Source organism: Gobius niger (genome assembly GCF_951799975.1).
Source record: "Gobius niger genome assembly, chromosome: 6".
NCBI lineage: Eukaryota > Metazoa > Chordata > Actinopteri > Gobiiformes > Gobiidae > Gobius > Gobius niger.
The window spans coordinates 7,814,465-8,092,867 of record NC_136857.1 but is presented as its reverse complement, the minus strand read 5'-3'; the positions used below and the strand labels follow the sequence as shown (position 1 = coordinate 8,092,867).

Below are 278,403 nucleotides of genomic sequence, written 5' to 3'. Positions count from 1 at the left end.
ATATTTTTTGCAATATTCGATTGTCTATCGATTGTTAAGTGGTGATGTCACAGCTCTACTTCCGGGTTCGCATAGGCCGACAGATGTGCAAGAAACTACAAAAAAACTCTTCAATACCACAATCAATATTTCTGAAACTCAACAGAGAGCTACTGAATATACTTATTTATCAGGCCCGTTAGCCAAAAATGCCGCACCTACTGCTATAAAAGCAGTAGTAACGCTACGCTAGCCCCGGAAGTAGTGACTTAAGTAAATATTACTTTTTTAGTAGTAGGTGTGCCATTTTTGGCTAATGAGTCTGAGAAATAAGTAGGTTCAGTAACTCTCCGTTGAGTTTCAGAAATATTGATGGATGTTTTTAAAAGTTTTTTTATGTTTTTTTCTCACATATTTGCCGGTCTGCTGGGACCCGGAAGTGGAAGTCGTGATGTCACCAGTGATGTACCTGAACGCGTTCATTGAACGAAAGTTCCGGATTACTGCCTGATGAACGAAACCATGAACGCGTTCATTCTGGTGTCTGTGAACGGCATTTCCCGTTCTTTTTACGTTCGTTCATTATGGTGCCAGATTTCTTATATCGGTGGTTTAAGACCGCGGATCAGTGAATATAATTATAAAACCTCGCCGCGCCGTCAGAGTTTACCAGCGGGTCTAAACTCTGGCAGGTCCACGGTGTAGCTCGCGCTAGCTCCGCTAGGAGGAATATACTGTACTTCTCACCTTTTTCATGCCTGAATAATAGCTCGCAGCAAAAAAAAAAAAAAAAAAAAAAGAACTATGAACTCGTTCATTTTTGGAACCATGAACGAACTATTAAGCATGAACAATTATGAACTATGAACAAACTAGTTCATTTTGAAATTTGTGAACTGAACTTTGAACTAGTTCATGTAGGAAATGAACTTTCCCAACACTGGATGTCACCGCCCACTTTTGCCTCTTTTTGCCTTGTTTCGGCACTTCCGTTGTATTGACACTTCCGGTAGAGCACGAAGCCACAAAAATATGGTGTTTAATAGATTGATTTATGTAAAATGTCCAGTGTTCATTTGCACCAACATGTCAACACTGCAACGTTTCTCTGCGTGGCCTAAAAACGGCTTTGTTTTCGTTTCGTAACTGATTTTATCTGGACTTCTCCAGCCCCATGTTGACTGATAGGAGAAAAGGGGCGGGCACAATTCATGGCGGTGCCCATGGAAACTTCCAGAATAAGGTGAATAGACCCTTTTGCTGCTTACTTTATCAGCAGCATCAGCTGGAGGCAGGAAGTGATCAAGGGAAATAAGATTAAGCTAAAACTAGCCATTATAAGTGTAAAACTACAACTAAAAAATGTGGTCCTGTTGTGGCTTAAGGTGCCAGAACAAGAGGAATGACATTTGAGACGATAAAATAAGGTTTATCTCATATTTCCAACAGTTAGACATTTGTTTATCGCTACTATGACAACAGCTACAATGGAAATAGATAGGAATCTAGTTTTCCGTGTCCAGCTAAGCCCGGAATGTTAACAAACATTATTCCGATATTTTTCAAGAACAATGCATTCAATTGGATTTGAAGACAAGGGAAACATTTATAAATCAGACCCAAATCAGAAAATGTAACTGGGGAGATTATGACATGTTTGTCTTTAGCCAAAAAGAAAAGTAAAAGTAAAAAATGTGATATTGATATTGTGATATAAATGAGCTTCTTGTGATACGGATATAGCAATAAATGTGATATGGATATAGCAATAATTTGTATTATTGTGTAGCCATATCACTGAGCATCAGGTTTTATAATATTTGCTTTGGGAGTGCCTGTGTTTGAATGCTCACCTGCAGCAGCTCGGGTTTTCGCAGAGGATGACCTCCAGCCCCGCGCAGCACACGGTGCAGTAGGACTGGTATCCATCCTCATCATAGCGATACAGCGTCTCAGTGAAGTTTTCCTACAGGGTTTTTAGAGGCAAATGTGAGCTGTTTAGTGAGTCGTGTTTGGTGAACAAAGAACAGAGTGAAAGGGGAATTACAAAAGAGAAACAGATAGTGGTTATTACCTTGCATTTAGTACAAAGACTTCCTTCAAATAATGGGTGCTGCACATCAACCTCAGATGTTCCACAAGACAAACAAAAATCTGAAATAATAGTCCAACGTAGTATTTATCATCACCAAAGCAATTCTTGTTTTTTCTACAAAAGCTACCTTCAATAGATTTGCCTGTTTTCCTTCCATTTTTGAGGCAATCCACCATTGTCTCTATAAATAAAACATTTAGATGTGAATATAAGTTTAGTGAATCTAATGCACATATTTGCAAAAATTCAATACACACGTCGACTGAAGGAAACCAGGGCCAGATGTGCTTTGCCTTTTAACACGTATTTTCTTTTTGCTGGTGGCTGGTAGTCGGACAGAGTCGAATCTGAATCCATACTTGTCAGAGACTCTGTAAAAGGGAAATGAAAATGTCAATTATTTACCTTTAAAGTACAATAAATAATGTATTCTTCAGTTTATTGCAGAACACACCAGGCGGCATGAACCCTTCTGGTCCCGAGGGCAGAAACCCCTCAGTCGCCCACTGCAACATCTCCTTTAACTCTTTCTCTTTGTCTCCGCCTTTCAAGTGGAAGGTCTTCCCACATCGTTCAGCTGCCAACTGAGGATCAGAACTGAGTGTGACTGAACAGAATCCTTCATATCAGTGCTGCAGTTTGATTGTCCTCTCACCTCTAATATCTGAAATATGGCACCCTTGTACAATGGCAGACTGGCAAATGAATTTTTGCAGAAGCACATCTTGAAGGCACTGAAGTGCGTCAGTCGCTCTGTGTACATCTGCAACAAAAATTATGCAGCAATAAATGTATAGCAACAGAACTTAAAGTGACTTGAAAGTTGCAATTCATAAATCAAACAGCCTAGAATTTAGGTTGAAAATGTGTTGTTCCCAACCTGGGGGCGCCAGGAATTGCAAAGGGGAAATAGAAATAGATACAGGCCAAGAAAATAGGAGGAGAAAACAATACAATTCCCTTTTGTTGGCATTTATTTTGAAATTTTGATGCAACAATTCGAGCTACTGCTCTGGACTGCGAGAACCAGTCTGACATTGGTCGTAGCAACAAAAAAAAGTCTGGGAAACACTGGTAGAAACATCTTCTGAAATGTATGCGAGTCTTGTATTTGACGAGCAATTCAGATTTCAGTCTTCTTTCAAAAATCAAAGAATCTTTTGTTGCAAGCTAATTTATCTGCCAAGAAAATATGTAGCTCTACTGATGAAAGATAATTAATAAACACTGATTATAATTACTTTATTTTCAGAGATTAATGGAGATGGAGGTGAATGGTGTTTAAATGATACAAAATCCCACAACAAACCTCTGAGAACATGCCGTCACCAAACCATTCCACACATCGCATCCCGGGAGGAGAGGACTTGGTTTTCCAGGACTTGACCATCCCAGGCCACCAGGAGAAGCCCCGCAGTTTCCCCCATACCAGCTCTCCGGTCAGAAACCCCTTGCCATCCTGGTATTCAGACAAGAAAGAAAGGCATAGAAAGACACAGTTATCATATCAATCAATATCACTGTGTTTTAAGTACAAGCAGGACAACTGAATTATTACTGAAGTATAAGTACGGCAGGTGTACCTGGTAAGCCTGTTTGCGTCTTCCTTTTGGGGTCTTGTTAGAGGGTGACTCTGTTTGTTCAGGCTGGGGGGGAAATGCAATTAAAATCTTTTATTTCTTGATCATTTTAAATACTTTTCCTCCTCTATTTGCACTGTTGTGTTTTTGCTTAACTTGCTCTGAATCTTAAACCAGGGGTGTACAAACTTTATTTAATTGTGGGCCACATATTGAAGCGTATATGGACCAGTGTTGCCTGGCCAGCCAGACGCTCCTCCTTTCTGTTCAAAAGAAGAACCGTCTGGGCAGTTGCTCGCAGCCAATCATTTCCCGATTCGACCACTATCGGACTACTCACAGACCGAGAGGCGGGAGTTGATCGCACCAAGAGACGGAAGCCATCGCCGCACTCTTCCAAAACATTAAAGATGGCGGCGCGGCAGCTTTTACACTGTCTTCTTCTGCTCTTTCGTCTCGGCCTCGCTCGTTCCTGAGTCATATCCAGCGTTTCTCTGCATTGGTTGATTCCATTTATCAAGAAATCGCTGAGATCACGTTTGTTCCCAGACCCCATACTGTATCTTTGAAAAGCATGTACTCTGGCAGGCCAGGCAAGGACCGGTGATCAACGCAATGACACATTCATCTGGGTGCATTTAGCAGTGGCTTTAACCATTCAACCAGATCTTCATTTATGCTTGAAACCTTAATGCTACTCTGTCACATGTACAAATGTTAGTTATTGACGTTGTAATCTTATTGGTACTGGTAGCTAATGTACCCTCTCTGGCAATGTGTGGCAACTCAGCAAGAAGCCCGAGGGTCTGAGGGCCGCTGTGTGACTTGTGTCATATGAAAAGATTAACATTTAACATTGTAGAATAAGCTTCCATTCTGTTCCACACTTGGCCACCCAGCCGCACATTGGGCACCCCTGTCTTAAACCATATGCTTTAAATAGGTTTGGGCACGTGAGTAAGTTCCAGGCCATGTCAATTCAGGTAGTATACTTGTGGTATACCTACCACCACATCTTGAGAATCCACGCCATTAATGGAGTCCTTTTCACGTCCTATAGGCTTGGTCCAAGTGTTGGAGCCAGCCTGAAATACTGTACGAGCCTGTGGCTTCTGGCGTAAGCAGCTCTCCCAGCCAAAATTCCCCCTATTAGCCTCCTGAGAGACAACACACTCCCATTACACATTCAAATATTGTGGTTTGCAAATGCACTATTTAACTAACTTAGGCCTGTTGTTTAAATGTGAAATAACCAACATCTATTATCAAATACAATCTAAGGAGAGACTCTTTACCTCTTTCAACCAGTTTTCTCCATCTGTGGGTTCCAGAAAACAGACACATGTATGAGCTCCACAAGTTTTCACAGACGTCCAGTTTGTTCCAGTGTCAAAAACGGATCTTTACCTTTTAACTTATTTAGTCGAACTTCACATGGCCTCAGTGAAGAGATGTCCAAACCATTGAGGTCTGATAATTAAAAAGAAGAAAGTAACACACACTCATTATTGTTTGGGGTAATGTTAAGTCAGTGAAAGTCTGTCAGCATCACATTTACCTAAATAATCATATTTTCTCTTGATAGAGTGATCATTGTTGCAGCAATTGTCAGAAATCACATCTGAGTCACTTTCAGTCACAGTGTCGCTCTCGGGCAAAACGATCACATCACTGTTATTCTTCAAGACCTGGATAAGAAAATTGCACAAACAGATAAAATGAAAAAAAAAAGTGTATAATTTACACACCATCCATTACTAAATAGTTAAAATATCTAAAAATATCTTGTCAGATCTACATTTTATGGTAAAAGTTACACAGTGTGACTTTAAATGTGTCAAACCTTGTCAAAAATCTCAGTAGACTCTAGTGGGGGACGAGGTATGGCCAGCAGGGTCGAGATCAGTTTCCTGAACACAGATGACAGCTGTGAGTCCTTCAGGACTTTGGCCCAGTGCTTCTCCAGCGACACTGTCGCTTTGTCTTTTTCTTCTTCTTCAGTCTGGTCCTCTGCAGAGCGCTGATACTCCACAAACTCCTGCTGGAGCTGGCTTTTCTCCTCAGGTGAAGAGCACACTCCCAACTTCACTCCAATGTCCTCAACTTCTTTCCCAGTCACTGTCATCTTGCTCTGTGGGTTTAGCAGCTGAGCCATAGATCGTAGAATCACAGAACTTAAAGGGAGAGATTCTGCAATGCTGCTGGTCAAGGCAATGTAAAGTGAAACTGCCTCTTGTTGCAGTGTGGGAGTGTCCAGACAATCATTCTCTTTAATAAGCTCTTGTAAAGCTGGTCCTCCGAGACTAGTGTTGGTATTAGGCAAATGCAGCTCTATGTTTTTCAGAATCTGGCAGTCTCTCTCATTAAGAAAATCTAGCTCTGCTTGAGGTTGAAGGAAGCGGGAGGTGTATGACCGCAGTAAGTTGCTGGCTACTTCCAGAATGACGACTAAATCCACCTGCCACTCTTCCTTTTGAGGCTGCAGATTTGCTTGGAAACTGTGCAATGGCGTTATGGCTTCACTGAGGATCATGTACTTTGCCCTGACTCTGGGATCCTGCAGCTGTGAGAAGATTAATTTGGCTTTTTCATCCTCTGCGCTGCACACTTCAAAGTAAGTTGTCAGTTCTGCCCACATCTCCATGAGTTTGCTGACTAACTGGAATAGATTCACGCAGCTTTTGCTGATAAAATCGTCAAATGATGAACTTTCTAACATTTTAGGACCAAAAAGAGCTGAGAGCTTGTCGTTTTTGGCTGGACAGGAGGTGTGATGAGTGTGTATGTCCACAAGCATCTCCAGTGCCTTGTTTGAGAGCTCTTTGAGTGCAGTAGTGCAGGCTGCATCAGCCACACTGTACATGCAGCTGAAGGACAGCATTTTTGGACTGAGCTTTTTTAGCTCTGTGAGCATCTCTGATGCTGCACCTTTACCGTCCATGTAAAGGGCAACAAGGTTTGCCGAAGGCAGATTAAACTTATCTAAAATTCCAACTACTGAGTTGGTCTTTTGATCTTCACTGCCGTCAGCCTCAAGAACATCTAGAAACTGCAGGCAGTGCTTTGGTCCGTCAATGTCAAAATAGCCCACGAGCACCACAGTGACCTGAGTTTGTTGCCAAGGCATGGCCCCATAAATGTAAAGACAAAATGGAGTGTTCTGACACACAGATGTTATATTGCTGGGATATTTTGAGCCCAGTTTACAGCGGGCAAACTGTTTGGGTTCCAGTTTTCCTGAGTAATTAAAATAATGACAAACAAATTGGACCGCAGTCCAGGAGCAGGGCAGGGGCTGTGAGGCCTGGGTGAGCAGAGCCCGGTTCCTGATCGGTGTTACTCTTTTCTTGTGCATGTTTGTTTCTGAATGTCTCTTTAAGTCAACATGTCCTCTCAAAAATGTTTTGAGATTTCTGAGACAAACACGACAGTAGGTGAACTGTTCACCCAGAGGACTCGCATTTGCCCAACTGTAAGTCACTTTCCATTCATCAGAGTAAGGAAACGTTTTCGACGTGTCAGCACTGCTCTCTTCGCTGTCCAGGTGCACAGTGCCATTTGTCGTGTGGTTGTCCATTGAATATCGATAAGTCTTTCTGCATTTTGCATTGGCCATGTAGAAAAGTCTGAACCACTTCAGCAGTTCATAGTGGCTCCTGAAATCCCCAGTTATTAGGTCCTTCACTGGAAGAGTCTGGTATCAAATCAGATGTATTTAGTTAATAAACATGTTTAGTACATCACAGATAGACACAAACTTAGCAAATCTATTACATAATGTATTTTGCATACCTTTTTAAGACCACCGTTGTTAAAGGCCTCTTGAAGCAGATTGAGATTATGTTCAAAATCCTCTTTACTCTTTGAATCAACCTTTACTTTGTTCATATCAACAGAGCCAGGGACAACAATGTCCATAACCTGACAGTAGTTTAAGCCTGAAAGACAAGAATTTCAATTTAACATGAAAGAAAAGCAGAACACATTTATTTCTCCCATTTTTATTGCATGATAAAAAATGAGAAGTTCTACCTGAGCATAGCTGCGACACATCCGAGAACTCTGACTTCAACAAGTTGCCCAGCCATGACAGCACATAAGCGCGGCTGCTCTTGTCATGATTGGCGTTTGGATTCACAAGCCGTGGCGCTGTCATCTTTGTAGCTTTGAAAAAAATGTATTGGTCAAAACACACACAATGTAATAATTAAGTGTCATTTCTGCGGTCACAGTGGCCAATGAAGTTGAGTCACTAAAGAGAAATGATCACGGTGGCTGCTGTGGCCTAATCCCATTTCATCTGAAAGAGCGCTCTGTCAAAGGCTTTTATGGCACGATATGTGCTTGTTAAAGTATTGTTGTAGTAGCCTGACTCCGGCTCTAAGCGGTGGGATGGGCTTGAGGGGCTCATTGGGGCCGTGCTTGTGCACACTGGAGCCACGCTGCCGCAGTCTCTTCCTCAATGTATAGAAAACGTCATCCAAGTCTCGCGTGGTTGGTCCATTTTGCCGCGAATGATCCGGTCCTAAAACTTTCACTTCTTCACCCGAGGAGACTTTTTAAAATGTGACACTGTCCACTACACTTCACTCGTGCTGGGAACACCAGCCGACTCTGTGTGCAAGACTTGAGTGTTATGGCCAGGTTAATGCAACAATAGACTAGTTTAAAAGGCAGATCTAAAGATGCTCGTTATTATACTATTATAGTTGTATAATGCGATTTACCAAATGGGTGCAGTTTTTTTACGCAACAAAACAAGCTCGACGTGGAAAAAGCAAAAGGGGAAGTCAAGTCTTTCATTTACTTTTATGAGCTGAATGCTGACCTACCATTGTGTTTGCATGAGCCTCAGCCCGGCTTTGTGCAGCCCGCAGCGCACGGGATAACAAAACAAACCAAGGCAAAGGAGGAACCAGCGAGAAACGCACGCATACACGTCAGCTGTGCCCGTGTGTATTACGCGCAAACAACCAAGTCTTTTCTGTGCCGATCTTGTTACGCCCGCGTATCATGGAGTATTTGTTATATCGTAGTGGACTTACCTCCTCTCATTAGGTGTCGAAGATACTACGAGCTCGACCGTGAAGCACTATTTCCAATAGGCTTTGCTAAAGTGACGTCCCACTCGCCTGGTCGTCCCATTGGGCAGGGCAAGGAGGAAGAACCGTCCCGTAAAAGAATAAGCCACGCCGCCACGAATCTATGGTATCGCTCTAACGAAATCGCCATTTAATTGTTGAAAAAGACGAGCTGACTCGCAGTTTGTCTGTGGAGTGGCCGTGTCGGTTCGGAGCCCGACCCAAAAGTGTAGCGCGTAAAGTCGCAATAAAAACGCAAGCGACTAAAAATTACGCTCGAAGCCCAACCGAGCCAAACGCGTAAAAGTGTAAAGCCGTCATTACCGCGTTATGAACTTAGGCCCACAAACGCCCAAACTGGTGTTTTATTTTGGCCTGTTTGTGTGTGTGTGAACCTGTACGCTGGACATGCTGAGGACGAATCTGATCGTCCACCCACAGACAGTTGCGCATGATTCAAAGTAACAAAACGCGCTCTACCTTTCGCTAACATGGCGCACGACTCCACCAATTGTCGATGGCACCGTGCGGCCAACGCGCTGCGCTAAGCATAATATGTCTATGTAAGGAACCGCGGCCATTACCGTCTAAATCAAGGGGCCAAGGAGACAGTCCTGCCTGAAAAGACACTAAATTCCATCCGTCCATTTTTCTTCCACTTTTCCGTGGCCGGGACACGTTGCAGAAACTAAATGATTATAATCGCTCAGTCCATCTCACCGTAAATGTGGGGACAAAGCCGAGAAAACCATCGCTAAACCCGGACTTTATTCGCCTATTTTAGCTGGAACGATTATTTCACAGTTAGAAACAAGGATTAAACCTTAATCAGACCACCCTTCATTAAATCGCCTAAACAACCGAACGAGCAGGGCAGCAGTTCCGGGTGTGGCTCGAAAACTAGCTCTAGGTATAATCTCATCAGACAACCATCGTGGCACGCGCCGCCTTCAAAAACGCCAACAACTGGCAGTGAGACGCACGGTATGAGTGGTTGAAGATTTTGGGCTTGAGGCGAACGTGGAGACGGTTCTGACTCTTTGGGCATTTTAACACGTTCCTCTCTTCCTCTCATATATCATGGGCTACAATGCTTTAGTCACTGTTCATACTTTACCGAGTGAATTGTTCACAACGATTTGGTTGTTTTATTCTTTGATCTGGAGAGGACTAACCAATGCAAAGAAACAGTGGGGCTTTTTAAGTCTATAGAATTAATTGCTAATTGTTACAAGGAAACAAAGCATCCTTTAACGTTGCAGCAATAACAGCATGTGGCCTTTTTATTTTATGTGTTGTCAAAATGCCCCTTTTGTTGCCAGCAGCCACATTAGCGTAACTGAAGTGAGCAGTAAAATATTTCACAGAATGGGGATTGACCCTGAGTTAAATGATTTTATATCAGACAGATGGAAGGCAATATCTTTATTTATTTTGGGGGCATGGACTAAATCAGTTTATGTTCTTCTTATTTGACCATTAAAAAAATGTTCTCCTGTATTGTCAGGACACATTGGTACAAAAGGACCACCATCAGTGTGGAGCTGTGAGCATATTTCCCTGGATACACTCATAAACACCCCAGCATTAGCTAAGAAGGTCTTGTGGATCAGTCTCTGCTGTAAGGACACTTACTTAACACACTGAAACTCTGAACTGCAAGAGATCCCCACAGGAAAACATGGTAAGATTTTGGAGTCAGTTAGTAATGTTCAGTCTGTCTGACAATCCAGTTTCTCACCTGTACAAGGGCGTGTCCTGATCCTCATCCTCTTGCCCCTGACCATAACTGCAGGTCATCACAGACAAGGGGGGGCGAAGAACTAGCCTGACCAGTCAACTCTTTCTACTCCATACAGTGTCTGGAACCTTGTCAAGCTTCAATGAGTGACCGCCAATCGACCCAGAGGAATGCATCACAACAAACATGGCAGCTCATGTGAGTACAAAGAAGTGTTTGAGACAGAACAGAAAACAATCAAGAGAAACAGCACCGACTTTAACAGGAGAAGCATTAAAGGTTATTGTTGTGGACATTTGAGAGGAAATGTCTTCTGCGTTTGAAAGATGGAGCTGCAGGTTGTGCCTGGACCATCCTAGGACTGATTTGCTCTGGGCTGGAGTGACTGACTCGTATGTTTGTATTCCAATTATTGACCTGTTTACTCTCATTGTTACGCTCAAGACACTTAACAACATCAGAGCCTGTTGACTGTTATGACCTGATTTCATTGAGTCACTCTCTATGAACCATCCCACAACCTACTGACATGAGGAAACGATAGAGGCAAATGTATTTGAATTATGCAAAATCCACCAGAAATAACATTGGGCTTCAAGACAAATTCTTAGTTAGCCTGAACTCATCCCTTTCTTGAGAGGGGGTGCTCTATTTTCTTTTAAAGAGGGGGTATTATGCTTTTTTCAATCACATAGCACCAGTCTATATCACACTACAATGATGACGAAACCTTCTGTTGGTCTGTAAATGCAGTAAATTAGAATAACTGCCTTGTATAATATTGCTCTCTCAAAATGGCTGTGGCGAATGTCTTGAAATAGGCCTCTGTCTCTTTAAGAACCTCTGACCCTTTCCGACACGCCCCCTCCACACGCTGTTTGTGGCATCAGTGGGGAGGGGGTTCTGCTGAGGAGCAGTGGTTGGTTACTCGGCTGGTGACGAAAGCTCGGCTGGTGACGAAAGCTCGGAGGCGTCTCCAGGAGGTGGGGGCGTTCCTAGGAGGACTCAGGCAAACCTATATATAAAAATGGCCGCCATCAGAGTTTTTACAGATTACTCAAAAATATGTGAATGTGCCAAGGCAACACTTCAGGCGTGTTTTTAATGAGGGAATGACATAATAACATGATGTAAAGCTGGAAAAAGTCGATTTTGCATAATACCCCCCCCCCTTTAAATGAAACCCCTCCCACATTTGTGTCACTTTGAGGTTTTTTTCCTAGAGACTCTAAAACTGGCTTCAAGGCTCGGCTCGCTCAGTGAGATGATTGCGTTTCACCATTTCAGTGAATTATTAACACAAAGACTACGATGACACACTTCTCCTGTCTTCGCCTTGATAGACTCGGTTGAATATAAAATCTCGGCTTCTTTGCAAATGTAAACTCTGATGGAAAGTACTGTGCATTTCAGGCGGAGCTTGTTGCAGTTCGCGAAAAGAGGAACAACACCAGGAAGAACCAGGAAGAAAGTTTGAACCAGTGAACAAAGCCAAAGGTCAGTGGGGGGTCTTTAGGGGATAAGGCTCTTGGGACAGAGGCTGACAGGTGCAATCACGTGTGCTGCAAAGAGACGCAAAGAGGATGTCAGGGCGACCGCGGGAGGGCCACTATGAGCGCGTCACAGCCAATCAAGAGCGCCGAGCGAGAGCATGGGGTGTTTGGGGCTCTTCACCAGAGTCCATTACTGTTGAGCGCACAACACAGGTGGCGGCGACAGATCCTACATGTCAAGAAGAAACTATTTTGCGATTATACTATATACAGCATTATTCAAAAGCTACTATGATGTTAAGCTGTGTTGCCTAAATAATTTCAGCTTTTGCCTTTTCTAAATGCAAATCCATTTGATTAGAATGTATTTCTTAGCCATCGAATTAAAATTGCATGCCCTCTTTGCATTTTGTGGCCTTACATAAGCATTCGCGGTGCAGCGGTTGGGTGGTGGGGTAATTCGCACATTCTTTCATTGTGTAGAGTCCGCACACTTCCTTTGGGCCCCTTGTAGATGACAGAGAAAAGAGGAGGGGCCTGTGAGGGAGGGGTTAAGTCAGACCGCAGGACCGAAAACATATAAGTCAGATGTGCCTATGCTTTGTAACCTTTGTCATAAAGTAAGGGCAATTATAAACCGTCTGTATTGCATATTGGCCGAAATGTTCTTAATCCCAGTGATGTAATAACATAGTACTTGGGGTAATTCAATGACACCATTTTGTTCAGATTCAGACCTCTGTATTTATCCCACATGGGGCAATTCCTTCAGAGCAGAAAAAAACATACAATATAAAAACAGCCACACAAACAAGCACCAATCTGCAAAACCTGAATAACAGGAAAGAGATATGTGGTGTCCAATAGCACATGAGGGAACTGGAGCTGCTATCAAATAAAAAATGATTTAAAAAAATGAATGATGAGGCTAGAGATCACAAACTACCATAACTTATCAACAGGAATTTTTGGTAAAGTCGCTCAACCCAATAAAAAAGGGTCCAGAGAGCTTCTGTTGGCATGCTGTGACATCATCTGCATAACATCGGTACAAATTAGTTGTAAAAAAAAAAAATGAAAAAGGGGACACTTATTGCCTCCTTTTCAACGCTGTTCTTATATTGACAAGCATAATGTAATAGTTGATGATAATAATATGTAATACTTCATCTTATTTAAGTATGGCAGCTTATTTTTAGACAATTGGGGCAGTATAGTCAGTGACACCATTTTAGTGCCACCAGCATCACACCCCATTACACCCCTTCAAGGATTTAAACTGAGAGTGAAGGGTGTAGGCTGCGTGGGTCCCTTGACACTAATCCGGAGCCGATCCAGAGCACGTGGAGAGGAGAAAGGGGTCTGCGCCGTGCCCTTATCTGCTGTCACTTGCCCCGCTCCGGCTGCCCCTCCTCCCCTCCCGCCACGACGAGCCCACGGCACTCATCGGCCCCTCTGCTCCGTCCGCCGTTTCCTGTTACTTAGTTACCAGTTGCCACGGTTTGCCTGGGCCGCTTGTGTTTCCATGGCGACTGTGCCCATTCTGTCGCCTCTCCCTCCGCGGCGCCGTCCCGATGGCCTTCCCCACATAAGCCAACCCCAGGCCCTGACCCAACCGCTCCGTGCGTGGTCCCGCAAGGCTCCCAGTTAGTCAGTGAGGCTTTGGTCGCAGCCCTGTTCTCCTCCACCCCAGAGCGGGACATCATGCACTTCAACTTCTGCTCCGGGCTGAGCAGACAAAGAAAGAGAGGAAATAAAAGAGGATGGACCCAATGTTGAATGTATTGAAAAATGCCTATCCAACATCAGCATTTATATAAAACCAATGCATCATTTTACAGATTACTGAAGGTTTTGATACTTCAAACAAAGAAGAGGCCGGTTGAACAAAGAGTGGCCTATAATTATGTGTGTTTATGGCTGCACGATCAGTGTTGGGCAAGTTAAAAAATGGTAATATATTCTATATTGGTGATTACAGCTCTAAAAATATAATATATCTGTATTGCATATTCATTACTGTTTCAAACATGTAGCTGAGTTACACTAATTTAAGTTACTTTTGGCAAAATATAAACTGAATATAGTTATAAAGCCACCGAGCAAAAGCGCAGTCAGAGATTTCCTTTGCATTCATTATCCCCATTGTCTTATGTTTTGATTTGAGGACATTAACTACACGCAACTGCAGATCTTATACACCAGCGTCCAACTTGATCTGGCATGCTGCATTTTATTTGGGGGGAGTTGGCATTTTTTTGTTCATGCATTTAAACGCACTTGTAACTCGAGTTACTTGAAATGTAATGACTAATATATTCCCGTATTTTGTGTAAGTATATAATATGTTATATTTCTTAGTTACTCCTTAGTTATTGCAATATTTTCCCAAACCAATTCAACACACACCATTAAATTTAAACAAAAAATATACATCAAATTGTGTCAAAAAAAAATACTTAAGCAGGGCCAAAACAAGGAACAATTGAACTCGATTGGGAAAATGATGACTGAAACTGAACTTTTGCACATTTTGAAGTTACAATACAGTAACTTAAACAATCCATGGGGTCTTATAATGCAAAAAAAAACTGCTGATTTGAAACATAATTCACAAATCTAAGGAAGGACTTGTTGTTAGGATTTGTGTTTTTCACAGCCATATCCTCAAATATTTCTTTACATTCTCTCCACACAAAGTGGTTGAGTGAAAGGGTAGCCATGTAGCCACAGCTGCCCTTTGGGGCAAACTGACAGAAGAACAACTGCACGCATCTGCACCAACATTCATTCACTCACGGACATCATTCATCTTGGACTGTATTGGTCGGGGAGACCGGATTGCCCAAAGGAAACATACGCACACACTCCATACAGAAAGACATCGCCAAGATGTGAAAAAACAAAACAATTGGCAGACTCATTTTAAGACATTTCAATTGAAAAAAACAACACTCTTATTATTATGAAGTATAGACATTTTGAAAAATACATTATTTGTATTAATTTCGCAAAGTCCTGTTTGACACATTACAAATTAAGTCTTAAAGAAACTCAACTAAACCCTCATAATGATGAATCTCACTCACTTTGTCACAAATCTGTCAAAAATGCCAAGATGTACAATAGCTATGATGTAAAAGCTTATTGAACTGAGAGGTCTAGTTTGTAAATAAAACTACAGGGGACACTGGGAAACTCAGAAGAAATGCAGTTTCCAGTTTCGCCATAAGGTGGCAGTATTTAACAGTCATTTATTTAACAGAAGGTCAACAGTTCTTATCAACCGATCTGAGCACAAGGAGGAAGTGACCATCCCTCTGTATGTACTGGGCCAACAATGAAAGTGTGGTGCACGGTTTTATTTGGTAAAAACTACAAACTATACATTTCTACATTGATTTATATTATGTGCCACGTTCTGTTTGTCTCATGATGTCTTTTATAACTTTTGACATATTACTAAATTCAGCAACAAACAATCAGTTTATCACAGAAGTTGTTAAAGTGCACATAGTAGAATACTGCATGCATTTGCATTATTAGGTGAGAGAAATTCTATTTGTAAATGACAAAAAATAAATGTTTGGCTCTCGATTTACCGATTGATCTACATTCCTACCTTCACTTATGGTCGAGAGATCTGGGTAATGACCGAAAGGACAAGATCGTGGATACAGGTGGCAAAAATGATGAGTTCCCTTTGCTAGGTTGGGCGCACCCTTCAAGATCGGGTGAGGAACTTAGTCACCTCGGAGGAACTCAGAGTAGAGTTGCTGCTCCTTCATGTCAAAAGGAGCCAGCTGAGGGGGTTCGGGCATCTGTTTCGGATGCCTCAGGATGTGTTCTGGGCGTGTCTTATTGGGAGGAGGCCTCGTGGAAGACCCAGGACACACTGGAGGGACTATGGCTCTGAGCTGGCCTCGTCCCCACGGAACAGCTGGAGGAGAAGTGCATGGATCGGGAAGTCTGGGCATCTCTGCTCAGACTGCTGCCTCCACGACCCATCCATCCATCCATCCATTTTCTTCCGCTTTATCCGGGGCCGGGTCGCGGATAAAGTGGATGGGTACATTTTTGGTATCCCCTGTGGCTGCCCCAAAGGACTTAAAAGGAATGTCTGTTGGGAGTGAAGAGCTGTTCTCTTGCCAACAGGTGCCACAGCCAAACAGAGCATGTATCCTCTGCCCGCAGGACGGGCCCAGCTCTCACTTCATGCTCACCATAAGCATCTGTCTGCTGTGGCCAGATTTTTCTAATGAAGAGAGGAAGCTTTAAGATGTTTTGTCCACTGAGGGACAGGGAGCCCTCTAGCTTATCCGGATCCAGGCCAGTCCTGTGAGAAGGCACAGCCAAATGATGAAACGATCTGAAACATGAAGTGAAGAGCCTGGGACGTATGTACCACAAACACGTGTGCACTCATTAGGCTGTTGTTAATGGACCGTGTTCAGGGTGGGGCTTTTGTCCGTACAATCTGAGTCAGGATGGAGAGACTGAGGATGGGGCATCCCACTCACCCTCTGCACGGCCAGAAGCACTGCTGCGCTGCTGTCATGGCAACAGCAGCAGTCACCAGCACCAGCCTGGGCCTCATGCACAGGCCAGGAGGAGTCAGATTCTCACAATGAGAGCACATCCGACGGGCAGCAAAGTACTGTTTGGGCGGCACGAGCTCTTTAACATCTCTGCTCCGTCTGAAGGCTCTGAAAATGACACAGCTCAGCAAACACATTCAGCATTATGGCCAAATGAAAATATCCAGATGTTGACAAAACTATCAATAATGTTTTCATGAGCTCTTTGTGGATTATAGGCTACATATTTATGTAAAATCTGAAGATGCTTGAGATCTTTGCCAAGTATTTTTATTATGAAGATGAAAATATCACCACAATATTAGAAAGTAAATACTGTAATAAGCTTTACCCAGCATACCTGCTGTGAGCAGCTTTCAATGTCCCGACAAGCATCATTGTAGCAAAAGTAGGATGTTACTTCGGGGTTTGTTTGTTTTTCACCTGGTAGTAGTTATTTTTTGTAGCTGCAAACACAATTTCCCCCATCTTGCTTTGAGGGTGCTTTCCAGCTTGTTCCGATGGAATAGGCACCCTGCCCCCTCCGCTCCTCACCTACTTCAAATCGGACATATTCTTTCAGCACTTGATTCAGAACGCCACTTGTGTACCTCGGCCATGGAGCAAACCAAGCCACTCGCAGAGTCCCGTTGCTGTTGGTGCAGGGAGAGTGGCGTCTGAGCCGCACAGTCAAAGCCCATTCAAACAGGTGTGAGGAGCAGACAATTGCAGGTGGCGCTGGTCGGACAGAGCGCATTGCGAGCATCTTTATGCTTTTCCAAATCTTGAGCAACCAGTGTCAGATTGTAGACTTTAATGAAAGAGTGTAGGCCGATGGGAACAGTGAGCACCGCTTGTTGCCCCGTGTTTGTCAGTGCTCTTTGTTGTTAAGCGAGGTCTGTGGGTTTTACGCACAGGTGGGAGATACCCGCTCGGCGTAGGACAGCCCCCCTCTCTGCTCCTCAGCTGATGATGTGAGGAAGTGACATTTTTCACCGCTGCGGTTCGGGACAGTACTGCTCCGCTGCAAACAGGTGTGCTCGTGCGCGGGTCAGTCAGAGCTACAAGACCACGGAGCGTCCCGAAACCAGGCTCTCAACCACGCGGGACAGCGGGGCCAGAGGAGCAACAGCGATCCTTTATTAGCCTGAAGTGACTGAGCCGGTGCACACTCGCAGCGAGAGGAGGAGACGGAGCGCGATGACAACGAAAAAGGCGTGCGTGGAGGCGCCCAAAAGGAGCCGGAGTCCGGTCGTTTTGGAGGCGGAGATGTTCACGGAATTTCAAGACTGGTGTCTCCGGACCTACGGAGACTCTGGCAAAACAAAGACAGTCACCAGGAGAAAATATAACAAGATAATGCAGACATTGTTGCAGAACGAGGAGTCGGACGGCGTTTATGTCGACAACAGCCACATCAACGCAAAATTCAAATTCTGGGTGAAATCAAAAGGGTTTCAGGTCGGGAACAACATCCTGGGGGAGCATAACAAGAAAGGAGCCCCGGGGAAGCCCGTGTTATACGTCCCGGTCAAGTCTACGGTAAAGTGTGTGTGTTGTGCGTCTGTCTGAGAGTCCCGTTGCCGCCTATAAGTTGTCATGATCTCTCCCAGTTCCCTGGCGGCTGACAGGCAGAGGATGCAAACTTATCAGGTTTCATCTTGGTCCCGGTGTAAGCTCATGATCACATTTTTTTCCATAAAGCGCCACTTTGTCCATCCCAAGCAGAACAGCCCTACTCTCATCCCGCTGCCATGGCAACGCCGGTGCCTCCTGGCAGTGCAATTGTAAAACGTATCGAGCAAAGCCTCTGTGAGGCCAGTTTTGTCAGAGCCACATCATCACTATCGACAACATTAAGGTTTAATCTTGTGGTGCAAACGCGTGTCCACAGAGTGTCTGTGTGTCATTCGACGTGGCGATGATGGAGAGGATTTTATCCCATTTCCCCCCTTCATTTCACTCTGCTCGACACATCACCAACGCACGCGCCACTGTCCCGTCCCATTTGTGGACAGACACAGTCTGCTTTCAGCGTCAGACAGCACTACTGTATTGCGACATAAATGGGTGTATTATTTGGAAATATGAAATGTATTTGTACTGCGCGCATTGAGTGTCGGTGCGCACCCCACTCTTCATTGTCCTGGGAAGGATGCGGCTCGAGGCGCACGTTGCTCTGGCAACACCTGTGTCGTCCAGAACAGGACAGTGCCTCTGTCGCATATTATCGGGAAGCCTAACGCCATGATTCTATGTGGACCCTTGCACAATTTTTACATGTGTTGAGTATCTTGAGGTAATTTGTGCAACATTTTATGGAACAGTGGCTGTGCGTAATTGGGGCCACGTGAGCGACTGTGGCGGAAACAAAAGGATACGCTCGGAAGTGATAGAGACATACGCCCACTGTGAGGCTTCTGTCAAAGCGAGAGTAAATGGGAAGTTACCCTGCACCCATGCACGAGCGCCAGTAATGAATCGCGCAGATAAACACGTTCATGATGAACTGTCGGCGTGTGCCCCGGTATAGATCCGTGCGCGCGCCTGTGCCTGTGCGCGCTCACCCGTGTCTCTGCGTGGTGCACGGCCTGCTGTGGCGGTAAGGAGACAACCACCATTTTAAGTAAGCGCCTTGAGGGAATAATCTCCCCCGCCCGCACTGGGACACACTCTGGACCCAGAGCCAAACACAATTTGTGCCCGAGCGCAGACAGACAGATTGAAGCCTTTGATTTTGTTTGAATAGCACTGATCCCTCCACAGGTGTTTTACCTGTGTGAATGCGCACTTAGATTTAGGCCAACTGCCCACAGTGAGCAGCAGTAATCTGCTTCAATATTAAGTTTCAATCCAGGCACGAGGGCAGGTGTGCACGGTCTCTGCAGGTGCACCATACATAACCTCTGAGCTGTCAATAGCCTTTAGCATAAGCTTTTACATTAGTTTCATATTTTTGTTAAGATGACTCAAGGAAAATTACAAGTCAACAATATCTAGCCACAATAAACGTCAGATTCTGGATTTTATATGTATATTTAAACTACAGGTTGAATAATTAAATGGGACATTTTGTCCCAGAGTTCAAGTGATGTTGTAGAATCTTCAAATCAATATTAACAAAGTAATGCGACCAGAACAATGCCCTGAAGTACCTGGAGAAAAGCAACAACATGAAATGACTTCCTTCAGTCAGAAGCAACAAGTTACTGTATTTTGAAGCAGCTCATTAATGCACTTCCTTATTGCCCTGTCCCGGGCCATTAGAGGCCATGGGGCAGGTGTACATAATTGGTCATTGGCTTTTGGAGGACTGCAGGCGGGGGGCGTGTCCTGTGGCTGTGCATTGGAGCCCACTGCAGCTGCTCCCAGGGTGTGCCAAGTTTCTGTGCGGGGACCGGACTGGGCCTAAGTGACAGGAGGCTGTGGGGGAGGATGGGGGAGGCTGTGGGGGAGGGCGGGATGTGGCGGCGTGCAGACAGAGAAGGTCTCTTGTATGTGTCAGTGAGGCGTACAAGGCGCTTCAGTGTGACAGTGGGACAGAGGCAGAGGCAGGGCATAACTGCGAACAGCGCCGGACAGTCTCAGCATGGAGGGCCCTTTTCATGTGCCAAATACGACAGGGAATTATTTACTGTCAGCCTCTGTCTATCCCGGGCCTACAGTCTTCTTTTTAGTCTGTGCGGCTCAGAGCATCCAGAGTCTGAGTGAAGAGATGCAACCTCGTTTAGCTCTCATTATGTCCTGATTAGAGGACCGTACAGAGCAGGAGGGGGGTAGGACCAGAAACAGACACTGACATGCACCAAGCGACAAGCCTCTCCAACGCTCTGAACCCTGAGAAGAAACGCTCCAACGCACCATTCATTTCCGAAGCACTGTTTTGAAAAATGTCTAAATGAAGCATGCTGTTGCTTTAGGTTGCTATGCCGACACACACCAGTAAATATTTCACATGCTCTTTCACATCACTGTTGGACACTTTAGTATGAATGATGAAGGATTATATTCGAAAAATCTCAATTACAATGTTACAAGAAATATTTGGTGTAAAGTTTCAAAGCAGAATAATGGCCTTACAATTGCTATTATCAGTCAACAAATGAATGGCTGCTTCTGGGACGTCTTGCCCACAGGTATAATTTTGAAATCAATCAGCAGCTCACTCATATGTGTTGGAGAATGGACCTTACATGTTTGTGCCTCAGCCACAGACAGACAGAGGAACATCATCATTATTATCTGATTAATTAGTCCAGGTTTCCCCTGAGAGCTCCTCTTTTGTGCCGGGGCCACAGAGTCAAAAGAATACGGCCCCATTTATTCACCAGCATTTGCATTACATTGTGGACATTTTCTGTGTTTTTGTGCTTTGACTGGTATTGCTATACAAGAGGAAATGGCAAAGCTAAGGAAGCTTCATTACTTTTTGTCCGAGCCGCTGAACAACTTGTGTGGGAAAGATGCGGAGCCCCAAGCTGAGCATCTCATCACAAGTTCTTTGTTCGACAGCCTCCAAATCCCTCCGTATATTGACACCCTCCATCCAGTATTGGGAGGCGAGATGTGGCCCGTCTGATAGTTGAGCGTGTACTGTATGTGAGCTGGTACAAAGAGGGGGTCGCAGATCGCATGCTCTGTGTTTCCTCCCTACAGCACCCTCTCTGTTGCCATGGAGAGATCGTTCTTTGCTTTCCCATAGGAGGAGAAATTAACACCATTTTTAACTGGCCTGGGGGCCTCCCCCCGTGTGGGAGATGTCTGAGTTTTGCTCGACTCGCTCACACAGCTGGTCTTTAAGACGGCTATAATCGTCCTAACTCACTGCTCCTGTCATCTGTTACACCTTCAGAAAGGTGGCGTTTACCAAACTGGGACGGGCCTAATGGGTGCAGAGCGACAAAAATTATCATGTGATGATGAATGCTGTAGCCATTTCCACACACCTCGTCAGAGGCTTCCTCAGAGCCAATGGGAGCACCCGCCTCAGTGGGACAGAGGGGTGTCACACAGTCTATCAAATAGAGCTCTTGTGCAGCAGCTGAGAGGGAAACACCATCACTGGACACAGGGCCAACCTAATGTGGGTTTAATGATAGGGCTTAATAAAGTGAGAGGTCCCATGACACTTGGCAGAACAGAGGGAGGAGGAGGCGTCTTACCACAGGACGTCCTACAGTATTTTAAACGTAGTGCAGTCTTATATATTACTCAGGGGCAAGAGAAGATTTACATTTACATGTCCATTAGCCAGTTGACAGATTTACAGGGAGACTAAGGGCCTTTAAAAAACGACCTGTTGTCACATCAGCAGTGAGATAATCTGAGTCATTAATGTAGTGTCGACACACGTACACACACCTCACACATGCACATCATGAAAAAGCACAGATGTTGACTTGAATACATTCGCTTTGTGTTTGCAACTGTAAGAATCCCAAACGTCAGCAGTCCGGCGTGTGCCACTGCCACTGAAGCTAATTTCTGTCCCGTCCTGTCTTCGTGACCCAGCTGCGCGCCCCTCCGCCCCCTCCTCCTGACCTGGCTGTGTGCAGGACCGCTCGGCTGGCTCCCCTCGGCGACTCTCTGCCTCGCTCCATGTGCATGTGTGGATGTGGAGACTGCCGGCGGGGGTGGGGGCGGCCAACTCAAACCCCTCCTGTCTCCTAGCAACAGAGCGGTTTGGTGCGGGACAGGGAGAAAGCGTGCAGGGGATGGGGGCTGGTTACACACACAACAGTCAGTGGCTGGGGAGAGCAAAGTCCTACGGGATTAGAAAAGATGGAGCACAAGGAGCAAAGGGGAGAGTGAGAAGAGAGCAGGAGTTTAGTGTTGCTCTGTCGTCAGTGATTGAGGCTGCTGACATGTCTCCTTTGCTATTCACCAACGCTGCTGAGGAGACCAAATATCTATGAAGCCATTCAACAGCTGTTCTTCCCCTGATGCTTTTCTACTGTACCAAAACCTACATAGCCCGTGCAAATCCACACACCCAGAAGAGTTGTGCTGAGAGGTGCACTCCCCCTCCTCTTGTTTTGGGAGCTACAGTAAATAGCTTTTCTGGCAAACTACAGCCATGCCGAGCAAGGCCTTCAGGTGACATGATCGCTGATGAAAGCAATGCGCTCATAGCCACAGGCGGTTATTTCATGAGTGTTACAATGGTTTTGTAAATTTGAGTTTTTAGATTCAGACACATGCCAGTGCTACAGGGAGGCTTACTGCCAATCAAACTCTGCTGGATTGCACATAGGGTTTTTGGTTCATTGGATTTCTGGTCCTGAAGCGGACCCATCTCACAAGAGAGCATCCCTGGTGTAAAACGCTGATGTTTGTTGGGGTAGAATTCAGCAGAGGATGCAGCCACCGTGTGGGTGCATTGCACACCCCACAGTTCTGAGATTATCTAAATCCAGCGTGAATGGGCCTGACACCATTGTCCCAAGCAGCGGCGCGGTGATGTCACCGGGGATGTAGATACCTCCAGTGCAGCAGATTACAGCGGTGATGATGAGGTGACGGAGCGCTATTATTTCATTTATTATTACATTTAGTCCATGCTGACACAGAAAGAGGGGAAAAAGCATCGGATTAAAACAAACCCGCTCCGTGAGCTGGTTTTAGTTGCTATAGCAACGATCATTACCTCGCACTTGGGAGAGCAGGAGCAAGGAGCGAGAATGGGGAGAACGGGACAGAGGTAGGGATACAGTCAGAGGGGAGGCTGTTAGAGATTATATGATAGATCCCAGAAACAGGACAGAAATGTGGTTAGTGATAAAAGTATAATTTGTCAGTGACAGGGGACAACTTTTGAACTCGGGACACATCATTGAAATGAGACCAAACCAACTGACCCGCCTGGAGCCAATCTGTAGCAAATGTCAGGGCCGGTCTCATTTCAGATGGAAAAGGTGGTTCTAATTAAAAAACCCAAATCCATTAGTTCCGTGTGATGCTGCTGGGACAGCAGCTGAGAGGGCCGCTGATAAGATCAGTCCAAAGGGCTGTTGACTGTTCGAGATCAACACCATACAATAGGCCTAGGGAGAGGATGAGGAGCATGGAGGAGAGAAAGCCCCATGTGGCGCAGCGGATGGAGGCTGTTGTCCTGGCGATTGCACTTCTCTGGTGTGTCACATGACCCTTTGCCCAGCACACCTGCCCGAGAGAAATAAGTGGCAGTTTCTATGGTGACAGGGTCAGCTGTATAGAAGCAGGATGGCGGCCAGAGGTGCTGATAGGAGGGACAGTTCGGCTTGTACAGTGTTGGTTGTGTTATTTTTAAACATTGCACGGAGGAAAAGTGACGGTTTTTCGGGCCCAGCGAGGGCTTTTGCACCTGGGGAGGCAGAGGGAAAGAACTGCACCACAGCTCAGGACACGGCTGGCAGTGTGTCGGACTGTCCGTAACCACATTAGCCGTGACTCATGTGCCATAAAGATGTGTCCCGCTCACATCACCAGGCTGTAGAGTCTTATACAGCTGTACCTCACACTCCCTCCCCTCATAAACCTTATTATATATGTAACCCCGAGGCACAACATTCCACTTAACTCTGACTTTGTGTGTTTTAGTGCTCAGACGGCGGTTCAGTGCAAGAAAACTCCTCACTGAAGCGCGTGGCTGTAGTGGAGGACTTCTTCGACATTATCTATGCCATGCACGTGGAGATCGGCACTGACCCAGGCAGAGCCCCCAAACATGCAGGCCAAAAGAAGACCTACAAAGCGGTGAGTAGATGAGTAGATGATACTTTGTGAAGTCGTTTTTACCACCTCCTATATGTGTCATTTTTAGCATAAGGAGTTGCCAAGGGAACAAATACTGCCACTTAACCCAAGGCAATGCAATGCAGGAGTTACACAGTATTTTTTTGTGTTCATGTGGTACATGCTTATAGAGCCATTTGGGGGTCTGACCCGTCCTATCGTGACCTATTAAGATAATGTAACCCTTATTCAATAGTAGGGCTGGGCAATTAATCGAAATTTGATCGAAATCGCAATCTCTGGTCAATCTCAATAATTGTCATGGGACTTTATAACCATCAGGATTGCAGCCATTTCTTTGGCAAAAATGCACCTCGTTTTGAAGTTTGGATGAGACAATGGAGGATTTTTGTGTGTTAAATGAAATTGGAGGGAAGCATTTGTTTTTGTCTGAGCTGAAGTTTGTATAAAAGGTCTGTCTACATTCATGAATCAGCTACGTTGCATTTATACTATGAAATAAAAAATAAAAAATCAAGATCAATCAATATAAGAAGAAAAATTGTGATTCATTTGTTTGCCATGTCGTCCAGCCGTATTCAACATCGTCAAAGAAATTAAATGAAAACAGTTAGAGAATTACATAATGTCCATACCTCCTGCATAAAACAGGCCAATACATTTTTGAGTGAAATAATTTTAAACCTATCGCTTAAAGAGACTAGATGCAAGTTGGTAATGTTATACCCACTACTGCCACCTCAGGTCTTACGCGTAACTGCACCTTCTATATTAAGCTTGTGCATGACGGCAATTCGGACCCGAAGTAACAACTTTTTGAGTGAACAGGTCTGGGCTCATTCTACACATTAGGACATGGCTGGAACATGTAGGGGGATGAAAATACTTACTTTTAAAGCAGTACTAAGTAACGTGTTTACCTTAATAAATCTGTTTCGTAGTCCCTGTGGGGGTAATACAAGTGTTTATGGGATGATTGGAGGGTCTTTCATCTCCCCCTGGTGTCTCTGGCCAGAAAATGTAATCACGAAGAAGAAGCTAACATGCTAACGGGCAAAGCTAACTGCGGGCTAACGTCACTTTAAACAGTATTTACAGCCAAGTTTGAGTGAAAAAAGTAATTTCCATTGTATAATTGGATGCACAGCAACCCTTCGCCTTTCCTGTCAGCGTAGTATTTGCTCTCCAAGACAATTAATAAGTTAAAAAATCATAACTTGCTACTACACCTGCAGTTGTGCTTGTAGCCTCTAGGGGGAAGAGTTACTTAGTACTACTTTAACATTTTTAAACTCTGTATAGTCCCTTTAAAGTGTCTATGAATAATTATGAATAACTGAATGAAATTGTTGCATGCAGCTTTTCTTTTCTCAATTCTGTCCCACCATCCCCAACTAAAACTTGTCCCACTTTTACTACTTTTTGAGATGGTCAACATAGATGGCAGTTATGTACAGTAAAAAAGCATCAGTTGGTACTCAAAAAATGTAAAAATTATTTAGTACCAAAAACAGGGAACTGAAAAACAAAAACAAAAAAAAACAAAACACTTTTAATGCCTTGTCAGTCCAGCCAGGATTTAAAAAGTTAGGTGTCCCAGCTCACATTAATGACAAAAACTACCGGCTTGCTCACAGAAATAAAGTTTTATAAAAATGAATGAACAATATAATGATGTTGTATTGTATATAACCAAATAATTAATAATGTAATCACTAAAAAGTATCGCCCAGGACAAGTAACCACCAAGCAAGCAGGTGGAGCAACTGGGACATCAACACTGGCCCTTCTGCGTTACAAATAAACAAATAAGAAAGTGGAGAGCCCGTTCCCGTTAGTGCCCCTGCCCCGTAGAGGTCCTGTCATGTCCTATATAGTGTACAGCCTTTTGAGGAGGCAGCAGCACTGGTGCAGGGCATAATATGAAGCTGTCAGTATGGCCTTCTGGGAGGTGCACTCCTCTGGGTGGCCTTTCCCCCTCCACTGTTGCCTGTAGGGGCCATGATGGCAGCGCACAGAGGGGCAGAGGGGATCAGGAGCAGCCGTGGCGGGCCGGGGGGAGGCGGGCACCCCTGCTGCCTCTCTCCATGGTCACGTGAAGGTCGCGACTAACAGGGAAACGCCAGCGGGGGTGAGGGGGGTGAGTGGCACAGCAGCAGACGAGAGGCAGAGCATGTTGTAAATACAAACATGCTTCACCTGGGATACACAGTGTTATAGAGAATCAACAAGGAAATCTGTGCTGGGTTCAAGTATCTACAGTATCTCATTACATTTTTAGGGTTGGCAAAGTAGTAACCCATTTGCAGAGTTATTTGACCGGTCTTTATGCTCTTCCCAAGAGCATGTCCAGACTTTTTTTCACTGGATTGGCCTATGGGGGGTTGTTATGTTTGGGTGGCACTAGGATGACACATGTCTTTAAGGCTTTTAGCAAAATCTGAATAGAGCACTTGATTTTCATTACTCTGATTAACTTGACCATTTGCTCGTATGAGTTTGGTGATACAAAACAAGTACAATTAAAAAATAAGCTTGATCCTGACCCCCACTGCACTGCCTAAGGCTCTCTGTGTGGGGTCCCATCAGTTTCCAGTGGCCTGAGCTACACCTGGCCACCCTCTTGACACCCGCCTGGCCATCCCTTCTGTGCCTGGAGATTCTAATTATTTTTTGGCAACAGGCGTAATGTGAAATGAGGGAGCAAACTTATACTTCAAGAGTTTGTTTGCATAAGCATTTATCTCTTTTAAAAAGATAATAACATAGTGAATCTAAAGCTGAGTGGATCTGATCAATAAGGAGTTTCTTAATATTTTACTGCACTCAGAAAGAGCTCCCCAATAAAAGCCTTGCTATGAAAGAAGATTATTACAAGCATACTCTTCGAACTCTTCAAGCAAAAATACATCCTTTGATATCATGTTTTGTTTTCGTCATCAATTTAGGTTCAGCACTTAAGCTAAGCCGAGAAAAAACAGAGAGAATGAGAATTGATTTTTAAGTTGTACTTGGAATGACTAACTCGCAAAGTGGGACATGTTGCATACTTTTCGAACCTAAAATTTTAAACGTAGTATTCATTACAAGCTTACATTTAAGATATAGCCTTATTCAGTGGTTCTGAACATGGGGGTCAGGGGTCGCAGATTCCAATGTTTGCATGGCCCAGAGGCATTTACAAACACAAGCACTTGTTATGCTGGGAGAACTGAAAAGGCTCATGAAAAGGTAAATGAATGAAAGGTAAATGATTCGTTTTTATTCCCCAACAAACTCACCTCTCACTCACCTGATTTCTGATTGTATCCATGTTCTGCTTCTTTGTCCTGTCTCTGTCACAGATCGCGGAGACGTACGCCTTCCTACCGAGGGAAGCGGTGACTCGGTTCCTAATGAGCTGCGGAGAGTGTCAGAAGAGGATGCACATCAACCCGAGTGCGGCGGAGTTCAAAGGTAACGGCGCGCGCGTGACCCGCTGTGGCCTCGCCGTACGTTCTTCAGGCATCATTAGGCATCACGCGCTATTTTTGAGGCCAACCCTTGATGAACAGGACTTAGGCAGATTCTCTGACTTATTGATTGGGAAGGGGTTAATTACAGTGTTGCAGGAACACACAGGTAATTATAGGCTTTAGTCAAACACAAAAAAACACACTAAAACATACTGCTGGTAGGGTGACAGTCTCGTTTCTGTATATGGACCCTAGACACTTGAATCCTCACCTTTCTTAGACTCAGTAAAACAAAAGCTGGATCTATCATCTGATGCATTTAAAGGAATAGGCCACCGTTTTTACAGACTGAGACATGTTCTTACCTTAGCTTTGACGAGTTCTTTAGGACCTGTCTGATCTTCACCCGTGCCTTCAGTCATGTAAACACAGCGCAGACGGCGTTAGCATTTAGCCTCTCCCTCTCTCCTCTATAGCTCCAAAACAGGTCAAGATAGAAGCTACCAAGCTCTTCCACGTTTTCCCTATTTAAATATGGTTACGTGAAGCGTTCCACTACAAAGTATAATTACACAAAATTAAACAATGTGGATTTTCTAAGCGGATAAAAGGGGGAACTATAATGTAAGGCGTAATAATACCAGGAGTAATTTGGCATCCGCACAGTAAAGTGAAGATTACTGCGCGGATTTCGAACTACTCCTGGTATTACTACGCCTTACAATATAGTTCCCCCTTTTATCCGCTTAGAAAATCCACATTGTTTAATTTTGTATAATTATACTTTGTAGTGGAACACTTCACGTCACCATATTTAAATAGGGAAAACGTGGAAGAGCTTGGTAGCTTCTATCTTGACCTGTTTCGGAGCTATAGAGGAGAGAGGGAGAGGCTAAATGCTAACGCCGTCTGCGCTGTGTTTACGTGACTGAAGGCACGGGGGAAGATCAGACAGGTCCTAAAGAACTCGTCAAAGCTAAGGTAAGAACATATCTCAGTATGTAAAAACGGTGGCCTATTCCTTTAAGGCTTCAAATATGTTCAACTGCCTGCTTAGATAGTAGTTGAGTTGCACAATATGAGGAAAAAAATGCAATATTTGATAACAATCTTGAATATTACAATGGTAACATTGTTTTAACACAATCAAAACAAGACAAGAAACATGGATTTCTATGGGTGAAGGCAGCCAAATCTTCTGCAGTCTCTTAAGCTCGGGGCCAATGGCAATTGACCTAAAATAATGGAAGAAAGTGGGAGTGGTTGTGCTATTTGGTGGGACAAACTGTAGGTGTTGATTTATCCCCAAAAACACCTACAGTTTGAATTGCAATGTCTTATGTCACAACACATTCATTTAACTTCCCACAGTTGGGCATCAGGTAAAAAAGTTGGCCTAAATGGTGCCACCAACAGAGGAGCAGATCGTCATCCTAACTGTCAATGAAGCTCATATTTCTGTAATTGTTGATTTAAATAGGGATCACATCGTGCGTGTGTGTGTAATAGTAAACTTTACTAAGAGCAAATGTTTACCTTGGTCACGATGTGTCTGCTCTGGGATGGTTGAAAGATCTGTTGTCGCAGACTCCCTCTAGCGGCAAGAGAAGAGAACAAAGAAAGGAAGTCCAAATCGGGCAACAACAAAAAAAAGTGAAAGCGGCTGTTAGAAAATCAGCATTTATCAGAGACATCAGCTTTCATGACATCGTTTCACTCACGCCTGCCTGTTTTTGCTTCAACGCCGCAACTTCCAACCTGTTTTATCTCTTGTTCTTGTCCCTCAGAAAACGACAGGCCGACATCACTGGTCCCGGACCTCATCGACTATAACATGCCTCTTACTGCCACCTACCTGAAGCAGATGAAACTGCAGTGCATGACCAACACGGAGAGGGTGAGTCGAGCCTGCACCGGACGAATGAAACACATAGTCATTTACATTATTGACCTTTATTTACATTGTGAATAATCATGTCGTCACAAAAGGTGGATATAGAGGTCGGGAATGTGACGTCATATCGCTAAGCATTATGGGATTAACAGCAATTGTAAACTAATGGAGATATTAAAAGTTAAAATACTGGAGTTATTGTTCACATTAAAACACTTGGAGACCACAGTGTGTTAGATGTATTTACCAGCAGTAACTCAGAAGCTAACGGAGTCATTCCACTGTTTTTTTCTCCACTTTTTATACTGTTTTTAGCTAATGTTAGTCTATGGAAATGTATGCTAACAGCTGCAAAGATGGCGGATCTCCATGGTAACTGTGGACATTCCCGAACTCTATAGGCTTTGTCAATTAGCTATTTTGTTATTATTATAATTCGTTCTATCGTGCTCAGAGGACAAAGTATAGCTTCAAAGGCAAATCCTCCGTTGCCAAAATCAAAACAATCGCACCATGAGACGTGCACGCGCCGGTCGTGGTTGTTTTGGGGGCGTGTCGCAGCAGCGCTCGTGGCCACGCCCCTCGCCGTGACGCGGTGCTCCCTCTGACTCTGGAGCGGAGCGGTGCACGGGCTTCCGATGTTATTAGCGCAGACCCCACTCGCTCAATAAATAGGATTATTCGCAACAATGGGCCGTACGCGGGGTGAGTACAGATGAAAAAAAACAAAAACAAAAACAGAGATAGATGCGCACGTGCTAGCCTGCTACTTCTGGAAAACGAGCTTGTAAAACGAGACGCTTGTCCAAGTTCCACCGCGCTGTTTGAAGAATTGCATGTTGCCACTTTTGTTTGATATAAGTGCTTTTTTTAATCAACCGTACTTACTTATGCTTTTGTGTGATTCTTCATTTTGTTTTGAGTTTCACCCTGGGACATTTGATAAATAACTGCACGGAGCGCGACTTTGCCTGGAGGTGGCCTATTATTTGTTGAGCGATGGCAAATTACATCACACTGTCTTCTTTTTTCTTTTTCTTTTTTCACTTATTTCGCATCAGATCAGGTTTAAAGTAATACAAGCCTCATCTTTCATCAATTATGTATTTCCTCTAAGCATAGAAATGAATGACGCTACATACAACTACTTAGAAACTGTGTCCCTCTATCTCTCTCCCGCTCCCTTTAATGTTGCACGGCTCACTTGGTACCTAATAGAGCTGTCACTGAGCATTTTGGTCCTCCTCAAACTCCTTTACAGCGGGGCAGACGCATATTCCCAGGAGAAAAAGACCCATTTGTGGCTCGGTGTAGGGAAATAAGAGCGTGAGATGTGATGCCTCGATATGCGACATCGCTGAGCAGTTTGTCCAGTCATGCCCTCCCCAAAACAACTATGCGTTTTTAATTTCGCCATCTTCTGCTTTACTCATCTCTGTTACGCCACAATACACATCTTTGGATTCTGCGACGTAACACAGTTATAAATAGTAATGCTCCCAGAAGCATATTACTTAACAGGAAAACAGAGGCACTTAGGAGCTTTTAATGTTGTGACAGAGGGAGACTTGTTCAACATACATACCCTTTCAAGCTGTACTCTCTTTTATTCCCCTTCTCTTTGTGGTCGTCACGTTAAACTATCACACAGGCCATTCACAACGTTATCAGAAATATCTATATGGAAAATCCACAAATGTTGAATGATTAAATAAACTGTGCCACAAGTACGCACTTGTATATCATTACAAAGCATTCAAATCTCTTTCAACTAGCACTACATCTAGATTTATTTGACAATAATGACATTGCTGTCCTATTACAACACTTTCATTTTCAACTTTGGCTGAAATTGTACACAGTTTTTGCTTAAAAGTTGCCCAGTGTATCCGATTTGCTTTTAAATATAAAAGTTTCCCCTCATTTTTCTGTGTGTTTGCAAGTCTGAACAATGAAAAAAAATAAACAGATTGTTTGTGACGTAAAAAATAGTAGGTCTGGGAAAAAATAGCGGATCTGACTTGGATCACAATACTTTGTGCTGCAATACCAAGTATCGATACTTTTTCAAGTATCACAATACTTTCAATACTTGTGTTTGGAGGCATTTTTATCCTGCTCTCCTTTGTTTTGCAGTATCAGCACTTTGTAACACTTCGTGTTAACTATTATTATATTATTATTATTATTATTATTATTATTATTGGAATAAAATGTGTTTTGTCCTTTAGTATATGGTAAAAGCTGACACTTATCCAAACATACTGGGTTTAAAGCCTTTTAAACAGTCATAAAATGTCAGGCTAGTTGGCATATTTTACAGTGAAGTGACAGTTTTCCTCCTGAAAGTTGTGAAACCTGGTTTAAACTCAGTCCCTGTGACGAATTGTGATGTTGTAAATGCATTAGGAAAGTTTGAGATGAGTTTGGACCAGAAAATAGCAATTTGAAATTTGGGTGACCCTGTTTCTTTGTACAATCAGGTATAACTCCTTCAACACCTCAATAAATGTCAAATGGCATTGGGTTTATAAACTTTAGACACATGACTGTTTTCTTTGTATACATTTTAAAGTAAACATGTTACAAATCATAATTACTTATTGTATCGCAATAGGTATTGGATCGGCCCCTGAGTATCGTGATACAAAAGTGGATCGTCCCGGCCTTAAAAAATATAGTACGTGGGCATCAAAATGACATTAACAAAAAAGCATTCAATCTGACTTGCTGCTGTACAGTACTTGTATAAACTGTGTTTTTACTGCAATACTTTACCCTTTACTTGACCTAAATTAATATGTGACTATGTGATTGACTGTTAGAAGAATGAATGGTCATGCTGTGTAGTGTTATTTATTTTGATGTAACCAGGGACTACGGATGGAAACGAGTTATTAGCTATAATCTGGTGCAGTACATCTCTGTCTCTTTGAGCTTAATGTCTCTGTACATTGTCCCTTCAATAAAGATTAAAGTAAAGTAAAGTAATAAGAGAGCACATGTTGAGTTTCCACTGAGTAAAACATTTTGGCAGTTTGGTTTGGCTGTTTGGTGCTAATTAATCTTGTAATAACAAAAACATTGATGTATTTTTTTTTCCTATTTCTAAGTATTGTGATACATGTCTTCCGATACGATATATTGCGATATGGTAAATGGGCTAAATTTATAAAGCGCCGTTCCACCTATATTAGGCATTGCTTTACATCAAGGAACCGCTCACCCCTTCACACTCTCATGCATACATCGGACCCTGGACACTGGATACATGGGTGAAGTGTCTTGCCCAAGGACACAACGTGCACCCGTGAGAGCCTGGATTCAAATAGTGAAGCTAAAAGGAGATATTGTCCCAGCCTACTCTCCTCAAAGTCCACACGTGTTTGTCGACCCTCTTTAGACTGTGTGGTGTGTAGGACTGTGGTCTGTGGCCTCTGCGTCTAACCCGCTCCCTGTTCCTTCTCTCAGGATGACAGTTCGATGAGCAGCGAGGACATGGCCAGCGCAGAGCCCACGTGGATCACAGTCGAGCAGCCCCCGGTGCCTGAGCCCATTCCAGCCAACGGGGAACATGTCCTGCCAGACACGATGAAAGACGAGGAGGGTGAGAGCAGGAGACAGCGTTTTCCCACAGTGTTGGAGTGGAAATGTGACAGGGATGAAAACTTTATTCACAACGGCGATGCAGTCAAAAACTAGAATGGAATATGTATAAGGGATAATAGTTTTATAATAGCAACAATATGTAAGAACATCCAAATTTCACAGTGTGGTGTTACTTTATCACTGGATATTAAGCATTTTTGTGGGCAAACTCACATTACTTTAGAAATGCTACAACATCAATGTTTTGATCATCCAAGGACAAATAGTGTTTACAGTTCGTCCTTCATGATCCCTGCTCTGAAATCTTAATCAAATCAATTACAGGACTGAAATCTGACCGCAGTTTAATTTAAGTTGTTCAAAGTTACATGTTTGATCATCTTTTGGGGGTAAATTTGGGGAGTGAGAGGCGTCTCTGTGATAAGGGGATGGCTTTAGATGTTTTCCTCAAACTTTGATACTCAGGCCTCTCTAAAACTTTAAGCTTTTTCATAATCCGTCTCTGGATTTGTCATTGCTTAGAACCACTTTATTGATGGTTTAGTCCTGTTTTAGTCCTGGTTCTCAGACTTGGTGTAGTCCTTTAGTCCTGTGTAGATTCGGTACTCTGAGTGCATTTGACACATTAGACACAATGTTTTACATACAGTAGATGCGATTATATTTAAGATATTGCTAAAATTTGTACCGTATCCTTGTTTGACACTTTGTTTATGTTTATTAATTATCCTGGAGATCAGGACGTGATGTTGGTAGAATTTCCATAACAGCTGCTCTGCAAGCTGCAACCATTTAATACCAATGATGTTCCCTCTGCAAGATTGGGCTTTGGCGAACTCAAACATAGATAAATACATTTTAAACTTAAAAATCCAACATTATTATTCACCTACTAAACAATTTGTGTCTGAAAAGTGACCCATAGCTCCAACAGCATTCATATGTTTTATAGCTTAAGCACACATGCAGGTTTATTCCTCTATTTCACTAATGTTCAACATCCAAAAACATGCTGGTCAGGTTTGCCCACAGTGGTGGCGCTCCGGCGCAGTGGCTAACCCAACACCTCAACATAATTGTGTTGTACAACTGCACGATGATAAATTAAGCACTTAACTTAAAGAGACTAGATGCAAGTGGGCCATTTTATACTCACTACTGCCACCTCAGGTCATACGTGTAACTGCACCTTCTATATTAAGCTCGTGCATGAAGGCACTTCAGACCGAAGTAACAGCTTTTTGAGTGACAGTGTTGGACTTCATAGGTTTGTTAGTTAGTTTATAAGTTTAATAGGTCTGGGCTCATTCTACACATTAGGACATGGCTGGAAGATGTAAGGGGAGGAAAATACATAATTTTAACATTTTTAAACACTCTGTATAGTCCCTTTAACTTAACTTAAAGCTTCTTTTTTTTTTCATTTATAAAATAGGCGCTTCACTGGTGTACAACTATAATTAATACTTACCACAAGTATTATTCTTCCAAGTCATAGTTATGAAAGTTAAAGTCATGAATGAATAAGTATTTAAAGGTTTAACTGTTTTTCTGTCAATCATATTGTTATACTAAATCAATCATAACAGTAAGATACATTTTTTATTGCTACATAGGGCCTTTTGTTGACGGGTTTTCTGCACAACAGCACATGGACTAATCCGCATAAATCCACGGATAGGCCTTTAGGAGGTGGGACCTGGCGGTGCTGCCCCGGTCCTTTGTGCACCCCTCTGTTTGGGTAGATGGCTTAAGGAAGTAGGACAGAGCTGTATATTAACCTCACAGATTAGAAACTGTTCGGGACAAATTAGGGCGAACAATTCAAAGGGGAAAATGAGCGTGTAGGCCTAGGTGGGGAGAAAAGGGCCACATGGGAAGGACATTATGAAAAATTGGGTGAACGAGCTGTAATTTGGTACGACAAAGGGACACACCCCTCCCCCTTCGGCCCCTCTCAATGTCTCGTTATAATGTTTCAATTTCTGGCTGAAAATTGGTCCCAGTGTCCTAAATGTTTCACATGTATAGATCAAAGAGAAATACTGGACCTCAACAATACTGTTCAATCTAGTGATTTTTATGGCCTGTTTATATTATGTATTTGTTGAGAAAAAGAAAGTGAGTTCTCAAATGTGTCTTTTGTCTTTGTTCAGACGAGGACACCTCAGACAGTGGAAGTGCCAACGGGCTGCCGGCGCTGACCCCGCCTGAGGTGCTGTCTGCTGCAGGGGCGACTGTCCCAGACGGAGGGGCCTCTTTCGGGGAGGTGACGGAGAATGGGCTGTGCACTCCAATGGACTTTAGCACCAACTCCTCGTCCTCCTCAGAGGATCAGCAGCCTGTCAATCTGAGCGACCGAATACTGCCCTCCGCCACATCGCCACTCAATTCATACCCCACTGACCCCAGCAGACAGTTCCCCATCAGCAAGGCAAGAAACACACGTGGCCTCACAACGTCTGAAGCATAATGTGTTATTTTAGTCAGATTTGGATTTAACATAAGGTAGGGCTGCACAATATATCGCAAAATCTTTCAACAGACTGAGATCAAGACTTTTTTTTCTACCTCAGCTTAAAACACAAACTGCATGGAACCTTTAAATGTGCAAATGTTCAGTATTTGTTTTTGTTTTCCGATTTAGTGTTTTTCAGTCTTATTTTGATTCTATTGTCTGAAAAACAAATGACTTACAATTTGAATGGAACAGTTTTTTCAGTGCAGCCCTAGTTTGATGGTTTGACCCGTCCTTCCTGAGCTATTCTAAAATGGCTTTGCAGGCCTTGATGACTCGCCACTGTTTCCTGTGGAGCACTTTTGTTTATAAATCCATCTCCTGTTAAAGCAGTACTGTGTTTAGGTAGTAATGTCTTTCAAATATGGCTAGGTGATATTGACAAAAATGAATATAAATATTTTTGGTGGCTTTCCCATTAAGCTATATTTTTGCAAACCATCAAAAATATATTAAAAAAATATGCATCTGCTTTGTTGCTCAAATAGATAATTGTCTTGAATAGTCAATAAAAGGCCAAAAAAACACTTTTTTGCAAGATTACACATGAAAGGGACTAGATCATAGACTGTATATATAAATGGACAGCTTCTGCTCACTCCTCCCCGTTTATCATAATGACCACGGTCGAGGGGGAAATCATGGTGGATTTACAGACTCCCCGTACCCAGCTCTGATGAAGCATGTTCCTAAAAAGGACATTCAGGCGGGATCTTCACCGTAGACTCGGCCCTTGCGTGACGTGTAGCTCGTGCTGCTCCAATGCTAACAGTCCGACCCTCAATAAGTACGAGATTTCTAAAATTCTTCTTACAAAAACCAGCCTGGTTTCTTAAATTGTGACTAACCCAGCGTTATCACAGGAGGAATATCTAGCTTAGTCTAGTGTTGAAAAAATAGAAAGCAGACGTTAAAGTTGTTTTTAATGTGTCCAAACTCCAATGCTTTTCAATTGGGGACTAGCGGCGATATGGAGGTACTACAGCAATAGCGGAGCAATGGCGGCCTCTAGTGTCGCGGGCATGAAGCAGAGCAGCCAGCGGGCATTGGACTAGATTCAAGTTGGCCATTTTATACTCACTACTGCCACCTCAGGTCATACGTGTAACTGCACCTTCTATATTAAGCTCGTGCATGACGGCACTTCAGACCCGAATTAACACCTTTCTGAGCGACAGTGCAGGATTTTAGAGGCAGTTGTGGTGAACAGGTCTGGGCTCATTCTACCCCATAGGACATTGCTGGAACATGTAGGGGGAGGAATTTTTTTTATTTTTTAGCAGCAGTTTTTGCAACTTTCCTGCTGGTTTCTTGACATTGGACACTCGATATTGTAAATTATTGTAAATTTGTGTCTCATCTTGTTAACAATATATTGTCCACTTCTACTTTTACAAACCAGATTTCATGTCTCTATCTCGTCCTATAATGTCTAGAGCTCACTTACCCTGTAGTTTATTTTGACTCCTACAAACACGTCCTGAAATGCAGCTGATTCTTGTATTAACTGAGCACTTTGGTCTTTTCTCAAATGTTGATGCTTCTGGACATGTCTGAAATTAGTGTCTTACTCTTTAGTGTGCGCCTACACATCACTCACAGTTTTAATTTCTCTCCCTGTGCAGTCCCCTCCGTACAGCTCAGGAAGTTATGACTCTGTAAAGACGGAGGCGATGAGTGTGGATGAGCTGAGCGCTGCACGAGCTCAGATCATGGACGACGACGACGATGATCACGACGACCACGACGACAGCGACAAAATCAACGATGCAGAGGGGATGGACCCCGAGAGACTGAAGGCCTTCAACGTGAGTCTGCGCCGCCTCACTCCTCACACAGCCCACTTTACGCAGTACCTTTGCCCATCCTAAAAAAGTAACAAAAAGTGATTAATGAAGAATAAAACTATGATGAAATCTGAATTGTAAACGTGTTAACAGTGGATAAAAATCAATAGAAGGGATGAGTGGAGACAAGATCCAAGCCACAAACCGAAGAAGAATTTGCACTTACAGAAGAACTAAGTTAACTTAATAAATCCTTTCTGTAGTCCCTATGGGGGAAATACAAGCGTTAATGGGATGATTGAGGGGTCTTTCATCTCCCCCTGGTGTCTCTGGCCAGAAAACCAAAATTGCAACTTTCTCTGCCCTGACCCAGAGGCACAATACACACTGATAGAATCACGAAGAAGAAGCTAACAGGCTAACGGGCGAAGTTAACTCCGGGCTTGCGCCACTTAAACAGCATTTACAGCCAAGTTTGATTGAAAAAAATATCTCCCTTTGTCTTTTTTATCAGCGTAGCATTTTTTCTCACGGACAATTACTGCAACATGTTACGACACCTGCAGTGGCCTCTAGGGGAATGAGTTACTTAGTTACTTAAGTAGTTACTTAGTTTCTACTTTGACCTTCGATCAAAGATCCTCAAATGTCTAAGGAACAAGTGTGGTCCCTTTTATCTTTGGGAGAAGGCCCACAAAGCGACACACTGTTTGTTTGTTTGTTTGTTTGTTTGTTTGTTTGTTTGTTTGTTTGTTTGTTTGTTTGTTTGTTTGTTTGTTTGTTTGTTTGTTTGTTTGTTTGTTTGGCTGGGACAGTGCAGGTTAAGGAACACACATGGGACTCATGCATGTAAACACACTACACCAGATTGTAGCCATGGGCCCATTTCCAGGCGTTGTCCCACAGTCGCACTCACAAACACACTCTCTTTGTGAGTCTCTGTTCTGGGTGTGATTCCCTTCTGTTAGCGTATAGGTTTCCTCTGAGCGCTCTGGTTTCCCTAACCACTAAAGCATGAACAATAGGTGCCCCTTTGTGGCCCTGTAGCGAGGTGCACAGGGTCAGATGTGTGAAGAAGGCAAAGGCCATCATTGCTGACCTCTCTCACCTCATGTGGCTGGAGTTTTTACTGCTTTCATCCGGTCGCTGCTATAATGTTCCCCTGTGCAACACCAATAGGTTAAAAAAATCCAAGGGTAATTGGCTGCAAACTAAATTGCCTCACGGGGGATTTAACCATTGAAATGACTATAGACTATATTTAGATCGACTTAAACTTAAAGATTATGCAGCGAAATCTTGACTGAAATCTGTCAAAGTGAACACTGGCTCGTCACATCTATATTTCTCGTGCCTCACCCCCTTTTGTTTTCACACCCCTCTCAGTGTCCCCCCCTTAATTTCTCTGCTCCACATCCCTCTCTCCCCTCCCCCTCCTGCTTCAGATGTTTGTGCGTCTGTTCGTGGATGAGAATCTGGACCGCATGGTGCCCATCTCCAAACAGCCCAAGGAGAAGATCCAGGCCATTATCGAGTCCTGCGGGCGGCAGTTCCCGGAGTTCCAGGAGCGCTCCCGCAAACGAATTCGCACCTACCTCAAATCCTGTCGCCGCATGAAGAAAGGCGGCTTTGAGGTAACACTGTCTCCCTCCGAATATAACTGCTAACAACATACAACAGGATGGAATTGAATCTCATTTGTTGAAACAGACGGCTCTTCTTCCTTATGTTTTTGATGCTGAACAAACACAAGACACAGCACAGTTCACGTATTTTCCCATTTCTGCTGTAATCTGTCCCTCATTGTTTGGAAACAAATATGACTTCCCAAAGTATGCTTCAAAATTAACTTGAAATTCACTTAAAGAGACTATACGGAGTTTAAAAAGGGTATTTTGTATTTTCCTCCCCCTACATGTTACAACCATGTCCTAATGTGTAGAATGAGCCCAGACCTGTTCACCACAACTGCCTTTAAAATCCTGTTCTGTCACTCAAAAAGGTGTTAATTCGGGTCTGAAGTGCCGTCATACATGGGATTAATATAGAACCTGCAGTTACGCGTAAGACCTGAGGTGGGAGTAGTGAGTATAAAAAAAACTTTCCCAACTGTCCCTTTGACAGTGTCTAACTACAATAAATACAATACACAATTAATACTAGTTATGCAGATGATGCCATATCGTGGCACCAGAAACCAAACGTGTGTCACTTCCACATTTCTTGGTGTTTGTTTTGATTATGTTTAGAAAAATATACATTTAAGTGCATACCCTCTACAACAGGGGTCTCCAACAGGCTGGCCACTTCCGGCCCGCGAGATGATTCAGTTTGGCCCACAACTTGCCTTAATGTTTGGTGCAGCCCTGTGAGGCGACTTCTGTTGTGATATTGGGCTTTACAAAACCATTAAACTTGAAACTTGAAACTTGTAGAACACAAAGTACATCTCTGGCCCATTCCTCTGAGGAGTTATGATTTTTTTAAAGAAACAACCAGAGTGCTCATTCCAGCCTCGAGGGGGCAGCTTAAATGAAAAAGGAAAGAGTTCCACACGTGTCCAGCAGAGGGCACTGACATAAGAAGCAATCAGGATACAAACAACACATTATAGACATGTGGGCGGCTATGGCTACATTAGCATCTCACCACCACTGAGTTTGGAGTGAATGAATAAACTTATAACACAGGCTTGTAAAGCGCAATGCAAGTGTAAGCCATTTTTATTAGGCTACAGTCCTGTCAGGCTCGTCAATAGTATTTTCCCAATTAAAACATGGGGTAATTAGGGCTGAAACGACTAATCGATTAATCGACGACTAATCGATTATTGAAATAGTCGACAACTATTTTAGTAATCGATTTATCATTTTCTGGTTCACACAGACTCAAAAATTACATGAAAATGTAGTATTTTTGATGAAAACCTACTTTGTTTTTCATAGTAAGGGTCTGTAATGTTTTGTACATTGTAAATTTCATAAATATCCGTCTGTGTCTCATCTAATCAGAAGCAGAATTAGCACCAAGAGCCTCCAACAAACATTTACTTTAAGTTTCCTCCATCAACATGTCCTCAAGCGGCGCCACTTAAGCTTTAGGTGATAATTATTTTTCTTTTAAATCCAATTTTCCTACACCATTCACAGCCAAGCGATTAATCGTAAAAAATATTCGATAGATTAATCGATGACAAAATAATCGTTAGTTGCAGCCCTAATTGTAATGAAGCTTTTGTTTACGGACCCCAGAAATACACTTCCGATATATTTACTTGGAAACCCCTGCTCTGCAATAACTTAAAGAAGCAAAAACAACACTGTACAGAGACACAGACTCTGCATATTTACAGCTGTCGTAGGAGGTGATGATAAAAGTGGCAATTTTGGCAGGTATTGCACATATAGAGCGATAAAAAGTGCCTTAAATCGCATCGCCAGCACAATTCAAATACAGTGTTTCTCTCTGTTATAAATGGGTACAATCTCTCACTGACACTTGCCTGCAGATTCGACCGACACCTCCTCACCTCACCTCCGCCATGGCTGAGAACATCCTGGCTGCTGCCTGTGAGAGCGAATCCCGCAACGCAGCCAAGAAGATGCGCCTGGATGTGTACCCCGCCTCGGTAAATGTGCCCAGCTGCTGTAGTGTCACATGCACGAAAACTGTGATGTTTTCAGAGCAGAACGTGACGTACAATAGTCTCTGAAGTGGAGCCAGTGTTTCTGCAGTGATTATATGGTGTTTTCTTTAGAATATCCAATAGGAAAATCCATAAATGTGAAGTTCAATCCTTTACTTTTATTCGTCCTCTATATTTATCCACACCCACCACAATCTTGTCCTGTCTGCAATCCCACAATCCCCGCACTTTCACACTATGGGGAAAAACACATTCTGCTCACCGTGAAGGTCTTTAGCTTTATGATCGTGAGTGGTTAGTGCTCTGGCATCACAGCAACAGGGTCCGGGGTTCGATTCACATGTGGGCCTGTCTGTGTGAATTTTTACCGGTGTCTGGGGGGGTTCCCGTGTATGAGAAGGTGAGAATCTTCCAGCTTTAGGTGATACTTACCAGTTCGAGATCTGGAGATGAGTTCCAGTCTTGAACAGGCTGTCCCAGAGGTATTGAAGGATGGGTCATACTGTATGTGAAGGACACATTTCCTTAATTTACTGTGATATTAACCATAAACCAAATCAAAATCTTTGCATTAGGAGGGCTTGACGAGCGAGCGAGCGAGCCTCCACGTCAGGGTTCATATTGTAAGGAAATTGAGTCACATTAACTAAACTTATTACATAAACATCACAGGACTATTGACCGTACTAATTTCTCCCGAAAATATTAAACTTTCTGAACTGGAATGTTTTAATGCTTTTAAAATATGACTTATTTAGATGGATAACATCTCTTGTAATTTTTGTTTCAGTGAAGCAGCAATTTAACCCTAGAACACTATCGCTCAAATTCACAACACCATGACTAACGGTGGGTGATTTTTACCTGAGATAATACAACCGATAAAAAGCACTTGTCATCAAAATCTATCAAAACATGACAATACATGACACATTTGAGTCATGTTCTTTTATATTAAACTGTGTCATGTCTAATAAAATGAAAGAAAAGTATCATGAGAGGACCATATGAAAATGCTCCAAAATTACTGGAAAATTAGATAATAAAAAAAATAAAATAATGAAGATGGAAACTTGGTTTTTGGTCCACCCATTCCTGAGATATATGAGACTTCTCAGGGGAAGGCTCAGTGTCCTTGGCACAAACAGCCACAGGAGAAAGACACAAAATATGCTAAATATGCTATATATTTTGAATGGGTATAAATGACCAGCAGACTAAAATAACTATGTGTTCCTCACTTGCTGTGAGGCCAGAGACACCGAACTTTGCGACAGAAGCAAAGCTGTAGTTAAAGTAGGCAAAATAAATGTGGCAGCCCTGAATGTCAACCTTGAAAGGGGGCAAGTTTGCCTGATTAAATACATTAACCCTACCCTACCTTCTATCACTATTGCTGGGTGAAAATCACCCGAACATTTGCCTCTAGGAAAAAGAGGCACATGTTCGGGTGGGAACATCACAAAATAAAGAAAGCTGGGTACTTAAAGGAATAGGCCACCGTTTTTACATACTGAGATATGTTCTTACCTAACCTTAGACGAGTTAATATATACCCGTCTGGTCTTTGTCTGTGCAGTAACTCCTAAAGACTTTCCCCCGCTCACTTCCGTCAATAACCTTAGGAGTTACTGCGCGGACGTTTTGCTCCTGTATCATTACGCCTCACAATATAGTGCCCCTTTTTATCTGCTTATAAAATCGACATGTTACATTTCTGTGTAAATATACTTCGCATGAAAACACTTCACGTAACTTTATTTAAATAGGGAACACGTGGAAGAGCTTGGTAGCTTCTATCGTGAGCTTTTTTGGAGCTATGTGACATGTGGGAGAGGCTGCGTATGTGCTCCGTTTGCCTGACAGAGCGCACGGACAAAGACCAGACGGGGATATATTAACTTGGCTAAGGTTAGGTAAGAACATATCTCAGTATGTAAAAACGGTGGCCTATTCCTTTAATCTAGCAAAAATTGTGACCTTTATATGATAATTTGTCATATGCACTTTAAATGTATAGAAGTTATGCATATTCTATTTCTATTTAAATATACATACAAACAGAACCTCAAATGAATGAACAAATCAAATAATAAGTTAGAACAGCAAATAAAATATCAGAGAATAACAAAAGAATATAATTGTACAGATAGCCACTCACACGCATAAGCTCTATTGTTTGTAATGACAGAGTGGATGCTTTTTCTTTCTATCTGATGCTGAACCAAAAGCAAATTCCACCAAATTTCTGTGTTTAATAAAACTTCTGATTCTGAAACAGGAGGAGCCAGTGTCCGCTGACAAAACCAACTCCAGCCCTGCCTCTATGGCTGCCCCCGGCTTCACTATCTCCAGCACAGCTTTCACCCAAGACCAGCTCTACGCCAACGGAGGCCTCACCTACAACGTACGATATGGGACGGTTAGCAGCACCCAGCAGACCACGGGAACCACACAAACCAATGGTAAGAAAAACACTATCTCAACATGTAAACACAGTAATCCGAGTCTGTCACTGTCTGTCAAAGGTTAAGAAAGAGCCTTAACTGTCAGTCATCTGCAATGCCAAATGTGAGTGATTTTTTCTGACATTTGTTTTCATTGTTTGTTGCAGGTCCCACAGATCTTAGTATGAAGTCGGTCGGCCCAAACTCCACCTCGTCCAGCGCTAACAGCCACGGTCAGGGCGGAGGCGGTGGGGGGGCGTCTGCGCAGCTCAGTCCTCCGGAGGTGACCGCGGTGAGGCAGCTGATCGCGGGCTACAGGGAGTCTGCGGCCTTCCTGCTCAGATCTGCAGACGAGCTGGAGAACTTGATCCTGCAGCAGAACTGAACCAGGACTTTACCCGCTCGTCGCCTTCTCCCAGTGTCACTCTCAGTCACAAATCGGGGCCGGATTCTGAATCAGCACACAGACTGAGTGGCACTGCAGAGCACAGTGGTCCTGTAGGTACTGTACCTTAACTGCGGTCACAACATATCAGAACGGATAATTTATGCATTTGGTCGACTCTGGTCCTAGTGCCCTGGTATCTGTAGCCATTCACATCCCATCCAGCTCATTCTACCTTTCACTGCCATTCATCTCAGGAAGCTGATGCGTGGGATAAAAACTATTCACAGAAGGACAAACGACCAGAGGTGTTACTTTAGCTTTGAACCTGCTGTGACTGTGCAGACAAATTAACAGATGCATCACAGGAATCCAGTGCAAGTTCTGAAAATATGCTGTACGTGGCGTGACTGCAGCCACTCTCTAAATTTATATCTTTCTCAAACAACACTGCATTATTACAAATGAAATGCTGCTAAGACTCTTTGACCTCAAAGATAGTTAGGGTTGGACTGATATAAAACAGTGAAAATCAAACCTAAAGGGCTTGACAGTTGTCAGCAGATCGGCTCAAGTCACTGACTTTAAATTATTCTGCCTCTATTTATGGTAAATTAGACTGTGTGCTTACCCAGCGGGGCTTTATGTGTAGTAATTTATGACTAATGAAGAGTTTGCCACTATTTTAAATGAACAGAGGCTTAAAGCCGTATGCATATTGAAGTCCCACATACCTGCGGGATTGATATCATAGACTTGATCCCAGATCTATTGGAACGTGGCTGCAGGTGCAATATTGAAGATAATCAGTAGTGTGCATTAGATCAGTCTGGGGTTTAAGACAACAGTGACTCTGCTGTAACTGTCAGGTTGTAAAATGAAAGAACTAATCTTCACGCAGCATTGTAGCTAATTTCAATGTTGTTTGTTGTAACAGTGATGTTTTTCACTCACCTCAGAGCTGAGGCACTTTCCTTCATTGGGCTCAGTCGTCTGTGGGAGGAACAGGACCTGCAGAAGGAGACTAAATGTTGCACGTCTTTTTACATGCGTCATGTCGTTGGTTGTTGTGAGTGCTTCTTTTTTACGGGGCTAATGCAGTCTACATCATTCCACTGACCTCTCAGCGTCTCAAACTTAAACAAACTGTTCAAGTGCAAAAGACAATCTTTGTAAGATGTTTTCACATCGGTTTACTGTCCAGCTGTGTGCGTCTGTGGCACACAGGAGTGCACAGATCTAGAGCACATTAAGTGAGTCACTCGGCACAAAGCGTGGTGTGTGTTTGTGGTGCTGTTTCTATTGCTTTTGTGTAAGTGTTTTGTAAGTTGAGATATTTTGTGTAAAAGTGGAGTGGCCCAGTTTGTACAACATAGAAAAAACACAATAGGCTGAAACATTCCAGACAAAGACAATGACTTTGAGCGGCCCTCGAGGCTTGCACCTTAACAATTTGTCAGAAAACTCAAAGTTTAGAGACGTATATTTCTGTATTTATCACAAATCTATTAAATTATTCAGTTATTTAACATTTTTATGTAGACCATTGTACTTTGAAGCCTACAAATGCATTGTCATGTCATGAGTGGCTTCTGTCACAAGTCTAACTATTGCAAGTTTGGAAGCACTTTATAGCTCAGGATTTACATGACATTAACACAGTGACAAGGATCTTTACCTCTTTTGGATTTTCAGTTCATTTCAAAAAAAGATACATATTTTTCCACAATTTCTAAAAGAACAGCCCCTTTCTGTGAGCCGTCCTGGAGCGTGCATGGTCCGTGGTTCGGATAATTGTCTTTCTGTCTTCCTTGTTGTTTACTGTTGACTGTCGCCATCTCTCTAGTCCTACTCAGTGACGCCATTTGTATCATGAAACGCTCTCACAAATGCTTCTTTCCGATCCGTCCGGGTGTTCTTTTAGGTGTGCTGTGATCAACTTCTCGTCTCCTCCATGTTTTGATTTCTGACGACTCCCAATGGATCTTTTCTCTTTGTATTGACGGGACAATGTAAACTATTGGTGTTGACTAAAAATGCCCTGGTAGCTTGTGGATTTCTAAAGTGGTCAGATAAATGTACTGTATAGCTGTACAAAGAGTGACAAAAGATGTTTTACGCTGTTTCTTTCTTTTCTGTGGGTACAGCCATGTTTTTTAAAAAAGAAAAATCAAAGTGGTTTTAGCCTTGCCTGTTTGATCTATGATTTTAGTGGTAGTCTCTATGGGTTTCTTGTTATTAACCTGATTTGGTCGTTGCCTCTCCTGCGCTGTCCGATGCCGTAGCTCTGTGCGGGAGCCTGTGCCGTAACTGTGTGAGCTTTGTATTTCCCTTCTGGTTTTTTGACTCAGTGAAAGTGTGATGTTTACATGTACAGTTTTACAAAATCACGTTTTACTTTGTTATTTTCCACACGAATCAATGTACATGAGCCCAGATATTGTTTTTTTTCTTTGCCTTTTTTATTTCTCTCATTGACCTCTTGACAACTGATAGCGGTCGGCTCGGGCGCTGCGGCGACAGACTTAAGTCAGAAGGAGCTTCACAACTTCTCAAAGTGGACCAGCAAAGTGTTTTGTTTTTTTTTCCTCTCTATAAGCATCAAGATGTCTTTGAATCAACCGCGCTAACACAATAGTGGCCTATAGCAGAGAAATGAGGCGTTATGTTAAAATACAGTAAGTGCTTAGACACCTCTATTCTCCCTAAGGTACACTTTGACTTGTTGTACTCTCTCCTCTGCATCATAAAAAGCCATTCCCCTTACCTGGCCTCTCGAGGGGAACCCATAAACCTCAGGAAACGCAAAAAAAAAAAACTCCAATTTTAGTTTTTAAACCACTTCTGACAACAGATTACATCATTAGCATTTATACGAGATGTCTATTGTTTTGTACATTTATCATTGTGACTTAAAAGTGGAGCTTTTTCCGGTAACCGTGACTAAATATTTGTTATATTTGGACTGTTTATAAGTATGGATATTTATTATTCAATGTGAAACAACAGAAGAAAAAAAAACAAAAGTGAAGGGTGTTTGTAACGGCTCATGCCAAACTGTCTGGGTGAGATTCTCTCTGCCTCTTTACATATCACACCGAGGGACTTGTGTCTGTTTTGGGGATATTTTTTGGCTTTTCAGTGTTGCACCAACGCTATGTGGATTCAAACAAAAAACAGCATTGACTTAACAACAGCAGAGTGGCAAGGCTCTCTTCTCCTGAGATGTCAGTCATGAAATAAAACGTGCCATGAGGTATCAAACTGGTGTCACAGGTGTTCTATTTTATTCATGTTTTTACACACATAAGCTCGTTTGATGGATAATGACACTTTACCCTTGATACATTGCACCTAACTACGTTTAGTACAATGTAATGAGCTCTGTAACAATGTGTAATAACTTGTACCTATGTGTTAGATACACAATGGAATAATATGTATTTGTAGGTACATAATGTAATAAGACACAACTCTAACCCCAACCCTAACCTTAAGCCTAAACCTAAGAGTCTCGTATCCTATTACATTATGTACCTACAAAGTACTAATACAAGTTATTCCATTGTGTATCTAACCCATAGGTACAAGTTACTACGGATTGTTACAGAGCACATTACATTGTACTAAAAAGTAGTTTGTTTGTTTTTTTTGTTGAATAAAGTGATACCGATTTATTAAAGGAACACTACGTAACATTTGTATGAAGCTGTTTGCAGTAATACACCGCATGCTTCTAATGAACTGACATTTTTGCAGTGGGTAATCAAAGAATAGATTTGGATGAGGACCTTATGTATTTAAATCTCATATTTGGCTCCCGTCGACATCTTCATTGAGACGAGCTGGAGATGTCCCACCCCAGTAAAATTACCACCAGGTCTCAGGAGAGACCTGGTGGCCTTAATAATTAATAATTATTCTTAAGTAAGTATGTATGTGCTTTATTTGTCATTGTACAAGGGTACAACGAAATTGTGTTCAGATGTTAGTCCTGAGCTGCTGTGACAGAGCAACACAGCCACTGTGGGCTGACCTGACTGGCATGTTTTTGGAGGTAGAGGAAACCGTAGCACCCTGAGGAAACCCGCCTGGCTTCAGTGCTCCTTTGAAATGGTGCAGCGCCTCCTGGGTCTGTCCCTATTTCAGAGCATGGTGTCCTGCACTGGTCAACTCCACCTCCTATGTTTTCCACCTGCGCAGCTCCCTTCAGTTCCATAACAGTCTTTCACCATCTTCTGGGAAGGACTTAGCAGTTAATCTGTCTTGCCCGGATACCTCCTCATTTGTCCCTTTTTCAGGGCTGTCAACTTTTCACCCAACTTTGGAGTGAGACATCGGTTGGTCCTGAGCTGTGTGGCCATTTTCTTGGCTATAGTGCCTCGTAATCGACCGAAATTCAAAGAGCAAACACTTCCATATGTAATCGTGTCTTTACACTCACCATGGAGCAGTGTTAAATTTTCGTCTTAGTCTTTTGACGAAAATGTAATTCGATTTTAGTCTAATTTTAGTCAAAAAAATATCTTCAATTTTAGTCTTGTTTTAGTAGACTAAATTTGCAAGTAAATTTAGTCAACTAAATTTAAGACGAATTTAGTCAACTTTGCATTGATAATATTCATTATAATCATATTTAATCTTGTTCCTCTGCTTCATGGAGCTGATCTTTTGGCAGTGAATTTACATGATCTGAGGCTCTTTCAGACGGTCAATAGAAGTTTGGATGATTTTAGTCTCTCCTTTTCATTTTGATTTAGTCTTATTTTAGTCGACTAAAATATCTGGACATTTTAGTCATAGTTTCAGTCTCATGAAAAACGTTTAATTTATTTTTGGTCCAATCTTAGTCGTCAAAAATATCACTTTGACTAAAATTAAGACTAAATATTTTAGTCGACGAAATTAACACTGCCATGGAGCTGCCTTCACCACAATGGCATATGACAGGCTGTATTTGATCCAGCGGAATTCTCTACCTGCTGCTAACGCCAGACTAAAATCACAAATGATATTTAGTCTGGGGACTACCCACGTAGCCACAGCCAATCGTATCATCGTATCAGATGACGTATGACGTACCCGCTGTCAACTTTCGAGCAGACGCCGGAACAACTGCGGTCAAGTGAGCCGTCATCCGCAAAATGCCAGTCAAGCCAGCCGTAACGCTGTTTTGTTGTGCGTGACTATTACCGCTGATACGGTAGCCCAATGCGCTCACGGTTAGGGACCGTCAACAATGTATTGTACGTCCTCTTAAGCGTAGATTATTACCACGAATGCAGAGATAATTAGGGACCGTCAACAATATAATGTACGTCCTCTTAAGCGTAGATCAATAAGACTAACACGCTAGGCCAATGCACGACTAATTAGGGACCGTCAACAATGTATTATATCCTCTAAAGTGGATTTTTTTCTACATTTCGGATGGTACTGAAGAATCCTTTTTAAAGGTTTCACTCATTTCTCAGTGGGTAATTGTTACTCACCTCTCACACTCACTATGTGCCTAATTTGACCCAATTTCACTGTATAATTTATGATTAAATAAACTACCAATATGCCTATTTGGTCATTTTGAACATGTAACAAACGGTCCTTTTTCTTACATATAGGGAAGGTTTTAAAGAGTCCTTTGAAAGGTTTCACTCATTTCTCAGTGGGTAATTGTTACTCACCTCTCACACTCACTATGTGCCTAATTTGACCCAATTTCACTGTATAATTTATGAATAAATACACAACCAACATGACGTCATATTGAACATGTAGCAAAAGCTCCTTTTTCTTACATATAGGGAAGGTTTTAACGAGTCCTTTGAAAGGTTTCACTCATTTCTCAGTGGGTAATTGTTACTCACCTCTCACACTCACTATGTGCCTAATTTGACCCAATTTCACTGCACAATTTATGAATAAATACACTACCAATATGCCTATTTGGTCATTTTGAACATGTAACAAAAGCTCCTTTTTCTTAGATATAGGGAAGGTTTTAACGAGTCCTTTGAAAGGTTTCACTCATTTCTCAGTGGGTAATTGTTACTCACCTCTCACACTCACTATGTGCCTAATTTGACCCAATTTCACTGTATAATTTATGAATAAATACACAACCAACATGACGTCATATTGAACATGTAGCAAAAGCTCCTTTTTCTTACATATAGGGAAGGTTTTAACGAGTCCTTTGAAAGGTTTCACTCATTTCTCAGTGGGTAATTGTTACTCACCTCTCACACTCACTATGTACCTAATTTGACCCAATTTCACTGCACAATTTATGAATAAATACACTACCAATATGCCTATTTGGTCATTTTGAACATGTAACAAAAGCTCCTTTTTCTTAGATATAGGGAAGGTTTTAACGAGTCCTTTGAAAGGTTTCACTCATTTCTCAGTGGGTAATTGTTACTCACCTCTCACACTCACTATGTGCCTAATTTGACCCAATTTCACTGTATAATTTATGAATAAATACACAACCAACATGACGTCATATTGAACATGTAGCAAAAGCTCCTTTTTCTTACATATAGGGAAGGTTTTAACGAGTCCTTTGAAAGGTTTCACTCATTTCTCAGTGGGTAATTGTTACTCACCTCTCACACTCACTATGTGCCTAATTTGACCCAATTTCACTGTATAATTTATGAATAAATACACTACCAACATGACGTCATATTGAACATGTAGCAAAAGCTCCTTTTTCTTACATATAGGGAAGGTTTTAAAGAGTCCTTTGAAAGGTTTCACTCATTTCTCAGTGGGTAATTGTTACTCACCTCTCACACTCACTATGTGCCTAATTTGACCCAATTTCACTGTAGAATTTATGAATAAATACACTACCAACATGACGTCATATTGAACATGTAGCAAAAGCTCCTTTTTCTTACATATAGGGAAGGTTTTAACGAGTCCTTTGAAAGGTTTCACCAATTTCTCAGTGGGTAATTGTTACTCACCTCTCACACTCACTATGTGCCTAATTTGACCCAATTTCACTGTATAATTTATGAATAAATAAACTACCAATATGCCTATTTGGTCATTTTGAACATGTAACAAACGGTCCTTTTTCTTACATATAGGGAAGGTTTTAACGAGTCCTTTGAAAGGTTTCACTCATTTCTCAGTGGGTAATTGTTTCCTTCCCTATATGTAAGAAAAAGGACCCCGAGGCGACACCAGGCCAGCTTGGAGACATAGTCCCACCACCGTGTCCTGGGTCTTCCACGAGGCCTTGTCCCACTAGGACATGCCTGGAACACCTCCCGCGGGAGGCGACCAGGAGGCATCCGGAACAGATGCCCGAGCCACCTCAGCTGGATCCTTTCGACGTGAAGGAGCAGCGACTCTACTCCGAGCTCCTCCCGGGTAACTGAGCTCCTCACCCGATCTCGAAGGGTGCGCCCAGCCACCCTGCGGAGGAAACTCATTTCGGCCGCTTGTATTCGCGATCTTGTCCTTTCGGTCATGACCCAAATCTCATGACCATAGGTGAGGGTGGGAACGTAGATTGATCGGTAAATCGAGAGCTTTGCCCCCCGACTCAGCTCCCTCTTCACCACGACAGACCGATACAGCAACCGCATCACTGCTGACGCTGTCGATCTCACGCTCCATCCGTCCCTCACTCGTGAACAAGACCCCGAGATACTTGAACTCCTCCACTTGAGGTAAGGACTCCCCACCGACCTGTAGAGGGGAATCCACCTTTTTCCGGTGGAGAACCATGGCCTCAGATTTGGAGGTGCTGATCCTCATCCCGGTCGCTACACACTCGGCTGCAAACCGCCCCAGAGCGTGCTGAAGGTCCTGGTTTGTTGAAGCCAACAGCACAACATCATCCGCAAACAGCAGAGATGAGATCCTGAGGCTCCCAAACCAGACACCCTCCGGCCCCTGACTGCGCCTAGAAATTCTGTCCATAAAAGTAATGAACAGAACCGGTGACAATGGGCAGCCCTGGCGGAGACCAACACGCACCGGGAACAGGTCTGACTTACTGCCGGCAATGCGAACCAAGCTCCTGCTGCAGTCATACAGGGAACGGACAGCCCTTAACAGAGGGCCCCAGACCCCATACTCCCGGAGCACCCCCCACAGGGCACCACGAGGGACGTGGTCGAACGCTTTCTCCAGATCCACAAAACACATGTGGACTGGTTGGTCGAACTCCCACGAACCCTCGAGCACCCGATGAAGGGTCATAGAGCTGGTCCAGTGTGCCACGACCAGGACGAAAACCGCATTTTTCCTCCTGGATCCAAGGTTCAACTATCGGCCGGATCCTCCTCTCCAGCACCCTGGAGTAGACCTTACTGGGGAGGCTAAGGAGGGTGATTCCTCTGTAATTGGAACACACCCTCCGATCCCCCTTTTTAAAGAGAGGGACCACCACCCCGGTCTGCCAATCCAGGGGCGCTGTCCCCGACCGCTACGCGATGTTGCAGAGATGTGTCAGCCAAGACAGTCCTACAACATCCAGAGACTTAAGGTACTCAGGACGAATCTCATCCACCCCCGGAGCCTTGCCACCGAGGAGCTTTCTCACCACCTCGGTGACTTCAGCCCCGGTGATGAGCGAGCCCACCTCCGAGTCCCCAGCCTCTGCTTCCTCATTGGAAGACGTGACGACGGGATTGAGGAGGTCCTCGAAGTACTCCTTCCACCGACCGACGACATCCCCAGTCGAGGTCAGCAGCTCCCCACCCGCACTGTAAACAGTGTTGGTGAAGCACTGCTTCCCCCTCCTGAGGCACCGGATGGTTTGCCAGAATCTCTTGGAGGCCGACCGATAGTCTTCCTCCATGGCCTCCCCGAACTCCCCCCAGACCCGAGTTTTAGCCTCCGCGACCGCACGAGCTGCAGCACGCTTGGCCTGCCGGTACCTCTCAGCTGCCTCAGGAGTCCCACAAGCCAACAAGGCCAGGTAGGACTCCTTCTTCAGCTTGACGGCATCCCTTACTTCCGGGCGCCACCACCGGGTTCGGGGATTGCCGCCGCGACAGGCACCAGAGACCTTACGGCCACAACTACAAGGAGTAACAATTACCCACTGAGAAATGAGTGAAACCTTTCAAAGGACTCTTTAAAACCTTCCCTATATGTAAGAAAAAGGAGCTTTTGTTACATGTTCAATATGACGTCATGTTGGTTGTGTATTTATTCATAAATTATACAGTGAAATTGGGTCAAATTAGGCACATAGTGAGTGTGAGAGGTGAGTAACAATTACCCACTGAGAAATGAGTGAAACCTTTCAAAGGACTCTTTAAAACCTTCCCTATATCTAAGAAAAATGAGCTTTTGTCACATTTTCAAAATGACCAAATAGGCATATTGGTAGTGTATTTATTCATAAATTATACAGTGAAATTGGGTCAAATTGGGCACATAGTGAGTGTGAGAGGTGAGTAACAATTACCCACTGAGAAATGAGTGAAACCTTTCAAAGGACTCGTTAAAACCTTCCCTATATGTAAGAAAAAGGAGCTTTTGCTACATGTTCAATATGACGTCATGTTGGTTGTGTATTTATTCATAAATTATACAGTGAAATTGGGTCAAATTAGGCACATAGTGAGTGTGAGAGGTGAGTAACAATTACCCACTGAGAAATGAGTGAAACCTTTCAAAGGACTCTTTAAAACCTTCCCTATATCTAAGAAAAATGAGCTTTTGTCACATTTTCAAAATGACCAAATAGGCATATTGGTAGTGTATTTATTCATAAATTATACAGTGAAATTGGGTCAAATTGGGCACATAGTGAGTGTGAGAGGTGAGTAACAATTACCCACTGAGAAATGAGTGAAACCTTTCAAAGGACTCGTTAAAACCTTCCCTATATGTAAGAAAAAGGAGCTTTTGCTACATGTTCAATATGACGTCATGTTGGTTGTGTATTTATTCATAAATTATACAGTGAAATTGGGTCAAATTAGGCACATAGTGAGTGTGAGAGGTGAGTAACAATTACCCACTGAGAAATGAGTGAAACCTTTCAAAGGACTCTTTAAAACCTTCCCTATATCTAAGAAAAATGAGCTTTTGTCACATTTTCAAAATGACCAAATAGGCATATTGGTAGTGTATTTATTCATAAATTATACAGTGAAATTGGGTCAAATTGGGCACATAGTGAGTGTGAGAGGTGAGTAACAATTACCCACTGAGAAATGAGTGAAACCTTTCAAAGGACTCGTTAAAACCTTCCCTATATGTAAGAAAAAGGAGCTTTTGCTACATGTTCAATATGACGTCATGTTGGTAGTGTATTTATTCATAAATTATACAGTGAAATTGGGTCAAATTAGGCACATAGTGAGTGTGAGAGGTGAGTAACAATTACCCACTGAGAAATGAGTGAAACCTTTCAAAGGACTCTTTAAAACCTTCCCTATATGTAAGAAAAAGGACCGTTTGTTACATGTTCAAAATGACCAAATAGGCATATTGGTAGTGTATTTATTCATAAATTATACAGTGAAATTGGGTCAAATTAGGCACATAGTGAGTGTGAGAGGTGAGTAACAATTACCCACTGAGAAATGAGTGAAACCTTTCAAAGGACTCGTTAAAACCTTCCCTATATCTAAGAAAAAGGAGCTTTTGTTACATGTTCAAAATGACCAAATAGACATATTGGTAGTGTATTTATTCATAAATTATACAGTGAAATTGGGTCAAATTAGGCACATAGTGAGTGTGAGAGGTGAGTAACAATTACCCACTGAGAAATTAGTGAAACCTTTCAAAGGACTCTTTAAAACCTTCCCTATATCTAAGAAAAAGGAGCTTTTGTCACATTTTCAAAATGACCAAATAGGCATATTGGTAGTGTATTTATTCATAAATTATACAGTGAAATTGGGTCAAATTGGGCACATAGTGAGTGTGAGAGGTGAGTAACAATTACCCACTGAGAAATGAGTGAAACCTTTCAAAGGTCTCGTTAAAACCTTCCCTATATCTAAGAAAAAGGAGCTTTTGTTACATGTTCAAAATGACCAAATAGGCATATTGGTAGTGTATTTATTCATAAATTATACAGTGAAATTGGGTCAAATTGGGCACATAGTGAGTGTGAGAGGTGAGTAACAATTACCCACTGAGAAATGAGTGAAACCTTTCAAAGGACTCTTTAAAACCTTCCCTATATGTAAGAAAAAGGACCGTTTGTTACATGTTCAAAATGACCAAATAGGCATATTGGTAGTTTATTTATTCATACATTATACAGTGAAATTGGGTCAAATTAGGCACATAGTGAGTGTGAGAGGTGAGTAACAATTACCCACTGAGAAATGAGTGAAACCTTTCAAAGGACTCTTTAAAACCTTCCCTATATCTAAGAAAAATGAGCTTTTGTCACATTTTCAAAATGACCAAATAGGCATATTGGTAGTGTATTTATTCATAAATTATACAGTGAAATTGGGTCAAATTGGGCACATACTGAGTGTGAGAGGTGAGTAACAATTACCCACTGAGAAATGAGTGAAACCTTTCAAAAGACTCGTTAAAACCTTCCCTATATGTAAGAAAAAGGAGCTTTTGCTACATGTTCAATATGACGTCATGTTGGTAGTGTATTTATTCATAAATTCTACAGTGAAATTGGGTCAAATTAGGCACATAGTGAGTGTGAGAGGTGAGTAACAATTACCCACTGAGAAATGAGTGAAACCTTTCAAAGGACTCTTTAAAACCTTCCCTATATCTAAGAAAAAGGACCGTTTGTTACATGTTCAAAATGACCAAATAGGCATATTGGTAGTGTATTTATTCATAAATTATACAGTGAAATTGGGTCAAATTAGGCACATAGTGAGTGTGAGAGGTGAGTAACAATTACCCACTGAGAAATTAGTGAAACCTTTCAAAGGACTCTTTAAAACCTTCCCTATATCTAAGAAACAGGACTGTTTGTTACATGTTCAAAATGACCAAATAGGCATATTGGTAGTTTATTTATTCATAAATTATACAGTGAAATTGGGTCAAATTAGTCACATAGTGAGTGTGAGAGGTGAGTAACAATTACCCACTGAGAAATGAGTGAAACCTTTAAAAAGGATTCTTCAGTACCATCCGAAATGTAGAAAAAAATCCACTTTAGAGGATATAATACATTGTTGACGGTCCCTAATTAGTCGTGCATTGGCCTAGCGTGTTAGTCTTATTGATCTACGCTTAAGAGGACGTACATTATATTGTTGACGGTCCCTAATTATCTCTGCATTCGTGGTAATAATCTACGCTTAAGAGGACGTACAATACATTGTTGACGGTCCCTAACCGTGAGCGCATTGGGCTACCGCATCAGCGGTAATAGTCACGCACAACAAAACAGCGTTACGGCTGGCTTGACTGGCATTTTGCGGATGACGGCTCACTTGACCGCAGTCCGGAAACAACCAATAGCGCAAGAGGAACCCTCTCACGTACACACACGTGCTAAGAGCAGACGAGCTGCGGCGCGGACAAACACACACATGAAAATATAGCGTTTACAACCGCTCGCTGCTAAAAGTCAGGGATATATCTTTGTTGAGCGTTATATGAGGGTTGGAGCGTGAGAGCGTGTGTATGTGTGTATGTAAACGTCTGAATCTCACAGTGCATTCATACATTCAGAGGCCCAGTCTTGTCACCAAACTATGTAACTCCCAGGGTTAAACATGTTAAAAGGCCAAGATACATACAGATAATCCCAGTCCTGTCATCAGAAGTGTGCGTGCGTGTGTTTTCACATTTTCTGAAGCTGTAACACACTGTAGTGTGGTATATTTTCAATGGGGAGGACATGCTAACCGCGAAGCTAATGTTTTGTTAGCTGCATGCTAGCTACTCGCTAGCTCGGCTAGCCCCATGCGTCGTATACATTTGAATGTAGGAAACGTTCGAATTTGTTAAAGATATAATTAACATAGCCCTGGCTGTTATATTAGGCGGGCTTTAGCTCAGCACGCTGCGCGTCGGTCTTGTAAACTGCGGCTCACGGGTTCAAGTTCCGGCGCGGTTGCGTGCTAATACTGGCCGATGTCAAGGAGCGGAGGTCTCTGTGAACATGTACCACTAGGTTTGTGAATATGGTTCGCTGTATTTGCCGACCATGTGGCGAATCGCAGATCGCTCTGTACACCTTGCTCGGCCGGGAGAGACCTGAAATCCGACCTTTTGTGACAAATAAGAAACAGGCTTAACGAAAGAGTGAGATGAAGACGATGTTTAGGTGTGATAATAAAATATTTTCCCTTTCGTGAACTGGGAGCAGAGAACAGGTTTAGCTAGATCTGAGTTAACAAAGCTACCATTTGGTAATGTAAACAAAGTGTTTCATTCATGAAGAATATAACTATCTGATCCAAACCCCAACAACTGCAAAGCTTTTACTGCCCAAATGACAGTGTCATCCTTGTGATACTTTTCTTGTGTGTGTGTGTGTGTGTTTTTTTTGTTTTTTTCACAGACATCCTACAGTTTGGCCGAGAGGAGCCAGAAACATTGTTCTGCTCGGTCCTCCACACAGCTTTACTCGAAGCCCGAGCGCTGCCCAAACATGAAGCTTGGTCATCCGCTTTGCAACTTCTGTCCTTCCTGCTAGAAAGGCCTCCACTCCACATTACCAGGTCAGTTTGTCTCTGCGAAGTCCCTCAGAGGTAAAGCTGTACACATTAGGGCTCACCAGAACTTGGCTTTTTCAGGTAGTACTGAAGTGAAATCTTTCTTAATTTCAGTATCAAAGGAACTCCCATCTAGTTAGAAACTGTATTTTCTTACTTTGGCTAGAATAACAAACATCGCACACAGAGCAATATCATGTAGGCCTTTACTAGCTGGTTTAAATGAGCTGTAATGCATATAAGGCCTGGGACTTTACAGCAAGGAGCAAGCTTTAAAGTTCTACCGCACGTAAAATCATGTCTGTTGGCATTAGCCTGTTTATAGCCAAATACAGTGAACGTTTTTGCATCATTTTTTGTCATGAATTTTGACGTTTTTTTGTTTGTTTTTTTGCTTTTTCATTTATTTTTATCATGTTTTGGTGGCTTTTTTTGCTGCGTTTCACCCTGGTTTTCATTGCTATTTTGATGTGCTTTTTTTGAGCCACTAGGTTTTGGGTCAATCCAAAGTGGGGAAAATGTGCACGGTTCAGGCCGGGGTTAAATCGTTAACCTGCTAACGTTTATTACATTCAAAAGCATGCCAATTCTTCATGATAGTAGCTCATGCACATTTCTGTCTTTGTTGCAGGAGAGGATTGGACGGGTCTATGTCCGCCTTTTCAGATTATGAAAAGGACAGTCATTTCTACGTGCCCAGTGAATGTTTTACCCTTCAGCGTCTGATGGGAAAGCGCTGCTTCGCTTCTGGTATCGATGACGAAACCTGTGTCTGCAGTGGAGTTGAATGAGTGAGACACAGTTTCACCTCAAAGATTTCACTTCTACCGAGTGATAAAGACTGCTGTAAAGTCCTAAATTGTTTCTTGTCACTGATCATTTCTTGTCGTTTTGACTCTCACCGCAATAGTTTGAGTATAGTTTCATGATGGCCATCAGCCAACAGCACAATTGTGAGAGTTGTGTCTACTGTAGCTTACAGGAGGAGCTGTCCACTTCAGCACCACCATAGAACGATATGTGAGTTTCAGAGAGTCCTTGTCAGTCACTGCAAATTGTTTCAGTGTGTTGGGCCTCGGGATCAAACAGTGAAAGCCAAACGGTTCGGCTAGTCTACAAATGCACTACTTCAACTGGACTAATTCAAGATCGTTTTCCTATAAAAGTGTATTTTCTCCCTTAAACCAAGGACTAAACATCGCCTGTTCATAATTTTCAGTCAAAAGCATGTAGTTATTATGTGATTAAAGGTCTTTCGAAAACACGCCGACCCTATGGTCCGGGTTTTGAATCCAGGTAGAGTCACAGAAGCACAAGATTGCTTGAATAAAAATATTTCTGACATGTAAGTCATTTAGGGCATTTGCTGTTTGTCTTGCTTTGAGACTTGGCCTTGCTCCTTTGCTTTCTGGGACAGTTAGCCTACTCCTGTCTTGTATGAGCTAATGTCACTTACAGTGAGAACCAGATGTTTACATAGCCTACACACTTCATAAAAAAAAGACACTTTTGCATTTTTCTCTCTCACTGTCTGACATGAAAGTAGAATTAACTCATATTTTTATTTTTTGATCAATTAGACTTTTTCCATTTTTTTTCTATTTGCTAAATGCCAGACTACTGAGAGAAAGAATTTACTACATGGTTTGATGTGGTTGCCTTTAAACGGTATAACTTGGGTCACACCTTTTGAATATAGTTCCACAAGCTCCTCACAATAGTTGGCAGGAATTTTGGTCCATTCCTTCATACAGAGCTGGTGTACCTGAGCTAAATTTGGAGGCCACCTTGCCTGCACATGCCTTTTGAGCTCTGCCCATACTTTTTCAACTGAATTGAGATCCGAACTTTATGATGACCTCTTCAAAACATTGACTTTGTTATCCTTAAGCCACTTTGTAGCCAGTTTGGCAGTTTGCTTTGGATCATTGTCCATTTGGAAGACCCATCTACGCCCAAGCTTTAACTTCCTGACTGATGTCTTGAGATGTTGCTCCAATATTTCCACATAGTGTTCTTTCTTCATGATGTCATCTATGTTGTGAAGTGCACCAGTCCCTCCTGCAGAAAAACAACCCGACAGCATGATGCTGCCACCCCCATTTTTTTTTGCATTTTTTCTTGGTTTGATATTTGCATTTCAGACTCCAGCACGTTCATCTCTGGGACACAGAAATTACAGCCAAGGATGTACCAGACTTGTGCATCCTTCCAAGGACATGACATCGTCAGGCTTTCCCAAATAGTTTACAGGTATAGTAATCTGTAAGCTTATGACTTTGTGAAAAGTACCACAAGCATTTCCAAAAATTAAAAATATATATTTTTAAAAACTCCTATTCTTCTGGCATTTAGCAAATACAAATAATTTTAAAAAATCTAATTGACCTAAAAAAGTAGGTTAATTCTGGTTTCATGTCAGACTGAGAGAGAAAAAAATGCAAATGTGTCTTTTTATTAAGTGTATGTAAACATCTGATTCTCACGGTGTATTCATACATTCAGAGGCCCAGTCTTGTCACCAAACTATGTAACTCCCAGGGTTAAACATGTTAAAAGGCCGAGATTCATACAGATAATCCTAGTCCTGTCATCAGAAGTGTGCGTGCGTGTGTTTTCACATTTTCTGAAGCTGTAACACACTGTAGTGTGGTTTATTTTCAATGGGGAGGACATGCTAACCCGCGAAGCTAATGTTTAGTTAGCTGCATGCTAGCTACTCGCTAGCTCGGCTAGCCCCATGCGTCGTGTACATTTGAATGTAGGAAACGTTCGAATTTGTTAAAGATATAATTAACATAGCCCTGGCTGTTATATTAGGCGGGCTTTAGCTCAGCACGCTGCGCGTCGGTCTTGTAAACTGCGGCTCACGGGTTCAAGTTCCGGCGCGGTTGCGTGCTAATACTGGCCGATGTCAAGGAGCGGAGGTCTCTGTGAACATGTACCACTAGGTTTGTGAATATGGTTCGCTGTATTTGCCGACCATGTGGCGAATCGCAGATCGCTCTGTACACCTTGCTCGGCCGGGAGAGACCTGAAATCCGACCTTTTGTGACAAATAAGAAACAGGCTTAACGAAAGAGTGAGATGAAGACGATGTTTAAAAAAATAATAAAATATTTTCCCTTTCGTGAACTGGGAGCAGAGAACAGGTTTAGCTAGATCTGAGTTAACAAAGCTACCATTTGGTAATGTAAACAAAGTGTTTCATTCATGAAGAATTTATCTGATACAAATCTCAACAACTGCAAAGCTTTTTCTGCACAAATGACAGTGTCATCATTGTGATACTTTAGTAAATGTGACTGGGTACGAGTCACCTCTGCTCGTGAATTTGTTCGGTCGTCCTTGATTAAATGACCACAGAGATGAACCCTTAAAGAACAACTAACCCCCAAATCAACTTTTTTTTCTAGCTAAGTTGTATAAATGGGTATCTTATAGTGTTGTCTACGTGTATATGTCACTATTTTAACAATTTAGTGCAAATTTGTTGAAATCCTGTCTTTGTGTCCCAAACCGTCTGTGTGGCGCCATCTGCAGCGAACTGTCGGTACTGCATTTGATTTTTTGAATTCGGCACCCAATTAGCGGAGGGGAGAGAGATGATGTCAGGAGGCGAGAGATGATGTCACGGGCTCTGCCGCTCTGGGGTATAAAAAGGCTCAGTCTCGCTCACGCCCCCGTAGCGAGTTGGTGTTGGAATAACGAGAGAATATTTTCATCGATTGTCAGGTTTGCGATTAGTTGTCATAGCATTTAGGTAGATTTTATTAGGATAGCTTTTTTATTATAAATAAGTGTATAGTTTTAGTAGTGTTAGTTGTTGAATATTGTAGTTGTAATCACTAGTTGCTTTTATTGTTAGATTAGTTAGCTCAATTTAGCTTAGGGCGTTTGTTAGTATTGCTTTTAGTGGTCTATCGTGTATAATTTAATTGTTAGTTGTTAATTGTACTGTGTTAGGATGGGGAGGAAGTGTAGCGTAGTGGGGCTGGAGTTTGCAAAGACCATTTTACGTGCTGATTCCTTCGCCAACTTCACCGAGGTTGAACTGGGCTATGCTAGTCTTCTGCGTTTGAAGAGCGAGGCCGTCCCCACCGACACTCCTGCCCCGCCAACAATGTGAGGTGAGTGAGAAAAATAATGATTTACCCATTTTGGGTTTGGTAGTAATTGCATTGATTGTAGCTGCTGTAAAAAGAGGCACTTGGTTCACTCTGTCCCGGTCATTTCTGTCAGTAGTAGCTACTTTGCTCACAGATTGAGTCATGTACAGTATATAGAATTTTTATGTGCACGTCAGAATAGATCGTTATTGTAGTATCTCAAACAAATTCGCCGGTTTGGCCTCTGATAACACCAATCACATGAGTCGTGTAGATCTGTTGAAAAAATATGGCGTGTAAATAGACTCTGCAGCCTCAGCTCCAGGCGACGTGTCCCGCACTCGCTCACTGTGGCTGAGGAACAGCAGCCACCGGTTATAAGCGCGTCTACTCGCTGCCCGGGGCAGCCTGCTAATGCATCAGTCTGCAAAGTTACGCCAACACTGCGCAAATGTGCACGAGTCTGAGCACCAAACTAATCTAAGTTTGACATGACTGTAGCTTTTGACAGTAGCTACAAGCTAGCCTGTATAGCTAACGTATAGCTAGAACGTACTGTGTGTCGGAGGCTAAACTGACCCGCTCCGTGCGCGCTCTGCTCCCGTTTGATGCTCGACTGCGGTCAGTGAGGAGAGGGCTGACCACTCCAGGTGGACCGTGTGGTCAGTGAGGAGAGGGCTGACCACTCCAGGTGGACCGTGTGGTCAGTGAGGAGAGGGCTGACCACTCCAGGTGGACCGTGTGGTCAGTGAGGAGAGGGCTGACCACTCCAGGTGGACCGTGCGGTCAGTGAGGAGAGGGCTGACCACTCCAGGTGGACCGTGTGGTCAGTGAGGAGAGGGCGCTCACAGATGTGAGCTGTTCTTACGTGGTTTCAGAATCAGTATAGTTGTTATTGCCATTGTTGTTGAACAGGTTCACAAAATAGGATCAATTCTGATAATTATGTTCATGTTGACAAGTTTTCTGAACTGAACCAAAGTTTACACCTATTTGGACGCAGCTTTTCAAAATGCCAAACCATTTGGAAGTTTTTAGTAGCCGACTGTAGCCAGAATTAACCTGATACAAATATTTGGTTGATCTGCTATAGGGTGGCATATTCTGAAGTATATCCTAGGTTGTATTCCTATAAATCATCAATACAAACAATGTGTTTGCATGTCACTTGTGTGTGCACTTTATAAATATTATTTATTGTTATGTTTTCAGCCAAAAGTGAGCAGAGAGAAATGTCCAGACTGATCCAGTCATTACAAGGCATGCAAGTGTCCAGGCCAATGTGAAGCCGAGCAGGCGACGCAAAGGTGAAATCTATTTATCCTTTATACAGTACTGTCATTTTATGTATAAAACAGTCTACACTTTTGTTTTTTTTATATACTGTAGTTAGACACAAGTTGTGTAATTACTGCCATTTTAAACGTGTTTTTTTTGTTTGTGTTTTGTACAGCTACTCAAGCCCGGACCGCTTACACAAGCGTCGGTTGTGGGACAGGGGACCTGATGGAAATCCCTCTTCCTGACAGTCCCAGAGCAGCCTCTACACCTTTAAAAAGGAGAAGGTGTGAGGTGTCAGCGTCTGACCCCAGCTTCCACATCGATGACAGTGCCAGCACTGTGAACTGTTCAAGGTACAAAGAAAATCTAGAGTTTTAATTGAAAAAATATATACAGCGTCCTGGTTTTTTGAGGGATGAAATATCCTTTATTTTATATAGCATTCCCACTGAAGTCCCTCCACACAAGGACAAAAAATATATTGTTCTTGAGGACCAACTGCTGGAGCTGTTTAGGCGATGTCCTGTCTGGGTCACTCAACAGTGTCCTCGCTGTGAGTTCTCCAGTCAGTGGTCCAGTCAGCCCATGGTGAACAACATCCCAGCTGGAAACCTACAGCTCTGTGCTGTTCACCAGCTCATCCTTTAGCCAGATTTCAAAGGCACTACAAAAACATTTTGTTTTTCCATATATTATCCGATGATAACAGATGTTTTAATTTTATAGTTCTTGGGGGCCTTCAATATTCAGGGACTGTCAGAGCAGTGCTTCTACAGGCATCAGGCAAAGCTCCTCATCCCTACAGTCAACTGGCAGTGGAAGCTGGAGCAGGATGACCTCATCAGGGAGGCTCTTGAAAGCGGCTCTGTGTCACTGGGCGGGGACATGCGGGCAGATTCACCTGGTAAATACATTTAATAAACATTTATCTGAAGTATTAAAAGTCAGCTAATGTATAACTTGCATTCATGTAGGACATTCAGCCAAGTATGGCAGTTACACCATGATGAATCTAACGAGTAACAAAGTCATTGACATCGAGCTAGTCAAGGTAAAACATTACAATACAAACATAAATATGTAACTTTGGATAACTGTGCATTATGATAGAACTCATATTCTTATTTTTTTGTCTTATTAGAGCAATGAGGTTGGAAACAGCGTGTGCATGGAGAAGGAGGGGTTTGTGTTTTGTGTCCCAGAGATTGGAAAAAAATGATGCGCTGGGCCAGAAAAGGTGAACGGAGGAAATGACGAGGTGGAAGAAAAGCATTGTGAACCATCTATATGAATCATCTCTACTGGTCACCATCAAAGGCTGTGGCTGAGTGGACATCTGGGCAACTACATTCAGAATGTCCACGGAAAACCCCCTGTCCCCTCGCTGTCTTCACAGGCCTTTGGTTGGGGATGATGCAAGAGTGTGGCCAAAATCAAGTATGTGTAATTACAACTACTCCTCCCAATATCTAATTTATATTGATGTATTTACACTTCACATATCAATTTATTATTCTTTGTAATTCTTTATAATTCTTTGTAGGCACAGCAGCATGCGAGAGACTCTTACTCTTTTGTTAACACCACGTTTTTTGAAAGATTAAGCTAAAATAAGCCCACAATACCACACTTCAAATATTGAGGCATTCCATAGTCTGATTCTCTCACAATAGTCTGGGCCTCTTATTCAAAGGAATGCTGGCCAGGTAATGATTCCTAAAGGTTCAACAAATATTCACTAGTTATTTTATCACTTTGAAATGTTTAGAAAATAGATACTGCATATTAATGTTTATTTGTGAAATTTTAGGGTGCAGGTTGGTGCCTTGAATTTTGATTTAAAAAAGGCAAATCGTCATAGTGTATCCAAAATTCAAGCGTGGAGACTACACAGTGAGAGCCATGAAGACCAGAGCTACCTCAGGTATGTCACATTAAAAACAACACAACCAATGCTTTTACAAGGACAAATGTTTTGTGCTTTGTTTACAGTCTACTTTGACCAACTAATGGCCCTGCTGTTTGAAAGTGTGGTCGAGGATCCTCTCCCATATCAGGAGCACACAGACAAAGGACCTGTGCCTGAACCATTCTGTGCCCATTGGACAACGTAATAGATTAAAATCAATGTTTCATGCAAGATTTAATTGTGGGCAGTAAAAAAAAAATGAAGCCTGTATATGTTCTGTCAGATATGTCACAGGAAGGTATATGCAGCACCACTGTTTCTAGAAGCTGAAAACTTACTGCATGTATATTTATTACAGTTGGTATTGTATAACATAACCAGTCAACTTTGTCTGTTCAATTTGTTTATTGCACACATCTATGTAGGCCAAGTGAGTGGCACATGCAGCTCAACCTCAAGTGAAATGTGAGCTGTAAGTTTGTAGTAAGTTTTACCAAAGAAATTGTGCTATAATTTGGAAATTGCACTGTTGTAAGAGCCAGAAGTGCAGAATCAAGTACTGGTACAAAACAAGATCTATAATTTTCATTAATATTTCAATATTCAACTAAAAAAAGCATACATATAAATACTTCATTATAGTCTTTACTCTACAGTGTCATCATTCAGTGGTAGTTTAGTGTATGTGTTAACGTTGGTTAAACCTTTTAGTTCACTAAATTTAGTAATAGAAATTACTTCAGGCTATTTACTTAGGGCTAACTGGCTCTTTGGGTTCACAATGTTACAGTCAAGCCTTTAGAGAAACATGACCTGAATGATTCTGTCTCACATCTTCAATGGCAAACCAAAAACAATTTCAAAAAGACAGTGTTCCTGCTCAATAATACAGGCCTACATTTATTTATTTGATATGTTTTGTGCACTTTGCTGTAAGAAAAATAATAAAAATCTTTGTAACACAAATAGCCACGTCTCTATATCACACACTCTGCTGAGGACACTGAGATACATCTCCCATGTTAACGTAGACCACAGCAAAAGTCTACATCTAAAATAGATCGGTAAATTCTGAAGCAGCCAGGACAGTTACGTCCCTTAGCTGCGATGCTAACGTCGATCGAGCTCAATGCTAAGCCGCTAGCTTTGTAAATGACAGAGGAATAAATGAGCCAGCGCCTCAGGTACAAGGCCGCTGTCTGCCACGATGCCCCCCCTGTGTAGAGAGAGCTGTCGAGCTGTCCCAGTGGAACAAGTTGCTAAATAAGTTAGCTCGCTGGAACTCCATGCTCCCATGCTCGGACTTTGTTTACGAGGAGCGCTGCAGGTGCAGCGTCGAAGTCAGAAGCCTCAAGCCCCTCCCACCCCTCACCCCTCCCGCGTGCCCCTTAGTCCTCCAGGCAACGCCCCCTTTCTGTTGAGATTTTCAAATCTGAGGCTCTGATACTGAGGCTCTGGAAGGAGGGGTTAGTAGCCCTTTAAAGTGTCAGTATTTCTACAAACACATCTAACACAAGCCCCTGTCTTCAAACTGGGACAGTCGCTGTTGTAGAGCTGGCAGATTTACACTAGAGGGCAGTATAATGCAGTTATACAGTAATGCAGTATTTGAAATACAATATCTGTGTTGACCACATGAAAAACAAATATGTGTGTAATTTATAGGCAAATGAGAACTGGGCAATGACCTGTTTATTTTGGAGGAATTTGATCAATCTCAAGTCTCTTAATAATATTCAAAAAATCTCCAGATTATGATGAAACGGTAATAGCAACCGAATACATAAGTGCTACTTTAATGTTATGGACATTTACAGAATATAATTAATTCCTTGACTTTTATGCACCTTTGCTTTTAATAATTTTACCACAGGCCATAGTGATGGTTGATTGTTCATTCTTTGGTGAAAGATCAGAATAAACTTGTGCTGAAAATATAAGTTGGCAAGACCTACAACAATTGATGTTATACTCTTGCTTTTGATTTGCAAACATACACTGTTATACAAAGTTAAAAATAAAAGCGCTTAATATCATAGAATGGAGACTGTAACCATTGACATGTATTTTAGTCAGTCCTGTTCTGCAGACTGGTGTATTTGGCAGCTCTTTTTATGAATGGCTTGGTAAAGTGTCTTCTCATATGTCTCCAGCGCAGAGGCGGCCCAGGGCAGGACCAGTTTTTTTCCACAGCAGCAGGAGTTTGACATTTGCAAATAGTTTGGCTCAATATCTGAGTCTCTTGCGACACCCTAAACCTGTTTTCAGTGGTCTGGCGCATGTGAACTGCACAGACTGCCCAAAGAGTAAAAAAAGATACACTTGGATGACCTACAATATTTTGGAACAAACTGTATTGCCCTACATTTTTTTGTCCTGATGCCACAAGTACAAGCTGTGCACACGTGCTACTGATCAGACACAAACATAAACAGGTTTCCCATACTGTAAATGCATCTTCTTCAACAGTTTTTTCTAGTTATTATATAATGTCTTTCTTTTGTGGCAAATTAAAGGTGTTGCAGGTCTCCATGAAAATCTGCCGCTACAGATAAACAAAATAAAATGATTTGCCACCTTTGACCCACGACAAGGGCTAATAAAAACAAACCTCTTTAAAGTTGTAATGCGTGTATGAAAGGTCTGCAAGTATTTATGATTTCTAAGCCACATAACGGTGTTTACAAGCAATTTAAGGGTTAAAAAGAATATATAAATGTACAAATATTTGGTATGTATGTGGAAAGAGTAGAGTGTTTTTTTCATGGCCATTAATATTTGAGGCCTCTAAAAGTGCCCCTGAAATAAGCAAAATAAACTTCCTCTAAAAGTATTATTCTGAGGTAAATTTGTGGAAAATCCAGTAATGTGGGGGGAAAATGGCAATAAAACAAACATGAATGTAGTACTGGTTAAATTTCTACTAAAAAATATGTACTTGACCTCCTTTTTGAACCAGTATTCCTCAGGATCCCCTGCTGAGTGCATTACCTTTGGGGTTCGAGTACTTCTGTTTGGGAAACACTGCTTAAAGGTCTGAGTCAGAGGCAATCTGGAGATCAATAAAGGCTTATCTCATCTTTACTCAGTTGCCATCATTCCAAAATCCGCCTCAGGATTTCCACGTCCTTTTACATCCGTCAAAAAGCCCCAGATTTACTTTTCTGAGCTTTGCCCCATGTTGTAATGTTTGTTCCTGTCAAAACATTCTCTGAATTTAATTTTGTTTCATTCACATGTGTTTGCAGTTCTAGGAAATAAACACAAGTCTATGGGTGGAAAACAACTTTTTTTTGGTGAGAAAGGTGAGAAAGATCAATCAATAAAATGGATGGTAGGCCTAACCTTTTCACCAAGATCATTTCAGTGTTTCATAAAGTGGGTTGTTGCAATAAAACTAGGGCTGTCAAAGTTAACTCAAGATTAATCATAAAATGTTGTATTGCAATGAATTACATTAGTCGCAGTTAATGGCATCATATGTTTTGACCAATCACACTCCTGTATCTGAGCACACACATTACCTTAAAGACCATGTTCTTGTATTAACTACATATTGTAACCTGTGGGGCTCCAACCTTTTCACATGATAATGTACTTGTACATAAAAAAAAAGCGACAGAGAGCTATTAATACATCAAAGAGGCTTGTCTCGCACATCTTGTCCGCAGATGTGCGAGAAACTACAAAAAACTCTTTAATACCACAATCAATATTTCTGAAACTCAACAGTTACTGAACATATTTATTTATCAGGCCCATTAGCCAAAAATGCTATGCCTACTGTTATAAAAGTAATATTTACCAAAAGCTATACATCCGGGTTAGTGGAGATAAATGCTAACGGCGCAGCAGCTACGCTAACCCCGGAAGTAGTGACTTTCGTAAATATTACTTTTTCAGCAGTAAGTGCGACATTTTTGGCTAATGAGTCTGAGAAATAGGTAGGTTCAGTAACTCTCCATTGAGTTTCAGAAATATTGATGGTTGTTTTTAAGAGTTTTTTTTTAATGTTTTTGTCTGGCATATTTGCTGGTCTGCTAGTACCCAGAAGCGGAAGTGCAACTGTTTCCATAGTAACGACAAACAATTGAGCTGGAACTAGCTTTAGGTAAAACAGCTTAAAAAGTGAGATAACTCCTGCCCAGGAAAAATAAAAAAAATAAGCAAACAGGCCCCAATGAACTGTTTCAGTTCGCGGGACCATCGTATAAGAGGTTAGTTATTTTGTAACATCCTCGATGATACTTGATCAACCTATTCCAGTTGACAATATTTAAATCAGGGGTGTCCAAAGTGCGGCCCGCGGGCCAAATGTGACCCTCGGGCTGCTTGCTGAATCGGTTCATATCATCAGAGATAGTCCTTTTTATTTAATATGTAATAATTCTACACAATTCTAACCTAACAACTAGCATTTTATTGTGAGACAGAGCTGGCATTAAGGTTTTAAGCATAAATAGAGGCATGAGGCACAATTTAAACCTCTGCTACTCGAAGGTTTCGTGGAACTAACCACCGACCCATGGCCCTTTACCCCGTGTACGCTCCAATATGTGGCCCCCCATGAAAAAAGTTTGGACACCCCTGATTTAAATCATACGATCATCTTAGCATTGACCTCAGTTTCCCTTTGCTTCACTCACATAACTGTGGTCTGTCTCGTCACTGACTCAACTAGTGTTTAACTCAGTATTTTCATTTTATTGCCACACTTAAAGACATGAATCAATTTTTCTGTCATTTTAAATCTAACTTAACACAAACATCTGATATCCTTTTCAATTCCTTGTTGTTATTATATTGGTGGGATTTTATAAACAATAATCTTCAGACCATTTTAATCAAGGCAGGCCACGTGATAAGTTAGCGCTGAGGTGTGTTTGTTTCTGGGTATTTGTCCTTGTTCTTTGTCGGTCACCTTTAGCCCACATACCCCGGCTGCCCTAGAGGGGTGACCGGAGACTCGCGTGCCAGCTGGACAGTTTTAGACCCGCGCACCTCACAGTCGTTGTGCCGAAGATAGCACAGCCTGATGCAGCGGCCATGAGGTAGATGTTAATATAAATGTCTGAGCTGTGCAGTTGATTGATATCCTTTCCTGTTCACTGTTAAAAAAAGTGGCTTGTCAGACTTTGATGTTTGAACAACCGGGTTATCTTACGTGGCAGGAGGCCAGTGCTTCAGTACAGTCTATTCTTAGCCAAAAGATAATTTACACAAAAACAAGAACTGTTGGACCATTTCTGTGAATTTTGAGTTACAGGTACTGCAAACTGGTATATGCCTATGTAAGATAGTCTAAGATAGTCTGGAAAGCAGGAACCAATCAATTAAATTCAAGTGTGACACGTTTTTTGGTGAACTTCATCTTTCAAAACAGTAAATACGACTAAAACTTTAAAAAAAAAAAAAAAGGAAACTTAACAAACGAAAAACTAAATACAAACAAGTGAAGGGCTGTAAAAAAGAGCAAGATCCAGCCCAAATAGGTTTGAAAATAATTTCTTCCAAACAGATTCCCAGGAAAGAGTCTGGTCCTTTGTACATTTGCTAAAAGGTCCCTTAAAGCTGACGTTCCTGATTTATCCTGTTCAACCTGCACATCTGAATTGTTCAGGCAAAGTAATGACATGCACTTTTCACGCCCGTTCACTGGTTTAAATGTACTCTACAACAGCATGAAGTCAGGAACCCCCACTTTAACCCTTAATCACACCTTTACAAAGGTTACGTTAACGTCCCTTCGAGTTCTAACTCTCCTCTTTTCATACATATAAAAATATTATAGCTTTTATAAATTTTAACCCTTTAATTGCCAACTTTCTGACCCAAAGTCATTATAGTGCATGTTCAAAAAACACAAAAATGAAATATCTTTAAATTTTCCAGTGCAAAATTGAAAATTTCTGGTCTGGCTGATGTGGCCTGATGTCTGTGGAAGACAACATGAAGTTTTTTTTTTTTTTTTTAGAAGGAATGTGTGGTTACTTCATCCAAATAGTTAGTCAAGCTATTACTCAAATTCAGCGAAGTTAAAATTTGTTTATGTATTGGCAATTTTAGTAAACAACTCACGTTAATGTCCCTTCGACACAAAAATGTGCTTGAAACTTTAGAAGGCTATAAAAAACTGAAGGATTGATATTTTGCAAAACTTTTTTTTATTTTGAAGGTCTGACTCTCCTCTTTACATACATATAAAATATTATAACTTTTTTTTAATAACAATGCCGACTCTCTGACCCAAAGTTACTGTAGTCCATGTTCCAATACCACAAAAAGTTTAATATTTTTAAAAAATATTAAGGTAAAATTGGACATTTCTGTTCTGGCTGATGTGGCCTGATGTCTGTGTAAGACGACCCTAGAGACGACTAGGTAAAAGGGACCTCATGGTGAAAGAAATGTGCCAGGGTGTTAGTTTGAAGCCTCAAGGTTCAGAACTTTGAAATTGCATGTTTAATTCCTTAGCCTTCTAAAGTTTCAAGCACATTTTTGTGTCGAAGGGACGTTAACATGAATATTTTTAACGAGTGTTTACAATGGAGTAAAAATCCAAATGACATCAAATTATTTTCGATCACCCAAAAATACACCCCCTGGGAAAATTCCACTCAGTTGGCTTAACAAAAATTAGAAGTTATGCAAAAAAATAAAAGTCCAAAAGCACAAAAATGTGTTTGGGTGTGAATGATGGTAATAGTATTTGGATTGACTCTTGCAGTGGTTCACAAACTATGGAACTTGTTTTTTTTTTTTTTTTTTGAAGAGGTGTTGTGGAAAAATGCTCCTTTAGGTGGACGCCAGTGAGGGACGAAACAAAGACAACGTTTTAATCCCCCATGCAGAGACCCCGAACCACAGAAAAGCCCAGTTTCAATAGCTTTATGATGTGGAATGTACATTGGAAAGGTGGGCGTGACTTGGTCTGGAGAACAAAAGCTCCTCAGGTGCTAATTAACCTGGATCAATACAGAGCCATTACAGTTCAATAGGACGTTGAAGACAGAGACGTGGCATTTCCATGTGTTGGAGACACCGCCCGAAAAATCAGGGAGACCCAAGACCAATACCTACAAAGGGTTTTTACATACAGGTAATAGCCCTATTAGCAGCTGTATCTTTTTTTGCATCTGTATTGCTTTCGGAGACTGATTGCAGGAAGGTCTTTGGGAAATGCAACAATAAGGTTTACCCCAATGAACGTCATACAACATATGAAACAGAACTTTCAAGCAAGTCAACATATTTTCCATTACAGAAGCACACTCAGCTAGCTACCAAGGTCCAGACTAAAACTGGAGGAGACAGAACCTTTGGCCCTATTAGACTTGTGCAATTCTCTCCCCCTGAATGTCAGAGCTGCCTATACTCTGTCTGTCACTGTGGAAATGGTATTTTGTTTGCACAACGTTTCTGTGACTGAAGCTGAGGCCACATTTCATCATTTTGTTCATAACTTAAAACCGATGCTTCATTAATCATAAATATCTAAGTCGTATAAAGGGCTATGGTAAATATAGACCCAAGGGTATACTAAACTCCGCGGATGCCGACATTATTTATTGCAGTGAAATTTGATATTGCTGTTAAAACATGAGGCGATGAGTCTGAATGATCCGCTTGGAGTTTTCCAGGGACGTCTGACCCACATTCCCCCTGAGGAGAGGCTTTATATAAGAGGCATTAAACAAGCTAATCATACAAAGTTAAACGGCTTAAATAAGTTCAGTAAGTAGGCTGCAACTTTCCATTGTACTGTTACGAAACACTGAAACCGTCATAGGGCAGATGTTATAGAGAAATATTAGCTCCACAGTTCATAAGGTGTATAAAAAGTGTCATTACAGATTTTTGTAAATACTGGGCTTATCCAAGTGAAGCAAAAGCAGGTTTAAAGTCTCTCCTGTCAACACAAGTGGACAAGGTGAATCACGCGGGAGCGATTGCTGTCGACTGTGAGGATTTCAGGTCAAAAAGATTAATCTGGCAAATTTGTGGACCCATAACGATCAATGATGAGGGAGATATTGCTTTTCCTGTTCAAACCAATGCCAATCCAGCTGAATGTTTTGTATCAGTGCTTCTCAGCTCATGTAGATCATCACCATCGTCATTTGTGATGTTTGTGATTGTGGTGTTTTCTCAGTTTGATTTATTCAAGCGTTCTCCATTGTGAGATCAATAAAGGCTTGTCTTAAAACGATTCACGATTCCTTCTTTTGGGTTGAGAACCACTTTTGCTTTATACGATTCTGGATTCCAAACAAAGCAGCGTTCACACAGAAATGGTCTATTCATTGTTTTATTTTGAGGTTTTGACAGTTTTGTCTGTGAAAAACACAATATTTTACACACTTTTTTTGTAATACACTTTGGTCATAATAAAAAGACTATACACAGAAGTTAAAAGGTAAAAAGCTAACTATCTACTCTCCGGTCGCCGCAGTCGTCATCTCCAGCGTCTGCCTGGACTATGTTACGGCTGTGATCCACCAGGGGGGGCACGGGGTGAGGGGCCTAGGAGGACGAAGGAGGAGGAGAAGCAGGCAAAGGTTCAAACTTTCCGCTCTCGCTGGACTCGCTCTGTTGCCTCTTCACCATTTCCCGGGCTACGCATGTCACCTGACCGTTGGCCACTGTGTAAGATCCATTTCTGTAGAATTAAACAATACATATGTCATTATCACCGTCCATTTTGATTTTCATAGTGTCTTAATTTCACAGATGAGTTTGTCGTTAACTCACCGTTGCGATTCGGATCCGTTCTGCATGCCGGGCTTTGCGAAGAAAAAGGAAGTCCACCAGTGGCCAGAGTCCTGCCTGGGAAGCCCTGATGGGGAAAAGAGGATGAGCTAAAGTTAGCAGAGGGTTTAATGCTGAGTCATGGTTTAGTTCCCAAAAGGGGTTGCAGTATTTGCAGTACCTGGGTGGTGTGGGATGACCTCTCCAGTGTACTCAGCACTGCCACATGAGCTGCTACTCGAGTTGGACCCCAGGCGACCTAGAAAACAACCAGAGGGGGAAAAAACGGCTTGTTTAGTCCAAGATGGGAAGCACTCCTTTACATTTACTCAAAAACATCGACTTTTTGGTTTAACTGTGTACCTTTACTTTATGTTGACAAGATTAAACTTGATTAAACTTCTCATAAACTCACTTTGTTATGGTATATTGTCAATCTCATAAAATACACATTATTTCCATGTTTTGTTTTGGATTACGGTGCATTGAAACATAAAACTACTACTACTACTCACTACTTTTTCCTCCCACTTGTGTAAATAAATGTAAAAATGTAAGTGAAGCGGCTCTTACGTCTGTAGTAGTCGTGGGTGGCGATGAGAGATCCGCCTGATGGGATTGCTGCCATTTTCTCTGACCGTAGGTGGCACGTCGCTCAAAGTTGGAAAACGGTATCCTGTGAAAAAGAAGAATTATTAATCACTTGGCATCAACACAACACAGTAAGTATCTAAGGGCGCGTTCACACTTGTGTTTTTGGTCTGTTTAAAGCAAACTCTGGTGCACTTAAGAGGAGAAGCTCACGCCTGTGGACCTGCGCTTGTTTGCACCAATACAGGTCTGAACGTGTCCTCGTTTTAAAAGTGTTGCAAACTTTGAGTCACCGACGCTGAGGCCTATGACACACATTGACAGCACAATGTGAGCGATGTGCGCCACAGTTGTGCCTTTAGTGCGCGGTGATAAAATAGAACCCCCCCCATCTCAAATAACCAGACGTGGAGTGACCGGGTTGAGAGTGTCAGGTCACATATACAGCTGGTCACTGTGCACGACCTCGCTGCATGCCACCCTGGCACGGGCCTGAGCCAATGTCCTGCTCACAGGGTCAAGGTCCAACATGTTTAACAAACCCAAGCTGCCAATTTTCAAAGGGCCAAGCCATATATAAAAAATAAAAAAAAACAGCTTGCATGAAGGTATAGCGGTGAATTTAAAGGCTATGCAAGATAGATTTTGAAGCTCATTCAGACCAAAAAAGAAGCTGTTCCTATGTTAGGAGATACTAACTTTGACTCTTTTCATGGGATCTGTAGGTTTTCATGTTAAGAGTTTCCAACTTTGAGACCAATGAAATGATTCTGTCTTATCATTTGTTATACTACACACATGATGAGGCTACATGTAAATATTTTGAAGGCACGTCTGTAATAAACAGTGGATGTTTAGTGTAAGCATCCCAAGGTGACCTGGACAAACATGTTCTGAGCAGCCGGCTAAAAGCAGCGCGGCTTAATCACCAGGTGAACAACAGGCGGCTTTAGGGATTTTGTGAACTGTTTGTGCACTTCACAAAATCCCATATACTGCGGGTACCAGGCTGCAGCTGGGAAACAAGGTGTCTTTTGATCACAAATGGAGGAAACCGGTTAGATGTCCAAAGAGTATCCAAGCAATGTGTGTGAGTTGGAGCACAAATGGGACACTTATGCAAACCAGTGATCAGACTATTATTAATGAAGCATCAAAGAAGAATATCCTTGTCTTTAGTCTGTATTATAAATAAAGAAAGGCTGCCATATAGAAGCTCTCTTACCTTTGTGCTGGTTGCTGTCGCAGGCGGCTGGAAAGTGCGGATGAAGAAGAGGACTAGTTGTGACTATGGCCCATTAGTAGAAACAGTCTACGTGACCGCTGCAGGTCTCGACTACTGTTCTTTCTGCCATACGAGCGTCTGATCGAGGCTTTTATACGGTCTGAGCTGACCCGGGACAGGGGAGACACGCGATGGGCGGGGCTCCCCACTGGCGCGAGGACAACAAACGTGCTCATGTTCTCAGCGGTAAGAGGAGAGGCCGAGTGCCCAGAAGCTCAGTGACGCCACAGAACCGGCCCAGCTGCTCGACCCGAGACTCTTCCAGAAAACGGTCTTTTACAAACCGCGCAGTCTGACCGAAAATGCCATATGGCTCCTGAATAACGCATTTGAGGGCAGCTGCCGATCAAGGCTTTAACTTAAGTAGATACGGAAACAGCGTGGCAGTGGTGTAGGTGCCATGACGTGGTAGTGATAAAGCAATACAGTGTAACTCTTATTTGCCCTTAAAATAGTATTAACCTCTTAACCCCCGCCTTAACCGAGCACATTTTCTCCAGTTCGGCTTCACCCACATCTAAAAGTTTATCTTACAGCCTGTATGCGCCACGTGCCTCGTTTGAAAGCACAGACAGAACTTAGTTGGTCTTTTTCTTCGCTTTTTGTGGGTTTTTTGTTGCGTTTTCATCAGTGTTAATTTCGTTGACTAAAATATTGAAAAGGCAAAATCTCTCGCACACTGTATACTTGCAACACCAGTGCTCTTTCTTTAATTGTTGACTAAAATATTAAATTATTTTATTCTAAAATAAGACCAGTGTTAATTTTGACAACATATTTTAATTTAGTTTTAGTCTTACTAAAATGTAATGTAATTTTAGTCTAGATTTAGTTGAAAAAAACGTTTCAATTTTAGTCTAGTTTTAGTCGACTAAAATTAAGACGAATTTAGTCGACTTTGCATTGATAATAGTCATTATAATCATATTTAATCCTGTTCCTCTGCTTCATGGAGCTGCTCCACATGAACAAAACTCAGAGCTGATCCTTTGGCAGAATTTACATGATCTGAGGCTCTTTCAGACGGTCAATAGAAGTTTGGATGATTTTAGTCTCTCCTTTTCATTTTTATTTAGTCATATTTTAGTCGACTAAAATATCTGGACATTTTAGTCATTGTTTTAGTCTCATGAAAAACTTTTAATTTAGTTTTAGTCCAATTTTAGTCGGAAAAAATATCACTTTGACTAAAATTAAGACTAAATATTTAGTCGACGAAATTAACCCTGAATAAGACTAAATAAAAATGAAAAGGAGAGACTAAAATCATCCAAACTTCTATTGACCGTCTGAAAGAGCCTCAGATCATGTAAATTCACTGCCACAGCTCTGAGCTTTGTTCATGTGGAGCAGCTCCATGAAGCAGAGGAACAACATTAAATATGATTATAATGAATATTATCAATGCAAAGTCGACTAAATTCGTCTTAAATTTAGTCGACTAAAACTAGACTAAAATTGAAGATATTTTTTTTGACTAAAACTAGACTACATTTTCGTCAAAAGACTAAGACTAAGACTAAAACTAAAGTTAAATATGTTGTCAAATTTAACACTGGTTTTCATCCGTGTTTTCGTCTCATTTGCGCCGCTTTTTTGTTGCGTTTTCTAGTTCTGTCGATTTTTTTCACGTTTTTATTTGATGCCAAACTGGAGAAAATGTGCTCTGTTCATGTGGGGGGTAAGATGTTTAGTATCCTACAATATATTTTAGCCTAGGCCCCAAAATTACAAATAATTCATTTATTGTTTACACTGCTGTAGCCATAGACCTATCTGGAAACAACGTCGTCACAGTCCCTGGTGGTCTAGTGGTTAGGATTCGGCGCTCTCACCGCCGCGGCCCGGGTTCGATTCCCGGTCAGGGAACTCACTTTTGACCGAACGCCATCTGCTGGCCATATTGGTAAATGGTGTCAGCTTATATAGCGCTTTTCCACCTCCATTAGGCACTCAAAGCGCTTTACAGCAAGGATCCACTCACCCATTCATACTCTCATTCATACACCAATGCAGGCAGAAACTGGTACATCACATCCTCTTGCCCACAGCCTGACAGCTTCTCGACTGGAGAGCAACAGTGTAACACCTCATTTGAAAGCTAAGACCTGCAAAGCTGATCCTTGATCCTGATTTTTTATTGCGTTGTAGCCGCGTTTCTTTTGAAGCATTTTTGTCACCTTTTTGTCGCTCTGTAGTCAGCTGTTTGTTGCATTATTGTTGCTTTTCCAGCACGATTGAGTCTCCCTTTTATGGTTTCTTTTTCGCTCTTTTGTTGTGTTTTCATCCTCGTTTTTGTGTCTGCTTTTTTCAAGAAACTTTTAGATTCGCTTAAAGCCAACTGAGAAAATGTGCTCAGTGCAGGTGACAGGTGCAGGTTAAGACATTAAAAGGCCCTATATCTGATTTGTTTTATTATTATGATTATTATTATTTTTACAAATGAGGAAAGAGGAAGCCACTAAAAGAAAAGTGCTCCAAACCTTTTCCCAACACATTTGTAGCATCCTAATTCTTCACAGGGGCGAGTTTATGGGCTCATTTCACAACATGCAGGCTCACTTTTCAGGGTCACTGTCGCAGGCTAGAAAACTAATTCATGATTTTGAAACAAATGTTTATAACTAGATGCCCAGTGTTTTTCCCACAGATTTTGGTCTAATGGTGGAAAAAAAAAAAGGTACAGAGCCTTTAATACTGTAAATCGACCATCAAAAACATTGAACCACACACAACATCATTCAGAGACTTTAATTGAAAAAGGTATTTTGTACAAAAATCTCAATAGACCTATTTTACTATAACCATTAAGGTCAAGGAATGTTTCCTGTCTAAAGGTGTAACGTGTTTGTATTCTGAAACGGTGAAATCACTATCAGCTGCTCTTAATCCACACTGTAATCCACTGTCTATCAAACCTCTCTTTAAAAAACATAAAAATACAATTCATTCGGCATTAACACAGGAAAAAACCAACATGCATCCACTTGCATCAACACACGAGACCTAACCATGATGTGAGTTTGCAGCATTACAGTTTACGTCAGTGCAGTTATTAACATTCATGGGAGTTTAGTTTTCAGAGTGGAATGTTTGAATGTCTGTCAGTGTCAATAAAACAGAGTCTATGATGAGAGAAGAAAAAACTGTAGAAGGAGAAACTACTTTGCATCAGCGGAGATGAGTTCATGGACATTGTTTCGCGACTCTTCGGGCGTATCCTGAAGGATCTCCATTAGCGGCCTTTGTGCCCGTCACCTTACCCTGTAATTAAAACCATCAGTCATCAAGTCAATCATTTGTTTTTATTCATTTATTCTTCAGCCCACCTTTACGTTTCCAACCATATCTTCAAAAGACTTGAACGACGGGGAGCTCCTGTGGGCAGAGAAAGAGAGATTATGCAAAATAAGGCAAACAAAAGTCTAAAAAAAAAGTGGGAGCATTTTTACCTCATGGCTGGCATGCTCATGGTGTGTCTATCATAAAAACAAAACAACAAAACGAGTCATTTAAAACATTATATTGCAAGAAACAAACACATTTATGCGCTCAGATCTTACCGTGGAGGGCTTGGAAGAGGGAGAGCCCTAAAAGTGGAAGACACATTCAAATTAATCGCATGTTTATGTAGGTAATTCCATACAGCACTGTTTCTCAGACTCTTTCTGTTACCAATTAACAGTCCGAGAAATGAATGGGTTGAGCAAATGTAATTCAAATCTTTTATTAATAATAAAACATTGAGGAAATCTCCAGGGAGCTTGTGATACCTCATCTCTGCCAGCCTCCTGGTGATGGCCTCTCCCACACTGGACATGGCAGTGGAGGTAACATGCCCCGCGTAAGTGAAGCTCTCTTTGGTCCTCAAATAGCTGCAGGTAAAAATAGGCATCACATCACTGCACATTATTCATCGATAACCTCATTAAAAAAAGGCTTATTTACGTCAGTGGGTAATGGCACACCTGGCTCCCTGTGATACAAACCAACCAGTCGCTTCTGCTAAGTCAGGCTGTAAGGCTATTAACGGGGCAGCGATCCTATTTGACCTGGACAATCCCATCACTTGTTTTCATGCGCTAAATCCCTCGACAACATGTGCACATACGGAGCACACTTTCGGAGCGGATGAGATGCAATGCGGGCATCGTATGGGCGCGCGGGCACAGGATGAGTAACACTTACGCATTGGAGTGGCTGATGTCATCGAGTGTGGCAGAAGCTGTGAGATATCTGCAGACACAGGAGAACTCACTCAGTAGGATTACACCGGTCTTAGCGAACAACAAGGCCGTCAGTGTCCATTAGTTTGTTATGTAACTGGATAAGACAATGCGCGTACCCTTGTGCAGGATCGAGTGTTTTTACAAAGCTCGCTGCGTGTTTGTTACCACCCCCGTACCGCACGGCATGGGGTCAAAAGTTGGGTTTACTTACGGAGAGGAGGTCTGGACGTCTTGCCAGCCTTTTGACAAATTCTGTTTGATGTTGGCCAAGGGGCTCAGGCCAAGCTGCCTCCTGATATCAGCTGCGTATTTCTCTTTGGCCACTAGCACTTGTCGCAAAGTCTGTATCTCGTCTTCCACCTTTGAAAGACCGAAATGAACAGACTCAGTGTGTGGGCATTGTCTTTGGAATTACTTCATCACACCTGATAGTTATAGTTATGCTCTATTACCTTTGCAAGCTCAACCTGCAGGTTTTCTTTGTCCTCTTCTGACAGTTCAGGTGGGGAGCATCCATTGCCTGTGAAGTTCATTGATGAAGTCCCAGGGAAACCTTAACATATTTACATAATTACTTTATGTTGGCTGCTTTTTAAAAAGTTGCCCTGCACGCACAACAAACTTTTAGTCAACACACTAACCACACCGATTATGTTGTTTGACTCTCGAAATCAATACGTTTCACTTGGAGCTGTCCGAGGTGCTGAATCCCTGTAATGTCCACTTATCGCAGCTAATCGGCTAATGCTAACGCACGCTACCTGTTGCACATGCTGGTTAGCTCAATAAACTACAGCAAACTCGTCTTTTCTTTCAAAACTGCACAGATATATTCATGTAATAAGCACAATATACTTACCTTGTCGACTCATAGCTGCCACAATCACCGCGGGCGGAGTGTTTTGAGTGGGGAATTTGAGCTCTTTGTGTCCATCCAATCCGCGCATGAAACGCCAGGATCAACTGGGAGCTCAGGGCTGTTTACACTCTGAGCACTAAGCCTCAGCACATCTGCCAATGACCACCAGGGGGGGCTTTAACCGTGCGGGCAGAAAGTGCAAGATTGGACAAATCATTTAAATTATAATTGAGGGAAAAACCCGCAACTTTCAAAACGATAGCAAAAGCTGTCACTCTTTCTGATTTAAGCAAACAATCACCAAACCTATGCAATTCATTCACAAAGAGGCTGAAAATGTGTAATCAAAGCTGTAATGTAGAACAACTAAATCTATGAATGACCTCGCTTAATATAAATGCAGGCTGCACACTGGCTGTTGTTGGAGTAGTCGTTGTCTCCATCTGCTGGTACGTTTAAGAACTTCAGTTCACATGAAATCAGCCTACGATACAAGTACTCGGTGTGCTCTAAATTATTTGTTCAGAAGTTCTCAGACTTTGGTATGGGTGGATTCAGAAGGCTTCAAGGCTCCTCTGCAGGTCTAGAGACTTTTTCCTCTTCTCCTTAAGAGTTAACGGTGTTGGGTAATAACTTTGTACATGTATGGACCCTTTAATTGTTTGTAAACAGCCCGGGCTTAGCTGGAGGCGGGAAGCTAGATTCCTATCTATTTCCATTGTAGCTGTTGCCATAGTAACAATAAACAAATGTCTAGCTGTTGTTGGAAATAATAACCTACATAAACCTTATTTTATCGTCTCCAAGTGTCATTCCTCTTGTTCTTGCACCTTAAGTCACAACAGGATCACGATATTTAGTTGTAGTTTTATTTCTCTTGATCACTTCCTGCCTCCAGCTGATGTCACTGTGATGTAAGCAGCGAAAGGGTCTGTTTAGAATACGTATCCAGAATACTCTTTTTGAGTGACTATGTGAAAGGGGGGCTTTCACCCCTCCTTTCACTGTGTGGGGGAAGTGGTCAATTATTTTGCTTTTTGTATTGTTTGGTCATATGGTCTAGTTTAGTTTTATTATTGTTTTGATTGGTTTAGTGCTGTTTCATTTGTTGTTTATGTTTTTTAGGTTCCTGTAATCAAGTATATTGCTTTAATATGATTTGATTATTGTTTGTATAATTTGTGATTGCGTATTGCTTATCTTTGTTTTGCTTTGGTTGTTTTAAAGACCACTTTGCTCACCTCCCTTCCCTGTGAAGTGGTTGCTTCCAGGTGGGTGAGGTGGGGCACTCCTTCTAATACTGGAGGTGTAGAATGGTCTGAGAGAGCAGTTTGCAGTGAGGCTGAACCAGTTTTTTTTTTGTTCGTCTCCTTTGTTTCTTTAAGTTAAGTCCTAGGCTTTTTGTTTTGCTTTGTCGTTCATGTTTTTGTAAATAAATCACTTTTTTGATGCCTCCTCGCCTGCCTTCATGGGACATCCGGTAACATCTTTACAGACTATAATCCAGTAAAGGAATACATTGCAGTTCTCAGTAATTAAATTCCAGTTCCATAATCATATATATCATAACAATAAGAGAATGAAAATATTAAAGCAGCCGGAGGTACGTTTTTTGCTTTCCAAATTAGAGGTAGATAAATTCCTAACAGGCGATGTAACAAGTGTAGCTGCATGTCTTTAATCATACACCGCTTTTATGCGTGACTATAATGTAAATCAATGTGAAAGTAGTCTAAGTATTCAGAATACAGTACTCGGATTGGAAAAGTAACAGAATACATTACAAAAACATTTTAAGGCAAGTATTCATTACTCAGTAACTAAATACAATTTCAAAGTATTCTCCCCAACACTGAGAGTTAACCAGGTTTAGTCTCATTGTAGACCTGGTTAAGCCACTGGTTTATTTATTTGTTGGTGGTATTAACTATTCAAAGCTTGAGCTTCACTGTATGTGCCAATTTCTCTTATTTCAAATTATAATCTGATTTTATTGGCGTGTATTCAAGTTGTAGTAGTGGAGGGATGCTCTTGTTTAGTCATTATTATTATTTAGACCTGGTATAGTCCGAATACAGAATGCCAAGCAGAGGTGAAACTTGGAAAATTAGAAAGTGCATTAATTTCTATTATTCAGCTTAAACTGTGAACTTATATATGATATTATAGACTCATTACTTGCAAAGCGAGATACTGTACGTATGGCCTTTATTTGTTATAATCTCATAAAATTAAAATCTTTTGAAAATGGACTCGAAGCCATAATCATCAAAATTATAACAAAGGCTTGACACATGACATTTGAAGAAACCAGCAATATGTTTTTAGACTTTAGCACTCAATAAAGGCTTTTAAAATGTAAATAGAGAATTATGATGTGGGAGGAGTGCCTTTGTTTTTCTTTAAAGGCACTTTGCATGTAATGAGTCTATATCATGTATTAGTTTCACATTCTAAGTTGAATTACAGAAATAAACGAGCTTTAGAACAACATTTTAATTTTACGAGTCTCACCTGTATTTCCTTGATGTTTGGTGTGGGCCATTTTAGAAACACAGCAGTATATTGTACAATAGCGGCATTAAAATCTATTTCCCTATTCCTGAGATTGTCTTTGTTGCGATAATAATCCATTGCAACAAGGGATGCTCAAATGTTCAAGAACATTTATTCAACAACAGCAAATCAGATCAACAATCCACTTGTTTTCATCCAAACACACGAGGACCATGCTACAACAGAAACTGTTTAAGGTTTATACTTTATATGGGTAAAGTGTATGTACAAGCAACAATGAAACCATTTCTGCTCAATCCAAAGGTTTTACAACACCGGGTAAAACGACAGCCGATCGATTTTTACAACATGGCGAAGTATAAAATAAATAAAATGAAAATTGCATCATATAATCATTTCACTATAATTACACTATATGGAGTTGCTTCCTGATCGTGGATCCATTATAGTACTCTTTTTTTTTTTTTCTTTAAACACACAGTGCATTCAACTAAGAACATTTACATTAGCGTTTTTCAATATCTCAATGAAAAAGCCATGACAGATACATCTATTTTTCATCAAGGACCACAGGACACACACCACAGAGGTCAACATCCGCACTGTTAATAGCATAGGGCGGGCAAGAGGAGCTCACCGGTTGTAAACAGTTTCAAAACACGTCATTAGCGTCTATGGAAGAGTGGCGAAGATGTACACGGCAATTGGTAACTGTTTGTGGCAAATAAAAATAAACAATAATATACAGTATATAGAAAGTCAGAAGTATGAAAAGTGTCCCGAGCTGCCTGTAGTGCTGGCTCAAATGATATACCTAAAATAAAAACGTTACTCTACATATAGACAATATGGATAATTAGTGGAGCAGATTAGGCTCATTCTTTTTGGCTAAATCTTTCACGTTTTGATACAAGCGCAAAATTGGACAGGGACCTCTCCGAAAAGCTGGACACCATTTTCCTGGAGGGTTTTCTACTATACTTTATGGGAGTTTACACAGTCCAGTATATGATGGAATTTGTTGGAACTTGCCCCAGTTCAGTCCATTGACATTTCTATTGTTGTCATAGTGATGGTTTTTGATGGGTTTTTTTTTTTTCTGCGAATAGTTTTGGACCAAGACAGCATTCCTGACAAACATGGCACTTGTATCATAATGCGAACCGTTTTCCGCCTAATCTGCCCCGCTAAAAAGGTCACAGCATTAGACTTAATTCACCAAAACAATATCTCCAGACCGCGTAAAATGTTTCCCTCTTTCTATCAAGACTGTTGCAAATAGTAATGGCATCACACAGCAACATATGAAGTCACAAAATCGAGCTCCTTGGCTTTATGTTGACTAAGTTCATTATTTAAACGCTTGTTGAACTCGTTCAAGAAATCAAAGGTTTCAATTCGACATTCTCACAAGATGAAGAAAAATGTCTACGTTTGACTAAAATGTACAGTCTGGTCAGAAAGAGAAGAAAGATAAAAGACTTTTAGCACTGACCACAAACGCACACATCACAAGTGGCACCTCCCAGGACCACGACTCGTTATAATAAATCTATTCTTAATCATCTTTATAATAAACTCTTTTTGAACACATTGCACGTACGAACCTTGCAAAGTAAGAAATGTCGCCATAGAAATGTTGTTTATCTCAGGATTTTCTGGTAACCAAGAGTGCATGCTACAACATGATGCAACACATACTGCAGGTGGGGGGACAGTGTTGTTCATGGAGATAATTTTGTTGTTTTGCTGTTTGCACTTCAATTGCATGGAATATGAACAGATAAAATGTAAAGTAGGAGGATATGCCTGGATTAGTTCTTTTTTTTTTAAGCCATGCTCACTTGGTTCCTCCTCTGCATGGCTTTCTGTGTGGAGTGAAGAAAGAGTTGCCTCCCTCACGTAGACACAGGCAGGACCGAGGGTCGTGGGGTCGTAGGGTTGGGAGGGGCGTTAGTTGAAGCCGGTGTCGGTGTGGTAGGAGTAGTGGCCGTCCGACGTGAGGCCGGTCGTCTCTGTGGCCGAGGGCTGCAGCATAATGGGGTCCCCGCCGGCTTCTGTCAGGACGCACAATGGGCAGGCATGTCGGTCAGCACAGCCCCAGCAAATATTGTATTAAAAGCACACATTTCCATTTCACACACCCATTCAGCAGTTCCACACACTCCAAGTACATACACACAGAAATAAGCTCTCATTGTGGTTGAATTTAATTGTCCTGTTTGTTCAGAGCTATTAATAATGTGGTTCAAGATGCGGTTAGAGTGGGAAAGTTATGAACAGGGTGGAAAGAGGCTTTGAGGATGATTTGGGTGAATGGACTCAACTTATATAGTGCTTGTCTACCTCTATCAGTAAGGAACAAGACACCCATTCACACTCTCAGTCACACACCAATGTAGGCAGACACTGGAGGCAAGTAGAATGAAGTGTCTTGCCCAACAACAGTGTGAATTTGTGGGAGCTGGGATTCAAACCTTCGACCTTCCGATCACGAGACGACCCGCTCTACCAACTGCGCCACTGTGTTGGGTAATGGGTTTAGTTAAAGAGACTAGATGCAAGTTGGTCAATTTATGCTCACTACTGCCACCTCAGGTCTTACGTGTAACTGCAGTCTCTATATTAAAGGGGGGTATTATGCAAAATCGACTTTTTCAAGCTTTACATCATGTTATTATGTCATTCCCTCATTAAAAACATGCCTGAAGTGTTGCCTTGGCACATTCACGTATTTTTGAGCAATCTGTAAAAACTCTGATGGCAGCCATTTTAGGGATAGGTTTGCCTGAGTCCTCCTAGGAACGCCCCCACCTCCTGGGGACGCCTCCGAGCTTTCGTCACCAGCCGAGCAACCAACCACTGCTCCTCAGCAGAACCCCCTCCCCACTGATGCCACAGACAGCGTGTGGAGGGGGCGTGTCGGAAAGAGTCAGAGGTTCTTAAAGAGACAGAGGCCTATTTCAAGACATTCGCTACAGCCATTTTGAGAGAGCAATTTTATACAAGGCAGTTATTCTAATTTACTGCATTTACAGACCAACAGAAGGTTTCGCCATCATTGTAGTGTGATATAGACTGGTGCTATGTGATTGAAAAAAGCATAATACCCCCTCTTTAAGCTCGGGCATGACGGCTCTTAGGACCCGAAGTAACAGCTTTTAGAGTGACAGTGCAGGATTTTAGAGGCAGTTGTGGTGAATAGGTCTGAGCTCATTCTATACATTAGGACATGGCTGGCTTTAGAGGGATGAAAATACTTAGTTTGAACACTTTTAAACTCCGTATAGTCCCTTTAAGGCAGCAGGAGGTGAAGATGCCATAAAGCGTGAAACAGCAGCTGTTTCACGGCTCATTTCATTACTTTGTTTTGTGGGGACAAAGGCAGGCTCATGTGGTTCTGTGTGAAATACTGCATATGTAGTAATGTATGTAGTAATGCAGAAATATCCTAAAGGAAAACCAGTAAATACTTTTTTCTTTTTATCTATCTGGTATACTTATTTCTCCATGATGCTAAAGTGAGGTTATCCGAATAGTAATATCGCAGTTCATATTTCAGTCTTCTTAATAAGAATAACGATGCATTTTATTTGTATTCTGCTTTTAAAGACACTCATAGACAATTTAGTTATATATTTCAGAACTTCTTTAAAATGTGCACTAAGAACTGAATATTCACTATAAAACATACACCACAAATTGTCGTTGGAAATCGAGCAGCTCGACGTAGATATATCTATTTTGTCACTTGGGGGTTTACCCTCACCTCTCTCGTCCGATTGCAGCTGTGCCTCCAGATCTTCAGGCGACACGTAGAATTCCTGGTCCGTTGTCTCTCGTGGCCTGGGTTTACATTTGCCACAGCAGCAGTTACAGCAGCAGCACAGGCAGCAGCAGAAGTAGCAGCCAGTGGCCACTCCACACAAGAGAAACAGAGCCTGGAGGGTAGAGGGGCAGCCCAGGGAGTGAGTGCTCACACTGACACTGATTTACACAGGGTTGTGTTGTAAAAACCAAGGAAAAGGGATACATTTAAAAATCAATACTAAACACTTTTCCAAATAAGGAAAATACTGTTCTAAATGCTGATTCCTTCTTTCATTAGGAAGATGAACAACACAAAAAGCAGTGAGAGCAGTTTAGCGATTAATTAACATTTCTACAATACTGTAAGCAGCAACTATAGAACTAAGATCAACAGTTACACTATGGGGGTCATTTATCAAGGGCAAGTGCTGTATAGAAGCGAGTGCAAGCTGAAACATAAAATATGCTGTTTTTGTGGACATGTTGTGTCCAATTTACCATGTGAAATTGCCTGCATTACAGTATTAGGACCCCAAGTTTGATATGTAAATGAGAGAATGCTGTGTGCTACTCGTTTTGAGCAAATGTTTGGTAAATGACCCCTCATGTATATTGTAACACCTCTCAATGATGTAACCATATGCACACGTAAAAGACTCCAGCTTCACCGCAGACTTACCTTGGCCCACCAGCTTGATAGGACAAAGTATGTGTTGACGTTTTCTTCTCCAAACTGCTCAGCCACGTACAGACCCAGAGAGCCGTATTTGTCATAAATATTCCGCTTGGTGGGGTCGTTCAGAATGGCATGGGCATTGTTTATCTCCTTAAATTTGTCGACTGCTTCTGGATTATCCGGGTTCTTATCAGGATGATACTTTAAGGCCAATTTCCTGGGGGAACACCAATATGGCAACTTAAGATACCAATAGCCAAGCCATGCAACTTGCACTAAAGCAAAGTGATAACCTGGTACTAGGATGGAAATAGCAGAGTAATATGGCGTAACCAGAAACATTGCATATCTACTTCTATATTATTATAGCACTTTTCCAGCTACATTAGGCACTCAAAGCGCTTTACGGCAAGGAACCACTCACTCATTCATACTCTCATTCACACACCAGAGTCAGACACTGGAGGCGAGGTGGGTGAAGTGTCTTGCCCAAGGACACCACGACAGGGTGCACCCGCAGGAGCCCCCAACCTTCCGATCATGAGACGACCATCGGCGCCACTGTCGCCCCTTATCAAGGTTAGACCCTTAGGTTATGGTAAGGATAAAGGCTAAGATGAATTAAACTACTATGAAATCCATGAGGCATGTGTCCTGTTTCCTTTTAATTTTCATGTTTCACTCTTATACTATGCCATTTCCCTCACAAAACTATTCTATTATGAGGCTGAATGTACATCATGAAAATGCTTTAGACATCTTTACCTGTAAGATCGCTTTATATCGTCATTTGTGGCCACTTTTTCTACTCCCAGAACAATATAGAGAGACTCTCCAGCTGTGGAGAGTGACCGCTGTCTCTGGTGCTCGGCCATGCTGCGTCACCCAAACTGAGCACACACAAAAAAAAATAATGTCAATCATGCTTGAGAGGTTACACAACAAATACAATGGGAGGGATAGGAGGGTCAAGAAGGAGGCCTACTTTTAGAAAAGACATAGATACTGTAGCTGGGCAGCATATCAGTGAATCATGAATGGCTAAAGGGCTAATATTGTAAGAATAGGATAACTAGCACAAAGATGGAAAGAAGAAAATAGACACATAAAGGGTTTTAAAACTGGGGCAATTGCAGTTAGAAGCTGCTCTAACACTGTGGGTCTGCAATGTTGGTTCGTCACAATGCTGAATTCACCTTATCTCTCATCTTAACATTCGAAAAAAGCGGTTTATCCAGTATTGCAATAATAATTTCCGGATACATCGAGGCTCCAGGGCCATTCTGAAGCCTGTCATGGTGCGCAAACGGTGGCCCCCTCAGTCTACTTGATGGAAGTCATACATGTAGCTCGTTTGCACATGTTGGCCGGGTCGTTTTGACAGCCTGTAGCAATTTGCCAATCGACTGGTTGAAATAGTTTGTAAAGTCTATAGTGGAATATCTGGAGGAAGGATTGGACAGTGACTGGTGTGCACATAATCTCTGCAAGCATCAGCAGCATCACCACCACCACCTTAGCGCACAGCATCCATATTGGTTCCTGGCCTACTCTTGGGTGCAGGGGATGGATGGGGCGTCAGCAGTAAATTTCAAGGGCAGGAGCTCATGTCTCAGGGGGAAGCGCATAATCCGAAACGCTCGAAGAGGCTCACCTTTCAATCGGCTCCGTCACGTTTCAAAACAAAGATCCCGAAGCCTCCTAATATCTGACAGTGGAGCGTGACTATGGCCGCATCTCGCACGTACCCGCTACAACCATGGACAGCTGCAGCAGAGACGCCCCGCCCCCCGGTACCCTACGGCGACGCAGCGTGCGCGCTCCCGAGCTGGATGATGTGAGCCTGACTCTGGGAAGATGATGATGCTGAAGGATCGTTCAGATCAGGGACGAAATTTAAAAGTAGCAATAAACGACAGTAGTTTGCAGAGAAAATGTGTCCTCTTTGTTATTTAGTTGAGTTGAGGACTTTTCGCTTGTTCGCAGAAGCTTCTTCAGGTCAGAAAATGTGACAACTAGACCCAAGCTAGAGGTGTCTGAAGTAAGACTGGGAGGAGGGAACAAGACTGCCAACAACCACCTATTGAAGTTGTTACAGTATCACTAAAGTCTTAGTTATCCTCTGATGAAGACCAACAGATGTGATGGATATTAGCATCAACAAATTTAAAGGACGGTCGTTCATCTGATTTTAAAAGGGCCATTATAGTAAGGGGAACATGGCAAAAATGATCTCCGTTACCCCTCTCTCAAACCATCTGTTCTCCAACTGTAAAACTACTGGCTTTTAGATGGAGGTGCACAGCCGAAGGTGGACCACTGTTGTTTTCCCTACGATGCTGGGATCATTTTGAAGAGAGGCTGCTTGGTTTCCCTGTAATGCTCACTCCAATCTTCCTGACACTGAGAGGAGGACACTAAAGACACTGGGATTGTGTGAAAAGAGGATTTGCGGAAAAAAGGGTTTATTTAAAGCGTTACCGATTCAGCTCAACTTCATCAGGGTAAGACACATCACTTACCCTGATGAAGACTCTTTTGAGTTGAAACGTATCGGCAACGCTTTAAATAAACCCTTTTTTCTCCAAATTCTGAGTGCCTCAGTTCATCTTCTTTTCCGTTTAAAGTATGCTTTTCCCCACGAGTTTGAAGTGCATTTGGTTTCTAAGTTTGTTTGCTATTTTCTTTTAGCAAATTTACTCTTCTACTACGCGGTGATCCAGCGAGCACTCTGCCTCTTCTCTTCTCCACTCGGATTTTGTGTTGCCTGAAAATCCTCTGCAGTTACTCATCTCCTGTTACGCATCAGGGGATGGCACTCCTTTTCTTATGAGATAAGATAAGATAAGATATTGATTTATTGATCTCACAACGGAGAAATTCACTTGTAACAATCGGAATTCAATAAGATCACTCAGGGTGTGCAACAAGACAGGAAATGTGCAAACAGTTAAATAGTAGAAAAAAGAGGTATCTTATGTACAAGAAGTAAAAGCAAAAATCTTAAGGGGCGGAATTACAACAATAAGGGAATGAGAGTAAATAAAAATAGGATAAAAATGAGAACAGATTATAAAAAAGTAGACTTTGTCTCTTGCCTGTCTTGTCTCTTGGTTCTTCCCCATATCAAAGGACCATCTTGGGTATCCACAGACTCAAGGCTTCATTAAAACCCAAGATGGTCCTTTGATAAAGTGTCCAGTAACATAATGACAAAAATGACAATAATAATGAATCATCATCATTAATAATCATCATTAATAATTTAGCCTGATATCAGACCCCAAGTGTTGTTCTAGAGCTGTGGTTCTCAACTGGTCGGTTGGGACCTAAAAGTGGGTCATGGAACTGAGTTGCAAGACCATTTCTTTTAATAGTATAATAACACCATCTGTTTAACACCATCTGAGTCTGTTAAAATGACTGTTAGCTTGTTTTCATCATGATGTTAGCTCATTAGGCTTATCTAAGGCTAATTCAACATAAATATGTGGGGAAAATACAATAGTTTGCAAGATAATATACAACAAATACATTTTTTTTTGGGACACAGCTCGTCATGCTGGCGTGATGGTGGGTCCTGACACAGTTGAGAACCAGTAGAGGACTAAAGGGCATTTTAAATGGCTGTTGAAATTAGTTTATGATTCCTAAATTCTGCTCTCATGGCCTTAACATTTAGCTGACATCTGTGGGCTGAACCATCAAAGCATGTTGTGGCTATTTAACTTACATAGACATGGACAATGGACTTGCAAAGGCCTTACAGACTGATAGAGCAGAGCAGGACATGGAGGAAAGATATTTGACAAAAATTATCCATCCTGCTTTTCTCTTTCTCTCTCCTCCCCCTCTGTCTGTCTTCATCTCCGTTCTTTCTCTGTCCTCCCTCTCTTTCCTCTATTCTCTCCACCCCTGTCCTCGCTCTTCTTTCTTGAAAACCCTCTCATTTTACATCCGCAGACCTACAGTAGGCCCACCGACAGAGCCTGTAGTCTTCCTTGTCCACGTGCAGAACCTGTGTGTCCTCGTCGTTGAACGTTGAACAAACAGAGCACATCGTTCTCAAAATGCAGGGCTACTAGTGATACCTCGAGCTTCAGAGGTAGAGCCTTTAGCTGGAATCAACATGAGCTGGAATCAACTCCCAGCTCATTTTAAAGAAGCAGATACAGTCTCTACATTTAAGACTAGGCTCAAAACGTACCTCTTCAAATTACAGTCAGGTCAGATTGGTAAAGCTCAAACCCACAGCCTAAAGCAAAGCTGCCTTAGGAGTGACATTGTTGTGGGAAGTATAATGGTACACAGAGCGCTATCCTCTAGCTCTTCTTACTGCATACTTTGTCTTTTAAATATGATACAATATTTCCTATTACCTATAGTCTGTTCATCACTTTTTACATGGTGTCCCCCTCCTCTGTTTCAGATGGCCAGTCATTAGTATCACAGTCTTCAGCCCTATCCGTCCAGAGGGGCTCCCATCTGTCCTGAGTCTATAGCCTGTCCGTCCATGGGAGTGGATCTCTCATTCTGTGGTTCAGGTTTATCTTTTCTCCCACTGTGTTTTTGAGGAGAGTATAAGGACGGGGGAGGCCCTGGAGCTTGTTTCCATCTGCTGCTGACGCTTATTTGGACATTATGCTTGCCTGGACACATTTGCCAGAACATTACATTATTTTGTTTATTGTTTTGTTTCATTGCCTTGATGTTTGGTGCAGCACTGTAAGGCAACTTATCTGATCGATAATTTGCTTTACAAATGTAAAGATACAAACAAATTTAAGTCTAAGTGTGATTTCTGGTCATATTAGTATCATGTTTATCAGCTAAGGGCTTTACTTTTGTTCATTTCCTTCACAGCAACAGCACGTCCTGGCAAGAGCCTAAATTAATAACCTGATATCATAAAACAGGGTTGCATGAAACTAAGCAGAGGTGACAAATGACTGCACGCACTTGATGAGTATATGCAAGATGGATACAAACATGGAATTAGTCTGTTCCATTCATTCAAACACTCTTTTTTGTACCGGCCACAACCTAAAACACTGTCGTCTTCAAACCATGGTTTCAGACAGTGAAGACGATTTCTTTGAGACTTTTCATCTACGGGTGATAGATATTTCCATCAATTTGTAAAGAACCATCTTTCAGTGTTGATTCCCAGTTTATTCCCATGAATTCCCTTATAAAAAAATGTCCAATTATGAAAATCATTTTGCAACCCTATAGCTGTAAGTAAGATAGGCCAAATGTAAAAATAAGAATAGCCAATGCCATAAGTCCTCTCAATCATGACAGACAAGTATTGTTTGTTGTGTAAGAAGCACCAATCTGCAATCAGGCGCACTTAGGCTTTTCTAGAAATTCTTACTTTTACACATTAACATCTTTAATATCAATATAGCAATGAAAATGAGGATGAAAACACAATAACAAAGAATGAAAATGAAAAGCAACATTTACAACATTAAAAAAAAGGATGAAAAAACGACAAAAAGGTGCCATAAAGGAGGCAAAAAACACAACAAAAATGTGAGAAAAGGTTACGATCAGTGTTGTTGGTGTTACAATTGAGTCATTCCTTTTTGATTTGGAACATTTGGATTGAATTGGGATTTAGTGCTTGTGAGCTAGTGCTTAGTCTGGCCCCTAAAATCACGCACCACCAAATAAAACATGCATTGACCCACGGGACACGCGCGCCATGGTTCAATAAACAAATTGCCAACACAACACGATTAATCTGCATACGTTCTATATGTTTTTGAAAGTGAATTGATCATTAATCGGATGTGTGTGTTGTTTTTTTTGCACGTCCTCCATCTTTCGCAGTGGAGAAGAGTTACCTCAGCAACCGTGACGTAGGCGCTCAGGCCAATCACGGATGCCACAACAATGATGAGCTCTCGCGAGATGTCCGCGCTACCCTGGTTAGTTAGCTAACCTCAATAAGGTGGAATTGTCTTCGCGTAGCTTTCTATTTACATTCTTCAAAACAAGGACACTGGTCGAGGCTTGTTGATCTTTAACCCCCCCCGGCCTGTGAAAAGGGACATCTGGCGGATCTGTGTGCAGGTTAGTGGGAAGTTTGCGCACAACGGGGCTAACAGCTGCGGCTCGTACGAGGAGGAAATGCATTTGTTTTGGAAGCGGCGACAGGTTTTCTATTAAGTGTTTCGTGGACGCAGTTTGCCGTGTAACGTCACGAAAAATAGCAGTTTAGGCGTTTTTTCCAATAGGTCTCCTGCGCGGCGTCTCTTATTAACAATTTAGGCATTTTAGCGCCGCACATCTGTCATTCTGAGCGTGCAGATACTAAACATGGCCAAGCTGTGTCAGTCTTTCTCATGTTTCCCTGCTCGACTTGTGCCCGCAGATTCCCAATGATGAGTTATGCCGAAAAGCCAGAGGACATCACAAAGGAGGAGTGGATGGACAAACTGAACAATGTGCACATACAGAGGGCAGATATGAACAGACTCATTATGAACTACCTCGTGACTGGTGAGGCATTCCCATGATACACTGGTTGTTACAGTGCATGTGACACATATTGGTGTTATCCCCCCCCAAAGTGTTGCTTTAAAGTTTGGTGGGATGGTGCCCATTTAGAGTTTTACACCTGTCAAGTGGCAATTTTGTGAGGAAAATTTGTTGGGCTGTTTGATATGGGGAAAAAATGGCAGTATTCGGTCAGATATCTAGTTTTGTTAACCTTTTACGAGTGCTTTTTCTCCGGTTCGGCTTTACCCAAATCTAAAGGCTTCTGAACTGGAGCTTACAGCCTCATCTGAAAGCGGAGCCCAATAAAACTGATCAAAATAGATTTTTGTTCCCTTGCGTCACTTTTTTAACGTTTTTGTCATTGCATAGTTTGCCTCTTTTTTAATAAGTTTTTAGCAGGTTTTTTGTTGTTGTTTTTGTTGCATTTTTATGTTTTTTTTGGTCACTTTTTTATCAGGTTATGTTGCTCTTTTGTTGAGTTTTTGTCACTTTTTTAGTTGCTCTTTTGTCGCGTTTTCGTCTCGTTTCTGATGCTTTTTTCCCAGAAGCCTTTAGATTTGGGTAAGGCCAAACTGGAGAAAATGTGCTCGGTTCTGGTGAGCGTTAAGAGGTTTACAATTGTGCGATAACTTACTGAACCATTCCAACACATTTACATTAAATGATAAAAAGCAATTTGGGTTTTTCTCCAGCAAATTATGTCAAGGCTTAAAATTCTAAGTCAACCTAAATTAAGGCTAAAATTTACAAAGTGAGGAAAAGTTTAAGTTAGTAAAGTTACCATGGATTTTTGTTTGCAAAAAAATATGCAAATGTCAGTTAGATGGAGGCGCTCAGTAATTTTGAGAGATATTGTGGATATTGCATCATCTAACATAGCGATAATTATAATTTGTTGATAGACGTATTTTGCAGCCCTGATTCCAAAGATAGAGCTGGGACTCATTCTTTCTTATTCTTACACTTATTCTTACATACTTAGAATGTCTTCCTCTGCTTTAAATTATAAAACTTCACAAAAAATGTCAAGTAACTATGTTCTGGGGAAATAGTCTTAACTTATTGCATGCACTTTAACTGTGCCTCACGTATATATTTTTTCTCTTCCCACAGAGGGGTTCAAGGAGGCGGCGGAGAAGTTTAGGATGGAGTCTGGGATTGAGCCAAGTGTGGATTTGGACTCTTTAGACGAAAGGATAAAGATCAGGGAAATGATCCTTAAGGGACAAATACAGGAAGCTATCGCCCTCATCAACAGTCTGCATCCAGAGCTGCTGGACACAAACCGATACTTATATTTTCATCTGCAGGTGAGCAGTTAAGTTAAGTTAAGTTAAGTTAAATCTGTGCTAGTTGTGTAATTACGGCCCACGCAGTTGACAAAATCATGGATCAATGGATTTCTGACATTGTTTGCAAATGTTTTTTATTTCTGCAGCAGCAACATTTGATTGAGTTAATTCGGTTAAGGGAGACTGAGTCGGCGCTGGAGTTTGCCCAAACACAGTTGGCCGAACAGGGAGAGGAGAGCCGCGAGTGCCTCACAGAGATGGAGAGGACACTCGCACTCCTGGCTTTTGACAACCCAGAGGATTCCCCCTTTGGAGATCTGCTCAACATGATGCAACGGCAAAAGGCAAGCTGTGTTACTGTCTGTACATTTAACATAAAGCAACAGTGCTTGATTTGGTTGCACTTTACAGCATATAATTATAGTCTTTACACTGGCTTAAAGTTATGATTTATCATATCACCATGGGACAAAGTAGAATACAAGGTGTGTCCTAGTTCCCTGAGCAATTAGAAGATATAACATGTTACTACTGTGTAAGGAAATCCCATTGTAGTAGAGGTTTTCCAAGTCGTCATCTTCTCACTCGTCTCAGAGAAGAGAGGCAAGACGTTCTCAACTTAAACAATCCAGTCCAGTTAACAATTTTGAAAGCCTCTACAATGATGGCAAATAGATGGAGGACGTAAAGGCACCATGCTATTCCTATAAAGCTGAAAGGTGCTACCACTGATTTTTCTTTTATGTTGAATTGCAGGTATGGAGTGAGGTCAACCAAGCCGTGCTTGATTATGAAAATAGGGAGTCCACGCCGAAACTGGCGAAACTTCTGAAGTTGCTGCTGTGGGCACAGAATGAGCTGGATCAGAAGAAAGTGAAATATCCCAAAATGACTGACCTCAGCACAGGCACCATCGAGGACCCCAAGTGAAGTCTGTGAATGTCTCCACACTTTATGATCTGTCAGTGACTGTGTGACAACAAGGTAACTCATATAAACTATAAGCTATGTTGTTTTTCTTTTATCCTTCATTAGAGGCAAGAGTTATTGTGCAAACTATAAATTACTGTATTTTCTGAGTGAAAAAAGTAATAACCAATTTCAACTTCAACATTTTTGTTAAATCTTGGATATAATGAGAAGTAAACAGCTTTTTGTATTCTGTCTTATTATCAGTATTATTTCAGTTTTTTTAATTTATCACCAATAACACATTTTCAGTAAAAAACAAACAAAAAGTGCACAATAATTAAATGAAATAACTGTATTGTCCATTTATAAGAAATATAGATGTTTTCAAGTGACATCCTTGGAGGTCAAAACAACAGCAAGCGCCTGCTTGGAAGGCCAGCAGGCTAATGTTCCTACACTGTCTGGAGCACTGTGACCAGCTGACAGTCCCATGTCCAAATCCACACAATCTCGACCCTAACCTTCAGGCGAATCCTAAATCTGTGGGGAAAACCACAATGATACTACAGGCGATGCAGCTGGGGAACACGGGTACGTCTGGCGTCTAGAGGTGCCACTGTTTCCTGATGCTCCACGGCAACAGTGACTGCCCTCCAAGTGTTGTCACTGAAAACTGCCATAAAAAGCAGTGATTATCTTTTATCAGAGCTTCAAACATGGAAATATGTTGGCCTTTTAAATGTATTACAAAGTCTCAGAAACCTCTACAATTGAATAAAAGCCATGTTATCTATTGTTACTGTTTTCACACAAGACTCTTCAAATTTATAATGAAAACTTAAATCTTAGGAACTATTTATTGTGTAGCTATTGAGCTATAAAACATTACACCTATAAAATGTTAGTTTTGAGAAGTGGCTTATCACCAAATTGAGTTGCCTTCTTTCTATGGTCATTAAAAGGCAATATGGTCAAAAGCATTTGACCATTTTTTGAAATCCTTTTGCTGAAAAAACCTTTTGGGGACATTTTCCGAATTGTTTTAATGTGTAATTTCAATCACACAATTTCAAGCATTTGTGACTTATGTCCAACCAGTTTGCATTTTCCTTTTTATGTTGCATGTATATTTTGTGTGGGATATACAACGTTTTTAATTTGTTTACTTTTTTGGAGAAACTTGCTGCTAGTTGTTTATCGTTTTAAGTTTGATTTATTGCTATGTAAAAATATTGAGACTTGGAGAGCTTGCATCTCTTTTATTAATGAAACATTTTTAAGATCAAATTTACTATTATTAAAATAAATTAAAGATAAAAGTTGTGGTGTGTTATTTGCCAAGCTTTGACCTTTTATTTAGATTCATGAATGAATGCCCGAACTACTTGAGCGTAAAAGATTTTTATTTGAACAATGCAATCCAACAGACAAAACAAACATAACATTTTTGAAGAAAAGGCAGAAGAGAAACAGCATTTCACATATTGTCATTTTCATGTTCAGATGCAGTTTACAGATTACAGATTTTCTCATAGTGTTGAAAGTAATAATAAACCCATAACTAAATCATGACCCAACTGCAATATAAACAAGGAAAAGGCCAAATATGTATGCAGACTGATGAAGACTAAAATTGCAGATGACCCTGAGAACTATTGAAGTTGAAAATCAAACAAAGAAAAGTTTGATAAGAAGTCTAGAGCCAGATTTATTGATGACAGCAAACAAGTTCAAGCAAACAGGCAAAGAGGCTTACGTACTGTACATTCATCATCTCCCATGTCCTCTTTGACAAAGTCCACAGATCATTTTTATATGACATGCAGTACATGATGTCTTGATTTTTGGTGCCTCTAGTGAGACAGTCTGTCCTTGGTACATATTCTAATCGTATAAGAAAGGTAAAAGCGTTATACAGCTATGTTATCTTATCCCAGTATCCATTCATGATATATGGTCTAATTCTCTTTGGCTTACAATTAGAGTTAAACAAATGGAAGTAGTAAGTCCCACAAAAACAGGCCACACACTATGAAGCCTCGGCGTTAATTCAACCTGGGAGAGTAATTTCAGCATCACCTGCCTCCAGCCAATGACCGCTTCCGTGAGGGCCACACCTCCACCTCAGCCATCAGTGTAAGAGCCGCACCTCCGTAGCAGCCAATCATCGCCCTCGGTTCCGCTTTTAGCAATCCCGGTTTGTTCGCTTCCCAACTGCGCTGTGACCCGCCTCCACCCCATCTCCGCCTCTTAAGTCCACGGCTTCTACCTGCTGCATCTTCACGGGTTTTCCATACCACCACCAGTGTCCAGGCTCCGGGGAAGACATCCCTAACTACAAGCTGTTCATCCATACTGACTTTCATACATCGATGTCTACCACCGGGGTCTGATCGCCAAAACTAATATACATGTCAATAAATCTTCCAAATCGCTGCTTCTCTCTGCTTGAGTCTATCCAGGTTGAATTAATATTGCATTGGCCTTTAGCTTCGATAAGAGTGCTTTCACTGTGGCATAAGCTTCTGCAATGCAAAAGATTAACGTATTTCCACCCAGTGTTGCATTCACCAATATCTTGCATTATAGGAGATTGTGACCACTGCCAACAGGTTTTTACATCTACAGTACCAGATTAATCCTGGCATTCTCATCTTGGAATCACCCGTGCCATCAATGAAGAACTGGTCATTCAGGATGGTCAGGTTGTCAGCTAATCTCATTCTTTGGCAATATACAGAAGACCTGATGAACAGGAGCAACCCCAAGATAGACAAGATCTTTGTTTTGGTCATGCAGTGGTGTCATATCGCGATAAGCATCATGGTATTTGCAGCAATAATAAACTACGGGATATTTTAAATGGTAAAATACTACAGTTATTGTTCATATAAAACACTTAACTGACTCAACAGCAAACGGGGTTGTTCCACGGCTTTTTTTCCCCTTCAGTTTTTATATTGTTTTTTTTAGCTAAGATGTTTGCTAACAACCACAAAGCGGATCTCCATGGTAACAGTGGAGTTTGCGGACCTTTTTAATTGGGATATTTCCTTATATATTTAAATCTCACTAAGTTTTCTATTACTTTTGTTAACTATTCATCGCAAATGTTTGTAGCTGGAAAAAAAAAAAAAGTTAAAAAAAAAAAAAAAAAAAAAGCAAACAACCTCTACGTAATTTGGAAAAGGGCGGAGTCTGTCAGTAAACGCGAGGTAAGAAAATGGGGAAGTAACCGCTCTTCAGTATTTTCATTATGCAAACATCGTAAATGCGCTTCTAATCTACTGCCACTCCATAAAAAGTCTTTTAAAAAAGGCTCACAAATAGTTTACAGGTTTAGTTTCGTGCGCCATCATCACTCTCTGCTCTGGTCCCCGAGGGCGCGCGCGGCGGCGGCGGTGTTGACGTGTGTGCGCTCGGCTTTCTTGCAAATCTGAATCACACAAGTTATGTCGATGGGTTACAACAAGTCTTACCTGTCTGGCCAGTTTGCCCGAGGAAATGAGCTGGAGTAGGATCTCGGCTCAGTGGGCTAGAGCTGCGCTGGGAACGTAGAGGAGTGGAGGACTTTTTTCCATGGCTGGCACTTTGGCGAAAGATGGAGAGAAGAAAAATGGATTTAACTTTCTTTTTGAGTCCCAGAGTCCGAAAATGCGCTCGTGTAAAGAGGGACAAACGCTATGGTCCAGGTGAGACATAATTGCAACCTAATGATACAGTACACTTTTATGTTATCCATGCCACACTATAGTGACTAACGCACACGACACGCATAGACTACATTAAAAAGCAACACCACATTAGGCTGCTCAGTATGAAATTATAAGTGTTTTGGCAGTTTTCTAGATAAGCACATCATAGCAGATGAGTCGCATGTCGAAACTTTGTGGAGAAATGCTTTGGTTGAAAGTTGTCAAGTGTTTGTGTTGCTGGGGGTCAAAGGGAGAGAAGAAGAGTTCATGGCCCTATACCTGTTTTTTGTTTACTTAAGGGGAAGTCCTTACATTTTAGCAGTTGGTGCAAACTTATTCCAGACTGTCCTCAAGCAATATTCGGCCATCCCGATTCTTCATAAAGATGAATTAATGAGCACAACTTTCACAACTTTCAGGGAGCAAAGGAGCTTTACTGTCACAGCAATCTCAACAATAACTCCCCTGTAAGCTCATGATCGATACAAATGGTTTAAGAATAGATGCTCGAGGCACTGAGATCTTTTGTCACACGTGTCTGCTTTTCTGATGTGCTTAATAATTGGGGGGACACTTTTGTCACGATCCGATACGTATCACGACGCTCATGGGCCGATCCGATACATATTGCGATACAATAAGTAATTAGGATTCGTAATATGTCTACCTTGAAGGGTATAAAAAGAAAACAGTCATGTGTCTAAAGTTTATAAACCCATTTGGAAGTGACTGAAGTGTGTGAAATGAAACTAAGTGCTGTTACTGGAAAACAAGAGAAGGAGCGCAGGATAAAAATGCCTCCAAACACAAGTATTGAAAGCATTGCGATACTTGAAAAAGTATTGATAGTTGGTGTTGCAGCACAAAGTATTGCGATCCAAATCCGATCCGATATTTTGTCCCAGCCCTACTAAATAAGGACAAAACAAACTTCATTCTGTTACAGGGGGAAAGATATAAGATCTTTAATTGGAAACTTAAACAGGGATGTTACAGGAAGGATAAAGTTGTAGTCAATTTTGGAAAAGTTTAAATGATTTTAAAGTACAATAATGCCAGTAAACGGTGATAACATGCAATTCAGAGGCAATGATATTAGTAGTATGTGAATTAATGTAATTGCCTGTATCAATCAATCAATCAAACTTTATGAAGCGCTTTTCATACCGAAAGGTATCACAAAGTGCTTTACAGATTACAACATACAATGCGCCTGGCACACCCTCCCATATACAATATATATTGGGACTAAATAAATAGATGTCAGTTAAAAGCTAAGCTAAAAAGGTGGGTCTTGAGCCTGCTCTTAAAAACATGAACGTTCTCTGCAGCCCTGAGCTCCTCCGGCAGGTCGTTTCAGAGGCGAGGGCCGTGATATTGGAAAGACGCCTCACCATGAGTCTTTTTGTTGACTTTAGGAATAACTAGGAGACCTCTGCCAGAGGAGCGAAGGGGCCGTGAAGGTTCGTAAGGTAAAAGTAGTTCTGAAAGATAAGAAGGACCAAGACCATTAAGACATTTAAAAAACATTAAAAAAACTTTAAAGTTGATCCTGAAACACACGGGGAGCCAATGCAGCGATTCTAAAACCTGTGTAATGTGGTCCCGCCTCCTGGTCTTCGTCAGGACACGAGCTGCTGAAGTTTGTAAAAGTTGTAAACCTGAAATGCTTTTTTTTGGGAAGACCAGAAAGCAGGGCTTTACAATAGTCTATGCGACTGGTGATAAAAGCATGCATTAGCGTCTCCAAGTTGGCCCGAGAGAGAATGGGGCGGACTCTGGCTATGTTCTTTAGATGGTAAAAACCTATCTATGCCCAGGTTCTTCACCTGTGAGGAAGGATTAATGGACAGTGACTGTAGTTTGGGTAAAAGTCTCTCTCTCAGGCCCGATGATTAATATTTCAGTTTTGTCCTGGTTAAGCTGGAGAAAGTTTTCTGCCATCCAGGATTTGATTCTAAAATGCAGTTAAAAAGTGCATCTATTGGCCTGGTGTCATCAGGAGACATGGAGATGTATAACTGTGTATCATCAGCATAACTGTGAAAGTAAAAGAAAATGTATAATCAATGGCCTTGGGATAATCCTGGATTTTCACTTGATTTTACTAAGCTGGTCAGACTGTAAAAGTGACTTAGAGATTTCACTGGTTATTTTATACCCGTGTAATGATTGTGATTTAAAAACTAAATCGGTATTGTTTCTCCTCACAAAAAAGCATAACACTATCTCTAATCACAGATCTCTTTCCTTTTCTTATGTCGGTGCTTGTAAACAAACTGCTTTTTTCCCTTCCACGTGAACAGACCATTGGCTCGAAAATGGTTTGCGGTGCTGTTCCTGGGCACCTGCCTCCTGTACTGTGCGCGGATGGCCATGCCGATCTGCGCCGTCACGATGGCCTCCACTTTCCACTGGACCAAGATCGACACCGGAGTCGTGCTGGGCGGCTTCTTCTGGGGCTACTGCATCACTCAGATCCTGGGCGGACACGTCAGCGACAAGTGGGTTACTGTGCCATAGCGTTTTGTTAAACATTCAATGCTCCAATCAACTCCTTTTCAAGTTCAGTTTAGGTTAGAAAAAAATCTAATTCAAAACCATCAAAATTAAAGCTATGCGTCTTTCATTTAAGGTGCGCACATATTAAAGGAGAACTTCTAATAGAGCCAATGTGTGTCTACTTGTTACTAGTAGGGCTCTCACGATAATTACTCTATCGACTTATCGTTCAATAAATGACAGATAAACAATACATTTTAGGGCTCAATATGTATTGCCAGTATATTTATGTGCATTTTCCCCCATTTTTCTAATGAATATTTTAATTATAATTTTTAAGATATAGATTAGAGTTTCTGTGGCCGTCAATAGTATCGTTTATCACAATGAGAGATGTTCATATTTAATCAGTGAATCGATTAATTGCTATCATGGGGTTAAAGGAATAGGCCACCGTTTTTACATACTGAGATATGTTCTTACCTTAGCTTTGACGAGTTCTTTAGGACCTGTCTGGTCTTCACCCGTGCCTTCAGTCACGTAAACACAGCGCAGACGGCGTTAGCATTTAGCCTCTCCCTCTCTCCTCTATAGCTCCAAAACTGGTCAAGATAGAAGCTACCAAGCTCTTCCACGTTTTCCCTATTTAAATATGGTTACTTGAAGTGTTCCACTACAAAGTATAATTACACAAAATTAAACAATGTAGATTTTCTAAGCGGATGAAAGGGGGAACTATATTGTAAGGCGTAATAATACCAGGAGTAGTTCGAAATCCGCGCAGTAATCTTCACTTTACTGTGCGGATGCCAAATTACTCCTGGTATTATTACGCCTTACAATATAGTTCCCCTTTTATCCGCTTAGAAAATCCACATTGTTGAATTTTGTGTAATTATACTTTGTAGTGTAACACTTCACGAAACCATATTTAAATAGGGAAAACGTGGAAGAGCTTAGTAGCTTCTTTCTTGACCAGTTTTGGAGCTATAGAGGAGAGAGGGAGAGGCTAAATGCCAACGCCGTCTGCGCTGTGTTTACGTGACTGAAGGCACGGGTGAAGACCAGACAGGTCCTAAAGAACTCGTCAAAGCTAAGGTAAGAACATATCTCAGTATGTAAAAACGGTGGCCTATTCCTTTAATCGATTAAAAAGTGTGTTAACAATTAATCATTACGGTGTGCAGTTGTACTCAAAAGTTCATACATGGCAGAATTTTGTTTTGTTTTTTCAAAGAGTATGAAAGACAACACAAAAAGGTTTTTTTTTCACTCATAGTTAGTGGTTGTGTGAAGTCATTTATGGTGGAACAATTGAGTTTGCTATTTTTTAAATCATTATGAAAAAAGACAGTACCAAAAAAGTTTAGGATCAAGAGAAATGGGCTTTTTGCCTGGCCTGCCAGACACTCCTCCTTTCTTATCAAAAGAAGAACCCTCTGGGCATCATTTCACGATTTTGTACGATTATGTAGTTTGGCTTTACCATTAGATTATGTACAGAACCTTTTCCACAACTACCACAAAAGACTCCAAGCTGTCATTGATGCTTGAGAGGGTAATACACAGAACGGGGGTATGTGAACTTTTGATCAGGGTCATTTTGGTACTTTCTTTTTTCATTATGGTTTAAAAATAGCAAACTCAGTTGTTTCACCATCAATGGCTTCACACAACCACTAATTATGACTGAATTATGAGTCATGTTCTTTGAAAAATGGTCGAAAAATGGTCCACAATTCTGCCAGGGTATGTAAACTTTTGAGCACAACTGTACAGTATTATGCGAAACATATGTGTGTAAGTGCAAATAAGCATAAAATGTGTGTGGGGGGAAATATGTTTACATTATTGTTGATACACAATGTCCTGTACAACAACACTAAGCCAGTGGTTAACAGTTAATCGTTAATCGTGCACATCCCTAATTGCAATAGTTTCCTGCCTCAATATATCACACTTTAGATTGTGTTATCGTGACAGGCCTAGTTACTAGTAGTAATTGACTAATGTGATTGATTGTTGTAATAGTTTAGCCGGGTATCCTTTCTCAGATGTTAATTTTTCAGAAAAAAAATTTGGTATTTCTCCAAAATCATGCAGTTCCTTTTCCCGAGTCTACATAAAAAGATTTAAAAAACAAACAAACAATACTGACCCTAAAACTTGCCCCTGTGGCTCGGGCGGTTTCCAAAAACGACAACTTGCCACTATTAGGCTGTTGCAAAGGAACAGCAGTGACGTCTCTCAAAACGTGTCCTCTTTTCTCTGGTGTAATTTAATGGTCCTGATTGTCTCCTTATTGAAAAATCTCAGTGTTTTGGTAGAACTGGGTTGATAAGGGAATAGGTGTAAGGGTTAGTGTTTGGGTATTGTATGCTAACAAAAGCCTGGCCCCTGTTCACAAACAAAGGAGAAGTCTCAACTTACAGATTTGGAAAGGTTTTAGTTTAGCATTTAGCATTTTAGTTCACAGTTTACTTTTCCCGCATGATTAAGCTCAACTAGATTGTGCAAAAGTGCAAACATGCAACAATAATTACATTCTGAAGTGTTGCAGTGTCGCAGGGTTAGGATTATGTGTGATGTAACCCTGTGACCATCCACCAATTGGAAGAGATACTGTAGTCAAATTGTGAGCAAAGTTGGTTGAAGTCCAAACCCACTAATAACTCTCCTGTTGCATTTGTAGCATCGCATTTCTTCACAGGGACAAGCTTATGAGCACGTTTTGCAACTTTCAGTGAGCAATGCTGTCATGATAGAGCCAACAACAACAACCAGCCTGCTCGTTCACCATCGCACTGAGGTCTTTAATCACAAGCCTCTGCTTTTGCAATGTACTGAAGGACAAAACAAATGTCATTCCAATACTACTATATAGAAAGAAAAGGTATAAGACTGAGGATTTGCCATATTTCCAACCTCTAGCCTTCAGTAATAAAAAAAATCCAAAACTTTATTTAGTTCGCGTTTTTGAATATGTGTGGTTTGGGAAAGATAGTGGCATCTGGAGCTTGGATTTTGTGTTAATGAGCCCATTTTGTTCATTAGTCCAGGGGTTCCCAAACATTTCAGGTCAGGACTTCTAAAAAATCAATGTGAACAACTGGGGACCACCACAGTAAAGTGTAATTAGCAATTGCACCAATGCCAAGGGGAAAAATACATTTGATTAAATAATGCCTATTTTAGTTGATTACATCAGTGATTGCCAACCAAGAGTACAAAACTTAGCAGGGGGTTCGACTTTTAAGATTGCTGTCAAAGGAAAACTAGTTTTAATGATGGTTTTCAATAAAATAAAATAAAAGAACGTATTTTAGCTTTATTTTGAACACAACACTCTCCTAAATACTGAAAAGCCTGAGTTTAGTTGATCACAGTGTAATCATTTGTGTCAGGATCCTCATGGGGTATGCAAAAAAAAAGAAATATGTAATTGATAATGATATAATAATATAATATAAAAACATTTCCATTTCATTAGTTTTGTAAGTGATATGTAATAATAATAATCTTGCAACCCTCAGGTCAGTGCAGGGTGTCTGTGGGGCATTAAATTAATTATGCAAAAATTAAAGCATTTTAACACAAACTGGCATTAAATATATATTTTTGGAGGGAAAATAATGGCATTGCTCAACTGTTATTATTACATACGTTTGTTGAAAATCCAAAAGTTACGGTCAAACACAATCAGCGCAATTTTTGCTCAAAGGTTGCTTGTTGTGTCCAATTTGCTAAGTTCTGAATATGAACATTTTCCCTCATTCCTCTGATGGAATGTTTGCAAATCTTAAGAAATAAAAAATTCATGGATTTTTTTTTGCAAATGTGACATTAAGTTAAGTACTTGGGCGTTAAAAATGGCATTAAAAAGTATTACATTTGACTTGCTGCTGCCTGTAGAAACCCTGCAGTGCCTCGAGACCCCCTTGAGGGTCCCAACCGCCATTTTGGAAACCCCTGCAATAGTCAGACAAAAAACATCTGGAGAGTCATAGCTTTAGTTGACTTTTTATAATTTCTTTGTTCAGTTTCAGTGAGCAAAACTGTCGTGGTGACACAAGATGAAAGACATTTGTCAGTGAACCGCTGTAAAACCCGTGTCTCTGTAGGATCGGCGGAGAGCGCGTCCTGTTGATGTCTGCCGTCTCGTGGGGGCTAATCATCGCCGTGACTCCATTACTGGCCAAACTCTCCTCCCGCGCCCTGTTCCTCATGACGGCGGCCCGCTTCCTCTTGGGGCTGTTACAGGGTAAGTAATCCACCGCCAAAACAACAGAGCAAAGTGTAGCTCCATTTCACTGGGAAATAGACCGGGCGCATGTTATTTACATACGTGACGCTTCAACCAAATCCCACTTAAACCAGACGAACTGGACAGGACTCGAAACCAGCAAATAACACAACACTAGGCGGTTAACACACTTGTAACTCACAGCAAGAGGCTCAGAGTTGAATAAAGTCAATTATATATTTGAATGTCCTGCCATACTTAAAACATACACTCAAACACATGAGGTAATGTTTTGCAAAATAAAATGTTCTCTAGAAATGATTCCTAATTTTATTTATTACATTGACAAATTCATTCGATTAAACTTGAAAGCACCACGACTTACTGTATCCTCAATTACACCAGGGTTTTAAAGGGGCTGGAAGCAAGTTCGCCATTTTATACTCACTACTGCCACCTCAGGCCATATGTGTAACTGCACCTTCTATATTAAGCTCGTGCATGACGGCAATTCGGGCCGAAGTGACACATTTTTGAGTGACCGTACAGGATTTTAGAGACAGTTGTGGTGAACAGGTCTGAGCTCATTCTACACATTAGGACATGGCTGGAACATGTAGGGGGAGGAAAATACTTAATTTTAACATTTTTAAACTCCTTATAGTCCCTTTAAGTCAGTTGAATTCCTGTCAGCTCTGTTTGCGCTGTTAAGTAATGTTGCCAGACTCGTAGTCTAATTGTTGCCTCTGCATTGTACGTCTGATGTGGAATTCAAAGAACTTTTCCACGTCAAGCTTTTAGAACATGCATGTTTTTATGGAATTCAGTTTTCCAAAAAGGATTGTGTCTGAGTTGTTGGTAACGCATATAATAATATTGTGTAGGATGTAAGATCAGTTTTAAGGAATAGGCCGCCGTTCAGATCTGGACTCTGTGGCAGAAAATCCATAAGTGAAAATAATGTCTCGCGCTGCCTGAACCACTAAAAAAATACTTTGAACCCACTGTACCAATGATGTAGCTTCACTTTTAAATGTTTCTTTGAGTTAAAGGAATAGGCCACCGTTTTTACATACTGAGATATGTTCTTAGCTGAGCTTAGACGAGTTCTTTAGTTCCTCTCTGGTCTTCACGCGTGCCTTCTGTCACGTAAACACAGCACAGACGGCGTTAGCATTTAGCCTCTCCTCCTGTTGTTGTTGTTGTTGTTGTTGTTGCGTCTTGTGAAGTATGAATGAGCCTTTACACTTCACATAACCATTAATTTAAATAGGGAACATGTGGAAGAGCTTGGTAGCTTCTATCTTCACCTGGTTTGGCGCTGTAGAGGAGAGGAGGAGAGGCTAAATGCTAACGCCGTCTGTGCTGTGTTTACGTGACGGAGCGTGCGCATGAACACCAGACAGGTCCTAAAGAACTCGTCTGAGCTAAGCTAAGAACATATCTCACTATGTAAAAACGGTGGCCTATTCCTTTAACTCACAGAAATGGGCATAACATTTAAAAGTGAAGCTACATCATTGGTACAGTGGGTTCAGAGTATTTTTTTAGTGGTTCAGGCAGCGCAAGACATTATTTTCAATCATAGATTTGCTGCCACAGAGCCCAGATCTGAACGTCATTGAGAATCTTTGGCATGTGCTGGAGAAAGATTTGCACAGTGGTCACATTCTCCCATCATCAATACAAGATCTTGGTGAAAAATAAATGCAACACTGGATCTTTAGACATTGCAGAAACTTACAGAAACAGTGCCACAGCGAAGGCATGCTGTAATCAAAGCTAAAGGCAATGAGATATTTGAGTGTGTGACCTATTTTAATGTGCTGACTCTTTTTTTGGGTCAGGCAGCGTAAAAACTCTGATGTTGCTTCTTTCCCACCAGCTGCTGTTTTACAGATAACCGTGGAATTCAAGTTTTGCTACTTTTTATGTATTATTGCTTTGTAAATTATTGTATCATTGTATTGCATTATCTAGTTTAAGCACAAGCATAATCCTGATCTGTAGCGGATCTGTAATGATACTTTACTGGTTTGTTGTTGCAGGTGTGTTCTTCCCTTCTTTGGCCAGTTTGTGTGCGTATCGTGTGGTGAAGGCGGAGCGAGGTTTGTTGATGAGCACCCTGAGCAGTGGCACTTACCTCGGGTAAGTTTTACTTGTGTGTGACTGATTTCTGTGTGAGATACTTATTTAAAAGATTAGCTTTTTGCCTTTTGTTTCAGAACACTGGTGGCTGGTGGTATAAAGTCTGTCTTGTTGGAGAACTACGGATGGGAACACCTATTTTACTGGATTGGTTTCCTTAGTTGCCTGTGGGCGGTCCTGGTTTGGTACTTTCTGGTCAAAGGTACATGTTCACCCTCATGATGGTTTCTTCCTGTTGTCTCACTAGTGAAGTGTTTTGTCCTCAAAGAGCGCCTGATAGTTTTAACCAAATTCCTGGACTCACTGATGTACTCACCCTTATCCTACTTGAAATAGTTTTTTTGTTTTTGTTTTAAAAGTGTGTTTCTACAGAAGTTATTGAAAACAAAACATTAACATGAGGCAAAATTTTGATTTATTTTTACAGTAAGAACAAAATCAGATAACCAAAATAAAATATCTTTGTTTCTAATATGTCAACGATAAAATCCTAGTATTTTAAATTAGGGTTTCCCCTACCACTAAAAACATGAACAATAGGCTACGATGAGTAAGCGCACGGGTGGGAGACGATGGATGAAAATTGGCCCATGGCTACAATCCGGAGTGGTGTGTTTACATGCATGAGTCCCATGTGGGGTAATGACCCGACCAACTATAAATAAATGATGTAAGATCTGTGTGAGTGGAACACAACTTAAAGCAGTACTAAGTAACTCGTGCCTCTAGAGGCCGTAAGCGCCACTGCAGGTGTCATACCATGTGTTTTTTTCTCATTAATTGTCCGTGAGAGTAAATACTACGCTGACAGAAAAGACAAAGGCAGAGAGGGATATTGTACATCCAATTACGCAATGAAGATAATTTTTTTCCCTCAAACTTGGCTTTAAATACTGTTTAAGTGGTGCTAGCCCTCAGTTAACTTTGCCCGTTAGCGTGTTAGCTTTTTCTTCGTGATTCCACTAGTGTGCATTGGTGACTCCGACCCGGTGCTGGCAAAGTTGCAATTGTGGTTTTCTGGCCAGAGACACCAGGGGGAGTTTAACACATGTATTACCCCCAGAGGAAACTGCGAAAATGATTTATTAAGATAAACAAGTTACTAAGTGCTGCTTTAAATCGCATTTGCTGTTCCTAATTCTCATCATTACGCTAACCCAAACCTATACCCTGATCAGAGGGGACAGCAACATGTTAATAAAAAAGAAATTTTTGTCTTTCCATCATGCATATTTTTTACATATTTACATATTTATTTTCAGGCAAAGAGATTACTGAGCAGAAACAGATGATCAGCAGCTCGCATCAGTCAAATATACGATGGTTGAGTTACGTATTGAAGCCGCCTGTTTGGTAATGCGTCATTGTCTAATAATTACAGTCTTGTTTGGTCACACCCGTCTGAAAGATGTTTGTTCTGGTTGCTTCAGGTCCATGATTATCGCTCACATGTGTACCGCCAGCAGCTTCTACGTTCTGCTGTCGTGGCTGCCTACCTATTTTGAAGAGACGTTTCCAGATGCAAAGGCAAATCCCATGTAGTCATGTTACAAAGTGTTGCTCAATCAACCGCTAATCCCCAGCTGGACCTTTCTTACAGGGAGGAGTGTACAATACTGTCCCGTGGATCGCTGCAATCCCCACCAGCCTGGTCGGAGGCTGGGCTTCAGATTTCCTCATAAGTAAAGGTATGAATTAAAATAACTACACTGCTCGGCCAAAAAAGTCACCACCTGTATTAGCATGTTTGCACAAGATAGATATATAGATAGATATATAGATCGATGGATGGATCAAGATACACATAAAAACTATACAGTAAGTTTGTTGCAAGGAGAGTGGGAGCGCTTCACTGGGTCAGGGATCAAACTGTGCAGACAGGTGTTCTTCCAGGATGATCAGATATGCCATTCATTTAAAATATGCCCTGATGAAAAATAGGCAAAGTAACTGAAGGCACACTGACTGAATATAAGTCCTTTATTCTTCCTCTACCTCCAAAAACATGCTGGTCAGGTTTCCCACAATGGCGGCGGTCAGAGTCGCAGCGGCTCAGGACTAACCCAACATCTGAACGCAATTTCATTGTGCAGTTGTATAATATAAGTAAAGCACTTATTTATTTTAGCACGACCAGTGCGTTTTGATCATTGCGGGTTTACAAGTGAATCATGTGAACCACAGGTGTTCTTAAATCACCGAGGCGCATCACGTGATGACCTCAACCCCATTGAGAATCCTTTAGATGTGCTGTGCTGCCCAGTCTCCCATAGTAGTAATAATGCATTGGTTTTATAATTATAGCGCTTTTCTGGACACTCAAAGTTGCTTTACATTGCATTATTCATTCACTCCATACTTGGCGGTGGTAAGCTACTATTATAGCCACAGCTGCCCAACCACTCACTCACACACTGCATTCACCCAGGCTTCGACCAGGCCCTCCCTCGCTTAGCTTCCGAGGTCTGACGGGTTCAGGCAAAGGCGGTATGACCATCATCAATAAAAACACGGCGGTGCCGCGGTTAGCGCGTGTGCTTCACAACTAGAAGGTTACGGGTTTGATTCCCACGTGCACGGGGCCTTTCTGTGTGGACTTTGCATGTTCTCCCTATGTCTGCGTAGGATTCCCCTATGTAGGTTTCTCCTACTACTAAAAACATGTACAATAGGCCAGGATGAATGAGTGTTTTTGAGAGTGCGAAATTTATACAATGTAATGTACAAATTCAGTTTGCACATAACATTGTACAAACTAAATTTAGTACAATGTAATGTGCTCTGTAACAATGTGTAATAAATTGTTGTATGGGTTAGATACACAATAGAATAATATGTATTTGTAGTTTGTAGGTACATAATGTATTCAGATATAATTGTAACTCTAACCCTAACCTTAAACCCTAACACTAAAGGTCTCGTATACAAGTTATTCCATTGTGTATGTACTACATAGGTACAAGTTATTACAGATGGAGACAGAGCACATTACATTGTACTAAATTTATCAAGTATCAAGGTAGTGTAAAATAAAGTGATACCAATTAGGCTACAATCCAGTGTGGCTCGTTTACATGCATGAGTCCCATGTATGTTCATTAACATGCACTAACCCTAAATAAACAAACAAAATGTTAGTGACAAATTAATGCAACGCGAATGGAAATAAATCATGTGATATTATGGAAACAATGAGACAACCTATGTGTGTCATAGTCAACGCTAAAGACGGTCCAACACAATATTAACAGTGTGACATTTTTTTAATGGTGATGTAATGATTTTCTTACAGTTTCTGGCCATGCAGGATATAAAACTCTGTTCAACTTTCAGTACACCCTAACACGATTTATTGTTTTTTCTTTCAGCACACCCAGTTGCATATGTGAGGAAGTTAATGCAGGTAATAAAACACAACATCTATACAAGTACTGTGGAGGTTGTGCATTAGTGTCACTTCTGTTGGAATTTCTACTCTCTCTTTTGAACGTGCCAATACAGGCCCCACTGAGGCCCAGGGCGAACCACAGAGCAGGACTGTCTGCCTCGCACGAGAACCTTAAATACTATCAGCAAAGCCAAATAACATTTCAAGCAGGAGATTATTTGAATATCACCTGACAATTATACTAGGAATGTACTTCCGGATGGTCTTAAAGCTTGGAAAGTACACAAAAAGAAATTTAGTGTTTTAATGCATCTTGCTCACTGTTGTTTTTCAGTTCATTGCTATGGGAGTACCCGTGCTGTTCACTCTTCCCATGGCTAATTCTGTCACATTAACAACTGCTGTCACGCTCATCACTGTCAGCATCGCAGCGTCCACTTTTAGCAGCGGGTGAGCGGGGAATGGTTCTGTACTTAATTGTATTTTTTTCCTATAGTGAAAGCAATCGTGAAGTATCATGAAACATGTAGTTGTTATCGTTTGCCTTATTGTGGCAGTAATGGCCCTAAAAGTTTGAAATGCTTATTATTTGTTTGGTAAGTTAGGAATGCATTTTGATCACGACTAACAATTTGAAATTCATATCTCCCTTTTATCGTTTGTGTAGAAAAATAATGAAGTATAGGTCTGATACTTTACAATCACACATGGTAATTTTGTACAGTATGTGTAAAACTATTTACTAGTGCTCACAAGTGTAAACCTGAAAACCTGACCGCTCCGGGATGGAGCGCAGTGTTTCTATGGCAACACATTTTTTAACCCCTTAACTCCCACCTGAACCGAGCACATTTTCTCCAGTTTGGCTTTACCCCAATCCAAAAGCTTCTGGAAAAAAGCTGTGAAAATAGCAACAAAACTGAGACTAAAACAATGATGGAAATGTGACAAAAAAAAATGACAAAAAATTGATGACAAAATGACAAAAATGTGACAAAAATGTGACAAAAAATACAAAAATGTGACAAAAAATGACCAAAATGTGACAAAAAAAATGTGATAAAAAAATGACAAAAATGTGACAAGAAATGTCACAAAAAAATGACAAAAAATTGATAAAAAATTGATGACAAAAATGTGACAAAAATGTGACAAAAAATACAAAAATGTGACAAAAAATGACAAAAATGTGACAAAAAAATGTGATAAAAATGTGACAAGAAATGTCACAAAAAATTGACGAACAAATGACAAAAATGTGACAAAAATGTCACAAAAAATTGATAAAAAATTGATGAAAAAATTGATGAAAAATGACAAAAATGTGACAAAAAAATGACAAAAATGTGACAAAAATGTGACCAAAAAATACAAAAATGAATTGACCAAATAAAGGACAAAAATGTGATTAAAAAATGACCCAAAAAATTGACAAAAATGTGACAAAAATGAGTTGAATACCCAACAAAAAAATTATGGAAAAAAAATCTGATGAGGAGATCCTCTCGGTTCAGGCGGGAGTTGAGAGGTTAAATGATTAACAAAAAATTGGGAAAACCTTGTATTATTTACCAATGCTTTGCAAATACGTTACAAAATCTAAATAGTGCGCAGTTTTTAAAATGTGTTTCTGTTTTTACCACAAACTTCCATAAAAATCTGTTTGTATTTTCGTGACTTTTCCAGTGGCGTCGGCGTGAACGTGCATGATCTCACTCCATCGTGCGCTGGCGCCCTCTACGGTCAGTTTGTGCTCATTGCAGAGACCTACATAATTCACAATATTCAAATTAAACCATAACTTTCTGTTTTTCTTAATAGGCTTTATGAATATGATGGGTGCTTTATCAGGTCAGTATTAATATGTTGTGGGTCGATGTGTCTGTGAATTTTATCTAATGTGAGATTTGCTTTAATTCAGGATTTTTGACATAGGGCCTCATTCCCTAGTTATCCAGAGTGTTGCTGATTTCTGGAGATTTTTTTTTTTTTGTAATTCATGCAGTAGAATAATTTTAGCCATTTTGCATTTAAAAGAACTTATATTTGAGCAGCATCAGCTTCGTGGTTGTAAGCTAGGCAGTGGCGGAGTGATCTGCTAGAAAGTAGTCCCTCAAAATACAATCATTCATGTGATGCAAGGTCAGTTATATTCCAAAAATGATTCTATCGACACAAACATTTATATGGTTAGTCTGGCATTATAAGTGATTTGCCTCAGGTGCTCTGTGCTTGGGTCAGACTGTTTTTAATGCAGGCTAGCTGATACCATAGAAATGCGCTGGCCTAGCACCACAAAACTCTTCAAATATAAGAACTGCATGAGTTACAAAAACTCTATCTCCAGAAATCAGCAACACTCTGGATAACTAGGAAATGAGGCCCTCTGTCAAAAATCCTGAAATATCCCTTTAATCTCTCACACTTCAGTAAAAGGAATGGGCCACTGTTTTTACATACTGAGATATGTTCTTACCTTAGCTTTGACGAGTTCTTTAGGACCTGTCTGGTCTTCACCCGTGCCTTCAGTCACGTAAACACAGCGCAGACGGCGTTAGCATTTAGCCTCTCCCTCTCTCCTCTATAGCTCCAAAACAGGTCAAGATAGAAGCTACCAAGCTCTTCCACGTTTTCCCTATTTAAATATGGTTACGTGAAGTGTTCCACTACAAAGTATAATTACACAAAATTAAACAATGTGGATTTTCTAAGCGGATAAAAGGGGGAACTATATTGTAAGGCGTAATAATACCAGGAGTAGTTCGAAATCCGCGCAGTAATCTTCACTTTACTGTGCGGATGCCAAAGGTAAGAACATATCTCAGTATGTAAAAACGGTGGCCTATTCATTTAAGGCTCATTCATACTCACTTCTTGCACCCTGAGCTGCAAAATAAAATGAAGTCACTTTTGTAACTGACGACAGTTGGCGACAAGGCAATAGTAACTTCATTTTGTTCTGCAGCTCAGGGTGCAAGAACAAGAACTTCTTGCGTCTTGTGAAGTATGAATGAGCCTTAGTTTTGCTTCCCTGTGTACTTCTGAATGCATGTACATATTCCTCGCCCCGTGCAGTATAATTACCACAGTGTGTGTTCAGGGGTGGTGACGGTCTCGCTGTCCGGATATCTGATAGAAGTGACGCAGACCTGGGCCACGGTCTTCACCCTCGTGGCTCTGATAAACGCCACTGGTCTCGGCATCTACCTGTTTTTTGGAGACGCACAACGCCTCGACCAGCACCAGCACAGCCCGGTCACTGTTATCTAACCACGTGAAGACTTAAGACTGAGAGTTCAGGTTTAAGCTCAGTGTAACAGATTGTGTTGTTACACCAAATGTTTACATTTAATTATCCTCATATTTTATTGAGGGAATTGTGTAAAAAGTTTGTTTATTAACAATATAAAAGGCATATTTTTCTAATTTATGACCATGAGAAAATGTATTTTATTGTATATTATAAGGCTTTATTTTATTATATATTTAATAATATGCATCAGATTTATATGTGTTGAGTGTGCAGCTGGCACATGGGGATCAGTGTTGAAGTTTTACAAGTGTTCTTGCAAGATGAATATTATACACAGCATTTTCTCCCATCTGTTGAAAATAAAAGATATCTGGTTACCATGAGCATCAATCAATCAATGAATCAAACTGTTCTTACTCTACTTCTCATGAATAGATATGGGCTGTGTTATATATCAATCACTTATATACATTATAAATACTGTGGGTTGTGATGATTTTATAATGAGTAACATGGTGATTTATTGGTTATAGGACTGAATAATTATACACTTGTTATAAAGTGTTGACTTAATGTAATGCATTGTTGCATCTCATGTTTACATGTAACTAACTTACTATTGTTTTGTTTTTAGTCCGAGCTACCAGAGACTAAACGAAGTTAGTGCAGATACCACTTTATCTAAATTATTTAAATATATGAATAGGGGTGAGAGTTAATACCTTTGTCTTCCTCCCACTCCTTTTTGAGCTAAAATGTTATTTTATTTTGTTGGCCAATCATAGGAAAGGAAGTACGTTGTATGTATGAAAGATCTTGGACGGGCATGTACCCTCGCCTCTGTATTTGTTCCTGAACACTGTATAGTTTTGCTTGTTTCTGGCTCGAAATAAAATATTCAATTAAAAAGACACTACCTCTCTTTTAGGTCTTGATTATTATTACTACAATATAATATATTTAAAGTGTTTGCTTATGATGAATCTTGATTTCATTAAATGGTCTCCACGCTGTGGATTTGTTAATCCTTGCAAGGTTTAAATAAAATATAGAAATGAAAACCATTTTAGGTGTCCCGCGTGCACCGATCAAGGGTCCAGTTCAGCACCGCGGACAGCGCCTCGCGCCTGTGTCCAGCTTAACATCAAAATGAAGTGCGCGTGATGACGTAGTGTCTCTGTAGCCAATCAGCGGCCGGCTGTAGATGCCAGACGCAGATTCAGCTGTAAAGACATTTTGACACAGAACAAGAAGAGCTGGTCTGAGCCATGATGATGATGATAATGTTCGGGAACAGCCGCAGGTGAACGGGACAAGACCAGGAGCACCGTGTCCGCGTGCGTGCGCAGATAACGGCAGGTACTGGCAGCCCTGCGCGCGACCATCTTCTTTCGCAGACAGCGCTGTGTTGCGGAATGAAGAGGCTCAGCGGCACAAAGCTGCCAGAGGAGGACAGACAGATATGACACGAAAGGAAGAAGACCGTCTCAGGACAAACCGACCGAGGGCCAAAAGAACTGCTCTGTTTTTACTGTGAGACTCAATCAAACCTGAGGACGCGGTGCCTCCGGCGCGCGCAGACACATTAACATTAATCCCGTCGTTGGGATGCCGTGTAGCCCGTGAGAGCCTTTGTGTGTCTCTCTGCTGTCAGTGGCCTAATGCTGGAACTTTACTGGGTAAAAGACAGGGCTTCCACTCCTCGTGTTCACGGCGGACCTTGATTTATTACACATACAATTAAGGCACGCGGTGAATGCCAAGAGAGCAGCCCCTGGCTTCAAGACGAACACGGAGAAAAGCTGCAGAGCGCACCTGCCTCGGCTCTCACACACTGTCCTACATTTACGTTTGTGCTACGAACCAATAAACTGCTCAGAACAACCAGAACGTGTTTTTTTTCTCCATTCAAATCTCACCTTACAGTGTGCAACAGCCTCACTCTCATCACCTTTATCTATTATGATAATCAACTATCAGGACATTGGCCTCTAATGGTCAAACGTAACCCCCAGTTTGCAGCACCAGTGGGAGGGATTTGGAGTAAATTGTGGCATAGTTGATGAGAAGCCCAAGCTTGACACAAAATGGAGTTTGAGACACCAAAAACACAACCAACAGATAAGTATATCTTTAATAATGAACATGATCAAATCTAGAGTCAGATGGTGAGCTCTGATACAATGAAGATACAATTGAGGGTGACTTGAATTTTTTGCATAAAGGTAATATATTTCCAATAATGTTATATAACTCTGCTCGACAATCATCCTGCCTCTTTATTCTCACTCTCGCATACACACAATACAGCAAGCAATTTAAAAGAAAAAGTCACAACATAGAGCCTACCATATAGCCTAGTTTGTAGATTTTCATACACTGACTGGTCGAGATATCATTTGCCATCTCGGTTAGAAACGCCAATACATTAAAGCTTACATTTGAGAAGGATTATGGAGACAGGTTATAGCAATGAAAATGCCAATATTAGAATTAAGTTAAGAACAATAAAGCAAGTTACTAACAGAAACATCAAAGTGACCGGCCTGGCTTCAATTTTAAAAAGCAGCGCATGCTACATTTTCTCCCGGAGGTGCTCAGAGGAGAGACGCAAAAAGAATTACAATTGGGATAACCCTCCGACAAATGAACGCTTCTGAGAAATAACTCAAGTCGAGGACAGAGCCGCACAATAGATGGGAAAAGTTATTGCCGTCACGATTATTCGGTGACGCAATATCAGTATCGCAGGAAGCCACGATACGTCGCGATATCACTGAGGATCGACACAGAAAATGTGCAAAAGCTCAGTTTTAGTCTTGATTTTGACTTTTTTTTTAGTCTTGATTTCGCCACTTTTGTTCAATTTTGATCCTGTTTGAAGAAAATTGCTCCTGTTTTTAGTTTAAACTTAATATCACGTACTATAATATTGTTATCGCATGATTCAAGGCGGTTATCGAATGTTGCAATCTCTCATATTGTGCAGCTCTCGTCTTGTCTTCGGGGAACAGATTTTACGCAAATCTTTCCCCCCGAATCTCTTGCATTTTTAGAGGCATCAAAGAAAAGAAAAGGAAAAAAATCATTTTAGCATCGGCAGAAAAAAGCTCAAGTCTCCGCAGGGGAGAAGAGAAATGTTACATTATCTACTTTCAACGCAGCTTTTTTAAACGTAAGCCAGGTAACAATGCTCAAAAATATTTTTCTAGCAATAATACTTTCTACTGTCATGACCTTGTACATTAATGTCTATGCATACAGAGACTTTCAGTGTACACATTCCTTCACCTAGAGTCACCCTTACGAAAACAAACGGGTGGAACGGAACTTATTTTTTCTTCTGATAATATAAAATACAACTTCTCACACAATGATAACAGACGGCTTTGTGAATAAAGTGTTGTCCACTCGTAGGTTTTAAACTGACACAAGCACTTAACATTTCTCCAACACACAAACCACAAAGTGAACAGTCACCGAATATCAGCAGCATGTTGTAGTAGAGTAGATTTTTAAAACCGCGTGCAGATAATTGTTATTTGTTAAGAACGCAACTTCAGGAATAGCAATAGATTATTTATAAGGCTAAAAAATACAGAAAATCAAGAAAATATATTTCTGAAGCGATTGAACCGATGTAACGAGCTTCATCCCTGCACGCATTGTGGACTGGGAGCGGGTGAGGCTCAACGCAGTTCGACGTGGGCCAAAGTCACCAAAATTAAATAGGAAAAATATTAGTTTGTTATAATTTCTTTATGTCCAAGTAATTTTTTAGTTTAAATCTAATATCAGTCTTCTATCAGAGGCAGTCTCCTCTACTTCACTTCTGGCGATCCTAGAAGGGAAAGAAGAAAAGGAACGCTCAGTTTATGACATGAAATAAGCCGATAAACACCAATATAAGAGAGATTGAGAGATGAGAAAGGAGACCGACATGCAGTATCCAGTGATTCCCAACCATTTAGGGCAGATTATTTAAAGTAAAATGCACTTTGACCCCATACACGGCACCTCTTACTCAAACATGCTACATCAAAAACATTTCTATGAACGTTACATTGCTTGTAGTAACCCCAGGTCCCTGTACATCTGGTTGGGAAGCACTGCTATACATGAGTGATGAAATATGAGCCGTTACCATGGCAAAATCAAGTCTCTGAACTGTGGTAGAGATTTAAACATCAGCAACTGGACTGTATTGATGACGTAAAACGGACACGTATTCATTTGTTTTTATTTGGTTGGGTCAGCGCAGGTTCATCAACACACATGGGACTCGTGCTTGTAAACATGTCACGCCAGATTGTGCCACGGGCTAATCTGCGCATTCACAAACACACTCTCATTTATCCCGGCCTATTGTGCTTCTATTCAATGGTAGGGGAAACCGGAGTACCCAGAGGATGGAACCTGGGACTTTGGGGACTGTGTAACTGCTCCACCACTGGGCCACCTTCTCTGTGGAATCAGTCTTATGACTTCAAGAACAAGAGAAGCTTCTGAAGACGGAAGTGAGATGTTCTCATCTTAAATCAACCCTGTCCAGTCATTGAAATTTACATCTCTACATCAATCTGTGAATGGTGAATAATCCTAAAAATGGAGACTATAATGGGCTCAGTCATGGGATACGTTAATGAATCTTATGCAGAACTAAAATAGCAGAATCCTTTACCTGATCAATTCGGGATCTGGTTGGTATCGAGGCAGGTTCATAGCTCTGTTGGAAATTATTGATGATTATTTCACTAATTTTAAACAGTCACAAAACAGAAAGCACACTCTGTAGAAACCGTACCTTTTTGACCACCTCTTCCTCCTCCTGCTTCTTCTCGTAGTGGGAGAAGTCGTCAAAGATGGAGGTGGTGTGTTTGTACTGTGCGATGATCTTGAGCACCTGCTTGGCCTTCTCCAGAGGAACCTCCTGTGTGTCGCGCGAGTTGGTGACCGGTTTGTTGTCGTTGTTCTCCAATCGAATGTGGCGCAGCTGGCTATTAGGCACGTCCTTTACAAACAACCAGTTCACGTCAAACTTGCCCTTCCACTTGTCCTGCGCCCAGACGCCAGCGCTGGTGCCATAGTCCACGGGCGAGCGCATCTCCGCCACGCCACAGAAATGCCCGCTGCCGTTGACGCTAAACAACAGGTACACGGGCCCTTTCGAGTTCATTGACCTAAACGCCGAGTCCAAGCGCTTGTTCCCGTGCTCCGTGCTGCACCAGATTGAGTATTTGATAGAGCGGTGAATGTCGTCCTCCGAGTAGCTCTTTATGATGAAAACACGTCCGTTCTTTAGGTTCCAATCAAAGTCCTTGGGGTTGTAACTGTGGGACGCTCTGAGCTTCTCCAAAACCGGGTGGGACTCCGATCCGGCATCGGGCCCGGAGGGCATACCCCCCAGTCCCGCGCCTCCGTTCCCCACACTCCCGCCGTTAGATGAGCCGCTGCTGTCTAAACTGCCTCCCCCGTAGCACAGGTTCCGGTTGCGCGGGGCCACCCAGCGAGTCTGCGGTGGCGGGGCGGGGTTGTGGTTCTGGTAGGACTGGGGAGGGCCTGGCATGGTCATCTGTTGCACCAAGGACTGGGCTGACTGAATGGACTGCTGCAGAGGTGGGATCAGACTGGTGTGGGAGTGAAGGGGCGGGGGGTGGTGAGGCGGCAGAGGGGGCAGCACTTTTGCGGCGGGACCCTTGTTGTCCCATGTGTCAATGTCCATGGAGTGCTTTAGAGGCGGCGGAGGCAGGATTCCCCCAGCTATGGCCGCGATGGGTTTTGACTTAATCTTCTGTTGTTGCAGCTTGGCGGGTTTGCTCGCTATCGCGGCCCAAGATGTCGGCTTCGGAGGGGGCATCCCTATAGTGGTGCCTCCGTTTCCCGTCTGGACAGTCGCTATACCCGGACCTCCGCCAATGACTGAACCCGCTCCCTTCACACCCGAGCCACTGCCGGTCACATCTCCACCGATTTTTAATCCCAGCATGCCCTGCTCCAGACTGTTCATGCCCGGCGCCTTGTTCAGGGTGTCACTGTGGAAGCCTGTCTGCCCATCAGGCACCAGGGTGCCCCCGAGTGAACTCGGGGGGTAACTGTAACTGCCCCCATACGCTGAGCTCTGAGTCTGCTGGCCCTGCGACCCACTCGTCCCCCAGGCCGAGAAGGCTGGGTTTTCCGGGAAGAAGTTAAACCTGTGGGGGTAGATGCTGCTGCTGAGGCCTCCGGGCTGCCCGAACACCGTGTCATGCATGAAGTGATGGTCTCCATTGCTGAGTGGTGCGTAGGGCGTAAGGTAAGGGATCGGCGGGTCCCCTCCAGTCGACCAGGGAGCCTCACTGAGCGGATAGGGAAAACCAATGGAGGGAGCATAGTAGCTGGACAGGTACGGGTCCGTCATGGATTGGTAGCTGTTATTCTGCAATTGAATGAAAGAGAATGTTGATGTTGCCAAAAATGGAAGATTATTTCAACATATAAAACATGTGTTATGGCAAACCTGATTGGACTGGCCCGAGAGATACGGCTCAAAGTCATTGTCATGCATTGTATCCTTTTGATGAAGGGAACCATTTTGAACAGACACTGGAAAAGCTGCAAGAACAAAGTGAAAACACATTAATCAATGATCACAAAAGACAACAAACAAGTGAGCGGCCGTGTTTTGATTCTTAAGAATATGCTTCTCAGGATGAGTGAAGGCGAGTGGTGTCAGGCCTCGGGAATGTGCACAATGATACTTAATAACTGTAATACTGTAATTACACAATATCATCTGATCTTATTTTTACACTTCAAAGCAGAATCACTAAAAGTCTAAACCCTGGCACACACACTGAGAAGCCTACGTGTGTGTGTTTTGCATCTTACCTTTGCTCGCATCTTGCCCCTTTGATGTCTGTGGAGGGCAGAGTGGAGAGAAACACAGGCAAAAGACGTATTAGCATCGACACAGCGGTGCGTAGCAAAGATCCAATCATTTGTACAGCCATCAGAACCAGTCACTTTTGGCTAGGTGGCTAACAAACTGACAGCACCATCTTATGTAAAAGTAGGATGCACACAGCTCGCATCTCTCTCTGTGACACGCATTCTAGCAGCTTACCTGAGGGTCTATGCTCGTAGCCGACATCATTCATTCAGCAGGTGTGGTTTTTATGGACTTACAGCCCTGACGAGATGCAATGTGTAGAAGCTGCAAAGAGGAGGAGGAGGAGGAGGAGGAGGGGGGGAGACGAAAAAAAAACTCGGCGGCGGATGCTAGAAAGAGCAGCGGCTAACGTGAATGAGCCTTTTTGCTGGTCCGCGTTAGTTTCGCTGCTAACACTTTCACAGACAGTGGCAGCTCTCGGTCGGACTGTGGGCTCCGCGCGGACAGTTTGCTCGCCGTAGCCGTGCTGCTGCCACTGTGAGAGGTGCTGTTGTCGACATTAATCCCGCAGGGCTTTCGATCCGCTCCGACCCTCGCGCCGATAAACGAATTCCGCTCGCAGCCTCGGTGGTGGTGGCCCTGCTCACTGGCCCCAATGGTAGCTTCATCCGGGACACACGGGGGCGGAAGAGATGCGCGGTGACGTGAGCACGTTCTCCCGAGCGGCGGCGTCGCTTCGGTTTGGCTCAAACTGTTCGCTTTTTCAAACTGAGACGGTAATTTTTTTGAAGCCTCTTTGGTTCGTTGTTATTGACTCGATTGACTTGTGTAAAGCTTTTCATTTGCTTTTAAGGTAATTGTGAGATTTATAGGAATAGCTAAATGAAGCCTTCTGATGGCTTTAAAGGGGGGGTATTATGCAAAATCAACTTTTTCAAGCTTTAAATTACATCATGTTATTATGTTATTCCCTCATTAAAAACATGCCTGAAGTGTTGCCTTGGCACATTCACGTATTTTTGAGTAATCTGCAAAAACTCTGATGGCGGCCATTTTAGGGATAGGTTTGCCTGAGTCCTCCTAGGAACACCCCCACCTCCTGGAGACGCCGAGCTTTCGTCACCAGCCGAGTAACCAACCACTGCCCCTCAGCAGAACCCCCTCCCCACTGATGCCACAGACAGTGTGTGGAGGGGGCGTGTCGGAAAGAGTCAGAGGCTCTTAAAGAGACAGAGGCCAATTTCAAGACATTCACTACAGCCATTTTGAGAGAGCAATTTTATACAAGGCAGTTATTCTAATTTACTGCATTTACAGACCAACAGAAGGTTTCGCCATCATTGTAGTGTGTTATAGACTGGTGCTATGTGATTGAAAAAAGCATAATACCCCCTCTTTAAAGGAATAGTTCACCGTTTTTCCATACTGAGATATGTTCTTACCTGGTCTGTGTGCGTGCCCTCAGTCACGCAAAACGACCAAAGATGTTGTTTGCGTTTGGCTAATCCCAATGTATTCCTATAGCTCCAAACGGAGTGTAGAAGCGACCAAGCTCTTCCACAGGCCCGCACACAGACCAGACAGGTGCGTATCAACTCGTCTAAAGAACTTATCTCAGTATGGAAAAACAGTGATTTATTCCTTTAAAGATGCATTATGGGACTTTTCACGTGGAAAAAAGTGTATTTGACCATTAAGTAACCCAGCGGCTGTGTGTGGTTAGAATGGCCCCTTTATTTTTCCATCATAAGATAAAATAAGCCTTTATTGATCTCACAATGGAGAAATTCCCTTACATCACCTCTCAAGAAACAATCAGATTAGGCAAAATAGACAGGAAATGTGTAAACAAGAGGTATCTTACATACAATGTGTGAAAAATAAACTTTAAAATACTTTAAAAGTGTAAACAATAAAAAATCAAATTAGAACAGACTATGAATGTAGAATATAAAAGTGTCATAGTGGCCTCATTTACGCTCCAGGACTAAATGTTTGTTTGTTTGTTGTTGTTGTTTTTTTGGGGGGGAGAAACAATCTCCATTGTGGAGGTTTTTTTGGGGGGAGGCAAGGGGGTTGGCATGGCGATATACAGGCAGATATATTAAAGTATAGTCCTATATCAATACAAAACAAGCTGGAGACATACCCACTCCTGTCACGTCTTAGGTGAGCTGAGCCGCTCACAGCCAAGGCACTGCTTCTTTGCTTATTTGTATATTTATGGGTATTTTTCAATAACGAAAATATCTGTCACAAAATAAATGCTTGTATTTCAATTTTATTTATTGGATAAAATTCTACATGGTGTGGCTTTAAGTACTTTAATTTGATGTATTTAAAAAAAAAAAACCCTCTGTAATAGTGTAGTTAAACATGTGTTATTATAGTAAATGTTAAAATCATAGAAATATATCTAATAGAGGTCGACCGATAGGGGTTTCTCTAAGGCCGATCACCACTGATGTTTTTTTATTTAAAAAAATGTCTCGTCTAATCCCGTGTATGATGCTTCTAAACGTGTCAGTGTTGAACTGTGACAGCAGGGGGCGCTGTATGAGGGGCAAAGGGCTGATTTATTCAAGACATTCATGTTAAGTATATACTTCAGATGGAGCTTGTTTGAAAGACAAAAATCAGCAGATTCCAAAACAAAAAAAGGATCTCTATTGCATATGTTTCCTAAATTATACGTAAAAGTTGACAACATAAAATATATGAAGTAGGTGAACAAACACTGCAATGTTTCAATAGGAAGTCTTTGTCACTTTTGGTTCCAGGGCTGTCAGCCTGTTCTCGGCCGATAACCGATATCGTAAAACACCAAAATATCGGTCTAATCGGTCGGGTCCGGGTCGGGTTGATAGGCTAATATCGGAGTCTGCGAGCGTCATAGATGCCACCGTGTGGAAAGTAAAGACGCCGTGCTAACCACCTGCACAGCTGCTGGGAAACTAAAAGGTAAAATAAAATCAAGTTGTTGTTTTTTTCAATAAAAAGTTCCATAATGCACCTTTAAGTTGACGGTATGAAAGGTGTGGAATAAAACAAAACACAGTGTAAGTGTACAGTAAGAGGACATTGTGAAAATAGTGCTAAGCCCGGCTCAGTGAAACATTAAAGCTTGAGGTAAGCAACAAAATGATACATTTTATTATGTTTCAATAATAAGAACATTACAGTGTGAACACTAGATTTATTATATCAAAAACATGATAACTAAGAAGCACAACATTATTTACAGCTATGGCATATGTTTCGAGTGCAACATAATCTCATACAATGGCTCATTATGTGACAACATGTCTGAGGTAAATACGTGTTAAAGGCTACACATCACACAGTGGATCCAGTGAACTTTAGACTTAAAGGCCCTGAGCCTGATTTAGTAGTTTTGTCCTTCAGTATATTGTAAAAGCAGACATTTGTGTAAAAAACAAATATCTTCATGCCTCTAATTCTAAAGCATTTTTTATGAGCTTAGCAGGAGAATGTTTTTATTACATTACCGTGACATCGTGTTCCCTCAACGACAAGTGCTTATAAACATCCCATAAACTCGTGTGAAGAAGTGAGATGTTCAAAATGCATTGAGAATAAGTTTGAACCACAATTAACAATTTTAAATCTATGTTTGTAGACACATACAGAAAAAACAAAAACAGGTCTAGGGCCTTTAATAGTGCTGTCATTTTTGGGCGGCTCCTTTGTTTTTGCGTCCCTTTGGCTTTCAGAAACATCCCTCTCCTTCTCCTTGTTGATTATTTGAAATCTAACAGAGAAAAGAAGAAAAACATTATGAGGAGAAAAGTAAATTGACTCCAAATGTAAAGAAAAAGAACCTACGAACTAAGTACATACCAATACACACTAGAAGAGCAACTGAAAAGGTTTGGACGGGTGATGAAATTCAGGATTAAAATTAACTGAACATAAATGTGGAAAAGGAAAGAAAAGAAATCATATTCAAGCATCAAAAGATAAACAGATATTAAATGAAATTGAAAACATTATTTAATTTAATGAAAAGAACAGTTAATACTTACAGTTGTCGTCATCGTCTGCAAAGGCATTGACCACATAACAGGCATGAACAAAACCCAGGAGCTGAAAAACAAACAGTAAGATAAAGATGAATTAAAAGCTTTTAATTCAATCCTTTAAGTCTCTTTTTGCATTGTTTTTAATGGTGAAGGATTGTTGTTTATAAGCTTCTTCTCAGCATGTGTTGAGCTTGGCTGTGCCCAGGCCCGGCTCACCTAACCCATAAGTTTACTAGAAAACGCTGTATTAGGAATCAATTAAAAAAATCTGAAGTTAAAGGGACTAGATGCAAGTTGGTCATTTTATACTCACTACTGCCACCTCAGGTCTTACATGTAACTGCAGCTTCTATATTAAGCTTGAAAATGACGGCACTTCTGACCCAAATTAACACCTTTTTGAGTGACAGGGCAGGATTTTAGAGGCCCAGGGGCCAAATCCGGCCCTCCAGCACAGCACCTCTGGCCCTCAAGATGATTTTGAGAAACATTATTACACAAATCAGAGACTACTTTTAACATTATTAGAGTTAAATGGGAGAAAAAAGGGTAGAAATACTGTCAATGCACCCAATTAGGTCATTTATTATGGCATTTGAAAGAAGTGCACTGGAAAAAGAATAATTGTTTTAAGGTAGAAATTACATAAATCTACTTGAATGAACAGATTCAATCTAAGGTTTGAGTAGATTTGTTCTGGTCTTAGATGAGATGAAATCTTTAGTTGTAGTTATTAAAATGCATAATTTTAACATTTTCAATCTCCGTACAGTCCCTTTAATGGTCACATTTAGAAAATCGCAAAAGCTGCAACTGTTTTGGTAAAATAAGTTCCTTTGCTAACAACAAAAAACCCCATCTCCATGTGTTTCTATAATGTAGGCGTATAAAACTGGCTAATCTTGTAGTTTATGTCTTTCCAAACATGTGTAGAGTGAGTCCCGTGTTCAGTGTAGAGTTTCCAGCCTTAACATTTGTGAACACTCGAATATGAAATAAAATATGAATTATGAAATACGGACCAGTGTTATTGTTGTTAACGAAAATAGTTAAAGTTATTTTTGATGACTAAATTGGACTAAACTAAAAGCTTTTTATGATGTCCAGATATTTTAGTCAACTAAAATAAGACTAAATGAAAATGAAAAGGAGAGACTAAAATCATCCAAACTTCTATTGACCGTCTGAAAGAGCCTCATATCATGTAAATTCACTGCCAAAGGATCAGCTCTGAGCTTTGTTCATGACAAGATTAAATATGATTATAATGAATATTATCAATGCAAAGTCGACTTAATTTGTCCTAAATTTAGTCGACTAAATTTACTTGCCATTTTAGGCGAAATTTTTTTGACTAAAATTGAATTACATTTTGGTCAAAAGACTAAGACTTAAACTAAATTAAAATATGTTGTCAAAATTAACACTGATGGACAAGTTCAAATATGATTTAAGTATATTTGCAACAGTTGTCACAGAGAAATGGCTATTGTATTCAGCACATTGTTCAGCACGAGATGAAAAGCAGTGAACTATTAAAGTACTTTTGAATTACAATGCAGCCAATTCCTACTATTGAAAACAATGTTTCTATATACTATACTATACTTTCTGTATACTATATCCCTGTATTGTTGAGTGGAGCCACTCACTGAGACGAGGAGCTGGACGGTGCAGTGCAGGACCTCGATGTACTGGTACTCGAGCCAGCAGCGCAGCACAGTGGTCAGCTGTGGGTTTTGCTGGTTTGTCCATCCGTCAGAGGGCAGGGAGTCCAGGTCACAGGCCGGGCCGTTCTCCTTCCACCAGGAGCGATGGGACGATATGCCGAGCGTCAGAGTGTCACTGTCCTACGAAAACAAACAGGGTGAAAAAATCAAATCTGATGTATTGTTATGACACGAATGATCTCTGTGAAAAGAGAAAAAGAGAGAAATCTGAGATGAGGCACTTTCCTTGAATAGCCGGGTTTCAAATTACATCACAGCATAAAATAGTTCTGTAAATTTGATGGGGGCAGAAGGTACTACTACTACTTCTAATACTGCTACTGCTGCTGTTACTATGCAACTTTTGTATTGTAGTAGAACAGGGGTAGGCAACGTCAGACCCGGGAGCCAAAACCGGCCCTCCATCATCAAACTCTGGCCCTCGAGATGATTTTGAGAAACATTATGGCGCAAATCAGAGATCAAATGCCTTTTAAAGTGCTCTAGAAATGTGAAAAATACTGTCAATTCCTTAAAATGGCTTATCAGAGCACCCTTTTAGGCCATAATCCTAAAAGAATACTCTAAGAATACCAAGAAATGACTTAAATCTACTTGAATTAAGAGATTAAATCTAAAGATTAGATTAGAAGAGTAGATTTGGTCTGGCCTTAAAGCAGATAAAACCTATTCTTGCCAATGGAACAAGCACAAGTGTTTACTTAATTCAGATTATTTTGTATAATTTCCAGTGAAAAATAAAACATTTTTACAGTAAAAGTTAATTTGGGGGATTTCTATTTGTTCCATTGGCATTGGTGTTTTTATCTGATCTTAGATTAGTTCAAACAGACTCAAATTTAACATAATTTTTTTTTATTCAGGTGAATTTTAATAATTTATCTAATTTAATATGGACATTTTCCAGTGTGTATGATGTACAACACTGGCATATGTAGAAAGTGACGCTTTACTAATTGCTTTAATTGGAGGGTCCGGCCCTTGGTCTTTTGACGATGAAGAAACCCGGCCCTCCACCGACCCCTGTAGTAGAATATACTCCACAAAATGGTGAATGCAAATGATCTGAGAACACAGCCTCCTGCCCCATAAGAGACTAACTTTGGAGGGTTTCATTTGTCATACAGGAGTTCTCCATCTGGACTCTGTAGTTTAAACGCATCACACTTTCAGTAATGGAACGATTACAGCTCCGTGTGCAGTGGTTCATGTTGTGTGACCAACACTGACTTTATCTTTAGGGTCAATCTGTCCTGTGGTATTTGTGACAACTTCATGACAGGGCAGTTTGTTCTTCCTTAGATTATACGTATCTGATATTAAACTGTCTGTTTGTCAGGATGTCATAATACAATTAAAAAGTACAAACAAACTTATTTTTTCTTACAGCTTCCAGTTCCTGTACCTACTAGGGATGGGACAATGATGAAATTTGGGGTCACGATTATCTTAACTGCGATTAACGGCATTATCACGATATTTGCCTGTGGTTTAAAATGATGGGGAGAGGGCAATTATTAAATATTCCTATAATAAGGAAAAAAACTGACTAGATTAAGGCTGTGTAGAGCTAGTACAAGAGGTGGAGTAGCCTAATCAAAAGGTAAAAAAAAGTCTGAGGCCTTCTGTTGTATGAAAAATGATAAAAAATAATAATTGTGTATACGTGTATATGTGTGTACTCATTGTTTATATTGTGTGTGTATTTTTGTCTGGTTTTCTGATCACATGTGACTTCTGATCATGTGATCTCATTTTACATTTTTATTTGGGATCACAATTATCTTGGCCAAAATAATTGCGATTAACGATTTTATCACGACATTTGCCTATGGTTTAAAAAAATCACTGAAACTGCAGAAATTATGGGGATTGAGCAATTATGAAATATTCCTATAATAAGGAAAAAAATGACTAGATTAAGGCTGTGTAGAGCTGGTGCAGGAAGTGGAGTAGCCTAATCAAAAGGTCAAAAAAAAAAAGATTGGACAGCCTACGAGTTCATAAGAGCATAGGAATTAGCACCAGGTGTGTCCCTTTTAAAATGAGATCACATGATCAGAAGTCACATGTGATCAGAAAACCATAGCCTGGCTAACACCAGACTAAAATCACAAGTGATTTTTTTTAAATCCGTAAATAAACTACAAGCTTCCGTATATCGAATAGCGCGTCATCGTCTTGCGTCCCTCCTCGCTCTGTGATTGGTTCCCAAATCCACCGGAAAATTTGGGCCATGGTCCCCAGGCTGTTGTGCAGTTCGAAATAATTCGAGCGCACACAGCAGCATGGCGTTAGCCAGGTTAAGAAAACCAGACAAAAATACACACAAACTATAAACAATGAATATATACACAATTATTATTTTTAATCATTTTTCATACAACAGAGTGCCTCAGACTTTTTTTGACCTTTTGATTCGGCTACTCCACCTCTTGCACCAGCTCTACACAGCCTTAATCTAGTCCATTTTTTCCTTATTATTGCAACGCTGGCCCAGTCTTGGAAGAGCACCTGTTTGCCGGCCTTCTACTACAACACGGACCCATGTGTTAATTGTGACAACATATTTTAATTTAGTTTTAGTCTTAGTCTTTTGACGAAAATGTAATTCAATTTTAGTCTAGTTTTAGTCGACTAAAATTGCAAGTAAATTTAGTCGACTAAATTTAAGACGAATTTAGTCGACCTTGCATTGAAAATATTCAATGGAATATATATAAATATGGAATAAATTACACGTAGACCTTAAACGATGTCCAAATATCAGACAGTTTAAATATCAATACAAAGAATGGATATTCTCTAAGTATGTATCGGAAGAAAATCTCTGACTTTTCATGTTCAGCTGTTGCAAACCTGATGTTGATTGGTAGTATTCACACTGTATATGACAACCTGATTTAGATCACAGTGCTCAAATTATTGTTTTAAGGAAGCCTAAAAAGTAAATAGGAAAAGAGAATGACAGTACTTAAAAGGGGTGGGACTAAATAAGTGTTTACTTCCCCCCCCTCCTTTTCGGACAGCCTAATTTAAAATGTGCAAAAGGTAAAACAAAAATGTTTGTACTAAGATGTAAATGTATTGAGCTGCACGTCTGAAACTGAGCTCACAACTGCCACAATAATGGCAGGTTGTATTTTGAGTACGTATGAGTTTGTGTTTTTATGTTTTGTTTATGGTCCGAATAAAGATTATTCATTCATTCATTCATTCATTCATTCATTCATTCATTCATTATAATCATATTTAATCTGGTTCCTCTGCTTCATGGAGCTTCTCCCACATGAACAAAGCTCAGAGCTGCTCCTTTGGCAGTGAATTTACATGATCTGAGGCTCTTTCAGACGGTCAATAGAAGTTTGGATGATTTTAGTCTCTCCTTTTCATTTTTATTTAGTCTTATTTTAGTCGACTAAAATATCTGGACATTTTAGTCATAGTTTTAGTCTCATGAAAAACTTTTGATTTAGCTTTAGTCCAATTTTAGTCGTCAAAAATATCACTTTGACTAAAATTAAGACTAAATATTTTAGTCGATGAAATTAACACTGCACGGACCCGCAGAAGCACTCACGTTTCCTGCTTTCAACTGTTAAATATTCCTCTTCATTGTCTGCTGTAAATGTCATATTGAGACATTAAGTAAGTATTTAAAGGCACACTGTGTAACATTTTCGGACTATACTGTTGTCATCAATACAAAACATGCAGCTAATGAGCAGCTCGACACAGAAAATGCTCTTTCTGCAGTGGGTGATCAAAGAATGTAATATAGGTGAGGAACTAACTGACTGAAATCTCAAATACTGCTGACTTTAGTTACCGACACTGGTTGTCTGATGGATTTAGCGATCATCTTCTGGCACGATAATCACGATATTATTGTTTATCGTCCCATCCCTAACACTTACTGAGCAGTAACATGAACCTGACATCGATTTTAAAGGCGTGCAGAAGTAAATGAAATGTTTTTTTTGTTTGTTAATGAAAGGTTTCCCGGGTGCATGAGCAGAGCGTCTCACAGTGAGCAATGTCTCTAATTATGACCAACTTAACGTAGCTATTAGACGTACCTTTGAAAGTCCTCCCAAATCCAAGTAGAGGCAGCAGACAAAGACATTCCAGCCAAGCCACAGCAATGTCCACAGCAAGTACTACAGGGAACAGAATGAGATGGATGGTTACCTGTGCTTCGTAGTAATTAACAAGCAGCTAAACTCAGACGATATTTAAAAGGTTTGTCACCTCTTGCATAGAAATAGGTAAAGCGCAAGCTCGACGCTGAAGATGTCAGTGTGAATCAATCACCACATGGAGGGAGTGAGAGATGCCACAGCAGATCGACAGAAGCCAAATGAGTGTTCTACATTGTCTTGATTTGTTTGGACACTGACACTGGTGAGAGCAAACCCTCTGTTGTGATTTGAGCTAACTTGTTCATGGTTAATATCTATCTATAACTGGGCCAATACAGGAAAAATAAAATCTTTCAATATCTTCTCTGTCAGTGCAAATGAACTACAGGTTTTGCTAAAATTTTTTTACATAGTTTTGACTTGACTCTCACATTCTACTTTTGCACATTTTAAGTTATCGTCTGTTTTTTATTTATGTATGTCCTCTCTCTGGCACTAAAAAGAGTGAGCACATAATGTTTTAAAGTCCTTACACTGGCTCCCTGTCTGTCGCCGTATAAACTTATCTCTTATTTGTTTTTAAATGTCGTCGCGGCCTTGCACTTTCGTATCTGTCCGACCTTCTTCAGCCTTATTTTTTTCGATTGAGGCCCAACATTGTGAACCTTAGACCGAGTCACTTTCTGTGAAGTCGGCTCTTAAAACTTATCTGTTCGCTGTAGTTTTTCATTCTTTTTTGGTTTTATCTTGTTTGCCTGTTTGTACATTCCTTGTATTTTTCTGGCCTGTGTACTCCTATTTCTTACTGTGACTTTTTGCTCTTTTGTTCCTCTTTGTTTTTTAAAGTGCATTATAAATAAAGTTTGATTGGATTGAATTTAACCAAAGCTAATTGTTGGCTGTTTGTTTAAAAAAAAGTGTAAATCTCAGATGGAAGAACTCAGAGATTTTCCTTTGCTGATATATTGTGCTATGTTACATTCACTTTAATTGCTGCTGGTGAATATTTCTAACACTCCGCTGCCTATTCTATGCTAACTCTAGTATATATATATATTTATTTAGCATCTTATAATCACCCCTCCTGGAACCGCCACCTTAACGTGGTGGAGGGGTTTGAGCACCCGAATGATCCTGGGAGCTCTGTTGTCGGAGGCTTCGTGCCCCTGGTAGGGTCTCCCAGGGCAAACAGGTCCTAGGTGACGGGTCAGACAAAGAGCGGTTCAGAAGCCCCTTATGAGAGACCAACAGGCCTGGTTAATCGTGAGGCCGTCCTTCTGTGGACCCACCACCTGCAAGAGGAGCCATAAGGGGCTGCTGCAATGTGACGACCCGGAAACGGAAAAGTGGAAGAAGATGGATGGATCTTATAATCATCCTTTTTTTACTAACTAAGAATTCAGGGTGTGCCGACACAGTCTCGATCTCTATTACTGTGTAACAGGCGTCCCTCACCATGACGACGTATCGGGATCTGTACTGGATGGCGCCAAACAGGCCCAAGATCACCATGACGACCTGCAAGAAGTTGACCATGATGGGAGCCCACTGGTATCCGAGAAAGTCGAACGCCTGCCTCTCCAGAGCCGTGATCTACAGAGGACACGAAGCAGCACAGTTAGTACAAAACACTCTTGAACTCAACTTAATAAACTTAGTTAGGGATGACAACTTTATATGAAAATGGAACCAAAATCACAATATGAACGGTCACAATTGGCAAAACTTATATAAGGTTTTAAATCTATGTAAACGCTCTTCTGTTAACACGAAAAACATTAGTACTAATGCAACAGATGGTTACTTTTTACTATATCGAATGAAGGACTTTTTAAAAAGCTACATAAGTGAGGACTGTTCCATGACACATTTACTTAAAGGGGGGGGTATTATGCAAAATCGACTTTTTCAAGCTTTACATCATGTTATTTATAAGATGATACTTTATCGATCTCACAGATGGAGAAATTATGTCATTCCCTCATTAAAAACATGTTGCCTTGGCACATTCACGTATTTTTGAGTAATCTGTAAAAACTCTGATGGCAGTTTACAATGATCATTGTAGTGTGATATAGACTGGTGCTATGTGATTGAAAAAATACTTTTTTACTATACCTGAAGCAGCTAATCCAGATAATTTGGATTAATTGATTAATGGATTAATTAGCAGTCAATTATTATTTATTCCTTAACCAGACATATATGAAAAAGTGGTCTTTCAATATTATGGAGTTGTGTGCTTATATGTTTTTGTTTTTTGGGTTCTAGGGATAATAATAAGGGAAAAAAATAAAAATTGGAATCATTACCCTAACCCAATGGTTCCCAAAGTTAGGGTTGGGACCCCTCTGGGGTTTGTGATGTAATGAAAAGAAAATTGCTACTGTTTTTAGTGTATTTTTGAGTGTACAACAGCATGTAATTTGTGAAAAACATTCAAATGCTTAAAACAAACTGTTTAAATATATATTAACATGATATTCAAATGTTTTTTCTTCCTTAAAGGGACTATATGGAATTTAAAAATGTTAAAACTAAGTATTTTCCTCCCTCTACATATTCCAGCCATGTCCTAATGTGGAGAATGAGCCTGTTCACCACAACTGCCTCTAAAATCCTGCACTCAAAAAAGGTGTTAATTCGGGTCCGAAGTGCCGTCATGCACGAGCTTAATATAGAAGCTGCAGTTACGTGCAAGACCTGAGGTGGCAGAAGTGAGTATAAAAATGACCAACTTGCATCTAGTCCCTTTAAAGTAGCATACAATGCAATAACTGTATACATTGGGGGTTCCCGAGCAGTGTTAAGCAACATATTTCAATTTAGTTTTAGTCTTAGTCTTTTGACGAAAATATAATTTGATTTTAGTCTAGTTTTAGTCGCCTAAAATTGCAAGTAAATTTAGTCGACTAAATTTAAGACGAATTTAGTCGACTTTGCATTGATAATATTCATTATAATCATATTTAATCTTGTTCCTCTGCTTCATGTTTCTGCTCCACATGAACAAAGCTCAGAGCTGATCCTTTGGCAGAGAATTTACATGATCTGAGGCTCTTTCAGACGGTCAATAGAAGTTTGGATGATTTTAGTCTCTTCTTTTCATTTTTATTTAGTCTTATTTTAGTCGACTAAAATATCTGGACATTTTAGTCATAGTTTTAGTCTCATGAAAAACGTTTCATTTAGTTTTAGTCCAATTTTAGTAATCAAAAATATCACTTTGACTAATATTAAGACTAAATATTTTAGTCGACGAAATTAACACTGGTCCCGAGTTGTCAACGTCTCAATTCTTGGGGTCCCAGCCAAAAAAGTTCGGGAACCCCTAACCTAAGTATTGTTCAAGTGCTGATAGAGTGATTTTATGTTGTTTCACACATAAAAGACACGTCCAAGTGAACTAACAATGAAACAGTCACCGCTCATCTCACTCACAGAAGAATCACCCTTATCTCAGAACACATTTACATCTTGAATCTTGATTTTTGAACTATAACTGCAGTAAATTCACAGTTTCCCCCCATTGCTCACCTCGCTGTCTTATTTTTCCTGACAGTTGTCTTAGTAACGAAGCACAGGGGACAGGCCAAGATGCTGGAGGTGTTAGGTCCTCTGAGATTTAAAAGGGGGGCAGGGTGGGAAACAGAGGCTGGGGGCAAAGTGGGCGCAACCCTTTATTGTGGCGGCTCTAATGGAGGGCGGTGAACATGGGAGCATCTGTATGTGGCTTAACAACAAGTACAGAAGCTTATAACAGAGATTTGATACAGCTTCATGTAAGCAGCTGCTGGCCACATGAATTAATAATGAGGATGTGAGTAGAAGGTCAACACTGCCTGTATGAATAACCTGTGACATAAAATGCACTCTTAATACAAAGAAACTCCAAGTCCAAATGCATTGATGCTTAAATGGAAAAGTTATGGATCTCGTGATGAACTTGGCTCGCTCACTAAACCATGCATAACATCACAAAGCACTCGTATTTCTGCATGTTAAATTTGTTACGTGGGGACTTCAGAGGATAGAAAGCATCTTACCAACTGCAGGCAACACAGAATTATAAGCATGCACCGCGCCGAGCAGCAGCCCATCCTGATCCACTCCGGCAAATGACTGAGCAGGCTGAGTGGAAGAAAAAAAAAAACACTTCAAGTTTGTGTTTTAGCTCAGATCTTGTTCAAACACAGAGGCAAAACTTAGGAGTCTTGCAAATCCATGCCCAGATTGGAAGAGAGAGTACGCGCAGCAGCAGCGGTGCAACACGCAGTACCTCGTGAGGGGAAAACGAGTCTTTCCCCGAGTGAGTGAAGGGAGTGCGGTCAGGGGGAGGGGCGGGCTGCGCGGAGCAAAACAATGCTGGAGTAACAGGGGGGGGCTCTGATGTCAAGGATGCTGGGTTTACCCGGAGCCAGCTATGCTATAAAATCCAGCCTGGCGTCTAATAAAGTAGCAACATCCTCCATCAGTGCGTGGCCAAGGCTTTATCCGCTGCTTTAACATTACGCAGCGCATTCATCCATAGAGTAGGAATGCTGACTACAACATGATCTGATTATCTGGACTTTACTCTGATGGCGCACTGAGTTCAGCCATCACCTGTACCTACTGTAATTTCCTCTACTTTATGCCACGACGTGACCGAACCCTCATACAGCAACAGTGCACCGCGCGCTCTGATTGGTGGATGGTAAAAGAGTTGGGTGGAGTCGCCAGTAGGGGGCGACAGCGCGGATGAACTTCAGAGGATTAAAGTTAGATCAATGGACACACGCGCTTGTATGTTGAGTGGTTGGGTGCAGGGGCGGACTGGCCATATGTCCATTCTGGAAGAGCACAGAGGGGCCACTGGCTCTATGGCCACCAGTCCCGCCTCAACTGAGCTTTACCCAAATCTAAAAGCTAAAAAGAAAAGCATCAAAATAACGGGGAAAAGAGGATGAAAACATGAGATAAACACGGACAAAAAAAACACAACAAAAAATAATAGAAAAACGAATGAAAAATTCAACAAAAATGTGACAAAAACTCAACAAAAATTCAACAAAAATGTAACAAAAACTCAAAAAAAAATTACAAAAACTTAACAAAAATGTGACAAAAACTTAACAAAAATGTGACAAAAACTCAACAAAAATTCAACAAAAATGTGACAAAAACTCAACAAAAATTCAACAAAAATGTAACAAAAACTCAACAAAAATTCAACAAAAATGTGACAAAACTCAACAAAAATTCAACAAAAATGTAACAAAAACTCAACAAAAATTCAACAAAAATGTAACAAAAACTCAACAAAAATGTAACAAAAACTCAACAAAAACTCAACAAAAATGTGGCAAAAAAAACGGTGACACAACACGAGTGCGAGGAAAAAGGTCAGTTTTGTGGGTCTTAGCTTTCAAATGAGGTGTTACACAGCCAAAAGAGGACAGAATGCATTTGGTTTAGGCGGGGGGTAAGAGGTTAAAATATGTATTTGTGGAAGTGTCACATTTACGCTAATTTGGGCCAGGCTGGTCAGAGTCCAGGGCTGTTTTTCAGTCCCAGTCCGCCCCTGGTTAGGTGTGCCACGCAACTTCATAAAGGGACGCGCCTGTGGATGTAGCCTATTTTACAAGTTGGCCAAGATACGGAGATTGAACCTTAAAATAAACAATGGCTCATTTTGGTAAACAATGTTGGCCTAATTGGAGAAGCAAATAATAATAATAAAACATTAATACACTAATATTACCTACGGGTTATTGGGAATATGTCAGTTTTTTATATATATATAGCAATATTGCCTTTGTTTTTTTTTTATCAGACACACTTATTGCTTATTTCGTTCTGGATGACATGATTGCAAGTCCTCACTGCCTTTTCCGTGGGCCAAAACAATCCCATGAACTCCACCTCAACCTGCTTCAGCGCAAACTCCACCTATCCCTCGACATCTCGCGCCCCGCGTGAAACTCGCCTGCTCCAGAGCTGGCGTTTACGCGCGCAGACTCGCACTTCTCCGCGCTTCCGAGGGATGACGCTAGAACCCAAAGACAAATTCATAATAATTGGGGGGGGGGGGTCTCTCTCCAGCTCTGCCAGTGTCACATGGAAGCGCGGCAGCGGAGCCGAGGGGATGCATGAGAGCGCAGTGATGGAGGGGGCTTGACGGGGCTGGACAAACCGGGACCGCGGGACCGTGTATCGCTGGAGAAAGATATACGCACAGGAGACACACGGGCAGGCGTTGACAGCCCATTGGCCAGGGTGCCTCGCGCGGCTAGGGGGGGCGAAAGGGCAACGCACGAGGAACCTCAGAAGATTAAAAAAAAAAAAGGGGAAAAAAAAGATGCTGCCTTCCCGCGTGTGCTATTGATTATGGTCGCGAGGAGCTCCGGGTCTGCGTGGAAACCGAAGCCAGAGACCGGGCTCGATGCTGCCGCCGCCGCCGCTTCGCCTCGTAAAGCCCCAGAGCTGAGTGAGTATAGTGCCGGGGATGCTATAGCGCAATGCCCGTAGCTGTGTGACAGTCTGGAGGGAGGGGAGGGGGGGCTCATTCATATGTACCTACATACACCCCAGGTTCATCTCTGCAACACACGCAATTCATATTCTGCCTCTGACCACTGACCACGGAGAGACACGTGCGCACTCGCCTCATCTCCATCCAACACCCCCCCCTGCAATGCCCATTTTGTTTGTTATTTTCCAGCCTCCATCGCATTCATTAGAGAACTTCACTGTGATTTGATGAGGGGAGCAGGCAGAAAGCCCTCCAATCAGCCTCTCCTTTTCCCTGCGTAACAACCCCGGCCGACAGCGCGAGCCATAAAAAAGAATTAACGCAAGACCTTCCCTTAACATTTGCCACCCCGCACCCCTCTTAGCCCGCCCGCCCGCCTCCCATCCTCGCATCCCTCGCTGTCATAAATACAGGGGAGAATGGGGGGGGGGGGGGGGGGGGGGGAGTTGCTTTGTCGCTGCAAGTTGCCTGCTGACCTCAGGGACACACGGCATCTTTTTCATGAAACAAAGAGAACACACACACATTTCCTCCCCGTGCGTAATATCCTTTCCTTTTTGCACCCTATATAACAAACATGTTCTTTTTTTTCTCTTTTTTTGTCTTGCTTATCTTGCACCTGCATGGGCATGTCCCCCCTGTTCACACCCAACCCAGCCGGCATTAGCCTATGAGCGCGCTGTCGTGGCGTGTGTAACCTGTTGTCACCGCCACTGCTGCAGTTTATGCGAGGTGTCAGAGCCCAAAGGCGAGGCTGGAGAGAGAGAGGGGAGGGAGGGAGGGAGGGAGGGAGAGAGGGAGCCGGACCAGCCTCTTTTCCATACATTCAAATACAGGCTCCAAACGAATCCTGGTTTGCATGAGAGCTGAAGCCACAGTAGATATCCCCGTACCCACCCTTTGTCTCTTCATGCTGTGTTACTTCTGCTCTGAAATAGTCATGTTAAAGAATGGCTGTTTTTTGTGTGTGTGTGTCGTAGTGCGTTATGGTAAAGGCAGCCGCCGCGCGCACGCAGACAGACAAACAACGCTCGAGCCTTTCTTCCTCACAGGGGCACGGTTAATCGTCGTTGCAAGCAAACATTTGACCTAATTCACATTCTCACACAATAGCAGACTGCTCTCTCTCTCTCCCCCCCCCATCCCGGGCTACACGCGCACACATGGCTCCTATTTGTGTCACACACACACTGAAGGGGTGAGGTTTTGCTCCACATACACACACACATACACACACACACACACAACTCCCAGGTGTTTTATCAGAACCTGAGCAGATTGGCAGCGAGGATGGGCAAGTGCATTCATACGTAGGCTTCTTTTTTTTCCCTAAGAGCTACCGTGTTATAAAAGGCGCAGATGTGCGTGTTGTTTGGGAATATAACCTTATAGCTATTGACTGCTGGGGAAAACGTGCTCCAACTCCATTTGAGGATTAACCGTAATTCCTTGTTGACTCTATGGTCCAGGTGGAAGAGGGGGGGAAAAAAACATGCAATTCTTTATTATTTTCATTCTAGTAGCCTACATTCCAGTAGATAGCATTGGCTGCTAGAAAAAAAGACTTAAAGAGGGGGTATTATGCTTTTGTCAATCACATAGCACCAGTCTATATCACACTACAATGATGACCAAACCTTCTGTTGGTCTGTAAATGCAGTAAATTAGAATGACTGCCTTGTATAACATCGCTCTCTCAAAATGGCTGTAGCGAATGTCTTGAAATAGGCCCCTGTCTCTTTAAGAACCTCTGAGCCTTTCCGACACGCCCCCTCAGTGGTTGGTTACTCGGCTGGTGACGAAAGCTCGGAGGCGTCTCCAGGAGGTGGGGGCGTTCCTAGGAGGACTCAGGCAAACCTATCCCTAAAATGGCCGCCATCAGAGTTTTGACAGATTACTCAAAAATACGTGAATGTGCCAAGGCAACACTTCAGGCATGTTTTTAATGAGGGAATGACAGAATAACATGATGTAAAGCTTGAAAAAGTTGATTGAAAATACCTCCGCTTTAACATTTCAAATATAACATTATGACCCTCTCACACTGAAGTGGCTTTAACCAAAGTGGGAAAAGTTGTGTTGATAATATTTCTCGCAATAATGAATCATCATGCCTTAGTGGTTCTAAAAAGTTATAGTGCGTCTAGTGTCGTTTCTCAGGAGGTACTATTGCAATATGAGCTTTTATTCATTTTAATTTCAACTTTTTTTCCCTGGTTTACGGTCTGCACCCAGTTTAGATCTGCTTCAGTCCGTTTTCAGACTCGGTTTAGTCCTGATTTGATCAAGATCTTGGCCTGGAAGGTTAAATATGACATGACATGGCTCTTGGTGAGAAAAGTTTGTCAACCACTGTCGTAGCACCGTTTGCCGAAGAGTCTTCAAGGTTCAAGATTTCTTTATTGTTTATTGAAATTTTACTTGGTGTGGGAGTCAGTTGCGTAACATAGACACTATATTTAAAAAAAAAGGACACTTATCTGCACATTCAGTTCATGCTGTTAATCAGTCTGTTGAGTGTGGCAGTCTTTATGTTTAACACTATCCCACAATTGTTCAGAATCAGCCATGAATCCAATCAGTTATGTATTTTTGCTTGTCTATTACTGACCTTTTTGTTTAAATGTGCCCAGAGGTGAGTCATTTATGTATTTCCTCTAAGTGTCTAAGTTTCACCGACCAATATTCTGTCATATTATTGTGAAGTTTGTTTCTTGGACGTTCTTGATTCACCAGGGAAAACTACATATTACCTATTTAATCCTCTACATGCATAGGGTCTGCAGATCATGTGTTAATGTTGAGTTATGCAATTCGTTATTTGTTTTGACACTGTTTAGAATGAAGCTGATGCATACCTTCTACCGAATAAACAATGTATGGCCTGCCTGTCCTTTGCAAATCTGCTGCTCTGTGGTCTGTGTCCAGCTCTTCTCCTGCAGTCGAAAGCATGTGCAACGCCCAGTGTCTGAGACGGGGCACTAGAGTGAACACGGGGGCCTGTTTAAAAACTGAAAAACATCGAAGCAGCTTCACGCGTCTCTGCGCCGGTTCCGAGCTGGATGTCCAACGGGCTGGCTCCGAGATTACACTGCAGTGCTGAGGCGTCACTCTGCATGAGCACCGCAGGCACACACACGTATAAAAAAAAGAAAAAAAAGAAGGGGTGGGGGGGGGTGGACAAGACAGGACAGGAGCAGCTATAAGGAAAAGAAGGGGGTCCAGTCAGGAAACCTCTGTGGGAAATCATGGCATGTCTGTTGTAGGTTTGCAAAGGTAATCGCGTTTGAATCGGAATCATGGCCTGAACGGTTGCAATTAAGGCGAGACACTGCAGGTGAATAGGGAAAAAATGTAGATTTACAGATATCAATTTGAAACTTTTGCTGTAGATTAACTGGCATCAATGTGAGGAAAAAAATACATAGCAAGTTTTCTGTCATTTTATCTTTTCATCTAAGAACAAGGTGTTTTATGCCTAAAAATGCCCCAAATTTCCCATCTTTTCGGCACCGAAATCTGAATAATGGAAAGAGCTACATTCAAATTTATGGTTTCATTTTATTGATGAATGAGTTACCAAGACTTTCTCAGGTGGGATTTTGGATTTCTTGTTTAGTTTTTGGCGGCACGGTGGCGCAGCGGTTAGTGCTCTCGCTTCACAGATAGAAGGTCTGGGTTCGATTCCAACCTGCACGGGGCCTTTCTGTGTGGAGTTTGCATGTTCTCCCCGTGTCTGCGTATGTTTCCTCCGGTTTCCCCTACCACTAAAAACATGCACAATAGGCCCGGATGACTGATGTGTGTGAGTGAATGTATGGTGGTGGTCAGAGGGTCCGTTGGCGCAGACGTGTGTGGTCGCGAAAGCGCTTCTGTCAGTCTCCCCCAGGGGAAACTGAAGCTACAACCGTAGTTTACCACCACCGAGAATAGAGTGAATGTACAATTGTCTCATGTAAAGCGCTTTGTGACCATGTCTGTGAAAGGCGCTATATAAATAAAGATCTTCTTCTTCTTTAAAATAAGCTGTTTTTTAGTGAAAAATTCAAAACTCAATAAATGGGGCTTCGGGATTAAATAATAAAAAATCCCTCTTAATAAATCTTCCAAATATTGTTCAGTCCAAGGATGGAAAATGTGAAGTCTTTAGGTCCGACTGACGTGGACATAGTGTCGCCACAATGACAGAAAAATGTGTTTTGAGAAAAAGGCCCTTGAAATTGCGTTCTCCCATATAAGTCTATGGGCAAACATTGAATCAGCGCAATATTTAAACATGTTATTGTGAAGATTATGCATATTTTCTGTTTCCAGGTGAAAGCTTATATGTTCAGAGACCACTTTGACCCAAAACCTGAAAACTGAAAAAATTGAGTTTTGCCTGTAGTGTCTCCCCTTAACAAATGGCAATGACTGCAATTAGTTCAAAGGTACAAAAAAAACCTTCACAAACAATGAAACATCCTTTCTCCAGTGGGTCGTGTTCTGTGCAAAAACCTCATAGTTTGTCCTGTCAAATCTGGACGGCCCTGGACATGTGGGCTGTGACGTGAATATTGCTTTTGAACATAGATCGTTAATATGCTTGTGCGTGTTCGAATGTGCGCAGCCTTAATCTGTCTACACCTGAAATGCAACTCCCACACACTTCTTCAGCCGACTTTCCCCTCTCAGTATTTCCTCTGATGTCAAATCTAACTTGGTCCATGCAGTGATTGGCCACAGCAGCAAATAAATGAAGGGTGTGTGTTTTATATCAAACAATATCTCACTAGTGTGGACTGTGCAGTTTTGACTGAGGTTTTGTGGCCGCGTATTCTCTCCCCTCATGTTCCATCCATCCATTTTCTTCCACTTTATCCGGGGAGCCAGGTCACGGGGGCAGCAGTCTCAGCTGGCTCCTTTCGGCGTGAAGGAGCAGCGACTCTACTCCGAGCTCCTCCCGGGTAACTGAGCTCCTCACCCCCAGCCACCCTGCGAAGGAAACTCATTTCAGCCGCTTGTATTCGCGATCTTGTCCTTTCAGTCATTACCCAAATCTCATGACCATAGGCGAAGGTGGGAATGTAGATCGATAGAGCTTTGCCCCCGACTCCCCTCATGTTCGATTATGATATTTCAACTGTATTAAGTCTTCCTTAACAGAGCTGGCTCATATGGTTTTCAGTGACACCAGTCAAGAGTTATTTGATTAGAAAGTTTCACCGTATGACTAAATATACTGTAATATACTTCATCACAGCAAGTCGTACTAGTCATAATGTGCTACTTTTCTCCCAAAGAAGCCATCAAGCCTGTCATGCTGAAAATGTCAAGTGTAGAGCTGATTAGATAAGTTTATTGATGGAATGCCCCTGAGATTTGCCATCTCGTTTTCGAGGGGGTCCATTAACACGAAACACTAGTTACGGTTAACAAAACACAGTAAAAGACAGGACACAGACAGGACAAAACACACATTAGGACAGTCGCACAGACAAAACACACTTGCTCCATAGTCCTCCCAAACCCCTCCAAGATGCTTCGACAAAATTTACAAAATAAAATCAAAATAAATAAATCCATCCATCCATTTTCTTCCGCTTTATCCGGGGCCGGGTCGCGGGGGCAGCAGTCTCAGCAGAGATGCCCAAAACTTCCTGGTCCACACACACCTCCTCCAGCTGTTCTGGGGGGACCCCGAGGCGACACCAGGCCAGCTCGGAGACATAGTCCCACCAGCGTGTCCTGGGTCTTCCACGAAATGAATAAAGAAATAAACAAACAACAACAGAAATATAGTCAATCTGGAGCATTTTCTTTCTACATTTACATCCACATATTCACTTAGAAGTACTCACTCTCTTACTTTTACTGTACCACGTATTGATAAAGAAATAGGACGCAGAGCTTTTCAGTTCAAAGCCCCCTCTGATTGGAATAGTTTACCTTTATCCATTCGTTCTTTAACATTGTTTGGTTTATTTAGAGCCTCCTTATTTTCTCACCTAAAAACACCTTGTTTATGTCTTTAAGTGTATTTGTAATTTTGTACTTTTACCTCATCTCTTGGAATTGTTTCCTTTTGATTAATTGTATTGTCCGCAGTAGCAACATGAGTGAGCGAGGAGAATGAGGTTCATGTGGACAGGACCCTGAACATAGTTGTTATTATTTTGTTTAACATTTTACATGGTCTTCCCTGGTTTGACTTTTGTGTTATGTTCAAATTCCCGTCCTTGTAGAGGGTATGTAGATTATGTCACAGCACTGTAATAACATGTCAACAGATGCCAATAGCAGAAAACATTTTATTTAGAACTTCTCTCTTTTATTGTCACTCCACTGATGTAAAACTATGATGAATATTTACCACAGGCAGAATCCCAGTATAGCAACAACAAAACCATGCAAACCAGTTTGACTTAAATCTGTGAGACGTAGCATAAAATTATGCAGGAACAGAATGTAAGTGGCTGCAGACCAGTCAGACGATGTGCCCAACATACATCACGATGCACCAAGGCCACACAATGACCTGCACGAATGAAATAAAGCTGTGATTATTCTGACCATTATGTGCTGAAGTTACCTCTATAAAGAAGAGTTTTGTCGCAGCCTTTGTAAAGACATCATGATATGAATTTGTTTATTCTATTTAAAACTCAGCTTCACCTGCAGTGGATGTTCAGATCTTTTGAAAGCTATTTTTAATTATCTGTTGGCAGGACACGAGGGCAGTGTTTTTGAGGAAACTGAGAAACTCTGGTGGGAAGTTTAAAGAAAATGCATCAGGATGATAAAATCTGATGCGACGTGTCACTAATGAAAATAAAGTGGATGATTTGAGAGGAGAACCTGGCACAAGCCTCGAGGCAGCGTCTGTGTGAAGAAAACTGGGAAATACTGGGCAGACATTTGGTGAATGTGCGAACATACGGACTAATATAAAGGCGAGATCTTTGCTAAAGTTCCAAACAGATTTTGAGCAAACAAGGCAGGCGCCATGTTTGGGTCTTGTTTTGATGATGGACGAGACCTGAACAGTCAGAGCTGACAGATGGCTGCAGTGGCAGAGATTACACTGGGTTTGTTTGGGCTGTTCTGTTACAGCCATCTCCGTATTGTGTTTTGAAACATGTTTCACTGCCAAAAGCAATACACTCAGTGTGCACTCAGCAGAAAAATGAAATATGTTGCTCTTTGCATTTTCTGACATAATCTTTACATAATGTTATGATGTTCAGGTTGAGCGTCTTTCATGAAATGAAAGTTCTTTAGGTTAATTTGTGGATTGCTTATTGGCTTGTGTTCCCTCACAGATTTACTGTGAAGAAGATGAAACATGACTTATAGGGCAGGGATTCACAGTTGCACAGTGTCATATATAGTTCTAATTGTTTCTTATGTATGATGTGTTTTTAGACCACAGTGTGACGTGCATGCCTGTGTGCATGTAAGAGAGGGTGAGAGAGACTGTGAGAGCATCGAGCGCCCGCGCTCCCACATGGCCTCCATGCAGGACGGGCTGCACATCACGGCTCCTCCCTACGGCAAGGTCCTGCTGCTGGGCGTCATCGCGGCTGCCTCGGCCTTCGTGGTCACCATCCTCATCGTGGTCCTGTGCGTGGGCTGCCAGAGGTGAACCTCATTTGCAAGATGCAAACACATAGACGTAGGTGACTCAGCACATGAGTGTGGACTGTGACAGAGCTGTTGTTTCTACCACAGGAAAGGAAAGACACATAATGCTCCTGGCGAGAGTGGAAAGCACCGTCTCATGGACATGGTAGGTGTCAGCCATGTTGCTGTGGTTTCAGTCCATGGAACAGGGAATGACAAACACTGGCCTTTAAGTATCACTAGTTTCTAATAGCCTTTGTGTAACATGTTTTTTAGGGTATTCTCAAGCAGTCCAAGCTGCGGTCCATCAGTAAATCTGAGCCATCTGAGATGAGCAAAGTGAACTGCAATGGCAAAAGTGAGTGCAACTTTTACAAAGTTCACCTGTTAACCCGTGCTTAACTCTGTTCTGGAGCGTCTCCTACATGTCTGGTTGAAAGAAGGCGAACATTTCTTATTTTGGGAGACTTGTGCATCATTCCTCTGCTGCATTTTGTTCTGCATTGCGTGAGGAGCGTGTATTCTGCTATTTTTAAACAAGCAGTGAACTGCCAAAAAAAAAACATTGATGTGGCCTATCAAAGGAAACAGGAACATGAATTATTAACATTAAAATTGGAAGACTGATCTGAAAAGAACAAAACTATCCAAAATGTATCCAAAATATTTCTGACATCCAGTTAAGCCTGAAACAGAATTCGCATCACATTTACAGCCTGGAGTTCTTCAGTCATCAGTCCTGATTTATGAACATGCATCTCTCTCAGAGGCAGAGACAGAGCCAAGACAAGTCCTGGAGCGGTGTCAGCGCCGGCCAACAGGGAGCAGCGTAACAGAACTCTGAACATACGTCTCTCCTCATAAACGTCCTGGTGCTACTGCACTGAGCACAGTCTCACACAGTCCCCTCTGCTGCTGCTCTGAGAGATGCATCCAGTTCATAAACACACGTTCGACTACCACAGGCGGGATGTATGTGGATTCTGTTCAATGCTGGGCACTAGCATTAGATACAGTCAGCTGTTGCAGACTGTGGTGTGATTGAAACATCCAACCAGCACGGACCTTAGTCCCATTTCCACCAAATGGTACAGTATTGTTATTGTAATTTTAGGGATTCCATTCCGTTTAAGTTCGAGGAATTTCTATTTTTGGTTTGTGGGAACATGGGACTAACCTAGTGGGACCACAGCCAAGTAACAGGCACATGATCATTCAGGTAATTTAGTGTAAATGTATTCCTCAACATTAGTGCAGATATAGTCTTTGGAAAACATGCCATTCACTCAGAGTGGACATATATCACCAAGACCGACCGGTATATGGTCATCAAACACTTCTTTGATTGGACATTCATTTGTAGTAGCTCTAGTTTACCTCGCAGACTGGGGAGGGATAATTTGAGACAGAAGGATTAGTTGGTCCAGCATATCTAGTTGAGTATTTTGGATAGGACACACAGATTCTGGCTGATACTGTACCGTGTGGTGGACCCGGGGCTGATGCTACTGCCCAGCTGCGGTCTAACTCTGACCTTCGTTCTCAAGGCAGGCAGCTCCCCCAGATCCCCTCTGGGACTGGAGAGGACGGAGAGCACACTTATTCTGAAGTGGGCCGGGGCGCCTCCACTGCACGTACTGATGATGCCCTGTACGCCATGGTAGGCAGAGCCGGACAGACGGACACGCCGGCCCCACCCGCTGTTCCCGCCAACACGCCGGCACCTCCGGACCCAGACGGGGATGTGGAGGGGGGACTTCCTGAGTCCGAATCGCAGGTGGTGTCTCCTCCAGAGACGGCTGAGTATGCTGTGGTCCGAAAGCTGAGGAAAGCCGACAAGGCGCCGCAGAAGAGGGACAGTGGCACAGACATGGCAGAGCCTCCTGCACCTCCTACAAGACATGGCCCTCCTTCTCACCCCGCCCCACCTCCGCCTCACCCTCACAGTGCCAAGCTGCCCCGTAGAAACATAGACACCTTTAATGTGCCATCCTTCCCAAAGGTGAGTAGACAAGTCCTCAATCTTTCTCACATATTCAGTTTTGCCTAGTTTTCCTTTTTCATGATCTGAGCTTCACGGCACTCCCTCCGTCCATGTTGTTCTGGCCCAGCGCCTGGTGTGGCGATATGTAACACTTGTAGGTGATTCAAATGAAGCGTGCAGTGTTTATTTGTTGAGTTCTTGGTGATAGTGGGGTATTTCTGCTCTCAGCGGTGTCACCTCCTCCATATGTCCGCAGCAGCAGGAGAGGAGGCAGCCTGGCTGCTTGTACGGTGAATATAAGTGTGCGTACTCCTTCCAGGTGACGGCGGGAAGCCATTTGCTGCCCTGTGTGAGGTCAGCGAGGGTGCACTCTCTGCTGTGACCAGTATTAGCATCAGCACGAGTTCACAGACTTACATGTGTACGCAGTCTGCTCACACGACTGCCTGATGCAACATGCAGAAAGTCAATTAGGATATAAGAACAAGCTAAATATAAGGCCCGGTCATGTGGAATTAATGATCATATGCCAGCACTTGATGACTTTATGTTGCCTTTAAACATAACAAAAGCTCGGTCTACTTACTTCCTCAGACACATCCCTGATCACTGTCATGTATTCAGATCATGACGGAAGAAAACCAGATGAAGAGGAGTGGGTTTAAAAAGTAATTGTAGGGTCTTTCCACGATTCAATTTCAAATCACCCACTGCCATGTAAATATAATAAACCCAGCATTTTAGCCTGATGCTATAAATGGTATTTTATAAATCCATCTCAATGAAAAATAGATTGTCTGCAGATTTACTCCAAATGTGATTTGTTTTGTGTTGACAGGAAGTGATGTTTATGGGGAATGGGGAGCAGTACATCTGGAAGCCTCCAGAGGAGGAGGATATCGTAATGCTCCAAAATAAAGCCTTGGGCCCATTGGCTCACACTGTGGAGAACATACAGCCGTCTGCTGCTGCGGTGAGTCTCAGGGCAACAGTTACAACTTAGTGCATTTCTGCACTGACATGCTTTGCACTGCAGTTCTACAGTGTATTACACTGGTTTACACATTTGTTGTGATTTGGTTTACGTTTTGTGAGCTGATTGAGGACAATTGTGATGAACTGAATCCAAAAATCACATTGATATCAGGTCCGTTTTTTACCCCTCGGCCAGATTTATTGTATTTATAATAATGCCTTCCGCCCTGGTGCCTGTCTGTCCACCATTAGGCGGAGACTGGGGTTGGTTGTCACATAATTTGCATTTGTGCTATTATGTTGATACACAAAATCTTATTTCAAATTAAGTCTACTAAAATAAAGCCACCCTCAATATAAAAAATGTATGTATGTAAATCCCCTTAGCACAAAAACGTGATCTAATACAGAAAAATGTATGTCATTTTCAGATTGTATGTTCTTATATCAGTTAACATATTTTAGACACCTCACAAAAAGTATTTTTTGTAACCAGATATTATTATCACGATGATAATAATTGCATGATTTTAATTGCATATATGAATATCTAACCAGCTAAAGTTGTGTCTGTTCTATGCATTGGCTAAATATTTACTTTGTTGCTTCACAGGTGGCAGAAATGTACTCTAAAGTGTGCAAACCAGGAAAAAAGAAGAGGTCTATTTCTCCTCCAGGCAATGTTGGCTTCCGGACCTTGGGGCGCGGGGACCGGGACAGGGATGGGGGCTTTAGTGTAGTGGTCAAACCTCAGACATGGGCCCCATTTGAGGGCAAAGCCTTGGCAGGGCCCTTAGACGAGCACTGCTATGAGTCGATCGGAGTGGAGGAGTATGATCCGGCCTATGAGAACCTGGAGGGGGCGGGCTGGAGGCGAGAGAGACCTCCAAACACATGTGCCACTTTGAGGCCCCGGAGGAAAAGGGCCCAGCAGCCTCTGCAGCAGCAGCAGCCCCCTCCGCCGCCCCCCACACAGCACACGGCCAAACTGCAGCACCTGCCTGCTCAGGCCTTGTTGCTGCCAGGGGACAGCCTGTATGAAAGCATCGGGGACCTAAAGACGGGCTCGACCAACTCCAGTACAACCACCATCTTCACCTTCAATGACGGCATGGAGATGTACGTCACAGGGCTCTGAGCGCTCCCCGCATCATCTCACCCCATACTGTTTACATTCAGTCATAACACATGCCTTTCCCTGGCCCAGCGGCCAAGGTGAATCTGCTGACCTGTTATGACCTGGGCTGAATTCTAGAGTCCTATCTGTAGACCTTAGATGAATCCAAAGGTAATGAATAATTAATGAGCACAAGACCATTGCAGAGTAGTCTGTGGGTAACAGTAGCACTTGAGTTTTTACTGGGAAATGTGTGCTAAGCACAACAAATTTAAAGGCCTAAATTCTTCCTCAATTTTAGCGGGTAAAATGTTGCGTTCTCGAAGGCCCCCTTTTGGGGAAACTGCACATTTGTGTGAATCTTTTGGTAGCACTTAGCCTTCCCTGTAGTTGGTCAAGATTCAGGAAATAAGATAAAGAATATATGAATTATTAATCAAATACTTGAAAGCTCAGGGACTAAGAGAAACAATTATGAATATTCTAAGAAAAACTGCACACATTTTGCATTCCTCTTCAAACAAATTTTGGTCATTTCCATATTTTAAAAAAAACAATCAAAGAGATACAACTGTCGGTCATGTTTTGTTTCATCGTACACGGACTGAACACTGTCTCCACCGCTGTCTGTAAATGCGTGTTTTAATTTGTTTCTGCACTTTGCCTGCTACAGATTGCATGCTAAAAATCAAAAAATACAAAAACAGTCACTGTCATGTGGTTATTATGAATGTTATTTATTTTCACTAGTCGTAATTTGTTTTTTGTTTCAATTTTGGTTGTTTTTGAGTGTGTTGCTTAATTTTTTGTAGAGCACAATATCAGTTTGTTTAAGGATGTTTGTAGCACAGAAGGACTGTGAAGAGTGTTCAGAATCCTCCTCCTGTGCCACCAACTCAAATCTATCAAAGGTTGAATATCAAGGCGTAGGAGAACTTCAAGTCGTGGAGATGGAGACAGTCCACCCAAGTACCCGCCCAGTCCGGTTCTCACTGAAGTCTGTGGAGCTTTCATCAACATAGTCCTGACGTGCCCTGCTCATTTCAAATCAGAAAACTACAGCTAAACGAGTGCGCTTTAGCTCGTGCCATCATGTCTCATCGCCATCTATCGACGAACACTCCCCCCTCTCTGTTATCAGTGTTGAAATATAGCGGCATTGCAGAAAAACTACAAAAAGATGTGACGTTGTGCGAAGCAGCGGAGCATTACCCTGAAGACGAGACAATATTAGCACCCAACGCTGGACAATGACGAATAAATCATTTGACCAAAAACAATGTGATAAATCTGTATGTTGATGCAATGTTGTATGTACATTACAAAAGAGAAAGAATAATAAATATATCATCAGTGTTGAGGAATCTATCTTTTTTCTATCACAGTGAATTGTGGTTTGGAATGACTTGTGACACAAACTGCAAAACAGCTGCAATGTAAATTTCAGTGTATTCTGTTCGTTGTTTTTTGAAGCCATTAAGCTACAGTGTATTATTGGAAAAGCCCAGCTAAGTTAAATGTGGCAGCTAACGTTGTGTGTTTGCTATTCAGACTACAGGGTCTTGTACTCGAAGCGTGTAATAATTAAGTGCTAAGTGCAAAAGATTGTAATGTTTTATATTAAGATTACTATTCATGAAATGTCAGTCAAGTTTATACTTTTGTAATAAAGTGGCACTTTAAAAATGGTTAATCGCATAGTCTCAGTCATTAAGATGAAAGGAGGCCAGGGTTTATTTGTTTTTTTAAATGTGATTTTTGCAAAACCCTAATGTAAGACCTTTGTGGACAATCGTGGCCTAAAGTAATGCATATTTTTTATGTACGTCGCCTGGGCTAAAGCAAAGACCGGGATGTGAGGTTCAAATCTAGCTTCGGCAACTCCCTCTGAATGACCAGGCTATTCTATCAATGGACTTTTCCTTCCCCTGATGGCACAGGCATATTCCAAGATGACGACGGCCGGGAATCATCGGGCTCGAATTGTGAAAGAGCGGTTCAGGGAGCGTGAGGCATCATTTACACACATGGATGGGGGCGCGCCTTAACCCCCCCCCCCCCCTGGGAATCTTTTGGATGTGCTGGAGGAGGCTTTGCACGGTGGTTCGACTCTCCGCCCATCAGATCTGGCTGAGACACGAATGCAACAGTGGATGGAAATAAATATTAAGACATTGCAGAAGCGCGTTGAAAGCACATGTGTTACCGTAACCAAAGCAAAAGGCGATGCAAACATGTATTACTGAGTGTTTTTAGCGTTCCAGTAGCTGACAATAGTTTATAGTCTTTTATATAAACAAAAATGTGATCTGTAGCATCTTTCCTTTTGTGTTTCCCCTCATGGCACATGGCGTTTCCCTGTGTGTGTGTGTGTGTGTGTAGTAGTAGTAGTAGTAGGTAGTAGTAGTATCCACTCTTTATTTATTTATTTGCTTGGATGTGTCTACACGTGCTCGTTTGCCGGAGTAGTGAGCGCGCGGGGGTCTGTCTCTTGAGGAGCTCTGGTGGTGGGGGGGTGGGGGGGGAAATAGGTCACCCCTTTAAAACAAAAAGCTCGCAGTCAACATCGCGTCTGCTGAATTCTCATTGGTCAGCCTGTCTCCATGGTAACAGGTTAACCTTGAGGCAGTTCTTCCTCTTGGAGAACACGGCCGCGTGCGCATCGCATGACATCCCACGACGAGTCAGTCACAGTCACAGTGTCGCAACAACGAGCGCAGCCAAAAAGCACGCAACAAAAAAAGAAAAGAAAAAGCAAGTGTGTGTGTGGGGGGGGAAAGAAGGAGCAGCGAAGGTGTGAGTGGACGCGTTAACCACACGTTATGGGGTGTGAATGAATAGCTGAGTGAACGGTGAATGAGCGAGTCCGAGCTCGATCAATGGGGGGAATTTAACAGGAAAAAAAAGACGCATCTTCGCAGATACGACGTACGGGGGCGCGTAAGGCATCGCGATGTCTTCATGAAGTCAAACACGGGATCGGTGTTTCAACTGTGCCAGCAACAAAGGATTATGTGCTATTACATCAATGAGACCCCATAACATTACGTTGAACTAAAAATCCTACTCTGTTCGCTCGATGCGCCGTGAGCTTTTTCAAAGACAGCGCTTGTTTGTTTTAGACCCCATTCTTTTCTTGTGTAGCTTAATGTGCCAGGTGAGCGTGTGTAGTTTCCTCCTCCCGAGCCCCGACTATAACAATGAATGATGGGAACATGCTATAAATCAAAGCGAGCGGCAAAGAGTGAGCTATACTGACACCTTCCGGCTAAAACGTGCATCACAGGAAGCGCAGAGAGCAGACTTTTGCTTTGAGGCAGGGGCGGGCTCGCGGCAACTCGTCATAGAAGGGGGCGTGGCTTCGCCGAGGGGGGAATAGAATCTTTAGAGAAACACAATTTTCCACTCTTTTTAGCCATTTTCTGGTGGAATATCAACTTATTTATCACACATAAATAAAGTCAAGTGTAAATCGGGCCCATATGGATATTTTGTCGCAACAGATTGTTCAGTAGAAGTGAAAAAAAAGGCAGTTGTAGCTCGCGCTAGCTAACCATTAGCATTAGCCCGCTGCTAACATGTAGCATTCTCCGTTATTCATGTATTTATGGGCTGTTGAACCACTTTGCTCCTCCCCATGTCTTTTTATCATTATTTAGTAGAAAACTATATTGATAATTGAGCATTTGTTACAGTAGTTTTTGAATAATTAGAGAAAATTAAAAAAAAATCAAAATTGTTTTCCCCCTTAACTGTTTTCAAAAATGACCATATATGGGCGATTCCAGAGATGCTGTCTGTATCTATATGTCCATTCTGGAAGAGCACAGAGGGGCCACTGGCTCTAGGGCCACCAGTCACGCCTCAACTGAGCTTTACCCAAATCTAAAAGCTAAAAAGAAACGCATCAAAATAGCGAGAAAAAGAGGATGAAAACAAAACAAAAATGTGCTGGAAAAGCAACAAAAAAGTGACAAAAAATGTTATGAAAAGGCAACAAAAACATGAGAAAAACACAGGACAAACAAAACACAAAAACGTGAGGAAAAACACAACAAAAAATGATAGAAACAATAATGAAAAAAAATTAAAAAATTTGACAAAAATGACGTGACAAAAAGTTTCCGTCACTTTTGTAGGTCTTAGCTTTCAAATGAGAAGTTACATTGTTGCTCTCCAGTCGAGAAGCTTTTAGATTTGGGTAAAGCCCAGTATTAAAAAAATATGAATCTAAAAGGAATTCCGTGGAGTATGGTGTACCGCAAGGTTCAACTTTGGGACCATTATTATTTATTATTTAAATTAATGATTTTGCTTCTGTTTCTACGACCACCTGTCCCGTTCTTTTTGCTGATGATAAAAAAAATAAAGAGTCGACCTGGGGAAAATGCACTCGGTTAAGGCGGGTGGTTAGAGGTTAAAATATGTATTTGTGGAAGTGTCACAATTACGCTAATTTGGGCCAGGCTGGTCAGAGTCCAGGGCTGTTTTTCAGTCCCAGTCCGCCCCTGCTTTGAGGAGGGTCAGAGCCAAGCAAGTCTTCATGAAAACATTTGAATTCATTACTTTAAATGACATGTTCGATTCAAACTGATAAAGACAGTTTTGGTAGAGAGGACCGTCCAGTGTCTACACGCGTGCACACTGGTGGTGAATGAGTGAGTGGTCTATAAATTGAGACAGCTACCAATGTAAAAGATGCAAAAGTTTATTCTTATTTGCCCATAATTGCAATTGTTTGTTGATAAATAATAAGTTACTGACCCTCAATAAACTGCTTGAGTGTGGGGGGGACTGTGCAACCTCCGCCCCCAAAGACGAGCCCCTGGCAGAGAGGCCCGCGTTTGATCCATGGATAGATTAAAAAAAAGAGCAAAGGTCATGAATCCTGTGATCGTAAGGAGAGGAGCAAGGAAATAATGCAATGTATCTATAAAATGGATGCAGTTGTAAATTATATTACAAAAGGACTGTCCAGAACACAAAGAAGCTACTCTTTTTGTTGAAGGCATGTTAGAGCTGAGAGAAACTTCACATTTAGACACAATTTATGCTCTTAATGTCCAGCACTTTGAAAATTGTACAACGTTGGAGGAATTGAATTGTTATATAAAATGCCATACTCATTATTTTAGCAGCAAGCTTTTGTATTGCAATCGTTATCACTCACTGTCAAAAATACTGTCCCTGGTTGAGATTTCAGACTATTGTACCTTCATGTGCCATAGAGAAAGCTTTTTTTTTTTTAATCTGGCCTGACATAGAGTAAAAGCTGAAGTCATAGTTCACAGTTGTTTGTGTCAGCAGTGTGGCTCCTCTTTGTCCTCCGCCTCATTCCAGTCTGCAGAGCCGTCCGTCCCAAAGTAACGGTCGCCAAAGTCTCCTGAAAAAGAAATTTGTTTCATGAGGTATGGATGGACTTCTAACAATAAGGTGAATGAAAGCAGAGGGCACTGATACTCTACCTATACCAGGAATGACATGTAAGGAGTCATCCAGGCTCTTATCCACAGCAGAGGTGATGATTTTGACTTTAGGGAAAGCATAGGCCACAGAATGGACGCCCAGCTCTGCCATCAGCAGTGACACCAGGACTATCCGATCCTCCTGCACCTCGTGGTCCTGAGCAGAAACACACAGTATCTTTTAGGATGTGTAGGAAGTGGTTTCAAGGGTTTTTTTTCTCCCCAAATGACAATTCCAGAGCTCTAAGTGACTATTACATTGTACACACCAACAGGACTCGTATTGCCATCATGGCTGCTGCGCCTGTGGAAACGGTGCTGTCCATGAGGATGACATGATCTTCACTGATGTCTTTGGGCAGACGCAGGTAGTGCAGCTGGAGAGGCCAGAGAGGAAGAGACAGGTTACCATGGCTACGGATGCAGGAAGGGTAGTTACCACGGTGACACACATCATGTGGAAGAATGAAAATATATGTGTAGGGGGGGAAAAAAAATCAAAACAGTCTTATGATTTGTTTAAAGCCAGTTTGTCGATATGTGGGTGTAGTGGAACCGTTTAGAGCAGCGCGTTCAGCTGCTTCAGGAACTACAACCCATTAAGATGAGACCCGCCCAAAACAAAAATTCATTTTCAAAATAAACATACATTTCAGCATATGATAAAAAAAAAAACTGTTTGCTTTAACCATGTTACTGAACATAACAGTGTTTCTTGAAATTTAACTTTAACTTTAAATTTAAGTTCCATCAAAAATAATAGGCATCACTCAGAGGCGCATTTAAACCAGGTTTCTAACAGGATTGAACCAGATCAAACTATGGTTAAAGGGGGGGGTATTATGCTTTTTTCAATCCCATAGCACCAGTCTATATCACACTACAATGATGACCAAACCCTCTGTTGGTCTGTAAATGCACTAAATTAGAATAACTGCCTTGTATAAAATTGCTCTCTCAAAATGGCTGTAGTGAATGTCTTGAAATAGGCCTCTGTCTCTTTAAGAACCTCTGACCCCCTCCACACGCTGTCTGTGGCATCAGTGGGGAGGGGGTTCTGCTGAGGAGCAGTGGTTGGTTACTCGGCTGGTGACGAAAGCTCGGAGGAAAACCTATCCCTAAAATGGCTGCCATCAGAGTTTTTACAGATTACTCAAAAATACGTGAATGTGCCAAGGCAACACTTCAGGCATGTTTTTAATGAGGGAATGACATAATAACATGATGTAAAGCTTGAAAAAGTCGATTTTGCATAATACCCCCACTTTAAGGTAAAGGTTAAGGCTTACTATTGTCCCCATTGTCCTCTGCATTTGACCCATCCGCTGTTGCTCCTGGCTGGGGCTGCCCGTAAGGAGCAATGGGCAGCGCCTGGGGACTCATCTCCACATGTGGAGTCAGGCTAATGGTCAGAAGCACCTTGGACATGATCTAAAATGTGACTCAAGTAAACCATGGCCTGCAGAGAACCTTGGGAACCCCCTTGCAGTAGCCCATGTACCACCTGTGGTACCCATGGCACAGTTTGAGAACCATTAGTATATAATACTGTATCGAAATACAATATTATCTATCTATATAACAGTGTTCAGTTGATTTATTAATACAGCAGACTATAAAAAGCTACCAAAACAATGAATGGACATGTTCAGCGTTGGGGTTTTTACCTCAGGTTCTCCTGAGTCCATGTTGGTCTGGATGAGGATTTTGCCGATCCGCACGTCTTTGCACACAGCCCTGAGCGCCGGCTCCATGGTCTCTCCCGCTCGAAGAATGGACACTCCAGTGATCTGTAGAGCCCAGAGCAGCGTCAGAGACCCACAGCACAAGAACTGAACTGGAGACACATCACTCACCCCCTTCCCGTTAAAGCGGCGGCCTTCGTACTGCTGTCCCTGCGGAGTCTGGATCACACACGTCTGCAAAAAATAAAAAAGAGGGCTTACTTCTCTGGGCACACAAGTGTAGTCGCATGAGTCACATCTATTTTAACTGTACTGTTCACTTTACTCGTTAACCAATAAACTGAATCCTGAATATGTCACTGTAATAGAGTTATTGTTTACATTTACTTTGTTGGGTTTGCTGCTCTTTACCAAATGCAGGCCCTCTCCTCTGTCATCAGTGAGTTTGAGCACTATCTCCCCCAGTTTCCCTAATGTTCAACTCCTCTGCAACTTACTTCCCATGGACCAGAATATTCTAAGAAGGATCGCATCCACCCACCTGTGAGGGAAGGAATGTTAAAGCACGTTCGATGAGTAGCCTCATGAGCCTCTTTGAGTAGAAGATAAACTCGTCTCGACTTGTTTCCTTATTCCTAGATTACCAAAAAGAAGCTCATTAGACATATGTAATCGCTTAGTACACAGTAGTCTGTTATGATGATGACACCTGATAATGGTATGCAAGCCTTTGACCTGCGGTGTACTCTCCAGCACACAGAGGGTCTGAGGTAGAGGATGGGTTTGCTGGACTGATGCCAGGAGTGCCCTATAGCAAGAAGCACAGTCACAAAATAAACTCAGAATATGCAAAATATCACACCAGACACTTTGAACAGTAAGTATAGTGGTCACTAAAAGGGAGAATATAATAACAGCACAAACATCATACCTGACGTTGAGCTCACGCTGCATTGGGGAGGGTTTAAACATAGAAATTCATTTAGCTTTGTAAATTGGTTTAAAATATAAAACACTGGTCATACTGGTTTGGTTTGTTGCACTCATGTGACACAAGGGGGCACTACTGTTCAATCTACCATTACCATGAATCCGCTCACCTTCTCCAGCTGGCTGTGTACATGCTGCACGATCAGATCTATGGCCACCATGTTCCCGCCGCCTTAGAGACAAACAAACATTGGTATCCCAGTTTATTCCAAAGGGTCAACTTGGCAAACTCACCTCTTGGCACAACTATGTCAGCCAGCCTCATAGCAGGTTCAATGTACTGGTCGAATGCCGGCTTCACAAACTTGTTGTACTGTTTGATCACGCCCTCGATGTCCCGCCCCCTCTCTGTGATGTCCCTCCGTAACCTGCGGACCAATCGGATGTCCGAGTCTGTGTCGACAAAGATTTTCATATCCAGGAGCTGCAGGAAAGAAGAGCGGAAAATGCAATGGGTTGGGAATGTTCATCTGTGTGAAGCAGCCAGAGAAACTTTGAAGAAACTGCTCTACCTGAAGGAGCCCTTTGTCGGCAAATGACATAATTCCCTCAAATATTATGACACTGGCGCCGTAAACGTTTTTCTGCAAAAGGGGGAAAATCAGTTTTGAGGTTGCACATTTCTGTTTAAGCTCTCTGTTCCGACTTACCCAGTCTTTATGTCTACTGTGAGTTGTGAAATCATACACAGGAATCTTCACGCTTCTACCCTGTTTGAGTTTTCGCAGTGTGGCCACCAGAAGCTCGAAATCAAAGGCCGCTGGATGGTCAAAGTTGTAGTCATTGCTCGCTGCCAGGGCCTGTTCCTCTGGCGATAAAACCTGTGACACAATCCTTAATAAGCCAAAGCAGTGAACGCAATGAAAGTAAGTAAAGTATATGAGGTTTCTTGTTTGAGTATCTTTGCATTTAAGGTGTGTGATGTAATAGAAAATCAAGTCCCAAATACAGACATGATTTGTTATTGCCAGGCTGGGATTAGCTTTCCAGGTCACAGTGACAGTCAATGGCCTCTGTGATTAATAGAGATTTTGCTTTTAGATTAAAATCAGGTCATTCACTGACAACGCTCAGCAGTGGGGCTGAGAGCTGTCATTCAAAGTGTAACTTTACGATTCTGATCATTATTTCAGGTTCCTTTTTTAACCTAAAGTAATTCAAAAAGTATTTAAAATATGACAAAAACAGTCCCAGTCAGGTCTTACCTTGTAAAAGGAGTCCATAGACAGCAGCACTACCCAAGGCACATCTAGTGCCTCAATGATCTTATTGGCCACAGTGGTTTTCCCTGAGGCGCTGCCCCCACACAGCCCTGCACAGAACCATAACATTCAATGGGCCATTATGTGTGCTTTTCAGAGTGTGTCTAATGTTGTCTAACAGTGGGCATGTGAGATGGCAGTAAAGTGGTTATACATCAAAAAAGAGTTTTGCGACAAAGACGAATAACTTGACAGATTTAGAGGAGTAATACATCATTCTTCATTTGTTGGTGTCATACCAATGACAAAGGCCTCCTTTGGCTGCATGCCATGCTCGTCATACCACGGGGGCCGGCCCGCAGTGTAGATGGTGCGGGTGCCTGTGCGGAGCAAAGGGGGCTCGCTTTTACTCAGGGAGGTGGCACTCTTTCGACGAGGGGCCCCGGCTGGAGGCAAGAGCCGGTCCAACGAGTCCTCCCCACTCCCACTACAAGACAGCACAGGACAGGACAGGCAGGACATCAGCCCCAAACAAACACATGGTGTCAAAAGCACCCATTACTGCAGCAAAGGAGCAAAGTACTGTGATCCTAAAGACAATATAGACACACTGACATCACAAATGGTAACATACCGTATAAACATAGCATCAAGACAATAAATCATCAACATGACAATTATCATTGTCAAAATATTGCACAGCATGTTTGGAATGTCAAACCTGTCAAACCAGAAAAGGAACCTTTCCAAGAATTGTTCTATCTTTTAACTGAACTAAAAAAAAAAGACTACTTTCAATGTTGTTTTTGGTCTGACACTGGCTTGAAAGACAGGGAAATAAAAAGGTAAGTGAAACAAAACTGTGACTCAATGCAATTGAAGTTAACAAGCTTGATTTGTCTTGACACCCACAGACAGCAGATTAAAACACATTAAACAATGAACTGCTACCTTCTTTAGACAGTTGTGTAGAATATTCAATACAAATTTCACATGTAGACTTGACAGCAGCGCTACAGTCAGTCAGTTCTTACCTGGTGTCGGACCTGAGGGACCAGCAGCCTGAGATCCTGGCCCCAGCACACTCACTCAGAGTCTTATCAGGGTCACACAACATCCTTTCACCACTAAGGCCTACACTCCTTTAGAGCAACCACAACCTATAAAACAAATCTACATTTGTACAACAAATAATATCTCTCTCCTCTTTTCTCAAAGTCTGTGTGTGCGACTTGTTTTCGTTTGTCTGAAGCAGGTGACAGTGGTTAAGAGGATCACTGTGTGATGTAGGACTGTAAGAGCTGCTTGGATGATATTATTAGAGACTCCTGTGCTTTAAAAAAAGGTTGTGAAGGACGTGCTCCCTGCAGTTCAATGAACCCTCAACTCAGTGCAGGCACATCCAGCAGAATAACACAGTGGCCATTCATTGGTCCCAAGATGCAGTGAACTAACAACGACTAAGTTACTATCAACTTATTATTCATGAATAAAGCATTTCATGTTTACTTCACTTTTGTCATGCTGAAATAAGAGAAATAGTGATATATACGATATAAAGACCTTAATTTGTCCCACTGTGGGGAAATTGCGTCTGAAAAAGGGCGATGATGGAAGCAAACTATATGAACTCAATATGAAGATCTGGAATTTAGATAAGCATAGCAATACATGATAAAATAATACTTTGGTATTATCTTAGAATAAGATTAAAGACACATGATGGTTTTGAAAAAGATTATAATTATAACTAGATTTTTAAATGCAAAGTATGTCAGTTTAACTAAGGATATCACAGTAACTTAATCAATTGAGGTAAAACAATAGCCTTTATTTGAGATGGATAAATGATGCAAGTATCTTCTACTGCTATAGAAGAATTATATGACAATATTAGTCACGGGTTTGTAAATGGGACATTCGTGGTCTAGGGATATGACGTATCAGGCTACTGGCTTTGGTTAGTGCATCACTGTCAACAATGCTTCAACCATATTAGCAAAACATGTTGATATATTTACTTGGAATTGTGTAATCTGATTCCCAGACATTAAAACACGCCCTTCGAAAAGAGCAGCCCGCACAGACGCCGTAGTAGAAATGCAGCCTGGTTGTCTTTGGTCGGTCAGCTGTAGCCCACTTCCAGAGGGGTCAGGGTGACAACAGAGGGACCGTGTGTTGCGGCTGCGTATCACCGCATCAAAGCCTCTCGTCATGTCGATGCACAGTTTAATAATGATATGAGAAGCGTCCTGTACCTGTCCGAGGAGCGGCAGGATAGTATCGCCCCGCACTCCGTTTCCATGGCGATGTCGGAGCCTCGGAGCCATGGACCGGTCACCACCACAGGCTACAACCATTTGGCTGAGCCGCGCAATGCATCATGGACAGTGTAGTTCCTCCCCCCCCCGCTTCACGTAGCAGATCACGTGACCACAAGCACACATTATGTTTAATACTTCATTTGTTTATTTCCTGACATAAAAAAAACACAAATAGTACAGACAACGATGAATTCATTTACAATAAGAGAAAAAATAATTACAAATTGGATTGTCTTTTTTTACAGTCAGTCCTTTTCAACATTTCCGTGTGGGCTTCCTCGCGCCGCAGCATCCACTCGTGGTAAATGTGATGTGCAAATAGTCCTTTGATTTTGCTGAAGGCATCTTTCAACAAATTAGATTCACATTTCAGTAATTATGCAGTAATTCCAGTCTTCATTAGTCATCCTCCAAGCAGCACAAGACGTCATTAACCCAAACCCTATGATATGTTGCCAAACGACGCTGCAAAAAGAGGAAAACATCATCACAAATCCAACTTTGATGTGTGAAAGTTACAAGCCAAGATTTGACAGTCAAAGAATCTGCAAACCGAGACCCTCTAGATATAGCATACTCATAATATTCTACAAAATAAAATAAAAATAAATAAAAAAAGATGGATTGTTAGTGTGTTTAATTCAATTATAGCTCTGTCTTTTGTATGAGGTTTCTAACTGGCAAACACCAGCAGTCAGAAGATGTAAAGGTAATAATCTTTGTCTTAATTGCAATCAATTCTAAATCATTAAAAGCATTCCAAAGACTAAAGTTACTTTGGGAAATAGAAAACAACAATATAATAGTTATAATAGTCTTCATTGGGCTGTATTATGTCTAAAACCTCTTAACCCTGTAGTCAACAAATAGTTTCTAAAATATTTGTATCTTCTTATACTGTATGACGTAGCCGCGCAGCACATATTTGAGTCTTCTCTCAATTCTAATGGATGAGTTTAAATCAAGCACTACTAAGTTAAAGTGACAATCTGGAAGTCTACATGTTTTACAAATTTTATAAAATGTGCAAAATCGGCCACCTGCTCTTGCATTTTGATGTAAAGTAAATATATATATATATATTATTTTTGTAAAGTCCCTCCTTCCCAGATCTCAGCAACTGATCAGAGTCTAGCATCCTCCCGCGTTGACCAATGAGACGAGCTTTTCCTGTGAACCAGCCTGTCAGGTCCAATCAAGAGGAGAGGGAGGAGCTTGATCGTTTACTTTCGAAAATCCTGTTCCCGCTCTCCTCATTTTGCAAACCAAGAAAGGCTTTGTGGATAAAGAGGGGAGGGATTTGATTGTTTACTTTGAAATGTCACTCGATCTCTCCTCACTTTGCAAATTTACAGACTATCACTTTAATCTTGAGTAAAAACAATCATCATAAAAATCACATATCATTAAAAAAATACAATTAGATATCCGTCCAATATCGTGCATCCGTATATCACACTATAGCTAATTCGCTCGCATCTTATAAATGGTTGCAGCCCTAAGACGGAGCATTGGAAAGTTTAAATGGAAGCCTCGTACTTCTGCTGAGGAGCTGCAGATTGCGTCCCTCCTCCTGGACCTGTAGTTGTAGGACTTGTTGCAGAAGCTCCTGCCTCAGCGTCTCCTGCACCAGCCCCATCCTCTGCAGCTTCTCTCCGTTCAGACGCAGCAGAGCGCGACCTGGCGGCAAAGAACGAGGCTCAGACACGTGGCCATGATCATTCGAAAAAGTAAAAAAGTGTTTTATACCTGTGATGGCGTGCTGAGAGAACACCTCCACGTAGGTCAGATAGTTGTGAGGACAATGTTTCTTCAGCCATTTACAAACGTCCTGCTGTGTCCAAAGCACCACGGGGCGCATCAGACTGGGCTGTATCGGGCTTGTGTTGTATATCCCATAATTATCGCTGCTATGGTACTGCAGACAGAGGGGAAAAGACAAAACATGACGACATTAAATGAGCAGGCATAGTTTATAGATCAGCTGTGCACAAAGCTGCTAGTTATTTACTTGAAAAAAATAAAAGACTGCTGAGCTACAAAACAAAATGAAGTCACTTTTGCCTTGTAGCCATGGAAACGTTTGGTAACTGATGACAGTTCCATGGCGACAAGGCAAAGGTGACTCCATTTTGTTCAGAACAAGAAGTTATTGCATCTAGTGGAGTATGAATGAACCTTTAGACGTATTTTTTGCTATATTTGACACAATTATACACCGTCTTCATTAGATTGTCATTTTTTGTGATTCACTTCCTCATTGGACACTGACAGGAAGTGACATAGAAAGAGGCAAATAATTTTAAACTGTTGCCGTGTAACCATGTTGTATCAATGAGAAATGATTGAGTCCAAATTCTCTGGAACTTTGACTCTATGTGCGGCAGTTTTACCCAAGTTTTCTTGCTGCTTCACTGAAATAAAACTATAATTATTAAATACAACTGATGTTTTCGCTCTATGTAAGTCATGATTACATACAAAAGCATTAAAACTTGTCATATGCACTTCCAAGATGAACTGCAAAACTAATACAAAAATCACGTGCATTTCATTACAGATTCAACAACAAAAAATAAAACATTTGTACTGCGCTTTACAAGCCTGAGTTGACAAGGTTCTTAAAGCGCTACACTGTAGCCATTGTTCATTCATTCCATACTTGGTGATGGTAAGCTAGCATAGAGTTCAGGATTGTGATGTCAAACCACTAAGCATCATGGGATTTGCAGCAATCATAAACTAATGGAGATTTTAAGGTAAAAAAAAGGAACTGGCCACCGTTTTTTCATACTGAGATATGTTCTTACCTGAGCTTAGACGAGTTGATACGCACCTGTCTGGTCTTTGTGTGTGCGCTCAGTCACACAAAACGAGCAAAGGTGTTGTTAGCATTTGGCCTCTCCCAATGTGTTCCTATTGCTACAAACGGAGGTGAAGTTGGAAGCTACCGCGCTCTTCCACGGGCACACACAAAGACCAGCCCGGTGTGCATCAACTCGTCTAAGCTCAGGTAAGAACATATCTCAGTATGGGAAAACGGTGGCCTGTTCCTTTAAGTGTGTTAGATGTATTTACCAGTCGTGACTCAGCAGCTGTTATTCCACAACTTTTGTCTCCACTTTTTATACTGTTTTTTAGTCTATGGTTAGTATCCACAAACATGGTGGATATCCATGGTAACAGAGGATATCTATTATTGTTGAGTTGAGTTGCAGGTGACACATCACAGCGTTCTAAAGACCTATAATATTAATAGAGGAAAATGATTTTGTTTCTGAGGACATTTTGGTTTTGTACAGAGAGATCATGGACCCAGTGACTGATATTAATGATCCTTTTTTTTAATTAAAACATATTCTTTTTAGCTTCGACTTGTGAAAGTGTAACTCAGTAAATAGGAAAAACTGGCTCCTGCTGGGTCTGGTGACATCATCACAATCTAGAACCTGCAACCCAGCAATAGTAGCTGCCCTGGGGTAGACTGAAGCGAGTCTGGCAAATCTGTGCCATCAGCCCCTCCGACCACCACCGGCCTCTCACACACTACATTTACACAAGTCAGGTGGGTGAGGTGTCTTGCTCAAGGACATAACAGCAGTCTGCGAGAGGCTGGATTCTATCTGGTCATAAGACGACTCGCTCTACAACCTGGGCCACTGTCGTCCTCAAAGCTAGCGGGTTTTACATAAATGCATCCTCATGGAGACGGATTGTGGTTATCAGACATTGACCAATGAAAACAATTTACATCTTTGCAATTTGTGACCATTAAAATGTGAATTTTGATTCCAATTAATAGTGCCACCCCCTCAGAAATACCCTATGACAAAGCTAGAGCTAGAAGCTAACAAGGCAGTCCCCTGTGGAGCTAAAGCAGTTTGTAAACTCATTAAAGTCCATGCTGACCTTATACGCTCACATCAGACACTGCAGACTGTGGTAAACATCTCGTTATATGTAAGTTCAGAGAGAGATTACATCAGTTTGACCACGAAATGGGTTTCTATAATCATTAACATCAAATCGTAGTAAAGGTTTCCAAAGTCATCAATTGAACTGGGTTGTTTGAGTGTGAACAAGTGTCTGAGAAGAAATGTCCTCTATTACTGAAACCTTTACTACAATGGAAAATCCCTGTACGACTGAGAGCTTACACAAACCTTAAACATCAAATACAATTCCTACAAATGCCTAATAAATCTGGCCTGCGAGATGAAACTGCATTTCACTCACAAGGACCACAACCTCAAATTAAAGTGAAATGACTTTATTGAACGAGCAAGATGACAAAGGCAAAATAATATTGTGGTGTCGTTTTGGGGCTTCGTAAGAGACGAAAACAACAAGCTCTCGGGTTTTCTACATCAAATTGAAAGCACCAACTTTATTGGTTGCAATTTGCAAATTGCACAGACTGGAATGATGTATTTGTATCAGTCCAGTGGCTCATAATGCAGTCTTCTCTCTGATGTCAGTGTTTCTGGACGTGTTTAAAATGTACATTGTGATTTAAATCTTGATCAAAAACAACCTGTCTCACAAAATGTTATTAGACATTTTTCCAAAATTGTTGAAGTGTTGTGTTCAGTTGTGCATCCTCATAAACTGAAACTACTATCCTACCACACACACAATACTTTACGCAATTAGAGGCAAACTGATTTGACTGTGGACTAAACATCAATTTATTTTATGTCTGTTGCTGTTTCGCCTTGTTGTTTTTTTCAGCTCCTGTGGAGAGAGGGGTTGGGATGTGGGTGGATTTTGCTTTTCTCTTGTTCATGTATTCATTTTCTTTTGTATAACATTAAAAAACAATAAATATAATGTATACATGTCTAGAGAGTAGATAAAACTCCTTTGTTCAGCCTAATACAATTATCAAGACATTTCATCAGAGTGAACTCCCAGACATGTCCAGACAACCACAGTAGGACATTTGATCAGATACTGTATTTGTCCCAACGAAAGGGGGAAAAAAACCTGTTTAAACTCATACATAAACTGTAGGGCTGATGATATAAACTGGCATAAGGCTTTTATTTATATTTCCTGTGTAGAGGGAAAGCACTGCATCATTTTCGCTCTAAACCGATTGCTTAACATTCCAGACTGAGCATCAAAACAATTAACAAATTTAGAACTGACACACATTTTGCTTCAGTTGCCGTGCTGTTGCTATGCTGTGACATCATCTGCATAACATCAATTAGGCGGTAGAAGGAATAGAGGGTGGTTGTAATTGTTGAGATGCCACCCAAAATAAACGTGTGATACTAAAAGAGTTGTGCTAATTGCGTGCCCATAGTAGTCGGCTGTGAGCTGTTTCATGTGATGAGTAGTTCTCCAAGTAACTGTTGAGCTGCCGCACAAAACCAATGGTTTGTAAAACAGTAGATTTTACACCAAAACCACCCCGTTTTAAGAACTGCTGTTTGCAGAGCCCAGTTACAAAAACATGTAGACAGACAGTGACTAATGAGCATTTGCAGAATTTTAAGTCCCAACCGAACCAGAGGTCTCTGAGACAGAAAGCGGTTGCTCAATTAGACGAGGAAAAGGAAAATATGCACAGGGAGATAGATTGAAGAAATGAAACTGCGGGATCAAGCGTAGTCTTTTGGATGTGGTACTCACTGACCACGGCAAAAAATAAGCCAACCACTGCATGCATCCAAGAGGTTAGCAATAAACAAACAATCCTTTGTATACAACTCTGTTATCACTGCAGCCCAGTCTATGTTTCAGCCCGAGCTCATGGCAGCCCTTTAAAGAGCCTTTCAGGAGCAAAGACAAAGGCAGGGGCTCTAAATGAGGCCAGTCTGCTGCTTCTGTCCAAAGCACAGACATGTACACAAGTTCAAAAAGATTATTTCAACCTCACCATAACATAAACTAATCAGAAAGAAATCCCTCTTCTGTGAAAACATTCATCTAAAAACATTGTATACATAGCCGACAGACTGCATATGTTCTTTAGCCTGGTAGCATGCTGTGGTGGTCTGTGCTTAATGGCGGTGGGGTAGGGATGCTGCTGGAAGACCTAAGCTATTTAAAGCCAAACTAAAAGGCTGTTAGAGCCCGGAGCCCGCTGGGGAGAGAGCAACTTCCATTCTCCGCTAACAAAGACCCGTCTGCAACAATGGATGGTCACCAGCCTGCTTCCACTGCACTATAACTTTATACTGTACTATAGGGTGCATATCTCGACAAATGAGACATAAGAAGATGCAACGGGCAAGTCAGCAGTTGGAGTTGGAGGACAGGTCAGAATTCTATTGTTGTATTTGCCTTTTGTACTGTCCTGCCATAATGCAGATGTTCTGATGTTGTTTATGGCTGAGATCTCTGTAATTACTGGATCCGTCCCATAGGCTGTAAATGACTAATTATGGCCTCTTTCTTCTGTAACAAAAAAATGGGGAGGTTCCGGAAGTTCCTTGCTCTAACGGACGCTACGTTTATGCCCTTCTTTAAGTCATTATCGGACACAGGCTTGTCATTTTCACCTTCATGTGTTTGTCTTAACACTCGCAACATCGTCCTAATTTTATCCTTTCGCTATTTGTATTTTTTTCATGAACACGCTTCAGTTAGCCCACCCTGATCACTTTGGAGGAAGCCACCCTCACTAAGTCATTTTTAATTTACAGTCTGATCTGGCCACACTAAACAAACACTGGCATAGAGTTCAGCGTCGTCTCTGTCTGCAACAGTGATCATCCATAGCGTTGTGAAGGCCCCTGCCTCCAAGTGAAACGGTGACATCAAACACTAGAATGTCGTGGTCACAGCCTGCTCAAATCAGGCATCCTACCTAAAACCGAAGTGACCCTGTTTCCAGTCTCTTTAGTTCACTACAAGCTCTCTGTGCCTGTGCTTGTGCCATACCTGCCGGGCTTCAGTGCCAGGCTGCTGCAGTAACTTCACAGGTCTGCTTCCTGCTTTGCCCCGTCCGTCGTGCCAGGTGAGGTTTCCGCCTGTTCGCCAACTCAGCTGCTGCTTGAAGTCTTCAGGCAGTGCCCTGTACTCCACCGCTGGTCGACAAAAACTAAAGCTGGAGGCAGCTGCAAGAGGAAGAGTGAGTAATAACGATTAGACGACGGTGATATTCGTCATGAAAAAACAGCACCAGACAAATGTACACACACCTGGCCCTGTCTTTCAGCAGTGAGCTCATAGATACAAGCACACACCTGCTTTCAGGAAAACACGGTCACGTCTCCAGTTAGCTGAGTCAAAACTTTATTCCTACAGGGGAGCTATAAATCTTTCTTTATAATTAACTACATACTGGAGAGTGTCTTCTAAAAAAGGGGAAATACAGATTATAGATTTGTTTGAACAGGTTTAGATCTAACTTTCACAATTCAAAGCCGTAAAGGATTTAGCTGCTAATAGACCATACAACTGAGCACGCAATCAAAATACTGAATAAGGATGATCTGAACATTTTCTTTAATTGAATAATTGGTAAAGACAAATACTTTCTATGGGAAATACAACATTTGCTAAACTAGATGCATTAAATGGGCTTGTGTACTGTATTTACACAGTGTAAATCCTAAACTAATCGGTTCATCAGGTTGTTTCCACATCCAGAAACAAAAACATGTGAAAGCACTAAAAACATGCTGTTACTGGCAGAGAGCCACAGGTCATTAGTGAATCGTTTGCCAGATTGAAGAAGGGGGTTTAGTAAAGTGTGAAGAGGTGCGCAGCTGCGTTTGTGTGTGAAATACTGTACGTTCCCATCATCTTTGTTAAACTAAAAGAATATGAAAGTGCAGAATGAGGAATCAGCTGTGGGAGTGCGCGTTTCAGATGAAAGATTTGTGTGTTTTCGCTTCATCACTGGGAACAGAACAGAGCAGCAGTCATCAAGGCGAAGAGATACAGTTTATTCAACTCTGATGCCTTTTGTTTCAGCTTCAAACTAGTGTATGTGTAAAGTAAAAAGGATTATCAGAACGAGCCTACCAGCTTTAGCTTGTACAGCAATATCACACAGTGCAATACAATGGTAACAAAAAATACTTTTTGTGAGGTATTTTTTTGCAACGCAGAATCTGAAAACATTTTTCTGTATCAGGTTTTTGTGCTTATTGGATTCTCCAATCTGACTTTTACTTTCTTGAGTTCTGTTAAAACCAATCCTAAGGGATGTAAAAACCAGCCCCAGCCAAGGGACCGGTTTCAACCACATTTTTCTGACATATTTTTTGCCATTTCTCAAAAGGCTAACCTACATATGAAATAATAAAAGTGCCTGTATATAGCTTTTATAAATTGTCACCAACACACGCTGGTTTATAAGCACAGCTGCTTTGTACAAATACAAATGCACAAATGCAAATCATATGACAATCAACCCTGGACAGACCGGTACCAGGACGGATGACATCATAAAGACAATAAATACCCTTTGGCAAAATTTGGCCCAGGGGTAAAAAATTTTACTCACAAAACCGATAGGATTTTGGGATTCAGTACATCAATATTGTCCGAAATCAGATCACAAAACGTAGACACTAAAATGTCTGTAAACCAGTGTTATGAATCATTAAATGTATGGTCGATTTAACAGCCAGTCAGTCTACACATAAAAGGACACTTGCCTTAACCTATAGCATCATAATTTAGGCTTTGTTAAACTAGAGCTACAAATAGTAGAGAAAACTGTATGGGACTGATAAAACATAGGCTTTAACCAAAACTCTATTTCTACCATGGCTTTTCCTCCACCTAAACTTTTGTAAAAAAAAAAAAAAAAAAAAAAAAAAAAAGCGAATGTTGAGTTTGCTTTCGCTTATTACTTGCTTGTATTGTGATTGTCACCACACCTTAAACAGTGACTTTTTCTTAGGTTCAGCGCAATCTCAGCACAATTTCAAATAGAGTATATGGACTTACCATCGACGGCCATGGCGTTTAGGACCCAAAGTGCGGTTAGTTAAAATGACCCATCTTTTCAGCGCCTTCCTCCGGTTCTCACTCGTCCGTGCGCGGCGCTCCGCTCTGTTTGCACAAAAGTTTGACAGTGGTTCAGGAAGGTCAGCGCCACATCTTTCCTAAACGGCACAGGTAAACGCCTCTGACGCACGTCACTCCACTGGCAGCTCGCTGCTGTCTGCTCAAGTTTAAAACACAGACAGGAATGCCCCCGAGCCGCTCGCTGAGCTATGCGCGCACACACGCGGGGACGGGCGAGCCCTTTGCGCGTCTCAGTGCTCTGTGGTTATCTGTGTCGTGAGAATCAGATGCGCGGAATTTTCTCAAGAGCATACGTATGCGCAGTGAGCTCAAAGTGCAGCCCCGGGCCCTGTAATTAACACAGCGAGTGGAGCCTTTGAAAAAAAACTGCGGATGAAAAGGCTTCTCATCACTGCAGCATCCACAGAAGGAATTCCCCACTGCCCTTAAAGAATGGGACCTCTGTGCAGCCCGCAGCACCGAGCCCTCTCTGGACTCTGGTGGATTTGTGTAAAACATCACAGTCACTTTATGCCGTCCCTTCAGTCACAACACTGTGGCCGCACATGTGCAAAAGACCAGTGCGAATGTGCTATTGTTATTCACTAGACCTGTTGGTAGGACTTTAAAGCTTGATTACCATAAAATAAACTGAACATAAAGCACGAAATCAAAGGTGATGCAAGGAATTGTATTTATGTATTTAATATGGACAAAGCAATAACATTGGATGAACCAGATGCATTGTTTTTAAAGTGTTATAGCACCTTACACCTCTCCAGGGGGCTTTAACGATAGATAAAACACATTATTTAACAAGACAAGGCACATTTTACCCATGAACAACTCTGGCCAGACTTTAGCCACTGTATGAGCTCCCTGGTTAATAATATAACATTAGTCTGCACTTTTAGTCCAGTGGGGAGAGAGTTCCACAGTGTTGCCCAAGGAGATGCTGGGCTGTCCAAAAGATTTTCTGAACTTTGGGAGCACAATCCCCACTAGCCGAGGCTCTGGTGGGAGGCTCTGGTTTTCAGGATTATGAAGCAAAACACATTCTTCATACTGTGTTGGCATCACAGGCTTGTAAAAACAGAATCAAGGTGATCTACCCTGTGAAGTTTAAAGTATTTGGCTTAATCCAGTGCAAAAAATCGGGACTCCAGTTCTGGGTTACAGTCCCAGAAATTTCTAGGCTCGAAAACGCACTGTGCCATTTGTTGTGTCACTTGTGAATAATTGATGCGTTTATCAGCTTGCTCCGGTTCTGAGAGGGTTTGGCTGAGGCAATAAAGCGGCAAACACAGTATCCCCCCTGAACCACATGAAGCAGAACAAAGAGGTGAAGAGGAAAGGCACAGGGCACCGGGGCATTGTCCTCAAAGGCGAAGGTTGGCAGGAGACAAAAGGTAAAGGGAGCAGCGTGATGCAACGAGAACTGCACATATCAAGGAAGCAGGTGAGAACAGGTCTCGATCTGTCACTGAAGTTCAGGCAGGACGGACACAAGAGGCGCACCTGCCTTTTGTGTTGGTCATCTATCACCTTCAAAACACACAACGAGGGGAGAGTTCAGGAGCGGCTCGACTTTTAAAACCAGGCTGAATTATTAAACCAAGTAGCTGCCATTTAATATAATACCCAAATATCCGAAGAACAAATGTGGGTCTTGGATAACCTCATGGCGAAGACATCTACAGTGAAATTTAAGAAGTTTTCCAATGCAAAGATGTAATGAAGGTCAATTTTCCATAGTCATAGTGCTACTCAACCCACTTCAGAAAATATTCATGTGTTTTTAGAATGGACCGCAGACTGTAGTTTTGAAATCTGGGCAATTGGAGCTGAAATTTTAAGTATTTGGCTTTTTGGATGGATACAGTAAGAAAAGATAAAAGGGACAGTTTGAATTATTACTTTCCGCAGGAGAGATCTTCAAAGAGCGTTGGATATTCACAGCATACATTAAAGATTAGGTCACAGTCGTGGGGCGTTTGCCTTTTGTGCAGCGCAGACTGTGGGGTTGATAGATTTACTGCTATGACATACTGTATGTAATTGGTGGTGGATTGTGTGCTGATGAGTAAAACCCCCCTCTTCGTAACAGTGACATTTCAACTACAGCCACAAGAGGGCAGTCACGCGCAGCAAGAATACATCAGGGTGATCAAAAACAATCACGGGATTATAGTTATGTCGTTTGTGTTGATAAACAATTATAAACGTTTTGAATAATTCACTAAAGCTTCAATGAATAAATAAGCATCAGGGATCCTCGTCAAGCCTAAATCGTTGACTGGACTGGGTTTGGTTGAGTTGAGTCGAGGACGTTTCGCTTCTATTCACATTCACTTCTCCTCAGCTCTTGTGGTCAGAATGAGACGCTCCTAGTTCAAAGCTTTGCAATGAAAAACACACAGTATACGCTGCTTTATACGCACACACACACATTCGAAGCAATCAGGGTCAGATGATGGCCAGAATTGAACTAAATGACTACAACGTAACCTTTATACGTTCCCATGTGTTGTTGTTTTTTAAGTTAGTATTACCAAATGTGTATATCTCTCAGATGGAAGACGATGAATGGAAGTTGGAGGTGATCTTTGCGTTACACTGTGGCTTCCTGCGATTTGGATATTGGGTCACCTGATATTGCTGTAAGGATAATATGGCTATGTATTGTGCTTGTTTGGTTTGATAAAAGCAGAGTCCATATTGTCAAGCCAGAATACAGAAATGACTTATTAAATTGTACATCTTTATAGACCTTAGATTAGGTTACCTGGCGAGCTACTTTTACACAACCAGAACGTCGGAGAGCTTCTCGTGCTTCAAAAACACAGTGGAGAATTAGTTGCCAAGATAGAATTTCAAAGGAAAATACTTGAGTTTAGTGCTCTTACTTTACAATATTGACCCAACTGTTCACAGATTGTCTTCAGCATGTTCAGAACAAACAGAAAATGCATCTAAAAGTTCAGTTATCATGCGTATAGAGATGTAGAAAGTCTTTGGCGAGCTACCTAGATACTACGATAGATGGATGGATGGATGGATGGATGGACGGATGGATGGATGGATGGATGGATGGATGGATGGATGGATAGATAGATAGATAGATAGATAGATAGATAGATAGATAGATAGATAGATAGATAGATAGATAGATAGATAGATAGATAGATAGATAGATAGATAGATAGAACGACAGATAGATAGATAGTTAGATAGATACATAGATAGATACATAGATAGATGCTTCCACAGAGCTGATTGGTAACGTATGGCACTGACAGTAAGATGCACCAGCGTCCAAACAAGAATGTTCTGTGATTCATTCAGGCGGTGTATAAACCTGTACATCAGATTTCTCATGAGAGCATCAAAAGAGCAAACACGAGCCTGAGAAAACAATGACTGGCACTTGGGTACCTTGGCTTTTTCAACAAGATTCTGAATGCATCATTATGAGCTACTTTGAGCTTTTAAATAGAAGCGTTTAGAAATCTGCACCACAGTGGGGCTGTCTACAAAGGTGTACAGTATGTTCTGTACAACTGAGTTTTTACAATGTCTGAACACACATGACATTTTCTGATGAGAATGTTTGCTTGGGCATAGAGTGCACGGCGCTGACCATCAGTGTCATTCTCATCACAGAACTGATCTGTGATGAAGTGCCCCAGATACTTTTACTGCAAACACTCAGCGTTTGTCCAGACAAATGAAAAACTGGCAAACACATGTCCCCTTCTGTCTGGCAGATCAAAACAACACTCTTTTTTTCATTATACAATATGTCACATTTGATTCCATAATCCGAACATAACGTTTGACAATTCTTGAAAACCCGCACTACTGGGAGAGAGAACGGCTAAATCGTCAGCGTACATGAATTGATTTACTGCAGTGTCACTAATTACACAACCTGTTTCACAGTTATTCCTATATGCGTGGTGATTAAACTAACCACTGAACTCCCACTTGAATCGAGCACATTTTCTCCAGTTTGGCTTTACCCCAGTCCAAAAGCTTCTGGAAAAAAGCTGTGAAAAAGCAACAAAACTGAGACGAAAACAATGATGGAAATGTGACAAAAAAGTGAGAAAACATTGACGAAAAAGTGACGAAAAATGGATGAAAAAGTGGCAAAAATGTCACAAAAATGTCACAAGAAATGGACAAAAAATGGACAAAAATATACAAAAATGTGACAAAAAAATGACAAAAATTAGACAAAATGTGACAAAAAAATGACAGAAATGTGACAAAAAAAAAAAAAAAATTTGATCAAATTGACCAAAAAAATGACAAAAAAGTTACAAAAATGAGTTGAATACCCAACAAAAAAAATGATGGAAAAAAATCTGATAACGTGAGGAAAAAGATCCTCTCGGTTCAGGCGGGAGTGAAGAGGCCAAACAAGACAGAGATACAGTTTCAGTGGTAGTTTCTCCACAGCTGAAGCTCATGTGTCTGTCGATCAGAGGCATGTCCAGATGTGCACACGACCAAAGCACCAACAACAAACAACTAACACTCAGAGTTCATGTGCTAAGTGCTGACATTCCAACCTCCTAAACAAACTTTTTTTTCTTCTCTGCACTCCTGACCTATAACTTCTTCCAATGAGTTTCATCACACAGAGTCACCACAGAGTCACCACAGAGTCACCAATTATCGCTGCCTTTTCCCACTTTCATACAGTGGAAATTCAAAATCCTAAAAAGAAGAGTGAAGCCGGAGGAGGGTCTGTGTTTGTGAAGGTGAAGGGCCAGGCCTTGGTGTTTGTCCTTGCACATGGCTGTTAATGCATGAGCGGATACAAGGCACACAAATAGCGGCAGATGTTTAAACAGTTTTTGCGAAGTCTGTTTAGAATAAATCGGATTAATGCAGCAATACGAAAAGCACTAATAATACATATCTAGGAAATCAGTTTTGAAATGAAGATCTAAAATGGTTTGATAAAGGAAAGTTAGGTCAAATTCAGTCTGACTAAGCGTCTGTGGAGAAAAGTCTACAAAAAGGCTTACAGGGAGATTCAGAATGTCGACCGTCAGTGTTAAACTAAACACATAAATTAGATCAACTGGGCTTGCCCATGTGTTCACCAGACCTCCAGGAGCGGGGCAAGGAAAAAACGTACGACATTTTAGTTGGTAGGCAGAGAAAGACCTTGTTTTCTTGTTGTTTTTTTTAAGGTGACAAAATCAAGAGAGCCGCATAAGCCATGACGTAAGTGTTATGACGGTCAGGTGAGGCTAACAGCTGTAGCTCAGTGATGCCATTCACACACAGGCCTGGGTGGAGCGGCCCGAGTGCGCGGCGAAATAAAGCTGCACTTGTCTCGCCCCACCAGAAAGTCTGAGAGTGGATGCTGTGTGCCCTTAAACATTTTTCAGCAATACAATAAGAGCTTGTTGACAAATCAGGGGTAACATATAGGCCGCTTATATGCACAGTGCCCGGGTATGTGTAAGTAACAGGGGCGTTTCTAGGTAGAAGAGGTGGGTTCTACAATAAACAGGAAACAGGAAATGGGCTCACTCTTAAAAACAGCAACGTAAAAGATCACTGAAAAATAAAGCACACAATGCCAGACTTGTTTCAGGTAGGAGAAAAAAAAGAAAAAGAAAAGGCGTGTGCTCTAGCTTGCAATAATTCAAGGAAAGTTTGCGTATTTTTACACTAGTACAGAATCAAAGAAAGTAGAGGAAAAGGTATGTTTTACTAAAGTTTAATGAAATGCTGAAATGCTGCTTTATGAAACAAAGCTTTGTATTTGGAAAAAAATGTTGGTTTGACGTGGGCCCAAGAGGCATGGGAGTGCACTGTGTTTTTTCCCCCGTTTTTTTTAAATAATGTGTACAATTTTCCTCTTCTTGGTGTCAGACAGGGCACTATTACTGACTGTTCGACTAAGTAAGTCCAACAAAACAGCTTAGAAAATACCATATTGTTTGAAACTACAGTGAGTAAAAATATTCAAGTGCTACCATTTCACGTCCCACTTCTATTTTTGAACATGCCACTAAGTTAAAGTAAATATCTGTTCCCCCATTGGAGCATTCATAATTTCCTACATGTATAAAAGGTTCCACTGCCCTCCTCTCATGTCAGTTTGGTGTGATTTGGGGAGTAAGTGGGAGGAGATATGCAGATGATGCCAGAGCAGCTCTATTAGTGACAGGCATAGGGCCCACACCTCACAGTGGACTGTTGTCACTCTGCCGGAGCTGAGGCCGCAACAGCAGAAGCCGCAACTTGACTTTCTATGGCATTACTCCAGTGACTTCTTTTTTTTTTATTCCAATACTTCCACCATTCATTGAAACTCACTGATTGAAATATCTGGATTACATTTCGTCTGTTTTTCTTTCTCTCGATAAAGCCGTGAAGTACAAGATGACGTCTGAAGGGTTTTGTAGTCCTGTAGTTATCCTGACTGTGTTTTTGTCACTGGCTGAGACTAAGTTCTACAGTCCACCTCAATATCATCCCTTTAAAGGTCCAAGTCCTCACTATGAAGGAGGTGCCCCCACCAGCAGACACAAGTAAGTATTGTTTTGTTGTTTTTGCATTTACTCCACTGTTTTCCTTTTTAATTTACATTTCTCCTTTAATTATTTCTCTCAAAGGAACCACTGTGCATATGTTGTTGACAAGATGGTGTCCTTCACTGTACAGGACGGTGCTGCCCCTTATGTGAAGGCAGAATACAACAAATGTTCCTGGGGCCAAAAATGCCCAACTCTGCTGTGAGTCAAAGAGGATCTGGTGTACACTTTCCCATTGCATTTAGCATTTTACTAAGGACTGAAATCCTTCTCTGTTTATGTTTTTCAGATATCGTTTGATGTATAAACCTATTTTTAAAGTGGCACATAAAACTGTGACAGAGCTGGAGTGGCGTTGCTGCCCTGGGTACTCCGGTTATGGCTGCATGCAGGGGCTTTATCATCACTCTATGCCTCCCTTCAAGGGTGTCCCAATGAAGGGACCACCCATGAAGGGTCCACCTATGAAGGGTCCACTTATGAAGGGTCCACCCATGAAAGGACCAATAATGAAGGGTCCACCCATGAAAGGACCAATGATGAAGGGTCCGCCAATGATGAAGGGTCCGCCAATGATGAAGGGACCACCAATGATGATGGGACCACCAATGATCAGGCCACCCTTTAAAGGACCACACTGGGCTCAACCCGATGGCCCTCCCACCACTGGCTTTAACACCCACCCAGAGCACCACTTTGACCCTCCCACATCCTCCTCCTACCAAGACCCCTCCTTTGAGCCTCACCCAGCTGAGACCGAGCCATTGCCCGACCACCGAGACCACCTCCACCCAGACCTACTGCAGCCAGACCCTCTTCATCAACACACCCTTCATCAAGACCCCCTCCATCCGGAGCACGGGCTGGTCCCTGAGCTCCAGGGCCCAGAAGAACACATCACTGAGGAGACACCTGCAGCAGCTGAAGGTGAACATGAAGGTAAGAGGAAATATACTCAACTGTCAAAACTGTACATTCAGTTCAAAGCATTTCAAAAAAGACACAAATATTGTTGTTTCAAAATCCAATTATCTTCCTTATAGGCCAAGTTCTGGGAAATGAGATGGAGGAGAGGCTTCTGCAAATGGAGGAGGATGTTCAGCGTTTGAACCATGGTTTGGACACCCTGAGAGGGACTGTAAACGCACTGGAGGGGAACCTCCGAGCTTCTCTCAGAGAAGACGCTAACAGAATGCTCTCCACTCTGCTCTCTGCTGCCCCTGCGCCGGTGCAGGCTCCGGCTGCAGCCTCTGCACCCTCCACTGTGGGCTTTGGAGAGATTCCAGGAGACTCTCAGACAGATGGTATAGATGGAGGTCATGCGATTCCAGGACTTGCACAACTAAAAGAAAAAGTGGATGAGCTTAAGACTGAGCTTCAAGTTAAGACAACAGAGCTCAAGGAGCTGAAGGCCACAGTGACTGGGCATGACAGCGCACTAAAGAAACTATCAAACAAACCTAGAATGGCCCCGGACTCCCTGGGCATTTCTGATGTGGAGAGCAATAAAGACCTAGAAAACCTGATGGACGGCAGGCTCAGTGCAGCCCGGACAGACATTCTGGGTGGGTTTGAAAAACGCGTGGAAGTAGCTGAAAGCCGCTGTGTGGAGAAGGCTGGGGATGTACATCGTCAGTGCAAGAAAGAGCAAGGTGAAACCCAGGAGCACATAGAGGACGCACTAGTGGAAAGTACCACAGATTTAAAAACTGAGATTAGCAAGTTACAGCTGCAAATCAATGATTTAAAAACAACTAACAGCTGCTGTAGCAGAGTAACTGGCCTTGTTCAAAGAGTTGAGTTTCTTGAAACATCAATGACAGGACTAAACCAGTCCCAGGCACATCTGAGTGTGGAGATGAGAGGACATAAGGACCACATTGAGGGCATCTTAGAAGGGCGAGTTGCATATTTAGAGGAGAAACTCAATGTTACAGGACACACACCCGGTAATGATACAGACAGGAGAAGTGATGTGTTTGAGATGGCTGAGATGCGACTTGCATTAGAAGACAGAATGGAGGGGAAGCTGAAGGCTTTGGAGGGACGCCTCCTGACAGCTGTGGAGGAGCTGAGTAATGCTACAGCCCCAGCACTGCTGGAGGGTCATGCTGTACCCACTCTGGAAACAGAGCTGGAGTCGCTGCGAGGCAGGCTGGAGGTGGATGTGGACAGAGTGCAGAAACAACTTAACAGCTTGGAAATGCTGTGTTCGTCCTGCTCTTCCCCTAAACCCCCCTCTCCCTTTCAGGGAGACGAGGCCAGTGTCAGTGTGGCAGATGAGCAGAACAACAGTGGGAGCCTGGACATTCAGACTGAGCGTTTGACCAGGCTTAATGCGACGCTGCAGAACATACTGAAGCGACTGGAGCAGCGACAAGAAATTCCCATCGAAGGAGAGCTCACAATTCTTAAGTTCAACATGTTTTCAGTGAACCACACAGTGAGAGGGCTGCAGGAGTCTCTAGGGACAGTGGTAAACCAGGTGGACCAGGCCAACAGCTCATGGCACGAGAGAGAGGCTCGTTTGGCCAATCAGATGAAGGGAGTGGTGCAGCTGGTCAGCCGACAGGCCTCTATGCTGGGATCCGGAGAGCGCAGACTGACGCGCCTTAAAGGGGAACTGCTGGAGATGAGGAGGAGACTGGCTGATGAGGTGAGGGGCTGCAGGAGCACGGCTCTGGGAGTCCAGAAGGAGGTGACTGAGGTTGGTGGGCGTGTGGCCAGTGTAGAAAACCAATGTAAAGGCCTGACCATTTTGGCAGATGATTTGGAGAGAATCAGGGAAGAGCTGGAGAAACAGTCCTCTGGACTCCTTCTTCAGGTGAACGGGACACTGTCCAGCCACACTCAGCAACTGTCTGAGCTCAAAGACGAACTCAGAAACTGCACCACAAAGCTGGATCCAACACAACAGAGTTTAGAGACAGAGGAAGCTCCACAGAGAGGAGACACCTTCACATTAAATTAACCCACAAAATATCCACTAATGTTTCATTTCACTTGACTTGATTTCACAAATACAAAGTTTTTGAACTGCACTGAAGCAAACGTAATAGTTTGTGTCTTAAAAAGTTGTATCAGCAACAAGTGGAAACTCCAAAGGCAGCTAATTCCACTGACGTTTTGCATTTAAAGGACTGTATTATTTTTTACTTTGTTTCAGTGGATTTTTGCCCCAGTGACTGAGCAAATGACAAAAAAAACATTATTTTACTGCTCAATTAGTTTACATCTTCTATGTTTTTATACGGAGTCACTGTTAAATCAAACTCAAAGAAAAAAACTATGTCATTGTATGAATATTGCATGATATCATTGTGTTGTCGGTTTGTTGTTATTTATATGGATATTATTTTTTAAAAATAAATTCCCCAAAAATATTGTGCTTTTATTTGTTTTCTTTTTGATGACAGATATGAAACCACGAGAGGGCCGTAAGCAGAGAGTTAACAGAAAATTAATAGTGATACATTTAAAAAGTTTGATCATATAATAATAAAACCGTTGCTTTTCTTTTCCCATTAAAATTGCAGCATGAAGAACCTGTGACATACAGTACCGAAGTATTTGTAAAGCTCTGTTAATTCTGTAATCTTGTCCCTGAGTCATTTGTGTATTTCAGGACAAAGTATTTGAGTTCATGTTAATCTCATATGTACTCAGATTAATACAAAAAGAAAGATGTTATGCAACAGGGAAGATTTTTTATATTCTCTATAATATTGTGATTTGACCTATAATCTTCTTTGCCCATTGTCCCTTTTGTGTTTCAGTTTCATAAAGCAGAAAAGCACCACAGAGGTACACAATAAGCGCGACTTTCACATTCACTATATACAAGTTTGTTTTCTAATGGGAATAATTAATGTACTTCCCCGGCTTAAGAAAGGTGTCATTTTCAGCTTGCGCATTATTAATTAGTACTGGTCAATTGGGATTCTATTTTTTTATACATACTTTTTAATACTTACCACAAATAATCAAAGACTATTGTTATTAAGTGAACTATTAACTGCAAGGCTAACAAGAATCATATCAGTTTGTAGATGGAGAATTCGGTTCTCCGTAATTCCTGTTGATTTGATTTCCATCCGATCAAAGTTAAACCCTTGCATCTTCTACAACACCAAGAAAATAGCTCAAGATGTTTATCGCATTTCATTTTATGTTTCCTCACAGTAGCCATGATGCCATCTTTAATACACTTTGAGACCGAACAGAAGCACTCGGACTCTTGACAGTAAGTTTGTCTAAAGCTGTCACTGAGCAAACGCAGGCGATGACCCTGTACTGTGGTATTAATATGACAGCCCTGCTCTTGTGACAGGGCACCGCGGCTCATCCCCACCACAGCAGCCTCTTCCTTAAGCAGCTTTGCACCGCTGTCACTCCGGGCGCTGTGTCGCTGGGAGCGAGCTGCACGGATTGGTGTGATAAGCGAGGTGGCACAGTGCTCCAGGTGCATTTAGTCCGTGGTCACTGAGGCAAAACTGTCAACAAACATCTAGTGTTTAGCAGCGTTCGAACTGTACTGTCTCAACCTAAAGACAATGACTTATTAAGGATTATTATTCGTGGTGGGTAGGGCTTTGAACCGGTACATTTTTTATCGATACTGGTACTTTATCGATGCTTGGTTTACGATACTGCTACCTGATACTTTTTTCAATACCTATACAAAAATATGTGCCAGTCTATTTCTTTTAAATGTGAAAAATAACCAGGTAACTTTCCTTAGTGCTGTCCCAGGACCCAACAGGCATCCAAACCTGGTCTCTAAAGATTATTATTTTTTCTTTCAATACCTGCAGCACCAAAACAATTTTTTGATACCTTACTGGTATCGTTTAACAGTACCCAGCCCGAACGAAAAAAACATATCTCAATTGATTTACAGCAGGGGTCTGTAGCCTAGACCAGTCACAACAATTACTATATCAACATAACATTCAAAAACTGAAAGACTTTGGCCTTGATTTTTATTGTTTGTATATTTATTTGCATTTCTTTTTATTATATTATAAGTAATACTGTAATTTAAGTAAAGCAAATTGTGTAAAAAAACAAAAACAAATCAGTCATTTAGACAATTTTAGAATTACAGCATTTGTCAGCATTAAATGGTTCTTAATATTATTGTTTGTCGACATATTCTCCGGCCTCAATATATCGAAATTTTGTTATCGTGACAGGCCTAAGCCTTCAACATCAAAGGAGCCACTACAGTTCCCTTGACAACAAAGAAAAGTCACTGAGAGTTGCAAGAGTATTTTTTATCCCACACAATTAAACAAACCTATTTTTATTGACATCACTTTACCAGTTAAAGGTATATTGCACAATTGCTTGCATTAGAAGAAGAAGAAGAAGAAGATCTTTATTTATATAGCGCCTTTCACAGACATATAGTCACAAAGCGCTTTACATGAGACATGAGACATTCACTCCATACATACTCAGTGGTGGAAAGCTACGTTTGTAGCTTCAGTTTCCCCTGGGGGAGACTGTCAGAGGCGCTTTCGCGACTACACACATCTGCGCCAACGGACCCTCTGACCACCACCATATATTCACTCACACACACATCATTCATCCTGGCCTATTGTGCATGTTTTTAGTGGTAGGGGAAACCGGAGTGCCCGGAGGAAACCTACGCAGACACGGGGAGAACATGCAAACTCCACACATTAGAAGGAAATACATAAATGTTTTGTTTTTTCATCAAAGCTCAAAAGAGCCCTGCTCGAGCCTCATGTGATCTTTAAATAATGTTTGCCTGTGCCAAGAAGCTAGATCACAGTCGGACTGGCTGTGCGGTGCTGAAAAAAGACAAGATACTAGATGTTCTGAAAAAAAAAAAAAAAACACACAATTTGGTACAGGTAAGAAATAGAAAAGTTAGATACCAAGTTATGATGAATGATGGGTCCAGCGACAGAAAGCACTGAATCACTCTACAGTTTGGGAGGTCATGATTCAATACATCACAATTTGATTGTATACCATCACATATGACCAAAAATCATCATTATCGCGTAAAGTAAATTCTAAATTGTTCGTTTAAATTCTCAATGAAATACGTGTCTGGCTTTGCTGAAGAAGTTAACTCTTACTATATTTTATTGTTTCACAAAATCCTGAATATTTGTAAGTGTAGCATTGAAAGTTTAATAAAGCAAATGTGATTGCGGAGGGCGGTGTGTAGTGGGCAGCTGCTGGAAACAGGGTGTGGTACTTTTCATGAGTCAAAGCTTGTATTACTCTGATCCGTCCTTTATATTTCTCCCTTCTCTCTTTCTCTCTAACTCACTCTCTCCATCCTCTCTTGAGCTGCTCGTCGTCTCACTCGGCTCTACATCACTGGGGCTCAATGCATCTCCACAAGGAAGATTAAGTGGTCAGACTGAGTGTGTGCCCGCGAGTCTGAGGAGAGGGAGGAGGGTACCTTGAGCAGACTCCGGAGTCACTGTCCCCCTGCCTCGTCCTGTGCCCGGTCACTCACTGGCCCCATGAGTTTACCTGAGGTCAGCGCTCTCTCCACCGAAAGGTAAGCAACGCGGCGGTGGTGTCTTCTGTGTCTGTGAGGCAATAGCAAAAAGTGTTACTTATCATTCTGGATGTGTCAGATCAGAGGCTTATAATTATCGAAAGGCTTTTATTTGAAGAAGCACTGTGTCTAGTTTTTGATTATGACAATTAGGATAGTGCAGGAGGCATTGTCGATCGAAGACAAATACAATAGATAATTCGTTTTTTGATCAAAGTTGGTTTAAGAATGGCAAAGTGCTTGTAGATTTTCTCTTGTCACTTTTGTGGAGTCAAGGGCAACTCTAAGCTATGCCGCTGACACATGAGTCTAATGCAAAATAACAAATTTAACCTAAAAGCAAACACAGAAGAAATGTAGAAGGTCAAATCAACAGAATCCCTTGTTTCTTCTCAGCCTATATGGGGGTTATGTAATGTCTTTGTGTCAGAGAAAGCAGTTGTAGTGTAATGGTACGATTTACTGGGGTGGCAGAATCGCACCCATCCATTAATATAGCATTATTTGTGGCGGTTGCCCTTCCCAAAGGCAAAGTATAAATATAGCAACAGCAAAATACTGCAAATGGACAAATATACAACATGCAGATACTATTCAAGACGAAAGGAAAAGGAAACCGGGTGTAATTCGTATTACGACAACGAATAGATTTGCTGTTTAGGTTTTAAAACTTGAGATTCAGTTGATTGTAAACATTTTAAACATTTGTGAGAAGACAGAAATATAGATATATGAAAAAATAGGGCTGGACAATATGGCAAAAAACATAATTTTTCTCATATTGATCGATTTTGATTTCTGATTTGATCTTATTTTTCATAATAAAATAAATACATGTAGCTGATTCATGAACTTAGACACATCTTCAATACAAACGCACAAAAATCTCCCATCGTCCACTCTGCCATGGCTAAACCTGATGATTGTAAAGACCCATGACGAGTGTTGAGATTGACCAAAGTAGAGATTGTGATTGCTCATAATCCAAGAATGACAGGTATTTCAGGGCGTGTTTGCACCGAGGTCCAAACTAGACGGCTTTGTTCATAATAAAACCCTTCGTCGACGAGGATATTTTGCTGTTTGTAAAAGATATCATGCACCCCCTCCAAAATTTTGCAGCTTTGATTTCACCGACAATGGATGGAAGGCAATTTAAATCTGAAGTAAAACTAGTTCACAGTACTATGACCCAATGCATTTTTTTTCATTACGTAAGAAATGTCACCGCATGACCTATTCATAAACACAATATTGCCTCAAACCTTTTGTCACCGCTCTAAAACACTGTGGAGAATACTGTGCTGGCATTCGCTTGTCACTGTCAGTCACTTTCAAAAATCCTCACGAGGACAAGCGTCAGCATCCGTCCATAATAAGGACATGTGGTGAAGGGGGAACTCCGCGTGGCTTATGTAAATAAATACAAATCACGGAAGGAACCCATGGCCAGAAGCGTTTATGACAAAGTCAATCTGTCTTGGTTTTTTCATGGGTATTTGAGCATTATAGAGTAGAGCGCAACCAGTCTTAGTATGTACTTGAAATGGAATAGATTGTGGATTATGTACATTAAATATATATTTGTAACGTTTTTACAATTTCTTATTTTTAAGAAGCACTTTGCTTAACAGCCCAGTAATAACACGGTAACTTGGAATGACAAAGGATAGTACATTTTGCAGCCCTGAAACTACATTGTTGTTATCTAGAGAATACTAACCCTTATTCTTGAACATCTAGTGCAGGGGTGTCCAAACCTTTTTCATTGAGGGCCCATATCGAAGCAAACAGCATGGAGGGCCACAGATCAGTGGTCAGTGCAAACATTCAACTGGGTGGATTTTACTGGTTTTACTCAGAATTAATAAACTTGCATTTTTAACTAGAAGCCTGGGGGCCACCAAAACTTGGTCTGAGGGCCACATTTGGCCCCCGGGCCACACTTTCGGCACCACTGATCTAGTGTCTTCATACTGGGTTAGGATTATTTATATTATCATGAAATAAGAAGGAATGAGGTGCATGAGCCCTATTTCCATGAGTAATTGCCATGGCGATGTAATAATAGTTCCATCTTATTGCCATGCAATTATTTTGTTATACATACAGTGGTGGCTATTGTTGGTTTAAGGAGAGACAGAAGGGAAAAACATCAAGATATCAATTTGAAACATTTGCTGTTGAAGACTTGCATAAATACTGTATGAAGAAAAAAATGTTGCCCATTTTCTGCAACAAAATCTGAATAATGGATAAAGCCAGGTTTAAAGGTTTAAGGGTAACACTTTATAATAACTACACCTTATTTAGCCATAATAAGTGATAAGTTAACACTTAATTCATCATGAACAATTCATTGGTTAACTATTTAACAACGACTAAGTGAAGAATGTGAAGAACTATTCATTATGAGTTAGGCATTAACTGTTGGAGTCAAGTAGTTAAGTTTAAAATTAAGTATTTTCCTCCCCCTACATGTTCCAGCCATGTTCTAATGTGTAGAATGAGCCCAGACCTGTTCACCACAATTTAATATGGAAACTGCAGTTGCGCACAAAATCTGAGGTGGCAGTAGTGAGTACAAAAATGACCAACTTGCATCTAGTCCCTTTAAGGAGTAGTTATTATAAAGCTATTTTTGTTTGTGTATTGGATACAAATGTTTTGTTCAGAGGATTTTGGTTCACTTTCAATCTAATCCACTCCACTTTCTACAGCACATTTAAAACAAAGTGTTACACAAAGTTCATTTGAGAAATGGTACACATCTGTAATTTTAGAATTAGTGGTGCTGATGGTGGAGCGGACCGCCTCATGATCGGAAGGTCAGGGGTTCGAATACTGGCTCCTGCAGGGGCACATTATCGTTGTGTCCTTGGGCAAGACACTTCACCCACCTTGTCTCCAGTGTCTGCGTTCACTGGTTCATTAATGAGAGTGTGAATGGGTGAGTGGTTCCTTGCTGTAAAGCGCTTTGAGTGCTTTGAGAAATTAGGCTTTTTTTGGTCTTTCCCCAGCATATTGTTAAAACTGGGCATTCTATTAAGCCATTAATGGAAGCATTGCTTGACTGAAAAATAATCTCCGCAGGTATCAGCCACCTCTCCTGACAAGTGCGGACTGTTGAGTCCTCAGGCAAAGCACTTCACAGAGCTATTGCATATCATTTTTTCTTATATCACACGACCCTGGAGCAAACGTCTATCAAACTTCGTCGTCGCCCACAGCGCGGTGCTCATGTCTCGGCGCCCAATTAATTATCAGAACAGAGGAGGTATTCAGTGCAGCTCAGACCAACGATAACTGATGTGCCAAAGCTCAGACGGGCTCAAAATACTCACACATAGAACAAATCCTCAGCGGGATAAAACTGTGGCTGCTCATTTACTGGACTCCCGACACGCCCAGAGCTAAAGTCAGCTAAAGGGTTATCTCGTTATAGAGACACTACAAGGGAAAAATGATTTAAATATGAAGCTGTGTTTTAGGTTTTCCACAGAGACATGCGGCTTCAGTGATTCGGTTCGCCCTTTAATCACTGTGGATGATCTGTTCAAAACACAGTGATAAATTATTCCACCAATGCCGTGGATGCTGTGCACACCTTAATAATGAGGAAAAAAACTATGAAACGCGGATTTTTCACCAACAGTTTAAACAATGGATACGCATGAAAAGGGCATTCAAATAGCCTTTTTACGTGTTTTAAGTTTCACAAGAATGTTAATGTGGCTGCTTTCTCATTTGCAAAACAGTGTTGAATCAAAGAGGTCTTAAATGTGGCCTCGCGCCAACTGGACATTTCGTCATTCACCGATGCTGACTCGCATAGTAATGATGCTCTTAGACAACACTTCATCTTGATTGTCCGGGTTCAGAGCAGTACCTTTGCATAAAGTCACCGGCAGGAGCTGCTGCTGCATTCTGCTGTTTCTATGGTGTAGCTACAAGTACAACTTTTCCTCCTTTGTCAACGTGAGGCATCGAAGCAGCCATCACCAACAACTCCCATTTCCCCACTGTTCTGCAAACTGTACTAAATCATGATGTCTCTGGACGTGAGCAGCATCTGAACAAGCGTGCTTTGTCTTAGTGCGTTCGACTTAAAAACCATGTCACAATGTCACCAAAACAGCAGACCGTCAAAGAGATCAGAAAGCGCTATTGTATTACATTTCATTCTGGTGTAAATAATGAATTCTCAACCATTTTATTTCAGCATCGTGTCACTAAAATGTGAAATAGCAACATCCCTGAAAATCAAACTGTGCGATGCAACCACTTACACGTTTGCTCTCGTCTAGATGGAGAACACTTCAGACACTTCGGCTGCATTTGTGTCCTCCGTCTCCAAAGAGCACGACATCCTCATGGGAGCCGTCTACATCGTGTTCTGTAAGTCAAACAAAGTCACATAAACACACATTTCGGTGACTGAGAAAGATACAACCCCGAGTCGCTTTCTTTCAGGCGTCTTGTCTCTCGCAGGAAACGGCATCCTGCTTCTCGTTGCGTATCACAAACGGTCAACCTTGAAGCCAGCCGAATACTTCATCATTAATCTCTCCATCAGTGACCTTGGGATGACACTCTCTTTATTCCCACTGGCAATCCCTTCCTCTTTTTCACATAGGTCCGTAATTTACTACGTCCCTGTTTTTGTTTTATTGTCTTCTTTTATAAGATTGAATCCAATAAAATGTTTGCAGATGGCTGTTCGGGGAAGTCGTTTGCCAGCTTTATGCCGCCTGTGGAGTCCTATTTGGCTTATGTAGTTTAACAAATCTCACAGCCCTCTCCTCTGTTTGCTGCATCAAAGTGTGTTTTCCAAACTATGGTGAGAATTGATTCATGTTTTTAACTTGCAAATGATCCAACAAAGGCTTAACAGAAATGAATCTCTCCAGGCAACAAGTTCTCCTCGTCTCACGCCTGCCTCCTGGTGGCCGCAGTGTGGTGCTATGCGTTCATTTTCGCCGTGGGGCCCTTGGCACAGTGGGGGCAGTACGGCCCTGAACCTTATGGCACGGCCTGCTGCATCGACTGGCACGCGCCCAACCACGAGCTCTCCTCACTGTCATACATTCTTTGCCTTTTCATCTTTTGCTACGCGCTGCCCTGCGCTGTCATCTTTCTGTCGTACACGTTCATTCTGCTGACAGTGCGAGGCTCGCGTCAGGCCGTACAGCAGCACGTGTCGCCGCAGTCAAAGACCATCAACGCTCATGCCCTGATTATTAAGGTCAGGCAGTACGACATTAAGCCTGAGTCAAGAGGAGGGTGCAACAATGTCCATTTCCCAGTTTATCAAGTTTAATACGATATAGTGCAATTGGTGCAAAAAAAAGTGCTTTAATGTTCAGTCCTATTTCAAAAGTTATTGATCTCCGTAGTTTATTCATTTCTGCTGTGCTAAAATGGAACAAAGACCACTGTGGCTTTACATTTAACACATGAAGTTCAACGATAATAGCAGTCTTTTGATATTACTATAATCATTGTTGCATTCCGAGTCAAAAGACTGTGTTAAAATGTTATTCTGCCGTTATTCCTGCGCAATAACTGAGACATAATCTCTTTCGTTCAGCTCTCCGTGGCCGTATGCTTTGGTTTTCTGGGTGCATGGACGCCGTACGCAGTTGTGGCCATGTGGGCAGCTTTCGGAGACGCCCTGCTGGTTCCTCCCACTGCATTTGCCCTGGCCGCACTGTTCGCCAAGTCCTCCACCGTCTACAACCCCTTGGTCTACCTGCTCTGCAAGCCCAACTTTCGGCAGTGCCTGTGCCGGGACGCGTCTAGCTTCCGGCATAGGATTTCGGGGGGGAGTCCACAGTCCGATCTGAAAGCATATTTGGGCAGCAACTTGCAACGTAACAGGGAAACCAGTCTCTCCAATCGGCTCTCAAATGGGCAGCAGGACAGCTACGGGGCATGCCTTCAGAACTCAGACGGGGAAAGTGTAGGTCATGCGGCCACACCCCAAAGAGCTGCCTGCGTCCTCACGGGACCTACCTGCGCAGAGGTGACACTGGACCAGGTCTCCACAGAAATACCACAGGGTGACTTTCTATAAGAGGAAGAAGAATGAGGCATGAAGAAGAACAGTTTATTACATTTGGACTAGTAACACTATAGCTGGATTTCAGATGACATCACAATCTTTTATTTTAGGCCTGTCGTGTTGATGGGAGCGGGCAGAATGTCTGTTGTTCCTACGCAGACCCCTCCCACACGCATACCCCCGATCTCAGTACCTCTGCAGCCCGATGTTGTGACTTTATCTGACAGCCAGTTATGACAATACCATTAAAACACATACCACAGCTTTATAATACAGTATATCAATATGTTTTGTTGCTGGTGGGGATGCATTTCATATAAACTTCTGTGTATGTTGAAAGCTGATCTGTTTATCTGCACCAAAGCTGTGATTTGATACGTTCTGTGTGTGTAGTGGCTGAAAGAAAATGACTACAACAAGTTTACGCCTCAGTGTCTAAAATAGAAACTGATTATGTATTGTCAGTGGTGGAGCTTGACTAAGCAGCAGAAACATGTGATTACAATGTTCACTGTGGCCTCTTGTTACTTTTCATTCATTTAAAATTGAGATAAGTCATTCTTCTGAAATAATCAGTAAGATGTCATGGAATATTTGGTGCTCTGAGACTTTACTGAAATGGCTTTAACACATGTAGCAAAAAAATAAACTTGTTTGACAACTACGCAGTGTCCATGGTTGTGTTTTAGTTGTTCACATCTCAGTGATAACCTGCCTCCATCTGACTTTGTCCTCTGGATCTTCTATTCTCAAGCCAAAGTTCTTCCAACTTCCAGTATAAATCTCCCGGTTCTTCATTTGATCCCTGCTGGACAACTTTCACGCTCCATAATGATTTATCCATTTTAGTCATTACAAAAAAGCAGAGACGATGACATATAATAATAATTACATCCCACTTCCACCACATTAGCTGCTATGAGAGCAAATTGGCAGCTATGGGAGTTCATAAGATTTCACAATGTAACAGTGGTGTTCGAGAGGAGAGATGAAAAATAGGCAGCAGTCTGGATGTCTTATACAGGACATGTTTATTTACCATCAGTGCGGGACCCGGAGACATGAACTTGAGACATTACGCTAGTCCTACCATTCAAGTCTGTCTATACTTCCACAGAAAAGGGATAAATAGCCTCTCAGAGCGTCATACTGATACGCAAGCAAACATTCAGTGGCTGAGAGTGGGCGCCTGAGCAACACAGGCAAGGCTATGACAGAGATAGTACGACTGTACAGCGTGACCCAGTATGATAAATAGTGATTTAATGTTATCCTCTAACAACTGGCAGATGCAAAATCTACCAATAGCCAAAATCAAAACAAATGATATCAGGATAAAAAGTAGGGGTAAGTCATATCGTATTGTATATCGTTATCGCTCAGCTCCATCAGAGCAGCATAAACACTGACTGTGGAACACGGGGACAGGGGCTTAAAAAGTAAATGAAATAATAATTAATTGCTTGAGTAAATCATATTTGTGAGGAAATTTGTATTTTTTAAATAAATATCACCCGATATCCCAATAGGCGTAAGGCTGGAATTTTGAAGTAATTTGTCCATTGTTAAATATATCGTCAAATATATCGTAGGGCTGGGGAAAAAATCGACTTGATGTAAAAATCGAGTTGGTAGGTCAAATTGATTCATTTTTATTATTATTATTTTTATTATTGTATGTATATTTTTATTATATTTTTAGCTCTCTGTCCTCTGCTTAGAGGAAGAAGGTCGTGCTGTGCAAATGTGCCTCAGTTACCACAGGAGGTTTTGTTGTTTCATTAGCTCAATGCAAATACATTATAATTTGGATGTTCAACAATCTTTATTGCACACCCTGCACAGTGACTTTTCAGTTAGCGAAAGCGTTTGCCTTTGCAATTTTGTTTATGTTGATGCACTTTAATTAAATACAACAAATATATATTTTTTAAATATATTTACAGTTCACAGTTATTTTGTTGGAAAAAAATCGAATCGAATCATAAATCGAGTTTTTCAGAAAAAAAATATCTGATTTTTCAGGGGAAAAAATCGCCCAACTCTAATATATCGTTATCGGGATATTTCTTTTGTATATCGTGGCATAGATTATTTGGCCATATCGGCTTGCCCTAATAAAAATAAATCCAAAAAATAAATAAGACAGAGAAAACAGAGAATGTGGGATCGAATTATTATGACATCAATATAAAGCCTAACAATCTATTTAGAAAAGATAAAGCGAATCAGCGATAAAAACAGAATCGATCCCAAACAGCTCCTGTGCAGGACATGAGCACGCGCGTGGCGTTGGCTGATACTTTGGCGCCCTCTTGTGCAAAACAGTAAAATAATGTCGGTCGGTGGGCCTCATGTAAATATGTGCTATTTTGTCCTTACTATGTCTGTGTAAACCCTGTTTTAAACTTGAGATGTTTATTTTAGCGCCGTGGACTGTGATGAATCATCTGTAACGCACAGGCCTGGCTGAGAAGAGTGAAATGTAGAAAGACACGCGCCTTCACATTGAAAAAGCAACTTACCCTTGCAGTTCAGGCTCAGGCCACGCCAGTCTCTCAATCTCTCAGTTTCTATGTTCAATATTAAGTTAAAATCGCATATATTCACAAAACAAACCTAGCATTTGATGTACGTTTAGCATCGAACGGAACTGTGAAAGGTGACCGGTGACGTCACGCGCCTCGTGCCAAGGCGGTTGTTTGGAAATTGCAGTTGATATTTTCTTGACAGGTAAGAATTAAACCTTTAAAAAGTCACATTTGCCAGTGAAATGTATACACGTTAATACAAACTAATCGGAATTTCATTTTCCAATTTACAAAGCAGTAATTTATGCAAAAAAATAACCTAAACCTGTTAAGCTAGCGTCAACTTTTAGCTGCAGGTTAAAGTATTTGGGGCATTAAATGTTGCTGAATGACTGTCTGATAAGAGTGAATACATTACTTTTGTTAATATATTTTTGTTTCTGTTTTTAGGAATTCAACATGATGTTCTACACTCAACTGTTTACCTCTAAAAAAGGCCCTCTGGCTAAAATCTGGTTAGCTGCTCACTGGGAAAGGAAACTGACCAAAGCCCACATCTTTGAGTGTAATCTGGAACACACTGTCAAAGATATAATGTCTCCAAAGGTACGTCTATGGTTAACAAGGAAAAGCAAATGCATGTGATGTGAGGCAATGTCATGTGAATTAACCCAATAGTCATCCAGGCAGGTAAAGGAAATGTTTAAGAAGTTTTCCTCTGGACTTGGGTCTTGAGGTGAAGTCATTTCCCTTCATTCGAGATGCTTTGACTGTTTTCGTGTGTGTGATAACTGTAGATGAAAATCGGTCTGAGGACATCGGGTCATCTGCTTCTCGGAGTTGTCAGGATCTACTCCAGAAAAGCAAAATACCTGCTCGCAGATTGCAGTGATGCTTTGATTAAAATAAAAATGGCATTCAGGCCAGGTAAGTGCGCTAAGAATTCATTTATGAAACGTAACAGACTTTACAACTTTTATAAGGCACTTTTTTGTTGGGTTCTCATCCAAGTGTTTTTTGTTGCTTTTTTGTTGCTTTTGTTTTGCTTTTTTGTTGCTTTTTTGTTGCTATTTTGGCGGCTTTTTTTTGGACAAATTTTGTTACTTTTTTGTCATTTTTGTTTTGCTTAATTGTCACGTTTTTGTCGTTTTTTTGTCACTTTTTTGTCGGTTTTTTTGGTCACTTTTTTGTCACTTATTTGGCGTTTTTTTGGACAAATTTTGTTGCTTTTTTGTCATTTTTGTTTTGCTTTATTGTCACGTTTTTGTGGTTTTTTTGTCACTTTTTTGTCGTTTTTTTGTCACTTTTTTGGCGTTTTTTTTGGTCACTTTTTTGTCACTTATTTGGCGTTTTTTTGGACAAATTTTGTTGCTTTTTTGTCATTTTTGTTTTGCTTTATTGTCACGTTTTTGTCGTTTTTTTGTCCCTTTTTTGGCGTTTTTTTGGACAAATTTTGTTACTTTTTTGTCATTTTTGTTTTGCTTAATTGTCACGTTTTTGGCGTTTTTTTGTCACTTTTTTGGCGTTTTTTGTTGGTTTTTTTGGTCACTTTTTTGTCACTTATTTGGCGTTTTTTTGGACAAATTTTGTTGCTTTTTTGTCATTTTTGTTTTGCTTTATTGTCACGTTTTTGTCGTTTTTTTGTCACTTTTTTGGCGGTTTTTTTGGTCACTTTTTTGTCACTTATTTCGCGTTTTTTTGGACAAATTTTGTTACTTTTTTGTCAATTTGTTTTACAACTTTTATAATGCGCCGAGTTGCTGTTTGTCGACACTAGGCCAGACTGATCTTCCAGTGGAGGAAGTCGAGGCTACTGTCAAAGCCATCACTTTGATGGAAGATTTCACTGATTTTGATTCTCAGCTGCCTGATCCAAGGTGATGCACTCATTTTGAACACTTTTTTGTTTTCGTTTTTCACTTGCAAATCATGAATAACAAATTATGACTTTTGCAGTAACATTGACATGGTGGACCATTTTTCACTGAATCAGAGTCGGACAGAGGAAATAACTCTAAAGGAGGATTTTGGCAACAACTTTTTTAATATTTCAGATTTTGGTAAAGAGAAATACATTTTATTTCATCTCTTGATTACATGAATGGAGGCACTTAATGGAGTCACTTTTCTCCAGACACTCAAAGCAACCAACGGGGCCTGCTGGACATGAGCTTTCATAGCTTTGCTGAACACGCTGACACGTTTGGGGATGAAGGCAAAGGATACGATATACTCGGTAATTTTATAATGAGTGTAATAGCCATTAAGCTTGACCTTAACATTCTGTTCAAATTCAACCTATTGCAGACTTTCTCACAACCAATAACGAGCGAGAGCCTGAAGCTCTCGTCCCAGAGCTCCCTCCAAATAAAATGGAAGATTCCTTTGCATCAACTAATTATCAAGGCAATGAGATTTAGTTTTAATTACACCATTTTTATGTCAAACCAGTATATGAATTGTCATCCTTTATCCACAGATACAGATACAGAAAAGCAAGTAAATGCAGAGGCATCTACTGTAAATGTCACTCTGCTGCCGAATGAGGAAGAGGCGTTTGCTCTCGAACCTGTTCCAGTTACACGTACTTATGAAACTATATCTCAGTTCACGTTAAAGTGATTCAAAGATTAATCAATTAAGAGCATATATTTTATACCTTTTTATGAAGCAACCGTGGAAAAAAGGAAGGGGGCGAGGAAGCGTAAGCTGGTCGTTGACCAGGCGAAGCAGCTGACCAATGACGTCATCAAAGAGCAGCTCACAGACTTCTCCGACCTGATTGCCCCTCTGGTCTTGGCCCCACCCACCCGAGAGCTCATGACGAGGATGGAAAGTGGAGGTGCAGACAAACTATTAGCCCAACCCTGCTCCAACGTCATCACCCCTGAAATCAATGAGGTAGAAACATATTAAATTAAACAATCCATTTTGGGTGGAATATGTGAATTTGTTTATTTTTACAGATTTTTGCCAAGAATATATTTGAGAGGAAATATTTCCGTATTCCAGAACAGGATGCAGAACCTGTACGGCAGATTGGAGAAGACGGTAAGCATGTTTGATGCGTGACGAGGAGGAATGCCCTTTGTCCTCTATTTAAGATGTTATTGGAGAGTTATTCTGCATGAACATACAGAACACACAAATGCATGTAAACACCGGATTGTAGTAAAAAGTGAGTTTCCATCTGATGTCGTGCCATCACACTCACAAACACACACTCACTCAAACACCAGCGTGTGGACACTGGGGACAAAGCGGGTGAAGTTTCTTGCCCAAAGACAGACCAGGGCTGGGACAGTGAGCAAACTCCAGATTTGTGAACGAACAGAGATGCTGTTTTTCCAAAGCAAATCCCACAAGACCTTCACTACAAAAAGTAAATATCAAGCATTGGCTTAAATGACTTGAATTGAGGAAATGTATCTTGTTTTGAGCGGTTTTCACTCATTTAGACACTTTTCCTGATCGGACCAAGTTTACTTTGCTTGTTTGAGGACATTTCAGACTGGTTCTAAGGTAAATCTCGCTTGAAATAAGAAAGTAAAATTGCCAATGAGATAAGACCAATTTTCTTACCCCATTGGTAAAGAAAATTACCTGAAATAAGGACGAAATGTATCGAAACGAGTCAGAAACATCTCAGAACAAGCGAAATAATCTAGGACAAATGCCCAAGAACTTCTTAACTCGTCAAAACAACTAAAATTTTGATTATTTTGCTCAAATTGAGATGTTTATACTGATCTAGTTAAATACTTTTTTCAGTGTTTAAATCTCCATTATTATTTTTGTCACAGTTCACGGAGAGATGAGTTCGCTCAACACAGAGAGCTTCAATGTCAGAGAATCGACAATTGAACCAGAAATCACACACAACACTGAGCTTACGGATCCTACTCTGATGACTGAAGATCAGCATGACACTTATCCAGAGCAGGAAGTAGGGAATTCTTAAGTGTTGCATTGAGAATAATTAAACATTTCCATCTGCTTCTGTCAGCAGTTGTTTTATACGTAACTTTCTGATTGGTAGATGAACCGGTCTGACTTGACTCATCCTGAGCTTCCCTCAGAAGATTCTCTGTTTGTCCAGCAGTCTAACGTAGAGCCGGACTCCCTCTCTACATTGATGCACACGCAGGTGACTGTCTAAACACAAGCAGTTTACAAAATCCAAATTCTGGTCAATTTCTATGGTGCCTTGGTGATTTTCCTTTGAATATTTGATACTTCTTTTTTATGTAGTCTATGCTGAATAGTCAGGACTTTGGAGAACGGAGAATAACCAGGCGAGCACAAAAACTACTTGGAGTTTTACAGGAAACTCAAATGGTAAATCGCTCAATGCTAAGTTTCACAAACGTTTCAAACATTTAGAAATGAGCACATATTTTGTCTCTTTTGCAGAGCCAGGGCAGCAGTGAACCCTCCTTCAGTCTGAGGGCACTTTGTGAAGGCAGCACTCGATTCCAGGCAGCCACCTCTTTCTTCTGCTTCCTGATTTTGAAGAAACAGCGGGCGCTACACCTGCAGCAGAGCGCTCCCTATGAGGACGTCCTGGCCACGCCTGGACCCAGGTTCTATGACTGCACTGAAAGCTCCTTTTAGCTGCACTTGAGCTTCAGGACTGAGATACTTTTTTATAGCCTACAGTTCAGAATTTGACTCTGACAAATCATTCCTGTGTCTGTTATGCATATTTATGAATATTTTAACCTGACGGGGTATGTACAGTATCAATTGTCACAAACATTTATAAAATAACTACATTTATATTCATACAAATTTTAGTGCTGTGATTTGAAAGCTGTTGCACCAGTTCTATGTAGTTCTGAATGTTAACTCCATATGTAGGCTATGCAAACTATAAATATTATAATTATTATAGTATTGAACAGTTATTTGATCTGCTGTCCATTGTTATGAAAAAAGTATTGTGTTCAATGTCTCCTCGTGTAATTAAACGTTGTTGTAAACTGCTCTTGTGTTGAGTGAGAGTGATCCTAACCCTAACAACGAAAACGACAGTTGCAAAGTGCGTCACAGTTAACCCCTTAACTCCCACCTGAACTGAGCACATTTTCTCCAGCTTTACCCCAATCCAAAAGCTTCTGGAAAAAAGGTGTGAAAATAGCAACGAAACTGAGACGAAAACAAGGATGAAAATGTGAAAAAAGTTAGAAAAAACTGACGAAAAAGTGACAAAAAATGTACCAAAAAAATGACAGAAATGGATAAAAAAGTGATAAGAATTTGACAAAAAATGTGAATAATTTGACGAAAAAGTGACAAAAAAATGAGAAAAATTTGACCAAAAATTGAGGAAAAAATGGACGAAAACGTAACAAGAAATTGACAAAAAAGTGATAAGAATTTGACAAAAAAGTGACCAAAAAATGGACAAAAAAAATTGACAAAAAAGTGACAGAAATGGATAAAAATTTGACAAAAAAGTGGGAAAAAAATTGACGAAAAATGGAGAAAAAATGGACAAAAAAGTGACAAAAAATGGACAAAAAATGTGAATAATTTGACAAAAAATGTGAATAATTTTGAAGAAAAAGTGACAAAAAAAATTGAAAAATTTGACAAAAAAGTGACAAAAAAGTCACGAAAATTTGACAAAAATGAGATGACTGCCCAACAAAAAAAGTGATGAAAAAAAATCTGATGTTGTGAGGAAAAAGATCAATTTAGTTTTGTAGGTCTTAGCTTTCAAATGAGGTGTTACACTGGCCTACAGGATTTGGGTAAAGCTGAACTGGAGAAAATGCGGTAAAAAAACCCCGCAGAAAATCGGTTCAGGCGGGAGTTAAGAGGTTAACTTCTTACCCTCCGCCTTAACCGAGTGCATTTTCTCCACTTCAACTTTATGACCGGAGAGCTTACAGCCTACAGGCCAGTGTGACATCTCATTTGAAAGCTAAGACCTTCCAAACTGATGGCAACTTTTTTATTGCGTTGTTGTTCCTTTGTTATCAAATTTTTATGTGTTTTCATCTCTCTTTTCACGTTTTTTAGTTTTTTTTTTGCTTTGCGTTTTTGCCCCATTTTTGTCGCTCTTTTGTTGTGTTTTTATAGATTTTTAATTGTGTTATTCCAGCTATTCCGACACATTTTTGACGCCCTTTTGTTGCCTTTTTGTCACTTTCTTTTTATCGCTTTTTGAAATTGTGTTATCGATACTTTTCTGGCACTTTTTTATTGGGTTTTCATCCTATTCTTTTTTACTTGTTTTTTTTACCCTTTTTATTGCTTTACTGTCACTTTTGTTTTGCTTTTTTAATGTTTGTGTTGTGTTTTTATACAAATTTAATTGTGTTATTCCTGCTTTTCCGGCACATTTTTTGATGCCGTTTTGTTGTTGTTTTTTGTCCTTTTTTTCCCCTTTTTTTTCCTTTTTTTCTTTTTCTTTTTTTTTACAGTCTTTTTTGGGCTTTTTTTTTTCACTTTTTTGTCTCTTTTTTTAAAATTGTGTTTTTGTTGCTTTGCCAGCACTTTTTTGTTGGGTTCTCATCCAGGTGTTTTTGTTGCTTTTTTGTTGCTTTTGTTTTGCCTTTTGTAGCTTTATTGTCATTTTTTGGTCACTTTTTTGGCGTTTTTGTTTTGCTTTATTGTCACTTTTTGTCGTTTTTTTGTCACTTTTTTGTCGGTTATTTTTGACAAATTTTATTGCTTTTTTGTCATTTTTGTTTTGCGTTTATTGTCATTTTTCTCGCTCATTTTTTTGTCTCTCTTTTTAATTCCTTTCTTTTGTGTTGTGTCTTCATCCCAGTTTATTTTCTTTCTTTCTTCTCTCCCTTTCCTGTGCTCGGTTCGGGCGGGGGCTAAGAGATTAAGGCGCCTCTGTTTTACTGTCCCTTTAAAACTGCGGCGCAGCGGTCGCACTTGCCTCATTCCATCTGCGCGGCTGCGGGATGATGGACTCTCGTCAGCAGCAGCAGCAGCAGCAGCATCAGCAGCAGCATCGTTCCTTCAGGGTGTCTTCAATCGCGCGGGTCGTCCTCAACGCCAAACTTCCACACAGACAGACGCAGAAATGGTACGGTGCCATGTCATTCCCCCCTTCACGCGCCCACAGCGACTTGCTTTGTTATGTTAGAGAAGCCGGTGCATGCCTGTGATAAATATGTAGGACATATCGGGGGCACGCGCAGTTCAGCTCAGCCCATCCACCTGATCATTTCCCGTGAATTTACATTTCTGTGTAAAGCGGCGTCCCGTTAAAAGTCCTATGAATAACGCTGACTGTTGTGGAACTGTGTCATTGCAAAACCGCCTGTTTCTCCATTAACATCGCACGAGCCTGTATTTGCCACACACACACACAAAAATCGCTTACATTTTGAGGACAAGCTATTCGTTATGTCACACAAACGGGACGCATTGTTCTCAATACTTTTATCCGTGCAGCTCGCCATGATGCCCGCCTCCGCTGCGAACAGTGACCCGCGCTTACGTAAGAGGATTGCGTATTTCTCGCCAATAACGCACTTCACACCTGTTGCGCAGAAATGGGCCCGAGGAGGGGGATGGATTTTTAAATATGTCGACCGAGAATTTAATAGATGACAAAAAGGGACTGCTTTACATCTTCTTCTTCTTTTAATGATAATCTGGAATTCAATCAGCAGCTGCCAGTTTGTGTTGTTGTTGTTGCCTATTCCTAAATCTACAACCAATGGGTCAGAACAATATGTCCTAAGACAAAACAGTGAGGACAAGGTGCTGAGACATATTTTACTGAACTCTCCTGCTGTTCTTAATTAACCTTTGTCATATTTAGGATCTTTGTGTGAGCTTACCAAAATGTGCTGGAGTGTTTTCCTGTCTATGTGCTCAGCCATACAATACTATAATCCAGGGGGAGGCCGGTTTTCTTTATTGTAAAAGGACCAAGGGCCGAACCTGACAGTTTTAGCCAAAAGCAAAGCACCATTTTCTACAATTGCCAGTGCTGTGCATAATTTATGACCTAATTTGGTGTTTCCTGTTTGAAAAGTTTTAAGTCAGGGGTGTCCAAACTTTTTTCATGGGGGGCCGCATACTGAAGCGTACACAGGGTGAAGGGCCATAGATCGGTGGTTAGTGCCACAAAACCTTTGATTAGCAGAGGTTTAAATTGCGCCCCACACCTTTATTTCTGCTCAAAACCTTCATGCCAGCTCTGTCTCACAGTAAAAGGTTAGTTGTTTGGTTAGAATTGTGTAGAATTATTACATTTCAAATAAAAAGGACTATCTCTGATGATGTGTCCCGATTCAGCAAGAAGGCAGAGGGCCACCAAAATTTGGTCTGAGGGCCGCATTTGGCCCCCGGGCCGCATTTTGGACATCCCTGTTTTAAGTAATTGACAGAGTTTCTCACATTGTTACAGTAGTTAACCCCCTGCCTTAAACAAGCACATCTTCTCCAGTTCAGCTTTACCTAAATCTAAAAGCTTCTCAACAGGAGCTTACGGCCTATAGGTGTTAACGCCTCATTTAACCTCTTAGCTCCCACCTGAACGGATCACATTTTCTCCAGTTTGGCTTTACCCTAATCAAAAAGCTTCTTGGGAAAAAAGCACCAAAATAGCCACAAAAAATGAGAAGAAAACAAGGATGTAAACGCAACAAGCGTGACAAAAATCCAACAAAAATGTGACAAAAATTCAACAAAAATGTGAAAAAATTCAACAAAAAGGTGAAAAAATTCAACAAACATGTGACAAAAATTCAACAAAAATGTGACAAAAATTCAACAAAAATATGACAAAAATTCAACAAAAATGTGACAAAAATTCAACAAAAATGTGACAAAAATTCAACCAAAAAGTGACAAAAATTCAACAAAAATTCAAAAAAAAAAAAAAAAAAACATACAAAAGGTGACACAACACAGCAACAACGCAAGGACAAAGGTCAGTTTTGTGGGTCTTAGCTTTCAAATGAGGTGTTTACACAGGCCTATATAATAGCCAAAGAGGACAGAATGCATTTGGTTTAGGCGGGTGGTAAGAGGTAAAGATTAAACTCTAAAACGATTAAAGTACTTCTGATTTGTATAATAATATTTCTCAAAATCATGTTGAGGGCCAAAGGTTCTATGCTGGAGGGCCGGATTTGCCTACCCCTGCTATATTCTTTTGCTTTTCCCGTGGCAGGTGATGCAGACATGTTTTGAGGGTTCTTAGTGCCCTCCCACAAACGGGGGCACAGTGTCCCAGGCTCACTGATGTCTCTCACTCCCAGTCGGAAGCCCTTGACTCAGCACAGGTACAGTATATTTTGTTGACGGTGAAGTGCAAGTCCAAGCAGATGATTATCCAGCCCTTCTGACGTGCTTTGTTCTACTTTAAGGCGTTCGGTTACCAGTGGCAGCAGATGCAGCCATGGTGATGCATCGAGCAGCCCCACAGCCAGGACGTACCCGAGCACACCGAGGTGAGACGCTGTTGGCAACCTGCTGTGTTATTATTACTCAATGCAAATCAACACGTGTAAATGTTGCAGGCGTCAGGCAAAGTATGCTCCCTGCAATGAAAATCATGGGATCCGGCCGCCCACCCCAGAGCAGTACCTCACGCCCTTACAGCAAAAGGAGGTGTGCATACGGCACCTGCGGGCCCGGCTGAGGGACAATGTTGAAAGACTGCAACACAGGTGAGAAAATGTTTTAGTCATGCACTAAAGCTCCACAGTTACTCCACTGTATTTTTTCAAAAAAGTTAATTAGTAAGAGTTTAATGGCCCGACGCTGGCTAATCAGCTACTGTATGTGCTAACTACAGACACTTGCGCGGGTATTTTACAAGGAAGAAACAAACAGTACTTAAAAATACGACAAAATTACTTTTATAATGTTGCAGTTTATAACGTTTTAGACAAATCTTAAATGTACCGTGTATGTTTCATGTCCGTGAGTTAGCACATACAGTGGGGGAAAAAAAGTATTTGGTCAGTTTCACATAGACATTCTATTGGATTTTGGCCAAATACTTTTTTTCCCCCACTGTAGCTGATTAGCACCTTTCTCTTCCGACTCAAACTATTATCTACCTGGCTAAATATAATATTCAGAAAACTAAGTGGGCACAAACAAAGCCAAATGGACTTCATTTCATAAACGAACTCAATCAGTATTTCAGAACAATAAAGACTGTGGCTAATCAAAAAGCCATCAAAGTCCATCATGCATCTTGCAAATACCATATGTTAACACAGTAAATGCTATATCTATATGTCATCCTGTATTATAATGACTTGATTCAGAAATCCCCTTATTCTGTCTTGATCTATTTTATGTATGACTTTATTTTCTGTATTTCCCTCTTTTTTTTTTTTTTTTTCCTTTTTCTCTATGTTCGCTTTGTTTTGGTTCTACGTCTCCCTCCTGGTCTTTAAACATGTGAATATGTGTCTACATGTACACACGTACCTCTGCAGTACTTTTGTTAAATAAATAAATAAATAAATAAAACATAGCTGATTAGCCGGCACCGTGATGTTAAACTCTTAATAGTTTACTTTTTCGAAAAGTCAATGCTAATAATAAATGGGATTTTTTATGTTGGACCCCGACACATGACCGGGAGTGGGTGGGACTGTTGAGCTCTATGCACCTTATTCCGGAGGCTCGCGTGGCCGCCGCCATGAATCGTGCCCGCCCCTTTTCTCCTATGTGTTAACATGGGACTGGAGAAGTCCACATAAAATCAGTCACTACACGAAAACAAAGCCGTTTTTCGGCCGCACAGAGAAATGGTGCAGTGTTGACATGTCGGTGCAAATGAACATTGGCCATTTTACACAAATCAATCGAATAAACATCAGATTTGAGCGGAGAATATTTTCCCTCTTTCTCTGTTTAAATGAACGGGCTTCGCGCTCGACCGGAAGTGTCTGGACAACGGAAGTGCCGAGACAACGCAAAAAGAGGCAAAAGTGGGCGGAATAAGGTGAATAGCTGCTGTCAGGGTCTCACAACACACATTTTGTAGGCCTGTAGTATTTAGTTCTTCAGCAGGAAGAGCAATTTTCTTTTATAGATGCAGACATACTTGCTTTTATCTTTTTAATATGTTTTTCTGTTCAGGGACTATGAAATAGATGATTTAAGGACCCAGTTGTACAAGATGCAAGAAGAATGGATCGAAGGGGAATGTCATCGTCTTGAGGCACAACTGGCTCTCAAAGAAGCGCGCAAAGAAATCCAGCACCTTCAGGAAGTGGTCGAGACTGTAAAGTCCAACCAGGGAGGCCCAGCAACTGAACCCCACGACAACAAGCCATACGCAGGATTACAGCCGGCTCAACCCGGGGGCAGGTCTCGCTCCTGTGGCTGCTCTCCTGCCAGCACCCTGAGCCGAAAGACTTCTCACAAACCCATTAGTACGGACAGTCTTCACCTGGACCCCAGCGGGGCTCCCCGGCCCCTGGGACAAACCCACCACCTGCTCCTGGAAGCCGCCCTTTTATCAGAGCAGCTCCCATCGCAAAGAGGACACTTACAACCATCTCCAACCTTTCCCTGTGGTTCTACCTTTGAAAGAAGGTGCACTGGCGGGGCTTTACTACCATTGTCCCATTCCTGTCATAGTCTCAGTACAAGCTGTGGCTGTATGACACACAGCTATCACCCCCATCATCACCTGTTCTTGCATTTACCTCAAGAGGAGCCGACACCCACAGTAACAACCGTCTCTGATCCTATCCCGACCCCTTCTGTTCCCATAGACAAAAAAACAGAGGTGCGCTCTCAGGCCTGCAGCCCAACTATGACTTGGCTCAGTGAGGATAACCCAATCGAAGAAATTAGTGTCATTTCATTATCAACCGACATGCCATCTTCTGAACCACCAGCGCTACAATTGTCATTACCGCGTCCATGCCCTGTTGAGCGTTTCATCGGTGGCGACTCTTCACCTCATCATGAATCTAAAGATGAGGCCAAAAAGACTGTTATTTTGCCCCAAACGTCTCAACCACTCTCTGCGATCCAACTCCCAGTGGAACAAGAAAGCACAGAGGTGGAGATTAATGAAGAAACCGAACAGAGTACAGGCAGGGTCCCCACTCAGCGTCAGCACTGGAGCCGCTACTTTCTAGTGGACTTTTTAGCTTTGGCGATGCCCGTGGTCCCGACGATGGCGTGGCTGTGCAGGGGGGCGCCTCGGGACGATATGCCTGTGTATCACATCGGGTCGCTGCTCAGAGGGTGCTGCGCGGTGGCCCTCCATTCTCTTCGACGGCAGGGTTTAGGCAGAGGAGGGGGCGCTGCTTCTAACAGTCAAACTTAGATCCCTGAGTGATGTTTGCTCAGCTACATGTGCTCAGCTTTTTGGGACAAATTCAAGCATTTGGGAAACAAACATACCAAATGTTTTTCTTCTACCTGAGTAATGTTGGGGGGGAAATACTTGAGTAAAATGTTTGGCCTCTCTTCAAGCTTTATGTTGTACCTTGTAACTTACATTCAAATATTGTTTATTTAAGATATTATTTATTCAGTCCGTTCTTTGGAAATAAGAAGTTAGACATGAGTTTATATGCCTGTCTTCCTGCATCAATGCATACGTGTTGTTTCCAAGTAACCTTGTGTGGTATTCCTTTGCCTTGAGACGCTCAAGTATCTTTTACGTTATATATAAGTACTATCGTTTTAAAGTAGTGACGAGCAAATTTTAGTGACTCTACTCCAGCTGACAGATGCTAGATTGCAATCTAGATTACAGAATCATGATCTAGATGTTTGTAATTTCTTCATGCACTTTTGATCAACCTGCTAGTAGTCGCATGTGGCCCCGATTTAATTCACTTTAGGCATAAAAAAGCTGCTTGACAAGTCCTAAGCTACTCTAAAAGTTTAGTAAATGCACTAGTGAGATTATTGTATATTTTACATTTGTAAAGCATTGCAGTTTTTCATTCATTTTAGATGAGAATTACATATATAAAGGACATTTTGGGGCAAAAATGTGTGGCCTGGATTTAAAAAAAATGTCGCAATTCATGCTCAATTATTTGACTTGTAGTAAGTGCAAAGTGCACAGGGGTCATAATGCAGTGATGGACAATGGCTCATGAGTTAGATGCAAAAATGTAATGACACAAGAACTGTTTTATTTTTTTACTGTAAAAGGAGCACATGGACAATGGAAACGAATGAAAGACGAAGCTTCAAATAAAGATCCTAATTCGTATCACCTTTTTCTTGAGTCACCATTTGTTTGATCTACAACTACACATGATTCTTATAGAATTAAGGGGAAAAAATGATTGGTTATTCAAAAACCTACAGTAATAAGGTGTCTCTGGAATAAGTGCGTTTCTTTTTACCAACATTATTCACCCCCATTGAATCATTTCACATGTTCCAGTGACAGCTTTATTACGCTACATTTATTGAATTACAAAATATTTAATCATTTCCTGGAACATATATCCTTATTATAAGAATAAGCAGTTGTGTTGTTACACCCATGTGGCTTTTGACTTGTCCTTGGGGTTTGTTTCTGTGCTTTCCCTCTCCTCATTATTGTCTATTGAGTCAAGATGAAGATTTGGATGAACAGCACATTTGGGTCGGCTGTACTTTCCAGGCGCACGATTTGATTTTATTATTTTCGTTTTATCTGAAGAGGCAAGTGCAGCGGACGCACTGGCACATGATGTTTCTTCGACGCTGTCTTTTTGCTCATATGAGGATGAGAGTCTTTGCGAACTGGGAAAAAAGAAAGAAAGTTGCATGAATATTTAATAACTTAATTTTGTGTTGGGCTCTGAGCTCTTGATGTTTTTCATACCTTTCCCTCTAAATCAAATATCCAAATATGCGTTCACATTTTTATGAACGCACTATTTCCAAAGTGCTGCCCAATAATAACAAGAAAACACCAGTAGCATCTGTTAAAGGGGGGGTATTATGCAAAATTGACTTTTTTAAGCTTTACATCATGATATTATGTCATTCCCTCATTAAAAACATGCCTGAAGTGTTGCCTTGGCACATTCACGTATTTTTGAGTAATCTGTAAAAACTCTGATGGCGGCCATTTTAGGGATGGGTTTGCCTGAGTCCTCCTAGGAACGCCCCCACCTCCTGGAGACGCCTCCGAGCTTTCGTCACCAGCCGAGCAACCAACCACTGGTCCTCAGCAGAACCCCCTCCCCACTGATGCCACAGACAGTGTGTGGAGGGGGCGTGTCGGAAAGGGTCAGAGGTTCTTAAAGAGACAAAGGCCTATTTCAAGACATTCGCCATAGCCATTTTGAGAGAGAAACTTTATACAAGGCAGTTATTCTAATTTACTGCAGTTACAGACCAACAGAAGGTTTCGTCATCATTGTAGTGTGCTATAGACTGGTGCTATGTGATTGAAAAAAGCATAATACCCCCTCTTTAAGTGACGAGCCGCCAAATAAACCACATTAAAAGGGCATGTGGTTTAAAATAATATAAAAGGTGTAAATGATAAAAAGAAACAGGACCATGCAACTAATGTAGTGTTAAAAGCTTCAGAATAAAAGTAGGGCTTGGCTAAACACTGTGTTATTCTTCTAAATGTATTCCTAGCAAAGCAAGTGCAAAGACATAAATCCTAAAATATCCACTGCAACATGTATTTTGGGTTCTTGTTGCGTAATACGGGGTTACATTAGGTACAATTATTTAACTAAGCGAGCACGTACTCAACAGTGAAGATTTGTTCCTGCTGTTGTGAGGACTGCCTTTCGTTGATTGGGTAGAAGAGGAAGGCAAACATCCCCAAAAGCAGAAGTGCAACAGGGACCGCTGAAAACATCACAATGAAAGCCGTCACCACCTCGTCGCTATGTTCACATGCTCCTGATTTGTATCCCACGAATCTGCAAAGAGAAGAAAGGGAGTGCGTATCATATGAAAGTATGTTTAAAAGTATTTTAAAACCAGAAAAACATTATTGTGGAGTAGAATGAAATATCGATACTTGCCCTGAAAGGTTGAGAAGTGCAAATGAACTACTCACTGTAAAGTCAAGGTAGAGACTCCGGCGGCGAGGCCTCCTGCAAGTTTACCACAGAAGGTGTAAAATGAGAAAAACAGGGGCTCCAGGTCCTTACAGTCCGGGTTTCTCATTGCAAACTCATCCACGACATCAGGAAGCATGGACCTGCCACAGACACATTCAGTTGGCTCTTGGGTTAAAAGGTGAAATGGTTAAGTCTGGGTTTGGAGCTGCTTGTAGCCTCATCTCCAGGAGGGTGGGAAACCGAGACAGATAATTGTGAAACTGTGAAACAGACTATTTTATCCTCTGCAAAGAAATTAAAAGGTACACGCATCTACATGAATGAAGACTTTGCTGAGGCTGTGTTGAAGAGGAGAAAAGAGCTTAAAGGCCTAACTATAGCTAACACTAGACAGGCACTGGGTGGTGACTTAAAACTTCCTCATCCCAAAACAAAGTCTCTGAAGTCCACAGTGCTTTACAGAGCAATATTTACCTGGAATCAGCTCTCAGTCAGCACACGCAGAGAACAAAATAAATACACATTTAGAAACATGTCTTCACGAGAACTACTGCAGGAAATTAGACTTTTCCTGCAATGTTTTTTTTTTTACTGACATCGTGTTTCACAGTATTTCTTTTGACACTTTGAAGGGGCTAGATGCAGACCCCGAGGCGACACCAGGCCACATGCACAAATAATAGCACTCTGGAAAAATAGCATGTATGCTACAACAGTGGTTCCCAACGTTTTTTTGTCTTTCGTAAGGGTGTTTATTTAGAAAGTAATAGCTTAAAAGTGGTATTTGTAAGAAAAAGGACAATGTTGCAGTCAAAATAAACCTAAACTTCTCCCAAAGCAACACATTTTACTGAAAAATATATCTTTTCCTATAAAAATGATGTTACATTTCCCCTTTTTTCAATCTGAAATAGTTCCAAGTAACCCTGCTAGGTCCTCGAGTACCTCCAGGGGCCTCCGTACCCCTGGTTGGGAAACACTGTGCTACAACACCATAATAATAATATTAGAATATATATTTTTCTCTATATGCTCTGGCAAACCCCCAAATTTGTCTCGCGACCCCCTTGGGGGTCCCGACCCCCAGGTTGAGAAACCCTGCCTTTGGACATGGCTGGAACATGTACGGGGAGGAAAATACATATATTTTTACATTTTTAAACTCCATATAGTCCCTTTAAAGCATGTTTTGCAAATTTATTTTTTGTAAAGTATGTAACTGTAGTCTTTTGAAGGACCCCAGGAAGACCAGCTGCCATTTAACAGGCAGCTAATGGGGATCCTAATAAAACACTAACAATAAAACAATCTTGGTTTAGATTTGGTTTAGATATGGATCAGAGCTCACATTCACTAAGAAAATACAAATGTTTTGGCTCTTTACACATTAGAATTTGGGGCAAGACTTGTCTCTTTGGTTCCAAAATAGTTGCAGACAAATCTATCTCATCTCCGTGGTTCCAGACGCCCAAAATGTCCCAAAGCATAAGCGCTGGAGAGCTTCAGAAGTTTTTAGGTCTCGGCAAGGGAAGGCGCTGCACTTTTATACTGTAATATATATGCTGAGTAATGTGACCCAACACATCAGCATTAGAGGGAAAACTAATTGGCGGACATCTTGTTGTGATACTGACTGGCTCTGATAGATGCGTCACAGCTGAGCAGTGACTCACCAGGGAAGAAGGAAGACGGTGGCCACACTAAACCCCATCACCGCACACATCACGATGAAGACTGTCAAGTTACTGGGAACACAAGCCACGAGGATCACAGCTGGGATGAAGAGCTGGAAGAGACAACGCAGCCACAGCTATAAAACTAAAAACAGTCACCCATTATTACATTGCTTTGTTTTGCTTACTGATAATCCAATGAAAACAGTCATCTTTTTTCCTATCTTTAGAAGCACAACTTGCCAAATTGGAATTGCAATTGAGGCAGAACCCTGTGGAAAAGTATAAACATTCCATTCAAAATTCAGTATGTAAATTACGTGTTAAATACTGTGTGTGGGGTATATTTATCTTACTAGTAGAACCAGAAATAGGTACTGAAAATAGGCTCCGAGCCCAGCAGCATGAATGCAAAAGAGCGCAAAATTACCCAGGGACATCTAAAGACAAACAGATGGAGGATTAAAGTCATCTCTGGTTGACTCGGTGCCAGTATATTTTGGGAGCTTCGACGGGGGAATCGGGATCCTTAAAACTACCTGATAAGCCAAAGTGGTGATGGTGAAGGCAAGCACAAGTCGATGGTATGGAACAAAGCACACAAGCTTCTTAAAGGAGGTTAGAAAAGGCTGTCGGCGGTTCACATTGGAGCTATCGGGAGCTGTCAGACAAAAACACTTATAAACTAAATCATGATGTGTCTGCGTACATTGGTGTATGAATGAGAGTATGAATGGGTGAGTGGATCCTTGCTGTAAAGCGCTTTGAGTGCCTAATGTTGGTGGAAAAGCGCTATATAAGTTGAGCCCATTTACCATTTACCATTTACCATGTGTGAATGGATGAATTGACAGTTAACCCCTAGTTACAATATCAACGGCTTACATTTCTGCTCCTTCACCCCGAGGAAGACTATGAGGCTGCAAAGGAAAAACAATCCTCCAATCCCCAACGATGAAGTCAGGAAAGCCCTTTTCTGTGGACATAGAGCACAGAGATGTTATGAGATATTGTAAGGCTGAATTAATTGAAATCACGATATTTGTCAGAAAAATGCAGTGGAGTTATTAACATTATTTCCCCCAAAAAATATTATAATAGAGCCACAAACGCCCTGGACCTGAAGACATGGCTTCTCTGGCAAAATGGGGTAAGTCTTGCCTAAGTCGACTTAAAGTGCATACGACACATTAGACACAATTCTTGCTAAAACATAGTTAACATGTTTATAATTAAGATATTGCTAAAAATTGTACCGTTTTCTTTAGTTTGACCATTTTTGTGATGTTTATAGTTTCACTTCCTTATTGGACACTGCCAGGAAGTGACATAGATACAGATGGCATCACAAGGGGGCGTGGCTTCGCCGAGGGGGAAAAATAGAATTTTGGGGGGATTTTTCACTCTTTTTAGCAATTTATAAAACTTATTTATCACACATTAATAAAGTCAAGTTTAAATCGGGTCCAAATGGATGTTTATTCACAGCAGATTGTTCGGTAGAAGTGAAAAAACGGCAGTCGTAGCTAGTGCTAGCTAGCCGTTAGCATTAGCACAATGCTAACACGAAGCACTGTTATTTATGTATTAATGGGCTGTTGAACAACTTTGCTCCTCTCCATGTCTTTGCATCTTTATTTAGTAGAAAACTATATCAATAATTCAGCATTTGTTAGTTTTTGTATAGTTAGAGAAAGTTCCGATTTTTCTCCAGTTATTCAAAAACTACTTCAACAAGCGCTGAATTATGAATGTAGTTTTCTACTAAATAAAAATACAAAGACATGGAGAGGAGCAAAGTGGTTCAACAGCCCATAAATACATTTAAAAAAAAACAAGAATGCTAACATGTTAGCATCTTGCTAATGCTAACGCTAGCTAGCGCTTGCTATGAATGCCGTTTTTTCACTTCTACAGAACAATCTGTTGTGAGAAAATATCCATATGGACCCGATCTACACTGGACTTTATTTGTTTGTGATAAATACGTTCATATTCCACCAGAAAATCGTCGACTAAAATATTTAGTCTTCATTTTAGGCAAAGTGATATTTTTGACGACTAAAATTGGACTAAAACTAAATTAAAAGTTTTTCATGAGACTAAAACTATGACTCAAATGTCCAGATGTTTTAGTCGACTAAAATAAGACTAAATAAAAATGAAAAGGAGACAGTCTATTGACCGTCTGAAAGAACCTCAGATCATGAAAATTCTCTGCCAAAGGAGCAGCTCTGAGCTTTGTTCATGTGGAGCAGCTCCATGAAGCAGAGGAACAAGATTAAATATGATTATAATGAATATTATCAATGCAAAGTCGACTAAAATTGTATTAAATTTAGTCGACTAAAATTACTTGCAATTTTAGTCTTTGTCAAGAGACTAAGACTAAAACTAAATCAAAATATGTTGTCAAAATTAACACTGCTAGGACGAGATGCCTTCTGTATCTATGTCACTTCCTGTCAGCAGCTTAAAAATTAAAATAAAAAATACTTTTCCTGCCCACATTTCTTTATTAAAACTGCTGCTTCACTGAAATAAAAGGATAATTATGCAACTGATGAACTTCAACTGATCCTTCTAAATAAGTCAAAAGCATTAAAACCTGTCATATGCACTTTAAGCACTGGTCACTGGTATGATTGGAATCCACCCTTTATATCTATAACTAAGCCATTGTTGCTTTTGTAACCATTAGGTCACCATCTAAATGATTGGCTAAAAAAGGACACAGACGATCGCCTTGTTGCTGCACGAACTATACGTTTTTAAAAGCACACACAACAAAGGCTGTGCTTAAGTGAAGAACAGTAGATCATGTTGTAACGAGATACCCCTGGGATGGTGAGCACAATAGACTGCACTGCTGACAGGTAGCTAAAGAAAGACAGATGATTTTGTATTCATAATGAACACAGAAGTATCACCGTTCCTTGCAGAGACGTTGAAGGAGCAGAGGTGCTTTGTGTCGTTTCCTGAACCAGCTCCAGCTGTTCACAGTTTTTCTGCTTTTCCGAGTTGTACAAAGTCACAACACGACCCTGGATTATTGAGGCAAGAAGCATGGCCAGCATCTCCACACTCATCCCTGCCATGAGTCATAAGGAAACAAATAGCATGACTCAGGCTGGACCTTTTTCTTTTTTTTTTTGACAACATTGGAACAAGTTGCTTTTGTAAAATAGAGAAAAAATACATATAGATCTGCACAAGATACATTTATTTTTGGTTCAAGTAGGCAGAGATCTAAAATAAGTGACTGCTGGTAGTTTCTGATCCCACACAGCACGAGAATAAACCCTGTCACGTAGATCTTATCAAAACTACACAACAAGAAACAAGATAAACATTCTTCGTTCGGGTGAATTAAAAGAATGCAGGTATTTTTGTTAGTGGAAGCATGAGCTCACTGACTGTAGGCAGTGGCCGAGTCTCTGTCTCTCTTGGTCCCGCCCAGGAACATGTTCAGTGAGAGGTACGGCACATTGAAGCACTGCAAAATATGGGAAGGGAAAATATCACACCAGGACATTTGGCAAGGACAGCGGTGTCATAGCGACGCAAAGCAACAACACTGTCAATGCAGCCATGTTAAAAATGTGTCTGCAATTGTACGTCACGGTGTGTTACAAGAAAGAAAATAAGTATTGACATTTAATAACCACTCCCCACTTCCCCTTCCCCTCCAATCTGGGAAAAAGTTGAATATTGTTAAAGCTTTTGAGGGTGTGGGCAAAATGGTTCTATGTAAAGTAAAACTCTGACTTTTTTGCTAATGGTGTGAGTCTACTTATTATCACAATAGGAGAAGTCGGTGCTACATTTGTTCTCTGTTCTGTGCTATACTGTATTAGGATTACTGTGCTCAATATAGCCCAGTGTAGGAAGTGTGAGGTATGTTCCTTATCGATTATATGCTACTTCTACATTAAAAGGAAAATGCATTGTTGGCTTGGAACATCACTGTTGCTCTAACACAATTAAAATAACATGCATTTATTATTACCTATTAATAATAATAAATAGTGATTAATAACAAATAGTGATCTTGTCCACCACATCTATTACACATCAAAATCCAGCAGTGGAGATTTGGGGAAAAATATATGAAAAAGCATAAAAGAATACGCACGCTCATCAGGGTCTCAAACAGACAGGCCAGAGCGAGGAACCACAGCATGAGCTGAGCAGCAGACAGAGACGCTGGAGGCACAAACCACAGCAGCACATAGGACAGCACAGCAAACGGTGTAGACAGAGCCAGCCTGTGTCAGAAACAACACCGCGAGTGCTTTGATACCGCAATGTCCAAAAGCTGTGATATTTTGCCATTTTTCAGTGCACTCGAATTAAAAATGTGTTTTGTGCTTCTAGAATATACTCATACTGCACAAAAGGCTGTGGTGTGGGCGTTTTTACACCATAGTGGGCCCTCCCACTGTTAAGTTTTGGATGCATCCCAACCCATTGTTGTGCTAAGTCACCGTGTTATTAGGTCGTGTTGAATCGCTCACCATGGAGACAGTTTGCCAAAGCGAGTCCAGCGGCTGCGGCTGACCAGAAATCCCACCAGGGGGTCAGAGACGGCGTCCCAGGCCCGACTCATAAACAAAATCATGGAAACGTAGAAAGGCTCCATCTGTGAACATATTCAGACTTACAGAATCAAAAGTGCTTAGTTTCAAATAAACCTTTATGACGAGCTCTACATTTGCCTCGCCTAACCCAACATCTGATCTGATCTGACAAATAAAGTGTTTCTTCTTCTATCTATTCACAGCCTGTTTAAAGCTATTTGCAGCTTGTAAAATATACATCTATCGGAACATAATTTTCTAGTGCCAATGGCCACAAGCGTTTTAAGTAATGAATCTTATTTAAGTCTATTTGAAAATGTATTGAAATATTAGTTTTGGCACATGACATATACAGAGCCAGAACTGGTTCAGAATCTTAACAATAACAATGCATTGGTTTTATACAGCACTTTTCTGGACACTCAAAGACGCCTCACATTGCACTATTCGTTCACTCCATACTCGGTGGCGGTAAGCTACTATTGTAGCCACAGCTGCCCTGGGGTGGATTGACAGAAGCGAGGCAACCAGTCTGCGCCATCTGCCCCTCTGACCACCACTCACTCACTCAGTCACTACATTCGCAAGGCTTCCTGGTGTTCCCGAACGGTCTCCCATCCAAGTACCGACCAGGCCCTTCCCTGCTGAGCTTCCCAGGTCTGACAGGATTGGGCACAGCAAAGGCGGTGTGGCCTTGTGTAGATATATTTTTCCAGTTCAAAATTTTAAGCATTCCTGTCTGTCCTGTAAAGTTAACTTATCACCTTATTGTGTGAATACCTTGTCAGTACTTTGTTACCTGCACAACATCCAGGAGAAAGATTTGCAGCGATACACCCATGGCTACTGTGGTCATCTCATACGGGATTCCCCCGGCAGCATAGCACAGCTTCTTCCTCAGAGAAATGCCCTTGCAAAACCACAGGGAAATATGTGGAAATAAACAGTGATTATGTTACAACTATAGACAGACTATTACAAATATCTATCCAATTCTGCAATAAGAATAAAATCATGCACTTTCAGAAGACACATCAAATGAATAATGTTAATATAGTTTACTTTACCTGGTGCTGCTGGTTTCCAAACACACTCTCCTTACATCTCAATATGAAGTCTCTCAACCATTCCAGGTAGTTCATGTTTTAAGACACTTTGCCGGATTGACTCAGCGTTGCAAGTCTGTCACCTGGCTCAAATAAATTGCTGAATGTCTCTATCCACAGTTTATCTCCATTCAAGACCAAACTCTATACTAGAAAAGCCCCAACAAAAGAAAAAAAAAGTAATTTTGTTGTTTGTCCTGCGTTGACACAATCCGCACGCAGAAGAGGTGCACTGAACAAAAATGCTGTTTCGAGGAAGAATCCGGTTTAGCAACTGGATTAGTGGAGCAACATCATCTCAAATTCAAGTGTTAATCAGTGATTCAGTTCTTTTTGTAAGGTGTCCTATTATTATGAAAACAGAAAAATGTTATGGGTCATTCCACCAAATTAAAACCGCCCCCAAAAGTTTTTTTTTAAATGATTTTTCTTTATTTTTTTTTCATTAAGATATGTTTAAGTGTACAAAACATGTATGGGGGCCATCTCAGTCTCTTTTAAAAAAATGTAATTGTTTTTTTCCTATCTCTCTTCCTCAGAATAGAAACAGGAAGGCCAATTGCAGGCTAATGCTAACACAGAAGCACAGGCTGTACCCACTGAAACAACATTTCTTGTAGATGTTGAATGAATAAGTATACTTGGATTTACACATTAAAAATTGGTAACAGTAATGACCCCCCTCTCCAAATGTCCACAAACAGTTCATAGAGTAAAATATTGAAGAGAGAGAGAGGTGGGAAAGTCTCTTCTGAATGTAACTCCTTCACTGTGATGTCATTGGACTGAACCATTAGAGTTCTCGTAGTTTGGTAACAGGAATGAAATCTTAGGGACACACATAAAACTGCTAATATTTAATAGAAATTAGATTTTTTTTATTGCTTAAAAACAGTGAAATAATGAGATCCCTTAGTGGACAATGTCATTATGTTTGTTTGCTACATTTATTTTTTCATTTATTTTAAAATTGTCCTCTGCATTTAACCCATCCTTTGATGCCGCTGGGGGGACCCGTAAGGAGCAGTGGTCGATGGCAGGGCCGCGCCCGGGCCCCATCTCCATGATGTGGAGCCAGGCTGATGGTCAGAATCACCTAGAGGATTCACCTATTGCACATGTTTTTAGTGTAGGGGAAACTGGAGCACCCGGAGGAAACAAAATTAAGTGATTATTTTGTAGTTCTAGCAACAATTGATACATTTTGTACTTATACTCTGTCTGCAGCGAGCGTGTTTAGGCGTGCGAGCACTAACTTTCTTTAGGAGCTTCCTGTAACTTTTTAGTTAAAACACCCTGTACTTTCTCATTTCACATATTTACTTGTTATTGTCTTCCTTGCATTAGTGCTATGGCTGATATAATTTTTTAACAACTCACAGGTGAGGACAAGGCCAAAAAACACATTTTTATGAAAATGTTAGTTTTGGATCGTCTTTTTTCTTTAAATATTGTTGAAATTGTTTCAAAACTATAAAATATTACAAAAAAATATCTAAATAATGTTATGTAATAGTCGTCTTTCAACAACTGCTTGTGATTGCCTGTGGCCTTATATGGCTGTTTTACTGTTTAATACTTGTGCTCTGACCCCTTGTGGAAAGGTTGTGAATTTTCCTTTCTACATCCTGTAACCTCGAATTAAACATAAATTAAGTAGTAATTACTGGTGCTGTAAAAGGTGTTAATAAAGAAATATACAAGTATTTGCATCATGAAACTTTTATTGACATACTGTACATCTCCAGATGATGAATAATATGTATTTGACATTGGTACCAGACTCAAACAGCCTCAGTACAACAGCCCCACTATGGGACAAACATCAAAATAAAAAATATATACGATATAAGTTTTCATAAAGAAAAACAGAAATGTTTTCATAAGTGTGCGGATGAGAGCAAACATAAAACAAATCAGCATTTTGGTCTTGTTTTTCCTCACACATAATAAATTCATATTACAGGATGATTCAGTACTTTTTTTTTATTTAACCTTCTCTTTTGTGCATTGTCTTTACCTGGAATAAATCATAAAACAATGCAATAACTTGAGCGTCCCATTGTGGGACAAATATCAAATGCTTAAAAAAAAAAAGTCCAGAACTTTTGATGCACAACAAAAGAAGTATTACTACTGGTATTTAGATGATAAATAATAGAAAACAGCATTTTTGTCTCAATCTGGACTAATACATTCATTACAGTTCGTCACAAAGCCCTCTTACAAATTGGTGCTTTTGTTTGCACTGTCCTTAGACTGACGTAGTCCATAAAGCCACTTGATAACTCGTGCGTTCCTCTCAATGACGGAAACACCATAAGGAACGCGAGCCGCTGGATTTTTTGTCCCCTCTTCCTCTTCATCATCATCGTCGTCCTCGTCTCGCCCTGATCCCGCGCACTCGGAGCCCGGGGCGCTCACGCTGCGGAACCGGGCCAAAGACACGATGTCAGAGTTGGAGGCAGTGAGGTCCTGTATGTCCGAGGGGTCCAGGCCGCACAGGTTAAAGAAGCGCTCCAGCTCAGTGCCCGCTCTGGAGAAGCGATCGCTCAGGTCCGACTTGGAGCGAGTGAGAGACGGCCTCTTCCGGGCACTGGAGGAGGACAGGCGGGTGAAAGCCGGGGAGGGAGGGGGTAACGCTGGGCCAGCAGGAGGAGCAGGGTCAGTGGGGGGTTTTAGCGGGGGTGTCACATCACCATTTTCAGGTTTTGGGGGCGTGGCGACGACAGGCTTGAGGGGTGAGGGGCTTGGGGGTGTTCTGGGGTGAAAGAGGCGCGCTGCGTGAAGTGGAAACTGGGAATGCAGAGCGATGGGCTGTAGGGGCTTCCTCATGAACTGCGCTGGTCTGACAGACGGGCGGACGGAGCCAGACTGTGGCATGACGTCCACTCTGCGCACTGTCCCGACAGCCGGAGGGCAGGGTGCACTGTCCTCTCGGGCCGGTCCTGGGGACTTCAGTCTCACTTTGGCCGGACAAGACCAGTCTGGACGAGGAGGAGGAGGTGGTCTCTCTTTCCTCTGTGGGGTGAGAGACTCTGGAGGCTTTGTCTCGCCGACTCTGGGCTGAGGTCCATCATTCACGTCACTGATGAGGTTGCTCAGGTGCTCCAGGTCCAGCTGGATGCTTTCTTTTGATTTTGTTGGGATGGGAGCCTTCCTTGTCGGTTTTAGGGCAGAGCGGGGGCTTGGCAGAGGTTTGCTCACCTCGGCATGTCGGACCGGCTGCTGTTTGGAAAGAGCTACTTGGCTCTTCACATATTTGGCTTTGTCTGCCTCCAGTCGCTCCACTGCACTCTGTCTGGGCCTCTCTGCAGCTGCCAGGCACTGCCGGTACACCTCCGGAGCCATTGGGCCTTTGGGCCGTAGGCGGGGAGGTGTGGCTGTAACCGCTGTTCGCACAGGACGTCTGGCCTGCTGTGGGAGCATCTCCATGGGCATCATGTGAACATATAAATTCAACTTCTACCTGTGTTTGTTCACATGAGAGACACCTCTGCCGGTCCTGGTTTTCATCTTCATCAACTGTTGTGTCACTGCGGCTTGATCTGACCCCGACTTCCTGCAAAAAATAGAAAGAATTACAACATTAGTCAAAAAAGAATGAAAATGGTGACAAAATGGCTTACAGGTTTTGTGCCACTTGCTCCGAAACAGAGACGAACACAACTTCACAAAGACCTGCATTACTTCCTACATATTTCCTCTTATTGTTAAACAGCCAATCAAGCGCACTTTCTCCAACTTCCTTCCTATAAGTTCATTGGCTGCTGCTGGCACAATCAGTTTTATACGAGCCATCCATCTCCCCGCCGACGACTGGACAATAAAAGTGACACTTCCTTTTTAGTGAGTGCTGAGGGGCCTGTGAACAGAGGCCCGGGACAAGTGCGTGGGTGTGGGTGAGTGGGTATGGGGGGAGGTATCAGGACAGTTGTCAACAAACCATTGTCTGCAGGCACCTCACCGACAGCTGCTGAGGGAATAATGGCTCTTCTTCTCTATATAAAAAGTCGGTTGCCTGGGCTAAGATCGTGGATATACAAGTCCTACCAGGTTAAGCGAAGCAATAAACGCTTTGGCAACTGACCAAACGATCCAGCCCTCACTGTTGATGGTTTTACACTGTGAGCAAAGCAAATGCCAGTTATGTTGACGTGGCCAATGAAGCTGCCCGTGTATTTAATCAAGATCATATGTTTGCAATATGTCACTCTAAGTCTCTGCATCTGCTGGTCACATTCTCCACATATTTGCCATTCCAGGTGGAGCTGGGCCAAACTCTAGCTGATAATGCTACTCAACTTTACACTGATCTCCCTTTTCTTATCACTTTATCACCCACTAAATTAATACAAGCCTCACTTACTCTATTTAGGAGTCAGCAACAGCAGCTAGAGATATTATTAACCCAACATGCTGCTGCGTTACACACCATGTAGGAATGTCAAGTGGTGGGTCAAACAAACGCAACAGACGCATTGGGCTTGAAGGAGGCTGTGAGACATGCGGCAGCACGTTGTGACTCTGAAAAAAATAAACATTTAAAGCGACACATGAGAGTAAATGACACAAAAGGGGATGGAGGTTACATGAAATCGTCTGTGGCAACAACACACGATGTAAGTGCAGCGCGCGTGGAAGTGAGGCCTGTGTAGTCTTGCCCTGACAAGCCTTTAGCTCTTCTTTCAAGGTGTTTCTCAGTCGGAAGGTACGCGGAGTCGAGGGGTTTTTTCTTTGGTACTTTAAAAAAAACTAAAATTCTCACCTGAACTGAAGTCGAGCCTGTTCCGCGTCTTTGTTTCCTGGTCAAAGCAAAAGTTACAAGAGAACAAGCCGTCCCACCGCTGAGTGTGTGTGTGTGAGTAAATGTGTGCACTTGGCGACACAGGGACAAGACTAACCTGTTTGACAAACTCACGTGTGCGCTCCTAGGACCGCCCCTCGACGCTGATTGGTCGGTCCCTTCCTCCAAACGCGGAAGCAGTTAGCTTTGAATATATGAGTTTGCTTTCTCTTTTGAAAGTGTTTGTTTTGCTCGTTTTCTGCCCCCCCCGTCTCATCCAAAACTATTGCTGGAATAATTTGTTACGATTATTTGATTCATTTCATTGCATACCCTGTGATTCGCTCTTATAGCTGTTTTCAAACTTTGACATTTTTAGTTTTGCCCCAAACTTATTTCTAGCTCTCACAATCCCTCCTGCTTATCCAAAAAGTTCAAGCAAGTTAATTATATGCACGGATCAAGCCCGTGTCTTTTGACGAAAATGTAATTCAATTTTAGTCGAGATTTAGTCAAAAATATCTTCAATTTTACTCTAGTTTTAGTCGACTAAATTTAAGACAAATTAAGTCAAATTAAGTCATTATAATCATATTTAATCTTGTTCCTCTGCTTCATGGAGCTTCTCCCACATGAACAAAGCTCAGAGCTGTGGCAGAGAATTTACATGATATGAGGCTCTTTCCAGGGGCGGACTGGCCACATGTCCATTCTGGAAGAGCACAGAAGGGCCACTGGTCTGGCCTCTCAATTTTCTCCTTAATCTCTAATTTTACGCCTTAACCGAGCTTTGCCCAAATCTAAAAGCTCAAAAGAAAAGCGCCAAAACAGAAAAACGAACACGAGGATGAACACGGGACAAAAATGTGCCGTAAAAGACAAGACAAAAACATGACAAAAAAAACAACAACAAAAAAGAGACAAAAACACAGCAACAAAGCAATGAAAAAAGCAACAAAAAAAGCCACAAAAAAGTGATAAAACACAATGACAAAGCCACAAAAGTAATGAAAAAAAAACAAAATCATGACAAAAAGTTGCAATCACTCTTGTAGGTCTTAGCTTTCAAATGAGGCGTTACACTGTTGCTCTCCAGTTCAGGAGCTTTTAGATTTGGGTAATGTCAATATGTATTTGTGCTGTGCGCATTTACGCTAATTTGGGCCACACTGGTCAGATCCCAGGGCCGTTTTTAAGTCCCAGTCCGCCCCTGGCTCTTTCAGACTGTCAATGGAAGTTCGGAAGATTTTAGTCTCTCCTTTTAATTTATATTTAGTCTTATTTTAGTCGACTAAAATATCTGGACATTTTAGTCATAGTTTTAGTCTCATGAAAAACGTTTCATTTAGTTTTAGTCCAATTTTAGTCGTCAAAAATATCACTTTGACTAAAATTAAGACTAAATATTTCAGTTGATGAAATTAACACTGTAAACAAAACAATAATAAAAAGTCAGGTACCGCAGCTTTAAATCTTTTGTTATTTGTATTAGTGTAATTATATTATTATTTATATTGTCCATATCCAGTGTTGGGCAAGTTACTTAAAAAATGTGATATATTCTATATTAGTGACTACAGCATTACAAATGTAGTATGTTTGCATTACATATTACTGTTGTTGCCGAGTTACACATCTTTTCAGTTACTTTTGGCAAAATATTAACTGAAAATAGTATTAATGCAATGGAGCAAAAGTGCAGTCAGAGATTTCCTTTTCCTTCACTTTCCCCATTCTCTCTTGTTTTGTTTTGACCTGTGTCCAGCTTGATTTGGTGCTACATTTTATTGTATTTCGTTCATACATTTAAATGCTCTTGTAACTCAAGAAGCTTTAAATGTAATGACTAATATATTCCTGTATTTTGTGTAAGTAATGTTATATTCCTTAGTTACTAGAAAAAGTAATATATTTGTGTAACTCTTTTGTAATATGTTACCGCCAACACTGTCCACACCTCATTTTTATACTAAACAATATTGTTGTCCAGTTTGATGGTATATTTTATTTTATTACTTACTATTAAAATCGATCATTGAAATCACAAACATATTCCACATAAAAAATAAAACACATTAAAAAAAAAGTTATCAAGGCAAGTAACCCGACACCAAATATACAAAAATAGTGTTTCTGGATTGGATATTTAACAATAGACTTTGTACAAAGGCGACATTTAAGTAATAACCATCTTATTGACATTTTACAGCAAAAGTGCCACACACACCATACAGTAAGTTCACATGAAGCTGTACTTTCACAACACCAAGACCAATGGCTGTGCATAAAACCCGTTGTGGTTTGCATATGTAAATACAGAGTTACGTTAAACAGGCTCTTTCAGTTCAAACACGCTGCTTGAAACTGCTTTGACACATATTGTTTTCCACAAAGTTAGGTTGCAAAGGTCTTGTGAGGCTTTCTGTGTAATATTTGCAGGGCACATTCCAAACCTAGACTCGAGAATAAATGGTCTATAACAGTGTTTGTTCACACTCATTGTATTGATTTTGTAATGTCATGCGCTTAATCATACTCTTCTTGTTCTGTAACGCACTTTGAATTACTTAATAAATAAACTTGCCTTTAGTTTTTGCCAATCCTCATAACATCAACCACCCAGAGTTCGTTCACTCCTGTATGAAACCTTTTTATTCATCCTGCCTAGATTTGCAAGGGTCTCCCTGCGTAGAGGTTAAGAAATTGCACAGTTTTTGTCTTTGTCCTTTGCCCCGAGACTGTGAGCTCTCCTGCGCCTGAAGCTCCCTCGAAGTCCTTGTCCCTTCTGCACCTCCTTGTCCCTTCCTGATGCATGCGTGTCTTTGGCCTCAGGCGGGTTCGCTCTGAGCTGGGGCGGCAGGGGGATCGGTTTTCCCAGAAAGAATCCCTCCTCCTCTGAATCCGAGGACGAGGAGCATGTGGAGCAGGAGTCCTCGTGTTTGCAGCGGCCCGTTTGGAGGGTCAGCGACAGCGAGTGGGACGAGCCTCGGGTGTCTCTGTCTCTCTCTCCCCGGTGCTCGAGCGAATCCAGCCTGGGACGTTCGGTGCGGGGGCGCCTGTGCCGTCTCTCTGATCCCGCGAGGAGAGAGGGGTCCGAGGGCACGCGGGAGTGACCCCAGCCCCGGCGCCTGCTGCGGTGATGGTGCGAGGAACCGTCTGGTGCAAAGAAAAGGAGCGTTAATAAAACAAACTACAGCGTGTCGTCAGATTCATTGTGTTTATGAGACGCTATTGTATATTCTGTAGTAACTAGACTAATTCTGTCTCTCATTTATACCTTCAGCTGTCTCCATTTTAAACATTGACTATAGTAGGAATGTACAGAATCTTCCTTAAAATGAGGGGGTTAAGAAGGTTTTTTGATTGTTATATGGTAACTGTGTTGTGTATGTTATGTCTCAACTTTGTTAGTCTTTGGGATTCAGGTTTGTTCTGGGACACCTGGTGGAATGTGATGAATGAGTGTCTGCTGTTTTTATGTATTTCTTTTTGGCTGCGGGACTGGGACTGATAAACGGCCCTGGACTCTGACCAGCCAGGCCCAAATTTGCATAAATACGTACTTCTAAAAATACATATTAACCTCTTACACCCCCACCTGCATTTTCTCCAGTTCGGCTTTACCCAAATCGAAAAGCTTCTCGACTGGAGAGCTCGCGCTGCGCTTTCGTCAGGTTTTTTTGTTTTTCATTGCTTTATTGTTGGGTTTTCATCTCTTTTTATTCATTTATTTGTTGCTTTTCTGGCACATTTTTGTTCCGGTTTCATCCTTGTTTCTTCGGTATTTTGATGTTTTTCTTTTAAGCGCTTAGATTTGGATAAAGCTTGGTTATATCGGGGGGTGAGAGGTTAAGGAGTAAATTGAAAGGCCAGACCAGTGGCCTGAGAGCCAGTGGCCCTTCTGTGCTCTTCCAGAATGGACATATGGCCAGTCCATATGAGAGTATGCTCTATACTGTGGTTTGGACAAAGCGTCCATTACGAGGCTACAAATGGTCCAAAACGCAGCGGCCCGCTTGCTGACCGGCACCAGGCGACGTGAGCACATTACACCTGTGCTCGCCCGTCTGCACTGGCTTCCTGTCTGTCACAGAATCAATTTTAAGATTCTTTTAATTGTTTTTAAATGTTTAAATGGCTTGGCACCTTTGTATCTGTCTGAGCTGCTCTCTGTCCATGCCCCGTCCAGAGCACTTCGCTCAGCTGACCTGCTCCTTCTGGATGTGCCCAAAACGCACATGAAAACCAGAGGAGACAGAGCTTTTTCTGCTGCTGCCCCCCGACTGTGGAACGGTCTGCCCCTCAGCATCCGTTTGGCCCCGACTCTAAGCAGTTTTAAGTCCTCCCTTAAAACCCACCTCTTTACACAGGCCTTTTAATATGTTCAACTTTCTCCATTGTATTTTTGTTTAATTGATTTTGACGTAGTTATTATGCCTTGTTTGTATTTGTATTCATAGTTTTTATCATCTGTTTGTGTTGTGAAGCACTTTGGGCAGCCGTGGTTGTTGTAAATGTGCTATAGAAATAAACTTGACCTTGACCTTGACCTTGAGTCCGCCCCTGGACATGACATGAAGTAAAGTGAAACAGCTGGGCAAATTTGTATCAAGTACAGTATTGAAACAAAGCCACAATAACGACTGGTTGATTGATTGAAGTAATACTTACAACACATATTTTAAATTCATCTTTAAAGGAAAAGGCCACCGTTCTTCCATACTGAGATATGTTCTTACCTGAGCTTAGACGAGTTGATGCGTACCTGTCTGGTCTTTGTGCGTGCCCTCAGTCACACAAAACCACCATAGATGTTGTTAGCATTTAGCCTCTCCCACTATATTCCTATAGCTCCAAACGGGGGTGAAGTTGGAAGCTACCACGCTCTTCCACGGGCACAGAGACAAGACAGGTACGCATCACCTCGTCTAAGCTCAGGTAAGAACACATCTTCCTTTAAGCTTTATAATTGGGCCTACACCAAAAAGAGTAAAGTCTATTTAAAGAAAGCTGTTCTGAAAGCCAATACCCAGCAGATCCAGTTGAGGTGGAATGCCCTTCTTCAGCTGTAGCCTGCTTCCAAAGCCCTCCTCCTGATCTTCACCCTCCTCTTTGTCATAATGCTCCTCATCCCCCTCCTCCTCTTCCACGGAGAAGCTGCTGCTGATGGGTTCCCTGAAACTGACCCGGGCCGCCCCACCGCGAGTGAGGGGCGGGGGGGAGTCAGAGGTTCGGTCCTCGGTCTGGGTCACGTTCAAAGTGGGCGACTCTCGCGGTACCAGCTCGTGGGACTTAACGGGCAGAGGTGGAGGCAGATCAGAGTCGGGGGGTAACTGGCTGAAGTCAGGGGAGTCCCGAGTGTTTGGAGATGGAAACGCTGCAATTGGAGAAAAGGTGGTTGAGAAATCTTATTGACTACTTTACGTTTATTTTACTATCAAGTTACCCTATTATTTTAGAACCAACAATAATGCAATACAAATGGAAAAACAGAGGAAAAAGCAAATGTATGTGCTCATTCATTCATAAAAGTTTAGGTCTGAGGTACAATTGTGTCCATTATCCATGATACTGAGAAGTACAGCCCCATTCTTTTTCTTTTTCAATATCAGACATCAACAAAATGATGGAAACACTTTACATAAAGAGGTATTAAAGGGGCTGTACCCAAATCCCCCTGTCATCATGAAATACAAAGGGAACTAGTAAGCTTTAAGCTGTTATTTCTTCACGGGAGTTTAATTAACTCCTGTAAAGACTTGGGAAGTGAAAGAATGCAAATACAATGTACTACAAAGATTGGATTTAACTCTACTACTGTTGAAAAATGTGTACTACCACTTTATTATGTCTCACTGTCTATTTCATCATGTTTATGCAATTTACCTTGATTGTTTTTTTCCACCCAAGCCAAACAATCTTTAGTGGTTTCTCTTGAACTAATGCAAGTGAGGGGGTGCCCGATATCTCCATTGATTCTTTGTTCACTTTCAATATAGTCAAAGCGAGGACTGTCGCAGAGTCTTGGCGGCATCCCGTAATGCGTGATGTCGTTGGGCCAGGAGGGTCCTCGTCCGTTCGCCAGGTGAATGTGAGGGAGGGGGGAGTAGGTGCCTCTGGGGTGAGGGAGACGGGATAAAGGTGCTCCGTTTTGCTCTATAATAGCGCATTGTGGACCTACGAATAGAGCAGATCATTGATTATGAATATTGTGTACTTAATCTTCATGATTCCACAATCTACATCCCTCTTCTCAATGTTATGTTGCCATGTGAACAAAACCTACTGACTAATGCCCAACTGATTACAAAGAACTGAAAACCTTTGGATTTGGAGCTGGCACAAACAAAGAAAAACAGTTACCTCTGTGAGTCATTGTTGTGTAGAAGCAGTCTCTGGCAGGTATTGCATGGGGGTGGATGCCCTCTAGTGGCTGCAGGGGAGAGCAACAGTGCGGCTGGGGGCCTCTGCCTGTCACGTGTCGTCTGTTCGGAGGGCGGCTCTGTAGGGCAGAGTCACAGGAGTCCGAGTTGTTTGGGTCCTCACCGAGAGAGCAGGCCCTGGAGCAGAAGATCAGTCCACCCCGGGGCAAGAAGGGCCGTCCTAACAGCGGCAGCCTGCAGCGGGCACAGCAGAAGCACCCCTCCACCGCGTGCCAGTGCTGCCCCTCAAATGTCATCTGGCCCTGGTCGATACCTGGAGGAAGTAATTAAACAGTCAGAAACTACAGAGGCATGAATAGTGTTTGGGCAAGAGGCAAGTAATATTACAAACTGGCCAGTGAGGAGCAGTATTTGTACCTATGTTTTCTCCACAGGTGTCGCAGTATTCTGCATACATCGACTCGTAGCAGGAGCAGCAGTACGGACGACTCTCTCTCATGATGTAGCGCTGGCCTCCGAGCGCAGCTTCACACTCGAAACAACAGAAGTGCTTCATGTGCCAGTATCTGCCTTCCGCCTCCGTGCACTCGTCTGCCAGAATAATCTAGGGCCGGAAAGTTATCATAAAGTGAGAAAGTTAATTGAATTCATTTAAGATCAAATCCAGATAATATGAAAGCTGTAACTGTGTTGCCCTAAGGTGTCAAGCTTGTAGAGACAGCTTTGTTTTTGTGATAAAAATGCTGGTTTGATATTTGCCAGTTGCCTTTGTAGGTCAGTTGAGCCAAATCCATTACTAAACAATGTCAACTAATCTCTAGTCACACAGAGGCCATTCATATGATGAGCTGTGCAGATAGAATCAGAAGATAATATCCACTACACAGCGCAAAGGGCAGGATCCCAATAAATCATATGAAATCATCATAATTCATAATATGCCTAGATATTATAAATGGTATGTGTCTTAATTTATATAGTGCTTTTTCAGCCTAAAGTGAGCACTCAAAGTAAAATTCCCCCAAATGCCCGATGTAATGAAGATTATTGTGTGGGCAAACGTCATGTGCTTATGGAGACCTTATTGAGGCAGAGGCATTACCTCGTCACAGGCCTGGCAGCGAGGCTTGAGCCTCTCTGCGTGGTGCCGGCCACAGTATATCTGTCCGTCCTGGTAGAAGTAGATCAGGTCGACCAGCAGCTCACTGCAGGAGGCGCATTGGAAACACTGGGGGTGCCAACAGCAGCCCGATCCAGCCCGACTGGCAAATACAGCAATGTCCCCTCCACTGATCTGTCTGCCACACTGTAAAAACAGACGCAAGGGTGTGGTGCAGATGGAAAAGTGAGACATTGCATTCTGCAACACGTGTGTCGGCAGCACGCTGAATTATCATTAAAGTGTTGCCCCAGAGCTGTGCCTGTGCACACACGCAGCGAGGACCCTCCTGTTCCTCAGCTGGATTCATAGTAAATAATGTAACCGCATGCACTTGTTTATGTGTAACTATAACATGCAAACACAGTGGTACCTGATGGCAGATGCCTCCTGTCATAGTTACAGGGAACAGCCGGACCATCCCTCGCCCCAGATTGTCCCTTTTCCTCTGCTGACTGAAGGAACGCAGCTCCTTCTTCTCTGCATCGTCCAGCGAGTTACAGTACTGAGGCTGCAGAGACACCAAGTTCATGTAGTGCAACAATACAGTATATGACTCAAACTCTAGTGATAAAACTAATAACACTTATTAACAGTAACACATCGTGAAGTTACCTCACTGTCATGAGTGGGCAGCTGATGCAGCAGCTGTTTGATTCTGTACCTCTCTCCCGGACTGTTAACATAAGGCACTCTGTCCTCGGGGAGGCAGCTGAAGTATTGATACACCTGCACAGACGGGCACGTGTGGTCAGTTATGTCAGATTAAGGCACTTACTCCAAAACCTACTTGTACATTTCATTGTAAATCTGCCAAATGTGTGCATGCCTGTATACTGTATATATGAACATGAACTATGACATATTTTGCCAGTGCGGTGGTACCTGTTCAGGCTTGAGCCCCGGTGGGACCCAGGCGTACTCCTCAGAAGCGCAGCCCGAGTCGTCATCGGAGATGGAGTGCCTCTGGAAGTCTGATACAAGTTTTGTCATCATCTTCTCCAGCTGCCCCGGGACGGCCCGCACTGCATGCTCCTCTCGCACACACTTACAGTGCACGCAGATCTTTCTGTGGAGACACAGGAAAAACTTCACCTCTGGGCTCTCCTGGTGCTGCAGGTGATCAGGTGCATCCCCAACATTTACATTTGAATCTGGGCCAAAACTGAAATATTTGTTCTCTTTGGAAGATTTACTGATTTTACATTTAGAAAGGTTTAGTGCTGTCTGAGACACAGTAAATCAGTAAAACAGTTCAGCCAAACATATTTTTACAATTAAACCACATGCTAAAAATTACATTTCATCAACCGTTATTGGATTGTTATCAAGATTGGCTCATGATGAACATTTTGACATTTTGAATGAGGTCAATGGCAAAAGCAGGCAGTCAATCCCAGGGCAGTCCTCACTCCTCACTCCAGAGGGGGAGGTGAGAATGGGTGCAATAATCCCCCTGTCTCAATCTAATCTGTGCCGCGTAGGTCTGACTGTGGGACTGGAGATGGAGAGGGATCCACCCTTGTGCCAGTGAGAGGTATGTGCCAGGATCCACCAAGGCCAAAAGCTTCACGTCCAGCCTGTGTGTCAGAAGTCTCTGTTGTCATTGCGTAACAAGATGCCAGCTGGTGCATGTGGCTCAAGTTGAGAGGGCACAAAGCTGATTTACTTGAGCACACACACACCCCCTCCAACCAAAATGGTAAATTACAACAAAAACACAAGTACTGCTGCATGTTTCTTCATCTATTATACACATTCCACACTTATTGTTACAGTGTGACTTACTGTTTGAAGAATTAGTAACAATATAACACCTAACTGTATGGTGACTGGCTATTGGGGTCGAAAAAGTAGCAGTGTATTGTTAAAAAGCAGTGTTTTTTTTTGTTAAATCTTTTCATATAACTACTATAAAAATATGCTACACATTTTAGTTGTGTTTGATTTCCTTTATTAAATCTCCTCACAAAAACACTATTACTATTATTTACATCAGAAACGTGGGGTTTAGAGAGAATCCATTAATCCATCGATAAAAAGCCCTGTCTCATTAATATACACAAACTTTACAAATATACAGCGAGGGAACCCTTGTGGCTAAAATAAAAACTCCCCATCTCTCAGCTTTTCCACAGGAGGGACCAGTGGCTTGAAAAAAAACAATTATATTCTTTAAAACCAGGCTTTAAAGTTGTTTTTGTCACCCCCTTAGCATCCCATATTGCACTGCTCTTTCTGGAGTTGTGTTGAGCCACCAGGGGGAGAATACAGTGAGGCCAGTATCTTGCCATGACCCCAATTTTTCTTTGCGCCGGGCTCAACATTAACACATATGTCAAACCAAACATACTCTCTATGGTCACCTAGACATCAACAATAACTTAAAGGGACTATAAGGAGTTGAAAAATGTTAAAATGATGTATTTTCCTCCCCCTACATGTTCCAACCATGTCCTAATGTGTAGAATGGGCTCAGACCTGTTCACCACAACTGCCTCTGAAATCCTGCACTGTCCCTCAAGGAGCACGAACCTGCAGTTACAAACAAGACCTGAGGTGGCAGTAGTGAGCATAAAATGACCAACTTGCATCTAGGACAAACAGTTTGGCTTCCTGTAGTCAATGAAAAGAAGCAACATGGATTCGAGAAAAGTTATCAATCACATCTGAGAAAACACACGCCCACCGACCATGTTTTAAAGATATTTTTGTCAATATTTCCTATAATCATATAATATACAGTGTATGGGACTCATAACAGAGTAGGAGGACCCTGCCTGAGCGCTGGGACGGCCGCTCGCACCCTCTGCCCCGCTGTACGATAAAAGCATTTCTCACACATAAAGTCACTGGTGGGTGTTTGCCAACCACCTGCAACCGACAGTCATTGAGAGATGCCAAGGTGCCAATTAGAGGAAATACAGGCTGTGCACCCGAGCATTCAGGAAGCTTTTAAAAGTGCCCTGTTTGTGAAGCTTTGTATTTGTGAAGGACTACGAAGCTGAAATGAACACCAAATGTACAATTAAAGACTACAATAAGTACAATAAGAGACATTAATTGCTGGCTGTAGCAATAATAATAGTATGTAATGTAATAATAGCAAAATGATAGTTACTGCAGTATTAGGTCACCTGACTGAGACATACGTTTGCTTTATTGGAACGTACTGCGTCGACACATGTTGACAGCCATCGAATACTGCTTGTTTTGTCATTATGTGCAGCCTGTATTGTAAATGACAGTCGTTTATTTAAGAGACAATCATTGTAACAAAAAGTAGATTCCCTTTAAGCACCTCAACCTACCCAAGCCACAACAACGATTATTTTTTACAATTCAAAGCTAAGAAAAGGTATTAAGGGATTAAGCTTAGTCATGCCAGAGAAAAAGCTAAATAGTCATCGAGTATAATGTAGTTCAAACAAAATCTAAACACTCGATGAGGAGATTACGAGAAGACACAAAGAAAAACATCCACCGGTTCACGCAAACAAGAGGCGACACGCACACAATGACTCTAAGTGCAGATAATGACGACCGTTTTGTTTTGCGCTTATGTAAGAACACCTGAAAACAGCGGAGGCGACGATGTAAACAAAGTGCGGACTCGCTTTGACATGTGGACAAGAAATTACTGTTTCAGATTAAGACTAAAGATGTCAAAAGTGATTGGTTTCACAATAAAACACAGTGATTATAGATGCCACAACCATTAAGATTTTAGAGTGTTTGATACAATATGAACTTTAAATATCTACTACATGCAAAGAGCTTTTAGAGTCAGAAGGAATTGATTTGATAAAACTAGTCACATAATATAATAGTGCCATTGGACAGATTAAAAGATAAACAGCATTTTAATACTGTTTTCTAATAAAGTTAAAATATATGATGTTTGAGATTGTTTTTCACTTTATCCTGAGTATATTTTATGAGTTTTAACTGAGCGCATTGTCTCCAGTTTTCCTCGACTTTACCCAAATCTAAAAGCCACACTGTTGACTGGAGAGCAACAGTACAGCGGCTCATTTGAAAGAAAACTGATTGTTGCTTTTTTTGTTGCGTTTTCTGGCTCGTTTCCGCCGCTCTTTCGTCACTTTTTTGTTGTGTTATTGTTGCTTTTCTGGCACGTTTTTGTCGTTGCTGCTTTGTTGTTGTTTTACTTTCTGTAAACTGGAGAAATTGTGCTCGGTTCAGGTGGGGGTTAAGAGATGAATCACTTTCTTAATAGTAATTGGCAGCACTCTTGAAGGTAAATTACACAATAGTACATGTTAAATGTATTCTACACCACCATGATTACATTGTACCTAAAAAAAATAGTACAACGTAATCTGCTTTGTAAAAATCTGTAACAGGGCTGGGCGATATATCAATATATTTTTTTTAAAAGATATGGAATTAGATCATATCGTGTATGTCAGGATATTCCAAATTCAGAAGGGAACAAAAAGAAACAGGTAATCTCAAGCTGAAAAAATAATGATTAAACTTAAACTGAGCACTTTATTTTGTCATCTCTTTATATATAAATGCTGTTCTATTTTATTTTCAAGGCTATTTATATTTAAGATATTGTTTTAATTAAATGTGCACCTTATGGAGCTTTGTTACACAGTGTTTATGTTTACGTTTTATAATGAGTTTTCAATAAAACTACTCGTATTTGGCTTTGACTTTGACTTAACATTTCATTTCACTGCTCTCACTTTGGAGAAACAATATCAGGATATAAAACATACATCGACATTCAACTAAAATATATCGGGATATGACTCTTGGTCCATATCGCCCAGCCCTAATCTGTAATAACTTCTGTAGAACATACACAATGGAATAATGTGTATTGTATGTACACAATGTAATAAGACAGCGTTAGGATTAGGGTTAGTTATGCCTTATTACATTATGTACCCCCAAACTACAGATACACATTATTCCATCATGTACAGTATGTAACACATAAGTTATTACACATTGTTACATAACACATTACATTGTACTAAATTTGGCAGGTACAATGTATAAAGAGTCGTCTAAGAGTGTCACTAAGTAGTATTTGTATCTTAAAATCTAAACGCTTCTTCCCATAATAATTGTTACAAAAAATATACATTATATCTCACTCTCATGACAAACACATATGTACAAATGACTGTTTAAATGAGTCCCATCGTTTTACGTACCTGCGACGATTGATGTTGCTCAAAGTCCTATTCTTCTCTTTGCCAAAGCCTAATTCTCTGTGCTGATCTTGCTCCCTGTGGCCACTTTCTCGTGCCTCTTATAAGTCCCACCTCCTCCACACTATCAGGGGGCTCCGACGCGCCCCCGACAGCCGAATTACTACACGCACAACCCATGCAGCTGAACTAAAGACGCCTTCATCTGTGACTGGGTCCGCAGCAGATGGGATGATTTGATGCAGATATTAATCATAGAAGCAAATGGTGCTGATTTGGAGCCTATGAGCCACATGCAAAGTGTTTGTCATCATCGTGAGCATGTGTGGCCACCAAATAATACATTTGTCAGTTCACAATGTACTCTGAGGATTAGTATCACAAAAGATTAGATCATTGAAAGGATTGTTAAAATCAATTCCCCACCCGCCTTATCTTGTCTCTTTCTTGTCTGGTTTTTGTAGCTTTTTGCCATTTTTTTCCCCCTTGCTTTATGGCGCTTTTTTGTTGTGTTTTCGTCACGGTATTGTCGCTTTTTATTGTGTTATTGTTGCTTTTCCGGCAAGTTTTTCTTGCTCCTTTGTCTGTCGTTGTATCCTCGTTTTTCTCACTGTTTTGACGCTTTGTTCAAGAAGCTTTTAGATCTGGGCCAAATGTTTTTCCATACTGAGATATGTTCTTACCTGAGATTAGACGAGTTGATGCGCACCTGTCTGGTCTTTGTGCGTGCGCTCAGCCACGCAAAAAGACCATAGATGTTGTTAGCATTTGGCCTCTCCCAGGATATTCCTACAGCTACAAACGGGGGTGAACTTGGAAGCTACCACGCTCTTACACGGGCACAGAGGCCAGACAGGTACGCATCAACTCGTCTAAGCTCAGGTAAGAACAGATCTCAGTATGGAAAACGGTGGCCTGTTCCTTTAAGAGGTTAATGAGAACCGATTGTTGATTAGAAGCGAAAAATTGGATAGATTAACTTGTTTATTAGGTTTATCAAATCAGTCAATTCAAAATCATAGTCAGGACTAAAAGTGGGCCCGTATTTCTTAGCAATAATAATCTTGTGTGTGTCTAACCACTGAACACGAAAAGTTACAACACAAACCACATTTTTTGAAATATAGGTCAAGACTATAGTGTCTGTGTCCCAGCATAATGGCCCAAGTTAATTTTTGGTGAAATGGAGATTCTACTCTTCTCATCGGTCAATATCCCAAGAAAAGTTGTTACAACCAAAATACAAATCTTCTGTCTGAGCCAATGATTCTCAGCTGACACTGCATGGAAACACAACAGGAATCTGTTAAAAATCATGTTAATGGGTCCTTTTGATCTTGATTTCAGTATTGCGATGCTTGTTCAACAAAAAATTCAATAAATGTTTTATAAAATATATGGCAATTTTTTTTATTTGGGTCACGGCTTGTCACCGTAGGGTAACTGTGGGTCCTGAAGCTATACCACTTGAGCAAATACAACTTGTTTTTCTTTCTCATTTAAAACATGCTAGAAGGATGACAATAGGGATGCGACATTTAAGTAAAACAATGGTGTTTATAGTCTTGACAAAACTGCGGAAAAACCCTCTCCTTAAACATCATTTTAAGTGAATACACTGTTTTCAAATGGCAGTTCCACAGTGAGAATATCACTAATATTAATGAACAGATTCAACCTTTGTTCTTTTGATAGATATTTCTTACAAGGACACTAGGATCAGGATACAGGATACAGGCTCCTGCCCACATATGAGGTTGTAACATCATTATCGCGCATGAAATTCTTTCCAAATACTGACAGTGTTTGCCTTGTGCTGGGTTTTGAGGACACTTGTCTGTAACATATGGCTTTTCCATAGGTCATACATAGCGTCTGGGATTATCCTACTGCTGCGATAATAATCAATATCTCCAAAGGGATATGGCATTAGATTCTGCCCCGAAAGCAGATGGGCTCTGCTCCCCATCTCTAATTAGTCGCTGAGTAATAGCAGCAATGGCTACGACCAACTCTTCTGAAACTGGTCGGGGACGCGGGGGTCAGAACTAACTCGATTCAGACCCTGCTGGCAGCGGAAGCCCCATCTGCCCTCACCTCACTTTGAAATCTGTTTGAAGGAGAGTGAAACAAAGATGGATGACTTCTGCAGCACTTAGCCGTGCGGAGGGTGTTAGCCTAAATTCGTTTTTGAAGAAGATACAATTTATAAACAAGACTCCAGGGTTTTCAAATAATGAGGACCATAAATCACAATCACTTAGCTGGTACTAAAGAGCAATACATCCTGACATGTTTCCAGACCATTAGCATTAGCAGCAGAGATGTCAGTGTCAGATAGGATGAGTTATGATTTTCACAAAGCAATGAAAAAAACAGATACTTTTACAAACATTGTCTATTGTCTAAATCAGTGCTTCTCAAACTTGGTCCGGGTACCACGGATGGCTCGCAGCTGCTTCAGGTACTCAGGTTGTTCAGATATACCTGTAGTCTTTGTTTTTTTAGAGGTTATTTTCCTCATGTTTTTGACTTTTGAGTCTGACATGGTTCAGATCTGATGGAAATCACTTAGACATTTTATAGTAGAAAAAGTTTGAGTAGCACAATTTTATTGAGCACATTTGTTTAAGGGAACAGGCAACCATTTTTCCATACTGAGATATGTTCTGACCTGAGCTTAGACGAGTTGATACGTACCTGTCTGGTCTTTGTGCGTGCCCTCAGTCACACACAAAGACCAAAGATGTTGTTAGCATTTAGCCTCTCCCAGCATATTCCTATAGCTCCAAACAAAGGGAAGTTAGAAGCGACCAAGCTCTTCCGCGTTTTACCTATTTACACCTTAGGAGCTCTTCGACGTCTCTGCAGTAATATCTTCAGAATTCTTATTATTGCGCATGTAAACGTATTTAAAGGGGTTAGATGCAAGTTTATGATTTTATACTCACTACTGCCACCTCAGGACTTATATGTAACTGCAGCTTCTATAATAAGCTCGTGCATGACGGCACTTCAGACCCGAATTAACACCTTTTTGAGTGACAGTGCAGGATTTTAGAGGCAGTTTTGGCTCATAGGTCTGGGCTCATTCTACACATTAGGACATGGCTGGAACATGTAGGGGGAGGAAAATACATTATTTTAACATTTTTACACTCCGTATAGTCCCTTCAAATAGGGGAAACGTGGAAGAGCTTGGTCGCTTCTAACTTCACCCCCGTTTGGCCCCATAGAGGGGAGGAGGAGAGGTTAAATGCTAACAATATCTTCAGGTACGCATCAACTCGTCTAAGCTCAGGTAAGAACATATCTCCGTATGCAAAAAACGGTGGCCTGTTCCTTTAAGTTAAGTTCTGTGGGGCGACTCCCACCAAAGATGTCACTTGCACGATGTGGAAAATATATGGCAGCCAATCACTCAGAGTTACGAACTTTGATATCAGGGACGTCAAGTTCAGCTTTTTCTTATCTATCTACTACAGTGGTTCAAAACCTTTATGTATAGTGGACGTCTACCTCGAGAGTGTTGTCGAATATTTGTGATCAACAAAAATGACTTTGTTTTATTAATAAATCGGCAGTGTTGTTGTGTTCAAATAAAGCACAACACTCACATTCATCATGTTACAGTAAAAATAACACTTAAACAGGTTTTCCTTTGACAAACCAAAAAAAACAAACATATTTTAACATATATTTTCAAATAGAATGCATGAGTGCTTGAATCTATAGTATAAGTATTTGTGAAACTTAGGGTCATAGGGTGGCACCTATTCCATAAACTGGATGAATCTAAAATGGATTAATGATATTCTTGGTGCATTATTCTGCCTAAACGTAAATGTGTTTGTCTTTATAATGCACACAGTTGCTCAAATAAAACAAATGAATGAATATATTTCTAATCTGCAGGCGCTGAAATGACCTTGCAATTTCTGTTGAGCCGTAACATTGTGTAAATATGACACAGATTAGACCTACTATAAACAAGAGGCGTCGTGGTGTGGCTCTGGGTACGGCACATATGTTTTAAATTACACCTAACTTCCAAGCTTTTGTCTTGACCTGAATAGAGGGAGCACAATGAATAAGCCAAAAGATACTATTACACTTGTCTGGCGTGGCCTGTTTTATTCTATCTTGAGCTTCCCTCGGAGGTCCCATCTTCCTTTGCTCAACGATACGGCGGAAAAACACAACTGTCTTGAATTCGCAATAACAAGAACCATTTTAGTAAACCGTATTGACATAGTATCCTGAGCTGAAACTGAAATGGAAAGCTTCATCGTGACACAATTAAGATCTAAATTTAGCACTAAATCAGGACCGAAACAAAGCTAAATTAGCCTTGTTTGTTTGTAAATGACTAACCGAGTGGCTGTGCAAAAGCAGGTGCTTCTGGGATCTTACTCACAGCAGATCATTTCTCACATTTTTGGTGAAGATCCAATCCCTGATGCGTGTTTGTAATGCGTCACTCAGTGTGGAGGACTCGCTCAAATATCTCGTGTTACTGGAGAGGATACAATGAGAGTTTAAACCACCAATCAGAACCCGCGGAGATAGCTTTACACGTTTGCATAGAAATGTTAATACTATAAAAACAGTGAGTGGGGTGGGAACCAGGGCCGCAGCTCGGGGGGGGGGACTGTGAGGGTCCACATTCGGACACACTGCGCTCTCAGTCAGATAAACACTGGAATAGTCACCCATATCTCCAAAACTGGTGATTTTTGTCACTTTTCAGCACTTTTTTGTCATGTTTTTGTCCATTTTTGTTGCGTTTTTGCTATTCTGGAGAAAGTCTGCTTGGTTAAGGCGGGGGTTAAGAGTTTAAGAAGCATCATGCACTTATTTGGATCAGAAAAAACCCATATTGGCCGACCTCTAATAGGCACATTTACATCACTAACTTTGTAGATGTCCATATTACCCTTTAAAGGGGGGGGTATTATGCTAAATTTCAAGCTTTGCATCATGTTATTATGTCATTCCCTCATTAAAAAAATGCCTGAAGTGTTGCCTTGGCACATTAACGTATTTTTGAGTAATCTGTACAAACTCTGATGGCAGCCATTTTAGGGATAGGTTTGCCTGAGTCCTCCTAGGAACGCCCCCACCTCCTGGAGACGCCTCCGAGCTTTCGTCACCAGCCGAGTAACCAACCACTGCTCCTCAGCAGAACCCCCTCCCCACTGATGCCACAGACAGCGTGTGGAGGGGGCGTGTCTGAAAGGGTCAGAGGTTCTTAAAGAGACAGAGGCCTATTTCAAGACATTCGCTACAGCCATTTTGAGAGAGCAATTTTATACAAGGCAGTTATTTTAATTTACTGCATTTACAGACCAACAGAAGGTTTGGTCATCATTGTAGTGTGCTATAGACTGGTGTGGTATGTGATTGAAAAAAACATAATACCCCCTCTTTAAATAAATAAATAGAATAGAATAACAGCTTGTAATCTGTCTGACCAACCTAGTAAGTTAGAAATAAATGACCACGCATTTTTGTAATTGACTCTGTAAGGGAGAAAAAAACGTAAATCTAAGTCAGATGGAATGCCTCAGTAATGGATAATGCAGCAGCTTTTATTGAGATTACAAATTGGCCCCACTCTTTTTGAGTCCTCAATAAAAAACTGAAATGCCTATTTAAATCATCTTTGTGAATGTATTTTTAGGTAGGAAAGATCTGGTCTGGAAAAGTGATGAAAAAAGCAGCTTGTGGAAACGGGAGGGAGTGGTCCATGGGGTTTACTATCACAGCAGTGAAGCTTAACCCTATTAGTGATTGACAGGATTAAACCCAAGGACCTCACCAGCTGGAAATACACTACAGGGAGTTAGATAAAACTGAGGCGGAAAGACGAATCGTTTTAGTCCCCAAAAACTAAAGATTGAAAAAAAAAAAAAGTACATGTTAAAATTAAAAAGTTACAAGCTGGTGTAACACTCTGGATAACTATGAAATGAGGCCCTATGTCAAAAATTCTGAAATATCCCTTTAAAACCTTAATAAAGACATCTAGAGGAAAACCTTATCTATTCTAAATGCAGATAATATAAGACCAAATTGTTTTAGAAATGGAGAAATCAGAAGACAAATATAACGTTATGGTAGTTTAATGAGAACAACCCGGATGAGATGTTTTCCTTCTCAACGTTATTAAATGCCTTGTGTCCACTCACATTGTGGTGGGGGTCTACTCTGTCCTAATGGCGTCCATAAGCCTTTGACTGCTCGCATCTGCAGCTCATCTGCTGGGTCATGTTTGTTGTTCGTAATGTATATCTGCACTCATCCACCAAACAAACCGCAGTAAGCTGATTTCCAGAGCTAATGACTTTCTCCGCGTGGTTTCCTTATGCCATTATTGTATCAGTGAGGCCAAACCACAGCGGTCAGTAACAATGTGGCACCTCCTGCATGAGCTGTTTGCTTTTTTTAACCTCTTGTCCCCATGAACCGAGCATATTTTCTCCAGTTTGGCATTACCCAAAACTAAAAGCAAAAAAGTGACAAAAAAGCAACAAAAACACACGACTAAAGAGAAAAAAAAAAAAAAAAAGTGACAGAACATTAGCCTGGCTAACACCAGACTAAAATCACAAGTGATATTTAGTCTGGGGGTCATTAATTCATTTTCTCGTAGCAGAGGTGTGGTTTACAATCGTCCATAGCCGTTTATTGGGCGCCACTGCACGTAGCCACAGCCAATCGTATCATCGTATCCGATGACGTATGACGTACCCGCTGTAAACTTTCGAGCTAAACTATTTAGAACACAGCCTAAAGCTTGATCGAAAAATAGCGTTGTGTCTGCTGCTGTCATGTTTGATCCGTAAATAAACTTTTTTATTTTTTATCCGTAAATAAACTACAAGCTTCCATATATCGAATAGCTCGTCATCATCTTGCCGTCCCTCCTCGTTCTGTGATTGGTTCCCAAATCCATGCGAAAATTTTGAAAATCTCCCATCGGCGCCAAAACTAATATACATGTCAATAAATCTTCCTAATCGCTGCTTTTGTCTGTTTGAGTCTATCCAGGTTTAAATGAATGCAGCAAAAGAGCTGCAAAAATGTGCGCCAAAAACACGACTAGTGATGAAAAAGCAACACAAAAAAATCAACCAGAAAGCCACGAAAGAGTGATACAAAGGTGACAAAAAATGCGATCAAAAAGTGATCAAAACACGACAAAAACGCTTTAAAGAAATACTCTCACTGTTGTAGGTCTTAGCTTTCAAATGACGCATCACACTGGCCGATAGGCTGTAAGAAGCTTTAAGATTTGTCAAGGTGTGGGTTAAGAGGTTAACTTTAACATTGTAGCTATGAACTTATTTAAACACAGTGAAAATGAAAGGCTATGTTAAATAAATAATAAAAGTTGATGTTAAACAGTACAATATCAACTAAGTCAAAAATCGAAACCGAAGCAAACTGCTAATCTAGTGAATTGTCGCATCCCAAAAAGACACACATTTTCCTCAACTCAGCAGAGTTCACCACCAGTAACTGAAAAGTGTCAACAAACAATGTGGGATCAACATTTCCTGCCGAGGCGATGGGTGTCAGCGCGAAAGAGCAGAGAGAGAAAGTGGCTCTTACCTCCAGCCGTGCACTTTGAACCCCGGGCACTGGTCTCCACAGCGCATACAGGGCTGCCCACTGTCCGGGTCCTCTTCCTCCTACACAAAAAAACAAACATCAGCACCTCCTTCACACAAAGATCCAGCTTCACAACCACAGACGTACATGATGTGACGGACAAAAGCAGAGAGACATTGCATTTCGTCGAGCGGGACAAGCTGGAATGTTCAACAATCCCACATCTGAGCCAACAGTCGGCAGATTTACAGTGGATTAGTATTGATGCCTAGAAACAATTTATATAAATCCCTGCATTATGATAACATCACAGTGCAACAGTGTCTAGCTGGTGTCAGAGTTAAGGACAGGGCAATGGCTTTCTGAAGCTTTGGTAGGACTGAAAGAACAGATATAAAATCATCAATTAGCAAATCACGCAAAGGCTACAATGCTACGAATATACTGTACATGTTACGGTAGTTATTTGACCTTTATTTAACCAGGAAGTAAAAAATATATATATTTTATTGAAGGAAATCCTGGTACTGAGGCAGAAAATGTTACACCCTGGCCTACATAATAATAACAACATCCCAGTGTCCAGTACGTGTTTATTTTACTAACCTTGTAGATAAAGTAATGTAATGTAATATATAATGTGCTAAATTGTGGGTTATAAACCTGCATTTGGGCACTCAACTTTTTTTTTTTACTTAAATGAATGTGTGTGTGAGAAAGGAACATAGACAGTGAATTAAGAATGGACGTATTGTGGCCTCCTTCTTCCTGAAGCTGTGAGGAAATGGCAGCTGGCTCCAGACGTTCCTGTGACTCTTATGGACTTCACTCTGACACGTTTAAGTCATTATTGAACACAGGCATGTCATTCTTATCTCTACGTGTCTGTCTAACATCATACACATATTTTTCCTAGCACTCTATTTTAAATGATGGAACTGGCTCCAAAAACCCAACCAAAAAGCTAGCTTGAACGAGCTTCAGTTAGCCCTCGCTGAACGCTATAGAAGAAGCCACACGCCCTCAGTCCATTCTTATTTTACAGTCTATTGTAAGGAAGCCTCTTTAAAGCATTTCTTATGTTGTGTGATGCTCCCTCTGCTGGCAGTAGGGGGAGATTAAGCACGCTAAACCATTTTTAGCCAATGGCATGCTAACAAACAAATGACGTCATGAGAAACATTGCTCAGTGATCCAGTAATGGATGTCCGGAAAATGCTGAGGACACCTCCACGTTTGATACAATCCAGGAAAAACAGACCAGAGAACTTTCAGAAGTAGAAATAGAAATGACCAAAGTGAAATGGATTACAAAAACATACAGCATGAAGCAAAATTATTCTACAGGGCATGTTTTTGATGAAGGAGTGGTTAGAAGCTCATATTTTGCGTGATTTCTACTTGACTTTCACTCCAACGCTTCTGTTTCTAATCTAATCCACAGTGAGGTCATCAGTACCAATAGAAATGACTCCCAGACTTATTAGAACATAAAACTTTGGCTTTTGCAAAAGTGCTGAGCGGTGCATTCGAGTTGGCCAGCAGCAATTGCACAGCTTAGCACAAAAGCCTTGACGTTACAGCTCACCTCCTGTTGTGTGCGCCGCTGCATGTGTCTATGTGTGTGTTGCTGTGTGTGGACGTGTGTGTGGACGTGTGTGTGGATGTGTGTGTGGACGTGTGTGTGGATGTGTGTGTGGACGTGTGTGTGGACGTGAGTGTGGATGTGTGTGTGGATGTGTGTGTGGGTGTGTGTGTGTGGACGTGGGCCACTTTTAGAGATGAGAGGAAGGAAGCAGACACAGGATGGGAGCTGCACCCCTTCCCTCTGTAGCCGCTCACTCTCTCCTCTTCCATAAATCCCAAGCTGCTTCCATAGCATTTGGGAAAAGGACACTGCAAATCACGTAATCTGCTGTATTATAGGGTATGATGCTGCAAAAAACAATGATAATAATTGGCTAAAGAAAAAAATGGGACAAACACTAGTGACTTACACAAAATGCCACATGCTTTAAGAATACTCAAACTAAGAGAACAAATCATCAATAATAAGACAGTTGTACATCTGAGGACAGTCTTTCAGGATGCAGGATGTCTTTCGATGACACTTGGAGGCGACTTTCTATTAGAGAGCGCAATACTAGCACTCAGAACAGAAGCTATACATTTAAAAGTGGTGTCACTTTAAAACAACCGAGTCGTCACCGTCCTGGAATGCTGCCTTTCAATCCAAGTAGCAAAGTGTGGATGCTTTTATCTTTGTGCTTTTGAGAATTGTGTTTCATACATTTTACCTGGTGCTTCTCCTTGTTGAAAATGTATTTGTTATTCATAGGCCTGTCACGATAATTACTGTATCGGCTTATCGTCCAATAAATGACAGAAAAACTATATATTTTTATGGTCAGTAATTATCGTTCGTGCATTTCTGTACATTATTATTCAATATTTTAATACTATTTTTGTTATATTTGAGTTTCATGTTAATTGTGAATATAAGTTTATGTCACTACAAACTTTAAAAACAAGGTATTACAGAGATCTCCATGCTTTAAGTTGGTCTCTGTGGCATCAAGTGGTTTTCAATCGTTTAGTTTATCGCAATATTTTCCTGCCTCAATATATGGAACTTCAGATTTAGTTATCGTGACAGGCCTAGTTATTCATTCACAATTATTAAGAAATAACACATTTCCTGACTATAATTATTAACAGGTTAATGTGAACAGTATGGGTCAAAAGTTTGGAAACACTTTTTATGTGTTGTTTTTTCCTTATTTTTAACACTATTTACCTTGTGTGATTCTCAATGAAGGCATCAAACTAAGAATGTTGCACATCCCCGTCAAAAAAAAAGTGTGCCTGATCAAAAGAGAAACAATGACGACATGATCAAAAAAATATCTGCTCATTTGAAATCTAAGACCTACAAAAGTGAGCGTAACTTTTTTTGTCACGCTGTCTCTGCGTTTTTTTGACACTTTTTGCGGCATTTTTTGTTGCTTTTTCAACCCTTTTTTCATTGTTTTTTTGTCATGTTTTTGCCACGTTTTCATCCTGTTTTCGTCACGCTTTTGTCACGGCTTTACTGGCACGTTTTCTGTCACTTTTTTGTTGTGTTTTTGTCACTTTTTGTGTTTTTTTTTTGCTGTTTTTTCATCCTTGTTTTTTGTCACTTTATTGTAGCGCTTTTTTCATTCCTTTTTTGCCATGTTTTAGTCACTTGTTGCTTTTTTGTTTGTTTGTTTGTTTTGAGATCTGGGTGAGCCTAAACTGGAGAAAATGTGCTCGGTTCAGGTGGGGGTTTAGAGGTAAAACAAAACAACAAAAAAAGGTTCCCAACTTTTGACTGGTCGTGTAAATAATATGGGCGTATATTGGCTAATGTTCAAAAGGGGCAGAAAAACAACCATGTATTGCGATTCACGAGTGCTACATCCAATAAGCAAAGCAGGTTGGGCCTTGTTAGTATCAGGATCGGGGACTGAGGGACTATTGGGTGCCAAGGTGAGTGGTTTGTGGTCGGGTCAGAGCCTGGCACCCGTGGTGATGCGTGCAGCTTCCCACCGTTGAAGTAAATAAATAATTCCTGAAATGTGAGCGTCTGTAGAAGCGCTATAGAAGACTAATGCGTTATTATTATTATTACATAGCAGGACACATCTTTAAAGAACAGCCGAATGCTCCGTCTCTCTTTGATCCCTCTGTGCTGCCATGCCATGCCTTTCCAAAACACCACCAGTGCCAATAATGTACGCCTGCGCAAGCACATAAAGTTTGATGAGCGAGGCAATAAAACTCAGATATGTGATTCAGGGAGATGCAACCTGTGCATACCTGCTCAGCGTCGATTTGAGGTTTTTTTTTATTTTTTAATCACGCCTTTAAACTATGGCTCTGACTCCGAGCAAGATCACAATCATTCACACACTCCACTAAACTCCACATTAGTTAATACTGACTAACTGGAGTTTATTTTGCACTTTGTATGATTTATTGACTTGGAAAATGTCTGTCCTTTTTCAGATTTCCGATGCTTGAAATGGGACAAAATCGAAAAAAAGAGTCAGAAACCCAGTGGCGTGGGTTTGGGCACTCTGGCCAAACTTTTGCATGCTGATAAGTAAATCTAAACTGAAGGCATAATCTCCTGCATTCAACCTTGTAGAGTTCAAGGCTTTTTTCCCACACAGACTTCTATCCAACTTCCATTAAGTCACTCCTTTTAGTTTATTTTTCTTATCTATAGGTCGTAAGGTGGGCAAACATTGAACTGCTTTATAGGAGAGCCAATGTACAAAGCTTTAGGACCGTAACCGTGTGATTTATCTTTCTTTTTTTCATATATACTGTAGTGTAGGCTGTAGGAATAATTGATAAGGCGGTTTCAGGGCGGAGACGCTATTCTGTTTTATAGGAACCTGAACTTGTTAGTCGAGAATATTCACCCACGAACATGCAGCGATAATTTACGTCCCGAGGAGTTTAAACGCCTCACGGTCTGACACAACAGAACACAGGCGTGCTCTTGGCGCCAGTCTGCATCGCACTGTTTAGGTTCAACTTTAATTTATTCCAGGCTTCACATACTGTCTGTCTGATTATTTACAATGTAGTTATGAAATAGGACAGAAGCGATAAGGTAAGAAAGCGATTTGCAATGTTATGCCGGAGACTCAATGTTTTTAAATCCCAATAAACTCAGTTGCATTTGTAATTCAATCTCAGGCCAGTTCATTTAGTTCAGACCTTGTTAAGCGTTGTGTTGCTCCTGGTTAAAACCTGCAGCTGGGGAAGCCACATCAGGGCCAAGTCCAGCCCCCAAACATACTGTACATCAGGGGTAGGCAACGTCAGGCCCGGGGGCCAAATCCGGCCCTCCAGCACAGAACCTCTGGCCCTCAAAGTGATTTTGAGAAACATTATGATACAAATCAGAAAGTACTTTAACATTTTTAAGGTTAAATGGGAGAAATACTGTCAGTACACCCAATTAGGTCATATCATGTACAACTCTGGCATTTGGAGAAAGTGCACTGGAAAAAAATAAGTAAAAAATAATAGAAGAAATGACAGAGACCTACTTGAACTAAGAGATTCAATCTAAGGTTTGAGGAGATTTGGTCGGGTCTTAGATCAGATAAAACATCTTATCGCCAATGGAACAAGTCATTATTCTCTTAACTCAGATTATATTGTATAATTTCAAGTGAAAAACAAATCTTTTTAAAAGTAAAAGTTCATTTGTCTGATTTCAAAGTGGGTTTCATGCCTGTCCCATTGGCATTAGCATTTGTATCTTTATCTTAGATTAGTCCAAACAGACTCAAATTCAACATAAATAACCTCTAATCAAGCAATTTTAAGTCATTTATCTCATTTAAGATGGTATTTTTTCCAGTGTAGTGCTTTATTTTGGCCCTCAGTCATTTTACAATGAAAAAATTGGCCCTCTGTTAAGAAAACTTGCCTACCCCTGCTGTACATGCTCTGAGGAACATGACATAGCAAAGAACACTTGGTTAACTACTCTAAAATACAGAAAATGTCACCAATTCCACCAAAACTTAATCACTTTGATCTCCACAATGAATAATCTTAGTGTTTGGGCCAACATCATCAGCCCTCTAACTTTTGATCAGGAAAAGAAATTGGGCTGCCAACAAAGACGCTTTCCCACCCCTGTTCTCCTGATTTGATCATAAATTAGACACAGCTTAGATCAGTATGAGTAAAAAGCTCTTTTCTCAGGTCGTGCTCGGTGCAAAATGAGAGCCACTGTTTTAGTTTCTCACATGATCAGACCCTATTCAAGCAAAAGAGACAAAAGCGACTTAACTCACACAGACAACGACAGACAACGACGTATTCAGACGTATTCAAGTCACGCTAACCAGCTCACGTGTTTGGACAATGGGAGGAAGCTTTGAAGAGGCCTTTCAGTGCAGAGGGCATTCCCATGGTCCAACGTCAAAACCTACAGAGAGTTGATTTGCCGATACAGGTCGAACCCAGAACTTTAAAAAAAGGACTTAGATTAAACCAGGTTGACCAGGATTCATTCACAACCAAGAAATTGTATTTGGGAAGGGGAAAAAAAGCCTTTGTCGGATGCTAATATAGTGCCGTAAAAGACCTCTGAAGTGGCACAAGGTGACTGTTGTTTCCTTAGGATAAAGTCTGTGCTGTCATGACAACGAAAGCATTGAATAGCTGAAAAATACCAGTCAAAGCACTTTGTCCTTTCCTGTATGTTGATGTAATTTTTAATATTTGCAATAATGTTTAAAACCTCTTAACCCCCAACTTTAACGCAGCGCATTTCTCCAGTTCCGCTTTACCCAAATCTAAAAGCTGCTTACAGCCTATAGGCCAGTGTTACGCCTCATTTGTCACGTTTTCATCCTCATTTACGTCTCGTTTTTGATGCTATTTTGACGTTTTTTTTTCTGGAAGCTTTTAGGTTTGGGTAAAGCCTTGATTCCTGGATGATCCCTGGAGAAAATGCGCCTGTGCAGGTGGGGGTTACGGGAAAAACAGATGATCTAAAACAGCTTTTAACATTCATATTTTATAACGCTTTGTGAAACAAGCGAGTCGAATACTAAGCCCCAAACAGGCAAACAACATGAAGAAAAATCCTGCTGACGCCAAGAGCTTTTTATTTTCCCTCTTTTTGGTTGAGTATTGAAACAGCAGGATTCAGACCTTAGATTTAAAGCAATATAAAACAGATGGCTATATCCACGAGTTCACAAACAAACCCAGATACATGTGCATTTTTATTCTGAACACTTGAGCCCTTTTTAATCAACATTCCCAATCCACCCTCAGCTCCCGTCGACGCTGAAGACACAGAGTGAGGTGAGTCTGTGAGTTACTTGTGCATACTTGTGAGCACTTTCTTTTCAGCTTTCGAACAAGATAACGTCTCCTATTGTGCCCAAAATGAAGGATGTCTTGGGGAGTGGTGGGAGGAAATCGCTTCTCAATGAACTGTGCGTAAAGTCAATAACGCACGCTCGAGTTCCCATCGCACGCTCGCACTCGGACTTTTGGCATCTTTTGTTTTCAGAGCGCTGATGTGAGCACTGCTAAAAAGATACAGGATAATGAGCGATTTAGGGCTGCTGCAGTAAATCGTGCAGGTTGCCATAGGTTACATAAAGTCATAAAGAAATGCAGGGGAGACTTCTTTCAAGCGTCATGCCTATAAACTTGTTTAACCTCTAACCCCCCACTTTAATTGAGCGTATTTTCTCCAGTTTAGTTTTGCCCAAATCTAAAAGCTTCTCAACTGGAGCTTACAGACGAGGGCTGAAAGATATATCGATATCGAGATATGAACATTTAAGATATCAATATCGCAAAAGCAAAATATATCGTTATCGTATTGGTATTGAGATATGAACATTCAAAATATTAAAATCGAAAAAGCAAGATATAAACGATTTAGATTGATGATGATAGATGTCGGTCTATTTGTATGACGCTCTGCTTGGGTAGCACAGAAGCACAGAGTTCAACCAAATGCGTTTAGGTTGCATTTAATTAAAAGAGTGACTTTGATTTACATACAAAGCAGATGTAACAGTGCGCACGTATAGCATGTAATCCAGGTGAAATAATGTATGAAACAAACAAACGGTCAACAAAAAACTACGGCGACCCCGGCCCCCCTTTCTCTACTAACTGGTTTCATTCACAAAAAGAGATGAGCGCTTTAAAGGAATAGGCCACCGTTTTTACATACTGAGATATGTTCTTACCTAACCTTAGGTACAAAATGCAGCTGCACGACTGCTCTCAGGAGCATCACGATATGATCACATCACTCCTGTGCTTGCATCCCTTCATTGGCTCCCTGTTGGATTTAGAATAAATTTTAAAATCCTCTTGTTTGTTTTTAAATGACTAAATGGTTTAGCTCCACCTTATTTGTCAGAGTTGATATCTTTGCACAGTCCTGTCCGAGCTCTGAGGTCCGCTGATCAATATCTTTTAGACCATCCCAGGTCTAAGCGGAAGAGCAGAGGGGACAGAGCCTTCGCTGTAGCCGGCCCTAAATTGTGGAATTCTCTCCCTTTACACATTAGAACTGTAACATCTTTGGAGAGTTTCAAGCGCTCGCTGAAGACTCACTTTTTTGCACTGGCCTTCGGCACGAGCTGAGCTGAGCATTTTTCTCATGTTGATTTTATTATTCTATGTGTATTAAATGTTGATGTTTTATTTTATGTATCTGTACAGCACTTTGGGGCAGTGGCTGCTGTTTGTAAATGTGCTCTATAAATAAATTTGACCTTTGACCTTTAGACCAGTTAATATATCCCCGTCTGGTCTTTTTCCGTGCGCTCTGCCAGGCAAACGGAGCACATACGCAGCCTCTCCCACATGTCATATAGCTCCGAAAAAGCTCACGATAGAAGCTACCAAGCTCTTCCACGTGTTCCCTATTCAAATATAATTACGTGAAGTGTTTTCATGCGAAGTATATTTACACAGAAATGTAGCATGTCGATTTTATAAGCAGATAAAAAGGGGCACTATATTGTGAGGCGTAATGATACGAGGAGCAAAATGTCCGCGCAGTAACTCCTAAAGACTTCCCCCGATCACTTCCGTCAATAGAAGCTGCGTGACTTGTAGAGAGCTCGCAGAGAACAGTTGAAGAAGCGTGGATAACTTGTGAACAATGCCTTTTACGTGCATCGTACCGGGCTGTGATAACAAGCAGAAAGTATATAGTGTAGTAATGTTTCACAAATTTCCAACTCACCCCGGACGACGACACAGGACTCAGGACCTCGACCATGAGGTAGGAATGCGCGAGCACTTTCCCAAAATATATTTTCTGCTTGTTGTAAAAGGCTCTGTACAAGTCACGCAGCTTCTATTGACGGAAGTGAGCGGGGAAGTCTTTAGGAGTTACTGCGCGGACGTTTTGCTCCTCGTATCATTACGCCTCTTTTTATAGTACCCCTTTTAATCTGCTTATAAAATCGACATGTTACATTTCTGTGTAAATATACTTCGCATGAAAACACTTCACGTAACTTTATTTAAATAGGGAACACGTAGAAGAGCTTGGTAGCTTCTATCGTGAGCTTTTTTGGAGCTATGACATGTGGGAGAGGCTGCGTATGTGCTTCGTTTGCCTGGCAGAGCACACGGACAAAGACCAGACGGGGATATATTAACTCAACTAAAGTGAGGTAAGAACATATCTCAGTATGTAAAAACGGTGGCCTATTCCTTTAAGAAAACTCCGCCCGTGAACACGTGACCTCGAACCTCGCACGTCACAACCCAGTCATAGTGACAACGCCCTTACTTTACTTATGGCTCCTACAATAGATTTTCATCAATAAAACTGCACTCTTTTGTGGTTTTCACTTAACCCATAGTTAAATTGTGTCGTATCGATATCGAGATATCTAGCATGAATATCGAGATATGAAATTTTGTCCATATCGTACAGACTACAGGGCTCATTTGAAAGCTAAAACCTACAAAACTGACCTAAACAGATCTTTTTCCTCCCGTTGTTGTCACTTTTTTCATGTTCTTTTTCATCTCTTTTACTGTGGCTTTTTTGTTGCTTTGTTACTGCGTTTTTGTCACATTTCTGTTGCTCTTTTGAGTTACATTTTTGGACTTCCTTTGCACTTTTGTTGTGTTTTCATCCTCGTTTTCGTCTCATTTTTGTCGCCATTTTCACACTGTTTGAGAAGCTTTTAGATTTGGGTAAAGCCAAACTGGAGAAAATGTGCTTGGCTCAGGCCGGGGTTAAGAGGTTAAAATGGACACTGTGAAATGAATCTGAAGCACATAAATTGCAAATCTAATTACTTCAAATAAAACCCCAAAATATCTACAATAAACACGACTTGGCATTAAACACTCTCCAAGTGTGTAGATTTCTATATTAGCTATAAACTTATTTACTCCCTCAAGCCACTCTGGCCAATAGAGTTTTTTACAATACATGCATAACAAAAACTAATTACCTGACGAATAAAACACACACATACGACCACCCTCTTTTTGTTGTATTGCACAGACATTTAGAACTCAGTCCCAAGTTCCAACTACTTCGAAGACTGGAAGACGTCCCACTTTTTTATTGCCGTCTTGGGAAGTTTGTGATGTACCTGTTTCGAATGCTCAATGTGCTGCAGGTTGTTGTTGTTGCTTTGTCAGTGGACAATTTAACCCTTTACCCCCCACCTTAACAAAGAACATTTTCTCCAGTTTGGCTTTGGTTCCTAATCTAAAGGTTTACAGCCTACAGGCCAGTGTAATGCCTCATTTGAAAGCTAAGACCTACAAATCTGATCAAAATGAGTCTTTTTGCCACTTTTTCATAGTTTTTGTGTCACTTTTTTTGCCTCTTTTTTTTGCATTTTTGTTACTTTTTCATCACTTTCTGTTCCTCTTTTGTTGTTTTTTCATCCTTGTTTTCCTTTTGCTATTTTGACGCTTCTTTCAAGAAGCTTTTAGATTTGTGTAAAGCCAAACTGGAGAAAATGTGCTCAGTTCAAGAGGTTAAGAGGTTAAAATGTGTGTGTTTTTGAGGATAAACAGAAAACATAGTGGTTTATATAGACCCTCTGACAGCTTTTTCCATTGCACTCAGAAAGTTAGATACTGTCTCTCCACGTCCCGACAAATTGCTCAACTGGCCCCACTTTTTCTACTATTTGAGGTAATCACCCTGCTATTTTTACAAGCAACATTTGACAGAATCCCAGCCACCGCAGATCTACTAAAAATACATCTTGAGAATGAGTAGAAGTAGAATAGTTGTGCAGCTCTTTGCCGTTGCAGTGGGAGGTCCAGGTTGCCATAGATCGTAACCTCAGTAACCAGGTAATGGACAAACTCAGAGTCGTCCTCCAGGTTTGTGTCATCAAGTGCAAAGGCTCTTCCCGTATCACTTACACTAAATATGAGCAGTACAGGTAATTTATACGACCACTACAAAGTCATTAGCGTAGGTAAGTACAGTGCGCGGTGAACGGGAGTCTCTGGGAAGAACAAGGCGACACAGTTGTACATGCGTTATTTGGATTTTGAAATGATTTTTTTTTTTTTTGCTTCCTGTGAGGGGCTAAACATTAACAGAGGAGGTCAGGGGTGAGGGCCTTTTGCGGCTTTGGCATGCAAAGTATATGGACCTCTGTCACTGGGCAACTTCAAACAGACAGCCCGCAGGATAACCACCCATTACTGTGTTATGGAGAGCATTGTGCGGCTTTGTTTGACATCTTTTAACATTTGCGCAGACAGGATAATTGCCTGTGCTAATATTTACAAGCATAAAAGTGTTTTTTTGTGTGTGTGCGGTTAGTCTTCATCACATGCGACTTAACCCCTTACCCCCCAACCGTAGGAAGAACATTTTCTCCAGTTCGGCTCAGATCTTACAGCTTCTTAGAGCCTATAGGCCAGAGTAATGCCTCATTTGAAATCTAAGACCTACAAAACACATCTAAGCTTCTTCCTTGTTTAGTTTTAATCGATTTTGCCACATTTTTTATCACGTGATGTTGCATTTTTGGTGCATTAAAACGTGACGAAACGCAACGAAAAACGTGACAAAGACACGACAAAAACGCAACTAAAACAATAAATACGCAATAGTAAACATTGCAAAAACACAACAAAAACGCAACCAAAAAAACGTAGGTCTTGGCTTTCAAATGATCTGTTATACTGACCTATAGGCTGTAAACTCTCAGGTCAAGAAGCTTTGAGATTTAAGTAAAGCCAAACTGGAGGAAATATGCTCAGTTAAGGCGGGGGTTAAAGGAACAGGCCACCGTTTTCCATACTGAGATATGTTCTTACCTGAGCTTAGATGAACTGATGCGTACCTGTCTGGTCTTTGTGTGGGCCCTCAGTCACGCAAAACAACCAAAGATGTTGCTAGCATTTGGCTTCTCCCAACATATTCCTATAGCTCTAAACGGGGTGAAGTTAGAAGCGACCAAGCTCTTCCACGAGCAAACACACAGACCAGACAGGTACTCATCAACTTATCTAAGCTCAGGTAAGAACATATAACAGTATGGAAGAACTGTGGGCCCTCAGTGACGCAAAAAGACGAAAGATGTGGCTAGCATTAGGCCTCTCCCAGCATATTTCCTATAGCTCCAGACGGGGTGAAGTTAGAAGCGACCAAGCTCTTCCACGGGCACATAAAAATACCAGGCAAGTATACGTATCAAGTAGGGCTGAACGATATGGACAAAATGTCATATCTCGATATTCATGCCAGATATCTCGATATTGATACGATATAACTATGGGTTACGTGAAAACTAAGCTTTTTTCAGAAAAATCATAATACAAAAGAGTGCAGTTGTATTGATGAAAATCTATATTGTTTATATTTTGCTTTTTCAATTTTAATATTTTGAATGTTCATATCTCAATATAAACACGATAACGATATATATAACGATATATTTTTCTTTGGCGATATTGATATCTTGAATGTTCATATCTCGATATCGATACGATATAAAGATTATATCTTTCAGCCCTAGCATCAACTCGTCGAAGCTCAGGTAAGAACATATCTCAGTATGGAAAAACGGTGGCCTGTTCTTTTTTTTTATTTTATTTTTTTTACAACTTTTAAGTAGAAACGTCGTGCCCAAAGGCATTGACGGCTGGGTTCATGAATATTAAAACATAACATCAAAGATCAGCCTCTTATCGATGTCCCATAATTTGTTTTTAAAACATTTGTTTTTAAAACAGTCCAAAGAGCGGTTTAAGCAGATACATTGCTTCGATAGGTCCACACACAACAGCCCTTGTACTAATTGTAGAAAGCATATTCTAAAACTTAAATGTAGTTTTCTTCCATTGCTTATTTGGTAAGTTACTACTTTTGTCCTGAAATTGTGTCAGCAAAATTCGCTACAAGAATCACATGATATGTCCAAAAGGCTATAGGTTCATTGGTAAGTACACTAGTTTGTTTTGTAACATGGAATAAACAATTAACCAAAAAAGGGCCTGTTTTGTGAAATATTAATGCATGGAGTTATTGTTGTGTCTAGGCTTAACAGGTGTCTTGTTGGTGTAATTACTCCCAGAGCACTTAGAGCAGAGATGTGTTCTACTTCAATATTTATTACTAAGGAATAGGGTCATCCACAACTTAACACTTCGTGACTTTGTTTGTGCAAGAGCCCAATAAGACCGGAGTGGGATCACAGTGTCTGGAACATGTCCAAATGAGTTGGAGACAGATGTTTTTTTTTTAAATTCACATCTGTTCGTCTGGTCTCTCAACAACGCAAGCTTCATCTGATCTCTGTCTTGAACTGTTTGAGAAATGCGCAAACATAGTAATGGCAGCAAGATTAAAGGGTAGTGCGGCAGCGGCTGTCTCGCGCAGGTAAAGTCAATGACGTAGTCCGACCCTCTTGACTCACCTGGGGCGCCTCAAATGACTTAAGAAACAAAGAATGTCGCGGCTTTGTGACCACTACACACTTTAGAGACTTTAAGAAATATTCAAAACAATATAGGAATACATGGGTAAGCTGAATGTCAAAAGGAAATCCACTGGAGCAAGTTGGGCATGATACATTACAGGTGAGGCTATTACGCACCGTGGACTGCCGTTGACGCAAAGTGGATTTGTGTGGGGTTAAAACGATAAAAACAATGTAAATCACTTATACATTCCCAATGAACAGGTTGAACAGACATAGACGAAGACTCATCATAAGTAGCGAAACTCACAAGAAGTGAATGTATGACCAAAAATTCACTTACCGAGCGGATCGATCGTCGCTTTTTGGAGCCCCGTAAAAACATGGCGCTGCTGTGTTCCTCGGAAAGTGAAGAAAGTATTGTGATAAAGTTCGGAGAGGAAATCTTTGAGAGTGTGTGATGAAGTCCTACATGCCGACCCCGGACTCCGGCTCCTTTCACTCTGGCTACCTTCTTCTGGCGCTGGGAAATGTGGAAAAAAACAAGCTAACTCGAGTGAACGGACGACTTCCGGTTGAACTCAGAATCAGAATGGGCTATATGCACAGTGACCCCACGTGATTTCCGCCCGGACAGTCAGCCAGAGGCTGTCCTTCCTGTCTGTCATCTCTTCCCATTAAAAATTAGCAGGTCCCACAGAAATGAAGCAATAGCTTAAGATTTGGTAAAGGACAGCGAGTAAAAGTTCGGATGTGGCTGGAGCAGGTTAAAAAATATTACGTGAGACGCAACGACTTCACTGGAGGAAACTCCGTGTTCATAACGGTGGATGTTTTTGTCTTGAAGCTAACGCGGCTAACAAAATAAAAAATAAAACTAGCGCAAAGTTTTGAACGAGCCTGCGCAAAAAAGAATCGTCCTGTTAGTAGTTTAAATAATATTTACTTGTTTACATGTTATATTATCATTTTTCAACACTAGCCTTTAGCTCTAAGATAAAAGCTCCGCCCTTACGACAGCTGGCGTTTCCTTTGGGTGCTGGATTCACAGCGAACATGATGTTTGTAATACGTTGCTGTGACTGTCCATCAGTAACTCGTTGTCCTTAACCAGATCCTGAGCTATCGCTATTTTTGTGTGGGAACCTGCTAATTGTGAACGTAAACGACCAGCGACAGGAAGTGCTGCGTCTGGCTGACTGTCCAGGAAGACGTCACGTGGGGAAACTGTGCATATAGCCCATCGCATAACTGACAACTGACAACTGATTCTGACTTAGTAAAGCGCAATAATTCACACCTTCATTGGGTTTTGATGTTTTAAAATGCATGTTTATCAGTTTCAATTGTTTTATACACAGCCCGATTGTGAAAGCAACACAAAAATATTCCAGACTTTATTTTGAAAGGCCTTTTACGTACGTTTCCGGAGCGGCTTGACAAACTCCCACTGAGTCATACCTGCACTTCTGAAGTTTGCTCTCGACTTGTCCACAACGACAAGGAAGTCAAAACGTTTCAAGAGGGCAAAATACACGAGAAGGTATGATGCTTAACTAATAATAATAATAAATAATAGATAAATAATAATAATAATAAATAGTAATAATAATAAATAATGAATAATAAATAATTCAATAAATAAAACGGCTATGATGGTTAAAATGAATAATTTTAACCATAAATTTTAAAAATAAATGAAAAAACTTTTTTTTTCCATTAAAGGTGAAAAATAAACCATTCCGCGTTTTTGAGTAATAATAATAAAATAATGATACTACTACTACTACTACTACTACTACTACTACTACTACTACTACTACTACTACTACTACTACTACTACTACCACTGCTAATACTTAAACTACGACGACTACTACTACTACTACTACTACTACTACTACTACTAATACTACTGCTACTACTACTACTACTACTACTACTACTACTACTACTACTACTACTACTACCACTACCACTGCTAATACTTAAACTACGAATTCTACTACTACAACTAATAAAATAAATAAATAATAATAATAAAAAAATAAAAATAAAAATAATAATAATAATAATAATAATAATAATAATAATAATAATAATAATATAACAATAATAATAATAAAAATAATAATATACAAACCTGATTTATTGGTCAGCTGCATGGCCTTCTATTCAGTTCATAGCTGTTTGCTGCTCTCTAGTGGAAGGCCACAGTCATAATACAAAGCATTACCAGCACATTTATATGATAATGGACTTTATTTCCCTCTCCTTTGAGCACCTGAATGATCCTGGGAGCTATGTTGTCCCCCCCTGTAGGGTCTCCCATGGCAAACAGGTCCGAGATGACAGGTCAGACAAAGAGCGGTTCAGGAGCCCCTTATGAGGAACCAACCACCACCTGCAGGAGGAGCCATGGGGGGCTGATGCAATATGATTTGGGCAGCTCCAACAGCTGCCCCCACGACCCGGCAACAGACAAGTGGAAGAAAATGGATAGATCGATGTATGGATGGATGGATGGATGGATGGATGGATGGATTTCATTTCCCATAAAATAGCCGTTATGGGGTGCCGAATGTAAAAACAGCATAAAAAATAGTCTCCTGTCTTTATTCTTTGAAAGTTAAGTATAATGGATTTGTTTAGAACATTGAAAATACAAAACTTAGTTAAAGGGAATGTACCAATTCAATGAATGTTGATTTATTGTCATGACATCAATTTCTCAAACTAAAATCCCTTTACTCTGATCTGCATGTTACACCTCTTGTTCCAAGTAATTAAAAACAACAATTTTTCTTCATCAATCTTCCGCAACATCTAATAGAGGAACGAGTATTTAAACTTTAGCATCTGTAAAACAAACAAGAACATACATGTAGAAATGTCATGTGTATTTAGACAGACATATGAATGAAGTATTCTCACCAGTTAAGGCCGCTGTATCGCTGTTTTGTCTTGCGCTCTTGATTTGTAAAGAAACGGTGTAGGCGTCATAAGCGAACACAAGGCCAGCAATCAGACCAAAAACCTATCATTTAAAAATAAATGAATAAAATTAACTGTTGAAGATGAGAGTGAACTGCAAATTGTACAGGACAGTTCAATATCGCAGTTAAATGCATTATTTGGCATTGATTTAACCAAATCAAAACCAAAAATTTAACCAAAATCCCACTGATATTTAGTATCTCCTTTTCATGGGTCTGACCCCGTTGGAGTTGTTGCAAAAACAACCAGAGCACCAGGAGGAAACCAAAGAGAACACGCAAACTTCACCCAGGAAACAACTAAAGGCCCGAGAATTTCTAAACTCCAGGACCTTCTTGCTGTGAGGCTGCACCATCATCCCACATCCAGATAACACATCATTTGAAGCATTTCTCACTCATTTCAAGCCGTACTTTTCTGTGGGGTGAAATTTAGACTGTATTAGTTTTAATGCAGCTCTACTTTGTGTAGTCGGCTGTGGCCTCTTATTGGTTTACATTGTCCAGTCAGTGCACTGTCCTCTCTGTCCTCTCAGGTGCAGTGGTTGGTAATAAAGCCTCCTCCAGATCATAAATAAGGTTCATGGTTCAGAGTCGACTATTGTACATGTTTTCAGGTCTATGTAACTGAAGTTTGACTGACCCCTCCTGCGACCCAGGCTCCGTCCCCCGGCCACCGGATCAGATGGTGCAGAGACTCGATGATGAACCAAGGTGCTTTGATGACAGTTCGAAAAAGGTCCTGCATGAAATGAAAAACAAATAGAACATTACTGCAGGTCAACTGAAGAGGAACGGGAGCTAAATGAATGTCTTTGATTGGTCGGAAATTAGGAAGTGGTAAAAGAATGCATTAATACGGCTGTAATAAGGCTGGACGATATTTGCCTGGCCACTGTGGCTAGCCAGACACTCCTCCTTTCTGCTCGGAGCCAATCATTTCCTGATTTTACCAGTACTGGTCCACTCAGGGTCGAAGAGGCAGAAGTTCAGAGAGTTTCATGTTGATCGATCTCGGTTTCCGATTCAATTTACTTCCCAATGGGCGATATTGAGATTGACCAAAGTAGGGATTGCCATTTTGATTGCATTTCGATTAAATGCACTGGGCATCATGTAACATACTACAACATTATAGCCAAAACTAATTTGCTATGTCTGTCCCGAGAGGGTTTTTTTAAGGGGAGACACTACAGGCAAAACTCAATTTTTTCAGGTTTTGGGCCAAATTGGTCTCTGAACATATAAGCTTTCACCCGGAAACAGAAAATATACCTAATCATCACAATAACATGTTTAAATATTGCGCTGATTCAATGTTCCCCCATAGACTTTTTTGGGACAATGCAATTTCAAGGGCCTTTTTCTCAAAACACATTTTTCTGTCATTGTAGCGACACTATGTCCACGTCAGTCGGACCTAAAGACTTCAAATTTTCCAGCCTTGGACTGAACAATATTTGGAAGATTTTTCAGAGGGATTTTTTATTATTTAATCCCTAAGCCCCATTTATTGAGTTTTGAATGTCAAAAAATAAGGCGAAAATTAATTTTTTATACATTTTTCCACTAAAAAACAAGAAATCCTAAATCCCCTCTGAGAAAGTCTTGGTAGCTCATTCATCAATAAAATGAAACCATAAATTTGAATGTAGCTCTATCCATTATTCAGATTTCATCGCCGAAAAGATGGGAAATTTGGGGCCTTTTTAGGCATAAAACACCTTGTTCTTACATGAAAAGAAACTTGCAATGTATTTTTTTCTCACATTTATGCCAGTAATCTACAGCAAAAGTTTCAAATTGATATCTGTAAATCTACATTTTTCCCCTATTCACCTGCAGTGTCTCGCCCTTAAATAGAAATGACAAGGTTATGTTGTGGTAGTGAAAGTAGAACTTACTCTCCAGACCCAAATGATGCGTTTGTCCAGCTCCATCATATAGACACAGAAGAAGATCATGGCAAAAATCATCCCACTGATGCTGCATAACAAATGCCATGGTGCACGGACGCTGCATAACAGATGTTGACAATCAAACACAGCACCTGCAAAGGAGGAAAACAGAGGTTAAGAAGAGACATGTAGAAGGCCCAGAGTTAAGCCCTGAGCTCATCAATAGTACAGGTACCACAGATTGAGAACCACTGGGCTAGACTTTACTTAATGCTAACTGGGAGTTAGAATTTTGATCACATAATTAGAGCCATAAACGCACAAAAATGGCAGCCACCTTCTTGCTACATGCACACAGACCTGCTAAAAGTTAGGTTTGATATATACAGGTGCTCGTCATATAATTAGAATATCATGAAAAAGTTCATTTACTTCATGCAAAAATGAAGTGACACAACATATTTGTTATAATTTTGGTGATAATGGCTTACAGTCCATTATATACAGTCAATTTTCAAAACATTCTAATTTTATGAGATTTTTTTTTTTTTTTTACAAGCTGAGCCATAATAATCAAAATTATAACAAATAAAAGCTACACATATCTCACTGCATGCAATGAGTCTATCATATTATATTAGTTTCAGAGTTTAAAGGGGGGTATTATGCAAAATCGACTTTTTCGAGCTTTACATCATGTTATTATGTCATCCCCTCATTAAAAATAAAAACATGCCTGAAGTGTTGCCTTGGCACATTCACATATTTTTGAGTAATCTGTCAAACTCTGATGGCGGCCATTTTAGGGATAGGTTTGCCTGAGTCCTCCTAGGAAAGGTTCTTAAAGAGACAGAGGCCTATTTCAAGACATTCACTACAGCCATTTTGAGAGAGCAACTTCATACAAGGCAGTTATTCTGATTTACTGCATTTACAGACCAACAGACGGTTTCGTCATCATTGTAGTGTGCTATAGACTGGTGCTATGTGACTGAAAAAAGCATAATACCCCCTCTTTAAGTTGAATAACGGAAGTGAATGCACTTTTTCATGATACTCTAATTATATGACGAGCACCTGTATATATACTTACGCTCCAGACCCAAATGACGTGTAGGAACTGTTTGTCCAGCTCCATCATAAAAACACCAAACACCAAGGAGATGATGACAAAAATCATCCCACTGATTGCTACATAAAAACAGTCCTGGCTCACGGACGCTCCATTACAGATGCTGACAGTCAAACACAACACCTGCAAAGGAGGAAAACAGAAGTTAAGAGAAATGCAGAAGGCCCAGCGTTAAGCCCTGAGCTCATCAATAGTACAGGTACCACAAATTGAGAACCACTGGGCTGGGTTATACTAGGAGTTAGAACTGTTAAAATGCATCAAGATTTCACTTTTTCTTGCAAGTGCACGTATCTTTAGATTGCTTTCAGAGATAAAGCCTGCTACAACTTCTGAAATCACACTGTGGTTGGTAAAATCAACATGAATAGACTGAGCAACAGGGGAAGTGAGGGAGTATAGTTCTATTTCTATTTAATACGTTTTATTAATTCCATTTGAAAAGAAAGCAAAAATATGTCTTAAACTGACAGAAAATGGACAGAATTTCAACAAAACCTGCAGTTGAATGTGTTTTGGACTTTGTGTATCCTCTCTGAACGTTTGAGTTAAAAAGTCAAACAATGTCATGAACAAATAATTTAGATTTTGTGCCACTTGGGATATAATTCAATGACTTTAAGGCCTTAGTTATTGCAGAATTTATTTGATGACTTTTAACCTCTTAACCCCCTCCTGAAGTGAATACATTTTCTCCAGTTTGGCTTTACCCAAAAACAAGGATGAAAATGTGACGAAAAAGTGAGAAATGTTTCATGAAAATTAAATAAAAATGTGACAAAAATATACAACAGAAAAGCCACAAAAGAGCAACAAAAAGAGACAAAAATGTGACAAAAAAGAGTTTTTTTTTCCAGGTTTAGTGAGTGACCTGGGGGGCACAAGATGATTATGAAACAAACTTTTTACATTTCTGGCATAAAATGTGAAGTCATTTTGATTAAAAACAACATATTTTAGTCAAATATTTTTTTTAAAAAGTATCCAAACTTGCATAATTAAACCACAATTGAAATGTGTTATTATGTATTATCATAAAAGCTAATCACATTTTACAGGAGGGGGTCCAGAGTTGTTTGTTGAGCGATTTTGGGGATGGTGCCCCAGGCGACAGTGGCGCAGATGGTAGAGCGGGTCGTCTCATGATCGGGGGTTCGAACCCCACCTCCTGAAGGTGCACACTGTCGTTGTGTATTTGGGCAAGACACTTCACCCACATTGTCTGCGTACATTGGCGCATGAATGAGGGTATGAATGGATCCTTGCTGTAAAGTGCTGTGAGTGCCTAATGTAGGTGGAAAAGCGCTATATAAGTTGAGACCATTTACCATTTACTAAAGGTTTGAGAACCCCTGAGTTAGAACAATAAAATACCACCAAGCCAGGGCATAACATTTGAACAATAAAAGATCTGTAATAAATCTGCTACGATAATCTGACTGAGCTCTTCTGTCAATCTACAATTTATGTATGTTTGGACAAAAACATTGGGGCTGTTTATTTAGATAGGTTTGAATATGGGGGGATTACAAGCCTCCTATTTTAATTTATTAAAAGAGATCTCGGAGTCGGCATCCCCCGCACAGGTGAAGCAGAAGAGTATTTTCAGGTCGTCTTGTTGAAAAACAGGTCCCACTTACTATTTCTGCTGCGAGGATGAAGCCTTTTGGGGTCGTCACGTAGCTTTTAAACTTCTCCACGCAGTTTGAGCTGGTTGCAGTTGTGTCGGCCATAATGTAGAGCAGAAGGATGTAATAGACTGAACAAGTGTGTTTTATTCTAGTTTATGCTCAGTTAAAGGAGAAGTTGCAAATTTCATAAACTTCTGTCTAGAGTCTTGAACGATCCCTTGTCTCTCTGGAGGCTGGAGCGAGTCCTTAACCTTAACCTTAAGACTCGTGCAAAGCTTCACGTAGACGAAACCACAGAAACTGGAAGTGGGTGTATTATCATCTGCTACAGTAAACTGACTTTGTTTAAGGTACAGGATATCATTGAGTTGCTTTGACTTGAAAGGATCAGATAAAGTTTGTCCAAGACTGCCTGTTGCCGAGTCAGTGATTAGGTGGACAGTGTATGGGCTTCTTAACTTAAAGGTGCTTTTTGTAACTTTTAACGCGGGGAAAAAACTGTTGATATTAGTGACTTTCAGAGTTAAATATGCACCAATATCAACCTTTTTACCACAAACAAACAAAAAGCTACATAATGACCTTTAGAATTTTGGCACACTCAGAAGAACAGTTTTTCTTTTTTCATTTTTGTATTTAGGTCTATTTACTAGAAGAATTCTGTAAGAAATCAATTAAGTTGATTGAAATGCCTCCATCATCCTGCATGTACCTTTGTCTTGGGAGACAATAATGTTTTAAAGAGGGGGTATTAGGCTTTTTTCAATCACAGAGCACACCAGTCTATAGCACACTACAATGATGACCAAACCTTCTGTTGGTCTGTAAATGCAGTAGATTACAATAACTGCCTTGTATAAAATTGCTCTCTCAAAATGGCTGTAGCGAATGTCTTGAAATAGGCCTCTGTCTCTTTAAGAACCTCTGACCCTTTCCGACACGCCCCCTCCACACGCTGTCTGTGGCATCAGTGGGGAGGGGGTTCTGCTGAGGAGCAGTGGTTGGTTACTCGGCTGGTGACGAAAGCTCGGAGGCGTCTCCAGGAGGTGGGGGCGTTCCTAGGAGGACTCAGGCAAACCTATCCCTAAAATGGCCGCCATCAGAGTTTTTACAGATTACTCAAAAATACGTGAATGTGCCAAGGCAACACTTCAGGCAATTTTTTAATGAGGGAATGACATAATAACATGATGTAAAGCTTGAAAAAGTCGATTTTGCATAATACCCCCCTTTAAACAAAGCAGCTTTTGTTGCATTAAAGGGCCTATACCCTATATTGTTTTTGTTTATGAACAATGCAACAAAATTAAAATGTTAGTTGCAAAGTGATTTGTTGTAACTCCCAATATATATATTTTTTAAGCAATTTACAAAACAGGGAGTTGTAGCCTTTTCTGCTCGCTGGTGCGTTTTGCATTTGTGAGCACCTTTAAATGGAAAAAGTGTAGGGCCACAAAAATGCTACTTTTGGATTTATAGGCTGCTAGAAATGGCAATATTTCAATTTCAGTTCCCCCCCCCCCCCCCAAATGTCAGGTGCTCAACAAAAGAGGTGATCATCTTAATATTCTAGATTTTAGTTTATTAGGATATGACTTTGCTGCAGTAGAAGCAGGATGTCGATCTGATAGATGGTCCTAAAAAATCTCAACTTCCAAAGGTGATCCAAATATTACCACCATTTTCACAAAATGTCCATTATGGGGGGCCGTAAATAAAAGAATAACAAACAACATCATAAACAGTAGTCCACTGTAACCTCTTAACCCCCGCTTTAACTGAGCACATTTTCTCCGGTTCGACTTTATATATTATATTATATTATATTATATATGAACTCGTCTAAGGTTAGGTAAGAACATATCTCAGTATGTAAAAATGAGGCGTTACACTGGCCTATAGACTGAACTCCAGTCGAGAAGCTTTTACATTTTGAACTATAGAAAATGTGCTTGGTTAAGGCGGGGGGTCAGAGGTTATTCTTCGAAGGAAAAGTATATGGATCTGTTTAGATAACATTGAAAAACTTACTAACAAAAACTGAGATGAGAATGTACCAATTCAATTTATTTATTAATTGATTCATCGTTATGACATCAATTTCACAAACTCTTTACTCTGACCTGTATGTTACATCTCTTATTCCAAGTACTAAAAAACACATAATTTTTCTTCATCAATCTTCTGTAACATCTAATAATAATAATAATAAGATTTAAGCATGACCATCTGTAAAATAAACAAGAAAATACATGTTGTATGAAAGGTAAAGTGTATTTAGAAAGACATAGATTGAGTGAAGTAATCTCACCATTAACCGCTGTGTCTTGTCTTACCCTCTTGATTTGTAAGCAAATGGTGTAGGCGTCATAAGCGAAGACAAAGCCAGCAATCAGACTGAAAACCTATTTTTAAAAAGAAAAAATATATTTTTTAAAAGTACAGGAAAGTTCAATATCGCAGTTAAATGCATTTTTTGGTAACTGAAAATCCCACTGATATTCAGTATGTGCTTTTCATGGGTCTGACCCAGTTAGAGTTGTTGCAGAAACAACCAGAGCACCAGGAGGAAACCAAAGAGAACACGCAAACTTCACCCAGGAAACAACTAAAGGCCCGAGAATTTCTAAACTCCAGGACCTTCTTGCTGTGAGGCTGCACCATCATCCCACATCCAGATAACACCTCATTTGAAGCATTTCTCACTCATTTCAAGCCGTACTTTTCTGTGGGGTAAAATTTAGACTGTATTAGTTGTAATGCAGCTCTACTTTGTGTAGTCGGCTGTGGCCTCTTATTGGTTTACATTGTCACCAGTCAGTGCACTGTCCTCTCTGTCCTCTCAGGTGCAGTGGTTGGTTATAAAGCCTCCTCCAGATCTTAAACAGGGTTCATGGTTCAGAGTCGACTATTGTGCATGTTTTGAGGACTTTGTGACTGAAGTTTGACTGACCGATCCTGCGACCCAGGCTCCGTCCCCCGGCCACTGGATCAGATGGTGCAGAGCCTCGATGATGAACCAAGCCGCGTCGATGACAGTTCGAAAAAGGTCCTACATGAAATGAAAAGCCAACAGAACAATTACAACTAAGACAAGAGGTCAAACACACAATCACCATGTGCTAAAGAGGAACCGGAGCTGAATGAATCTCTAAGGATGGTCGGAAACTAGGAAGTGGTAAAAGGTTTGCAGTATCTGTTTCTTTACTTGGAATATTTCAATCCACTGTCTTGATCAAACTCCAAAACTAGGTGCTAGTGCTGAAATGGCTGTAAACCTGTCAGTTTACAGTGAAAGTAGAACTTACACTCCAGACCCAACTAATACGTAGCTCCAGCATATAGACACAGAAGAAGATGATGGCGAAAATCATCCCACCGACTGCTATGTAAGAAATGACATGGTGCACGGACGCTGCATAACAGATGTTGACAATGAAACACAGCACCTGTAAAGGAGGAAAACAGAAGGTAAGAAGAGACATGCTTTTGTTATATAGAGAAATTCATGGCAGAAAGATTTGAATGTTGTGGGTAGGCTAGTTTGCATCGTGCATCACTCCCAAAACACCAGGGGCCCAACCTCAACATTTTAGCCTAAAGTAAAGAACTATTTTCTGCAAATGTCTTGTATCAGTGGCTCCAAAGTGGCTTTGGGACCCACCATTACCCTCGGATGACAAGCCGAGGACCCAAATATAACTGTAATTTGTCATATATTGTATAAAATATTGTATTTTCCAGACAAGACTCACGATCCACGGAAAATGGTTTTGTGACTCACTTTTGGGTCCCGACCCACCAGTAGAGAATCATTGTTTATCATGACATATAACCAAGCGAGATGTTCCGACTGGACATTTTTAAAATACTGACACTATTTCTCGCATTTTAAGAGTACTTTAACAGGTATTTGATCTCTTATTTGCACAATAATATTTCTCAAAATCATCTCGGGGGTGCTGGAGGGCCGGATTTGGCTACCCCTGGATTACGTGTATCAATCTCGTGATAAAAGCAGTGGTTCTCAAATTGTGGTTTTGTTCGTCTCCTGCTTATTTTAAACTTGAATCATTTAATGACAAATAGAGATTATGCCATTTATTCTTCAGTAGTGTAGTTGCTTCTGTGTTTCTCATTTCTTCTTATAATGACATTTTACAGGAGGGGGGCCAGAGTTGTTTGTTGAGCGATTTTGGGGGTCACGGACTGAAAGGTTTGAGAACAATAATACGATCTTTCTTGATACACCATCAAGCAAGGGCAAAACGCTTGGTTGAACACTGGGCAGTTTCCTGTATTCTGGTGCATTTTATCCTCATGATGAACAACTAAAAATCTTTAATAAAACTGCTACAATAATCTGACTGAACTCTTCTGTCAACACTGTATTTCTTCTTCCAAAAAAATAAAGCCCAGAATTACAAAGGAAATCTAAAATGAATTGTTTAAAAATGAATTGGGGGTGTTAAATTAGTTCGGTTTGAATATTGTCGTGTTTGTAACTTTACATTTTTACAGTCTATAGTTGTAAACCCTCCTATCTATGGTGCAATATTAGTCTGTGATGAATTAGCAGTTGCAAAAAGAGATCTCGGAGTCGGCATCCCCCGCACAGGTGAAGCAGAAGAGTATTTTCAGGTCGTCTTGTTGAAAAACAGGTCCCACTTACTATTTCTGCTGCGAGGATTGAGCCTTTTGGGGTCGTCACGTAGCTTTTAAACTTCTCCATACATTCTGAGCTGGTTGCAGTTGTGTCGGCCATAATGTGGAGCAGAAAAGTTGTCCTGTCTCTCTGTCTGGAAGTTGGCACGAGTCCCGCTCAAACCTTAGCCTCATTATCAACAGTTGAAACCACAGAAACTGGAAGTGGGTGTAGCATCATCTTTCCTAGGAAACCTTTGTTTAAGTTACAGGATATTACTGAGCTTCCGATAAAGTCAATGAATAGGCGGACAGTGCATGGGATTCTTAACTTAAAGGTACATTTTACAACTTTTTATGCGGGGAGAAAGTTGTTATTAGTGACATTTCAGTGAGCAGCTTCTAAGTGTGGTTATCATGGCCCGACATGCCACTGCAATGGAAAGTAAAGGCGCCATGCTAGAATATCAACCTTTTTTTCCACTAACAAAAAGTTACATAATGGCTGTTTGAGGTTTTGGTGCCTTCAGAAGAATAGTGTTGTTGTTTTTTTCTAAGGCTTATTTCCTACTAATTAGTAATATAGGCGTTTATAAAGAGGTCCAAGAAGTGACAGCGCTGGGGCTTTACTGTGGAGTCCGATGATAGTATTGGCGGTAAGAAAACAAGTTCCACCTGCTAACACTGCAGGAGTTTAATTAAGCCCAACTCCTCTGATATTGACCGGGGACATTCACGCTCTGCCCGTGGAGGAGAGGCTTTTGTTTTAGGTACAGGATACAGTCGCCTATATAGCTTCTGTGACTTTATGATCAGATATGGAGGGAGGGAGAGGTGCCGCAGGTTCAGTTCTGGGTTTGAGTCCGAGTCTCCGCCTCCACGGCCAAGTTTTAAAACCTATTAGGCTATGTAATGTCTTTAATGAACTTGCAGTACATATATTTTGTTTTATGCTTTGTAACCAAATAAACCTTCATTCATTCATAATGTAGCGAGTTCTAATAGCCTACAAAATATCCATCAATGAAAAAGCTCAAAAGCAGCGACATAGCGGTACAGATGTGGGCTACTTGTCAGGGAGAGAGGAAGATGCAGCTGTGCCACAACAGCCACAGCTTGTTGCCGTCGTCGTCCTCGCCTTATCCTTTACAGAAAAAGCCCAAAGTGATGTTTAGTTTAGATACAGTGCCTCTCGAAAGTATTCATACAGCTTGAACTTTTGCACATTTTGTTATATTTACAACCCTAAACATAAAGATTTTATTTTGATTTTTTTACTGAACGTTCACACACAAGTAACCGACAACTGTGAAGTGAAAGCAAAATGATACATGATTCCGTTATTTTTCAAAAAATAGAAAAGTGAAAAGTGGGGCGTGCATAAGTATTCATACAGCATGAATGGATACTTTGTGGAACCCCCTTTTACTGCAATAACAGCAGAAAGTCTTTTGGGGTCTGACTCTACAAGATTTGCACATGTAGAGACTGACATTTTAGCCCATTCCTCTTTACAAAACAACTCAAGCTCTGTCACATTAGAAGGAGAGCGTTTGTGAACAGCAGTTTTCAGATCTTTCCACAGATTTTCAATTGGATTTAGGTCAGGACTTTGACTGGGCCATTCTAACACATTAATATGTTTTTATTGAACCATTCCATTGAAGATTTATCTTTGTGTTTAGGGTCATTGTCCTGCTGAAGGTGAATCTCTGCCCCAGCCTCAGTTCTCTTGCTGACTCCAACAGGTTTTCCTCCAACTTTTCCCATATTTGGCTCCATCCATGTTCCCAACTATTCTTACAATCTTCCCAGTCCCCACTGAGGAAAAGCAGCCCCACAGCATGATGCCCCCCCCCATATTTGACACTGGGGATGGTGCACTCAGGACGATGAGCAGTGTCAGGTTTGCTCCACACATAACGTTTTGCATTTGGGCCAAAAAGTTCAATATTTGTCTCATCTGACCAAAGCTCCTTCTTCCACATGGAGCTGTGTCCTCCATATGACTTCTAGCAAACTTCAAACAGGATTTCTTATGGCCTCCTTTCAATAATGGCTTTCTTCTTCCACTCGTCCATGAAGGCCAGATTTGTGTGGATACGACTTATAGTTGTCCCATGTACAGATTCCCCCAGCTCAGCGGCAGGACTTCACAGCTCCTCCAGAGTTATCTTTGGGCACTTGGTTGTATATCTTACCAGTGTCCTCCTTGTTTGATCTAACATTTTAGGTGGACGGCCGTATCTTGGTAAGTTGGCAGTGGTGCTACACTCTTTCCATTTCCAAATGAGGGATTGAACAGGGCTCTGGGAGATGTTTAAATCTCCACAGCTTTATCCCTGACCTCTCTGGTGCTCCTTGGCCTTCATGATGTTGTTTAGTGACCAACACACTCCAACCACAGCTCTGAGGGCCTAAAAGAACAGCTGTAATTATACTGAGAGTAGATTACACACAGGTGCCTCTATTTAATGGTTAGGCCAAGGAGTGAACATTCTGGAGTCATTAGGAATGTTTTAAAGGCAATTTAATGCACTCAGAAAATGCTGTATGAATACTTATGCACGCCCCACTTTTCACTTTTCTATTTTTTGAAAATTAACAGAATCATGTATCATTTTGCTTTCACTTCACAGTTGTCTGTTACTTGTGTGTGAATGTTCAGTAAAAAAATAAAATCTTTATGTTTAGGGTTGTAAACATGACAAAATGTGCAAAAGTCCAAGGTGTATGAATACTTTCGAGAGGCACTGTGTATATAAAAAGGCTGTGGCTCTTGCCACAGGGAAGCTTTCTGGCAAGCTCAAGTAAGTGAGTGATCAGCACGAACACAAATCCTCTTATTTCGCTGAAATCTTGAAACGGCTTGGTTTCTTACAAACGTTGTTAATGTGTCTATTATTTAACCTGGCTAACGCCATGCTGCTGTGTGCGCTCGAATTATTTCGAACTGCACAACAGCCTGGGGACCATGGCCCAAATTTTCCGGTGGATTTGGGAACCAATCACAGAGTGATGAGGGACGCAAGACGATGACGCGCTATTCGATATACGGAAGCTTGTAGTTTATTTACGGATTGAAAAAAAAAAAAGTTTATTTACGGATCCAACATGACAGCAGCAGATACGATGGTATTTTTCGATCAAGCTTTAGACCTTGTTCTAAATAATTTAGCTCAAAAGTTTACAGCGGGTACGTCATACGTCATCTCATACGATGATACGATTGGCTGTGGCTACGTGCAGACGCATGATATACTTTTTTTTTTTTTTTCGTATCGCCCAATAAACGAGTATGGACGATCGTAAACCACACCTCTCCTACGAGAAAATGAATTGGATATTAGTCTGGTGTTAGCCAGGCTAGCTATAATTCTGAATGCTGGAACATGTTGAAATAAAGTCATACCTATGTACATCCCTGAGATTTATAACTAACCAAACCGTTTGAAGGTGATAATCAATAAGTCCTATTTTTTGAGTGATAATGATAATAAAATAATGATACTACTACTACTACTACTACTACTACTTGTTTTAACTCCTGTCAGCATTTTAGTAGAGATCAGTGGCCTTCTACTCAGTTCATAGCTGTTTGCTGCTCTCTAGTGGAAGTCATACCTACAAACAAAGCATTAACAGCACATATATGGCAATGGATTTTATTTCTCATAAAATGTCCATTATGGGGGGCCGTAAATAAAAAAATAAAAAATAACATCATAAACAGTAGTCCACTGTAACCTCTTAACCCCTGCTTTAACTGAGCACATTTTCTCCGGTTCGACTTTACCCAAATTTAAAGCTTCTTGAGAAAAGCTAGACTTAAATGAGGATGAAAAGGCAGCAAAAACTATGACAAAAAACGCCAGGAAAAATCTTAGCCCAGTTTTTTAGATCTTAGCTTTCAAATGAGGCGTTACACTGGCCTATAGACTGAAGTCCAGTCGAGAAGCTTTTACATTTTGAACAAAAGAAAATGTGCTTGGTTAAGGCGGGGGGTCAGAGGTTATTCTTCGAAGGAAAAGTATATGGATCTGTTTAGGTGACATTGAAAAACTTACTAACAAAAACTGAGATGAGAATGTACCAATTAAATGTATTTATTAATTGATTCATTGTTATGACATCAATTTCACAAACTCTTTACTCTGACCTGTATGTTACACCTCTTATTCCAAGTACTAAAAAACACATCATTTTTCTTCATCAATCTTCTGTAACATCTAATACAGGAACGATTTAAGCATTGCCATCTGTAAAACAAACAAGAACATACATGTAGAAAGGTAAAGTGTATTTAGAAAGACATAGATTGAGTGAAGTAATCTCACCATTAACCGCTGTGTCTTGTAGTGCGCTCTTGATTCGTAAGCAAATGGTGTAGGTGTCATAAGCGAAGACAAGGCCAGCAATCAGACTGAAAACCTATTTTTAAAAAGAAAAATTGTTTTAAAAAAAAGTACAGGACAGTTCAATATCGCAGTTAAATGTATTATTTGGCATTGATTTAACCATGAAAATCCCACTGATATTCAGTATGTGCTTTTCATGGGTCTGACCCAGTTAGAGTTGTTGCAGAAACAACCAGAGCACCAGGAGGAAACCAAAGAGAACACGCAAACTTCACCCAGGAAACAACTAAAGGCCCAGGAATTTCTAAACTCCAGGACTTTCTTGCTGTGAGGCTGCACCATCATCCCACATCCAGATAACACCTCATTTGAAGCAAATCTCAGTCATTTCAAGCCGTACTTTTCTGTGGGGTAAAATTTAGACTGTATAAGTTTTAATGCAGCTCTACTTTGTGTAGTCGGCTGTGGCCTCTTATTGGTTTACATTGTCACCAGTCAGTGCACTGTCCTCTCTGTCCTCTCAGGTGCAGTGGTTGGTTATAAAGCCTCCTCCAGATCTTAAACAGGGTTCATGGTTCAGAGTCGACTATTGTACATGTTTTGAGGACTTTGACTGAAGTTTGACTGACCCCTCCTGCGACCCAACCTCCGTACCCCTGCCACCGGATCAGAAGGTACAGAGCCTCGATGATGAACCAACCCGTGTCAGTGACAGTTCGAAAAAGGTCCTGCATGAAATGAAAAGCCAACAGAACAATTACAAGACAAGAGGTCAAACACACAATCACCTTGTGCTAAAGAATAACCGGAGCTGAATGAATCTCTAGGAATAGTCGGAAACATGGAAGTGGTAAAAGGTTTGCAGTATCTGTTTCTTTACTTGGAATATTTCAATCCACTGTCTTGATCAAACTCCAAAACTAGGTGTTAGGTGCTGAAATGGCTTTAAACCTGTCAGTTATAAAGTCCCATGACGATTATTGAGGTTGACCAAAGTAGGGATTGCGATTTTTATTAAATTTCGATTAAATGCCCAGGCCAGCATGTAACATACTGCAACATTAATACCCAAAACTAATTCACTACGTCTGTACCAAGAGGAGCTTTAAAATACAAAGTAAAATACAAGCTTTTTATTTATTTGGTTGGGACAGTGCATGCTAATATACATACATGGGACTCATGCATGCAAAAACGCCACGCCGGATTGTAACCATGGGCTAATTTGCATCTGTTGTCCCACACTCGCTCCCTCGAACACACTCTCATTCATTCTGACCTATTGTACATGTTTTTAGTGGTAGGGGAAACTGTTATGTTGTGGTAGTGAAAGTAGAACTTACAATCCAGACCCAAACGATTTGTAGGAACTTTTTGTCCAGCTCCATCATATAGACACAGAAGAAGACGATGGCGAAAATCATCCCACAGATTGCTTTGTAAGAAATGCCATGGTACATGGACACTCCATAACAGATGATGATAATCGAACACAGCACCTGTCAAGGAGGAAAACAGAAGGTAAGAAGAGACATGCTTTTGTTATATAGAGAAATGTATGGCAGAAAGATTTGAATGTTGTGGGTAGGCTAGTTTGCATCGTGCATCACTCCCAAAACACCAAGGCCCAACCTCAACATTGTAGCCTAAAGTAAAGAACTATTTTCTGCAAATGTCTTGTATCAGTGGCTCCAAAGTGGCTTTGGGATCCATTACCCTCGGATGACGAGCCGAGGACCCAAATATAACTGTAATTTGTCATATATTGTATAAGATATTGTATTTTCCACACAAGTTTTTGTTGAACAAGCAGTAGATTTCCCATTAAGACAGAAATTATGATTAAAAAAAAAACAATAGCATTCATTTTAACAGACACAGTTAGTGTTTCCATGCAGTTTCAGATAGAAAATATTGAATAAAACTTCCCTATGGACTCGCGACCCACGGAAAATGGTTCCGTGACCCACTTTTGGGTCCCGACCCACCAGTAGAGAATCACTGTTTATTACATATAACCAAGCGGGATTTTCCGACTGGACATTTTTAAAATACTGACACTATTTCTCGCATTTTAAGAGTACTTTATTATCTATCTATTATCTATTTGATATCGATTTGATTTGAAGGTATTTGATCTCTTATTTGCACAATAATATTTCTCAAAATCATCTCGGGGGTGCTGGAGGGCCGGATTTGGCTACCCCTGGATTACGTGTATCAATCTCGTGATAAAAGCAGTGGTTCTGAAATTGTGGTATTGTTCGTCTCCTGCTTATTTTAAACTTGAATCATTTAATGACAAATAGAGATCATGCCATTTATTCTTCAGTAGTGTAGTTGCTTCTGTGTTTCTCATTTCTTCTTATAAGCAATAGGTACAATCATGCATGTGAAAGGAAGACTCCAGACCACAAGGCTACAAAAGGAGAAGTAAGAAGCGCAGAGAAATCCCCCTCTCTGGTTTTGAACAGAATAACTTACACCCAAGTCTAAAACGGCACTATTATTTTTAGACAGGGCTAAACCAGTGGCTTATGTATCAGGAAGGAGCTAAGCAAACTGTATGAGTGACTCTGTGGTTTGCCGGCCTGTGACCTATGATTCTTTAGTGCCAAATGAGAAAAAGTGAAACAATGAAACTCTGCGCCTGATGCTACAGCCCACAGACCTAATACTACTAATGACATTTTACAGGAGGGGGGCCAGAGTTGTTTGTTGAGCGATTTACGCCTTTGCTTTGTGTATAGAGGGAAATCAATGGTGCAATATTAGTCTATGATGAATTAGCAGTTGCAAAAAGAGATCTCGGAGTCGGCATCCCACGCACAGGTGAAGCAGAAGAGTATTTTCAGGTCGTCTTGTTGAAAAACAGGTCCCACTTACTATTTCTGCAATGAGGATTAAGCCTTTTGGGGTCTTCACGTAGCTTTTAAACTTCTCCTTATAGTCTGAGCTGGTCGCAGTTGTGTCGGCCATAATGTGGAGCAGAAAAGTTGCTAATTGGATACACTTGTCTTGAGTCTTGACCGATAACCTGTCTCTCTGTCTGGAGGTTGGCACGAGTCCCGCTCAAACCTTAACCTCATTATCAATAGTTGCACATAGAGGAAACCACAGAAACTGGGAGTGGATGTAGCGTCATCTTTCCTAGGAAAATTTTGTTCAAGGTATAGGATATTACTGAGCTTCCGTGACTTCATGATCAGATAAAGTCAGTTATTCTAATGTGTTGTTGTTTGCATATTGCATTTTTGCATTTTCGGGTGTCCGGTGGTGGTGCCCTGTGGCTGTGGATGATGCATTTCCTTACCTGGTTTTGGAAGAGTGAGTGGTTGGGTGGGCGGGAACTGCTTTTAATCTGTAAAGCACCTTGTATGAAAAGCGCTTTATAGGAAATATAATAATAATAATAATAATAATATATATATATACAGGAAATACGACCATATTAGTCCAGCGCTCCGGTCTCTGCACTGGCTTCCTGTCACTCAGAAAATAGACTTTAAAACAGCTCTGCCTGTGTACAAGTCTTTTCATGGTTTAGCACCAAAGTACCTCTCTGACATGTTAGAGCCGTATGAACCATCTCGGGCCCTGAGAACTTCAGGGAGGGGTCTCCTGGTGGATCCCAGAGTCAATAATAAACACGGTGAGGCTGTGTTTCAGTTTCATGCAGCTAAAATCTGGAACAGTCTTCACGAGGATGTGAGACAGGCCTCGACTCTGACAATGTTCAAATCCAGGCTGAAAACAGTTCTTTTTACCGATGCATATGACTGAAAGTATTTTATCTGCACTCTTGCCTTTTACTGTAATTTATTAATTTTGTGTTGATGTTTTTATTGATTCTATTTCCTTTCTTGTATTTATGCAACTGCGAAGCACTTTGAATTGCCTTGTGTATGAATTGTGCTCTACAAATAAACTTGCCTTGCCTTATAAATAGTTTTGATTTGATTTGAAAGTTTTGAATGAATAGGCGGACAGTGCATGGGCTTCTTACCTTAAAGGTACATTTCATAGATTTTTATGCAGGGAAAAAGTTGTTATTAGCTACATTTCAGTGAGCAGCTTCTAAGTGTGGTTATCATGGCCCCTTTATTTTCCATCATAGTTAGTTCCAAAAATTGATCAACTAAGGGCATGGCTTGCTTATAATAATCCCAATATAATATCATTATCTGAAACCTGGCTAAATGAAAGTACAGCAGATGACAATGTTAAACTGGATAACTATGTCATATATAGGTTAGATAGAGGATCCAGGGGAGGTGGGGTCGCCACTTACATTTCATCAAATTTGAAATCACAATTAATTACACCTAAAGTGAAACCTGAGCTTTTTGAAGGTATTTTTGTTAAAATCATTCTTCATGCGAACAAACAATTAATAATTGGCAATATATACCGCCCACCAACATCTCCCAAGTTAGAGTCTGTTAGAAACATCTTAGCCACTGTTTCATCGCTTGGAGACTCATCAGAGATTATCCTGTTGGGTGACTTTAATTTAAACTGGACTGATCCTTGTACTCTCACAGAACGCAACATGTTCAATGGTTCAAACCTTACACAAATGATAAAAGAGCCTACAAGAGTCAGTCCAAGTTGTAAATCTCTTCTTGACTGGATATTAGTCACACACCCCAACAGAATAATAAAATCTGGTGTTCTCTCGGATTGTTTCAGCGACCATTCTATCATATATTGCATTTGGAAAATTTCAACTCCGCATCTTCCTCCTAAATTCATAAGAATCCGCGACATGAAATCATTTAACAGGGATTTATTTATAAATGATGTGAGTAGGATAAACTGGAATAGACTCAGCCTAATTCCTGATGTGGAAGATGCCTGGGATTTCTTTTATCCTGAATTTGTGCAGGTCATAGATAAACATGCTCCATGGACATCTATAAAGGTTAAAGGCCATCATCTACCCTGGGTAAATGGGGATCTTATCAGTCTGTTTAAACAGAGGGATAGGGCTTGGAATAAACACAAACACACAAAACTTCCTAGCGATTGGGAGGAATACAAACGGCTACGAAACAAGTGTACCACCGAAACAAGAAATGCCAAAGCCAATTATTACAGAAACAGTTTGTCAAATGATTTCAACAATCCTAAAGAATTTTGGAAAAAAATGAATACCTTAATTGGTAATTCCAACAGTACTACTCGTAACATGACTATCAATAATGAAATTGTTAATGATCCTGCTGTGATTTCCAACGCATTTAGTTTGCATTTCTCCCAAACGCCACAGGTACAGCCATCGCCCGTTCAGCCGGAGCTAACTGTTAATTCTCAGCCTTATGAGAGCTCTTTCACATTCAGACAGGTTAGCTCAACTGATGTTCTGCAGGCCATTAACCAATTATCTTCGAGTAGTGGACCTGGGCCTGATGGCATTGAGGGTAAGTTTATTAAACTTTGCTCACATGTACTATCTACTCCATTGGCTGACCTCTTTAATCTGTCATTTTTAACCGGTGAGGTGCCTCTGGCATGGAAGTGTACAAAAGTCATTCCATTGCATAAAGGAGGGGACACCCAAAACTTGAACAACTACAGACCCATCTCAATGATTAATAGTGTTGTGAAAATCTTTGAGAAAATTATCTTTGATCAATTATCTAACTATATTTCTCAGAACAATTTACTATCTCAATGCCAGTCAGGCTTCAGGAAACACTTCTCAACCACCACTGCTCTTTTGAAATTTACAAATGATATTTTTTCTAGTTTTGACAACAATATGTGTACTGGTGCCATTTTTTTAGATCTTACAAAAGCATTTGATTTAGTTGATCACTACCTGCTCCTGGATAAATTATTTTCCATTGGCCTTTCCCGTCCATCTCTTCTCTGGTTCAATTCTTATCTCCATCACCGTCGCCAGTGTGTGTCCTTCAGGGGCAGTCAGTCGAATTTTACAGGTGTAGACAAAGGCGTACCCCAAGGTTCTTCACTTGGGCCTTTGTTATTTTCCATTTTTATCAATGATTTGCCTCTCTGCTGTTCAGAATGTGATATTCATCTTTATGCAGATGATACAATTATATATTGCTCCAAACCGAATATTGCCAACATAAATGATTCTTTACAACACGACTTTGATTCTGTACAGCAGTGGCTCTCGTTTAATAAACTCCTGCTCAACAAATCTAAATCCTATAGTATGCTTTTCCAGAAGAAAGAAAGAAATAATCTTGATCTGCACATTCTGGACTTCTCTCCTCTGGAGCCAACAGAGAAATTTAAATATCTCGGCGTTTGGCTGGAAACTGATCTTTCTTTCAAAGCTCATGTACACGCCCTTACCAATAAACTTAATTTTCGTCTCAAAACATTATACCAATCGATAGATTGTTTTAATTTTCAGGTAAGGAGGAAAATTGTCTCTCAGCTGTTGCTTCCTATTCTGGACTATGCAGATATTATATATTCTAGCACCACTGCCACTTGTTTACACTCTCTGAATGTGGTCTACAACAGCCTGTGCAGATTCGTCCTTCGCTGCCCCTATAGGACACATCACTGTGTGATGTTTGAACAGTTGTCCTGGCTTGGACCTTCAGCTAGAAGACAATATCACTGGCTACAACTTATTTTTAAATGTATTTACTTTCAGTATCCAAATTATTTGTCACAATATTTAGTGCCTTACAGTTCACAATACAGCCTCCGTCACCATGATCAGATCTTCTTCATTGTCCCTAGAACCAATAGAGAAATGGGGAAACATGCTTTCTGTGTTAGGGCCCCTCGTGATTGGAATAATCTTCCGGCTTCCATTCGTTCCATTACATCTTTTCCACTGTTCAAATCTGCTCTGTTAACACATCTCCAGAGCACCTGTCTTTGTTTCTAGCATCTCATACGTAACTACATTATATGTTATATATTTGTGTATATATGCATGTGTTTCTGTATATATGTTGTGCTTATGTACATATATTCATAATGTATACATGAACACAGAAATAGGTATACATATATAGATGCATGTGTGTATGTGTAAACTTTGTACATTGAGTGCCAACTTTTTTCGTTATATCTGTGATGAAGGGTTATACTAGAAAAGGTATTGTCTTGTACGCATTATGTTACACCAGTGGTTCTCAAACATCTCACACCAAGTACCTTTCAAAACACTTGACCCTTGAAGCACCTTCATGATGTGTTTAAAAATAATCATAATAATCACAATAATCATGTAAAATTAACCTAACATTTTTTTAAATTGTGTCTAGTGGCATAAACTGGTGACTGGCTCAGTACTTTGGAGCGCTTTGGACCTAAGGGGGGTGGAAGGTGCCGTATAAGTGGTGGCCATTTACCATAAAAAACACAGTTTGGGAACCACTGTATTCCTTCGATAATAGGTGGGGAGGTGAAATATGAGAGCTAGTGTGTGTGTGTGTGTGTATGTGAGTGAGTGTGTGTGTGTGTGTATGTGTGTGTGCGTTAAGGTTTTGTTTATTATTATTATTTAATTTTTATTGTATTATTATTACTGTTATCATTTTGTTTGATTTGATTGCATCTACTCTGCTGTTTTCTGTTCTATTTTTCTTGGACATTTTTAGGACCCCCATGAAAACGAGATGATTCATCTCTTGGGGCTGATCCTCTAATAAAATGTTCATAAATAAATAAATAAAATAACCGAATAAACCTTCATTCATTCATAATGTAGCGAGTTCTAATAGCCTACAAAATTTCCATCAATGAAAAAGCTCAAAAGCAGCAACATAGCGGTACAGATGAGGGCTACTTGTCAGAGAGAGAGGAAGATGCAGCTGTGCCACAACAGCCACAGCTTGTTGCCGTCGTC

At 41.2% G+C, this 278,403-nt stretch overlaps 20 protein-coding genes across 25 annotated transcripts in view; 8 read left to right on the top strand and 12 right to left on the bottom strand.

The window, feature by feature from the left end:
• LOC306964451 (uncharacterized protein) overlaps positions 1 to 8,750 on the bottom strand; it is a 16,119-nt gene extending 7,369 nt beyond the window's left edge. The window contains exons 1-16 of the mRNA XM_079558441.1: positions 8,700 to 8,750; positions 7,687 to 7,818; positions 7,447 to 7,592; positions 5,498 to 7,348; positions 5,213 to 5,342; positions 5,062 to 5,124; positions 4,950 to 4,972; positions 4,662 to 4,811; positions 3,658 to 3,720; positions 3,384 to 3,533; positions 2,730 to 2,837; positions 2,529 to 2,658; positions 2,332 to 2,445; positions 2,202 to 2,255; positions 2,054 to 2,133; positions 1,833 to 1,945 (exon numbers count right to left, since the gene is read on the bottom strand). Of these exons, the coding sequence (XP_079414567.1) occupies positions 1,833 to 1,945; positions 2,054 to 2,133; positions 2,202 to 2,255; positions 2,332 to 2,445; positions 2,529 to 2,658; positions 2,730 to 2,837; positions 3,384 to 3,533; positions 3,658 to 3,720; positions 4,662 to 4,811; positions 4,950 to 4,972; positions 5,062 to 5,124; positions 5,213 to 5,342; positions 5,498 to 7,348; positions 7,447 to 7,592; positions 7,687 to 7,818; positions 8,700 to 8,709 (3,317 nt within the window). The 5' untranslated portion in view covers positions 8,710 to 8,750. The remainder of the gene's footprint in view (positions 1 to 1,832; positions 1,946 to 2,053; positions 2,134 to 2,201; positions 2,256 to 2,331; positions 2,446 to 2,528; positions 2,659 to 2,729; positions 2,838 to 3,383; positions 3,534 to 3,657; positions 3,721 to 4,661; positions 4,812 to 4,949; positions 4,973 to 5,061; positions 5,125 to 5,212; positions 5,343 to 5,497; positions 7,349 to 7,446; positions 7,593 to 7,686; positions 7,819 to 8,699) is intronic.
• An 8,380-nt stretch (positions 8,751 to 17,130) lies between these two features.
• nol4la (nucleolar protein 4-like a) lies at positions 17,131 to 47,284 on the top strand. The gene is made up of 11 exons (XM_079558942.1): positions 17,131 to 18,088; positions 24,125 to 24,280; positions 27,625 to 27,736; positions 29,523 to 29,632; positions 33,101 to 33,236; positions 35,395 to 35,672; positions 37,382 to 37,564; positions 38,989 to 39,177; positions 41,052 to 41,171; positions 43,471 to 43,654; positions 43,804 to 47,284. The coding sequence occupies exons 1-11, from the start codon at positions 17,747 to 17,749 to the stop codon at positions 44,019 to 44,021; spliced, it is 2,028 nt and encodes a 675-aa protein (XP_079415068.1). The 5' UTR covers positions 17,131 to 17,746; the 3' UTR covers positions 44,022 to 47,284.
• Positions 47,285 to 73,262: 25,978 nt separating this feature from the next.
• LOC306964964 (pancreatic progenitor cell differentiation and proliferation factor B-like) lies at positions 73,263 to 75,810 on the bottom strand. Its single transcript, XM_079559141.1, has 5 exons — positions 75,528 to 75,810; positions 74,285 to 74,387; positions 73,893 to 73,970; positions 73,715 to 73,799; positions 73,263 to 73,622 (listed from the first exon to the last, which is right to left on the bottom strand). Exons 2-5 carry the CDS (start codon positions 74,337 to 74,339, stop codon positions 73,487 to 73,489), a joined length of 354 nt encoding a protein of 117 aa, XP_079415267.1. The 5' UTR covers positions 74,340 to 74,387; positions 75,528 to 75,810; the 3' UTR covers positions 73,263 to 73,486.
• A 2,872-nt stretch (positions 75,811 to 78,682) lies between these two features.
• tpd52l2a (tpd52 like 2a) lies at positions 78,683 to 80,894 on the bottom strand. The gene is made up of 9 exons (XM_079558649.1): positions 80,676 to 80,894; positions 80,269 to 80,369; positions 80,028 to 80,176; positions 79,776 to 79,823; positions 79,361 to 79,462; positions 79,151 to 79,177; positions 79,040 to 79,066; positions 78,917 to 78,965; positions 78,683 to 78,851 (listed from the first exon to the last, which is right to left on the bottom strand). The coding sequence occupies exons 1-9, from the start codon at positions 80,761 to 80,763 to the stop codon at positions 78,774 to 78,776; spliced, it is 669 nt and encodes a 222-aa protein (XP_079414775.1). The 5' UTR covers positions 80,764 to 80,894; the 3' UTR covers positions 78,683 to 78,773.
• A 3,373-nt stretch (positions 80,895 to 84,267) lies between these two features.
• Positions 84,268 to 89,479, bottom strand: dnajc5aa (DnaJ (Hsp40) homolog, subfamily C, member 5aa). 2 transcript variants are annotated; one of them, XM_079557901.1, is made up of 5 exons: positions 89,333 to 89,479; positions 88,444 to 88,568; positions 87,682 to 87,895; positions 86,962 to 87,133; positions 84,268 to 85,249 (listed from the first exon to the last, which is right to left on the bottom strand). In XM_079557901.1, the coding sequence occupies exons 2-5, from the start codon at positions 88,551 to 88,553 to the stop codon at positions 85,146 to 85,148; spliced, it is 600 nt and encodes a 199-aa protein (XP_079414027.1). In that variant the 5' UTR covers positions 88,554 to 88,568; positions 89,333 to 89,479; the 3' UTR covers positions 84,268 to 85,145. The 2 variants fall into 2 exon arrangements, with proteins under 2 accessions (XP_079414027.1, XP_079414028.1); XM_079557902.1 differs by having other exon boundaries at positions 84,268 to 85,246.
• A 4,098-nt stretch (positions 89,480 to 93,577) lies between these two features.
• gid8a (GID complex subunit 8 homolog a) lies at positions 93,578 to 97,637 on the top strand. Its single transcript, XM_079558633.1, has 5 exons — positions 93,578 to 93,759; positions 94,061 to 94,188; positions 95,302 to 95,498; positions 95,627 to 95,824; positions 96,237 to 97,637. The coding sequence occupies exons 2-5, from the start codon at positions 94,068 to 94,070 to the stop codon at positions 96,408 to 96,410; spliced, it is 690 nt and encodes a 229-aa protein (XP_079414759.1). The 5' UTR covers positions 93,578 to 93,759; positions 94,061 to 94,067; the 3' UTR covers positions 96,411 to 97,637.
• Positions 97,638 to 99,850: 2,213 nt separating this feature from the next.
• slc17a9a (solute carrier family 17 member 9a) lies at positions 99,851 to 115,646 on the top strand (the record flags this gene model as incomplete). The annotated part of the gene is made up of 13 exons (XM_079558375.1): positions 99,851 to 99,906; positions 102,394 to 102,591; positions 106,711 to 106,850; positions 108,881 to 108,980; positions 109,058 to 109,182; positions 110,243 to 110,333; positions 110,411 to 110,507; positions 110,581 to 110,668; positions 112,349 to 112,383; positions 112,703 to 112,818; positions 114,055 to 114,110; positions 114,190 to 114,219; positions 115,469 to 115,646. The coding sequence occupies 13 exons, from the start codon at positions 99,851 to 99,853 to the stop codon at positions 115,636 to 115,638; spliced, it is 1,302 nt and encodes a 433-aa protein (XP_079414501.1). The 3' UTR covers positions 115,639 to 115,646.
• A 2,886-nt stretch (positions 115,647 to 118,532) lies between these two features.
• ythdf1 (YTH N6-methyladenosine RNA binding protein F1) lies at positions 118,533 to 122,849 on the bottom strand. Its single transcript, XM_079557813.1, has 6 exons — positions 122,724 to 122,849; positions 122,489 to 122,516; positions 122,118 to 122,212; positions 120,426 to 122,036; positions 120,303 to 120,347; positions 118,533 to 119,462 (listed from the first exon to the last, which is right to left on the bottom strand). Exons 1-6 carry the CDS (start codon positions 122,751 to 122,753, stop codon positions 119,448 to 119,450), a joined length of 1,824 nt encoding a protein of 607 aa, XP_079413939.1. The 5' UTR covers positions 122,754 to 122,849; the 3' UTR covers positions 118,533 to 119,447.
• A 2,831-nt stretch (positions 122,850 to 125,680) lies between these two features.
• nkain5 (sodium/potassium transporting ATPase interacting 5) lies at positions 125,681 to 136,694 on the bottom strand. 2 transcript variants are annotated; one of them, XM_079558486.1, is made up of 7 exons: positions 136,451 to 136,694; positions 133,860 to 133,997; positions 132,342 to 132,422; positions 128,185 to 128,382; positions 126,536 to 126,596; positions 126,351 to 126,415; positions 125,681 to 126,261 (listed from the first exon to the last, which is right to left on the bottom strand). In XM_079558486.1, exons 1-6 carry the CDS (start codon positions 136,502 to 136,504, stop codon positions 126,360 to 126,362), a joined length of 588 nt encoding a protein of 195 aa, XP_079414612.1. In that variant the 5' UTR covers positions 136,505 to 136,694; the 3' UTR covers positions 125,681 to 126,261; positions 126,351 to 126,359. The 2 variants fall into 2 exon arrangements, with proteins under 2 accessions (XP_079414612.1, XP_079414613.1); XM_079558487.1 differs by lacking the exon at positions 126,351 to 126,415.
• Positions 136,695 to 138,626: 1,932 nt separating this feature from the next.
• LOC306964475 (uncharacterized protein) lies at positions 138,627 to 152,261 on the top strand. Of its 2 annotated transcripts, none has more exons than XM_079558481.1 (7): positions 138,627 to 138,873; positions 146,323 to 146,538; positions 146,629 to 146,686; positions 146,797 to 146,878; positions 148,185 to 148,522; positions 149,343 to 149,477; positions 150,093 to 152,261. In XM_079558481.1, exons 2-7 carry the CDS (start codon positions 146,405 to 146,407, stop codon positions 150,615 to 150,617), a joined length of 1,272 nt encoding a protein of 423 aa, XP_079414607.1. In that variant the 5' UTR covers positions 138,627 to 138,873; positions 146,323 to 146,404; the 3' UTR covers positions 150,618 to 152,261. The 2 variants fall into 2 exon arrangements, with proteins under 2 accessions (XP_079414607.1, XP_079414606.1); XM_079558480.1 differs by having other exon boundaries at positions 148,068 to 148,522.
• A 3,588-nt stretch (positions 152,262 to 155,849) lies between these two features.
• uckl1a (uridine-cytidine kinase 1-like 1a) lies at positions 155,850 to 162,334 on the bottom strand. Of its 2 annotated transcripts, XM_079558478.1 has the most exons (15): positions 162,197 to 162,334; positions 160,238 to 160,425; positions 159,942 to 160,048; positions 159,387 to 159,557; positions 159,249 to 159,320; positions 158,971 to 159,160; positions 158,847 to 158,908; positions 158,678 to 158,694; positions 158,456 to 158,554; positions 158,288 to 158,381; positions 157,918 to 157,980; positions 157,729 to 157,851; positions 156,331 to 156,438; positions 156,062 to 156,218; positions 155,850 to 155,979 (listed from the first exon to the last, which is right to left on the bottom strand). In XM_079558478.1, the coding sequence occupies exons 1-15, from the start codon at positions 162,241 to 162,243 to the stop codon at positions 155,897 to 155,899; spliced, it is 1,581 nt and encodes a 526-aa protein (XP_079414604.1). In that variant the 5' UTR covers positions 162,244 to 162,334; the 3' UTR covers positions 155,850 to 155,896. The 2 variants fall into 2 exon arrangements, with proteins under 2 accessions (XP_079414604.1, XP_079414603.1); XM_079558477.1 differs by having other exon boundaries at positions 157,729 to 157,980.
• Positions 162,335 to 162,406: 72 nt separating this feature from the next.
• samd10a (sterile alpha motif domain containing 10a) lies at positions 162,407 to 171,679 on the bottom strand. The gene is made up of 5 exons (XM_079558488.1): positions 171,179 to 171,679; positions 169,157 to 169,332; positions 164,012 to 164,180; positions 163,802 to 163,942; positions 162,407 to 162,727 (listed from the first exon to the last, which is right to left on the bottom strand). Exons 1-5 carry the CDS (start codon positions 171,189 to 171,191, stop codon positions 162,705 to 162,707), a joined length of 522 nt encoding a protein of 173 aa, XP_079414614.1. The 5' UTR covers positions 171,192 to 171,679; the 3' UTR covers positions 162,407 to 162,704.
• A 5,970-nt stretch (positions 171,680 to 177,649) lies between these two features.
• Positions 177,650 to 180,772, top strand: emilin3a (elastin microfibril interfacer 3a; the record flags this gene model as incomplete). Its single annotated transcript, XM_079558374.1, has 4 exons — positions 177,650 to 177,798; positions 177,883 to 178,002; positions 178,091 to 178,728; positions 178,845 to 180,772. 4 exons carry the CDS (start codon positions 177,650 to 177,652, stop codon positions 180,770 to 180,772), a joined length of 2,835 nt encoding a protein of 944 aa, XP_079414500.1.
• Positions 180,773 to 184,146: 3,374 nt separating this feature from the next.
• Positions 184,147 to 190,473, top strand: opn7d (opsin 7, group member d). Its single transcript, XM_079558964.1, has 6 exons — positions 184,147 to 184,351; positions 188,659 to 188,749; positions 188,825 to 188,987; positions 189,064 to 189,191; positions 189,262 to 189,596; positions 189,942 to 190,473. The coding sequence occupies exons 2-6, from the start codon at positions 188,659 to 188,661 to the stop codon at positions 190,425 to 190,427; spliced, it is 1,203 nt and encodes a 400-aa protein (XP_079415090.1). The 5' UTR covers positions 184,147 to 184,351; the 3' UTR covers positions 190,428 to 190,473.
• Positions 190,474 to 193,082: 2,609 nt separating this feature from the next.
• Positions 193,083 to 197,781, top strand: rad21l1 (RAD21 cohesin complex component like 1). Its single transcript, XM_079558373.1, has 12 exons — positions 193,083 to 193,148; positions 193,397 to 193,552; positions 193,744 to 193,873; positions 194,724 to 194,823; positions 194,903 to 195,006; positions 195,081 to 195,530; positions 195,618 to 195,847; positions 195,913 to 195,997; positions 196,750 to 196,892; positions 196,986 to 197,093; positions 197,198 to 197,284; positions 197,360 to 197,781. Exons 2-12 carry the CDS (start codon positions 193,406 to 193,408, stop codon positions 197,558 to 197,560), a joined length of 1,785 nt encoding a protein of 594 aa, XP_079414499.1. The 5' UTR covers positions 193,083 to 193,148; positions 193,397 to 193,405; the 3' UTR covers positions 197,561 to 197,781.
• Positions 197,782 to 202,083: 4,302 nt separating this feature from the next.
• snpha (syntaphilin a) lies at positions 202,084 to 205,277 on the top strand. Its single transcript, XM_079558632.1, has 4 exons — positions 202,084 to 202,209; positions 202,294 to 202,377; positions 202,447 to 202,596; positions 204,029 to 205,277. Exons 1-4 carry the CDS (start codon positions 202,169 to 202,171, stop codon positions 205,230 to 205,232), a joined length of 1,479 nt encoding a protein of 492 aa, XP_079414758.1. The 5' UTR covers positions 202,084 to 202,168; the 3' UTR covers positions 205,233 to 205,277.
• Positions 205,278 to 207,608: 2,331 nt separating this feature from the next.
• On the bottom strand, positions 207,609 to 215,340 carry mfsd2al2 (major facilitator superfamily domain containing 2a-like 2; the record flags this gene model as incomplete). Its single annotated transcript, XM_079558372.1, has 13 exons — positions 207,609 to 207,801; positions 207,942 to 208,085; positions 209,619 to 209,731; positions 209,807 to 209,890; positions 209,975 to 210,058; positions 210,158 to 210,279; positions 210,504 to 210,606; positions 212,549 to 212,709; positions 213,036 to 213,114; positions 213,754 to 213,886; positions 214,136 to 214,260; positions 214,998 to 215,108; positions 215,266 to 215,340. 13 exons carry the CDS (start codon positions 215,338 to 215,340, stop codon positions 207,609 to 207,611), a joined length of 1,527 nt encoding a protein of 508 aa, XP_079414498.1.
• Positions 215,341 to 217,485: 2,145 nt separating this feature from the next.
• fam110a (family with sequence similarity 110 member A) lies at positions 217,486 to 220,111 on the bottom strand. Its single transcript, XM_079558152.1, has 2 exons — positions 220,073 to 220,111; positions 217,486 to 218,866 (listed from the first exon to the last, which is right to left on the bottom strand). Exon 2 carries the CDS (start codon positions 218,746 to 218,748, stop codon positions 217,528 to 217,530), a length of 1,221 nt encoding a protein of 406 aa, XP_079414278.1. The 5' UTR covers positions 218,749 to 218,866; positions 220,073 to 220,111; the 3' UTR covers positions 217,486 to 217,527.
• A 2,581-nt stretch (positions 220,112 to 222,692) lies between these two features.
• Positions 222,693 to 254,406, bottom strand: prickle3 (prickle homolog 3). 2 transcript variants are annotated; one of them, XM_079558473.1, is made up of 11 exons: positions 254,242 to 254,406; positions 240,439 to 240,518; positions 228,518 to 228,701; positions 228,248 to 228,361; positions 228,006 to 228,143; positions 227,576 to 227,779; positions 226,891 to 227,077; positions 226,454 to 226,786; positions 225,977 to 226,267; positions 225,120 to 225,467; positions 222,693 to 223,246 (listed from the first exon to the last, which is right to left on the bottom strand). In XM_079558473.1, exons 1-11 carry the CDS (start codon positions 254,281 to 254,283, stop codon positions 222,786 to 222,788), a joined length of 2,382 nt encoding a protein of 793 aa, XP_079414599.1. In that variant the 5' UTR covers positions 254,284 to 254,406; the 3' UTR covers positions 222,693 to 222,785. The 2 variants fall into 2 exon arrangements, with proteins under 2 accessions (XP_079414599.1, XP_079414600.1); XM_079558474.1 differs by lacking the exons at positions 240,439 to 240,518; positions 254,242 to 254,406 and adding an exon at positions 232,825 to 232,992.
• A 2,337-nt stretch (positions 254,407 to 256,743) lies between these two features.
• Positions 256,744 to 266,320, bottom strand: LOC306964380 (uncharacterized protein; the record flags this gene model as incomplete). The annotated part of the gene is made up of 8 exons (XM_079558371.1): positions 256,744 to 256,757; positions 256,833 to 256,935; positions 257,538 to 257,636; positions 259,886 to 260,047; positions 263,892 to 263,960; positions 264,509 to 264,607; positions 264,864 to 265,004; positions 266,228 to 266,320. The coding sequence occupies 8 exons, from the start codon at positions 266,318 to 266,320 to the stop codon at positions 256,744 to 256,746; spliced, it is 780 nt and encodes a 259-aa protein (XP_079414497.1).
• Between the last annotated feature and the right edge of the window lie 12,083 nt (positions 266,321 to 278,403).

What these genes read in the sequence shown, in the direction of transcription:
- nol4la (XM_079558942.1), top strand. Translation starts at nt 17,747, where the DNA reads ATGACAACGAAAAAGGCGTGCGTGGAGGCGCCCAAAAGGAGCCGGAGT. An exon ending in GAGTGCGGCGGAGTTCAAAG is followed by an intron (nt 27,737 to 29,522) that starts GTAACGGCGCGC and finishes CTTGTCCCTCAG; the next exon opens with AAAACGACAGGCCGACATCA. An exon ending in TGAAGAAAGGCGGCTTTGAG is followed by an intron (nt 39,178 to 41,051) that starts GTAACACTGTCT and finishes ACTTGCCTGCAG; the next exon opens with ATTCGACCGACACCTCCTCA.
- LOC306964964 (XM_079559141.1), bottom strand. Translation starts at nt 74,339, where the DNA reads ATGGCAGCAATCCCATCAGGCGGATCTCTCATCGCCACCCACGACTAC. An exon ending in CACCCACGACTACTACAGAC is followed by an intron (nt 73,971 to 74,284) that starts GTAAGAGCCGCT and finishes GTTGTTTTCTAG; the next exon opens with GTCGCCTGGGGTCCAACTCG. An exon ending in GGTCATCCCACACCACCCAG is followed by an intron (nt 73,800 to 73,892) that starts GTACTGCAAATA and finishes TTTCCCCATCAG; the next exon opens with GGCTTCCCAGGCAGGACTCT.
- tpd52l2a (XM_079558649.1), bottom strand. Translation starts at nt 80,763, where the DNA reads ATGCGCGGATTGGATGGACACAAAGAGCTCAAATTCCCCACTCAAAAC. An exon ending in TGCAGGTTGAGCTTGCAAAG is followed by an intron (nt 80,177 to 80,268) that starts GTAATAGAGCAT and finishes GGTCTTTCAAAG; the next exon opens with GTGGAAGACGAGATACAGAC. An exon ending in AGGAGGCTGGCAGAGATGAG is followed by an intron (nt 79,178 to 79,360) that starts GTATCACAAGCT and finishes TTCCACTTTTAG; the next exon opens with GGCTCTCCCTCTTCCAAGCC.
- dnajc5aa (XM_079557901.1), bottom strand. Translation starts at nt 88,553, where the DNA reads ATGGCCGAGCACCAGAGACAGCGGTCACTCTCCACAGCTGGAGAGTCT. An exon ending in GATATAAAGCGATCTTACAG is followed by an intron (nt 87,896 to 88,443) that starts GTAAAGATGTCT and finishes GTGTTCCCCCAG; the next exon opens with GAAATTGGCCTTAAAGTATC. An exon ending in TATCAAGCTGGTGGGCCAAG is followed by an intron (nt 87,134 to 87,681) that starts GTAAGTCTGCGG and finishes TCTACCCTCCAG; the next exon opens with GCTCTGTTTCTCTTGTGTGG.
- gid8a (XM_079558633.1), top strand. Translation starts at nt 94,068, where the DNA reads ATGATGAGTTATGCCGAAAAGCCAGAGGACATCACAAAGGAGGAGTGG. An exon ending in TATGAACTACCTCGTGACTG is followed by an intron (nt 94,189 to 95,301) that starts GTGAGGCATTCC and finishes CTCTTCCCACAG; the next exon opens with AGGGGTTCAAGGAGGCGGCG. An exon ending in ACATGATGCAACGGCAAAAG is followed by an intron (nt 95,825 to 96,236) that starts GCAAGCTGTGTT and finishes GTTGAATTGCAG; the next exon opens with GTATGGAGTGAGGTCAACCA.
- ythdf1 (XM_079557813.1), bottom strand. Translation starts at nt 122,753, where the DNA reads ATGATGTCGGCTACGAGCATAGACCCTCAG. An exon ending in GGGGCAAGATGCGAGCAAAG is followed by an intron (nt 122,213 to 122,488) that starts GTAAGATGCAAA and finishes TTGTTCTTGCAG; the next exon opens with CTTTTCCAGTGTCTGTTCAA. An exon ending in TCTCGGGCCAGTCCAATCAG is followed by an intron (nt 122,037 to 122,117) that starts GTTTGCCATAAC and finishes ATTCAATTGCAG; the next exon opens with AATAACAGCTACCAATCCAT.
- nkain5 (XM_079558486.1), bottom strand. Translation starts at nt 136,504, where the DNA reads ATGGGCTGCTGCTCGGCGCGGTGCATGCTTATAATTCTGTGTTGCCTG. An exon ending in GATCCCGATACGTCGTCATG is followed by an intron (nt 132,423 to 133,859) that starts GTGAGGGACGCC and finishes TGTTCCCTGTAG; the next exon opens with TACTTGCTGTGGACATTGCT. An exon ending in ATTTGGGAGGACTTTCAAAG is followed by an intron (nt 128,383 to 132,341) that starts GTACGTCTAATA and finishes TTGTTTTCGTAG; the next exon opens with GACAGTGACACTCTGACGCT.
- LOC306964475 (XM_079558480.1), top strand. Translation starts at nt 146,405, where the DNA reads ATGGCCTCCATGCAGGACGGGCTGCACATCACGGCTCCTCCCTACGGC. An exon ending in CTGTGCGTGGGCTGCCAGAG is followed by an intron (nt 146,539 to 146,628) that starts GTGAACCTCATT and finishes TTTCTACCACAG; the next exon opens with GAAAGGAAAGACACATAATG. An exon ending in ATGTGCCATCCTTCCCAAAG is followed by an intron (nt 148,523 to 149,342) that starts GTGAGTAGACAA and finishes TTGTGTTGACAG; the next exon opens with GAAGTGATGTTTATGGGGAA.
- uckl1a (XM_079558477.1), bottom strand. Translation starts at nt 162,243, where the DNA reads ATGGAAACGGAGTGCGGGGCGATACTATCCTGCCGCTCCTCGGACAG. An exon ending in TGGACTCAGGAGAACCTGAG is followed by an intron (nt 156,439 to 157,728) that starts GTAAAAACCCCA and finishes TGGCCTCTCCAG; the next exon opens with CTGCACTACCTGCGTCTGCC. An exon ending in TGGCAATACGAGTCCTGTTG is followed by an intron (nt 156,219 to 156,330) that starts GTGTGTACAATG and finishes GTTTCTGCTCAG; the next exon opens with GACCACGAGGTGCAGGAGGA.
- samd10a (XM_079558488.1), bottom strand. An exon ending in CTGGCACTGAAGCCCGGCAG is followed by an intron (nt 164,181 to 169,156) that starts GTATGGCACAAG and finishes CTCTGTCTGCAG; the next exon opens with TACCATAGCAGCGATAATTA. An exon ending in CTCTCAGCACGCCATCACAG is followed by an intron (nt 163,943 to 164,011) that starts GTATAAAACACT and finishes CTTTGCCGCCAG; the next exon opens with GTCGCGCTCTGCTGCGTCTG.
- opn7d (XM_079558964.1), top strand. Translation starts at nt 188,659, where the DNA reads ATGGAGAACACTTCAGACACTTCGGCTGCATTTGTGTCCTCCGTCTCC. An exon ending in AGCCGTCTACATCGTGTTCT is followed by an intron (nt 188,750 to 188,824) that starts GTAAGTCAAACA and finishes GCTTTCTTTCAG; the next exon opens with GCGTCTTGTCTCTCGCAGGA. An exon ending in AGTGTGTTTTCCAAACTATG is followed by an intron (nt 189,192 to 189,261) that starts GTGAGAATTGAT and finishes GAATCTCTCCAG; the next exon opens with GCAACAAGTTCTCCTCGTCT.
- rad21l1 (XM_079558373.1), top strand. Translation starts at nt 193,406, where the DNA reads ATGATGTTCTACACTCAACTGTTTACCTCTAAAAAAGGCCCTCTGGCT. An exon ending in AAGATATAATGTCTCCAAAG is followed by an intron (nt 193,553 to 193,743) that starts GTACGTCTATGG and finishes TGATAACTGTAG; the next exon opens with ATGAAAATCGGTCTGAGGAC. An exon ending in ACACTTATCCAGAGCAGGAA is followed by an intron (nt 196,893 to 196,985) that starts GTAGGGAATTCT and finishes TCTGATTGGTAG; the next exon opens with ATGAACCGGTCTGACTTGAC.
- snpha (XM_079558632.1), top strand. Translation starts at nt 202,169, where the DNA reads ATGTCTCTCACTCCCAGTCGGAAGCCCTTGACTCAGCACAG. An exon ending in ACGTACCCGAGCACACCGAG is followed by an intron (nt 202,378 to 202,446) that starts GTGAGACGCTGT and finishes TAAATGTTGCAG; the next exon opens with GCGTCAGGCAAAGTATGCTC. An exon ending in GTTGAAAGACTGCAACACAG is followed by an intron (nt 202,597 to 204,028) that starts GTGAGAAAATGT and finishes TTTTCTGTTCAG; the next exon opens with GGACTATGAAATAGATGATT.
- fam110a (XM_079558152.1), bottom strand. Translation starts at nt 218,748, where the DNA reads ATGATGCCCATGGAGATGCTCCCACAGCAGGCCAGACGTCCTGTGCGA.
- prickle3 (XM_079558473.1), bottom strand. Translation starts at nt 254,283, where the DNA reads ATGTTTTTACGGGGCTCCAAAAAGCGACGATCGATCCGCTCG. An exon ending in GCTGCCAGGCCTGTGACGAG is followed by an intron (nt 227,078 to 227,575) that starts GTAATGCCTCTG and finishes TTCCGGCCCTAG; the next exon opens with ATTATTCTGGCAGACGAGTG. An exon ending in ACCTCAACTGGATCTGCTGG is followed by an intron (nt 223,247 to 225,119) that starts GTATTGGCTTTC and finishes TCTTTGCACCAG; the next exon opens with ACGGTTCCTCGCACCATCAC.